The sequence below is a fragment of the Rhinolophus ferrumequinum genome, chromosome 3 (assembly GCF_004115265.2).
Source record: "Rhinolophus ferrumequinum isolate MPI-CBG mRhiFer1 chromosome 3, mRhiFer1_v1.p, whole genome shotgun sequence".
NCBI classification, from domain to species: domain Eukaryota; kingdom Metazoa; phylum Chordata; class Mammalia; order Chiroptera; family Rhinolophidae; genus Rhinolophus; species Rhinolophus ferrumequinum.
The window spans coordinates 39,502,439-39,790,796 of NC_046286.1; the positions used below are offsets into that span (position 1 = coordinate 39,502,439).

Sequence of the window (288,358 nt, forward strand, 5' to 3'; positions counted from 1 at the left end):
CAATATAAATTTTATCTCTTAGGGATTTTCCTAGATAGTACTTGACCAGTATGATTTTTTTTACAACTGAATAATACAACTGCTTTCACCCATTTTAATGTTGAGACACTGATTCACCTGTCAACACCTTAAATCAATCAGAAATGTGTTCCTATGTAAAGTAAGAAGTTAGAGTCCAAGTAGAAACACAAAGAACCTTTTTTTAAAACAACAAATACCCCTCTGGGGACTAAGAGCTTATATTCCAAATATTCAAGATTCAGTCTTTCTAGTTCATAGAAAATATACATGAACTTTATGTAAAATGTATATTTCAGGTCTGAAATTACTTTTTGGTGCATATTATTTATGTCTTTCAAAATGAAGCTAGATGTTTTGGGGATTAGGTATAATATATTAGAGGTATATTTCTAATTATGATTAAAAACACAAGAATAAAGAAATAAGTTCTGGCCAATGTCCTGATTTCAGTCTCATGAAAGACCCTGACCCAAAACCATTGGGTTATGGCACTCCTGAATTTCTGACCCACAGAAACTATTTGATAATAAGTGTTTGTTATTTTAAGATGTTAAGTTTGGGGTCATTTGTTTTGCAGTAATAGATACTTCTATACCTCCACAATCTGTGTTTTGATTTTTTACATTATTAATTTTGCCTATTTTAGAACCTCACATAAATGGTATCATACTGTGTGCCATTAATAATTGATTTTAAAATTAATTTCATTTATAATAGTTTGATGTTTTTCATGAAAATTTTTTAAAGTAATGATTTGTTCACTGAATTACCAAAAGAGCAATATCCAATGGAGAAGCACCTCATAATTGCCTTAGAATTTCTTATTTATGTATGTATATGTGTGTGTGCATGTTTGTGTGTTCCATTATTTAGCCTTTTCATTGCACCATTTTCTTTAAGAAAAATATTTATTTAATCCTTAGGAATGAGCCTTTTGGAGTATCTCATACAACCTGGTGTCCCACTAGGACCTAGCTCAGGGCCTTGGACCCAGTAGGTGCTCAATGAATACACAGTAAGTCAATACATAACTAAACCAAAGGGTTGTTGCCAACATTTGCCTGAGTGATAAAGGATTAGATTGTGTGGCCTTCCTATCTATGCTGTCATTCATGTTTTCTGACCTGTATAACCCATAACACAAATCATAACAGAAGTAGGTATTTGACAGCTCCAGTGTGAACTTGCTGTAAACAACAAAAAGCATCTTGCATCACTGGGGACCTGAAGCACTTCCCACCTGCAGACTTTCACTGGTAATTTTGACTTCAGGCATGTCAGGATTAAGTCACAAAGATGGGCAAAGCACAATCTCTTTTCTGAATCCATTTACTGAAATGATTTTGAAATAAAAGGTTTTTATAAACCTAAAACAACCCTCCCATTTTTTTGTTTTTCATAAGCTTAATATTGCATACGTAATCAGGTTGAAGTTGTGCCTGAGCAATGAATGATCAGAGAAGTTACCCCAATCTGAATTGCTCCCTGAGTCATGAGGAAAATTCCACTAATCCCCAACTTTACAGAACAAGCTTTAACCTACGTGTCAGAAAGTGATTTCAACTTGTCTCCAGATGGAATAAAGTGAAAGAGGCATTTTCTCTAAATTTAGATGGGGAAAAAAAGCACTGACCTCCAATTGGACTCTCAGCTACAGCTCTTTGTCAGGAGATACTGCTTCTGAGGAGCTTTCATATGCAAAACAGTACTTGATTGGCTTACAATAAGTGTTTTCTATTATTGTTTGTCCTTATTGTTACTATTATTGTGAAATCCTCAGACTTCCCGCTGGTGTCTTTGTAAAGCCCAAAGAAGCACTTTTTGGGCCATACATCAGGCTATACCTACCTCAGGGAATTGAGCAGCATGGAGATTCAGAATTGAAAAAGCTGTTCAGCTTCAAGTACACCCCATTCCCTGTGGACCTCTATAACTGAGTGTTGTGTTCATTTCTTACCTCTCACTATAGATGGCAAGAGGGATTCATTCTAACTTCCTTTCTCTCCTACCCCAAACCTTATTAAGCCATAACTGATTTTTTTTTCTGAGAACAAAACAGTTCAGTGATTTATCCTTACTAAGCAATAGCTTCAGCAATCTAACCTCACACAAGTTTATATATATATATATATGAAAAATGGCAGTGTGCATTCTTTTTCCTCTGGGCAACTTTTCGCTTTTAGTTTGCACTTGAAATTTCACCATGGTGTGTCAGGCCTGGTACTTAGTCCTGTCTTAGGCACTAGATCAAGGAAAAGCTCCCCTGAGTGAAAATGGAGCTCCTGACCAGCTAACACTTTCTTCCTTCTCACTACCATGCTTTATTGGTGACGCGGGACTAAGTTTCAGTCCTCCTGAAATTTTATGATCAGAGATAGAAAAAAAGTGGGCAGAAGTCACACCTACTCCAAAATAGGACAACAGGGATAAGAGGGGAAGCCAGATGAAGTCCTTGGAAGCATATTCCCACTACAGCCTGTCCCTATAGGATGATATCTACTGTGTACATTTTCTCTAATCCTCAATGTACTAACACTAATGAGAGGTAGGCTTCAGTCCCCATCGCCCAGGTGAGGAAACCAGCGCCTAAGGATGGATGACCTGCCCAGGCTGTGCAGTAAGTCCCAGCTTATTCAGAGTTAGCTATTTTAAATCAAAGATTATAGGTGATATGCTAGGAACCCTGTCATAAAGACCAAACAAGTTCCCTGATCTTCACAGCTTCAGTCAGGAGTGTGAAATCTTTTCAACTATCTCCTGCTATTTTATTTCCTTTTCCATACAAATCAAAACTTCTAACAATATGCACATACACACGCACACATACTTACGCACACATACTTCAAAGATTTGGGAAATGGCTCGGTTCCCCTAGTCTCTTCTTACACATTTCACACCTTCTCCCATTCCAGTCTCCCTCATCTAAACGTATCTTTGGAACAAAAAACATCCTGCCGTATGGCTAAGGGAAGAGGGTTTGCTGGAGAGGGACAGAGATAACCTTTCATTGGGGGAGTGGGCATTTTTGTTTGGAGGAGAACTGCCTGGCTGACTGTTTCACATCACATGGCAACTGATGATACCACTGGCAAGCCCTGGAAACTGTCAGGGTCACCGAACATGTGGAACCTCTCTGCTTTGCTGGACTTGAGGGCATCTCCAGGTTTTCAAGGAGTTACTCTGTGTCATTTCAAAATAATTTCTTCATCAAAATCAATTTTTTCATTAATTTAAATTTTAAAAAATCAGTGTAGGAATTGAAAATTTTGTTGTGTGATAATGACAATACGCTTATATAAGAAAATATAAGTATTTTTAAATTTTTGAATCTGGGTCATGGATAAATGGGTGTTCATTGGACCATTAGCTCTAGTACGTCTGAGTGTATTCTTGAAATTTTTCATAATAACAATTTAAAATAAAATGAAAAGGGGTGATATTTGAAGAAGATGTGTAGAGGAGGTAAAAGTATGATTTCCGACGCTCCCTAGGCTACTTTCCTGAGCAAGGGTGTTTTATACTGGAGGCCGTGGGGCACCTTGCTCTGCCTGTGTGAACCGCGGTAATTTACCTAAACTCTCTGAACCTCAGTTTTATTCATTGCCTGTCACTTGTGTTTCTAGGAAGTAGCAAAAATATCATGGAATCCAACAAACAATGAGAAGGAGTGCAATGCCTAAAAGACTGGAACTCTTATTAGAGTCTCTGCCCTCTTGCTTAGAGTACGAATTCAATTATCTTTTAAGCATTAAATAAAAAGCTGTTTTTTAGGTAAAAGAAAAAAATTAAATATAAGGAACACTTTGGTATTTGTTATAAACAATATAACAATAAATAGTGACATACTATGAAATACTCCATATAGCATAACATAAAATAGTAAGCTACTGTATTACCAATAATAACTATTATTCTCATAAATTACTATAATTTTTCATTATACCTATAGATACCCCACTACCATGGTACTATTGATATCTCTGTGTACAACTGAGGAAGCAGCAGTTGGCCCGGTGACCCTCAGCCTTCTATCGTTTGTTATGTTAGAACAGGCTGTGCTGTGCTGTGGTAACAAATCTCACTTGCTTAATCAAGCTGTCCTCCATGTTTTTCGTGTCACAAGGTCTTGTGAAACGAACATCTAAACACATAGATGTCAGGTTGCCACACAAGGAGAAGAGAAAACTGAAGGGTCACTTGGCCCAGAAATAGGATGTGTCCGTTTTACACATTAGTCCATTGTCTAGATCTATTTACAATGCTCCATGTAGTTGCAAGGAAAGTGGGAGTGAGGCATGGCTATTAATTGAGCAATAAATTTCTCTGCACAGGTGGATATATGACAAATATAGCTCCAACCTAGATTTGAATGTGAGATCACTTCTATCTGGGAAGATCCCAAAAGGCTCGGGAAACAAGCATTGTTTTTGCTGAATCTTCTAGAACAGTCTCTGGAGAGGCAGTTTTGGGAGTAGGGAGGTACTCTACAGATAATGGAACAGCACAGAAATAATAAAGCACTGAATGTTTCAGAGATCTAGTTTGCTAGAAAAGCCAGACCCTCTAGGAAGTTCTGGGAATAAAGTCTGGAAATCCTAGTCAATTAGATAGAGCCATAGATACCATCCTAAGGGGTTTACAGTATAGACAAATTTACTGAAAGTTTTTGAAACTTGAATTGATATTATAGAATAAGAATGAATAACCAACCTATGCTGTGCTCTGTATGAGGATTCCCTAAACCCAGGAAAATGAAGTGACTCGCTCAGGGTCATATAGCTAATTAATAAAAGAACCAGGATTAAAATCCTTGTTTCCTGATTTCACGTTCTGATTTTGTGTAGCTATCCCATGGTTATGACGTCATTTTGGAAGATTAATCTGGAAGTGGTGCACAGAATGGATGAAATGGTAGGAAGGTCAGAGGTGGGAAGACCAACTTAGGGAATGTTGTGCTTTTTTCCTAACTGAGGGAGAAAAGACTGAACTAGGCCAGTTATCAAGAGTTATGGAGGAATATGTGATTGCAGTTAGAGACAGAGGAGTAATTTCCCACTGCAGTTGGAGAGGATTTTCTCATTTCTTCGTGACTACGTATACTGGGACTTCAGCTGAGTTTGTCCTCCTATCTCTGGTGAGGTAGTGAGGAGGAAATACGCATGTGTGGCTCAGTTTCATTCTCTCTCCTCTTCTTTCTCTGCTATGCAGTGGTGGGGTACTGTGGTGTCAAGCTCAGTCTTTGACTAGTGGGTGAATTTAATTCTATGTTGGGGGCAGTGTTAGCATGGTCATGTGGCCCTGGATTCAAGATACATTTTCAAACTCCACATTACCAGTAAGAAAGCTATTCCCTTGATTACCATGTGTCTTTCTAGCGTGTTTTATCTCATAATTGGTTCTAAACTCAAGGAAAGAAATGGTGGTTGTTTATTATCCCTCTTAAACTGCAACAGAAGGAATAGAGGCTATAAAAAGAGAATCATAATTTTTAAGTGGAAAAGACCTCAGAAATTTTGCAGGTCAACACTTTCTATTTATTAGAAAAGGACCTGGGTTCTAGAAAGTTTGGCCTACCTGAGGTCACAGTTGCAGTTAATTGTTCAAAGAGCTTTCTCCTACTTGATTATGGAAAGATGGTGATGCGAAGATAGCAAACTGTTAACACACATTAGATGACAGCAGTATGGATAGCAGGAAGGGGGAAATATAGGCCTGGAGCTATAGATTGAAGAGATTTCTTTTCCTGTGGAAATTTTGGTTTTTGGTAACCGCGTCTCTCACTAATTGATTTATGCTTTTCACCTTCAGTAGCATTTATTGAAAGTCCTTCTCTACATTCAGTAAACATGTACCTAGAAAATACAAGTAAATGCAGAAAACATAAGTAAACATATATGATGTGTATAGAAAATTTAAGTAAATATTTACAGTTATCTTAATCCAACTTGAATGTTGATATATTTAAATTTTAAACTTAAGCTTAATTAAATTGAAATTTTGATTAAAATTTTCATGTCAAAATATCTTTTCTTGGAAAACCGATCCTTTTCTTACTGATTTGAAATATCATTTGTATCGTATATCACCTCACATAGGCCTGGGACTATTTCTAAACTTTCCTTTCTGTCCTTGATCTGTCTGGCTCTATCTTTGCCAGTCCCACTCCATTGGAAGTAGTGTTGGACTTCACAGGACAATCAGGATGGACAGTGTGGGAAAAAGACAGGCATTGAGTTCCAGTTTACTTGGGTTCGAATCCAGGCTATCACTTGCAGATGTATATCCATAAGGAAGTGAATTAACCCTCTGAGCTTCAATTTATTCATTGAACAGTGACAAGAAGTGTCCCTAACAGAATTGCTCTGAAGGTCAGGGAAAATACTTGTAAAGCACTTACCACGCCTCGGTACACAGTAGACCCTCAAGGAAGGGTCTACTCTCTCAAGGAAGAGAGTTGCAATTACCACTGAGTGATAGTGGAAAGAGGTGAGATCTATGAGAGACAGAAGTAGAAGCCCAAGATCTTTGAAGGATACTAACATTTAGAAGGATGGAGGAAGGACAAGGAACCTCTGAAGACAATAACAGAGTGGTAGGAGAAACAAAAGTGGCAGCCTCAAGGAGGAGAAAGATGTTTAGCCAATAGTGTCAAATGTTTTGTATCAGCCCAGAAAGATGAGTAGTGAGAAGAAGCTAGTGGTTAGTGTGTCACTTCTTATTTTATTTAAGATGACAAGTTCAGAGATGTATCTGGGCTGAAGCCAAATATATACGAGGAGGCGTGTCATCATGGTTAGCCCCACTTGCTTGTTCTTATCGACCCATTTCTTTTAACGGACACTGTGTGACATCTTCATTGGGCGATGACTGCTTGCTTGTAGGAAGCCAATGTCAATTCAAGGTCAGGTGTCATCAATTTGAGAATCTTCCTGTGTTGTTTACCTGGAGTAGCTTGCTGTATACCTTTGGTTTGAATTAACTGATTGATACATCTATTTTAAAAGCTGTATTATTGTAAATGTAACTCTATAGTATTTTCTATAAAACTGCTTAAAATTATTTTAAATGTTAACCACTGATCTAGCTTCACCACTTCTTCAAGTGCTAGATTTTCTGCTACTTCACCACTTTTGCCAAAATGATTTTCTTTGTTTACTTATCTCTATGCTTTGAGCTCTATGCTTATCATTCGGAAGAAAGAGATCCATCTAGAGCAACGCCACCCGCTGACCTTGTAAAGATGGGCTGACACTGCAGAGTCCCTGGATGACAACTGACCTGCCCTCATGTTCCCTCTCATCATTGCATGTGTAGCTTTATCTGTGAATTAATTGTGCTGAGGAGGGAAACGAGGCTGGAGAATTATATGCTATGGCTGAGAGTTTCCTTTGTGGAATGAGATTTTAGGCAAAGATAAAAGTCTATTGAGATGTTGTGTAGTGCGAGACACAGGCTTCAAGAGTATCATTGGGATCATATGTAGAATAATTTTTCCATAACAAAGAGATTTATAGGAATACCTGCTAAAGAAACAAGGAAAGATCTCATCTCTTTCAGTCAGGACGTGCACCCCCTCCCCTTTGGAGTCTAGCTTATTTAAACCAGTTTCTTTAAATTCTGGGTAAACAAGGAGATCCAGAGCCCCAGTTGACTGGCCTCCTGCATGCTACCAGATTTTGCAGAGCTTAGTTTGAAGATTACCATACTTGATAATGTCTTTTTCTCTCTCTAATGCTTTATAATATTTTTAAACAAAACAATTCCCTCCTTTGAGTTTATTAAAGTTTGAGAGAATTGTGAAGATGGAAAAAAAACCAACAGAACGCTCTCTCTATATCTTTAAGGCCCCCTTCTAATGCCACTCCCTTCGTATAACTCTCCTTGATTCTCTTGGCTAAAATAAATCTCCAAAATTTAATTTTCACACTTTACTTCGTGGTCACCTAATGAGCTGTTAAAAAAGCAATGTGAATTCCCAGGCCCCACGTCCACCTTGGTAGGTCTGGTAGTCGTGGACTCCATGTCTTGACACACAGTCTAGCTGATAAGGATGCAATAGCCAGGGAGAACACCGAGAAAGTGCTGTATTTTTTAAGGGTGTTATTTCTTTCTAGTTTGTATTACATATTACATGGGTTGCGTAATGGTCTCTGGAATGGCTTGTCTATATCTGTCCTAGCTTACATATGTTGCCAGTGAATGGACATTTCTGTGCACTAAGATTTTTTAAATTGACAAAGAGTTCTTTGCTGGTGAACCACATACAAACAAGGAAGTAGCAGTAACTATCCATATCCCTATCACCATGGTCCCAGGACAGGACCTTATCAAAGTCCAGAAATGCTTCTTCCTCAGGGTGACAGATGTTGGTGACAACTCCGGAGCCACACAGTTGGGTCATGACATCATCTGAGCAAAAACCAGCCATAGTGACTATGGAATGGTGGACAGTCTTGAGGTTAGGCAAGTCAGTTGAGAACCTATTCTGCACCAGAATTTTTTACTTAAGAGATTAAGACTTTTGATGAGATCACCTGTGTCTGGTTTATATTAGGCCCCACAGAGTGTTCAACAAATATTTGCTAAATGAAAGAGAATAAATAAATGTCACTTTGGTTTGAGAAACCAAGCATATGAGTATCCTGAAACCAATTCCTAGATGAGTTTGAAGGAAGTGTCTTTGATTAAATGACTATCCCTGTATATGCTGTGTTCTTTCATTTGTAAATGGAATATTGTGATGTTTGTCTACTAATACTAATTTTTTTAAACCATAAAGTATTTTAAGATTCTTGGATATAAGTATTATATAAATATTTTGCATTATTAATAAGCTTTTATTTTAAAATTCTTTACAGTATGCCTATTAAATTCAATACTGTATGTTTACATGCAAACTTGTAAAGCATAATAAACTTACATATTGCTTCTCATATTTTGCTTGAAAAGAGTTCCTTTAGCTATTTTTCAATTCACACTTCTTTAGAGGAATTAAGGAGGACCATAGGAGACCCGGTAACATAATTTTTAAAGACATTTGTGTCAAGCCTTAGTTTTTGAACCCCATTTTTGCCCTAAGCTTCTGTTTTCTCATCTAGAAACTACAGTTAGTACCTACCTCTTAGGAGAGTTGAGAAAAATAAAATAATGTCTGTAATGTTTAGGGCTTGGCCTTTTACTACTTTAAGAGGCAAAGACAGATACACTGAAATGCTGAAATGAATTGCTACCAGAATATGAACTAATAAGTCATTTTGAAATTTGTCCGGTGCTTCAGAAATTTGCATCTCAACCTTTCAGGAATGTATACAATATGCAAATCGTTACACAAGTATATCAGAAGAGCTTTACAAAGGAGCAATAATTTTTATTGTCTCATGCCACCTGGTGTCTTAACCAAGTTACTACAACCGGTAATTGTGAGCTAAAAAAAAAAAAAAAAAAAAATCAGAGCTAATATTTATTAGATATTTTTCTGGGCCAGGCACTGTAGTGAACGTTTTATATGTGCTAATTAGATAATTAATTAATTTAAAAATCTTTATTGAGCAACTGCTATGTACTAGTAACTTTTATGTATTATGTGATTTAATCATCATGACATCCCTCCCTCTATGTAAGCTTTTTTTTTTTCCCTCTATGTAAGTTTTAATGTTCTCTCCAGAAGACTCAGAGACATTAAGTGATACACCCAAAGTCATACATACAGCCAGAAATGGAAAAACTTGTATTTAAATCAATTACTTCTCTCACTGCCTCTGTAGTCTTAAAGTGGGAGGTTAGGTAGTTGATTTGAGACATAGGCATTTGTTTTTTAACATAGGCATTTACAGGTATAAATTTTGCTATAAGCACTGATCTAGCTATAGCTCACAAATTGTCATTTATTGTATCTTCATTTTCACTCATCTCAAAGTATTTTTTACTTTCCTTTTAAAAATTTTTTTGACTCTTTGATTATTTGGGAATATGTTGTTTAATTTCACATACTTGTGAGGGTCCCAAATTTATTTTTTATTAAATTGTATTTTCATTCCATTTTGGTCAGAGAACATACTTTGTATTAACTCTATTCTTTTAAATGTATTGAGGTATATTTTATGGCCTAACACAAGGTGTATCCTGGAGAATGTTCTATCTGCACTTGAGAAGAATATATAGTATGCTGTCGCTGGGTGGAGTGTCACAGATCTCTGTGAAGTCTAGTTGGTTTACAGTGTGTTCACGTCGTCTATTTCCTTGCTAATCTTCTGCCTAGTTGTTCTGTCCATTACTGAAAGTCAGGTAGTGAAGTCTTCAACTGCTGTTGTTGAATTGTCTGTTTCTCCCTTCTTTTCCATCAGGTTTTGTTTTGTGTTGTGTGTTTTAGTGCTCTGTTTTAAGGTTGTATATATGTTTATAATTGTTACATCTCTCTAATGAATTGACCCTGTAATCATTATAGAATGTCTCTATTTATCTCTAGCAACTATTTTTTAAAGCACATTTTATTTGATATTAGTACAGCCACTGTGCCTTTCTTATAGTTGCTGTTTGCATCGTGTATCTTTTTCTATCATTTTATTTTTATATCTTTGAATCTGATGTGTGTCCCCTGTAGAAAGCATTAAGTTGGATCTTTTTTTTAAAAGAAAAAAAAATCCAGTCTGACAATCTCTGCATTTTGATTGTCTATGCTTTTTTGCCTCTATTGAAATGATCGCTTTTTTTTTTAATCCTTTGGTATGGTGAATTGCATTGATTGATTTTCATATGTTAAACTTGCATTCCCCTATTAAACTCCATTTGTTCATGATGTCTAACACATGGTGTACCCTGGAGATAATATGTCACTTTGTTATATTTTCTAGAATTTTGTAGAGTATTTTGGCCTCTGTGTTTTTGAAGAATATATGTAGTTTTTCTTTCTTATAATGTGTTTATCTGACTTTAATATCATATTGCCTCAAAAAAGGAGAGTTGCATCATTTGTGGGTGTTTAGATTCCAAAACAAATATATCAAAGGTGAAAATTGTGAGTAGCCAAAATTATGGTTGAAAATCATTTAAATCCACAATAATAACAGGTGGCCATATTTATGCATCATTTTGTAGATAAATGTACTGTCTTTTAGTAAGCATACAATTAAGAATTTCCCTGAATAGTTAGAACAGGTTAGAATAGCTGAACACCACGTAAAGTAGTTGGCTTGTACTTAGAAGTCATGTTCTATAAAACACACACACACACACACACACACACACAAACTTTACATTTTCAAATTGTTTCTCACTCATGCTCTATGTCAAACAAGGGTGGATGATGCTCTAGGTAGTGTCACTCCAAGAACAGATGGATGGCTGCTCTAGTCTCTGGAATGTCGCTAGCTATTGAGGCAGAGGAAGAATACATGAAGAATCGGCCACCAGCTCTTAAATTCTTCCACCCAGGAGAAGTTCTCTACACTTGTACGTACATTCATTGGCAAAGCAAGTCATATTGCCACGCCTAATTCCAGGTGGGTGGGGAAGTGCAGTCTGCCTGGGCTCTGAGAAGCAGAGCAAATGGAAGCACTTGTGAGTATCGCTCAAGTTTACCACATGGGGCCCGGACACCAAGGTTCTGAAAGATCCCCATGTGATTCTAATGTGAAGTCAAGGTTGAGTACCAGTGGTCTAGGGCTTAAAATCTCATTTAATTTGTCCTGGTTAAATGTGTGCATGATGTTTCTCTCTCTTTCTCTCTCTCTCTCTTTCCATGATGTGACATAGGTTGACTTGTATTTTACCTATGTCTGGGGGTGGCTTTACATGGTGCAGAGAACAAATTGCCAAGGTGACAATTTGTGACCACTGCTCACCTGACCCTTTTCTCTTCCCTCCTTTGCCACATGGGTTACCATCAGGCATTCCCAACCTCCTCACAAAGTCTCTAATGCCTTCAGTAGTGCCAGTTGTTCACGGTTTTGAAATAAGTTAAATGGATAAAAAGTCACAACAGAAAAAAAAAATGGAGGTAAGTTTAGATTTGGGTCTCCAAAATTTCTTTTGGCCTCAATACTCATGATTCTGTAAGCCACAACTTTATTTAGGCTGTATTAGGTTGGTGCAAAAGTAATTGCGGTTGAAAAGGTTAAAAGTTATTACAAAAACTGCAATGACCTTTGCCCTAACCTAATAGAAACCTGGCAATACACACACATTACTCTGGGGATTAAGAAAAAAATCACTACTGCCAGGCTGGCATGTATTTTTGTTTATAGGTTAAGTGGCTCTCTCTGAACCATTACACATACAAGCTGATATAAATACTGGAGCAGTATTTTGAGCCATCATTTGTATCTAAATCCTTCCACCAGGCTGAACACGAATGTCAGATAAAGCCACTTTGAAGGATGCCCTTTCTGCAGTGACTGCTCACAGGGTTTCTGTCTATGTCAGATGGTTCAGGTTCCTAAAAGACTAATCACACAGCACCTCAAGACCCTGCAGGAGATAAGCCAGAGAGCAGTTCCCTGGATGTTTGGGAAGGGTGGAAAGAAGGATAACGCACGCGTTGGGTGGTACAGATGACTTAGAGCCATAGATTGGTTTCAAATAATGTTCATTGAAACATAGTGCCTGACAAATGCAAAGCTCTCAATACACACTAGTGAGCAGCAGAATCAGATTCTAAAAATTAGAAAGACCCTAAACAATTCCTAAAGGAAGCATAAATCCTCTCAAGAGTCTCCTCCGACAGTGTTCATCCATTCTGTACTCGACTATCTCCAGTGAAAGAGAATTCATTATTTCCCAGTCTACTTGATAAGTTCTTTATATCGAGTTGGAATTTGCTTCTTCTGTTTCTTGTTCTTCATTCTGGAACAAAATAGCAAATTTAATCCTTTTTCTACAAGGAAGCCCATCAAACATTTTTAAAAAACTAATATATCACTTTTAAAATCTTATGTAGACAAAATATCTCATTTCTTTATCTCTTCCTAAAATCATAGGATGTCATATTGGAAAAAATCTATTAAACAATTTATAAAAACTCTTTAACGGCACAAGAATCTCCAGAAAGTTCATTGAGGCTAAAACAGCATCCATCATTCAGCTTCTATTCTGCCACCAAGTCATTGTCTGTTATGGGTTGAATTGTGTCCGCCCCCCCAAAAAAATGAGTACTTAACCCCCCCAAAAAACTGAGTACTTAACCCCTAGTACCTTAGAATGTGACTTTATTTGGAAATACAATGGTTGCAGATGTAATTAGTTAAGAGGAAATTATACAGGAGCAGGTGGTGTCCTCATCCAACAACACAGGTGTCTCTATAAGAAGAAAGCCATGTGAAGATACCAGAGATAAGAACGGAAGAACAAGGAGAACATCATGTAAAGACACAGGGAGAGATTGGGTTAAGGCTGTAAGCCAAGGAATACCAAAGATTGACCGCAAACCACTAGAAGTTAGGAAGAGGCAAGGAAGGATTCCCGTGTAGGTTTCAGAGGGAGCACGACTCTGCCAGCAACTTCATCTTGGACTCCTAGCACCCAGAACTGTGGGACAATACATTTCTCTATGCATTTTGTGCTACTTTGTTACAGCAGCCCTAGGGAACAAATACACTGGCTGTGACTATATCTTGGACTTTCTTTTCAGAATGATCCCAATAGGATCATTCCATGTGGTAATCAGCAAAGCAAGAAAAGTCATGGAGTTCTTCCATCCAAGTATCCCCAGGCCTGAACTGAAACCAATTTCAAGTAGTCTGTGAACTAGCATGTATATTGTCAAACACATGCTGTAAGGGGGTAAATCTCCGAATCCACATATTTAAGTGTACCAATGTAATAGCCTCATTTTTCTATAACTTGATTTTTAAACAACAGCTCTGCTGAGATACAATTTTTATGGCACTAAATTCACCCTTTTAGTGTACAATTCAGTGGTTTTTAAAAAATATATATTCACAAAGTTATGCAACCATCACATTCTTTAATTTTAGAACATTTTTACAACTGCCCCCAAAAACTCTTTACCCAATAGCAGTCACTCCCCATTACCCCTTTACTCCAGCCCCTGGCAACCACTAATCTATTTTCTGTTTCCATTAATTTGTCTATTCTGGACATTTCATATAAATGGAATTTATGTGTTTTTTTGTAACTGGCTTCTTTCACTTAGCATAATGTCTTCGAGGTTCATCCATGTAACAGTACCTCATTTATTTTTAATTGCCAAGTAATATTCCATTGTAGCGATATACTATGTCTTGTTTATCCATATCAGTTGATGGATATTTGGATTGTTTCCATTTTTGGTAACTATGAACAATGCTGCTCTATGAATAATTATTTGTGTACAGGTTTTTGTGTGTTTTCATTTCTCTTGGGTGTATACTTAGGAGTGGAACTTCTGGGTCATATGATAAATCAGCTTAACATTTGGAGGAATGATATGTTATTGTCCACAGCAGCTGCACCATTTTGCACTCCCATCAGCAATGTATCAGCGTCCCAATTGCTCCATATCTTAACCAACACTTGTTACAGATGTCTTATTTCAGCTTTCCTGGTGGATGTGAAATGGCATCTCACTGTGGTTTTGATTTGCATTTCTCTAATGAGTAACAATGTTAAACATCTTTTCAATGTTACAACGATACAATGTTAAACATCTTTTCAATGTTACAATGTTACAATGTAACAATGTTAAACAGTGTTTATTGGCCACTTGTATATTTTCTTTGGAGAAATGTCTACTCAAAACCTTTGCCCGTTTAAAAAAAAATAGAGTTATTTTAAGAGCAGTGTTACATTCACAGAAAAAATTAGCAGAAAGTACAAAGAGTTCCTGTATGCCCCTTGCCCTCACGAGAACACAGACTTCCCACTATTAACATTCCATTCTAGCGTGGTACTTTTCGTTATGATCAGTAAACCCACATATTATTGTCACTCAAAGTCCATAGTTTACACCAGGGTTTGTTCTTGGCGTTTTACAGACTGTGGGCTTTGGCAGCTGTACAATGCCATGCATGTCTCCTTGCAGTGTCATACAGAATAGTGTCACTGCCCTAAAAATCCTTTGTGCTATGTCTATTCATCCCTCTCCCCCGCCCCAACGCCTGAAAAACAACAATCTTTTTACTGTCCTATAGTTTTTGCTTTTCCAAAATGTCATATATGGGGTGTGATCAACAAATAGGGTGAATGTTTAAATTAAAAAAAAATTATTACAGTAAAAACATATTGCCATTAATCCCCCTCAAAACACTCCCTCTCACTTCAAACACACGTATCCCATCATTCTTGCCACTTTCTGAAGCAGTTCTGGAAGTCCTTTTTCATGAGTGTCTTTACTTCATCCTCCATCATGACAACACTCCGTGTCACACATTGATTCTGGTACGGCAATTTCCATCAAATAAAAACATTCAGTGTGTCCTCATCCACCTTATTCACCAGATCTGGCACCGTGCAACTTCTGGCTCTTCCCCGAATTCAAAATCACCATGAAAGGAAAACGTTTTGAATCGATTAAGGACATCAAGGCAGCCACAACAGCACAACTAAAGACACTCATGTAAGACGACTTCCAGAACTGCTTCAGAAAGTGGCAAGAACAATGGGATGAATGTGTTCAAAGCGAGGGGGGTATTTTGGGGGGGGGGATTAATGAAAATGTATCTTTTACTGTAATAAATTTTTGAAAATTTAAACACTGATTGTATTTTTTGATCACACCTCATAGTTGGAATCATACAGTAGGTAGCTTTCTCAGATTGACTTGTTTCACTTAGTAATATGCATTTAAGCTTCCTCCATTTAATTTTTTTCATAACTTTGTATCATTTCTTTTTAACATCAAATAAACTGGATGTACCAGTTTATTTATCAAATCACCTACTGAAAAAGGACAAATTTTGGCAAATTTTGGCAATTATGAATAAAGCTGTGATAAACATTTGTGAGCTGGTGTTCGTGTGGGCATAAGTTTTTAACTCCTTTAGGTAAATATTAAGGAGTAGATTGTTGGATCATATAGTAAGAGTGTTTAATTTTATAAGAAACTGCTAAACTATCTTCTAAGGTGGAAGATAATGTACCATTTTGCATTACCACCACCAATGAATGGGAGTTTTTGCCTATTTGTTAACTGGGTAATTTATCTTTTTATTGTTAAGTTTAAGGGTTTTTCAAAAATGTATTCCAGATACAAGTCCCTTATCATTCTGACTGCTGGGCCTCCTCAAGTTTCCTGCATCCTGATGCCATATCTGCATCTCTTTTGGCATATGAGGGAAACATTTTGCTGTTCCAAATGCTATGCCATGGTGGTGAGTTTGAGGACCCTGTGATAATCTTCCAGGCTCATCTACAAAGAAAGACACCTACAGTTCTTTGTGTTCTATGGCTCTACCCCTATAGAAGGTGGGAAAAGCTGGCTCTTAAATTAGCATGCTCTTTTTGATCTTTTATTTTAGTCATAAATTTTGTACCCTAAGTCATTCAGGTTCTTGAGGATTAATACTCAGAAACCTGTCTTTAAAACTCTAACTCTTTTCTCCAATTACCATACCTGCCATTAGCTTTAAAATCTATTATAAAATTCAAAATTCCTTTGCCTCCTCGATGACTCTGGTGGAGTTTGAATGGTCGCAGGTAACAGCATGTAAGGATAAAACACTACAAAATATGTTGTTATGTAAGAGTTCAAAAGTGAGCTGAGTCCAAAGAGGTACAGGTTGTACAGGTAGTGAAGGTGAGTGACAGTGAGCCAGGTGTCATTTTGAAGAATGAACAGCAACGTTGCCTATCTTTTTAAATTACACTTCCAAAATTCCCAGAAAATGACAGTTTCCCAACTTAGTATTAATGAAATGTGGCCAAGGTGGATCCCACTTCAAAGCATAGACATTTCCATGGTTACCAGGTAGATGATGTGGTGGGGACTAGGGGAAAATCTCAAAAAAAAAAAAAAAAATGACTTGCTGGGCAGACAAATCTGTTGGTGTTCATTGTTGTTCCTGACGGCCTACTGTCAGAGGTTCAAACTTCTTACATCAGCATATGAAGACCTTCAAAATTTTGGGCCTGTCCTTTCCCAACCTCCTAGCTTCATCTGATGGAAACACTTCACACTTGTCCTTTCACATTTTACTCTGATTTGTAAATTCATGGACAAAGAAGGTATCCTTTGAAACATTTGGATTTTTAAAAAGAAATTTACAAAGTGGATTACTTTAAATGTAAATATAATGACTCAAATTCTCAAGATTTCTAAGCTAATTAGAGTAAACCAGTCAAGTCATTTTCACTGCACCTGAGCAAAAATGCACCCAATTCCTAACAAGGAGATTTGCAGGTTGAAACCTAAGTTTTCCTCTTTCACTCTCATTTAAATTCAGAACAAAATCAATCAAAATCTATACAGACTTGTTAATCAGTCAAGGAGGATTTGAATAAAGAGCAGAGGATTTGAGCAGGGGTTCCCGAAGTTTTCTGAAACTCAAAACCAATAAACCAATGCCAATCAGCAACTGTTCCATCCCTTACTTATAGGATATAGAACAGGAGAGGATAAAAAAAAGGGTTACATGTCAAAAGACAGTATAAATCTTAACATGAAAAAGCCGTCGGAGTTGACAATGTAAATGACATTAGAAAAGAACAAATGCAGGGATGGTGTGAAACACTGCAGAACCGCGCCGGTCCCGGGCACGCGCCGCCGACTTTGGGGAGGCTCCACCCCTAGGATCAATCTCATTGGAGCTCACCGGCCCACTCGCACACGCCCCAGATCCTCTTCCGCATGCGCACGACGGGCAAACCCCGCTAGGCCCTTTTGGTCGCCTTTCCCACCCCTGAATTCGGAGCTCGCTTGGTTCTAGTTCACGGGACCGCCCCTTCGGCCCAGCCAATGAGGAAGCTGCCTTGGTGTTCCGCCCTCCCTGAAGGCACTGTGCGGCGGCGCAGCTTGCAAACCCCGGCGGCGAGTAGGGATGGCTGCTGTAGTGGCGACTGCTGGCTGGCTGTTGCGGCTCCGTGCTGCCAGGGCCGGGGGACATTGGCGTCGGCTGCGTGGTGCGGGGCTGCTGCGGGGCTTCCTGCAGCCCACCTCTGCCGGCAGGGATGCGGCCCAGAGGCGGCAGGTGGCTCACTTCACTTTCCAGCCTGACCCGGAGCCCATGGAGTACGGTGAGCTAGGACCTGCCTTTTTGGTCCCGCTGCAACTCAGACTCCCTGGCGGGCGGGCACGCTCAAGGAGTGCCACCCTCTAGGTCCGGGGTAGGGGCAGACAGGCAGATCGTGCATCCCGGAATAATCCCTGCCCTGCTCTTTGGAGCCTCATCCTACCTTAGGGTCTGACTGTGGTTTCCTCCTCGCTCTGTTTTGGTGACCGTTCCAACCGTTGAGAGGCAGCCCGTGGACACCCTCGAGATGGGTGGGAGGACACACTGCGTTTTGGAAGGGCTTGAGGTGGAGGGGTGGTTCCTAGGGAACGCCTCACTTTCTCCATCCTTGTTTTCCCAACCCTGGCTTTAGGTGGTGGTGTCCCAGCTTGCCTAGGGGTGGGCCACTAACTATTGGCAGCGGTATATAAATGAAATATTTTTTCCCCTCCTTTGGCAGGTAAGAGAAAACGGAGGAAGTAAGTAACTGAATTGATTTTCCCAAGGTCACAGAATAGGTTCTTCCTAGAGATGGGAGAGTCCAGGCTTCCTATGTAAGCCTAGTACTGAGCTTGTGCTGGGGTAGGTTGCCACTTAGCCAAGGAGGTGTAATCGATGTAGGTGAAAGGAGGAAGAAGCCATCTCCTGCTTCTAACGGTAAGAAGGACATGTAACACACCTCAGAGTATGACAGTTGTGTGACTTTTACAATTTTTTTCTGCGAGTTTTATGTAATCTCCAAAAGATCCGGTGCCATCATCAGAACATTGGAAACAATAAGAAAACCGTTGCCTTTTCCTTATCTAATAAATTCTTACATGCTAGAGCTGAAGTTTGTCTTTACTTGTGAATAATAAGAATGAATATTTATTGAGTGGTTACCTGGGGCAGGCACTGTGCTCAGAAATTTACATTCTCATCTCATTTAATGCTTACGACAAACTTAAAGATGTCAACAATGTTTTCATTCCCATTTTTCAGTTAGGTTAACTGAGGTCTTGAGATAGTTTGTCCAAGGTTACATGGGTAAGTTAGTGGTAGCTTCAACTTTGGAATTATTCAGATTCCAGAGCTTCTATTCTAAACAATGTGCTAAAATGCATGTAGAAAAAATTTGCAAAGAGGTGTCCCAGTTTTGTGAAACAGTAGATACCATAAAGATGAATAGTAGCAATTTTTTTCTCACCACGAACCTCGAATTCTGTCTTCAGAGCAAAGAAACTTTAGCCCAGTACTTGACAAATTGAGTGTAGGCCTTATTAACCCCCTTATGTAATTGTTAAGTTGCTAAAATTTGAGTACAATGATAATCATGTTTTAATGTTTATTCTTGTTATAGAAATAAAAACATCATAGATAATTTGGACAGTAGAAAAAGGAAAAAAAAAGCAAGTAATCTCACCACCCATTATTGTAAAGATTGCTAACATTTTGAGGTGTATCCTTCCAGGTATTTCCTTCTAGTTTAGTGGAATTAAATTATTCTACTAATAAAAGTAGTGGAGTTAAATATTTGTAGTTTTAATACAAATATAATCTGCATTATTTAATGAGAAACATTTTCCCATATTGTTATATAGTTTTTATAACCTTCTTTAGAAGACATGTTCTGTGGAGTACACACTTATAATTGAGGGATTAAAATCTTGCCCTAGAATTAGATTGTCCTAGGTTCAGTCTTGGCCTTACTTCTGTAACTTTGGACTCATCCCTTATCCTCTTTAAGTCTCGATTTCTTTATAAATAAGGGATTAATAATAAGACCTACTTCAGAAGATTGTTATGAGGACTAAATATGGATAATGTGTATGATGTATTTAACACAGTCTCTGACAACTAAGAAGCACTAGATAAATGGAAACTTTAATTGCCATTATGCTTTAGTTGTTACAGTTTTGCGGTGTTACAAATAATGCAGATAGAAACATTTCATATATTTTATGTATCTGAGATTATTTCTTTAGGTTAAAGTTCCAGCGATGATATTTCTGACTCAAAGATATAAACACTTCAATGGATTTTTACTGTTTAGTTCAAATTACCAGTTTATACTCCCATGGGTGTTATGCTAAAATCGCAGGTGTACTGTGATGTGATTCATAATAAAAAAATACATATTTGGTTTTTGTTTCAATTCTGGCAGAGCTCCTAAAACCCTTGAAATTTCCTGTGAAAGGAGCAATAAAAGTATCTTTTGTTATGTTAATGTTGATTTTTGAAAGTTCCTAAATCACTTAAGGATGGGAGCTTAGTCTGTGGAAGAACCAACCCTTTGATTAGAAGGTTGGAACTTTTAATTCCGTCTCCCTGACCTCGGAGGAGGGGAAGGGGACTGGAGATTGAATAAAATTACCACTGGCCCATGGTTTAATCATCACGCCCATTTACAGAAGCTTCCGTAAAAACCCAAAAGGACAGGACGCAGAGAGCTTCTGGGTTGGTGAACAGGTGGAGATTCTGGGAGAATGGTGTGCTCAGAGAGCATGGAAGCTCCTCACCCCTCACACAATACCCTATGCATCTCTTCTTTCTGGCTGTGCCTGAGTTATATCCTGCAATCTAGTAAGTAAAATGTTTCTCTGAGTTCTGGGAGCTGGTTTAGCAAATTAATTGAACCCAAGGAGGGGGTTGTGGGAAACTGTGATCTTTAGCTGGTTAATCAGAAGCACAGGTGACAACCTGAACTTATGATTGTCATCTGAATTTGGGGGAGGGGGCAGTTTTGTGGGACTGAGCCCTTAAGCTCTGGAATCTGATGTAACCTCTAGGTAGATAGTCATAGAATTGAGTTGAATTGTAGGACACCCAGCTGGTATCACAGAATTGCTCGGTAGTGTGTTAAAAACACACCCACATTGGAATTAGTGTCAGAATTGTACGTGCACACACACATTATTTAACAGCATTTTGGATCCATGGTTGGAAATACAAAAACAATGTTTTCTCTCTGCGGTTGGTTGAATCCACGAATGCAAAACTGGAGGATACAAAGGGCCGGCTGTATTTATTGAAAAAAATTGACGTCTAAGTGGACCCATGCAGTTCAAGGGTCAACTGTCGTTTTGTACACTACCGTTTTTTGTAATAAAGATATTAATGATGATATTAGCTTTCTGCCTTTCATAGGTGCTACAGAGTATTTTCATTCTTTTATTTTGGTTATTTTGACACATGAAAAGGATTAGTTAAAATAGAGTGGTAGTTAGGGTCCACTCTGAGGAGGTGACATTTAAGCCCCATTGTGAGGAATGACAAAGGAATCACCCCTACAAAGATCAGCGTGGAACAGTTTTCCAGGAAGAAACTAGGCCAGACAAGGGCAGGGGCCCTGAAGCGGAGGGAGCCTGTGCTGTGTGACTGAGAAGGCCGCTGTGGTTGGGATATGCTGAGTAGGGGGAAATAGGTGACTGCCAAGACCAAAGGAGGGGTAGACTGGGGAGTCCTCTTTCCGGTATTGGAGATTGTAGGGAACAGAACATGAGGGGAGAGGTTAGAAAGCGGGGGCTTAATATGAGGAATGGAAAATAATGAGTTTGGAGGAAAAGGATGACGGGTAGGAAATAAGTTTGGAAAGGCTGATGGAGGCCTCGGGAGCCAGAATAAAAGTTGGGGGAGAGCAAAGATCGAATATCTCCAATATAGCCTACCTGTGCTGGATGAATTACAGTTAAGTTTAGACTTCGTTCTCTGGACTGCGGAGGGCCATCGAATGTTTTTAGGCAAGAAAGTGACTTGAGATGTGCCCATATTATACGATTAGGAAAGTTTATAGAGTGGATCATTGAGGGGAAGGGAAGGTGGCAGAGAAATCAGTCAGAAGGATATTGTAACTGTCCACATTAGGGGATATCATTGTTTGAACTTGGAGAGTGCCAGTGGGAATTGTATGTTTTGGAGGAATTGACCAGATTTGGCACTGTGGGGGGTGAGGGAAAGGGGTGTCAAAGGTGACTTGACATTTTCAGCATGGGAGGCTAAAAGGATGATAAGAGAAGTGGTATCTCTGATACAAATGAGGAATGCTGGAGGAGAAGCATGTTTTCGGAGGGAGATTGGGGATGACTTAGATTTTTGATTTGTTGACTTGATGTCTTAGTCTGTTTGGCTACTATAACAAGAATACTATAGACTGGGTGGCTTACAAGCAACAAATTTATTTTTCACAGTCTGGAAGCTGGGGAGTCTAGGATCGAGGCATTGGCAGGTTTGTGTCTGGTGAGCTCCCTTGTTCTCAGACTGCCCCTTCTCACTGTGCACTCACATTGTGGAAGGGGTGAGAGAGCTCTTTGAGATCTCTTTTACAAGGGCTCTAATCCCATTCATGAGTGCTGTGCCCTCATGACCTAATCACCTCCCAAAGGCCCCACCTCCTAACACCGTACATTAGGGATTAGTTTCAACATAGAAATTTGGGGAGACATAGACATTCAGCCTATAGCATGTGTTTGTGGAATACAGCACTATGAGGAGGGCTAGTCTGAGTGCTAATCTGGCACCAAAACAACTATGTCAAACTTGGGAACCCTTGAGACTAGGGAGTTCTCTCCATGTCGCTTTTCCCCAGTCTTACTCAGAATTGTCTCAAATGTGTATCCTTCCTCTTTTCTCTTCCAACTCTGTATTTCCTTGTTCTCACTCACTTTATTACTGCTCACCCAGACCTTTCCGTCGTACCCCACAGAATGATGATAATGATCGAGACTTATCAGTGTCCATCAAGTGCCAGACACTATTCTGAGTGCCTCAAATGTATCAGTTCATTTAATCCTCATATATAATAACAGTGCTGTGATAGACATTTTATTATGATCCATGTTTTACAGATGAAGTAACAGACACAAAGAGGTTAAAGTTCTATTTTTTTTGACATTTCAACTTCCCTAGGTCATCCCACTTGTAAGAAGTAGAGCCAAGCTTCCTTTTTGAGTTGTCTGGCTCAGTCTGGCTTCAAGAGGCCATTCTTCTAAGCACTCTGCAATTCTGCCTTTGCATCTTTTGTACATGCTTCACTTTCTACACATAACACGTGGCTCCCTCTTAACTCTACCTCAAACCTGGCTTTCCCCAAATCTGCTGCTGTTTTTGGATCTCATTTGAGTAGACACTGCAGTCCTTGTCTTTCATTGTGATTTACCCAACTTCAAGTTTCTTCTCTATTTAATTTATAATCTGAGAACTTGATTCATAGTTTTCCTAATCCCATTTTTGCCATCGTTGTGGAAGACTGCAACGTTCTAGAGGCAATATTGGAAAGAAGCTAAGAGTTGGGTGGGTTTCTTTAGTTGGACATGCCGAAAGCTGAACCCTCACTTTCCAGCTTTTCATTGTGACGTTGCCCAAGTTTGTCAGTCTTCAGAAGCTTTCTTCATCTGTATTGCCTCAGAGGGGGACTCAAAGAGGTAATCCTTATGATTACTGGTGCCTGTTATACTGGACTTGGTCTCCCTAACTAGGGGAAATGGAAGAGAAGCAGCACAGAACAGATGGTCAATAAGTGGTATGTGGGGGGGAGGGTGAGGGGATTGGAGGGCAGTCGGTGACCACAGGATGGCCACGGGGTTTGAAAATTAATCTGGGGAACGTAATTTGGTGGTTACCAGAGCGTAAGGGGGTTGGGGGGTGGGGGATGAGGGTGAGGGGGATCAAATGTACGGTGATGGAAGGGGAGCTGACTCTGGGTGGTGAACACACAGTGTGATTTATGGATGATGTGATTCAGAATTGCACAACTGAAATCTATGTAATTCTACTAACAATTGTCACCCCAATAAATAAAAAAAATAAAAAAAAAAAAAAAAGGAAATACAAACACTAAAAAAAAAAAAAAAAAAAAAAAAATAAGATGATAGAAGAAAAAAAAAAAAATAAGTGGTAGACATTTGATAGTAACTACCTCACTGAATTCTCACAATTGCCCTATACATTAGATATTATCCCTGTTTTAGAGAGGAGCAAGCTGAATGTCAACAGTTAAGTATCTTTCCTTGTCTCATCCAGCGTAACACGGGCAGTGAGAATGAGAAGAGGCGGCAAAGGGTTAAAAAAAGAAACAGAAATCAAGAAATTTGTGCAATAGGGGCCAAGGGTCTCACAGCCTCAAAGACTGAGAACCCTGAATTGGGCCACCTTGTGGCCTTTACTGATGTACACACAGGAAGTAGCATTGTTTTCTCCACTGTCTCTGAGTCTCATACATCATACCAGAAAACTGATTCAAACCAATCACCCGTGCCTGCAAGCAGCTGGAATCGAAAGTCCCAGGATATCTTAATAATTGTGGTATGTGCCTCCCCAGGGACAAAACCTTTATGCTGAAACTTATTGATAAGAATAGAAGGAAAACTGATGTTATCACGTCATTGAATCACTTCCCAAGCAGGTTGTGGGAAGGAATATAGCCACATAGGCAGAAATTCTCCTTAGACGGGGGACGGTGGGGGGCTGTGCCCACCTCTGTTGATCCCATGAGTTCTCCAGGTGGTCCCCACACAACTGTGCCTGGCTTAGGTCATTCCCCCCGTGGGGAATCTTACCCATCATTGGCTATCCAGCCATCTTTTGGGGCCAAACAGGGAGACATAAGGTGTAAGCACAAAGGTGAAACAAAGTCCCTGAAAGGATCAATCTCACAGACTCTTCTTTCTTTCGGGGTAGCACGATGGGACAGATGGTTAGGCTGCGCATGACAACATTTCCCAAAGTCACACAGTGTGTAAATAGCATCCCAGATTCCAGGCCAGGCCTGCCGTACCCGTGTCTTTGCTCCCTTCGTTACCCCATGTTGTTCTCCAGGAACAGCACATCTGGGCCTCTCCCTGCTGCTGATTTCAGGCATTGTATATATGTGTAGGTTTGTTTATTCATTCATTCGATGCATCTTGTTTTCTCCTGGATGCCAAACTTTGCTAGGTGCTTAGGGATATGGAGATGGGCCTCTCCTCAGGGAATTTGAATTCTAGTGAAGGAGATGGGTGAAAAATAGCAAGTAAATGCCTACTTAAATCAATCCTAATTGCAATACACGACCTGATGGAAGGAGGGTGGTAGAGATGTGACTGGCCCCTAAGAAGAAGTAACATTGAACCAAGCTCTAAAAGGGATCAGAAAGGAGTATTCACGGAGGTGTGAAGTGGGTGCCAGGCAGAGGGATTGGCATGTGTGACCGTACTGAGGTGGCAGGGATCTTGGTTTGGTAGACCTGAGAGAACACTCGAGTGGTGAGCTTTGGGGACAGTCATGCAGAATGGGACTAGAGGTGGACAGCGAAGAGATCAAGCAGGGCCAGTGGACATGTAGGATGGAGCTTTATTCTACGTTCAGTCAGAGGCTCTTAAGGACTTTGAGCAAAGGAGTAATTGCTTTTTAGGACTCACATTACAGCATTGACGAATGACTTGGAGGGGTAAGTGTGAAAAAGTACAAATGAGGAAGCAGTACTACAGAAGGAATGTTTGTGTCCCTCCCAAATGATGTTAAAGCCCAAATCCCAATGTGAGAGTATTTGGGGGTGGGACCATTGGGAGGTAATTAGGTCATGAGGGTGGAACCCTCATGAATGGGATTGGAGCTAAGAAGAGACCCCAGAGAGATTATCTCTTTCCCTACAATATGAGGATACAGCAAGAAAATGGTCTTCTGCAAACCAGGAAGAGGAAACCAGCAGGAAACCACTTTTTTTGCAAACCAGCAGGAACTCACTTTGGTCCTGGAATTCTCAACCTCTGCAAAGAACAATGAGAAATAAATTTCTGTTATTGAAGGCACCAAATCTATGGTATTTTGTTATAGTAACCTGAGCTGACTAAGGCAGTTTTCTGGAACAGGAAAGAGATGATGAATTCTGGAAATAGGAGATGGTAGTGCTGGATTTTAAGCTATATTTTGGAAGTAATATATTTTGAAGTAGGATGTGATGGATTGGAAGTGGATGCAAGTAATGAATAAAAGGAAGACATTTAAGGATGCCTCCTTGCTTTCTGTCTTGGACACCTGCGTGGAGGGTAGTGCTGTTTGCTAAGATGTGAAAGTAGCATCTTGGGCATAGACTTCAAGTGTTCAGTTTTATGCTTGTTGAGTTAAAAAAGCCCAAGACACCCAAGTAAGGAATGGCTGACTATTGGATATAAAAGTCAGGAGGTCTGAGGAGAGATCTGGATTGCAGATACCCATTTGGGAATCACAAGCGTGTAGATGGGTTTAAAAACCATTTAGAGATGGAGTAGAGAAGGAGCCAGAAAAAGGAAGGGAAGTACCATCGCTTGTCATATCTTGACCAACGTTACCCAGTGCCCTGACAGGGAGAACCCAGGGACCCTAGCCACAGTCTCTTCAACTTTCAGGCTTTCTTAGGACCTCCTATTTTGGTGACTCCCTCATTCTACCTCTGCCCTAGCATTGTTTACTTTCTTCCTGTTCATGGATATGCAGTATGTATTGGCACCTTAAAAAGGCATTTATGTTTATCAATTCTTTATTTACATTTTAATATAAAATGTTCTGTCCCTGATATTTTGACTCTCCTTGAAACTTGCTTTATAAAGTTGAGGTTGGGACACTCTTTAATAGGGATTAGAGTGGGATAGAGAATTCATACATGGTACACGGAAAGGGATTCCTGGAGAATAGGGTGTCTGGAGGGGTGGAGGAGGTTTTTTTTTGGGGGGAATAGGTAGTTCCGTAGGCATCTTTCCATTTCACAATGCCAGATTAAGCCCCTGAAATCATTCATCATCATCACGCTTCCACAGGCATATACTGATTGTAATGTATGTGTTAGGCATTGTGCTAAATGCTATGGTTCCTTAGGAATACGATGAGGAAGTGCTATATGTAATACACAGGTCTGTAGCAAGGACTAGGCAGCTCAGAGGAGGATCAGTGCTAGAAGTGTTGGCAGAAACTTGTTTTCAGAAAGTAGACCCTAATTTTCCATATCATAGCTGTGTATTTTTATTTGTTCAGGGTTTAACTACAAAGACACTTACTTTTGACATGTCCTGCTGTCGTCCTTATTTATTTCTGGAGACTGCTCTTTGGGACCCATTTACCCCTTTTGTCTCAAATGCTCTGGAAGGCTTCTCTCTCCCATCAACACTACTTCCTACTGAATAGTTATTCAAAATAAGTGAACTCCATCAGACTGTTATTGCAATATCCCCTCTCCCCTGTCCCATTTCGCCTGCAGTCTAAGTTCGTCTTTGAATTGTGACATTGGTAGCTCCTTTTTCCTACCCCATTGCTTTCTCTGGGTTGATTAACAATTTGCTTTGTGTATTTTTTATCTTTAATGAAATAGCTGCATGTATTTATTTGTTGAGCCATTCATTCAACAAATGTTTATTGAGTGCCTACTACAGTACATGTCTGACGTAAGCACCAAGCACATAGCGCTGATCAAAAGCAGGTCAGAATCCCTGCCCTCTTGGTACTAAGTTCTATTGTGCCCCTTACATTTCAACAACATCCACTTTATCTTTGCAGCAGTGATGACGACATAGTTTTTCATGATGCTCTACTTAGGACAATTTTAAGTGAGCAGCTGAAGTCCAACCATAAAGTAGTTTTACCAGTGGGTACCCATTAGCTTGTGTCCTTGATTTGGGTAATTGTGCTGCTGTGTGTATACTTTTATGTTTGTTTTGTTACAACTTTTAATCTTGAAAAGAAAAGTTGTCAGTCTGGTTTTGAAATTTAGCAGCCGTTTATTAACACTGGTAATTGTAGGATTTGGCAGCTGTGTTTAATAATTTTTGAGTGGTTTTCATAGACCACTTTTTATTTTTTCAGGTCTTCCCAGTGGCACAGCTTTGGTTAGACGTGCTACAATTGTGCTTATCTTATCATGAGGGAATACAGGCATATTTTATCAATGGTCTTTGGTGTAATCTACAGGAGAATAAGTAATTTTAAGGAAATTAAATATTTAAAATGATCTTACTTGTGAATAACTTGTGATTTATTCCTGACCAATCCACAAGTCATACTGTAACTTTAAAAAGAATCAAAAGTAGATGTTACTGTATTAAAAATTGTTATTTAAAACTTTTAAAAGCATCTAGTAGAATAACAGTTAATCCAGAACCCTAAAATTTTGAATCTATTTGAAAACAAGTGTTCAAGAGTAAAAGTTTATACACTCACATGGAAATAGGACCTTTAAATGCCCTTACTTGTAAATTATTTTCAATATGAGTAAGTTCTTTGTGGTTATCAGGCAATACTTTTCATATTAACTTTGTGTAATTTTTATTATTAAAGTCTACTGAACATTTGTTGAGCAGTAGTGAAATAAGATATCTCGGGGACATTCAGTTTTAATTCTAATGGTCAGCAGACCTGACATAAATACCAGATTAGATGTTAAGGCATTTTCCTTCTCCCTAGGTTCTTGATTATGAAAATCCTAATAGACAAAAATCTTACTTTAGGAAATATATGAAATAAGAGAAAGACGATGAATGTCATGGTGGTTGGGAAAAAGGTTTACCCTAAACTATTACATCTGATGTTGGACACCAATAAACAATTTAAAGAGTTTTTATAGACTGGAGAAGAATTTAAGGAAAATATCTATTAAGTGATGTAGCCGTAGCCTAAAGAAAAATAAATTATGACGTGATCATGAACATGTGTGATTGTGTTTCTTTTGACATAAGTGATCTAACATAAGTGATTTTCTTGAATAAATTCCTGTGATCCCCACCAGAAATAAGGGTAGAAATAGGCCTTTATTCTGCGCACAGAAGACAGCAGGGCAGATCTGAGAGGGGATTGCCAAGACTTGAAGCCTAGGCATTCAGCAGTGTTATGGCTCCAGAGAGACGTCTGAAGCCAGAGCAGACAGAGAATCAGTAGCCCGGTTGTCAGTAGATAATGGAAGATTTAAGATGTCAAAGGTCAGAGTTTGCCATGGAGTCTTAGGAAGAAGATGGGTCTCCAGGAGAAAAGAGCAACCTCTGTCTCACCGGCAGAAGGTCAGAGGCAATAGCAGCAGCTGTTGTGACCCACCCTGGGAATTAGCCCTTGGCTTTGGGACACACCAGGCAACTGAGCAGCCCAGAGGTTAGATAGCGCAGTGGTGAGGGTAAGCGGCAGGTGTTGAAGGGATTGGATGTCAGCGTGGCTATGGGTTAAAGTGAGTATCAGTGCATATAGATCAGGACTGGGTCTGAAGACTGTGGATCAGAGAAGATCCAGGCAGAAGCCTTTCTCCGTTCTGAAAAGTGCTTTTGGAGAGGAGTTGACCTAAAGCTTTAGGAGGACTGCAGGCACTGGGCAGCATTGAGGCTTCAATCATACTTTTAAAGTCATGATGTTTCTGAATTTCACCATCTGGAACTTTATCAAATAAAGCTTTATTCCCTTTAGAATAATGCCCAGGTCAAGATGAAGGACACAGACAAAGTCCAGAATCTAACAATGAATAGCTAATATTTATTCAACACTCACTGTGGTAGGTGTTGTTCTAAGAGCTTACATATACTGTTCCATTTAACCCGCCCGATAACACATGTAGGGAGACAGAGGTTGGCTTGCAGAGATTCTGACTTGAGCAGTAAGATAATAGGAAGAACCAAGTCTGATGCGCTTAGTTGGGCATGGCATTCTAGTATTCTCCAAATACTAGCAGTTCTGGGTACTAAAGTTTGTGGTTCCTTCCTCATTGTTTTATGGCCCATGACCATTTGCTTTCATTGGCATATTTAACACATTCCACCGGTCATGTGCATTTTTTATAGCTTATGTTTCTAACACCCCTTTAGGGGATCTTCCTAGACCACTCTTACTCGGGATGGTTCCCTTTTCAGATTTTCCAAAGCTTTTATTTATTGTCTATATACATTTGGTCATTTGATTCTATTCCTTCTTTTTTTGTACTCTTTTTAAAATTGTTTAATATATGTAAATATATTTAAATATATAAATTGTTTAATATATGTAAAACTCTTGAAGTCTGTGTTGCTTTTGTATCTTCCACAGAGCCATCATCATTGGACATAATCCAATAAATTCACATATTCTATACCTTTGTACCTTGATTAATCAAGTTGTAATCAACTGTTAAGAAATGGGTTATTTTTATATATTTTGTAATGTATGAAATGTTACTTAAAAAAAAAAAAATTGTTTTCACAGGGCAAACTCAGAAAATGAATCTCTTCCAAGCAGTAACAAGTGCCTTGGATAACTCACTGGCCAAAGATCCTACTGCAGGTGAACTTCCTTTTTGCTTGATTGGGGTGGCTATGTTACTTCAGCATGGAAGATTTGTTGGAAATATTTGTCTGGAGCTCAGTGGTTAACATTATATCTACCTTAAATGCATAAAAGACCTGACCAAATGATTATGATTACATAATTAAATTATTAACACATTTTTTTTTGTTTTTTGATCCACTCATTGCAAGTTAGTTCTCATGTATATCTAACATCATCATGTTAGTATGTGTGGTTCTGATATTAATATCTTCTGGATTATTACTTACTGTGTACTCCTAGCATATAGAAAAAAATGGAAAATACTACTTCATTCAGCTTTATATTTATAAAATCAAGATTTGATTCAGTACTTCCCTTTAGGATTCATTGTCAACTTGTAAGATTTTTTTGGGGAATAACTTTATAAGTAATTTAACCTTTATTTTACCAATTAAATTATTGATATAAAAACAGCTGTATTCTAAATTTGATTGGCTTTACTTCATATATACATATATAAACATACAGCAAATTTAGAAAACATACAGCATATGTGCTACATATAGAGGGTGCCAAAAAAATGTATACACATTTTAAGAAAGGAAAACTGTATTAAAATTGTAATAGTCAATATATACCAATAACATAAGATGAATACAAATCACATTTGACTTCTGCAGTTATAAGAGGTGCTCAAAGTGGTTACCATCAGCGTCCAGACTCTTCTGATTATGGTGAACTACTGCTTGGGCAAATTGACCCAAGTGTCCACTTGTACACATTTTTTTGGCACCCCTGTTATATATATAATACCTTGGGTTTCTACTTGAGAATCCCTAGTTTAAGATCTAGTGAAAAACAAGTTATCTTTTAGGAGGAAGTAAGAGCTAGACTAATGGATAATTAGACCCTGCTTTGCTTTGAATGCTGTCTGAGAATGATTGCTCTAGATGAGTAGAGAAGGGCGAGTTATTCTCCTTGGATCCATAGAGCTCGTTAGGTGCATTAATGTAACTAGAAGTTAGCACTATGAATTTCCATTGTTTTATTTTTCTTGTCTTACTTCAGAGCTCCTCACAATTTGTACCTATACTGTTCTTTTCCTTGCTGACTCTCCCATCATGCTTGCCTTCTTTTTGTTTCACACATTCTAAGTCACTTAACTATTTGTGACTATTCTCTCAGCTTGGCATGTTTTGCCTTCAGCTCTAACAGTTGCTGACTCTCATTGTATAATATACCATGTATAAAAAAAAAATCCCCCCAAACCATTGATTAGGGACTCAGGAGCCTGGAGTGTGAGTCATGGTTCTGCCTCTTGCTTTTTGACTTGGCAAGTTAATTTACTAATCCTCTGACCTCATTCTTCATGTTAAAACAAGATTAGATTCTGGATCAGTGGTTCTTTCTCAAAGGGGGCGATTTTAATCCTCCCTCTTTATGTCTGGAGACACTTTGGGCTCTCACAACTGTGTGTGGGGGGGACAACTGTCATCCACTGGGTAGAGATCAGAGATGTGATATGCTGCTGTATATCTACAATGCACAGGACAGGCTGCTGCACCAAAAGAATTATCCAGTACACAATGTCAATGTCAGAATTGAGAAGCTTTGATTTGGATCTATGGTCCATTTCTGTTTTCTGATTTAAAATAGAACCATTTAACTTACTTATTTCTCATTATTACTATCATTTAGGGATTGCTAAATAAAAATTTTTTTTTAAACATTGTTTTTCAGTAATATTTGGTGAAGATGTCGCCTTTGGTGGAGTCTTTAGATGTACTGTTGGCTTGCGAGACAAATATGGTAAGTGAATATCTTTATATATGAATAGTATTCCTGTAGCACTTTTACTTAGAGATCTTGAGAATACAAACTATGCCTGTTACATTGTTGGCCATATCATTATTGTACAAATGGGTTCCTTTTCATTTCCATAGCCACCCACACAATTCTTTGGCCTGTCTTTCTCCAAATGTGCTCTAACTGTAGTATCCCTCTGATCTAGTTCATAGTACATGTATTATCCAAAATAATCTTCATTAAATGTGTTGTTTATTATGTCATTCATATGTCCAGTAATCTTTGATATCTTATTGCTGCCTGCCTTAGCCAATTTTAATTCCATTGCTTCTAGTTTAAGATTCTGTCCTATTTGTCTCTGTTAATAGGTTTCATCTTTTATTACCTATATTAGTCAGGGTTCTCCAGAGAAATAGAAGCATTAGGATATATCTGTATATCTATGTCCTTCTATGTGTGTGTGTGTGTGTGTGTGTATGTGTGTGTGTGTGTGTATACATATATATAATATATTATATTATATGTATCTATATATTCATGATATAAGAGACGTCCAAACCTGTAGAGAATGTTCATAAAAATTTATTAGAACCAAAAAGAGAATACACCTGGAAGCAAGATCTCAACAGATTGAGATAAATGCTTCTGAGAATAACAGTTTGCAGCTTCTTTTGCATTTGAAATTAAGGAGGGAATGTAAGAAAGAGTACATGAAGGTGGGAGGAAGCAATATGGAGGATGAGATTACAGAGTAATTGACAAGATTATGTGCTTTCTTGGGGTCTCTGAAAGGGTATTTCAAAGGTGTGCTAATCTAGATGCATGAAACAGTGGACTGGGCTTGCTTACGGCAAAGATAAACCTTTTGCTAAAGAAGTTGTAGACCTGGGGCTGACTACCCACCATGACCTGCCCAGTTAGGGATTTATGATCAGATCACCCTGTGAGGTTACTTTCCATAGAAACCCCCTTTTTTTGTTCACTCTCTATTTGTGTGTATATATATATATCTATATATCTATACCTATAAAGAGACAGAAAGAGGGAATGAGTAATAGATTTTTTTTTAAGGAATTGACTCACACTATTGTGGGGGCTGACAAGTTTGAAATCTGTAGGTCAAGTCAGCAGGCTGGAAACCCAGACAGGGTTTTTATATTGCAGTCTTGAAGCTGAATTTCTCATTGTGTGGGAAACCTGTCTTTTCTCTTAAGCAAGTGATTAGATGAGGCCAATACACATTATGAAGGGGATAATCCTCTACTGAAAGTGTACTGATTTAAATGTTAATCACATGTAAAAAACCATACCTTCACAGCAATATCTAGACTGTCATTTGACCAAACAACTGAGTACCGTTGTCAAGCCATGTTGACACATAAAATGAACGATCACATTCCCCTTCTCTTTTTTTTAAAGAGGAAGTTTCTTTTATTAAAACTTTTATTTATTTAAGTGTGTTTTTCCAGGACCCATCAGCTCCAAGTCAAGTAGCTGTTTCAATCCATTTGTGAAGAGTGCAGCTCACAGTGGCCAGTGTGGGGATCGAACTGGCAACCTTGTTGTTAAGAGCACCGTGCTCTAACCAACTGAGCTAACAGGCCACCCCCACATTCCCCTTCTACATGTTTCATCCCAGCTGATGGCTTGAGGTCGATTTCTGCCTCATGCTTTCACTCATTTCCTTTGACTCAGACTTAAAACTATCAGAATGCATTTTGGCCCATCCCAGCATTCTCACTCCTGATTTTCTATGTAAGGAATGTTGCAACCCCTTATTTTGAGGGCTGCCTTGAGGATGCTTTTGACCATTTATTTCTTGTCTCAGTTTTATCTAATCTGGCAAAACAGTTAAATTTAGGGGGAGGTATTGATATTTACCTTTCTTACCTTTGACACTGCCCTGTAAAGCTCCTGTGTGCTAGCAGAGTAAGTGATGAGGATCTTTAAGATTTTTTTTCCTTTTTCTTTTTGTTCTACTCTCCTCTGAATCCAAGAAACCATAGTGTGTTCCACCTCACTTAACAGGAATTCCCAGGTAGTTCTTTTCCCTTCCTTTTATAGCAGGTTGATTTCCTGGGTCCTGCCCCTTTGCTTTTGCCTAGCTGTCTATTTTTTTCCTCCTAGCCTTGCCACGCCTCACCTCGCCTCTTCTTCCCTCCCCTCCCCTCCCCTCCCCTCCCCTCCCTTCTGGTGTACAAAGCAATGTAATAGTTTACACCCCTCACAAAGTGATAACATCCCCATCTACTACCCATCTGACAATGTATATAGCTGTTACAATTCTGTTGACTATATTCCCTGTGCTGTACTCACATCTCGTGAGTCTCTCTCTCTCTATATTTAATTATAGTTGATATTCAATATTGTTCAACTTCAGCTTCAAGTGTATATAGCATAGTGGTCAGGCATCTACACTGTCCATGAAGTGGTCTCCCTAATAAGACAAGTGCCCGTCTGACACCCTACATAATCTTTACAACGTTATTGATTATATTCCTCAAACTCTCTTTCATATCCCTGTTACAGTATTGTAACTACTAATTTGTGCTTTCTGATCCCTTCACTTTCTCCCGCATCTCCCCTATCATCTAGCAACCGTTTAGAGTTTGAGATAGTTGGGCCAATTTCAACTACCTCAAACTATCTCAATTAGTTCCAGCTAATTTAGACTCCTATCAACTTTAGATCTTTTTTTTTTTTAAAAATGTAAAAACCTTATACATTTGATTTCAAAAGTAATGCATATGCATTGTAGAACATTTGGAAAATATAGAAAAGCATAAGAAAGGAAATAAAAAATTGCCTGTACTTCCAGAGCTAACCTAGAGAAAAACCTCTATACATATCTGGGTTTAGACACTTCTAGACTATATTTGAATATATTTGTAAATATTACCTAATATTTAAAACATAGAATTATACTTTCTGGTTTTTTTTAGGATCTTCACCTCCGCTTACATTGCCCTTCTGTTTTTGCATCCTGTCTCCTTTATCCATTCGAGCTCTTAGCATATTAGTTACAGTTGTTTTAAATTCCTGGTCTGATAGTTCCAATGTCCTTACACTGTGTGGTTCTGGTGCTTGCTCTGTGGAGGGACCTGGCCCACAATCAGGTGAGCAGGCAGGCATCTGAAAGGACAGTGTCCCGCCTTCTTGGGACACTGTGTGCGTGACAGCAGCCTTCCAGAGGGTTTCTCCCGTGGAATGCTCTTTGTTTTGCTGTGCCTATATAACCTTGCTTCTTCCCTGCCTGCGGGCAGATCACTACCCTTCCGGCTGCCACCGGAGACTCTCCCTGGTCCGTAAGCCTCAATAAACCTATGTCTCCCCCTCAGCCTCCTGGTATGTTCTTTGCACTTGCATCTTCTCAGGCCCAAATCTGGGAACACCTCGGACTCAATCCGAACACTGTGTCTCCTCAAATTGTGTTTTGTTATGCCTTGTAACTTTTTCTTCATAGCCAGACGTGATGCGCTGGGTAAAAGGAACTGCTGAAAATAGGCAGTTAGGGATGGGGTGGGGAGGTGTGTGTGGGGGAGGCTTTCTACAGTCCTGTGATTAGGTCTCAGCCTTTTGGGGAGCCTGTGCCTCTGGACTGTGCACTTCACAAGTGTTTCTCACATTTGTCTTCCCCCTGAGATGGGACAGGATAGCTAGAGTGGGCTGGAGTTGGCTATTGCCCTTCCCCGGAGTCAGTTAGCTCTGATAATACCCAGCAGGCTAGGCTCTGGTTAACAAGTTTCACCTGAGGGCAGACTTTAAGAAGGGTGTGCTCTGGCGAGTTTTAAGTATTTCCAGTGCTCGTCTGTTTCCCGTGCTGAGAAGTGTTTTTCTCTGATGTTTCCTATGGGAGCCTAGTTGAACGCCTGCAGGTAAGCCTCCCGAATTTGTGGGGTCCCACTATCACTGGCTCCCCTGGAGTGTTTAATTCTCAGGCTTGTCCACACTGAGCCTCCAGCAATTCGTCATTGCAGTTCAGGTTTTCCTCCCTGGCACTAGTTCCTGCAGTGGTTTCAGCTCTTGGGTCTCTACTCCTTTAAGTCGAGATTCCCTGTATTCTTGGGTCTGTCTCTCCAATCTTGGGGGTAGTGGTTTGCTCTTTGTCCTCCCTCTCTTATGGCTCTAAGAAGATTTTTCCGTCTGTTTAGCTTTTGATTTGTTGTTAGGACAAAGTGGCAACTTCCAAGTTCCTTAACCTGTGAAACTGGAAGCCAGAAGTTGAATTATAGTTTTGTAACTTGTGTGCTACATGCCAACGAGTCCGCTCCGACTCCTGGTGATTCTGTGAATGAATGATGTCCAGTGTCCTGTCCTCAGCAGCCCTGCTCAGCTCCTGGAGACTCAAGCCTATGGCTTCTTTTATGGAGTCAAGCCATCCCATAGTTGGTCTTCTTTTCCTGATGCCTTCTGTTTTTCCCAGCTTTATTGCCTTGTCTTTATCAGGTGTAGCTATGCTGCTGAGCAATTCCTAGCCTTCACTATTCCATCTTGCCTGAGCCAATGCTTAGAATACCATGTGCTTATTTAAGCTAGTGAGTCTTCTGTTGGTTGTCTCATTCAGGTTCTCATCCATGGTGCTCTTCTGCTGCTGACTGTACCCATTCTGTCGGGGGCATTTCATCCATGTCACCTACTGTTCACACATCAGTGACTTCCGAATTTTTGTCTCCTGTGTAGACCTCCGGCCTGAGCTTCCGATCTGTATACTCAATATATCTTCACCTTAATGTTCCAGTCTCTTCAAAGTCAGCATTTCCACACTTATATTTTCAAATTCAGCTGAATTCATTATATCTGCCCAGCAGATCCATGCCTCCGTTACATTTTCTATCTTGGTGAACCTATCACCATCCATTGGGTAACCTAAGCCAGAAACTGGGGAGATCCTAGTCTCTTCCTTTTCTCTCATTCCCCACATCCAATTGAGTCCTACAATTTTATCTTCATAGTTTGTCTTTAATACGACTTGTTTTTTCCATTCTTGCTGCTCTGGGGTCTCACTTTAGATTCTTAATCATTTCTTCTTGGACAGCTTTATCACCTTTTTTTTTTTTTTTTTTGGTAATCACCTTCCCTCTGACCTGTTCCCTGCTACTGTGTTTCCCAAAAAATAAGACCTAACCGGAAAATAAGCCCTAGAATGATTTTCCAGGATGACATCCCTTGAACATAAGCCCTGATGCGTCTTTTGGAACAAAAATTAATATTAGACCTGGTCTTATTTTCAGGGAAACACAGTATCTTGCCATTGTGATCATTCTGAAACACACATTTCTTGGTAGGGTATTCGAAAGACTTTGCGATCTGCCCCCCCACCTACCTACCTGACCGCATTTACTTTTCTTTACTAAATATTCACTTCCCTAAGACCCCCCGCTCCCCTTTTTTCATTTTTCTTCCTTTGCACATGCTATTTGAATCGTTCTCTCCTATCTGATTAACTAGGAAATTATTTCACCTTCAGAAGTTTCGTCTATAACGCTTCTCCTGAAACCCACCCAGGCACTGCTTTACCATTGTTCAGATTTTGCAAATTATATTATAATTGCCTTTCCACCATATCTGTGCACCAGATAACTTCTCAAAGGCAACAGATACTTAAATCAACTGTGCATCCCTGGCTTTTAATACAGTGTCAGGCAGTACTTTTTTAAGTAAATATTGTTGAGTGAATTTACCCTTCACTGTCTCACCAAAACAATGGCCTACGGTCTCAGAAAGGGGATTTCCTTATCCCCCTTTAATGATTTTTTGTGGGTCTGATGTTCTTAAAAAAAGGTTAAAATGGGGAAAAACTAGCTCACTTGCAAAAGTCCATTACTCTTAGAGGACACCTGCAGACTTTTGTCTACCTGACTGGGGGATGAGTTAATTAACGGCTCTTAGCTTTTTTCTCAGCAGCTGCTATGAATTTTTACTACTTTAGGACTATGAATTCAAATTTTGAATAATTCCAGGTTGATCAATAGGAACAATTAAATCACCACTACTGTCTCTAATGAGAGGGAGTGAACTTCGGTTTTCAGGTGTGAAGAATAAAGGAAATGGTGAAGAGAAATGTATTAAAATAGAACTTATTGCCTATTTAAAAAATAGCACATACCTTTTAAAAGTAATTCTCTGTCTTTTTGAGTATAGCTATACGGAAACATGTCTACTTAATGTTCTTTTCTTTGAAGTTAAAATCATTAATTAAAAGATTGTATTGCTATAGTTGAATACATTGCATAAAATGGCATAGTAAAGACAACCTTTCCTGAAGGATTGATTAGCTTTCTGGGGAGAACTATGCTGAGAGGGAAGGGATCGAAGTCAGTCAGTAGGTGGCAGCCTACACTTTGAAATAAGACTGTCCCTGTTATTGTATCAATACAATGAACTGCGGAGAAGCATTTTAAATTCCATCAGAAGGGAGAGTCTGAAGGATTGGGGGTTACTAATATAATATTGTAAAGCCGAATACTACTTAATATAAAAAACAAGGAAGAAATGCATAATTAGGGGCAATGCTATAAAAAAGGGAGATCAAGTTCTTTTGTCTTCCAGATAATCCAGATGAGTGTGGGTTTAGCACCACGAAAGTGCTTTTCTCCTTCCTTGTTCTTTGACAGAGCAAAATAATAAGAGTGCTTTGCAAATACAGTAGTTTCCCCTCATCAACACATTGTATACCAAATGGCAGCTTTAAGGTTTTTAGGCAAGGAGATCCCTTGATCAGGAGTAACAATTGGAACTACAGGGGAAGCCCGGGAATAGAAGAGGGCAATGAAAGGTAGTTGATTTTTAGGGGATGTGTGATTTTCATATTCCATATCACACATTCTTTCATTTATGTTATGAGACAGATTCCACGAGTCATATACTAAACCTGTCCTCATTATTGTCATCCTCAGTATGACAGAACATGTGTGTGTTTTAGTCAAGTAAGACTTTGGTATGTCAGGGTCAGGAGCTGTTTTTATTTAAAACTACACTGTACAGATTTGAATGTGGCTGGGCAGTGGTTCATAACACTGTATTTTGGTCCACTCATTGGAGGAAACTAGGTGAGAAAAGGAACAGCGGAGGACTTGCTGAATTAGCCTACAGGCCTAAATATCTGCCTTTTCCTGGGATTGGTGTTTTTCCATTACTGTATTCATTCCTCTACACCGCAACTGCGGCCTGTCGTAGCAACTTGGGAAAATGAATATAACCACGTCTTATGTAAACATCATAGAAATTATATAACCAGATACTTTACTACACTGAATTCAGGAAGGGAAACTAGGACGGGCGGAGAAAGCGAGTTTTCATGTAGAATACGCCAGTATTTGGGAGTCGACTCTCGGTCTCATTGTTCTCATCAGTAAAGTAAAAGGAATGGATCAGATGGTCCTCACAGACACACGTTTAGGTAATCTTTGTGCTTTTATTTATTTTTAACAAGTGGAACACATTGACTTTATGCTTTGATTTCCTTTACGTTTCGAGATTTTGTAAGTAGAACCATGGGAAACCTTAGGCACCTCATTTTCTCTTATGAAGTCCCTTTTCTGGTGTAATTTTTAAATGTGGGAGCTGTAAGCAAAATCCTTTGGTAAGTCTCTTATACTTTCACATGAATTATGAAACAACACCAACAGAAAGTGACTTTCCATGTATGTTCCTGCTGCAAAGCAAGGGTTCCTTGGGTGATAATCATATTTTTGGATTTAGTGTCTGAGTTCCATTGAAGAATGGCAATCTGTGGGGTGGGGTATGATCTCTGAGCAGGTGGAACGAATTTTGCTGAAGAAAAAAACTTTTATCAATTAGTGACAGTTCTTCAGGGAAATGGAATACTTCGTTTATTCCCCCCATTGAAGTGTATACATTTGACTTCAGAGCATATTGAATACCAGATGTAGTTTGTAAGATAACTGTTCCATGAATTGTGAAAAAGGTATTAAGAAGATGGTGTAAACTTTCTTCTAATATACTTATTAAAAAATGTTTTTAAAGGGTTGCTAGTAGCTTTCAGTGTTTTCTTCCTCAAAGTCAGGCACTTTAAATTGCTCCTGGTATTACAAGGCCCCTCTGTTTTCTAAAAGTGCATGTGGTGGAACTACCGTGTTTCCCTGAAAATAAGACCTAGCTGGACAATCAACTCTAATGCATCTTTTGGAGCAAAAATTAATATAAGACCCGGTCTTATTTTACTATAAGACCGGGTCTTATGTAATAAAATAACCGGTCTTATATTAATTTTTGCTCCAAAAGACTAGTTAGAGCTGATTGTCTGGCTAAGTCTTATTTTCGGGGAAACACGGTACATGTAAAGTCCATTATTATCGTGCCCTTTTTAAAATCTCTTCCCTTTTATCCGATTGAAGGAGTTATCTCAGAAAATGGGACGAAAATAGTGACATGTGCTTCATTTACGTTAGTTTCCCTTATATATTGCTTTGATAGTCCTTTTGTAAATTTTACTCCAAAAATAGGAAAAAAAAGATTTTAGAATCTACTAAAATTAGAATCAGTATAAATGGTTACTGTATTTCAATTTCTCTAAAAGTCAAAATGAGTATCCTCATAGTTGGTGTGTTGACCAGTGGCTTAACAAGTAACACTTAAGGAAATAAGATTATTTAATATATTTTATGGGATATCAGAGCTGGAGAGAAATTGAGGATATCTATCTAGTCCAGTGCTTCTGAACTGGGGGTGATTTTTGCCCTCCTGGAGACATTTGGCCATGTCTAGAGACATTTTTGGTTGTTACAACTGAGGGTTGCCACTGGCATATAGTGGGTACAGGTCAAGGATGCTGACCTATGATGCACAAGTCAGCCCTCTCCCACCAAAGAATTATCTGGCCCAAAATGTCAGTAGCGCCAGGATTGGGAAACCTTGATCTTGTCCTTTACCACATGATACAGAAACTGAAGTTCTGAGAGGTTAGACGTTACCAAGTTGCCCCGTGGCAAGTGGGTAAGCCAGACTCTAGGCTCAAGCTTCCTAAAACACAGTGCTGGGTTCTTGGAACTACGTTGTTTTTCCTTATAAATGAGCAAATCATTTATATAAAAACATAAGGACTATATCGGGAATTTTAATAAACAAAGCTCAAGAGTTTTGATTATTCATGGAGTAAGAAGAAGTTAGTCATTAGTAACCCATATTAAATTTATAAAAAAAATTCTCTTTTTGTGATTCTTTTGTGAAGAAATTTTTTGATTAGTATGAAGTTGTTTTCGGGTAGCAGCTGCTGCTTTGACTAGTTTTTCCCTTAGTTTATTAAACAATACATGTTAGAGCTGCCAACAGGTGTTCTCTCTGACATTTTAAGCATCAGAGTATAATGCCCTAAGCCAGTTTTTCTCAACCTTATTTGACAATGGCAGGCTTTTAGAATTATCAAATGTGAGCACCTATAGGGTTTTAGCAGATAGGCTAGGACTAAAGTAGACCAGGAAAAATGTGTTTATAGGTCATTGTAGTCAGAAAGTATAAAATTGATTCATATGTCTTTTTTTTAATTAAAGTTTATTGGGGTGACAATTGTTAGTAAAGTTACATAGATTTTAAGTGTACAATTCTGTATTATATCACTATATATCACATTGTATGTTCACCACCCAGAGTCAGTTCTCCTTCCATCACCATATATTTGATTCCCTTTACCCTCTTCTACCACTCCCCTCCCCGCCTTACCCTCTGGTAACCACTCAACTATTATCTGTGTCTATGAGTTTTTATTTTTTCATTTGTTTGTCTTGTTCCTTTGTTTTCAGTTTTATATCCCACATGTCAGTGAAATCATATAGTTCTTGACTTTTTCTGTCTGACTTATTTCCATATGTATTTTTAAACATCACGATTAAGAATTAGAAAAATGAAACCATATTAAATATATATTAAGAACGCGTAAAAGATTTTTTGTTTTATGTTTTCACTGTGAAGTACGACATACACATATATCACACATCCATTTAATATTAGGTACTATGATGTTGCTAAGTTGGTTTCCCATATCTGGTGTGCCGAATCTTAAGAAAAATTTTTTTCAGCCTGGTAAATTTAACAGGGAAGAACACAAACTTTTTCTTTTTCCTTCACTATTTAGTATTTCTTGAATTAGAATGCATTAGACATATTTAATTGTTTTATTTTGGACAGCTCACTTTACAGTTTTTTACACATGAAAGCCAGTGATTCCTTCCTTTTTTTGTGTTTTTTTTTTTAATGTATTCAGAGTTGCTTGTTTGATTCAAATATAATTTTGTACTGTAAGATTTTTCTTTTTAAACTCTAAAAATTATCAGGGCTGAAAGGGGATCAGTATAACAGTTTTATATAGACAGTTCAGATTGCTCAATATCTGAATTCTTGGATTCTCCTATTCTGTATTTTGTTCATCTTGAGAAAACAGGTCACAAAGTGTATTAAATTATAAGTGAGAATGCTGTTCCTTCTAGAAGTTGCATGCCTGATGGCCATGGCAGCTGTCTGGCAGGTTCACGTTGACATTGTGCTCGGGTATAGGGCTGATGTTGTCACTTACCTGAAAACACTTACCAGTCTTAGAAGGTTTGAATCTGAATGTGTAGGTTATTACAAGCTAGACATTCTGTGCTCTGATTCTAACTTGGAATTCCACTGTGTAGCACCTTCAATACAGTTATAAAGTCACATAATAATTGCATTTACCAGGAAAAATGACTTTTCCAGTCAAATTGGGAGTAGCCAGTAAAAACAGCCCCGCTTGGAGAACAGTATTAATGTCATTTGCCAGATATTTGTTAAGCGAGATCTGCTATGTAAAGTTAAAGTCTTAGAGGATTGGAGCACAGTATTTGTTTTCTGTTCCCATTTAGTGTAGATGAGATTTCTCAGTTGCTTTGATTGGCAGAGGGGATGAGGGATCCGTTAGGTAAAGGTTGGCACATGTCATGTGCTAAGGAATCGCTTGGGAAGCTTGTTGGACAAAAAGTTTTCAGTTTCCTAGTGAGCAGCTACACCCAAGGCAGCGTTAGCAATGAAGTGCTTGACCTTCTCTGGTGGCGTCCTGCCAGTCCCCCCAACCCATCCCTCAGGTCCTCTGGCTGTCACCCAGAAGTGGTGGCGTCTGGCCAACCTTAAATTAGCCAAAAGATTCTTTTTCTGTAGTTTTGGCTCCCAGACACTCAAGCATCGTTGGTAATAAAGGATTTCTCCTCATCTCAGTTTCTGGGCAGGCTGTTCATTTAACCCTCATCTTTTCCTCTTTTGGTGTCTGCCAGCTTGGAGTCCAGCACAAAGACACTTGGTTCTAAGCCAAAAGGGAAAACACACAAACACAGTATTACATTCTTAATTAATTGACATCCTGTAGACACTGAAGTTGAGCATTTCATTCTTGAAAAAGTGGAGGTTCTTTAAAACTCAAAAAGAAACTTTTATATCACTTTAGGAACACGTTAATTCTTAAATCAAGGAACATATTAAATGGCATAAACCCATTACATCTATTGAAATCTAAATTAAATATCCATAGGGTAGACATGAAAGAGAAAAGAGTTCTACTGCATTTTCAACAAAATCCTAAGTTACCCTTAACTCAGTCATTTGCCTGAAAAAGGCACCCTTTCTTTTGTTAAATAAAGATTCTGTGGAGTTTCTGCCCAAGGACCATTTAGCTTTTAATTATATATATATATATATATATATATCAAAGATGGTTAGAACTCTGGTCAAATGTTTAACTCTTTATGTAAGAAGAGAAAAATTAGATATTGTGGTATACAATTATTTGCTCTAGTGGTGTTCTCTTAAATTGCTTAATTCATCTCACAGTCTTCTGAAAGTGAATCAGGAGGGGAACCAGGATCTGTTTTGTGCCTCTAACCTATCCAGCCTCTCCTGATTACTCTCAGATACATGGGAGCAGAATTTGAGCCAAATGGTCTCAATGAAGTATTCCCCTCATTTAGTTCTTGCCAAATTACCTTTATTCACCCTCATATCTAGGTCATACTATTTCTTTCTTCAGGCATGGGGCAGAAGACAGATCACCCTCAGCTTTAGTGCCTGTTAACGATTTCAGTAAAGTAAAATTTCAGTAAAATTTGTTTCCTAGGCTAGGTGTTCCTTGGCTGTCAATATTCATTTCCCTAAGGTAACAACAGCCAAGTTACTGCACAATCTTTCACTCTTTAAATTTTCTCATACCCATATAGTGCTACTGCTGTCACTTATTTCCACCCCACATCCCATTTCTCTCAGAATAATCTCCATGTTCCAAGGAATTACAGGATCAGAGAACAGATTTCGTTCTTTTTAAGAGTTGTAGGTAGATCCATGACTTTCAGGGGGAGAAGAGCCTAACATATCAGGATTTTCTTGCTCACTTTTATTTTTGTAGGCCCCCTTCTGGTATTTGTTTCTATTGGTGGTCTCTAGTGGGTCTTTGTTCAACAGCTTGAGCCTTTCCTCCCTAATTTCTGCTAAAACAGAAAGGATTAGGTCCAGTTGTTAGCATGTGATGTATTTTCTCCCTTCCAGACCACATGGACTCTATTTTTCTCTAGTGGGTCCCTTTTGTGGAGGCTTTAGCAATTCAGTACTGTTTTGTCTTGCCTGTCCTTTTCTCACCATCACTGTGTGTGCAGCCGTAACTAATGTCCATCCTCTGGCGAACAGCCCCCCGCAAGGAAATGAAGAGGCCTCTGCTAATGGTACAGTGACATATGGATCTATGGTCTCTGCCTTTGCTAACATTGTGGTATCAGGGATGCTCAAGGTGACCTTACTCTTCATCAATTCCCTCAAACCACCTCATGCATATAGACTATCTAAGTAAAAACAGCAGGCGAGCTATGGAAATGTAAGATTCAGACAAGCCATCTGGCTTTAGTCTCCAATTAGAATGCTTCCCCTAAGCTCCTCCTACATCACATATTCTAGAGCTTCTGCTGCCTGGCAAGTCCATCAGTTTCTGTGTGGGTCAGTTTTATAGTTTCTGCGGAACGGGAAGGTTGCCACTGAAAATAGCCCTGGGTGCATTCAAGCATATGGGTGCTAAGCCAGTTGGCTCACAGTAATGAAGGGGTAATGCAGGCAGCCATGGGCTGAAGTGTACTCCATAGAGAAAGGCTGGCATTGACTGTTACCATTCTCACATTGACCAGTGGACACAGGAAGTGGATAATTAATACTAAAGTGTCATCTGAAAAGTAGAAAAAAATGTCCCCGGACTTTGTCTTGGGCTAAGGCACTTTAGTATGTCCAGGGATTACTCAGGTTATTTTCCTGGTTAGAGACCAATTTATTAGGCCTAAGAATTTGCTGGAGATGCCATCCTAGGAAGATAGTTGCCTTTCAGTTGTGTGTGTGTGTGTGTGTGTGCGCGCGCGCGCACGCCTATGTGGGGTAAGTGTTTGAAATAGGTCTCTATGTAGAGATATCATGATTCACTTCATAGCACTGCTTCTCGGCCTTGACCATATGTTGCAATATTGATGCTTTGGTCTCACTCAAGGGGTTCTGAGTTACTGATCTGGTGTGTGGCCAGGGTGTTGGAGTTTTAAAAAGCCCCTCTTCCCCCTCAGGTGATTCAAATATGCAACCACGTTTGACAACTGCTCTAGAAGGTATTAAAACTTTTAAGATGTGGTCCTTGCCTTTAAGGAAATCTCAATACACTTGATAGACCAAAGCATATGGTAAGTAAAATAACAGTACAATAATGAAATAAGAAAATAAAACTATGTCTGGAGTGACCAGTAACTTTGCTTCTTTTATGTAAGCCAGAATTTAAATGACAGGGTGAACTAAATTGTGCATTGAGAGTTTTGATGAAAACAGCATCTGAAACTTGTGGAAAAAGAGACAATTGAACATAGGTATCCACTAAAATGTCAAGGGATCTTCTCTTGTAAGGGTCTAAATCCACAAGGATGGGGAGACTGGAACTATAGACAACATGAACAAAATGTTGGAAGCTGGAACATGAAGGGCTTAATAGGATTGGAAAAATCCTATTGGCAGTGCGGCAGCCAAGAGTCAGCCTAGTTTACCTCACAATTACCCAAAGGCTCAGGAATTGGCAACATCAAGTACCTCTGGGAATAGGGGTGAAGAGGGGTGGGGTTCTAGAATAAGGAGAATTGGTTTAAAGTCTTAAAGAAGCCCTCAGATTTCCAGCTTTCTTTCACCATCTGGCAGAATACTGGAGATTAATTCTCCATGGAGAGGGCAGTTATTAACCCATCTAGAGGTAAGGGAGGCAGAGAAATGTAGTCTTTATTCTGTGTGGCTATGTGCTCAGCTGAAACTCTGGGTTTCTGTTACTGTAGAATAATGAGAGAATGAATAATGGGGGATAATTAGCAGTCAGTACTACACTCACATATATATATATATATATATTTGTTACATTAGTGTAATATTAGTAACGATGGTGATGATAATAGCAGCAAACTCTTACATTGTTTTATACATGCCCAACACTCATATAGGAACTTTACAGAATCCTCACAATCCTGTGAAATTAGTTCTCTTATCCCATTTTTGCAGATGTAGAAAGTAGGGCACAGAGAAGACAACTTTCTCTAGGTTTCAAACTAAAACCAGGCCTAAGACCTCACTCATCTTTCTGTGATTAAACCTGACATTGTGATTAAGTTTCAGAAAAACCTGATTTCTAATGTTTAATGTGTTGGTTGTATTCTCTTTGGAAAAAAATTGTTATACTGATATGTGTGCTTGATAAATGTAAGGAATTATTGCTAGTTTCATAAAACTATTTTCTGTTTGTACAAATTCAAATAACAGAATACAATAACTTAACAGTTGACGTCCATTAAAAGTTTTAATTTTTTTTCTGTTAAAAATGGGCTCCTGTAAAAGGGGGTGGCTTGTTAGCTCAGTTGGTTAGAGCACGGTGCTCTTAACAGCAAGGTTGCTGGTTAGATCCCCCGTGCGCCACTGTGAGCTGTGCCCTGCACAACTAGATTGAAACCATTACTTGGCTTGGAGCTATTGGTTCCTGGAAAAACACACTTAAAATAAATAAAACAATTAAAAAAATAAAATAATAAAATGGGTTCATATAGTATTTCGAATACTGTTGTAGAAGGTGGCGAATGACATGATGAAATTGGTAATTTAGAACATACCTCTGGCTACAGCATGAGGGAGCTGTGAGACTAAAGGCAGGGAGACTAGATGGTGACTGAGTCCCAGAGGTTCTTAACCTTTCTCATGCATCAGAATCACCTGGAAGGCTTGCCCAGAGATCACTGAGCTCCACCTTGAGAGTTTATGATTCAGTAGGTATCGGGGGGTCCAGGAGTTTTTACTTCTAACAAGTTTGCAGATGCTGCTGCTGGTCCAAGCATCACGGTTTGAGAACCACTGTGTCTATCGGAAAAGTAATGAGACTGGACTCAGGAAGGGGCTGAAGAATCCACTCAGGGTGAATTGATAAGGACTTCGGATTCTTTGGGAATTGAGGCAAATGGAGAGGAAGGGATCTAGGACGATTGCCAGGGGTTAAATATTGAATGAAAAGTAAACTGAAAAGTTTCTATTAGGTATGCAAGTAGGAGGCCATGGGTGACTTGCTGACCTAAATACAAGCAATTTTCATAGAAAAGTATTGTCAAATAAATGAGACGACTAAAGCTTCTAGGAGATGTGATTGTCCTATAATAGCACATAAAACATACTCTCAGATTTCTTTAATTTTGAAACACTGGATTGTACGCTGTACCATTGCGTTATTTTAGCTGGCCTGGGTTGGACCAAACCAAAGGGTTTCATCATGTTATGCATTATGATCCTTTTTGGCTTTCCTCTGACCATTTGTTTAAAAATTGATCTGACATCTAAAAAATGTTTCTATATTTCAAGTGAAACTCATCCTTGTGCATATTTGTGTATTAGTTTTATATCAATGTAGAAACCATCTTCCTTGTATTTTGTTACGCATGGTGACTTTCAAGCTGTGTCTTCCTACATATGCATCCTCAAAACAACTCAGATTTAAAACTTCAGAATTGTCAAGTTCTGTTGGATTTCCCTTGGGGTTTCTCTCACTGCTGTCCTAACTATCACTATCATACTTCATGCCCTCAATACTTTTGACCTGAACGATTATAATATTTGTCATAAGAGTCTTTGTCCTCACGTCTTCCTACTCTAGTTCACATTATATACAGCTATGAGATTACTTTGCCCATAGTACAGCTCCAATCACAGCACTTTGCTTAAAACCTTCCCCATGTTTAATAGTAAAGTCCAGTTTTCTTAGTTTAGCATTTAAGATCTTAAGTGAACTGGCTTCGGCTTTCTGACTTTAGTTTTTAACCATGTAGTCTTGGCTGCGTCCACACTACTTACCAGTTGAACGAAAGCTTCCCTGCCCCTTTTACTTTCTTACAGTTGCTGCCCCTCAGAAATTCCTCCCTCTTCTTCAAATCCGACTTGTACTTCTAGATCCAGCATATCTTCTTTACAGTCTCTGCTACCTAGAAGTAATTTCTCTCAATTGTTCTTGTCTGTTTCCATCTAGTGCTACATCTATAACTCATTTATACTTACTTTGTTCCATATTCTACTTATATGTAAAATTCATGTTCATATCTCCCATGATGCCCATGATAGTGCCAAACATAGAAAGTAGTTGAATGCATGGAAGAATAGGAAGCTAGTTGTCATGATTTAATTCAAATAAAGCGATGATTCATTTAACTGATACAATAAGAGTACTACATATCAGTGAATGACTTCTACTGGATTTTCTAATGCTGTTGTGAGGGTTTGAGGGACCTTGTTTAAGTATAGTCTGTCAACTTTGTTGTGTCTTTGATTGTTTAGAAAGTTTTTTTGTTTAACTTCTTTGTTTTTGATTGAGTCCTAGCTATTTCAGTGACCTGAATACTGTCCTTACTGTGAGATGTCACTGTTATTTACGCTGTTTATGGCAAGCTTGTTAAGCATTGCCTCAATGACACATGTTTATAAATACACATACCGTGTTTCCCCGAAAATAAGATCTATCCAGACCATCAGCTCTAATGCGTCTTTTGGAGCAAAAATTAATATAAGACCTTGTATTATATTATATTATATTACATTACATTATATTATGTTATATTATATTATATTTATTATATTGTATTATATTATATATGTTATATTATACCCGGTCTTACACTATAGTAAAATGTAAGAGAGTAAAATGTATAGTAAAAGACTAGGTCTTATATTAATTTTTGCTCCAAAAGACGCATTAGAGCTGATGATCTGGCTAGGTCTTATTTTCAGGGAAACATGGTATACACACAGACATGTTTTTATCTAATCATTGGAGTGTGAACTAGAAAAATGCTCTACACAAGTAATTCGATTGTAGAAGTGATGTGTAGAATTGATTTTAGAGGAAGAAATATCTAGTGCTAGCCTAAGAAATTATTATGCTATAAATTATAAAATTATGAAACATTTCAGATTTAGAATTGAATGATATAATTGAATTTTCAAAACTAACTTGTTTTCCTTTTGGCTGAGCATCAATCACTTGGTGGTTTTAGACTGTATTTTGGGACCATGTTATGGACTGTAGTTATGCTTTTTTGTTTTGCTTTGCATGTATGTGGACCTTGAATTTGTTTGTATATCAGTGAGACTCATAGATATTTTAAAGAGAGCAGATACAGTTCAAGTATGTTATTTATTTTCTGGTTAAAACTCATTCTTCATTCTCTTGAGCTTTATTTTATTAATAGCTCTCCAATTTGGTCTTAGAATTGGTTTAATGTCAACTTTCCCCTGTTTACAAAGGGGAAAGCTCATTTATTTTTCATGCTTCTTTGTCATGTTGTTCCCTTTGCTTCTGAGAAAAGGGCATCAACCTATTTAGATAGGGAAGTTTAGGCTATTTATAAAGCTAGGCAGGTTAATTTAAATTGACAACTTGGTAATATCCTCCTTGGTGAATGACGCACATGGGTTTTAGATGATGTTAGCATGCTGTTTTCACTTATAGTCAGGAATCAGCTGGAGGAATTTGTGTACTTGGAGCTTTGGTGGTGACGTAGGTACTGGGTACAAATATGTTTTAGGAAACATCTCATTTCCATATAAATGAAGGAAGATTAAAAAAAAAATTTAGATGGCTTGCCCTTAAATTCCAGCTGGTATCATGAGGATGATGATATATTTCTTTTGACTTTCTGGAAAGACAGCTTTGGTTATATTTAAGAAAAGTGAAGTCATTACAGGTTTATTCAGAAACACTTTTTGTATTCCTTTTTGGGGATCTTATTTCAGTATCAGCTATGTGTACATTTGTTTGAAAAATTACATCTTTAGTGTGCGTTTCTCTAAATTCCAACTCTAATCTCTTAAGTTTTAGATAGCTTCACTTAAGAAATTTGTACAGTCACATCAATAACCTTGTCAATTTGATTTTAATAAAAAGTAGAAGAGCCAAATAGTTCATCTTTTTTCCGATGACAAAACTGTGTTTCTCTTTTTTAAGACATAGTAGATGTCAATTTGACTGAAATGGATTTTTTTTTTCTTTCGAGACTCACTTAAGAATCTAACTTAAGCTTTAATAATTGTATAGTACATATTTCCTAGAAGCCAACCCTTCAGGTTACATTTGTTTAAATTCAGTTTCATTCAAGATAGGGTGATTTTACGATCGGGAATTTTATCCCCTGAAATCACATTGATCATGCTCAGAAACAAAAGTTCAAATGATGCACAAGTGTCACACCACCCGTGGCTGATTTATCACTAGTTACAATGTCTTCTCTGTGCCCATAGCCCTCATCAAAGCCAGCGTGGGGTAATTCCTGGAGATGTTTGGGCTGCTGGGAATGCTGAGTTGGTCCTGTATGACCAGGGTCATGCTGCTGCCTTTGTGGATCCTCTTGTCAGAGGGTCTTACTCAAGTCTAGGGTGAACGGCACATACATAGTTCAGGGACCAGATATCAGTTTACTCCCAGGGAGCAGTGGTAGTGTAGAGACAGGGCTTCCAAGTGGACACTTGCTAGACAGGAACTGTGGTCTGTTAGGGTCAGCTGGCCCTCATTTCCAAGCAGTGCATTGCAGGCCTTGGGCTCCCTTGAGTTCAGTTCTTGGCCTGCATGGTATCCAGGTCTCTGCAGATATACAGCTGCGGCAGGATTTGTTCCTCACGTCTTCATTCTCATGCCTAGGATAGCTCTTGCAGGTTAGCAGTGGCTCGGTCTCCTGTTTACAGGCCTACTCTGCTCAGTGGTAAACCTCAGGATCTTTGGAGAAAAGTACATGTTAGCCTACTGCTCTGCCTCTTCACAGTCTTGCTAATGGAATAAGGTTTTGGTTCATAGTTTACAGTTGCTTGTCACAGCCAGGCCACCATAACCGACTTTCCTTTTGTCCCCCCCGGCCAACTTAAGATTGAGAGAGAACTTATTGTGGAGTGTCCAAGTGGCATTGGCATCTTCTAGTGGGGATGGACTGAGGGTGAGGGTGGGCAGGGTGCAGTGCGATTGGGCTCTTCCAGCTGATGGGAGTCTTGAAGACCACCTGGGGCCCCAGTACCTCTCAGTGCCACCCCTTGGGGTGCTCTGCTCCTATGTGCCTCTCAACTAACAAACGATTCAATCTCTTTGATTCTATAGTATATCTCGAACCCTTTCTCCTTTTTATTTTTTTTAACCACTATCCTGATAATAATACTTTAATACAGACAAACAAACAAAACCCCGAAAAAATCAGACTTAAAGCTACATCGGTGCTGTCGTTTAGCAGGAAACCACTGCTCATTACACTGTATTTTCACTGTATATGTTATTTAGTACATTTTTATTTCAGCTAAACGTCTGTCTTCCTTGCTGTCATATGTGTGTGTCCTGGGTACTTGGAGGGACATTACCACATCCTGATTGTCACAGACTTTAATGCTTTTTAAAACCAAGCACGATGGGCCTTTTAACCTTGTTCATTCAAGTAAAACTACTGAATGATGACTAAATTCCAGACATTGTGCTAGGTGCTACTGAGTATCCAAAGATAAAAGAGAACAGGCTGTGTGCTCGGCAGAGGAGCTTACAAATTGTAATATAGTCATTGAATCCTTGGAACGGATTTGAGCTCAACTGGATCTGTGGACATTGTTGGATTTGGACCCAGAATTGTAGATGCACTGATTACAGAGGGACTTTTGCATTTCATCCATCCATTAAATAAATATTTACTAGGCACATACATTTACTCCGCATTGATTTTTATCTTTTTCACTTTTCCTTTTTTTACCCATTATAATCCAGATCTTTTTCCCAGGAATATTCAGAATCGTAGAGGTAGCATCTTGCAAAACAGCCCTTTCTAGCTATTGTTGCCTAGAGGCTATACTTTGGAGAATGTGGTTGTAAGATAATAGTAAATATAGGTAAACTTTAGAAATCTGGAAACTTTAGAACCTGGCATAGAACTTCTGAACTTTAGAACTTCTGAAACCATAAATATAGTACTACTTTCAAGTGAAAGCAGAATTGGGCAGAGAGAGATGTGCAGAAGTGATGCAGGCCCTAGAACAAGCTTGGCCCACCCTGTGGATCTCTGGAGTCATAAGGACCTTTTTGAGTTAGTTGTTCATACTAGTTGGGATGAAATGACCAGGCCTTTATACTCTCACTGATCAATCACTGGGTGGTGGCTACGAAGCAGGACCTTGAGCTAGGAAGTTCGCTGAAGGTGAGGTAGTCCCTGAGGGGCTGGCAGCTGATGTCCATTCACAAACCGCATTCTCAGCAACCAGGGCAACAAGTTCTTCACAGGTGGGGGAGCTGGGCTGCATGCATCATAGTTCCTTGCCCTAGGCAGTACTCTGACCGCTACCGGGATGGTGGGAGCTTAGTCAACTCACTTTTTCATTTTCTAGCTTTGGATCATGGGATATTGTAATTTAGCATGCTGCTATATGGTAGATTAGTTATGGCTAAGGTGAAAATTTGGTTTATATTTCCCTTATTACTGTCTTCATGTGTACCTGATGTTACTGTAATAGAGTGACTATTTTTGTTCGTTTACCCAGGACAGTCCTGTCTTCCTGGGGACTTCTCAGTCTAGGACTGTTGAGATTAATTAGCATCTGTTAATTATTTTTAGTTCCTTAACACTCCCAGACATGGTTTCGTTTGGAAGATAAATGGTACAGTCATCCTACATAATATTAAAAATATTGTTTGCATATTTCCTAAATGTCTTTTTGTCCCATTTATCTACTAAATGGAATATTCTTTTCCATTTCTTATTTAAGAGGCAGAAGCAATCTTCTGGATTAACTTTGTATTTTTGCTTTTTTTGACTCTAAAATGCTTTTCATCTTTATCAAATTTCTCATTGGCCAACCATCAGAAAGTGGTGGTGTGCCTATGCTTGTTTTTCAACAAATGAGAAATTTGTAAGTTAATTATTTAAACAGTCAATCACCTTGCATTCTACACATTTTCATTGACTCAGGGGATCATGGAGTTATACAAAAATATACCCTAAAATTTAAGTAAAGGTAGCACAATACAAGAAAATGGGACATTGTATGAATATCTTTTCTTCTACTTACTTGTATTATCAATAGCAAAAAGTTTTTCTGAAATGCTAAATTTTCAGTTGTTTAAGATTTAGAAAGAAGTATTTCAGACCATTTACTTTTTTCTGATCCCGTCAAAACTGTTGGGTATTGAAGAACTAGACTAGGCATAGTTTCAGAGTAGGCATAGGTTTTTCTTTCACATAAACTCAAAGCCACTAACCACTGAAGCATTCGTTGAGCTTGATTTGCAGCACTGTGATATAGTCTCCTTTTTCTTGCAACTTTCTTTGAGCCTCAGAAACTTATGATGTCATTATAGACTTCAGCTGCCTTTGGAAGATATGAATTGCAGTTGATCTTAGATTTTTTCATTTGGATGAAAGTTTTAAATTGTCATGCATTTCAGCGATATCCATTTTATATACCAACTGAGCTAAAGGATGTGGTCTGTGTGGAATTATGGAATCACATGATACCTCTTAATAGTACTGAATTTGAGAAATTTGGTGCCAGATATCAAAAAGCTGAGTTCAGTTTTCTCAGAAAGTAAAGAAAGACATAAAGTTGACTTGTAATCAAAAGAAACCTGGCTTTCACTATCTAGTTTATCCTTTCAAAATAAAGACTTATTGAGTACTTTCAATAAATCGTTCAATACATTATTGAATACTGAGCACTAGCACTATCCTTCCTTGTCGTCTTTTGACCCGAGGCCAATCCTCTGGCTGGCTCACTACTGTCTCTGCAGTACTCCTGTCAGTGTCCATGTGGATGGTCTTCTCCGTATTCTGGTTTCTCAGTGTCTGACGCTTCTCTTCTCTAGTGATCATGTCCTCCATCCTCCCTCAGCTTCTCACTTTTACACCCATACGCCAGATTTCATCATTGTCAGTAACTACAGACCCTCCATAATCTCGTTTGGAAGCATCTGGGACTCTGACCTCCACCATGAAGCTCTCCAGCTCACTGCTTCTGGTACCTCCACCCCAACAATCTTTTGATCCTTTTGATTCTTAAAATCCATGAATTCCACTGCTCTGTCACTGCCTCTCCCTGATGACCTTTCTTCTCTTTATATCCAATTTATATTCCATATTATTTGCTTGGCAAAATCCTCTAGTTAAATCCATCTCCCTGTCTAAATCTTAACTCCCTGAGCTGAAAGTTGCTAGAGCAAAACATCTTGCCAACTGGTCTCACTTTAAGTTCAAGACTGGTAATCTCCAGGGCCCATTCATGCTGTCTACCATTATTCTGCATATTCCTGCGCCATTCACTTTTTCCTACTTTCTTTTCTCTTCTCAACACTGCCTCCTCTCTTCTTACTCTTAGCTAATAATCTAGTTTAATATTTTATTAAGAAGATAGATGCAACTAATAGAGACCTTTGACAAGCTCTCACCCCCGCATATATGCATGTACCAGCATTAGTGCCCGGACTCTTTCCTCCTGCACTCTGAATGAATGTAAGTGTTTTGTCAACCTCTTCACACTAGACTTCTTCCTCTTCTGTCACACTTCAAAGACATGGTTCTAGTTATTCTTCCTTCTCTCTCTATTTCATTAATTTTCTCAAAATCATCAGTTTCCCCTTCTTGAATGATCATTCCTGTCAAGCTACAAGTATACTGTTATTTCTTCCATTTAAAAAAAAAAAAAAGGAAGACCGATCCCTCTGTTCCATATTCCTCTCCAGCTCGTTGTTGCACCTTTCTTTGCTTTTCTTACTTTTACAGCAAAATTTCTACAAATAATTGTTATTACTCATGGTCTTCAATTTCTCTTCTCCCAGTCTCTCTTGAATTAGGCTTTTGTTTTCTCCCTCCTTTCCACTTTGCAGACACTGTTATGTAAAAGTCACCAGTTATAAAATTTTCAGTCCTCATCTCACTTTTCTGTTGGCAGCATACAGCACAAATTTATCACTCCTCTTAGAAACACTTTCTTCATGTGGCTTCTAGGCCAGCACAATCTCTTAGTTTTCCTCCAAACTCTTTGGCTTTTTTTTCCCCTTCTCAATTTTGATGATTTATTTCTCACCCCTTGTCTTTGTAACATTGGATCACTGCTCTATGTACCCATTTAAATTTATTTGGTAATTTCATCCAGTCCTGTGCTTTTTAATGCCATTCTTATGCTTAAGACTTTAAACTTCAACAGTCAAATTAATAGCTTTATGTTAATGTCTAAAGGCATCTCAAATTTAGCATCTCCAAAACTGATCTCCTGATATCTCAACATGCATCTCTGTGGCTTTCCCTTTCTTAGGTAATGGCTACTCTCTCCTTCAAGTTGCTCAGGGCAAAAACCTTTGAATCATTGTTAGCATTTCTCTGACTCACACTCTACATCCATTTCATCACCAAATCCTTTTGACTATCTTTAGACTATAGCAAAGTGTCACATCTTTTCTGCTATTATGTTTCATCATCTTTTACCAGGATTATTGCAATATCCTGTAATCAGTCTTGCTGTGGTCACCCTTGCCTATTTATAAGCTATTCACCAAATACCAGCCAGAGGGATACTGTCAAAATGCAATTTCAGAGAATGGCTTGACTTTGCTTAATGGCTTCCTGTCTCATTCACCTACTTACTGATTCATTTTCACTGTAAAGAGCAGAGTGCTTACAATAACCTATAAGGCCCTGCCCGACCTGTGCCACCTTCCCCTCTCATTCTCTCAACTCTTTAACTTCATGTTTTGCCTTTATCTCTCTTACTTCATACCAGATATTCTGGACTTTTTGCCTTTCGTCCAATGTGCTAAACATACTCATACCCCAGAAACTTTGCACTAGCTTGTCCCTCTGTCTGGAATGTATATTCCCTTGGATGTTTGCATGGTACACTGCCTCATTTCCTTCAACTCTTTTGTGTTTTTTTTTTTTTTAACACTACAGAGGTCTTTTATTTGTTTTACACCTATCATGCCATGAATCCATAGGTAATGGGCTCCAGCAACTCAGGCTCCTTTCCATTGGTTCTCACAAAGGGTGCTTCTCTGGGTGGGGCAGGCTGACCTTTCAGTTTAACACAGAGACCTTTCTCTTTGGCTTCTTTCTTTTTTTGATCATTTTCCTTCACCCATTTCAGGAAGCTATCTCGGCTCTTAGAGGTCTTAATATGCTCAATATGTCCATTAATTCTCTTGGCAAGAATCTTGCCCTTAACTTGTTTGTTTACAACAGTGCCAACCGCATGCTGGGTAACACTGTAGACCCTTCCAGTTTTGCCATGGTAACGTGTGTGGGGCATTCCTTTTTGAACAGTGCCCATTCCCTTGATGTCTACAGTATCACCTTTCTTGTAGATTTGCATGGATGTGGCCAAAGGAACAACTCCATGTTTTCTAAAAGGCCTAGAGAACATAGAGCGGGGGTCTCTCCTCTTTCCCTTTGGGTTGGTCATTTTGGTGAATTACTGGAAGATGGTGGTCCTTGCCGAAAAGGAGCCCTTTTCTTTTAAATGTCACCTCTCGGTGGGGCTTTTGCCATCTTCCTATTTAAAATCCCCCTAATCACCTATTCCCTACTTTACTATTCTTTTTTTTTTTTTGCAATTTATTTATTTATTTATCTTTAATTTATCGGGGTGACAATTGTTAGTAAAATTACATAGATTTCAGGTGTACAGTTCTGTATCACATCATCTATAAATCCCATTGTGTGCTCACCACCCAGAGTCAGTTCTCCTTCCATCACCATATATTTGATCCCCCTTCCCCTCATCTCCCATCCCCCACCCCCTTACGCTCCGGTAACCACTAAACTATTGTCTGTGTCTATGAGTTTATTTTTTTGTTTGTTTGTTTTCTTCCTTAGACGTTTATCATTTCTATCCCTCACACTGTGGACCCCCTCCCCCTATCCACTATCTCTCTGACATCGCACCGAGCCATCCCATTTCCACTATCTCCACTCCCAATGCTGTACTCTGCCTCTTGTAAATGTATACATACCTATATATACATATATATATATAATATAGTTGGCATTCATTATTGTTCAGCTTCAGGTGTACAGTGCAGTGATCAGGCATGCTTTACTATTCTTGATAGCACTTGTCATAATATAACACATTATACATATTTATAAATATAACACATTATTTATTTCATTTTTATTGTCTATTTCCCCCGACTACAATGTAAGTTCCATTAGGATGGCATTTTTTTTCTGTTTTGTTTGCTACTCTATCCTCTGCATCCAGAATAGTATCTATGCAATATTAGGAACTTTATAAATGTTTGAATAAGTGTATGAATTTTTAGTCTTTTCAGTTTCATGATTCTTCTGTTACAGATAGAAATTGAGCTTTGGTAATTGGTGGAGATGGCACTTAAACCCCCATCTTTCTTGGCTAATAGTGCAATCACTGTATGTGTTATTAATTTACCCATTGGGATACTGTGTGTATGAACTTTATATCAGGTTAATTGCATTATAACAGAGGAATTTAGCAGTATTGTACATTTTTTATGTGTACTCTTACCCTCAATCATTACCTGTTTGGGGGAAAAAAAGAAACAGATTTTTAATATTTAGTTCATATTGAAGCAGTTTTTTGCTAGGTCATTGAAACTTGGAGAGAGTTGTTAAGCTATTTCAACAAACTAAGCATATTTTGGAGTAAGAATTCTGAGAAACTCAACTTTTCTGCCTTCTAGCAACAAAAAAGGCTATATTTACTGAGATGGAAAATATCTGAATCCAGGGAACTTGAAGCAGCAAGGAATAAATAAGAACACTGCTTCTCTGATTCAGGTGGTTCATGTATTCCATGGATATGGATTCCACAGGTGGAAATGGAATATGTGTTCATTTTCTACCAGTGAATTGTTCTTAGTTCAATGGAATCATAGATTTTCTGAAATTATCAAGCTACTTGCAGTCAAATAGGGAACTGATGAGAGTTAGAAGTCACAGTCAGAAGATAGTCATGGATCATGATGAGTATGAATCATGCTTTAAGTTTTTGCAGCTGCTTTTGGAGTGCAAACTACAGGATGTGTCTAGCTGGCATTTCCTAGCACCTGCCTTGTTTGTGGTTCATATTTGAAAGGACTGATTGAGCTGAGAGTGAATTCTATGCACCAAGAACTGGTATCCTTGGATTATGGAACTGAAATATGAATCCCAGATTTGTTCTCAAACTTTGGGTTATGTGGCCAGACTGTGGCCATTGCTTGTGTTCACCCAGGTCCCTGAAATTAGAATTTTTCATGAAATACTGATATTGGCTGAGAGGTGGTGACATTTTAGAAGGGAATTGAGTTGCACGCTAATACCATGTTTTCCTGAAAATAAGACCGGGTCTTATAATAATTTTTGCTCCAAATGACGCATTAGGGCTTATATTCAGGGGATGTCATGCTGAAAAATCATGCTAGGGCTTATTTTCTGGTTAGATCTTATTTTCAGGGAAACACGGTCATATTGTAATTTGTGGTTTCAATAGAACGCCTAACTGTGTATCAAGCTCCTTTAGTTTGAAGTTTCAAACTCCAAATTCATCTCCTTATTGGTGGGTAGAGCTGAAATCTCTGCTCAGATCCTTGAGCTTCCAGCTTTTACTTGCTGGGCTCTTGGAGTCTCCTGCAGGCACAGGGGTCAACTGAAGATCTGAGCATAATTTATGCACAGATTTTGGGGTACCCCCATGTAGTGCTCTACTTTTAGGGACTTAGTCCTTCAATTTCTAGCCACTGGCAGCCCCAGATTCCTTTCTCTGACACCTCAAGCCAATAAGACTGAGTCTGTCTGAATTCTAGCTATCCCATGTCAGAGACTGGGGAATCCCCTTGGGGGACAAGCCTTATAAACGTCATGCTCACCCACAGCACTTCATTTCTTTCAAGGGTCAGATCTCTTTCAGTTTAGGCCTACTTTTCGCCTCCCCAATGCTTTTAAGTATTGTTTGTTATATTTTGTTCAGAGGGTTTGTCTGAAAAAAGCTACTCTGCCATTACTGAAATTGGAAGGAACTTCAATAAGTTGTGATATATAGTGTTTTCATATCATGCAGTTCAAAAGCTTTCTAATTTCCATTATAATTTCTTCTTTGAGTCATAGGTTACTTAGACATATATTTAAAATATTTTTCTAACATAAGGATTGTCGTGCGGGGCGGCCTGCTGGGTCTCTGGTCCCGCTCCCCGCATAAGAACACAGGATATGGCTAGGCCAAAAAGGAACACCCACGGAGCCATATGTAGGGGAGTCGTACCACTATAGTCTCAATGGAGGCTGGAGTCACACGACCTGCCACCTGCTGTCTGCTTCTCTGCCTGCCAGCCAACCGACTCGACTGGACTCTTGACTCCCGACTGACTCTCGACTCACTAGCGCAGCCGCGCCAGTTATATCAGTAGCCAATGGCTAACTGGTAACAGGTGATGGTCAATTAGCCACAGCTGATGGCCATCTGCTACCCCAGCCAGCACCTTTCACGTGAGGCCGAGAGCCTGGAAACTGCTCTCTGGGACTCTGTTCCCACAAGGATTTTCTAATTATCTTTTTGTTATTGACTTCTAGCTTAATTCCACCATGGTCAGAGAATATACTCTGTATGATTTTAATTCTTCAAAATTTGTTGAGATTAGATTTATAACCTAGTCTATGTTCAATTAATATGAGTGTTCTCTGTTTACTTGAAAAGTATTTGTGTTCTTAGCTATGTGTGCAGTGTCCTGTGTATGTCAGTTATGTTTGTTAATAATGTTCAAATCTATATAGTTTTTACTTTTTTATTTTGGTATATGCTTTATATGTCAGTTATTGAGATGGGTATATTAAAATCTCCCACTACATTGGGAATTTATCTATTTTTTATTTTAATTCTGTTAATTTTTTTCTATTTATTTGGAGCCTTTGTTATTAGATGAGTATAAATTTATGGCTTTTGTCTTCCTTGCAAATTGAACCCTTTGAAAGTATACATTTTTCTTATTTATCTCCAGTTTTTCCTTTTCCCATAAGATCTACTTTGTCTGCTATTAAAGTAGCAATATCAACTTTATTTGGATTGATTTATCATTGTATATATTTTTCCTTCGTTTTCCTTACAACTTTTCTGTTATCTTTATTTTTTATTTTAAGTAGTTGGGTTTTGCTTTCTCTTATCCCAGTGTGACAATCTTTCTGTTAATTGGAACATTTAGATTACTTATAGTTAATATAATTACTGTTTGCATTAAACTAGCCATCATTCTAGTTATTTTTCATTTCTATCACCTGTTCTATGCTTCTTTTCTCTCCATCTCACCATTATTAACTCATTGACTTTTCAGTTGTATTGTCTCATTTGTTATATTAAGATGAATTTATTTTCTTTTTTAGGAAAAGATAGAGTTTTTAATACCCCATTGTGTGAACAAGGAATTGTTGGATTTGGGATTGGAATTGCAGTCACTGGTGCTACCGCCATTGCAGAAATTCAGTTTGCAGATTATATTTATCCTGCTTTTGATCAGGTAGGAGGATTGCATTTTACTATAATTGAACATTTTTAAGGTTAAATCCATGAAGTATTGAAGTTTTGCCTCCACTCTCCCACTCCCCTATCCTTTTGTTACCTCTTGAAAGAGTGCATTACAAGTTCTTTAAAGATCAATAAAATGGTTTCAGAAAATGAATGGAAATAAAGGACTCATTGAGGCATGTCCCTTCTCTCTCCCCTTCCCCCAGATTGTTAATGAAGCCGCCAAGTATCGCTATCGCTCTGGGGATCTTTTTAACTGTGGAAGCCTCACCATCCGGTCCCCTTGGGGCTGTGTCGGCCATGGGGCGCTCTATCATTCGCAGAGTCCTGAAGCCTTTTTTGCCCACTGCCCAGGAATCAAGGTATCCTCATTTATGTACTTTATTTGATCAGCATTTGATGTTTCTGTTTTGGTTCATTCTGTTAACTAATGCTTATCTAGAGGAAAGCAAGCAGGATTTTTGGAATTTATAAAAACTTAATTCTTTTTAAAAGAGATTTTAGTATTCTTTTTAGATTCACTAATCCATTGCTGAGGTTTATAGACTATTGTTTTTTGAAGTAGTACCTGGCTTGACACTGATATTAATTTCAGAGACTTCAAAGAATAAGACCGAGAACATAGTTGATTTATCTTTTCTCTCTTTCAAGGCTCTATGTTTCTTTATAGTGGATCTTTCTAACTTAATTGATTCTGGGTAAATTAATAATCTGCTATTTAATTCATATTTACCTCCTACTTGGACGGATAAGACATTTGCTTTTAGTCTGTTTCTTACTTTTTAAATAAACTCAGAGAAGCCTTCATTGCTTAGGTGTGCTTTTCAGTGCAGACAAGGTATGCCCAACCAATTAAATTTTGAAGCACCTTTTTCTTACAGCCTTCCATAATAATCTTAGGTTTCCATAGTAGGTTAGGTCTTTTAATAAAAACATTTTGCATATTTTAAGTCTTAATTTTTTACAGTATCATCTTTTCTAGTTGTACTTACTGAAGAGCTTTCTAGGGAATCATTATAGCAGCTCATAGATATGTCTGTCTACCCAGGGCTGTGTGTCTGTTTTTGTGACAGAATGAACTGGTTGTGAACGTGTGTTTTTGTTTTATTTGTTTTCTCTACCAGAACAAAGTTATACAATTTTTCTTAGTGAAGTAGAAGTTGCATCATTTTTCAATATAAGCTCGAAGTGGTAGTTTGGAATAGAAGCCACATTTGAGGCAGCAGGTTTTTTTGTGCTTGAGCTGAGCACTGATTTACATTTAATGTTTGTGATGTTATCCAGTATTTTTAAGAACAGATCTTCTCTCTCAATCCCTTACTTTCTCTCCCCCAACCCCTTTCTCTTTTTAAATCCCAAATTAAAATGTGCAGATAGTATGTATACTAAAAATAAATACTAAATGCTAAAAATAAATACATGAAGAAAGCAGATGAAGAGAAACTAAAGTAGGAACATAAGTAAGGTAAAGACACTGTGTGTTGTAGTGAGCAATGTGTTTAGCCGTCTATTTACAGAAAATGAAATAGTGAGATTTGTGCTGCTATTTTATTTTTTGAAATAAAAATCCTTTGATATAAATGTTATAAAAATGATTTTGAAAGCCAAAGATAACTTGCCTCAAGGAACCTTATGTGAGCCTTTGTGATAAATTCAGGTTTACATTAATGGTAATTATTTCTATGTAATTACTATGTAATAATTTAGCACATTAAAAATTAGACACAGGTTTGTGATTTGAGGCAAAATAATGTAGAAAGTAAGAGCTTGAGCTGTAGAGTCAGAACTGGGCGTGAATTCCTGGTCAAGTGATGTAACCTTGGGCCAGCTATGTGCTCTCTGTTAGTCTGCCTTTGTAAGTTGGGGAAAATAACAATAGCTACCTCGTGGGGTTGCTATGAACAGTAGAGGAATTAATCCACATAGAATTCTTGGCCCCGTTAATACATGTGCTACCTGCTGTCATTATCATCATCTTTCTCATTATTAACCTCATTCTCAAGAAGGTCGTGGAACCCTTTCCTGTCACCTGGAAGTGTGCAGTACCCCACTTTTCTTTTAGTTTTGCAATAACTGGACATTATAGTGGCTGGATCGTGGGTTACTTTGCCATGTGGGAATGAAGACCATGTTTTTCATGGAAAGGAGATTTTGATATGTTAAAATTGGAGAAAGGAGTTGCATACTCTTTGAAAGTAGTAATAGAATATTAGCAGAAAAGATTTCTTTATTTTGTAGGTAAATATAGGCAGATATTGGCAACTTTTTTTTTTGATGACTGTTCTTTGCGGATTCCTTTTATACACACACACACACACACGAAACAGACATTTAGGTCCTTAAGAGAAGACCAGTCTTAGTCACCAGGATATGGTAGGCTTCTGATAAATGTTGAGCAGATAGAAGTTTTTGGGACCGTGTGTAAATTTTTTATAATAAATGGTAATTAGCTAAAATGTCAGATTGCTATTTGTAATTAGTAACAATAGGTTATTTAAATATCAACCCGTCTTGTAAGTGAGTTTACGGGGATACACCTTTACTAAAATTGTCTTTACAAAAATCTGTTTTTGCAGGTGGTTGTACCCAGAAGCCCTTTCCAGGCCAAAGGACTTCTTTTGTCATGCATAGAGGATAAAAATCCTTGTATATTTTTTGAACCTAAAATACTTTACAGGGCAGCAGGTAAAGGCTTTCTTTATTTTATATTTGTGAATATCTTTATGTTTTTGTTTTTCACAGATCACAAAATTAACTTTTTTCCCTATAAGTTTGATTTATATTTACCTTGTAGGAAAAAAAATTCTGATTTGTTCTATATTTAGTTTGTTCTCAGGTGTATACTTTATGTTAAGTTTAGGGAAAATCCATTTAGATTGTGAAAATCAAGAAGCATTGTGAAGTACCAAGAATATAGGGACTATGTTCCTCTAAGTAGTAGAAGTTTAGTAAATGTGGGTTGAATGAAAAAATGAATGGGCTCATTGTACTATGTAATAGCAAATGCCCTTTTAGCTAAAGTGTCTGTATCGGTCTTGATCTAAATCAGAATACTTTTGATAGTGAAAAAGTCAATTTGGAAGCAATGACTGAAGTTGCTTATCTCCATTTATTTTATTATTGGTTAAGGATGCTTTTAACCCATGGTTTTCCTTAGACTTAGCCTCAGGTCTAAGTACCTTACAGCTGACCATATTCTGGTTTCTGCTTTTTTGGGTGGGGAGGGGGACTCTGAATGTTCTGACACTGATTCTTCCGTTGCTGCTTATATGCAGCCCACTCTCCTTGAACTCTGTGTGTTAATCTCTCAGATGTACTTGACACTGGCAGAGTAAACTCCAAACTTCCAGTTGTTTGGAAAGATGTAAAAAGAAATGGAGCATTTATATTGAGTTATCTGAAGTAACCTGTGAAAGACATTCCTGTATTGATGGAATCAAATGGAATAATAAAGGAAGGTGCTTTAGATTAATTTAAAAAAAACTAGAGTAGGCTGGTGGTGTCTAAGTTGTGGCAATAGAAAGAATTTTGGTGTCCATAAATAATAATGTAATTGATCTTTTTTCCTACATTCTTTCTTCTTGAATTGCCAGTGTACCTTGGGAATAGTTAGAACAGTGGACTAAAGATGTGGACTCTTACATTTAGAGTTAAAAGAGTTCATATTGTGAAGGTTCATAGAGTAATAAATATAGGTCTATATTACATTTTAAATACTAGGCTGATAATTCTTTGTAAAAATAATTGGGAGTTTTGCTCATTACATAATAGCCCACTTAGGTTAATTATGCAGTAATTTTAACTAAATGGAACGTCACATAAAGATTTCAGCCAGGAAGGAGGAAAGGGGAATGGAATTAGCCTTCTCTTTAAAGAATGACTTGGAAATTGCACATATTGAATCTACCTACATCCCATTGGTCAGAACTCAATCACAGGGCCATACCTGGCCAAAAGGAAGGCCGAAAAAAGTAGTCTTTAGCTTAGTGCCCAACTGAAAATGTTATTATTACACAATGATGGGAGGTGGACATGGACACCTAGCAATCTCTGACTGCAACAGTTGCTTTCATGTTCTCCAAAAAAGGTAATAAATTTTAAGGAGGAAATAGAACTGTTAGAAATAATGTGATTATTTACTCTTAGATCCATAGTCTGCCTCAAAGAATCTATTTCAGGGATATACTGAAAAAGATTGAAAAAAATGTTACTGTTTATTGAAGTGCCATTTTGTCCATCAGTAGGGGATTTGGGTTTATTGAATAAACTAAGCTACATCCATCTGATGGATTGTATTGCAACTCTTTAAAGGCATGAGACAGGTCTCTAGATACTGCTGTATCAGTCAGGGTTTGATCAGAGATGCAAACCACTAGAAAACACAATAAGGAATGTATTATGGACATTTTACCTATAATAAATGCAACTGTAGAAACTAAACAGTCTATGAAAAGTTTTTGCATCTGTGTTTGGTGCTGTATCCTCAAGTCTATAGAATAATCACACTGTTAGGAAGGGAAGATGGACATGAAGTAGAGGGGGAACAAGGATAAACTAGAACTTAGCATGGATTGGAATCCAAAGGACAGTTTGGAACAGGTCTTTTTCTCACTACCTCCAAACTTTAGTGTGAGGAAAAGATTGGTTATTAGGAGACTAGGCTAGGGGGTTGTGACAGCCAGTCTAAAAAATGGTCAGGGCCTAAATTAGGAGAGGGTTAGAAATCTCTTAGATTATATGAAATACTTGGTGTCTCAATGTATTTAAGCAGGGAAAAGAAGAGGGAGGTGTCAAGACTAAGTAGTATAGAATAAGATGTCCTTGTCTGGTAGTAATGGAAGAATGGTAGTTAGTTAGATACTCTGAAATAAGTGAGGTGGGTGTGGGGGGCATGGGGGGGTATTTATTTTATATACTGAGCTGGCGTGCAACTTAGAAGTCTGGAGTCCTGAAATGTGAAGCTCAGAACCCTGGGAATTAAGCGAATGCCTAAGTGTCTCTAGAGGTATTTGCCAGGTCCTAGAGACCCTGAGCTTCTGCATTAATGACTCCATGGAACATTGGGGACCGGAGATAAAGTCCAGGGCCCACTTTAGGTAGAGAAGCTATGATGAGCCCTTGCTTAAAGCTGGCACTCCACAGACTGTATCCATAGTGTGAGATCAGAGGTGACAGGAAGCAAAATTACCTGTCTTGACTCTATGCTGGTGGAGAGAAAAGAAAAATCTCCTTTGAGAATTTTGATCACAAAATGACCCTTATACAAGATTTTGATTTAAATATGTGCCCTAGTGTGGACTGAAAACATTTAGGTAGATAATTTACAGTGCTTCTAGGTTGGTGGCACCCCAAGAGAGCTGTCAGAAAGAAGCAAGTCCTCTCTGGAGTCACTTCAACCCAGGCCTCAGAATAGTCCCACAGATAAAGTCCAAGGAGAAAATAGTCTTTCTGAGTAGGAACAAGGAAAGGCAGGTGCAAACCCATTAAGAGTTCAGATATTAAAACTGCCATATAGAGAATACAAATACAAGTAGGTTTCGTATTGAAAAAAGAGACACTTGAGAATCCAAGCAGGAGACAAGCAAATTTGAAGAACAGAACAGAATGTGTATAAAATAAAAATATAATAAGTGAAAGAAAAAAAAATCTCTGATAGTTTAACCAGCAATTAAAACAGATAAAGAGAGAATTAGTAAACTGGAAGATAAAGTCAAAGAAATGACCAAAATGTAGTGTAGAGAAATAAAGAGAAGGAAAATATGAGAGAGATGTCGAGTATGGAGGAAGAATGGGGTCTAAATACATATGTTTAAGCAACAGAGTGTGTTTTCTATTAATGTTCATGAATAGAGTTTTGCTGACAGAAACGTAATTCCCTGGCATATTTTTTCCCACTCTGCACCATTGGAATTAGATTGCTGCAGTAGGAAATATTTTAGGAAAGTATCAACTATTACTCATCAATTATTACCCGCTTTACCCTCCTGCAGCATCATTAAGGTAAGATGTTCTTTTCTCAGATTTAGAGTAGTGTTCTCTACCTAATTCCTGAAACAAAGTATTTAAAGGATACTAGGTAAAGAGTTCCTTTGGAAACTAAAGTATTAGGCATCTACAAAAGTTAGCTTGCTAACTCAAGGAATTTCCCTTAATGTATAATTTTTACCTATAGATGTGGTTTATGTCACTGAATCCTGTGTAAGATTGATTCAGTTAGAGAGGTAAATAGTTATTCCAGGCTTTAGCTTGTACTTGTGCACAGCTTTCTCTCTCGTTAGTTAATCTTTTAGCATGTATTGGTTTCTTATTTTCCATAGGACATGTTCTTCCCATGGCCACTGCTCTTACTTAGCCCACTCCACGTGGTTCTGAAAGCGCTGCCACTCATCATATCTGACCTCCATTAGCTCAGGTGGTCGATGTGTGGCTCGAGCCCAGCTATTTTGACTTCTTCTCTGGGATTTTATGTGTGGAGACAGAGCTGCACTTTTTATGTGTGGTTTGCATGGGAAAACATGAGACTGGGGACAAATCCCGTCACTTAGTGAGTGATAGTCTCTTAGTATAACATTGTAGGGCTAAGCAGATATGTTCACTGGAAATTGGAGGGAGGGAGAGGAATAGAAATCAAAAGTGAAAATCCTCACCATTTCATTAGGTTAGTTCTTAAAGTTCCTTGAGTTACTCTCATTCCTTTTTTCTTCTTTTGATTAAATAGAAGGATCTGGGGAAAACTCACTAATTACATTCTAGTTTTAGCCTCGTTTAACTTTCAGTCCCCTATTGACTTTAATATAATAGATAATCTTGACTGATATAGTACATCATCTTGGTTAGAGAAGACCCTTCTCTTTTAAGATGAAATTCCCCAGTTTGATTAGCACAATAAACTGCAGCCATTCATAACATACAAATGCTACATGTGTCCCAATGGCTGCAGTAGGAACCCTTTCTATTTATACATAATACTTCATAAGGTTATTGAGAGGATTGAGATAATCCATGTATGTATCTGCCTGGTCTTTAAGCGCTTTTTGAACACTTATGTACTAGACACAGTGCTATGTTGCATAGACATATGGACTATTTCATTTAATCTTCACAACACCCTCAGCAGAATAATTCTGTCATTATCATCATTTTACAGGAACCTGAGCATTAGGGAATACTTTCTCAAAGGCACACAGCCAGGATTCAAACCCAGTCACTCTATCACTAGGCCAGGTATGGGCATTTATTACACAGCTGGTTCCATTTAATCTTCACAAAAGCTCTATAGATGATGTTAGCCTGACACTGAAGGTTAGAGAGTTTTAAGAAACTTGCTCACAGAGGAATAAGTGATTGATAGAGTTAGGTTTAAACGAAGATGCTCTGACCCCAAAGACTTGTAACTCTCTTAAGACTCTCTTTCTAACATTACCCTATTTTGTATCCCATTTAAACATTACTAAATGGAGAGCATAAATGAAACAATTTCCTCCAGTGTCCTAGTTTCATACCAAGAAATACGCTATTTTATTTTCCCACAATTAAAATGATCTTTTTAATTGAATGGAAATATCTAACATTAATAGCCATGCATTAAGCCAGCACTTCCCTTATAGTGTATAGTCCAATGTTTGGAAGAGGATTAATTTGCGTCTTTGAAAGTCCTAAAAACTACACGTGTCACAAGTGTGGTCTTTGGGGGACCTAGTCTCATGTCTCCAACTAAAGGCAAAGACTGCTGAGAAATGTACTCTTCCTGCATTTTGTGGGGGAGAGTATGAAACTGTTTGGTGACCGCCAGACTGCCCAGTATTGTCCCTTTCACAGCTCCTCTTGACTTCCCTGACCCGCTAATTTTTGGACCTGGTCTCCATATACTGTGCTGTGTTCAAACATCTGTGTTGTGGTGACTATCCACGTGTCTGGTCTACAACATACGTAAATAACTCCTTCAGTTCGGCCATTAACTTTATAAACCATAAAGATGAAAGTAATAATAGGTAATATGTTCTTTATGCAGCAATTTTCTTGAATTTTGTTTCTACTTATTTTGAATATACAATAGATACAAAATTTGTGTCTTCTAAATTTAGAAGGAATATAACTAATGTTTCTGGCTTATTTGTTGTACTTGTGACATTTTAATACAAATAACTTTAAAAATGACAGAGGAATGTTTACAAAAGGCAGACAGGGAAGAGCAATCCAGCCAGTGTCAAAAATGTACAAAATAGTTGTGATTCAAAAAGAATGAGTCAGTGAGACATTATCAGATATAGGCATCTTGTGGAGAAGCTGTTCTTGTATGTCTGCTGAACTTTTTGGTTTTATTTAATTGAATGATTGATGACATTAGTGATTTTGGAGTAAACATGGCTTTCATCTATGGTTCTTCTAGTGAAAAAAAAAGTAAGGCTAAAAGCTTTGTACTGCTTTATTTCCAGGATTCAAATTATCCTTTCAGGCAAAAATAGGTCATAATGATACTGAGGATTTTTGTTTAACAAATACACTAATTATGCATGAATTCATACATTATAAAGAGAAGCAAACTGTTTTAAGTAGCTTTTGAGTGGTAGAAGACTTTGAAGATATTTTGACCAATATCAGTGTACGCAAAAGAGAGGAATTCGTATTTTGCATTTTAAATTTGTTTTGGTTGGCATCATTAAGCAGATTATTTTTATGCAGGCTAGTACATTTAATACTAGGCACATTCCCTGACGAGAATTAAATTCGGTCCAGTAATTAGAGAGAATTTAATTCATTTGTTAGATTTTTGAATTAATTTTTAATTTGAAATAACACTCGTACAGAATTTAAGAAGCCACATAATATATCTTGTAACAAAAAATGGCAGTTTCTTACCTCAGCCTTCACTAAGTCCATGCTTCTCTCCCCATAGGTAATCTTTTTCAACTCTTTTAATAGTTTCTTCCGGTAATTTATCATATTTGTAAATAATATGCTTATACTGTTTTTGATATTTTAGGCATTATTTTAACTTTTTACTTGAATTTAGTTATTTTATGCCCACTTTTCCCCAGCATATGCCATCCTTCCCCCCCAACAGATCCATATTTTCTCTAATATCTTCATAGAGTTGTAGTGTAATTTTTGGTCAGAACACTATTTAGTGATTCCATTGCAGTTACAACATCAGTATGATTCACAACTGAGCAAAAAAAAAAAACCCAGCATTCTTTCATTTCCTCTGGCCTACAACTGTGTTTTCTGAACCAGAATGCGTTTTCTCTTTTATTTGCTTAATTTCTCATGTTCCTATTACTAAGATAGTCCCTAATCTCCTTAATATTATCTATTTTCATCATGTATGGACACATTAGGTGGCCAGTCAGGTTTCTTTTTTTCCTGTAGGCATCTCTTCTGCCTTGGGCCAGTCTAATAAAGCGGTTAAGAGTGTGGATTCTGGCCAGAAGTATTGGCTCTACTACTTACTAGCTGAGTGACCTTTGGCAAGCTACTTAACCTGTCTGTGTTTCAGTTTTCTCACCTGTACAATGAGGACAGTGATCATATCTGGCTCATCAAGTTGATTTAAAGATGAAATGAATGAACGAATAGAGGCACTAAGCATGTAAACTGGCACAGGGAAAGGTCTTAGTTCCTATGATGGTTGATGTGATTCTTCTTTCCAGGGATAAGGTAGTTCTATCATTAGTCTTTGCTGTGTAATAAAAGAATAAATCTAGCCACACATCAATTATTTTATCCATATACATGAGTACAGTGATAAGGTTTGCTAAATGTTAACTTGGATCTTTAACTGTAAAGAAGTAGTTCCATTGCACTGTTGTGTTAATTTAATTTTTTTCAATTAAAAAGATATATACCTGAAAATAAGATTTTAATATTTTGGTGTAAATAATGTAATTAGTAGTTAACAGTGCCTTATGTTGTTTTCTTTAAAAGACTTATTTTTTCTTATTATAAAGGTAATGCATGTGTGTTGTATTAGCAAACTATTAATGCTTAACAAGTCACTCTTAAAATATGTTGGCTTAAGTCAACAACTTTTTTATATAGCTCATATGCAGGTCAGAAATTTAGGCTGAGCTCAGCTGGGCATTTCAGGTTTTATCTGGGCTCCTCATAGATCCATCAGTTGCAAGTCAGGTGTGGGTTGGATTTGCTGATCTTAGTTGAGTCATCTCACAAGCCTGTGGTCTGCTTGTCTCTAATCCTGCAGCAGGCTAGCTTGGTCTTGTTCATGTGGTGGAAGCAGAGTTTCAAGGGGGCAAGTAGGAGCACGCAAGGCTCTGGAAGCACCTGGCACACATCACGTATGTTGTAGTGTGTTGGCCAAAGCAAGTCCCACAAGGCCAGCCTAAGTTCAAGAGGTGGGCAAATAGGCTCCATCTTCATGGGAACAGCTACAAAGTCACGTTGCAAAGAGTTTGGATACCCAGAGGGTTAAAGGATTGTGGCTATTTTTCAGGCTTTCATACATGCTTACTGAAACTCGTGAAAAATACAAAAGAGAAGATAAAAGGAGCTCATACCTTTATCCTCTAACTACTGTTGACTTTTTGTTGGATATCCTGCCAGACTTTTATCTATACTTTTAAACATATATTATTACTGTCAATTTATTTCAGTTTTCATTTATTTAATTACAAATGACCTTTTACAGTTCAATTTTTTATTTCATATTTGTGTTTTTTTAATAAATTGTTCATGTAGACTTCTAAACCGTGTGGAGTTCAATTTATTATAAACCTAAAACAAGCAGGGAATGTAGTTAATTATTTTGTGATGAGAAGGGCTGATCTAAGTATTGAGTAGCAAGAAAAATCAAAAGGTTTTCAATGATCTTGAACTACAAAATTACCTTTGAATTTGTTTATCTTCTGTGATTGATGTAATAAATTGAAATATTTGTGCAATAGGACTCTGGAATTTTTCTTATGCCCTGGCATATTCTTTATTATTCACATTCACTTTCAGACTAATTTTGGACATTAGATGTCAATTTTTGATCGTTGTCCTAATTTAACTGGATACATTCTCAATGACTAAGCTCATACTACATGATTTATTTTTTGTTTTTAATAAAATTTAATGTCATGAATCATACGCACTCTTTGTAAAAAGTTCAAGCACCATAGAACTACAAAATGAAAAGTGAAAGTTCCTTTTCTCGGCTCAACTCCTTAGAGCTTTTTCTATGCATTTGCATTTATATCTATATATGAATGTGTGGAACACATTTATATATAAACTGAGATATAAGAGCATACTATAAACATTGTTTTGTAACTTACTTTGCAAATCTCTTTCCATGCATTTACATTTATACAAATATGTGAATTTATAGAACATATATACACAAATAATAAAAATCAGTATGTTATAACTGTTCTGTAACATGCTTTTCTTATCAGTTTATTTTGGATATATTTCAGTAAGTTCACAAAGATTTAACTGATCTTTAGCTCATAAAGTTTTTTGGGGTATACCGTAATTTATCCTTTCCCCTATTATGGAAGTTTGAATTGTTTCTAAATTCTGCCCATTCCAAACAAGGTTGAAGTAAACATCCCTGTTTAGATATATTTGTGCATGTGGAAGGCGAAATGTATAAGCCTGTGCTTCTTATAGTGTAAAGTATAGAACCTATATTTCTTAATTCCATTCTGGTTTCCTGTAAGCCTTGTATATTCTTTGATTAAGTACTGAGTAATAAATGATTGATGAAGCCAGATACCACAAGTCTCTAAACAGCAGTTAGTGAAAAACTGGAAGGATAGGGTATTATTAATGCAGGTACTATGGGGAGACAACACTCAATATATAACTGTTTATAGCCTGAAAACTAAAAATGAAAGCTGGACATGTTTGTAAGACATTTTACTTAGGAATACTAAGAAAAAGTTCTTGTATTTTTTTTTTTATGTATCAGAGTTTTGCCTGTTCTTGTATTTTTTAAACAATTTATGTATTCTCTCATAAAGTGTCTTTGCTAGCATGTTTATTGGAAGTCCACCTTGAAACAACTGACTCTCAAGAGTTTAATGTTACGTCTGGGAAATGTCACCATTGTATCTGTGCCCATTGTGATTGAGAGCAGCGTTTAATCTATTTGTTAAAAAATGTGTGTGTGTGTGTTACGCGCGCGAACACACACACACACACACACACACACGGTGGTTTTTAAAGTTTTTTTTGTTTTGTTTTCGTGTCTTCACTGTAATGAGTCTTTGTTTCCAAGAACTCCATTTATTCAAACTTTTATGTCCATAAATAAATTGTGTAGGTATTTCCATTAGGTTTGGCACATTTGTTGTTAAGGTTATTACTAGATGCTCCTTGGTTTTATTTTGCCATTGTGGATAGGATGTTTTTTCCATTACATAGTTCTAATTGGTTATTACTGGTATACAGAAAAGCTTTTAATTTTGTTTGTTAATATTGCATTTGGAAACCTTATGCAGTTCTCTAACATTTCAGTTAATTATCTTAGATGTTCTAGGTGGAAAATCTTACTCTCTATAGCTAGTGATAGTTACAGCTTTCTTTTTCCAAGAATTGATGAGACATTTTAATCTCTTTTCTTTATTAGAAATGTCTCATCTTTTCTTAACTTGGACCCTGGTCGGTACTCTTTATCAAGTTATGGTAATTTCTCTTTGTTTTTTACTCAGCAGAGGTGCCTTCCTCCCACTTCGCCCAAGTTATTGAATTTTATTGAATTATTTTTAGGTATCTGATGAGATGATTATATGATTTTTCTTCTTTGACCTCTTGATGAGGTGAATTTTATTATCATATTTCCTAATGTTGAGTGATTCTTCCATTTCTGGGATAAATTCTACTTGACCATGATTCATTATTATTTCAGCATACTGCTGGATTTGATTAGAATTTTTAAAAGATTTGTAAAAAGACCTTTATGTTCATAAATAAAATTGGATTATAGTTGTTTCTCCTTACATATATGAGCATGAATATATATTTATCTGTAAAATTGGTTTATACTTTGTCCTTCCTTTACCATCCTGGTCTGGTTTCAGAATCAGAGTTATGCTAGTTTTGTAGAATGAAGTGGGTTGCTTTCTTTTTCTGTGCTTTAGACCTGATTCGATAACTACCGTGTTTCCCCGAAAATAAGACCTAGCTGGACTCAGCTCTAATGCATCTTTTGGAGCAAAAATTAATGTAAGATCGGATATATAGTAACATAAGACCCGGTCTTACATTAGTTTTTGCTCTAAAAGACGCATTAGAGCTGATGGTCTGGCTAGGTCTTATTTTGGGGGAAACATGGTAGAAGTTATCTGTTCTGTAAGGTTTAATATAATTTCCTTATAAAATTGTCTGGTTCTGGTCTCTTTTGGGACAGAATTTTGACTTGCTTTTCAATCTTTTATGGTTGTTGATCTATTACCCATTCTTAAGTAAATGTTGGTCACTTATGTCTTTGTATATTATCATATTTTCTCTGGATATCCAAATTTAATATAAAGTTTTCTCCATGGTGTCATTTGATTAAATATGTTAATATATATTATATATAATAGATTTAAATAATGTTTGACACATAATAAATGCTTAATAAATATAATAAATGCTTTATAAATGTTAGCAGTATATTAAAAGATGTTTCTATTTAAAAATCTCCAATGATTTGTTCTAATAATCACATCCTTCAGCATGATGCTTTATTCAGAATGTTGTGCCATGTGCACAACTCAGGAGTGTTCTAATTTAGGAGAGAGAGACAGGGAAGGATTTTATAGAGCTTTAGCAAGAGAGGTCAGCCAATGTTCAGCCAGTTTCAGAAATAGTCAGTCAAAAATGTTTTTCAGAAGAGGGAGGAATTGTTCTTGCTATCTCGTATCAGTTGGTTGGGCAATTCAGATTTAGAAAGAAGGAGAGCAGGAAAAGTTGCTTGGTCTATGATAATATGAGGGCCACTGTGGGATCTTTTTAGTCCCCCAGGGACTCGTACAAAGATTATTCAGGATTTACAACATAGTCTAGCATATTTGGATGTACATTGTATCATGTTAAGTCAAGCCAGTCTTCTACTTTTTTATTACAGGCAATTCCTAATGTTTTTCTCAAAATGTCAGTTGTTTACAAAGTCAGCTTTCTGAAAGTCAAAGATTGATTTATTTTTAATAAGCAGTTCTATATCTAGACAGATAAAATATAAAATTTCCAATTAAACCTTACCTTTAGACATTGTTGTCAGTGATCTAGTTAACCAACTATATGTATATATATGTACAGTAGTCCCTCCCTTATCTGGGGGGATACATTCCAAGACTCCCAGTGGGTGTCTGGCGCCACGGATAGTAACAAACCCGATATAGAATACTACCTCTCCTCCCCCCACCCCAAACCTTTTCATTTAAAGGAAGCATTTTATGGCTTCTCTTTAGCAAACATGAATGACCAGCCTCACTACTGTTGAACTTTGGGACCATTATTAAGTTAAATAAAAGCTTAAAATTCCAGAGAACTAGTCTTTTAACAATGAGGTTCCAAATGGTTGTGAGGGGTGGAAGGTCAGAGCAAGTGGAGAATAACAATTATTTAACAATCTTTGGAAGCAGGAGTCAAAAGAAGGTTGATCCTAAATAGTGAGCTAGCTTCAGAGCCCAGACCTAATCTTTTAATTTCTTTATGGATCCGTTTAAAAAGTGCTGCATCACTAATGTTTTTGGTGACAAAGGAAGTGAATTCTGAAAAGAAACTGACAATTATAAGTCAAGGTGAGTGAGAAAAATTAGATTCTGAATGTCAGATTTTTAGGAATACTGTAACCAACTATTTTGCTTATATTTTGTTTTTTGTGTATGTATAAGGGTGATAGAATAAAACTCATGTCTGATTATACATTTTTCTTTCAATAAGAATAAAATAAAAGTTCTAAACAGTATGCAAGTTTAATTGGCAGTTGTTTTTTTCTTAGTGGTTCATAAAATAATGGTAATTGACAGTGAAAATTAATATTCGATTTCAACATAATTCTTTTTGCTAGGTAATTTTCTTTTTTTCATTTTAAACTCTCCATGTGCTGATGGAGAATGGCTTTAAAATAGAATCCTTTGATTCATCATTCACTTATTTTTATTTTCTTTGCCAGTTTGCCAATTTACCATGTTAGAATCTATAGGAATGCTATATATATACATATATACATATATACACACACACACATATATACATATGTGTGTGTGTGTATTATGTGTATATACATATATTCCTTGCTATAGGAATATATATATATATATACATATATATACATATATGTGTGTGTGTATTATGTGTATATATATATATTCCTTGCTATAGGAAATACATTGGAAAATATTTACTAGAGCAGTTCTAATGTATTAAACATGAGAGATGGACACTTGCTAGTAAAATTGTTGGAGAACTTTTGCTAAACTACGAAATGCTGCACACTAGAGTGTACATGAAAAAAATACTAAGAGTAATTAAAAAGATTGAACAATATATTATAAATCTGGCTAAATTTTAGTATATATATTAAATGTACTGAAGTGTATTAATTAATGATAGTCTCATAAAGGCCTTTTTTGTTACATTAAATGCGATAGGAAAATGTAATGAAGTTAATTTTGAAGTTGTGTGTGGAATGCGATGGTTGATTTAACACATCATTCCTTTTGTGATATATATTTGCAAATTATTTTGGAAACCTAATTTGTCTGGTTATGCAAAAGAACTAGAAATGTAGGGTTTTCAAATGAATTATCAAAGAAAAAGAATTAGAATGCATTTGAGTTGAAACGGGTCTAGTACTTTCTGTTTCAAATCAGTAGTGCTATTCAGTTAAAAATAATAGGTGTGTTTTCTCATTTTCCAGTGATATTTCAGTGATGAAAAGCTAAACAAAACATGACCTTCTGAAATAGTAACACTATTGATTCTAAGATTCAAATGTTTTTGTTTTAGGTTTTATGTAAATGTATTTCAGGGTGAGAAATCTCCTGGTTGCATGCAAGATATGTGCTGATTCTGACTTGATGTTGTGCTTTTATTTAGACAGTTTGGTTTTTGGTTTTTATTTAGTGATCAAGGGTCTCCAGCAAAAAGCTGGTGGGGATGCACAGATATTGAATTTATGTCTCCCATCTTCACATCTGTATAGTCAGAACTCTATTGTGTTCATCTAGGTAGATGAGGTCACAAATAAAACACTAAATGGGGCTGCACTTTTACAGTTGGATAGCTTCCTCATTAATATCCTCATTTTCTCTATATGTACTAGTATTTCAGAAAACAGACCTTGTTTTACAAGGCAGTATCAATCTAGTGCCTCTGTCACGCCTGTTTAAGCTCTGTTTCCCATAGTTGATTTTCAGTGAAGTTCATAATTTGATATGCTTCCCCATCATGTCACACCTTATTTTTCCAAAATCTGTGGGAGACTTGCTAAGGTGGGTGAGCTTCTTTTTACAAAATATTTTATGAAAAATCTTTGTTAATCTTTTCATTTAGAAATTAGCTCAAGCTGAAAGTTTGCAAAAATGGTACAAAACACTCTGATGTAACCCCTTTTTCCCCACAGCTTCCCCAGATGTTAACCTCATATATAACCACAGCTATACATTAACTGTGATACAATACTGTTAACTCCTCCACACACTGAACGCAAATTTCGTTAATAGTCCCACTAATGTCCTTTGTCTGGATGAGAATCCAATCTAGAATCTCTACTTGTTATGTTTCCCTAGTCTCCTTTATGTTGAGTCAGAAAGTTTCTTTGTCTTTTTTGTCTGTCATTATCTCCACATTTGTTCCACTCTTTTGTTGAATGTCCCTCAGTTTGTTTGATGTTTCTTTATTATTAAATTAAGGTTATGTATATGTTTTGGCAAGAATACCGTAGAAGAGATGCTCTGCCCTTCTTATGCATATTATAAGATGACACATGGTGGTGGTCTCAGCTGACTTGTTTCAACTTTTCCATTATTCATATATGGTGTCCCACTGGTTAGAATGCCAACTTTTTTGCCTTTGTGCATCTGCTTACATTCATTCTTCAGACTCTATCTTTTTTTGTGGTTTTCTCTATTTGTTCCAGTTCATGTACTTTCTCACATGTCTGCAGTCCTTTTGCCCTAATTCTCAGTAAAACCTTGACATGCTTATGATGTGAAGGCCTAGGTTATTATATGGTTGTGACCCTCACCCACTGTCAATCCCAGAAGACCTCTCTGGTTTATTCTCCCTTGTGGTATTCAGACTTAATATACCAGTTTATGCCATCTACACATGCTCCCTGTAATCACCATGGGTTAAATAGTATCAAAATTTAGTACTTATTTTTACTTATTGAAAATTAATTTTGTCTTCTAATTAGACAGTAATATATTAATATTATAACAACTATTCTGACAGGTATTACAGACAAATAAATATTACAATATTGTTAACAGTTTGTTGATATGATTTTTCTGATCTAGACTTTAAATTTGCAGTAATTTGAGGTGAAGAGGAGAGGGGAGATTGAGTACAGCTATGTTTGGGGAATAATTTAAAAACAATTATTAGAAGAAATTGCACTTAGTTTTCTTGTTTATGTACTTTTTCACATAAGTGTTAAAAGTAATTGTTGGTATAGAAGTGAAAATTATCAAAAAAGTATGACCATAATTAATAACTTCATGTTTGAAAGGAGATTATTCAGAAAAATAACAATTATAATATAGTAGAGATACTGGTTTACATTTAACTATCAGTTTTATTCAGCAAATAATAATAATAGGAGTAAGAATAACTGTTCCTACAATGAAAACTTTCTTTTATAGTCTTAATGACTGTATCATTGAATTATTTTAAGCTGTAAAGCTGTCTTCTAAGAACGGAAAGGATGTCTACAGCGATTAACTTAGTACGTTTTCATTGTGTCCCTATGATGGGGCAGATAGACACGTGCTGCTTTCCACAGTTTACAAGTGGGACAGTGGAGCAGACAGGAAGTCTAATGCTTTGTCAGAGATGACCAAATTAATTAGATAAAGTGAGGCAGAGACAGGGCTGGGACTGGGCTCTTGCTTGGGTGGATGTGTCTCCCCATTACACTGTAAATTCTGACAAACAAGATGGGCTTTCTCAGGCATGGAGACTTTGTGCTATTAGTAATGAGGCAGCATGAAGTGTTGTATATTTTAGAAATATACTCTTTCTTTTTAAAAAGAACATTCATGTTTTATCACTGCATCATATATAATGAAACGTGAATAAAGCCCTACTGAGTTTCACATTTGTGAGGAAACTAGCATTACTATAGTTGAGTGTCAGTGCAGAGAAATGACCCTATTATCTATGTGATGGTAATATTGTGCCTCACAGGGGAACTTGCGTCATTAAGAGTGAGTTCTCTTGCAGATGCTTTCTACATGAGTTATTAATATATGAAATCAGAAGGAATTGGAAAGTTCTTTCTAGGGACTTGGGAATATAATTTAAAGGTTTCAGTATTCACCTTTACCAGAAACATCATGTAAATCTGTGTTTATGTGTGTTTGTAGATGTGTACACACACACACACACACACACACACACACACACACACACACAATTTCACACCACCATTTCTTTGTATGGACCTTTTCTTTCTACGTGGGTACCCTTTTTATTTTCTTTTTGTCTCTAAGACCCTGTCAGTTGTGTCTTCCTAGGTGGTGAAGCCTCCTCAACCCTTTTTAACCAGGTTGTTACTTCCCTCTGTACTAGAGCAGTTTATCCCCATTGCTAGATCATGTTTTTATTGCTGATCATCTCTTGCCGTCTTTGTAATTCCCACTTGAGTGCGTGCTTATCAAGGTTAGGGACTTCCTCTTTCAATTTCACATTGTAGCGTCTTGCATGATATCTGCATATATTGGTTATGCAATAAATATTAAGTGAATAAATGTGTATAATAGTATATATATATTTATATACTCGGGCTTATTTTAAAAATGTGTTTAAGATGACTTAAGCTATACAGCAAATTAGAAGAAAATTAGAAGGACTAAAGGAGGAGGATGGGAAATAAAATGAGACCAAGCATGGACTAATATATGTTATGAGTCTGTAAGTATATATGTGATATGAATGTAAGTGCATTTGCAATTACAGAGGAAGCATATATGTGGTACTTACTAAAAACTATATCCACTAAAAACTATTTTGTCTGATAAGTGAGCAAAAAAGTGCATCTTTTTTGTTTTGGCCTTAGAAAGATTTCTTATTTTTCAAGCCACATTTTTGGCAACATATATTTGATGCTGAAAGCTTTCTCTGTGAACTGCTCATTAGTGCATAGATTAGAATGTAATCATGTGGTAAAATGTAGTGGTCAGTTAATCCCATTGCTACGAAAATAGTAATCTGTAATATGACAGTATAGGGAGCTCTTCCATTCCTGAAATGTCATGCTCTATCTCCTCTTACCTGCTCTCGTTCAAAAAGCACATAGCCATGAGGTAGGAACGCAAGAGTGCTGATTTGAAATAGTAACCTTCTCTTGCAATAAATATCTTTCAAATTAATGTAAATAAATAGTACCAGAGAATTGCAGCATTCTCTCTACGTGAAAGTTTAAGTAAGTGAGAATATTTAAAATTATATTCTTATTTTCCTCTCAGGATTAAATTTATGCAAATCTTAGATTTTTGGGTTGTTTTTTCTATAAGACTCTTCTTGAATCTAATTCTCTGCATGATTTTTGTTGATGGAGAATTAAGCTTTGTTTGCCATGTTGTTCTTTGATTGTTAAAGTAATGAGGTCTTAACTATTCTTGGTAATTTAATACAATGAAGAAGTCAGTCACTGACTGGCAACTTTTCAAAGGAGGTGGGCCAAGGTGCCAACCTATTTCTTTTGGTGTGCCAGCTCATAGAGTTTTGTGTTCCAGGGATTTACTAATCACCAGCTGGTAACTGATTTACAAGGCGAGAAAGACAGGACTCTTGAATGGTGGCCACTGACTCACCAGAAGACAGAGTGTGTACTGGCTTCAGGCCTTGTCTATCGGCATGCAGATCTTGCTGCCAGGGAAAGACGTGATGATGGCAAAGAACCTATGTGCTACCTTTGGCATGTTTGTCAGATGTCATCAGTGTTGTTCTTGACCCTCACTTTGGTTTAGCAACTGAGAACTGCTGTGTAGTTTACCACCTCCTTGGTAGTGAAGCCTTCTTATTCCTTTTAACCAGGTTGTTGCTTCCCTCTATATTCTACTCCAGTTGAATGTGCCTATCTTCCTGTTCCTTCATCCGTCCATCCATCGATCCATCCATCCATCGATCCATCCATCCATCCATCCATGCAACCATCCATCCATCCACCTGTTCATCTGATACTGTATTTAAGCCATCAATAAATGTGCCAAAAGTAACCTCTAAAGCATTGTTTAGAATTAAGATTGGCAAAAAAAAAAAAAAAGATTGGCAAACTTTTTCTGTAAAGGGACAGATTGTAATTATTCTAGGTTTGTAGGCCATGCTGTCTCTTGTAGCCACTCAGCTCTGCTGTTGTAAATGAATGGATGTGGCCGTGTCCCAATAAAATATTGTTTATAAAAAATTGCACGTGTAGGATGCCAACCCCTGGTTTAGACAGTGAAAGTATATGACTCAACATAATTGTGTGCTACACAAAAACTTTTAAAAAAAGCTTATAAGTTTTCTAACACAGCTTATCTCTCAGGTTTGTTAGCTTAATTGTCATCTGCTTTGAGATTTACTCATAAAAAGTAGTTTTATAGATTAACCATTTTATTTTATTTAAGCATAATGATGATTTAAAAAAATTTTCATCTCTGTAGCACTGGTTATAGAAATGTTATTGGATTAGAAATATACAAAAATACAAGGAATAAAGTTTTCCACCACATCATTGATAACAGCACCATTAAATTTAATAATATTTACTTATAAATATGATTCAACAACTATTCTTCACATGAAAACATGGACCAGATATGTTGTAAATGGGGGAATAAAAAGGGAGACTGTACAACAGTTCTTAACAGTGTGTACAATGTGATGCTATTTGTGAAAAGAAAAATATTACATATGTCTATGCCTATGCATATTTATTTGTGTGTTGTAAATATCTGAAAAGATGCTGTATCAATCAGGGTTCTTAATTTTCTTTTTATTTAAAAAAAGAAATATATGTTTTTAATTTTATTTTTATTGGGAAATATTGGGGAACAGTGTGTTTTTCCAGGGCCCATCAGCTCCAAGTTGTTGTCCTTTAATCTAGCTGTGGAGGGCACAGCTCAGCTCCAAGTTCAGTTGCCGGGTTCAATCTTAGTTGCAGGGGGCGCAGCCCACCATCACACGTGGGTATTGAACAGGCAACCTTGTTGTTGAGAGTTCGCACTCTAACCAACTGAGCCATCTGGTCGCCCCTAAGTGTTCTTAATTTTCAAGCAGGTGAGATCAAGCCTGTCCAATATAAGCAGAAAAGGTTTATTGAAAGATAATAAATGGTTCACAGATCTCTGTGGTGTCTAAGAAGTAGGCTTAAAGGCCATATATCTAGAAGTAGTGCTCAAAATTCCACTGCATAACTGATTCTGCAAAGATTCCCCAGGAGCTCAATGGACATGAAACTGCAGTCTGAATCACTGATACACTGAGCCTGGATGCTGGATCTGCCTCTGCTGTTACCAGTGCTCTGGAATAAATTCTGGACATTTGCTGCTCTTTTGTGTCATCAGCTTTCAATTCAGTCTAGCATGTGTGCATTTGATTGGCAGAGCCCATGTTTTGTGCCCTAGCTGCAAGGGAAGCTGGGAAAGTGAATTTGTGGACATCACTTTTGTAGTGGACACAGGGCCTTAACTCATAAGGTGGGGCATTTCCCAAATGTAGGAAGAGGATTAAGAAATCTGTATATCAGAAAGAATGAGAGCTGTCTACTGCAGACATCCAGGAAATTGTTAGCATTGATTACTTCTGGCCAATGGAATTGGAACGGCTGACTGGGGAGCAGATGGAACTTTTTATTGTACTCTTCTGTGCTCTTCAAATTAAAATAAAAAAGTGTATATATATATATATATATACACATTTTGTGTGTGTGTGTATATACACACACACACACATACACACACACACATGGACACACACAACAATGATAAGAAGGCCATGTGGAAAATGAACAAAGGGAACGACATTTTTTCCCCCACCAGTTCTACTCTCATGCTCTCGTATAGGAATTCATGAAGGCTTCCCAGCATAACTGGACAATTCTATCAACTTCCATCCTACTCAATCTCATTTAAAATTTCACCTTATGATTTCCTCTTAAAATCCAATCAACTCTATATTGCTTGTACTTGGTTGGGCAGATAAATCATTAATTGGTTTTCTCTGGGATAGTATTGGCTTTTTCTTCCTTTTGGCCTGGTAGAGCTTATTCAGTTTATCTCTTTGAGTTCTGCAGGATTCAGCTTTGAAAATTCAGGTTTGTTCAGCTGCTGTGGTTGACAAAGTATGCATAAATGCAAAGTCCAAATATATACTTAAATATTTGACCCTACAATCCCCCTCACCCTGCAAACCCTCATAAATTTGCTCCTTGATAGAAAACTTGTCTGGGAACTTAATTCAGTCTAATAAAGTTTTAGTAGATGTATTAAATTTGTAAAACTTTATCATTTAGAATAATTTTAGATTTACAGATAATGTGTGTAGGTAGTACAGAGAGTTCCCATATACCCCACAGCAGCTCCCCCTGTTACTAGCATCTTATTAGCCTGGTACATTTGTTACAATTAATGAACCAATATTGATACATTATTATTGACTAAAGCCCATATTTTATTGTCTTAGTTTTTAAAGTCCTTTCTCTGTACCATGATAGCTGATATATTTTATACACTTATATTGTCCTTTGTCTTCTGTGGAGTAGTCATTAAGCTGTATAGTAAACGCTATTTCTGTTATAAATAACTTGAAATTTAGGGGAAGAATAAATAAAGCTTTGCCAGTGAGGTTCTTATATTCTTTTATGCACAAATGTCACATGAGAGAAAATAATTAACCTTTCATTTCCCCCCGTTTTGTGTTCAGTGGAACAGGTTCCTGTAGAACCATACAACATCCCCCTGTCCCAGGCTGAGGTCATACAGGAAGGGAGTGACGTTACTCTGGTTGCCTGGGGTACTCAGGTCAGTACCGTTATACCACCTGGTAATATTCAGGTTGTCCTTGGAAGCTCTTATTTTTAACTCTGGTACTGTGAAGAATGAAAAATGATGTTTTCCTTAAATTTAAGTCTTGTTTTGTACTACATCTATATCTGGTACCGATTTTTACTTATTCAGTCATAAAAATGTGTATGCAAATGGTGAAGCCATTAAAAATATGTTGAGTTTACAAAAATGTATTCATTAAAAACAGTTTATTTTGAAGCACATTTTACATATCCTTACTACTTGTTGCTGCACTTGACTTGGTATTTTCTTTTTTATTTCATCTGCTGCCATCTTTTGTGATTACTTTGCTGACCAGGTGGACCCATCCAGTGGTCCAGCCTCAGAATGCCATACCTTTCTCTTTTCCAGTAAAGCTCACTATCGATCTACTTTCACTTGCCCCAGCACTTGTCTCCAAGCATTTCTGTATCTCCAAGCATTTAAGCTCAGGACTCTTTCTCTGGCCATAGACTGCTATCTCTTGCACTTCTTTCTCTTCTTTTAAAGAAGTGTTCAGTTTTTTTTTTTTTCCTCCTGTATAAAGGAGGAATTGCTTATTTAAGAAAATTGAATATGCTCTATTATAATAGAAGATAATGCAAATTATTTGCAATACCACAACCTCCTTCTCTCCTCTCCACTTGATTTTTGGCTTGGAGAGCTACAGTCCTTGTGGTTTCTCACTTCTAGTGGGGAAACCATTTTATTCATATCTCTGTCACTCTCAGCGTGTGTCTTTGCCTCTGTTTTGGGGGTTACTAGCTTGATCGCTAACTAACTGAGCTAATTGGTCTCTCTTTTTAATAAGGAAGTTAGAGTGTATTAGATACTAACTTCCATTACCCGTTTTTCTTTTATACCTATCATTTCTTCAAGTCATTTCCTGTTTTCCTTGTCCTCAAAGGAGAGGTGTCTGGTTATCATAGCTACCTCTCCAAATCTATTTCAGGTTCTATTTCATTTACTTTCTCCAGGACTGTGATAAATCAATTAGTCCCTCTGTCTCCTGCATCTCCAGTTTCTTCTTCCCATGTCCCTTTTATTGAAAAGGAGTATGTCTCTTTTCCACCCTACTTTTCTGTTAAATAACCAGTGTATCTCTCTCCTTTCTTTTATCACTAAACTTGAACAATTCCTACCACCAGTATTTAATTCTTTAACTTCCTTATGAATTTGTATCATATAACTTCTTATTTCCAGTAATTCATTAAAACGATTTCTGCTAATATCACTAACCTTCTGATTGTTAAATCCAACCCTATGCCATGTTGCTATGGTTTATGTCACTGGCTACTCTCTCTATAAAACTCTTCTTTAGTTTCTGGAATATGTTGTCTCCTGATTTTCTTTCTGTTTTTTTATTTAACTCTTCTCCTCCCTCCTTTTCTTCCTACCTTCCTTCCTTCGTTTCTAGTGAGGCTCTCTTCATCTGGTTTCCTCTTCAGTGTTGGTCCTCTACACAGTTTCATGATTTCTTCCCTGTAGTTTTTCCCTCTATGTGCTTTTCCTAGAAACTCCACCTACTTTTGTGACATTATTTACCTCTCTGTGCTGATATCTTTGGAATCAGTATGACTGTTCTCACTTTTTCTAAGAATCTCCTTCCAACTGTTTTCTAGACATCTATATGTGATTATTTTGGTGGAATATGGGGTTCAACATGTCTAAAACAAATTTATTAATTCTCTGTGAAGATCAATTCCTCTGACTTTAAATACTACCTCTATTAATAATATCAGAATTCAACTAATGTTTTAGACCTGTATCTCTGTTGTCATTCTCTGCATATCTTTCCCTTTATTTCAGGTTCACGTGATCCGAGAAGTGGCTTCCATGGCTAATGAAAAGCTTGGAGTGTCTTGTGAAGTCATTGATCTGAGGACTATACTACCTTGGGATGTGGATACAGTTTGCAAGGTATGGATATAGTATTGATAGAGTGTCATTTCTTTAAAATCTCGGGTGAAATTTGTTGGATATTTGCAAAGAATTGTTTTGAAATTTTGAGCTTTGTGGGCATTTTCTATTGATTTAAAATTTTTAGATTTATACTATGAAATAAATTTATACTATATAATAAGCTTAATGCTCAAGCAAACAAATCACTTTGCGTTTTGTTCTTCCCATAGTTCTCTATGGTTAGTATATTATAAAACTGTGTCCTTCACATGGCCAGCTTGGGTTGAATTGTATGAGTAATGGAGTGGTGCAAATAAACACAAGGAGTCCATCTGTGTTTTTAACTTCTGATTTATTATGGTTTGATAAGTTAGATTTAATATAGTCAGATAAATGGTTTGGCTGAAATTTCATTTGTTCTTCTCCGAAAGAGATGGATTATTAAAACAACAACAACAAAAACTTTATATAGCCTTTATACTGTGGATCATAGTTTGACTATTATGTTGTGGGATTCTGTAGTTTTCTAAGTTTCTGATTTATAGTTTTATAAGTTTTCCTATTAATTTTAGCCTGATTAGATTGATCTTTTTCCTTACTACTAATAGGATTCACATAGCCCCCTCTCAAGAATATAGTTTATGGAATACTGTTCGGCCATAAGAAAAGATGAAATAGTACCATTTGCGACAACATGGTTGGATTTTGAGATTATAATGCTAAGCAAAATAAGTCAGACAGAAAAAGTAGAGAACCTTATGGTTTCACTGATATGTGGTGTATAAAACTGAAAACAACAAAAGAACAAGACTAACAACTGAAGAAACAAAAACTCATAGACACAGACAATAGTTTAGTGGTTACCAGAGGGTAAGGGGGGAGGGGGTGGTAGATGAGGGTAAAGGGAATCCAATATATGGTGATTGAAAGAGAACTGACTCTGGGTGGTGAACACACAATGTGCTAGATATATAGGTGACATATTACAGAATTGTACACCTGAAATTTATGTAACTTTACTAACAATTGTCACCCCAATAAACTTTAATTAAAAAAAAAGAAGAATATAGTTTAGTTCTTATTTACTGGGCTATAACCGATATCTTTCATATTAATGTCTATTATAGATAAAGTACATCTACTCTCGTATTGGTGTGTAAGTAAGGTTAAACTCTTTTTTGGTGATGGTTTTATCTACTAAAGTTTAGGTAACATTGCATCTGTTATTTTTTTCTTGATTTATTGCTGTAGCAAATGAGTCCTAAGATCTTAGGTATTTTACATTTACTATTTTTAAGAGCTTTGGCGTTCTCATAGCTTTACAGGCTGTTTCTTAGCTTACTTACATGAAGCTAATCTGCAATCATTACTGCTCTAAATGTGTAGCAGAGTGTTTTTAGGTGAAAATTGTCTTATAATTTAGTGGAAGATTTAAGATTTGTTATAGTAAATGTTCTATAGACTCACTTGACACCATCTAAACATTTGACATGGTTACAAATGGTTTCAACAATATTCTAAGTCCTTGTATTTGTAATTTCTATAATTAAGAGCAGTATTTTAGGATCATTTATTCCTAACTGCCTGAAAATAATTCGTTTTGCAGGCATTTTCAAATAAAGTCAGACACTGGTTTTCTTTCAAATAGCCAAATGTCCCAATTTATGGTTTAAACTGGAGTTGATATCCTTTGCCCAAAAGCAGGCTTCTTACTGGCAACGCATATCCCCCATTCATTTTGGAGTTTATAATGTGACTGGTACTACTGCATGGAGATACGCTGTTTTGTCATGGTGAGTGGGGTGAACCGATAATATGGTCAGGACAAATATTTTTAGAACCTTATTTACATATTTATGTACTTTATACATCCAAAAAGAATTTGTAGCAGCTTATGGTAAAGCACAAATATAATATTTCAAGTTGATAACCATGAAAGCAAAGTGAGAAGAGGTAGAGGAAGAAAAAAGGAGATATATTTGTATCTACTATATAAATTTGCTTGGGTAGAGCCTCTTACCCCCATTATTAAATCTACTGGTTGCATCTTTGTATGATCTGGGAATATAGATCCCGTTTCCGTAGGGCTCTATATTACTGGAGAACATGAAAGAGTAAGAGACCTCTACTGAGTGAGAAAGTGATGCAGCAAATTTCTGGCTTGTTAGCATCATTATTTTAGTTTTGTGTTGGGATGCTTTTATCATGTCATTTTTCTGGTTGTTGACCCTCCAGTTATACCAGTGAAAAGCCAGCTAGTTAATCATATCTTGATTTCTTTGGGTCTATCTGTGACTCTCTTCATTGCTGATCATGGTGTATCTCCTGTTTTCTTTTCATGTATCAAAAGAGAAAAGTTTTTGATACTTAGCATCTTTTCTAGAATTTAGAGATGATTTTAAAGAAGAGAGCCAAACACTCATTAAAAATGACACATTTTTCTTTAACTATAGCTAAGCTTTTATTCTTCATCGTTATGAATTCTGTAGTAATCAAAACTTGTTTATTATCTTTTTCAGTTAGTGCTGTGTTTTATTGGTTGTTTTTTTTTGTCTTTATGACAAAATTATATCTCTCAGCTTTATTCCTTATATGTTAAACTCAACACCAAAATGCATCTTTTAGGACATCTACTCAAGAAAAGCTTATTAAGGTAAAAATCATTTATTGAACATATATATACTATGTATAGTAAAATGATTCTGGGACAGTTGAGAAATTGTTAATTTAATCTGAGTTTAACTATGTTTTTAAAACATAGTTATGCATTTTGCTTTGAAGCATTGCTTGGAAGTTAAAAGCCTGAAAAGTTACTCAAGGACAGAGAAAGCAGCTTTTTTTTTTTTTTTTAATGCTGCTCAGGGGAGTTTCAATTCTGAACCCGAGATTGAAGCTCCAGAAGCCTCTGAATACCAGAATAGAAATTCTTATGTTTTGAGGTTCTTAGGAGACGGAGACCTACGTGGGGGTCTGGGGTTGTGGGTGGAGTACAGTGGCTTCAGAACATCATCAATGAGAATTGAAAGCCCTGAGATGAGTGGTAATTTGACACTGATGATCTCGGGCTGCTTTTTGCTTGGGGGTGGGAGGCTGCCAATTTAGTCTTAACTAGAAGCGGAGAATCCATAGTGTATAGATTCCATGTTTCATGGGGCTGTAATGACAGAATTGGAAATTAGAGAGGTCTTAAACAAATAATCGGTCTCCCTTTTAAAGTATTTGCCAAATTCTTAAGATGTGTATGGCGGGAGCTAAGCAGAAAATGCCTGACAAGCTAAGCCATCACTTGAGGCAGAAGTGAAAAAGACCAATCATACTCTCAATTGAAGCTGTGGAGTCAGGTCTTATGAATAGAGGCAAACCAGAAGTAGATCAAATCTTCCCAAACCTGCAATATAGTCTCCATCCCTTACAGTTCCTTTTCAGTTAATGTAATTTACCTTCTGCTCTATCTGCCCAACAGAACAAGGAGTCATTCCTCCCATCATCTGGTATCTCTATGAACTAACAGTCAATAAAACATTACCAAATACATGAAGAGGCAGGATCATTTGATCAAAAACCAAGAGAAAACATAAATAATAGAAAGCAGAAGTACAAATTATCCAGATATTGGTGTTAACAGACAAAGACCTTATGATTATTATGTTTAGGAACATAGATAAAAAAGGAATAAAAGAGCTAAGAAAGTGAATTGCCTTAGAGAATTGGTGTGTGTGTTTGTATCAAATAAACATTATAGAACCAAAAAAAATTTGACAACAAGATCTCAGTGGATGTGTTTACGAACATATTGGACTCAATACGTGATAGTACTTATGAACTAGAAGGCAAATTAACAGCAAATGTCCAAACTGAAGCACACAGGGAAAAAAAAGTAGACTAAAACAGATAAAAGCTTCTGGTCAAAAGACCTGTCCTATACAGAATCTGATTTTTAGAAGAAGAGAGAATGAATTTGTCAGAAACAATATCTAAATTTCTATTCCTCACGAAAGTTTTGAAACACCCACCCATGTATTCAAGAGGCTTTGTGAACCTCTAAGAAAGATATATTCAAAGAAAACAACACCCCTGTACACAATAGAATGCATCTTAAATTGAAGATACCAAACTAGAATTCTATACCCAATGAAAATATCTTTTCAAAATTAAGCTAAAATAAAAAGTAGTTTAGGCAAGTAGAAGTTGAAAGAATTGATGACCAGAAAGCTTTCACTAAAAGCGAATTTACCAAGGTCCCTGGAAACAAGGTCAATATATAATGATCTTTTATATTTTTATATACCAGCAAAAGACAAATAGAAAATGAATTTAAGAAATTTATAACATTTGAAAAGGCATTGACAAATCAGTTATCTAGGGAAAAACTTGATGCATGTGTAAGAACTGAGTGCAGAAAATCACAAAATATTATTCAGAGAAATTAAAGAAGATCCAAACTAACTGAAACACGTGTCATGGTAATCGATTGTACGGCCAAGAATAGCCATGGCAATTTTGAAGAATAAAGCTGGAGGACTTAATTATCAAATGTTAAAATCTGTTATAAGGCTGTAGTAATTACAACACTGTATTGGTGTAAAGATAGAAAAATAGACCAATGGAACAGAAAAAGGAGTCCAGAAACAGATTGTTGGTCTTCTGATTCAGGATAAAGGTGACAGCAGTTCAGAGAGGAAGAGGTGTTTTCAATAAATGATGCTGGTTTAGTTGGGTACCATAGAAAGTATCACACAAATGTCAATTCTAGATGGAATTCCAATTCTAATTGTCAAAGAAAAAAAAATGACAAAGCTCTTGGGAATAGCATAGGAGAATATCTCTATGATCTTGGGCAGCAAAGATTTTTTTAAATAGAACAAACAAAACCCTGGAAACACATTTAAAATAGGCTGATAAAATTGAGCTTCATTAAAATTACAATTTTTCATCAAGAAGCCCCAATAAGAGTAAATAGACAATCCACAAATTTGGGGAAATTCATCAAAATTTATATTCAGAAATATAAAATACAATTAAAGAGAAAGGACACCCCAATAGAATTATGGGCAAAAGTTTTGAAAAGACACTTAACAAAGGAAGATATCCAAATGACCAATAAAAATATGAAAAAATGCTCAATTTCTTTGGCTATCAGGACATGTAAATTAAAACCACAGTGTGATACTACTAAAGTCGTCATTGTGGCTTAAATGAAAAATACCCCAAATACCAAGAATTGATGAGGATGTGGTGCTTTTTCTTATTCTTGGTGTTTATATAAAGTTTTAAAAAGTAACTGTAGAATATTACTCTATGAATAAATCCAACTTGGAATTTATTCCAAGTTGAAGCATTTATTTAAAAGTCTTTTTAGTTTGACCTTGTGTTTTTATTTTTCTTAACAGTTTTCCTTTTTCATAATAGTATATAAAAACTCACTTGAATTCTTATTAGAATAGGGCCAATTTATTCTAAAAAGCAAAGTGAAATTGACTACATTAAACCTCAGATGTCTATAATTTTTGAGAAATCGGTTCTTATGATAATGACATTTTCTTCGAAGATGAGAGTTACTATTCTGTATAACAGCTTTTAAAACTTCTTAACCTTTTGGATGTTAGTATTTACAGAATGTTTTCACTTATATTTTCTCAAGGGAAATATAATGTATATAATTTTATCTTAAAAATAACCCAAATGAACATCGATTAATATACTGTATTAATTACATATATCGGGGTATATGGCTGTTTACTTACGTCATTGGTACATTACTGTGCATTTTTTTGTGGTTTTAAGCCTCTTTAAATTTAAATTTTATCTTATTTTCTACTGTCACATTATCACCAACTGTGCTGGGAATCCGGATAACCACATTTTATAACTGAGACGTATACATTGGCCAAGGAGGGTCTGTTATGTTTTCTCATGAATCAAGAACACATGCTTTACCCTTCAAACCGTATGATATCAATTTGGGGCTTTCGGAAACTTTCTCCTCTCATTTCCTTGTCTGCATTGCAGGTGGGTCATTGTCATGGAATTCAGAAGGAACAGATCAGCCTGGGCCTGTTATCTTTGGCCTTCCTGCTGGTCCCCGGGGTAACCTGTGACTTTTATATCTATTACAGCTATTATGTAGTACTTCTGATCAGGATTTTTATCTGTTCAAGCACACTGTGGTACAAGATATTGTCTCAAAGTCCCCCAGCCCTCAAGTAATCTACTTTTTCTGAAGTATTTGGTGTTTTTTTGTTTTTGTTTTTTTTCATTTTTAACAAAGGAAATGGTATAGAAAGGATCTTCACTCCCTCCAATCTTCTCTCTCCCTTGCTGCCTTTCCCTCTCCTTTCTCTGTAAACCTCAATTATGTAGCAAAAGATGATGTGCCCATAGAAGCAAATGGTCGTTCTTTGGCTACATATTGAGGTGTGTGTAGTCTTAGAGTATTTTGGGGCTGGGCTATCACTGGAGCAGGGCAAGGCCTCAGCAATACTGCAGTGTGGGACAGAAGCTGGGAGTAATTCATCTGCGACGTGAGGGAGTGACGATAGTTGGGAGCGAGTACTCAGTGTTTCTAGATTTAACATACTTTTCTCCTACCATTTCACCTGGGCTATTTCCATTCTTGCTTCAAAAGACTTTGTGGGACCCTGCGTAAAGGTAAGGAAAGCAGTTTCTAAGACTGGTGGGGTGGGTGTGGGGTGGTTCTGGGAGTAGAGAGGCCTTCAATAAAAAAAGGAAAGGGATATTGTAGGAGTACAACTGGAAAGGAGTTACACCTTGTTCATGAATGTGGGTAATTTATGTATAAAGAACCAAGTTTCCTTAGTCTTGGCATTTGCACCTGGTATTAATTAATGTTAAGTGTTTGTGAGTACGAGTAGTGCAAAACATATTTAGAAGACCCAGAGTACCACTGAAGAATAACCTAGAAATATACGTGTTATATTTTATAACTTTAATTCTAATTTTGTAGACATTTAGTTTGTTTTTTATTTTCATAGGTTTTTTTTTTTTTTTTAGACTACCATAGATTACATTTTTATTAAGATTGCTAACACCAACAAGGTAATGTTTAAGGTCTGTATTTTACTGAATGTCTCTAAATTGGTTTTATAGGGGATGTTGGAGAATTGATCTTTAGAGAATCCATAATGGGTTAGTACTACCGGTTATATACATGTTTTAGTTGATTTCTTGGACTTCATTTAATAATTCGGGGATAGAATACTATTTTTCTTGAGGCTTTTAATTTATGAGGGAGAGGGGAGAGAATGAGAACAAGAGCTTTATTTTACCAGAGGGTGGAGGTTGGTGGTGGGAAGGGGAGATAGTAACTACGGATAACCACTAGAGGCCTCTCTTAAGCCAGGTTTCATGGTTAACTTTACCAGGTTTCCATCGTGGGGCCTGGCTGTTCATTGTAAATTAAACATATTTTAAGTTATAGTGCTGAATAAATAATATGAAATTACTTTTATTCTAGAGCATATATTACAATGTAACTCAAATGTTTTCTTTAATGTATGTATCAGAATAACTGATGATCTATTGGACTGAAAACAAATTAGGAATCTTCTCACCGCTCTTTTTTCTCTCAGCTTTTAATACAAGCATGTAATCTAAGAATATGGCCAAATAAAAATTATGTCTCTTCGATAACACATGGATATTTGGTCTTGAAACTATTACTGATTTAACGTGTGTAATCATTGAGAGTAGTTTATTTTTCTAATGGTAGACTATAAATAATTTTAATTACATATTAAAAATTGTATTTCATTCATGATTATAATAATCTTCTAACATAGAAATCCTATTTAAGAAATGATTACAAAAATCTTTTTAGATTTAACATTATCCAGGGTAAAATTAATTAATTTTCTTTTTTGTAGCAATGAAAATAAGTCTCATTTTTAGTTTGGAATTCTTTTGGATGCTGGTTGAATTTGCAGATCGCAGGAGGTAGGGCAAGGTCATCCAGTCTGATAAGAACAGTTGTTCTGTTCCAAACTAGAAAGGCCAACAATTTAGAACTTGGTTTCACCTTTGCCCAGTCATTGTTCCCAGAGTGTTGTCTTTGTTATGACCACAACAAGTTAGTTGTTGTACTAGTTGGAACAAGGTCTAGATTCTTGGGTAGTGTATTTGTGATGTGACTACTATATTTATTGCCCTGCGTGGTGGTCCTTGGCCAATTCCTGAGTTGCGTGTGTATTTCGTTTATTGCCGTATCCCTAAGAGTCTTGAAGATGTCTAATAAATGGAAGATACTCATAAATGTTTTTTGAATGATCTTATTATATTTAAAAAATATTGTGTAATATGTAAAATTTTTGTTTTTCTCTGAAAGAAATTAAAGGTTAAACTGATAATTCCTGTAGGAAAAAAATATACTGAGAGTATCACACCTGCCACCTGGTCTATTTTTGGTATGACTTATGTTTTTGATATGTTTTAAAGAACATTAAAACAGTGGGTTCTGTTCTAATTTTGGTATTTTTTTTTTATATAGCAAAGCTTCGTATGGGCTGGTAAAATGATAAAAGTTAAAATGACATGTTTTACGCATATCTCCTTTAGTATTCCCACCTGTTCTTTTAATTAGACATCAATGTCATTATTTTCTAGGTGAGAAAACTGAGGTTTAGAGAAGGTAGTGTAACTTGCTCCACGCCACACAGCTCACAGAGCTGGGCTCCACACAGATCGCTGGTTTCCAGAAGCTGCTTTTTTATTATTTTGTTGCTTTTATTGAAAAGCTGCATCTCAAGCAGAGTTTGAACAGAATTTGTAAACATTTTTCAGATGTGATAAAATAACTGTGATTTATGACGTGATGTGAATGTACTGGACATTGTAAGTGTAAAAGGTGTTGGCAATAGAAATGTATTTACAGGGGGGGCAGTACTTTTTAGTTTGTTTTGTGCTCGGCTTTCTATCATAACTGTGTATGTTATGACAGATTTAATCCTTTTTCTTGTCCTTTATGCTCAGAATTATTACTTCCATTGTAAAGATGAGGAAACTGAGTCTCAGAAAGATTAAGAACTTCTTTCAGTTTCCCAGCTAATAAATGGCAGAACTGCAGTTTAGTCTCAGATCTTAAAATTTTGAACTCTGATATTTTCGTTGTACAGCAGGGCCTCATGTTAGAACAGTTATTTTACAGTTAACTAACTTTATGCTTTAAAAATTCTTTTGAGATTTGCTGATGAAATTCTCCTTAATTTGAGCTTGCAAAATATTTTATAGCATTTATTTCTTGCACATTTGCCCACCTGTGTAACACTTTAAAAAATATGATAAATACTGTATGCACTTTGTAAGTCATACTACCATAGTTCATTTCATTTGGCATTATATTTTTTTTCCTTCTGCATGGAACTGGAGAAAGCAAGATTAAGTTATATAATTATGTTTTTCTATTTCTAATTCTTTTTCATGTCCCCCCTTGTACACATACTATTTGAGTTTCACTCAAGATTTTCATTTTGTTTAAACTATTTGCTTTTGCTAGTAGGAAAAGCGGTGAAAAGAAAGAAACCCATTACCTCATTTCACAGTGAAAAAAGATCATAGGTACATTGTGTTCTTAGTATGACATTTTAGGTGTAATGCAAGAAATCTACATTTGTTGACTTTCTGTTCTTCACTTTGATGATCATTTAACTTACTTTCCCATAAAACTGGTACTTACATTTACAAAATTGTAGCATTTATGCTATAATCAGTAATATTTTATTGCCTTTTCTATTACAACACCCTGGTTTTTGCAGTATCTAGCTGTTATAAGTTAACTTAAAAGTTTATTGAAATGGGTCTACAAAGGTTTTTCAAAAACAAAATTAAGAAGTATACCATTTACCTCTAATTTATCTACTCCAAAATTTAAGCCACTCCTAGGAGTCTTGGATAATCAACCCAAACACGTACACTCCCTGTCACCCATTTTTATTGCTTTTTCTTCCAAGAACTTGGGTTTTCTCTCTACTGTTTACATTTTCTTTTATATCTTTAATTAAATTATGTAGTTTCTTACAAAGCTGTTCTACATCTTAGGTTTAGTTTTCAATATTTTTTGTATTTTTGTTGATATTATGAATAACATTATTATTAGAGGTTTTCCTCTCCCCACCCCTTATCTTTTTCCTTTTCCATGTGTGGTAGTAAAAGAGATTTAAAAAATTAAAGTAATACATTAACATGTCAACAACACATATAGTTGAGCAGAGCTTATGAAGCAAAGCAACCTTTTCTGTCCTTGTCCCTAGGCTCATTCCCTAAACACAGCCACTTTTAACCATATCTCTGTTTTGGTCTTCTGATAGCTACTTCCGTTTCTCTGAGTAATCCACTGTACAGGTATTTTGGCGATAGGACAATTTATTCATTTCTGCAGTCCCGGATTCTACACAAATACAAAAAAAACAGGGTTTACAGAAAAAATAGGTTAGGCAGACCACTTAAAACCATTTACCACTGTAGCATTTGTGCTATAATCAGTAATATTTTCTTGCCTTTTCTATTAGTATAACACCCTAGTTTTGCATTATATTATGCTAACATAATATAAATTGTATATATTATAAAATAATACAGTAGTTTTTAAAGTTCTGTTCTATAAATTATCTGTTTCTTCAATAGTTTGTTCCTTTTGTAATATTTTTTCTTTTTGTTGATTATTCAGGATAGCTGACTGTGCAGTTTTCCCGTAGGTCTTGTTCCTCAGCAGCAGGCATCTCTTCTGTGGGAAGAGTTGAGTAGTTCTGTGCTTGCGGGTGAGACTTTGCTTTATGGCGAGGGAATGAGAAGTCTGTCCTTAGGCAGGAGGGGGTGCCCCTAGGTGTGTAGATAAGCTAGGCTTGCCTCTTAGACATCAACCCTCATGGAATAGGCCTATCATTGTAGGAAGTTTGAATGGTTTTATGAGCAACTAGCTTCTATGCCTGGGTTGTCTCTGGGGTCAGGGTTGGATAGATGTCTTTCATTGGGGGAAGTGAGGCAATTAGTCCAGCTGCTTTCTTTAATTTCCTTTTTTTCATTCCCAATTCTTACATCCACTTTCTAGACCTGCAGATGAGCGCATCTGGGGTCTCTGGGAAGATTTGTTTCTTCCCCTGGGCACCCCCCTCTCCCACCCCTACCTCACCCCCACCCTTTCTCTGTCCAGGCTTTAGCTTCCTCTACTTAGTCTACATTTTCATCACATATCCCAAGAGACTTGTTTCGGTCTCTTTTGTCTAATAATCACTTCCTCTTCCCAACTTTGTTGTTTTGGCTGTTCTAGGTTTTTTCCCTTTGTTTTCATTTCCTGTCTTGGGAGAGCAGGGAAGACAAAAGCAATAGATTCAGTCCATCATCTTGAGTTAGAAAGCTTCTCTATTATGTTTTTTTCAGTTTTTATCAGGAAGCATAATTTGTGTATTTCAGTCTCTGTATTGTCATTTCACCAAAATCTTATTAATTTCAATAATTTCTTAGTTGATTTTTTTCAGATTTCTAGGTTGGTAATCTTATTCTTCAAGTAATTTTATCTCTTCTACTCTGTATACTTTTTTTTTTCTCGTTTGGCTAGAACCACTGAACAATGTGGAATGACAGCAACGATAACAAACATGAATGTAATATTTAAGCCCAATCTTGAACTGATTGAATTGTTAAGTAGAAAATGGAAAGTATCAACTTCATTATATTGATTTCTGGCTTACTGAGAAAGGCATCAGAAATTTTCTGCAGAGGTTAGTGTTTTTGAGTGAATAGATTTGGCACTTATAGCCTGAATATCTCTTATACTTCTATTGCCAATAACCAGAATTCAGAATTGGAGATGGGAAAGAAGGGAAAGTTAGCTTTGTAAAATAATAAATCCTTCCAATAGAGTTTACCAAATTTTAGATGACAGTCATAAATCATTATTGGGCAGCAAAATTAATGTTATCTCTGGACAGTAAATCAAGAAAAACATGTCACTCAACTGGCAGTTATAATGGATCCTCTATCCTAAAGCCAATAAAGACATAGTGAAACAACCATCACTGGCGAGATACGTGCATGTGGTTAATATGGACCCCCTGACTGACAGCTAAACAATGGTCATTGCAAGGACAAAAAGATCTGGTTATTGGTTATCATGTAGAAGAAATTAACCTCTTGATTTATTTTTATTTTTTAAAGTTGCTTTAAGAATTGCCTTGTAGATATTAAAACAGATTTATGATATGAAACTCCTGAGTACAATATTTGGAAATGTTTGGTGGCAGTTGCAGGGAAGAGATTTTATGTCAAAGGAAAAAGACTGCATATCAGCCTTATCTGTAAAGGGACTTTTAATCAGTTAGAACTGTCAAAAAATGAAATAAGTTGCCTTTTGTGGTCATGAGATCCTCATTAATGGGAAAAACTTGATCATCTGGCAGAGATGTTAGAAAAAGAATGAGGAGGATAGCCTAAACAGTCTCTTTTACATCAAAGATTGTGTGAAATAAATCAAAACTATGCTTTAGCATTTTGGAATATATAATAATATCTCAATATTAAATAATGTAATAAAATAATACAGATATTATAAGAAGTTATCCCTTTACCTTTTATATTTTATACAGGAGTTCTCATTCAAATTTCTGGTAAAATACCTTGTGTTTTTAAACTTTTTTTTTTTTTTTTTTACTAGCTTTATCTTTTTTTTCAAATGGTAAATTGTTTCTCCAGTTCTGTAAGTAGAACAGACATCCACTAGTCTGGTTTTATAGTGACTTTGTTTTCTAACACCTCTGGCATTTATTTATCTCTCTAACTTTCCACAGTTGCTGCTATCTTCTCCTCTCTCTCCGCCCCAGTTTAAGCCCACTTTCACATACACTGGATCATGTGCAGTACCTCTAGAACCATTTGTTCCTTTCCATTCTCATTGTCTTACTCAAGCCATAATGATTCCTCTCTAAGGCATGGTGTCCTCTTGCTTCTTTGAAGCCCTTCCTTCTTGCCAGGGTAATTTTTCTAAACTGAAGAACTGCTTGTAATTACAACTCAGTCCTGTTGGTGCTTTTGGGTTGCCCTTAAGACAAAATGTAAAATATTATTATTATACATTTGGCCCTCCATTATCTGACCCTGGTGTGCCATCTCATGTAATTTTCTGCCATTTTCTCCACACAGAATGTGATTGTCCAGCTACACAGTATTGTTTGTAGTTTCCTATAAACATCCTGTTCTTTGTTACTGCAGTGCCTTGGCACATGCTAGTTCTTCCCCTTGAAGAATCTGAGATCTCTTTAGTCTTTCAACACTCACTTTACAAGTACTCCCCTCCAGGAAGCTTTTCCTGACCTGTTTTCCCATTGTCTTGTAAGTCTGCACTGGAGACATTTTCTCAGTGTTCTTGGGGTACTTTGCATCCAACTCTCTAATAGAAGGTTTCCCTTTGTGTTATAGTTTTTACTGTCCTCATATAGTTCTCTCACTCGACTCTTTTGTCTCTGCATCTTTTACAAATTCTAGTATGCAGAGCAGCATATAGTAGGTATGAAAGAAAAATTTATTTCTTGTCCCATGGTGTATGAACTTTGTACTTGTCAGAGATTCGGTTTCTTAGAATCTCATTTTTCCAGGATGTGGCTAAGAATATTGAAGTAGATAGAAAAAGACTTCTAAGTAGCTTGAGGTGGTTGCGATAAAACCATGCATAAAAACACACAAACACTAATTTTGTAGACAAGGCTGTGAAGCCCTTAATCATATTTCTTCAACTTTTCCTTTACATACTAGAATTCTAACAAACTTCTTTACTCAGCAATATAGCTCACATTAGATTTAGAAGCAAGACATTAGAAGATGGGGAAAAGTTATGTTGACAGAGATAAGGATGTTGGCAAGACTAAAGCTGATATATTGATAGCCTGAGATCAAGGCTCTCTGTGGGAAAAGAAAAAAAGCAATAAAAACGTACATAGGAATTTTTTTTTCAAATCACAGCCGTTTGTAGTCATTTAATGTAGAAACAAAGTAAACACCTACCTTAATCCCATGGTGTTATAATTGATGTTCCAAATTCTCTCTGTCATCATGAATAGGTTAATTTCTGCTCTATGTACTGGGTTTGAAATACAATATTATTGCTTAAAGGTCTGGGGGGGTGAACTCTCAAATATGTTGAATAACTCAGCCCCTACAGTGCTGGATAAATGAGTTCATGCTGAGTTTCTTTCTAAAAGCTGCAGGGTACTGGTGCTTTGCTTCTAATCATTAATTTCCCTTTGGTTAGATTCACATTACTAATAATGTTATGTAGTGATCTTTCGTTAGGGCATTTTCCTATTTCTGATTTCTCATGTCACATGTGGAAACTAATAAAATGACCCTTTTCTCATGGCTCTTATTGTTCTTCAGTTCTTTTAATCATAGAACTGATACTATTTTGTGTTAAATCCCTTTGACATTTTCCAAACTGTAAACGGATTGGTGGGGAGAAAAAAAGAGAGGGAAGATTAATCCTCCATTTTTGTAGATTGAGCTATTGAGGTGTGACAGATACCATGTGTAGTAACAACACTACAAGTCCCTGTGCTGGGGCTTGAAACTATTCATCTTGGTGTGAATCACTTGAGACATTTTTCTTGTCTCTCAGTGTGGTTACACTCCTCCTCCAGGGGAGGTTGGGCGGGTGGTACCAAAGGGTGGAGTGGGTGTTGACTAATTTATTAAGTAGCCTTTTATCTAGTTTCTCACTAATATTTCTGACCAAAAGGGTAAAAGGTTGGAATTAGGGGTTTTTGTTTTTAATTAGTCTCTCTAGGGATGAGAGGCTTATTTTTGAAGAATGGAATTTTAAGGAAGCCTGACAAGCTCAATTTCCATGTGACTGAAAAATTTGGCAGTTGAAAAGCTTTCACAACTAGGAATTAGAGCCAGATTTTCCAGTGGCTGAGCTGCTTTTGGGAGTTAGACGCATGGGTAAACTGCACCTCTGCTTTCAGGTCACAGCGGTTCCCTTTAGGGTGTTGCTCATGGGACTTTTAAGCTCTTTCCTCCCCAGTGGCTCTAAAAGTTCTCACGGGGTTGTTCTCCCACTGTGTGCATTATAATATAACGATCTTCACCATTCCATCCCTTATTTATGTACTTTAATCATGTCAGTTGATGTCTATCACAGGTGTAGGGCTGCTTAATGCTTCATTACCTCTACAAGAAATATATCTTCCTCCTCTCTTATATCGCCATCAAATTAAAATGCTACTGTATTACCTCAGTTTTACAACTTGAGAGGCAGAGATTGGTTGTTTTGCTCAAGATCCTGGAGGGAAATAGAGAAGTAGCCAAAAATGAGCAAATTTTGGAAGCCACCCAGTTCAGCTCCCTGCGCACTGAATTGTAACACCCTGACAGACAGTCATCAAGCTCCTATTAGATTCTTCCTTTAAATAAGGCAGCTTGTCACACAGGTCTAGTTGTTAGAAAGTTTTCAGCTGAAATTTGCTTTTCTGCAACTTCTACCTATTGATTCTTATTCTTCTCTTTTGTAAGACCATGTTTGTACCTACTTCTACTTGTCTTCAAATATTTGGACAGCTTCCAAGCCTCCTCGTATTCTTCTCATCTCTAGGCTAAATGTTCCATCCATCTCTTTCAACTGTTATTTAAATCTTCTGGTTTCCGGATTCCTCATTGTACTTACTGCCATTCTCTGGACGTACTGTCAATGTCCAATGACCGTTTTAACTTCAAATGACTTAAAAATTATACTTGCGGTATTGTCTGTCTAGCTGAATGTTTAGAAACAAGAGGACTTGTTTCTTCCTGAGGTCTGACCTCTATCATGACCCAGGCCATTTATGTGTTTCATGTTTCTGTTCTGGAATACCTGGAATAGTGGTGAATTCCACATCATTGGATATGTTAAGCAGACATACATACGTCAGGAATGTTATAGTTAAAAACAAATAGAAAACACGTTGGGAGTGTGGTGTCCTTACAAAAATAAATTTAAATGGCTGTTTTAAAAAATAACTTCGAAATAACCAACTATAAAATATAGTACATCGCAGAGTGTATAATATTGGGAATAATACTTGAGTTAATATTATTCTCTTAGAAGGGCATTTAGATACTTGTGTCCTTTGACCAATCTCTGAATGAACTTCTAAGGATGTTTTGCATCCATGAAAGACTGCATCTTTTATCAAAAACTTTTAGTTCACAAAACTTTGATTGACATCTTCCCTACATGTCAACATACAGTGCTGTACTTTTCTCCATATTTGCCCACATGTTTACTTATTCTTTATAGAGTCAACATTTGGAGCAATACAATTTAAGTTGTTACAAACTTTTTAAAAAACCTTAATCAATATGGTTATTAGCCCTGCTTTGCTCATTGCCAAATACCCATTTTTTTTACTAGGATAATGTTAACTGTGCTTTGTTAGATTATCTCAGCCATTTATCAGTGTCATTTTTGTAAATGGAATATTGTTTACTCTTAATTCTAAAATTAAATTATTTAAACTCCTGTTGACCTTCCTACAAATTTCGATTGAGTAGCTAATAGGTTTTGCCAAATTATGGCACTGAGAGTTTTTGTGGCATCTATTTTAAGGTAATTCTTGTTTTTTAATTTTTTTATTGGGGAATATTGGGGCACAGTGTGTTTTTCCAGGACCCATCAGCTCCAAGTGAAGTTGTTGTTTTTCAATCTAGTTGTGGGGGGCGCAGCTCAGCTCCAAGTCAAATCGTTTCCAATCTAGTGGAGGGCGCAGCTCACTGGCCCATGTGGGAATCGAACTGGCAACATTGGTGTTATGAGCACCGCACTGTAACAACTAAGCCAACTGTCCACCCAAGCCATTGTTTTCAATCTAGTTGTGAAGGGCGCAGTTCACTGGCTCATGTGGGAATCGAACCAGCAACCTTGTTGTTAAGAGCTTGCACTCTAACCAAGAATTGAGCCATCTGGCTGTCCCCAATTCTTTAATGACTATGATAACAACATTTCTCTGTATAGTATTATTTTCTTCCACAAAGTAATTTTTAATATGTGTGGCTGTTGTGAGATATTTAGTCCAATAATATGTTGCATATAAAGGCATTCAATGAGAGGGTTCTTGTGTTACAGGGAAAGGATGTTAAAAACCAAAATCTTTCAAGTAAATTGTGGTCTGTAACAGTTCCACGCTTCGGGGAGGGAGACTTATTGAAACTTCCATAACTATTAATCTTGAGAAAGAACATGTATGGTCTTGTTGGACTGAAGCCTCTGGCCATCTTATCAAACCAGGACAACAAAAGTAGGATCAATTTGCATCCCTTCTTGGCTCATTAATCAAAATGAAGATGGTCCGAGTACATGGATGGTATGTTGGGTCCTTTGATAAGTAAACGTAGGGTGTGAATCATGAATAGTCTCCTTTTCTTGATTTTACCAGCTGTCTCCCCATAGTCACTCACCAGAAAAATATAGTAAGAAGTTGATTTGCTTGGCTTACTTGTTTTGGAGAATGGGTGAGAAAGGCTTCCAGCTGGAGCTGTCAGTTTTTTTCTATAGCAGTTGCCTACCTTTAGCCTTTTGTAAAGATAACCTGATATACTCTTTTTGTCTTTTGCTGCCAGGAAGCATACTGCCTGGGCTTTTGTAGCCCCCCACCCTCCCATGTAAGGCCAACTGTGTGGTCTGGTTAGTATACAAAGCTCTGTGGCAGGGAGAGGATGGATCTCAGGCCCTGGTGTTCGGCTGGTTGCTGGATGACCTTGGGCAAGTGAGTCAGCCTCTTCTCTGTTTTCTTTCCTTCTTTGTAAAATTGAGACGTTCTTTTTCTCCTTAGTCTTTAAAAAAGTTTACAACAATTAAAGAAAATGTAATAAGAGTTTCTTGAGTGAGTTAACACCTATCTGGGTACTTTAGTTAATACAGATAGGGTGACTTTTCAGATTACTAGGATAAATTAAACAAAAATGCCCTAAATTGGTTCAATATGTATTCCAGATAGTCTGTGTTAAATAAAAGATCTAAGTCTGGTCTAATTTGTATAAATAATTTCAATCTCTTGAGGAAAAGCAATGTAGTTATTTATGTTGTCCACGTACATTGTATTGTAGCATTAAAGAACTTCCCAGGACACTGAGGGATTGTTTCATCACTTAAACCCTTTAAATCTCTTCAGGGAGTCTCGTGGACATTCATGTGACCATTCAACATCATGTACTTAACCAAAATTTTAAATTGCATCAGGATTATTTCATATCTTTAGGGCTCTCACTTTTTAATTTAATTTTGAAAAAAAAAACACCCAAAAAGCAGTGGATGAATTATGCCCGTTCTGAAAAAGTATTTGGGTTTTAGTGTACATAAGTTTACTTTCAGTTTTTGTATCCTAGAAGTTTATTAGTATTATGCCTTTGAAATCCTATTAGCTCATTAACACTCCAGTTCTCCTATTTGGGTGCTCTATACACCTGTGGGCTTCAGGAACCTGAGCTGCAGTCTGTAGTTAATAATGCAACCTGCTGTTAGGTGTATGATTGCAAAACTCCTTAAAACTCCTTTGTTTATAGCTCAAAGTGTTGTACTTGAGGTAACAGGCTAAAGTATGATGTGAGAAAGTTTTGAAGACTATAAATCACTCTACTAATGGTAGGTAGCATTGCTGTCTAATCACAGTAAGTCTGTGACTCATTGTAGTTCTGTGGCTTTTTGTTCTCGTGAGCGATTAAAGGAAACCACTGCAGGGGATTGGAAATATTCTTTCTTCTGATTGTGGGATGACACAGTGATCGCTTTTTCCAACCACCATATGTGGTGATTAGGCTCTTCGGAATGACATGGGGTGCTTTCTGAACAAACATCAACAGCCTTCCAAATAACGTATAATAAATAAAGTATGTAAGACATTTTCCACAGCCAGATGTAATGTTCAATAGTAGAAGAATAAATTTAAAGTGACCTCCTACAGGAAAATTTGGGGAATGCCTAGATCGATGAGAAAGGAGTCATGCTGTGAGAAATAAGCAAACTCCTTTCCCATTTTCAGCTGAGAATATGTGATTTAAATATACATTTAAATTTTTTCATTTTTTTCTGGAATTACTTAGAAAATGCATTGATTGATAAAACCTAAAAATTTCAGTGAACTAACAGTCTATCTGAGCTACTACAGAGTCTTTGTTTCCAATATTCAAAAACATTTAAGCAGGTGGTGCACTTTGGTGTGCTTCATTTTCCTGAATGTTAAGTAATTGATTGAATTTTGTAAATTAAACTGTATTTTACATATAGTAGAGTGAAATACAATTCCTGGAGGAATTCTGGAAAGGTGGCACCTAAACTTGTGCCTCTGAGCTTCTTCTGAAGCACTTAAAACGTCAGCTTCAGAATTTCTAGGAGAAGGAACTTGGGGGTTTGGTAGGAGACAGCTAGAGGACTTGTCTTGAAGTGGTGTTTTCTTTGCACACACAGTGCTTTTACCTGGGTTTTGTGTTTTTTTGGTTTTGGGGTGGACGGCTCTGTATCTGCCACTACCGGCCTTTGGTGCCTCCACTGCTCTTCAAGTCAGATCCAAACAGGCATGTGTGCAGAGATTTGAGGTGTACTCCTGACTCAGAGAGTGACCAGCCTGGGCTCTCAGAAGGCTTCAGAACTTTATTCTCCTCTCTGCAGGATGGGAGGGGGAAATTCTAGCAATGGAGAGACCTAGTATGAGTACCTGGACCTCCAAGCTACCTGGAAGCCTGAGAACTCCTCAGGGAAGCCTAGTGCCTGCCCACTAATCCCATGTCAAGGAGTCTTCACTAAGACACCATAGAAGACATCCTACCAAACTAGGATATGCTAAACGCCTATTGAAATTATGTATTTTTTAAATTTATTCCTTGGACAGATATTCATTAAGCATCTTCTAGCACTTTACAGGTGTTCTAGAAATGGAGGATATAGCAGCAAACAGAATAGTCAATATTTTGTTCTCTTCGAGTTTAGGTTCTATTGGGGAGACAATATGTTTAGGTCAGGTCATGATAAATTTTATAAAGAATGGTGAAGTTTAAATGGATTGCGACGTGAAAGGAGATGCTATGTTACATGATTGGTCAGGGATGACTACTCTCAGGTGGATTCTTTTGAGCAGATACTTGACATAAGCAAAGAAGAAAGCTATGTAAATATAGGTATACATTGGAGATATTCCAAGGTGGTTCCAGACCACCATAATAAAGCAAGTTGCAATCTTTTTGCTGATGAAAGGTTTTGCCTTCAATTTGTAAAAAAAATGCAACATCTGTGAAGTGCAATAAAGAGAAGTGCAATAAAATGAGATATGCCTGTATCTGAGGAGGAAGAGTAGGCAGCATTAATCGCATGTGCAAAGGGCCTAAGCAGGAACATGCTTGGCCTGTTAGAGTAACAGCAATGAGGCCTGGATGAGGTTGTAGAAGTAACCAGCAGCCAGCTCAGGGACAAAATACGGGTGCCTGCTCTTACCATTATGAATCATCATGATTCTGGAGGATCTAAATAATGATGCAAGACTAGAAATTTAAAAAATTGTCATATAGAAAATAAAAAATAAAATTATTTGTATTTTAGAGGACATCTTTGTACACTTGTGCAACCCAGGAGACTTTAAATAATTGAGAATTAATAAAAGAATTGAGAAAGGAAACTTGATTTACAATGAATGTTAAAAAATCAATAGTTTTCCCCTATACTAATGATAAATAGCCAGAAATGGAAAATGACCAAATGATCCTACTTGTAATCAAAACAAATACGCTATAAAATACTTAGGAATAGATTTTACAGGAAAGAGAGTAAATGTATGCAGACAATAAAATCTTATGGAGATCTTTAAAACAAGACTTGTACATACTGTGTTCTTGGATGGCAAAGCAGTATCACATAAACACCATTTAATACTACCCCAATTTCAATCCTAATGGAGTTTTAAAGTTTTTACTGCCTAAAGAAAAATGAGTGCCCAACATAGCCAAGAAAGAATAGTGAAGGGGATTTTCTCTTAGCTGAAATTAAAACATACTGCAAATCCATGTTAACAACCTATGGTTAGCAATTAGCATATAGGTTAGGGGTTAGGAAACCTTTTCTGCAAAGGGCTCGATAGTAAATATTTTCAACATTGTGGGCCATATGGTCTCAATCTTGATTACTCAACTCTGATTTTACAGCATGAAAACAGCTATGTGGATGTGACTGGATTTATTTTCAAACTGCGGTTTTTCAATTCATGATATAGATCTTAAAAAATAGTGCTCAAACATAGGTAACACAATATGCAATAAAAGTGATATTTCAAGTTACTTGGAAAAGACAGTTTATTTAATAAAAGGTGCTGACAATTTATATTAATCTGAAAAAAGTGACATTAAATTCTTACCTAACACATAAAAATTAATTCTTGTTATATAAAGATCGAAATGTAAAAACTAAACAATAAAATAATACAAGAAAGTTTAAGAGAATATTGTATAATCTAGAACTTGAAGGTATCGTTTTAAACAAGACAAAATATAGAAGCTGTAAAGAGAGATATTTTCCTAAACATAAACACAATTTTGTTTCTGGCAAAGTTACAAAATTTGATAACAAACACAATTTGATAACAAAGAAATAAAAATGGCAATTTGTGAAAGATATTTGTTACATGTGAAGAAAAAGGGCTAATACCGATAACATGCAAAGTGCCTCTACAATTGACCGAGGAGAAAAAAGGGTTAAAAGGACAGCTCTTGGAAAGAGAAAGCAAATGGCCAGTGGCTATAGGAAAAGACGCCCGAGATCACTAAAAACTGTATTCTTCTTCTTCATAGTATAGTTGGAAGTAAATCAGATAATACAAATAAGGTATTAAAGTGCGTGGCACATAGTATGTGCTTAACAAATGTTAGTTTATTACCCTGTAGAAATAAAAGCATGAGTAGGCAAGCACTGCTGTGAAAGGATAGTTATGCAGTTTTGTTTGTAGTTGGGAAAAACTGGAAACAAACCAAATGGCCCATCAAGGGAAATGATTGAATAAATTGTTGTATATCATTCCTATGGAATTTTATGCAGTTGTTAAAAATAATTAGTTTAAATTATATCCATCGGTTTAGAAACCGGTTTATGATGTATTGTTTAGGAGATTTTAGAGTAATATAGAAAGTATGGTTTCAGTTTTATAGAATGATACGGCAAAAATCCTTTGAGATGTTTTTATATGATGCTGAAATATTAAATTTCTGTACTTAGCAATCACTATTTTGATGTACAACATTCTAAAAACAGACGATATAAGTCCCTGCCTTCTTCCAATACCCCTTTCAATATTTGATCACTTGCTCTTTTTGTTTTTTTAGACCCCGGGTCATTACAACATAAATACTTGTTCTAGGTTAAAATATCTATCTCAATCGTTACAGTATCATATAGAGTATTTTCACTGCCCTAAAAATGCTCTGTGCTTGGCTTATTCATTTCTCCTTACCTGCACAACCTCTGGCCATCACTGAACTTGTTACTGTCTCCATAGTTTTGTCTTTCCCAGAGTGTCATATAGTTGGAATCATACAGTATGTAGCCTTTTTGGATTGGCTTCTTTCACTTAGTTATATGTGTTGCCTTTTCATGGCTTGATAGTTCATTTCTTGTTGGCACCAAATAATATTCCATTTTCTGGATGTACCAAAATTTATTTATCCATTGACCTGAAGGACCATCTTGTTTGCTTCTAAATTTTGACAGTTATGAATAACGCTGCTATAAACATGTGTGTGCAGATTTTTGTGTGGACATAAGTTTTCAACTTCTTTGTGTAAATTCCAAGGAGCATAAATGTTGGGTCATATGGTAAGAGTTTGTTTAGTTTTGTAAGAAACTGCCAAACTGTCTTCCAAAGTGGCTGTACCATTTTGCATTCCTACCAGCAATGAATGAGAGTTCCTGTTGCTCCACGTCCTCATCAACATTTGGTGTTGTCAGTTTCTGGATTTTGGCCATTCCAAGAGGTGTGCAGTGATATGTTATTGTTTTCATTTGCATTTCCCTGATGACATATGATATGGAACTTCTTTTTATATGCTTATTTGCCTTTGTATGTCTTCTTTGTTGAGGTGTCTATTAAGATCTTTGGCCCATTTTTTAATTGCATTGTTTTCTTACTGTTGAGTTTCAAGTGTTCTTTGTATATTTTGGATAACAGTTCTTTATCAGATCTGTTGTTTGCAAAGATTCTCTTCATCTGTGGCTTGTCTTATCATTCTTTTGATGCAGTCTTTTGCAGAGCAGAAGTTTTTAATTTTGATGAAGTCCAGCTAATCAGTTATTTCTTTCACGTATAGTGTGTTTGGTGTTGTATCCACTTGGCCAACAATGCCTCCATTCCCCCGCTTCCCCTAAACGTCATCACCCCCAAGGTGCCTAGCTGCTGATTTAGGACTGGTGCCGACCAGAGGAATCTGACAGCTTAATTAGAACGAAGCATCCAGAATGTCTGGGCTGGGTGTTGACACTATGTGAATTCTGCCTAGTGCTCTGAATGTTAAAGTGCAGAAATTCACTGAAGTATGAGTAAAATGCTTTTCATACTGGTCTGTTTTCTCCTTTGCTGAGGCCATATCTCTTTTCCAAATATATTTCTTTCTCCCTCTTTTTAATCTCTCCTAATTAGGAAACAGAGAGCTAGAGTTGGTATTGTGTACAAATTGAGATCCCATAGGCCTGATTGGAGAGGACTTTTGTCAGACCAATGTGAGTGAGCTTGAGAATATAGACATTCCATTATCTTTTGGCTAGAAAATACTCATTTTTTTTCCTTCTACCGTCAGTTGTGTTCTGTATAACTGAGAATTCTGGAGCAGTGGAAGATGATTCTTTATGTGAACATTTCATGCTCTTTATTAACTTTATCATCTTCTAAGATATTACCGTTTAAATACATAATGTAAATCACTTATGTGTTTACTCAACAAGTATGTATTGTGAACCTGCTATGTTCTAGGTACCTGGCCATTAAGGATACAGTGGGAAGCAGAATAAACATGGTTCCTGCCTTCACAGAAATTACAGACTAATGAGAGAGAGTCATTAATCAAAGCAAACAAAATGTCAGAGAAAAGTAATTTATAATGGGGACAAAACTCTAGAGCTATTTTCAAGATCACTTTAAGAATCTTAAAAACCTTCAGAGTAATACAAAGTAAACACTAATTTAGTTCAGCTAAAATTTTTATTTAATTGCAAATCAGTGGCATGACACTTTTTGTGGCATCGGTACCTCAGGAAGAAAAATAACACAATATTTTGTAGTGCCTAGCACAGTGCTTATCCATAATATGCACCCAAATATTGGGACACTTAACTAGAAATAAATGTAATTGGAATAATAACTTACTGCATTTCAAAGGCATAGTTTTTAATTGATAATTAACACACTATTAACACATGAAGGTGGTTTATACCCTTGTATTAACCAGAGATTTTACATCATAATGGTGACTGACTATTGAACTGACAGTTCTATTGAACTGTCAACGAGAGAGAAAAATAGGCATTCCTTACAACTAATAAGCTAATTCTGATTCTGAAGTATATCTGTTTTTATATATCTAGATGTTTGTTTATCAGGATTTCCCCAAAGGTCTGTTCTTTCATCATACAATTTACTATAGTGCTCCTATAAACAGTAGGATTCCTGTTTTTCTGTGATATACGTACATATTTCTATTCTCTCTGTAACATGCATGTGTGTATATCTATATGCATGTCTATATACTATGTATAAATATATTTGCTTTCTCTTTATGGCAAGCACATTAAAAAACAACAGAAATCCAAGACAAAAATTGCCCAGGAGTTCATCCCTTAATCAAGTCATTATTATCATTTTTCATGTCATCTTGTGAATGTGTAATTTGCATAGTTTTATATAACAGTACCATAGGTAGAATTTAATGTTTTATGTTTTCATTTAATTCTTTGCTACTGTCTTTTGTTTTTAAAATTCTTCCTTCCCTTCTCCTGATCACCCAACTCCCAACTAATATATCCAATGGTAAATAGCCTTTTTTTTTAAGTGCTAAATACTTTCTTGGACTTAATTATTGTTTCCATTTTGGCATAATCTTTGCTCTTATCTCATTGTCATAGCAAGCCTGAAATGTCCTAATTTCAGTAACAAATAAAAATTTGATTCCATTTTCTTTTCAAAGGTTCTGATTTCCACTCTAATCCATTAAGACGGCTTATAGTGTTTATAAACCTAGCTGTATCCAGAGCAGTGGCCTTTTCCAAATCAAATTAGAATGACTTTTACAAAATGGAATTCTGTAATTATACAATGAAAGTACTTGGTGTCATTAACTGGGAATCAAAATTAGTCACTTTTGTTCTAAACATTTGCATTCTCTTATATCTTTGAGGCGTCATTATTCTTACCTGACGGGATTATTTCTCTCTGAATTGGTAGTTTCCGGCTATTTTCAGAACCCAGTGTTTATTGCTGTGATCTCTGTCATCTTAATTAGGCTTCCTTAGCTCAGAGGGATTATTTAGAATTTCTTTAGGTAAATACCGTATCTGTTTGTAGTTCTTAATCTCTGTATTTTATCTGCTTTGTTTGTCAAATATCCAATGAAATGGAGTACTGCTGTCAGGTCTCAATGTGTTAAACTGTGTCCATTTTTATGATATTCTAAATGTACATCTGGTTTTATTCAGAGGCCACTAAAAGGAGTTATACCTTTGAATTCCTGAAATACTAAACTCTAGTAAGTCAAACAGAACATAAATAAAACAGTTGTATAGATGACACAGTGTCAGTCACCACAGACTTGTGTCTTTTTATTATCCCATGAAGAAATCAAGAAAATAGTTTTAAACGAACACTGTGGCAATTTAGTTGGATATTGGTAGTTGAGGACTTAGCTTTTCGCTGTTGGCTGTGATCAGAGATGAGCAGTGTGCCTCAGTTTAGAGGGGTAGGAGTTTCTATTTGTATGTAAATTCAGAGCTGGGGTGAAAGTTATGGATAGATGAGTAACTTGATAATAAGTGATATTTTAAATTGATATTCTTTAGTTTTCAGAGCAGATTATTGTAACAGCAATAACAGTGATAGCTACTGTGTTTCCCTGAAAATAAGATCGGGTCTTATATTAATTTTTGCTCCAAAAGATGCATTAGGGCGTATTTTCAAGGGCTTTCTTATTTTTTCATGTACAACAGTCGACATTTATTCAAATACAGTCATGTCATCTTTTTCTGGAACATCGTATAACGTACTAAATGCATCAGTCTGGCTGACGATCTTAACTGAGGCTTATTTTCAGGGTAGGTCTTATTTTCAGGGAAACACGGTAGTACTTCACATTGGCTAAAATACATTACTTTTGCTCCTTTTTTAATCCTCAAAACCTTAAGGGCCAGCTACTGTTATCTCCATTTTACTTTTGAGGAAGCAGTTGCTTGGACAAGGTGAGGAACTAACCTGTGCTTAATCACTGAAAATATAAAAGCCAGTCTCTAGGATAATGTCTTCTACAAAGTAGACAAGATTTTTTTTGAATTAGTGTCTGAGCTGGTATCTGAATCTAGGTTAATCTGATACCAAAGCCTATGTTTTTTTTTTTTTTTCCAAAGCCTATGTTTTTTTGATCTGTATATTTCTTCACAGTTTATTGCCACATTAATTCTGTCCAAAGGCCAATGGCAGTTACTGGGTTCTATAAAAATAATTACGTGGAATAAAACTGAGTTCTATCAATTCTCCTTGCAGTTGCTTACAGAGTAGTGGGTAGGATAAGTTAGAGTCACATCCTGCTTCTTGAACAATATCAATGTTGTCATCTTTGAGCTTTTTACAGCATCAGAAGGCAACAGAACAGTTAGGCTGTTTACTCTACGGAGCAGTGAAACTGTTGGGAATTGATGCTTCTGTGAGCACTGGCATTGGGAACCACTGGTCAGTCATGCCATGTGGGTGGGAATGGCTCTGTTTATCAGTGCAACCTGGGTGTTAGTGGCCAATTGCTAGTAAAATAAGGCTATGCTGGTGAGCCAGGCAACTAACCAGTGTTCCATGTGGAAACACTGGTTTTGCAGCCCTTCGAGTTTGGATGCAATGTAAAACTAATTTATTAGGAATAGATTATTCAAAATATTCAAAACAATTGTTCTTCTCCAACCATTTAGGTGTTCTGTTGTTTTCAATAAAAATTAGGCTGTGAATTATTGCCTCATATCTTTAATGTTGTGTTGCTGTGTTCCCACAGCACTTTATCCTTACAACTGATATATTATCCATATTGTGGTAATTTGTTTACATGCATATTACCAGCTTAACCAAGGACTGTTTGAAAGAAGGACTGCTTTATACAATTTTGTGCTTTAACAGGTGACAGAATTTTAGGTGATCAGTTAGTGTTGAACTGATTTAAAGTGTAAAGTCAAAGTCCACTGTCCAGAATATATATATGTATTCACTTAATTTTAAACTATAAGTCTCAGTTTAACTGGAAAAATAAAAATTTCATCTATGAATATAAACAATTTTAGGTCTCCTGGTCTTATATATTCCCAAGGTTCTCTGTTATTTATATGGGAAAAAAAGCTAAAGCCCTCACTATATGGCTGTTTCAAGCATTTTACATTTACTAACTCATTTATTTCTTACCACATCAGCATTAGGTAGCTACAGTGAAAATATTGAGGTATGGACGGATTAAGTAACTAGCCCCAACTCACATCAAGAATTGAGCCAGGCTTTGAACCCAGTTAGTCCAGCTCCAGAGTGTGTGCTGATAATCAGTAGTCTCTGCTGTTTTGTTTATCTGCATGTGAGTCTATATCTAGAAAAAAAGAGAGAGATTAAAGTAGATATTCCCTATTGTAACAGATATCACTTCTTGGAAAATTTATTTTGCCGAAAAATCTATGCTTTTCTCAGGTCAACTTTCAACATGAAGAAAAATAATTGTTATTTTTTCATATAGGTTTGCTTTAAGAGGAATTTAGATGCTTAGAAATGGGTTTGGAAGAGAACAGAAGAGAGAAAATTCAAGCCATGTTATTTTAGAATACGTTGTAGACATTTCGTTTTGAGAATGTTTTATAAGGGAACTGAAGTGTTTTTCAAATATTTGAAGGTAGAAGTTGGTGGAGAGTTTAGCTTTTTTTTTTTTTTTTTTAATCGTTTGGGCAGATAAATTTAGGAACACTTTGTAGATGACTTAGAGCAACAGGGCTATAGATGGTCTGCCTAAGAAAATAATGAGCTCTTTCTTACCAGAATGTTCAGAAATGGACTGGAAGCAACGTTACTGAGGATAATCAAGCACTTGGCTGATTGAATAATTAAATTAGGTGACCAGGTCTAAAGTTCCTTTTAAAGCTACAATTCAGTGATTCCAACAACTTGGGACAGAAAAGATTCTGTTTTAATTTACTGTTATTTACATACCTCCCCACCTAGAAGACATCTATATCTATGTAGGTGATGTCTAGTGAAACGTGCTCATTAATCCCAGTGGTTACAGAAAATAATACCTGTCACAGTTATTCATAATATCAAGCTCATGGAAAATCATTCCTGAAATTTACTGATAATTGCTGCTAAAGTTTCCTTAGTGTTTGTTACTTGTCAGGCATTTCGTTAAGCACCTTATACTTATTACCTTATTTAGTCTTCATAGTACCTCTCTAGGGTAATTCCAGTTATCCCTTACTTTTCAAAAGTTCACATTCTGCCACTTTGGTTTTACTGGTACTTGTTTTCGCTAACTGAAAGAAATCCAAAGAGTGGCGCTGCCAAGCTCCTTCCCGGGGAACTACACTCAGCACCTCAGCATCTAGCCTCGCTCCAACCCCCCAAAGCTTTGAACTGTGTGAGCATCTGTGCTTTATCTCAATTTATCTCCTGCAGCTGTGAGCAAGATGTATCTAAGGTATCTGAAAAGTCTAAGAGAACTTGTAAAGGTGTTAACACTTAGCGTAAAAGGGTAATTAAGCATATTTGGTATAATTTGGTAGGTTATTTTTTGGATCTTGGAAGAAGCAACCTTTTTTCCATATGAATTAATGGTAATTGCTTCTTCACTTTGTGCCATTTCAGCTTATGAAAGGTTTCTTAGGAACGCTCTCCTTTCAAATATGGGGGAAACCTCTACCGTCTGTCCCCTTTTGACAGGTGAGGGGTTGAGTAGCTTGCTCATGTTTACATTAGCCAGTAAATTAGCATGGTCAGGACTTCAACTCAGGGCTCTCAGACTCCAAAACTCATATGCTTAACTGTGACACAACCTTTCAACTTCCTAGCCCAGATCAGAAATTGAAAATCAAGATCATTAGTAAGCCAAAGTTCTCAGAATAGGTTGCTTTTTATTGTGTACATCAGGGGAAAATGTTCGTATCATTTCCATCAATTAGAGGAGACTGCTATAAGGAAAGGAAGGAGTAAAGTAGAAGGAAGAATGGGAGAAAGGAAAGGAAATTCTTTTGTAGAAACCATTTTATATCTAATTAAAGTATATTATAGAGCAAATGTATTTTTCAAATTCTGTGTTGTCTGGTATGATTTTATAAAACCAACTTAAAAAAAAAGAATTGGGCATTGAGGAGATTATCTCTACATCATTCAGTAAACAACAGATGACTATTGACCACCTTTTAGAATGGAAATTGTTTCTCTATTGACTATACACATCCAGATATTGATGTCAGCATGTGGAGGTAGCATGTAGAGGCATCTCAAAATGTCACTGTTGGGGGAAGAAAGTTCCACACGGAGGGAAAAGACAATACAAAGGCCAGAAGGTAGAACTGTGCTTAGTGTACTTAGGAAGCCCAAAGAGGTTTGTGTAGCTGAAGCACTAAGAGTGACAGCAAGCGTAATCAGAGGTGAGGTGGGAGGGGTTGGAGAGTGGAGTGCTGATACTTTGGCTTCTACTCTGAGTGAAATGAGGGCTATTGTGGAGTGAAATGATGTAACATATTGCAAAAGTCCTGATCATGTTGCTGTGTTGGAATATACTGAGCAGAGTCAGGGAGACCAATTAGGAGACTATTCTAATAGTCTAGCAGTTTGGAAGAGAGTTGATGGTGGCTTGGACCACGGTGGGTAACAACAGCAGAGGTGGTGAGAGAAGTCAGATTCTGGGTGGGTTTCTTTTGTTGTTGTTGTTGTTGTTTTTGTTTTGTTTTGTTTTGTTTTTTTAAGGCAGAGACAATGGGTTTTGCTGACAGATGGGATATAGGGAATGGGAAAGAGGAGTCAAGAATGGCACACAATTTTTAGCCAGAGCTATTAGAAGGGTGGAGTTGCTATGGACTGAAGTAAGGTGACTGTAAGGGTATGCTTTGTGGAGGGAAAATCAGGAACTGAGTTTTGTGGATCAAATAGGAGTCTGGACAGTCCAACCGGGTCTGAGGGCTTTTTGTCAGTCAAGTTTTGATTCTTCCTGGCTTTCATTTGATTCTTCATTTTCCACTTACCAGCTTCTCAATCATCCTGGTTTCTTCAGCTCTGATTCAACCTTTTAACTATAGTACCTGCTACCCACTGGTAGTTTTCCTATACATCTTATTTTAAATTGCAAACTGTGATGTTGATCCAATCATCTTTTTAATCAGCCTTACAGAGCACAGGTTGCTAGCCAGCCTATAAATGGGCTTTTTTTTTTAAGGGCTCACCGATGGCTCTGTCCTTTGTAGAATGACTACACATCCCAGTTTGCCCAGCATAATTGTTGTTCCAGAGTGATTAATAATATCCTCTTTTTTCTCAAAACTGTCTTAGTTTGGACAGTATGTACTTGCTTACACTACTTACTAGTCACCCGGGGCTATAACACATGACTACTTATTCCGAAAGCAGAGCTTATGGAAAACAGAGAGTTGTGTGGTGATGATTAGTAACTAGGCGAGAGGGTACTGAGTAATCCCTCCCTTACATCTAGGACATAGTAATGGTAGACTTGAAGACTCTGTGTGATGTCCAAAGATAGGTCACTGGACGTGGGGTCGCATACTAAATGGAAGAAAACAGATTAAGTGTGCCATTTGGGTAGGTGTCCAGAGACCCAAGTCAAACAGGGGTATACGTAGATCTGTAGGCTGAGGATTCAGCTCGGAGTCAGAGTAGAGAATGGTTTGGCAGGTGGTAGAGATTGGCATCTCCTTATCAGGCAAAGGGTTCCATTAATATTTATTGATCGAGGGTTAAGGGGAAAGAACTCAGGCATGCAACATCAGGCCGCTGGTGCCACACCTGTCACAGACTACTGGGCACTAGTCACTACTAGTGACTATTTATTTAGTCACTAAATACTAGCTAACAGGATAAAATACAGAGACATAGCAAAAGGGTGCATGACCTAGCGCTGAGACCCAACTAGAAACACAGGGATATTCGGAGAATGAGCTGAGCCTGCTCATTCCCAGGCAAAAGCTGTTGCGTTTTGTTCTGCAGCACCAGCACGAAGGCTGGCATATCAGGGGATATAATCCCAATGGAGTAGTATCCCAGTCGGAAAGGAGCAAGGACTTGGAAGCCCTGTGATTCATGACAAACTTTGCACCTTGATGAGGTGATAGGAGTTGAAGCCATATATGTCTGTTGTAGGAAGATTCAGCGTGCATAAAAAGAACTTTTCTTAGCTCATGTGTGGATAAAACCAGGCTAAATTAAGCATTGTTAACAGCTGGAATTTAGTGAGAAAAGTCCTCAAGTATCTATGTTTTTTTAATATAGATGGGTATCAGTTAAATGGGTATCAGTATAAGTAGAGGGAATCAGAATTAGGAAGGATATCTTTACATTTGCCTGTTTTAATAAATTCATATAGGGATGAATGAACAACTCACTTTTTTTTTTCCCCAGTAAACTGTGACAAGCTCTAAATATAAATGAAATGTCTATAAAAAAATGCACATTCCTGATGCCTGGTCTTATAAACCTGAATCTATAAAATAACAGAAGCTACTGGCTGTTTATGTTGGGGAAACTGTAATTGGGAAACACATGTCAAATATTGATATTTGGGGAAAGCTGAAGTGTTTGATGACAGATGGAAGTGAAGGAGGGGGAGGTTGGAGAGGAAAGGGCAGAGTTTTGAGGTTATTGTATGTGTGTGTATGTAGTTATTTATCTTGAACCATAAAATAGCATAACTAGAGGTATGTGTTGTAGTAGAAGTAATAGCTAGGCAATGAGTAATTTCAGAAACGTTAGAAAATTAAGCTTCCTTTTGAAGTAATAACCCATAGAGATTCTAAGAAGTGTTGCTCATAAATCAAATCCTAAAAGGCTCCAACATAATTATAAAAAAAATAGCTCCATTAAAATTACCATTAAAAGAATTAGGCATAAATCTTTTTGTTTTGTTATTATCTAATAGAGAACAGATTTCTTTGTTCTGAGGAGTAAATGGGTAACAGGCGTTTTGTTTGTGTGGTTTATACTTTATGGTGTGCGTCTACTATAATAGTAACAGATAATGTCTTTTAACAGTTCATGGAAAGAATTAGTTTCTTCTCTACCAAAAAGCTAGCCTTGTGGAAGCTGACAAAAGTCATTATATTATTATGATTTTTGGCTGAAGAAAATAATGATATCTTGGAAAAAGTGAAGGAGTATGGCACTGGAAGAAAGACATCTGTAATACAAGAGACAAATTATTTAAACAAAAGATACAGTGTTTCTTTAATTGGATTCTCATGGACTATTGATTTAAAATGTGCTGACCAAAGACAGTATCTGGAAGAAAGAAACTTTGCATTTCTGAATCACAGTTTTTCCAGCTTGGGTTCAGTTTCATTTGACAAACGTTTATTGAGCATCTACTCTGAAGCCAGACAGCCCAAGTTTGATCCTGAGTTCTAGTATTCTACCTTTTTGCGCATATATTTCCTCGCCTCTGAAATGGAGATGATCATAGTAGTCCTTATCCCCTGTGATTATTTTGAGGATGAACTGAATTTTAATGTAAGTAAAGTACTTAGAGCTGTGCTTGCCACTTTAACACAGAAAGTCCACTGAATTAGAGACTAGGAATTTAGAGATGCTTATACTGTCTTCATGGGAAAGACAGGTAAGTGACCCAACAATTTCAGAGTTTTCTGATAATACCAAGAAAATGTTTATCGAAAGGTAGTTCTAGGGACACAGAGGTGGAAAAAAATAACAATTTTAGGGGGATGTTTTTCTGGAGTTAAAATTAAGAATGGTTTTCTGTAGGAAAGGAGAAAAAGTTCCTCCATAGTCCAGGAAACAAAAGGTAGACAAAGTCAGAGGCTGAGACACACTCATTTGTAGCATTTTGAGCTTCCTTCCTTGCTAAGCCTACCACTCACTGCATGTGGCCACCATTTAGACATTTGGTTAAGAATATGATGGAGGTCGTTTTAAGTTCTGATACTTTTTTCATTTGTGCTGTTAATCACAGAGTCTAGTTGAGTATAATAGAATTGGGAGACTTGGAATAGCAAATGACTATTCCTTAGTGTAGAGTTCTCCGTACTATTGGATAAAGTATTGACTTCTGGGTTGGGTTAAAAAAATGCTGTGAAAAATGAGCAGCACTTTCATGTCATGGCCCTACTCTTCTGCTCGCCGTCCGTTCTAATGAACTAAAAGAGAGGTAAGCATTATTGAAAATGAAAGAGACAAAGGAAGACATTTTCAGGCCAACATGTGGGAATCGTGCTTTAAGATAATCTTGATATTACAATAATTTGTCATTCTCTAAGTTGTGGAAACTAAACTGTTCAGCAACATAAAATCTACGCATTTGTGGATGTGTAGGAATGTGACTTTATTCCTTTGTAGCTGAACTCCGGTCAGCTCTGGAACCTTTTCTATTGGTTATGAGGAAGCGTATAATATTGCCGCCTCAAGTGAACATCTGTAGCACTTGGGGATAAATATTCAGTCAAATGCAAGATGTAATGCAGTCTGCAAAATTCGTAGTCATTCTTAGGACTGTTATTCCCATTCTGCGGTTCTTCCCCCATCCCTACCCTCACTCACACCACAGTATAACTTCAGATGGAGTCTCAGTGTACGGGAAGCATTGGGAGAAGAAAGGTGTCCATCTAATCCATTGTCCCCTGGGCCTCCCTGGGCTTTCCTTTGTGTCTCATCCTACTTAGGTTTTGGCCTTTGTCTTCTTGTTATTCCCTATCACTGTGTCAAAAGCTGAGGCATTTTATGGCTGTTTTTTTGTTTGTTTTTTTAACATAAAATCGTGATGACTGCATGCTGATCCATTGGCTGACCCCATAGTGCTCCATGCTTAGTATCCCCGTCCCCTATCTCCTTTAATGCAAGGAAAGCTCTACCAGACCTCTCATGAACGGACTGTGAAAATGTTTTTGGGTCTCTTTGACATCTCACTGGAGCCAGAAGGACAGGGAAGCTCAGAGCTCTCAATTCCATTCTACCCTGGCAAACTTTGCTGCTCTATGGTATCTACCAAGTACTGACATGGAGGACCCATCAAAATGGTTCTCTCAGAAGGATTTAGATAGGAAGCTAGGCACAAGCCCCTAATATTTGTGGATACCCTCAGGCTATCAGAATTTTTTTACCACCTTACTACCCCATGTTCTGTTCATCCCCCTCCACACACACTTGCATACATACACCTTCAAGGACCCAGACAGTGTCTAAATTTTAGTTAGACACTTTGGTCCTTACCTCTTTCTACCAACCAATCAGACTTTTGTCTCTTTTCCCAATGCCAGGAAAACTGCTCTAATATCATATTGTGCTATTGCCATACTCTGAGTAACTTTCATATAAACTCTCAATTCTAAATGTTCCAAGCCAAATGCTTTTGGAACATCAAAACGTACCATTTCTCTCTCAAGCTCTTGCAATAGAGAGTGTGGGTTTTCAAGACAATTGCTTCTGCTGATCTCATTTTAAAAATTCTGTTTGGAAAGTTAGAACTGAACAACAAAGTCTTTGTTCTTGGCTGTGTGTGCCTGTCCCCCAAAGCAGAAGCTGTCTCAGTAAGAATGAAAAACAAATCAGATAATATTTCAGAAATACTATCCTGATAAATCTTATTGCCTAGACCTGAGTTGTTATACCACAGGAGAGGGGTACTCAATCATCTACAGCTCCAACTGTGATAATGAGTCAGGCTGGTAGCCATGCATATTTATAAACAAAATTGTTAGTTTATCAAAGATGTGTTACAGGTGAGCTACTGTTAGATGTAGAGGGTAAACTGTTGGTCAAAGTTTAAATTCTGACTCCTCTCTGATTCACTCGGATGACTACCATTTCTTAAACCTTCCGGAACCTTATCTCTCAAACAGACAGAATGACTCACTTATGAAAATAAAGCACATTGTTTGTACTTTTGGAGACTCTATGGAAGGATGTCAGCAGCCGACCAAATTCTATTGTTAGAGACGTAAGATAAATAGAAATGGTTCTTGAAGTGACCCCTGTTCATTTCCTGAAATAGCAGCTCCTTGGATAATCACCATTGTGAATTGCTGATCATGGCTGTATTAGAGGAAGTGTGTGGGGTGATGAGGGCCACCTGAACACTGGATGTGTCACGGTGGTTTTGATGCTTTCTGCTACTTAGCATTCAGAATGATCCATAACTCTTTCTAAATTGCTATTAAAAACCTGTGTGTTTTATCAGTGGGAGTCCCAAGTATCATTGCCCAGTAATTATAAGCCCTACTTAAAGTTTTCCTAAGAGTAAAGTGAGATAAAATATGTGATCATTGCAAACTTCAACTCTATGCACATGTTAGGTTATTGTTATTGATTTTCACTAACTCCCCTACTTTGTTTTTCCTTCATATATTTTTATTTTTAATGCTTTGGGCTATTCATGCCTATAAAGCTTGATTTTTAAAGAAAGTAATCTTTTCTCAGAGTCAGTACCCTAGTTGATTAGGGACTTCTGTTATCTCAGCATCTTTTTCACTGTTTAAGTGATGTCCTGGGGTTTCTTTGGTTTTTTTGGGGCCCGTGACTCTGTTTTGTAAACATGGGATACACTTCCAAATGTGCTTTTTTATACTGACCTACATTCTCTACTGCATGTTTTGTTCCTTGTCTTTGGGCTATCAATTATAAATTAATTCATATTCAACATTTAGATAAAGTGCCAATTATGTGCAAAATACAGTGATAGTCCTGGGAAGGAGGATGAGCCCAGGGTGCCTAGGCTTCCCTCTTGAGTACCAGTCAATGGCGGTACCATTCACCAAGCCTGGGAATACAAGCGATGGAGCAGAGAAGGAGGGCAGGATTGGAGCAGAGTTGGGGGTGATGAGAGATTGCTGTTAGCTTTGGATATGGAGAAAGCTTGAGGTATCCAGGGTGGGATACTTGGGAGAGGGTCGGACTCCAAGTGGCAGATCCTGGAATCATTAGCATAAAGACTGTGATTGAAACCATGGGGGTGAATGAAAGAAAATAGAAAGTGCAAATTAGTAGTCACAATATGAGTATAGTCACAGGGATATGAAATACAGTACGGGGAATGTAATCAATAATGGAAAGATTATGTAGGGTACCAGATGGGCACTGGACTTGTCAGGGAGATCACTTCATGGACTGTGCAGATGCCTGACCGCTGTGCTGTACACCTGAAGCTGAAGGAGAATAATATTGAATGTTTACTATAATTTTATCTATCTATCTATCTATCTATCTATCTATCTATCTATCTATCTATCTATCTATCTATGACTGGTACTCAAAAGGGAAACCTGGGCACCCTGGGCTCATCCCCCTTCCCAGGACTATCACTGTATTTTGCACATAATTGGCACTTTATCTAAATTTTGAATATGAATTAATTTATAACTGGTAAGCCCAAAGACAAGAAAAAAAGGGGTGCCAAAAAATGTACACACATGACTTGTATTCATCTTTTGTTATTGGTATATATTGAGTATTACAATTTTAATACAGTTTTTTCCTTACCTAAAATGTGTGTATACATGTTTTTGGCACGCTCTGTGTGTGTGTGTGTGTGTGTGTGTGTGTGCGTGCGTGTGTGTATACAACATAGTGAAGATAGTTGGTGGTATTGTAACAGCTATATGTGATGTTAGAGGCGTAGTAGATTAAGGGGTGGTTATCACTTTGTGAGGGGTGTAAATGTCTATTATGTTGTTTTGTACACCTGAAACTAATAAAAAAGAAAGAAAGAAAGAAAGAAAATGGAGACAAGTTGCACAGAATACCTACCAGATTTGCCACGGTTGTTCTTTTGTAAACAGATATCCTGTGGGGGAGGACCCCTCAAATAGCTATAGTGATGCTGAGGTATTTATGTGCTGAGTGTCATTGGTAGGCTTTCTGGAAATGACAGTTTTGAAAATCAGTGACAGTCTTGGACTAGAGCGTCTCAACCTTCTCACTATTTACACTTTATTTGATAATTCTTTGTTGTGGGCGCTGTCATGTGCATTGCAGGATGTTTTGTAGCACGTCTGGTCTCGACAAGATGATGGTGGCATTCTGTTCTCTACCCCTCCCACCCCAGCTGTGGCAACCAAAACTGTCTACAGACATTGCTAAGTGTCCCATGGCCTATATAGTAATGTCACCAGAGCAAGTTCTTCTCTGTTTATGTAAAGCATTTTGGGAGGAGCTATATTAGCTTTTTTGTTCCAAAATAGCTGAAGAATACATTTGCTTCTGCAATTGTCCTGATTTCCATTTAGGAAGTAGCTTACTCATCCTGGAGGATTGATTAAGTAATTTCATAGTTTTTTTTTTTTTTAATTTTAAAGTATCTACTGCACATAGTTTCAAATCAAATCTTGTTTCCTCTCTGTGTGTGTCACATATAAATGAAGGGGATGCTGTACTCTAAATAGTGAAATGGCCTGTTGTATGACACAGCCATCTCACAGGAATTGCTGTCAGTCCCTTGTGTACCTGACATTCTAGGACAGACCGTCTAAAGTGTTACCCGAGAACATTCTTAAGGATGAAGGTAAGATGGTGGGGTTCAAGTGAAGCAAACATGACTTTGTTATACCATTAATAATTTCAATGTAAGCATATTAAACACAAGACAGTATTTAATATTTTTAAGAGTACATTCTTTTATAGTTCATTAAAAAAAAGAATATAAGAAAGTAACTGAATAAATTACCTGCCATGGTAGCTGAATTAATTTATAGCTTGAAACACTCCTCTTAGAATTAGTTATTCAAGTTTACAGAAACATTTATAAGGTATGCTAATTGCAAGCACTTAATGTGTACATGGGTTGCTTTGAAATAATGTTATTAATCTATTAGAGTGTAAGTTCTGTGAGGGCAGGGTTTATGTCCTTTTTTCCACTTCACATCCCACATTTACTTCCATGTTACAGTGCAGTGAGTGGCCTAGGGAGTAGTCTCAGAGTATTTAGCATCTTGCTTGTTTGCCTCTATTTCTGTCCACTGGCCCCCTTCCTCACAGCCTACTATTCTTGACCCCCCGGATGGGGAGGGAGCTGAGGCTAGCAACTTTGATCACACTTTTTTAGCAACTTTGGCATCACTTTGCTTCACAGACCTTCCAGATTTCTTCATAAGCTCTCATAAAATTGTGGCTATTGCACATTTTAATAGGCCTCATAGAATTGTGGTTGTTGACTTCCACCTCAATCTTATTCTTGTTCTACCAAATGCAGGAAGGGACAATCTGATCACAATCTGATCATAGCCCTTGGTAAATAGAAATGGGAGGAAAGAGGAGAAAAGGTTTAGGGGTCTTTATATTGTCTTCCATACTGAAGGCAGGAAGAGTGGTATCTGGACAATGGAGGGAGGTGAGGACCTTCTCTGTGTACTACTTCTGCTGTCATCTGAGTGGAATGACGAAGGCCACTTTGGAACCAGCAACTGTATTTTATCATTTGAGGCAGAACTGGGTTTGGGTTCATCTAGTCTTACACAGTACAAGGAAGATGGAGTGAATATAGTGTGGTAGCTGTGCGTCTCATCTCATGAAAGTCTCCCTGGTGCAGTGGGTAGAGGATGCCTATCCAACCTGAATTGCTGGCTCCCTGGATGTATGTGGGCTACTCAACTTGCCCGGTCATGACTCCCCCTCTACTCAGAGTCGTGAGGATTTAATATGATCATTACGTAAAGTGCGGAGTAAGTTGTAGCAGCAGTTTTTATAGTTTAAATATTGACTGTATAGATCGTTTATTTACTCAGGAATTATGTGATAACTATTTAAGAAGTAGTTTTCTGGTTGTTGAAGCTTTGAGATTAGGATTTTTGTTTTGGCTTCACCGGTAACTAGGTAGTATCCTTGGTTAAATCTTTTAACTTTGTGGAAACTGGGTTTCTTTTTTTTTTCAATCTCGTTGGTGGGGAGGACATTGGATTTCTTATATTCAAAACTGTTGAAATTGATGGTCTTTAATTTCTGAGCTCTGAAATTCTCTTTTATTTTGCTATTTCAAAACCTAGGTCTCTTTGTTAAAAATAGGTCTGTCAACTAATTTGAGTTTGACTCACCTGCTAGGTTTAAATAGGCATGGCAATTGTGAATTCTTTTACAAATAATCCTATCATTTTCAGGTAAGTACATGCAAATAGAATAAATAGCTTAATTGATATTTTGCAATTTAATTATGTATTAATGGATCCTATTCAACGTTAAGGGGTAGTATAAACTTATTTAAAATGTCTCCAGAACGCCCATCATGTCATAGGGATATGTGACAAAGGCAAAATTCTATTAAGATGATATTTGTAACCAAATGCTCATAATTTCCAAGCAATCTGTTCCTGTATGGGGGTGAATCATGTGTCCTCTCTGTGTTTATATTTTTCTCCTTCTGCCATGTTTATTGTATAAACCAAGAGATTATGTATAATTAAGAGACAACAGCTCTCATTCTAGGAGTCAATTTTCAAGTATCACTCACATTCTCTGTTCTCATGGAAAACTACTCTTAGTGTCTTAAAGACCATCTTTTTCTTTTATATATTTCTGTTTGTTTATAGTGTTTGCAGCAACCAATATCAACAGATGGTTGGTTCCCTCAGATATAATTTTTTAAGGTAACGATAGGGAATTAAGTTATTAAGCCTCAAATCTAACCCACAAAAATTCTTTCAACATAAGCTGTGCCCAGATTTTCTATTGTTATTGTGGCTGCTAAATAAAAGTCAGTGGAGATGTAGTAAAAATTTTAAAAGCTAATGTATAGAGAATGTGAATTGACATAGAACAAAAATTCAATTTTATGCCATAATGATAGCTACCATTGTAGTAGAATGCTTACTGCACGGCTAAGCATTATGTGAAGAGCTTTATGTGCATTATTTCATTTAAGCATCCCAACAATACTCATAGGCAGGTGTTATCACTCCATTTTATAGACGAAGAAGCTGTGGCTCAGGTTAGGAAAGTTTCTTAACCTGCTCTAGTAAGCAGCAGAACTAGAGGTTGATCCCAGTTGCCCAAGTACAAAGGGCATGCTGAAGTTGCATTTTAAAATAAAATTTCCAACATTTCCCTCACACAAAACTGGGACTTATTTTTGTTTATATCAAATGAGGTGACGAATTGAGTGGTTTTTGGAGACATTCAAGTCCAAACAATGTTATTACTGAGATCAATCAGATTATTTTTGTTATTAGCATTTGATGAATAAGACTGTGTTATGAACTAAATTAAACATGGTTATAGAAGAATTAGGAAAGTACCTTAATTCTCCCCTCATTGACATGCCAGTTGTAAAACCACATTTTGACAAGGTTATTGGTCATAATTTATTTTCTTACTGGTCATAACAAATTTTCTTAACTTAAATTTTCTGAATAGAAACAGGAAAAATTTTAATTGTTTTTTAAAAGCATTGAATGAACTCAAGCCAAAATAAATCTATGTGATTTGCATAAAACTAGGGCAATAATATGACTGCCATCTTAGATGGTTAGTTATCCATGAAAATATGTTTAAAATAAGCCTAACCTAATTCTTAATATTGAAAAATTTGCAGAGAAGAATTATATATAAATTTAAGATACTAAAAAAATAATGTGGAAAATAACAGATAAATATTAAACATTAAAAAATGTAATTGGACAGTTAACCTACTATCTATCACCCAACTTAAACCCAAGCCACTTAAATACGATGGTTTGCAATCCTTCACAATGTAGACTCAGCGCTTCTGACACTTCTGCTCACCAAATACAAGGGGTTTCCCCCCACCAAGCAATTCTCCCTGACACCAGCTGGGTGTACTACAATGTAACTCAGTTCTGACAGTCTCTCCAGGTAGATAGTATCAGATTCCACAGGTGAAAGACTCAGTCCCACAAGACTTCCCCTACCCCAGTTCAGATGCCAATCTCAAGTAATAAGTTCCCATGTTACTCACAACTTCTGTCTGACTTGGTTATAAAATGGAGGTTCCCATGACCCCCTCCTTGGGTTTGATTAATTTGCTGGAACAGTTCACAAAATTAGGGAAACACGTTTTATTTGGAAGGAAAACAGTCTCATGATAGTTCTTTCTAGGTTCAACTGAATAGCACTTTTCTCTGTGAAGTTAGGTGGCTCCTTATTTAAAACTTCAGTCATGCTTTTTAAATTAAATACACTGTGATTGACATCTTCCGTTGGCTTAGCTTTTCAGGCAGGAGATATAACTGTTAAGGATTTAGTCATGATAAATGTAATCTCATAGTGTGTGTGTGCCCGTGTGTGTATGTGCATACACATACAGACACACACACACACACACACATATATACAAATACATACACATAATACATATATATAGGCAGCAGTATGGTTCAAAACAGAGACTTCTAACTAGGTGATTACTGGATAACCGAAGAGGATGTTTTCGATTTTGTATACTTACGGTGGATGGTTTTACTCTAAAATCTGGTAGTTTCCTGATTCAATTTTATAGTTTCTATGATTGCTTACAAATGTGAATACCTACATTAAGAGTATGTTTCACATAGAGAAAGACAAACACTGTATGATCTCACTCACAGAAATAGAGAATGGATTGGTGGTGGCCAGGGACTGGTGGCCGAGTATAGGATGTGGGGGCAATTGTGAAGGTCAAAGGGTACAAACTGCCATTTAAAAGAGGAAAAAGTTCTGAGGATGTAATGTGCAGCGTGACTGTACTTAATATTAGACTGTATACTTGAAAATTGCTAAGAGAATAAATCTTAAAAGTTCTCATGACACACACACACACACACACACAATTGTAACTGTGTTAAGTAGGTGACGGATGTGTTAACTAACCTTGTGGTAATCACAATATATATATATATATATATATATATATATATATATATATATATATATATATATCAAATCATAATCTATTTACCTTAAACTTATACAATGTTATATGTCAAATATATCTTCGTAAAGCTGGAGGGTGGAGAATACGTTTGCTCATTAGAGTTATAGTTTCTTTAATGTTATTTATGAGACTTTTTTTAAAAAGAAAAAAAATAATGTGTCTCTTTCAACAAATGAGTTTATTGAGCAGCTACTATGCACTGAAGCACCATGGTACAGCAGTAAGAAGCCAAATCCCTCCTGTCATGGGGCTTAAATTCTTACATTGGACAGATTGACTCCTTTTGTTTTAAAATCCTAGTTTCTCTTTTCTTTAATGTCTTTCTCCCTTTGTCCAGACACACCTGCATGCCCACCCCCAAAATATATACATACATATGTACACATATATGATATTATATACATGTATGTATGTATATGTATACAATATATATAATGTAATAGCGTAAATACCTTGTGTGAGATAATTCATGCTGTTTCTGTTTTTATGATAAAACCTTTAAATGAGAGAATGAATTATGTATAACAATAATGCACATTTTAAGAATTTAAATTTTGCCTCTGACTATTCCCTATTACGTATCCCAAATTTTCCACTTAATGTTCTGCCTCTGTAATTTGTCTGTCTTCCACATTAATTTGTTTACATCCTTTTTCCTTTTTCTTGTTTGACTGAAACAAAACCATACAGAATGATCGATGGTGCACAGTTTCTGCCTAAAAGTCCAGCAGCATTCAGTCATCAGTGTCAGGTTCTGTTTTCACCAGCTACTGGTCCGCTTTTCATAGTGAGGGTGCCGAAGGAGAAAAGGGCACCAAACTGAGCTAAGGATTCATATTTCCAGGGGCTTTTGCAGCTTGAAGGGGCTTTTGCATTTGTTTAACTCAGAGAAAACCAGTAGAACTGTGATTACAAATAGAAGACACACAATGGGTGAAGACACCTCCCTTCTTTGTTTTGAAGGATTCCAGAGAAAATCTTCAACAAAATTTTATCGTTCCTTAAGAATGTCAACCCTGTAAACATCTTTTCATCTAGCCTGTAGTTCTGTAGAATAAAACGTTCTGGAGCAGTAAACAATGATTGCTGACGCTCCCTTTCCCACGTTTTGAGCATGTTGACAGCATGTTCTACCTTGCTTTTTGACGGGTTTGATTGAGGCAGGCTGCCTAAATGGCTCTGAACCTCACCCAAGCACCAGGAGAGTGAGGATCTGCTTTTTCCAGCCCAAAGTTCCTGGCTTGGGGGTTATCTCCTAAGCAGCAATGAGAATAGACAATGCTGGGTAGTATGAATATTTATTTCATGATGAAGAGAGTTAGCAGAAAGAGCAACAGTTTAGCAGCACTAGTACATTCTATTAATGAAGCAAGTACAAGTTAACACATGAAGACATAGATCATATTCTTCATCTTCACGCTATGACTCTTTGGGTTGTAATTCTCTTCCAAAGTCCTTCCCAGAAGTTTCTCCCAAGCTGGAGTTAATTAGAGTGGATGTCATTATGCCTCTTAAGTATGGTTTACTTTATTTTCATGCGTTTTTTTTCTCAATATAAGGCCATTGCTATAAGATGTCCTAGGGTGGGACGTCTTATGGTTCAGGGCACTAGGAATGGAGAATGCCCAGTATTACATGGAGCAAGGTCTTTAACCTCTATTAGGTTAGATCTTGTCCTTGTTCTTGGTAACATTTCTCTCTTGGCCCCTGGAGCATAACAAATATGAGTAACATACTGTGTATATGAAAACACAGTAGTTAAAGAAATATGAATAGTTCTGCTGTTATTTGCTTATTTTGATTCTCCCTCAGGGACTGAGACTCAGCAGGTTACATTAAATTAATGTTGATATAAATTTTATTGCTTTTGTTTTTTATGTGTTCTTTGAAATGTCTTTGGTTTATGGTTATATAAGAGCTATATGCATAAAGAGTTTGTATTTTGATTTGTGCACAATTAAGTGTCATAAAAATAATTTAAGTTTATAAATGAGTTTGGAGAATTTTTCTTATAAAGGGAGTTTATTTGAACGTTATTCAAGTTGGGGAACATTGGGCAAGGGCCTCTGTGAGTGCAATTTGCGAAGTACAGGCTTAGATGATGGGCCCTGGCAAAGCAAAGTCTCCTCTTTTTGGAGAATCCCCCCTCCCAGGGCCCCATCAGGCTCGCCTCTGTTGTTCTTTGCTGAAATGTGATGGTGATGGGGGCCTGTAGTTATACACTCTGTCCTCAGTGAGGGCTTGGAGTCTGCTGGAGAACAAAGGTTAACTCAGAAATCACTGAATTCAAATGAGTTCCAATTAGATTAGAAATAATCATTTTTATTGGACATCAAAGTTTATATTTTTCACATTTGCTAAGGTCATCCTTCCTTTTAAGACCAATTTCCCAATCTTTAAGTTTATGATAGGATAATTTGGTGGTGATGGTGATCGTGATGATAGTAATGGTAGCAGCTACCATTTCGTGAGTGCCTTCTGCCTGCCAGGCACGTCATGTGTGGAATTAGTCGTTCTCACAGCAACCTTGGAAACAGACAGTATCATCCTTGTTTCATAGATGAAAACCTAGGCTCAGAGAAGTTAATGTACATACTTTAAGCCGCACAATTAGTGAATAGAGAAGCTAGATTTTATTTTTAATCTGACGCTTCCTGTCTTCTTACCGCCACCTGTGTATTTCATTACTTATATTGTCTCAATTTCAAAACTAAATATAGGTACTTTAAAGATGGGAACTTATGTTACGGACCACTATTTGAGAATTGGACTTTTCTTTAGAGTTCTTTATATAAAAATGGTTATTTGAAAATAGATGCTAGCTCCCTGAAATTATTTTCTGGTTGACTTCTTATCTTGTGGTTTTTAAAAGCGGGGCCGACTTAGACCAAATGGACATAATCAGCATTTACAGAGTCTTTCATCCCACAACACCAGATTATACATTATTCTCTAATGTACATGGAACATTTTCAAGGACAGACCATATGTTGGGACATAAAAATAGCCTCTACAAATTTAAGAAGATAGAAATCATACCGAGCATATCCTCCGACCACAATGCATTGAAATTGGAGATCAACTGCAAAAAGAAAGCAGGAAAAGCCACAAATATGTGGAGATTGAACGACATGCTACTAAAGAATGACTGGGTCAGAGAAGAAATAAAAGGAGTGATCAAAAGATACATAGAAACAAATGAGAATGACAATATGACACATCAAACTTTTGGGATACAGCAAAGGCGGTAATAAGGGGGAAGTTTATATCATTACAGGTCTATCTCAAGAAACAAGAAAAATCCCAAATAGACAACCTAATGTTACATCTTAAGGAACTAGAGGAAGAAGAACAAATAAGTGAAAGGGACAATAAAAAGGGACTAAAAAGCTTCTGTAAAGCAAAAGAATCCATCAACGAAACAAAAAGACAACCAACAGAATGGGAGAAGATATTTGCAAACAACACCTCTGATAAGGGGTTAATATCCAAAATATATAAAGACCTCAACAACAACAAAACAGTTCTATTAAAAAATTGGCAGAGGATCTGAACAGATACTTCTCCCCAAAAAACCCATATAAATGGCCTACGGATATATGAAAAGATGCTTAACTTCAAGAGCTATTAGGGAAATGCAAATCAAAACCACAATGAGATACCACCTCACACCTGTTAGAATTACTATTATCAATAAGACAAGAAATAACAAGTGTTACAGAGGATATGGAGAAAAGGGAGCCCTCACACGCTGCTGGTGGGAAGGTAAAGAGGCACAGCCATTATGGAAAACCTTATAGAGGAGAATCCTCAAAAAAATATAGAATTACTATATGACTGAGCAATCCTTCTGGGCATCTATCCCCCCAAATTTGAAAACATTTATTCATAAAGATATACGGTATGTACCCCTATGTTTGTTGCAGCGTTATTCATGGTGGACATGACAAGGAAACAATTGAAGCGTCCTTGAATAGATGATTGGATAAAGAAGATGTGGTACATATGCACATTGGACTATTAGCCAGCCATAAGAAAAGATGAAATACTGCCATTTGTGACAACATGGATGGATCGTGAGAATATCATACTAAGAGAAATAAATCAGATGGAAAAAGTCAGGAACCATATAATTTCACTCATATTTCTGATATAAAAGTGAAAGCAACAAACAAACAAACAAGACAAACAAAAACTTATGGACTCAGACAATAGTATGATGGTTACCAGCCAGATGAGGGGGAAGTAGAAAAGGGTCAAGGGGGTCAACTATATGGTGATGGAAGAAGATTTGACTTTGGATGGTGAACACACAATACAATATACAGATTCTGTATTATAGAATTGTACACTTGGAACCTATATCACTTTGTTAACCATTGTCACCCCAATAAATTTAATAATAAAAAAGTGGTGCTGAAAGAGTTCAGTTTTGAAGGTAGCACAGACATGATTATTAATATTACTAATCTCACTACTTAATGAAAGAACTGACCTTTGACAATTTTCAGATTGGATACTGAACTCTTAGGAGCTACAACGTACTGAAAATTTGTCGAGTTATGTCTCGAATGTCTTTTTCCCAGCCACCCCTTCCTCCCCACTGTCTTGTTCAGTGAGCAGGGCAACTCACTGCTCCAGCTACAATATTATGGTGTCAGTCATGCAGAGCCAGCCATGCTCCAATTTCAGAATTATGCTTGGCTGTCCCAATGTAAAGTGATACGCTCTGGCATCATGAGGCTGTGGGACCGAGGAGCAGTAACGTTGAGTTTACGTTACTATTCCACTCTCATGGAGGTTTCCTGGTTTTGTTGGAAGCTGTGGTTTAATACATGAATGCCAAATAGTGTAGATGAAAAAGTATGGAAAAAGGTGTGCACATAATCAGCATACATATTTTATAGGTCATAAACGTTTTTATAGATGTGAGAAATAATTATTTTTCTTTAAGACAGAGGTGAGTGATTGCTTGTAAGTTCTTTAGGACCATGGATAGTCAAATAACAAAACCTTAGTATGTTTCCCTTAATTTACTGGAAATAATCATAACATTAATTCCTATCAGTACCAAAGGGGTAGTGTATAATAGATTTAAAATATATATATGTGTGTGTGTATATATATATATATATATATATATATATATATACACATATAGATAGATAGATAGATAGATAGATATACTTAATAAAAAATAAATTTACGATTAGTGAAAGCCAAAACCAAATCTGAGCATTATTTTGAATCTAGTTAAGATGTGCCAAGTGGGGGGTGAGGGGGGACTGGTACCTCTGAGAAGATGGCAGTAGTGATGGTGAAACAAATACCCTTCATCTTGAGCCTATATCCTAGAGGAGAACGTCATAGTCGTATCCTCATTATTTATATCTTTGGATTTCCCAGCCCATTTTCTTTGTGGGTCCTGAAATAAAACTGATTGTTTTCATTGTGTCACCTTCTGTCTCTTCCTCTGCTTGAAGGCGTTGGCCATGGTGTCTGTGCGTCCTTTTCATACCTGTTCCTTGTGGCTAAGACAGACACACTGGCTTTGGCCATCACTCCCACTGCGCTTGGCCTGGCCGAGCTCCCAATGCTGATGGCCAAAATTAGCAATTTCCATTTTTAAAAACTGGTGATGGTGATGGTGGTGTGTGTGCGTGTGCGTGTGTGAGGGTGGGAGTGATTAAAAAATTCTACAGATGTCCTTTCATGTAAAAGAATTTTGTAGAAAATTATATTTCTGGTAAAATTATTAAAACTTCTTCCATTAATAAATTGCATCTCATCAATTGCAGACATTCTTGGTACAATATTTCTCCTATGAAGGACTAAAAATAATGGCAAACTGACTTTTACTTTCACTAGCTTATGAACACAGTGGAGGCTTCCTGGTAAGGATTCGGAGGACACTGAATGCTTCAGGAGGGCAGTGTTACCAAGTGCATTTTGAGGAAGAGTTTCAGAGCTGTAGGCTACTTTTTTTCCTGTACATTTAAAATTTCAAATGCTATAATTGTCCTCCTATGATGTCATTTTGGAACATAGAGCAGAACTACTGAAAATTTAAAGTTACACATTGTCTTGGATAGCTTACTGTTTTTCTGGGTTTTACAAACACGTGAAGAAATGGTTCAAGTGCCTTTCTTTTGAAACACTGAGACTGCTCTGCTAAATGTAACGTTCAACATAATGGATGTTTATATTGGTAAATATCCGCAAAATGTTTGGGAAGGCCAGAATGGAACGCTGCTTAATTCAGTGTATAATTTTGTGGGTAAAGATAACGTGGCAGAAAGGACATCTTGACATTTAAAAAAAAGTATTGTTTCACCAGAAGGATGTTTCCTTAAAGTGTAAGTTGCATACTCTTGGGCAGAATCTGGCCTGAAGACATATTTTGCTTGGCTTCCACAATATTTAAAAACAAAAACAAAAAAACGTTTGCCCACCTTCGTGAGGGACTGTGTTCCCTGGCGTCCACATTACCCACCACTTGTTATTGCCTCAGTTTTTCACATTACTTCCCGGGGCGCTGAGGCATTTGTTCCGTCTCCCTGGTTAAGAAGAAAGCTATTCCTAGGCAGTCTCTGATTTCTGTGCCTCATACTTTAAGTTGCTGTCAGACTGAGAAGAGAAACCTCTTTTTCTTCTTCCTTTTCCTTTCTGCTCTTTCTGATGTTGCCCAGTTTGAGCAATATCAGGTCTCTGGTGGACATCAGAAAAGGAAAATAGAAGAAGGAAGGAAGGCCTGTCCATACTTCAGCAGGGATCCTCAGGTGTCCAAGATGATGAGGGAAGCTAGGGACTCCTCACGGCCATGCTGCGGCCAGAAACGGAGAGAAAAGGCACCTTGTTACTCACCTCACCATCCTGTCTGCTTATTTCTTGCCCCTATATTTTTCTGACACTTATAGTAGAGGCTAATTTATCCCTACTCATTCATTCCAGATATAATTTTGAAGTCTGCTGAATGAGGACTATTTACTGGGCTAGAGGAGGGCAGTAGAGGAAGACCACCAGACGCAGTTTATCACCACTGTGGGCTTTAGTTTAACTAGTGTGGTTTTAGTTCCCATGTGAGACTTTTAGGTCTCATCTGTAAGGAGACCTCATTCTTGCGGTCTCCTTAGAATTTTTATTCCTATCGCTTGCAGGTTAGATCTTGTATTCTGTTGAGAATACACACTAGCTGCTTAAGCACTTTCTTCCAAGTCTTAAGTTGATCATTTTCAGAGGTATGCTTTTCCTTTGAAGGATCAGGATAATTTTCAGTGTTTTTGTTTTGTTTTGTTTTGTTTTTTTCAATAGGCTCTATGGGTTACTCTGTTTTGCTTCCTTTACTGATCTTTGAACAGAATGATATCATTCTGTCCAGACTGACTTGCCGGTAACCAGGGTGTGTGGATTCACTTTGATTCTGCTCTCTGTTTGTTCACTGGGGGGTGGGGTGGGAGGTGGGAACTCCCTTCTCCAATTTACAGGCAGAAGGGTAGGCTGTGCAGTTCCCAGCCTGAGCATCCAGGACAGAGAAGAGCTTCTCCTCCACTGCCAGTCCTCTACCTGCTTTCTGCCACTCTGAACTAGAGATCCCAGACTCAGAGAACAGTAACAGTTAGGCAGATTAAAGAAAATTATTGAAACCCATGGTTTTAGACAGTATACAATATATGGTGACTGTGGAAGGCATTTAAATGTAATACTTTAAAAATGCTTTGCCCTTTTAAATGAAATTTGCCCATGAGCCAAATATGGTATTTAAGTCTTTACTGTTAAGGGTCTGGTTCTAAAACAGTGTTTCTCAATTTTTTTTGTGAACTTTTTTGACCCAGTACACACACACACACACACACACACACACACACACACGATGATTTCAAACCAGAAGTACAGTATTTTACATCTTTTGGATCCTTCTCTGTGAATAAGGCTTAGAACTGAGATTGCTTATTCTAGGAATTAGAACTTTTAGTAGTTTTTGATAAATACATGCCCAAAATATTTCTCAAAAGACTTATGTCAATTTACATGGCATTGGCAATGTAAGAAAAATTTTACTCTACCCTTGCCAAAATTTAAATTATTTGTGACTTTGGTGGATGATGTGTTATTTTATTCTTTTTGCTTATTTTTAAAAATTATTAGAGCGAAGGAACATTTTCATTTCTTGGTAATATATTTTCTTTTATAATAATCATTTTATTCATAAAGGATATAGCAAAATGATCAACTTATTATGATAAAGTAAGTCAACAAGAACAAAATCTTCTAGGATCACTCCTGAAAAAAGTGATTTTTATCATTTACAATCTAAGGTATTATAGTAGGTGTCACTTTTTGTGGTACAATGGCCACAGTCATCTTACTCCATTCATACTTGTCAATAAAAAAGGTTGCAGAACAGAGAATTATAAGTCAAACAGGAATGGGTTATTAATATTTTTGTGGGTTACAAGGAAATAAAATTTCAGTTCCACCCCCCCCGGAATAAAATGGAGTTTGACTATAAATATAAGTTGATTTTTAAATATTGCACTATATTTCTGGACAACTAATATTATTGCATCTTAAGTTCTCAATAGTATTCATTCCATTAGCAATGAATTTTGATACTGTAATTCTTGACCTTGAGATTTTTGTGCCTCTGTGCCTCTCGCCTTCTCTATCAAATAATCAGTGAGTTTTGTGTAGACAAATACTACTATTTCTACTAAAGGAATTTTTTTCCTGATACCACCTATCATATAAATAATTTCTCCCTATCATGTTGGTTTTAATGAGAATAAGAAATGTATGTACTTTCTTTCTGTGCTATCTTAGTTATATGTGCTCAAAAGTATATGTGTAACTTTTGCTGAAATATTCTTTGAATTTTACTGTGCTGTTTTTTATTTTATTTTATTTTATTTTAGTTATACCCCAGAAAGACCCAAAAGATTTTAAGCTTTGCCCATGTATTATGAGCTACACATGATTTTTGTTTCATAATGGACTTAAAAATCCATTTACTCCAACAGAACTGGACCACGTTTCAGAAAATAAAAGCATTTATCCATGGTGATGCAGAACTGTAGCAGTGTTTATACTTTTGATCATTCCTTAGAGAGGTATTACCTTGGAAGACAACCAGCTGGCTTCAGGGAAAATTGTACCCTTGGTATGTGCTTAAAACAGCAGTGTAAAATGTAACTGCTGACAATCTTGGTTTTGGTTAAGGTCCCTTGTTATTCACGTTGTGCTGGGAATACAGAGGATGATGTCAACTTCTACCCTTTAGAACTCTTATAATGGCCAGACATAGTATTTCCCTCTGTTGTCAACGCTTGAGAAAAATTTGCCAAATGGAGACGTAGGATTAGAAAATGAGGGAATATTAGTAATTTTTGTTTGTTTTAAGAAGTGAAAAATTCATCTTTTCAATGTTGTTTTAGAAAAGGCCTCAGGGGTTAAAATTTAAAGTTATAAAAAACTTTGATTTTAACAAATATAACTTGATTTTTAATTCTAGTATTCTGCCTTAACAATCCTTAAATTACTTCTTTTTTTATAAAATACGTTTTGCCTGAGAACATGTGGGAACCCATATTATAAGCCTTTAAACTCATCCTTGTTTCCCCAGTGTTGGCACATGTGAGTGGCTCAAGAAATTGTTTTAGATATGAACCATTGACCTTTGGAATTTATACAACATTAAAAGTTAATTGGGAAATAGCATATAGTACTCAAATAAGATGAGGAAGGTATATTTTCTTATTTGTACCAATGTTCCAAAATTTGTTTACATCATTCTATCTCCTAATTATTGGCCGAGGATAGAGCAAAGCTGTGAGGCTCAGCAGGTTCTAAAGTGTGTAACTAGACTCCATTGTTTCCTTGGGCAGGAGACCACAGCTGATGTTACTGTTTATAAGTTATCTTTGTGATTCTGGCGAGCTGATTTACTGTTGAAGATTTCTCAGGAGAAGAGTGCTGTCTTAGATAAGCTATTTGACAAAGGATCTGTGTGACATTAGTGATCTTAGGAAAAAATGTCCTTGTGTCTGTTTTGGAATGGAGGACGGCAAGGAAACCAGATGTGAAGTTTCTTAGGAAAGAGGAAATGGTGAACCATTGAGTTTGATTATGTCTTTTTCCATATACAATATCACATTCTGAAAATATTTTATTTCCAGTTCTCAAAGTGATCAGTTTAATAAATTAGATGCATTAAGCACCCTTAAAACACTACCTGTATCAAGAACAAAAATCAAATAGGCCTGATTAAAAAATTGAAAAGAAAAGATTAAAAAATGATTTGTAATTAATCATTAGGGAAATGCAAATGAAAACCACAAGCTACTACTCTACACCCTTTGGGATGTCTACTATCAAGCAGAGAAAAACAAGTGTTGGTGCGGATGTAGAGAAATTAGAACCCCTGTGCATTGGGAATATAAAGTGGTGCAACTGCTGTGAAACAGTATGGCTATATCTCGAAAAAACCAAAGAACAAACAAAAAAATCATAGTGTTACTATGTAATCAGCAATTTCACTTCTGGGTACAAATGTGAACCCAAGTGTCCGAGAAATGAATGGATAAACAAGATGTAGTATATGCATATAATGGAATATTACTCAAATTTAGGGAGGGAAATTTGATACATGCTACAACATGGATGACCCTTGAAGACATTATGCTAAGTGAAATAAGCCAGTCACAAAAGGACAAATACTGATGATTCCCCTTATGTGAGGTTCCTAGAGTAGTCTTTCGTAGAGACAGGAAGTGTAATGATGGTTGCCAGGGTCTGGGGGGAGTTATTGTTTAATGTGTAGAGTTTCAGTTGGGGACAAACGAAACAGTTCTGGAGATGGATGGTGGTGATAGTTGTACAACAATGTAAAAGTCTTTAATGCCACAAAAATGTACACTTAAAAATGGTTAAAATGGTAAAACAAACAACGTAACTATGGAATTTTTAGTCAGCTCGTAATTATAACCAAGAGGCTAAAGTAGGTATGTGAATTATCTGTGAATTATCAACCCCTTCCCCCAACACACAATATGCATATAATACCATGGTAACAAAACAATATTACTTGGATGAAGGTAAACTGCCTGAATTAATGAATAATAAATGTAGTGGAATGGTACTACCAATGGTCTTTACTGTTGGGACAGGTTCTAGGTTTCCCAAGTAGTGTGTAGGAGCCATTGTACTCCTACCTTTTCAATTATTTGGAGAATGTAAGCATATTTACAGTAAAGTTTTAGTTACGTGATACTTCTGCTTGCTTCCTGCCATGGTAAACCGCAAAGATGATGCTTGGAAGAGCTCAAGATGGTTCTAAGAATAGAAGATATAGAAGATACACACTCCGATTGTGTTTCAAAAGTACAGCTTAGTGTTTTAATAGTGGTCCATGTTAACAATTTTCTAAAATTCTACAACATGGAAGTGAACAGTATTAATATCCAAGTAACATGCTATAATTTTTTCTTTTCATACAAAGAAATTGATAGAGTTGAAGCACAGACTGGATACAAGTTTTTGGAAGTATTGTAAATCCTGATGAAAAATGATAGGGCAATAATAAGAATGAAGATACAAAAATAACTTGAGAAGTGGCCACTTCAATCTTTGAAAAATTGTTTTGGCACACAAAAAGGTTATATTGAACTACTAGAGGTGTTTATTATACTTTGTGTGATGTACAAGCTAATGGAAAAGGTGGAAAAAAACTTTTAAGACATTTATTTATATACTCACCCCTGTTTAATTACACATCTAATAAATGTCCACCAGTCCGGTAAAATACTTCTATCATCGTAGTGACATCCTTTTGTCAGTAGGAAAGGAAACTTACGTTCAGTACCAAGGAAAGGCTGTGTTTTCTGTGTTTGTGTATTTGTTAACAATTATGCACTAAAAAAGATGTACATAAAATTGGAAACACGTTTTGTACTGCTAACTCCTTATTCTAGAAACTATCTGTAATTGGAAATAATAGGTAGAAAGTACTGGCCCAGGGGAGTTCTTTGTCAGAATTAGAGCAATGATTAGAACTTGGTTTTTAGGACTTCCCTTTCAGTGCCTTTTATAGCATTATCAGTCCTTCTTCAGAGATCAAAGGCATCACAAAATTGAAGGCTTATCAGTGAGTCATTTAAATTACTGTGTCTATATGCTTTTAAGAACATATATTGACCATCCGGAATTATATATTAGTTATTGCGGTTAGGTAAGGAATACTCAATACTTTCTGAATTTTGTGCTCTTGAAGTATTTAGAATCTGCTGGAGGAGATAGTGTGGACATACACACACCTACCCTATGAAAAAGAATACCCTCCAAAACAAAGAAGCAAGATATTTACGTCCTTTTTCAAACTGTTTATATTTTAATAATGTATACATTTGTCCCAAAATAATAAAATGAGCATAATTTGCTCATTTTAATGCACTTTTGTCATAAGCTATGTTCTATAGGAGACACAAATAACACAAAGTCCCTGCTATATTCACATTTGTGATTTTGATTGTGGGTGGAAGGGATAATAAGAGAGATGTCCACAGGGCTATCCTATGAAGTAAATTAGTAGTGTTTTTCACCAGAGGTACAGCGGTGAGTCTTGCCTTGAACCTGGTACTTGACCTTTGTGTAATCCTGGTTTTGGAATTCATACAGTATCTTTGCATTGTTGGCTGCCTCAAATTTTATTAAGAAATGATCTCTAGGATGTATATAATGGATAAGAAAAGACATAAAAAGGTTTAAAATAAGGAAAAGCCTAGCTAGGAAGGATTGTATGAGATGAGTCTTGGGGGAGGGATAGAATGCCCCCCAATTTGGGGAAGGAAATCAGAGGCAGGAAAGCATGAGTCACATTCACTGAGTAACGATTGTCCTGACAAGACTGGAACCTTGGAGAGACTGTGAGGAAACCAGCCGGAAAAGTTAGGTTGATTGACAGAAACACATTCATCTGACATGTTTTGAAGTCGCTTTCAGAAAGATGTCCACTTCTAATTTTTGCACAACTGTTTTTACTAGTCTCTGCAGTGTTTCAGCTTTGATTGTACAAATAATTCATGCAAGAATGAACCAATTAGGATGCATGAAAAGTTCCCAAACATTTCGTGCCTTCGTCAGTATGATTTCCTCATTCTTTTCCTGTTGACTTGATTCTGTTCTCTTTATGCTGTGCTTGTCCCCTTGCCTACTTTTTCCAGATGGGTGGTAGAGCTCTGAGGATTTTGTTTTTCTCAGTTTACACCATTTTCCTATAATACCAAACATATTTGTACCTCCATCAGTAATATCCTTGCCAAAATGGACTTTTCTGAACTTTCTCTGGAGTTCGTGACTGTTTTTTTCTCTTTTAGCAATTGGCATTTCTCCAGTGGAATATCAGCTCGTGGTCTGATTCTGGGCGAAGACTGTGGTGATTGATAATAGTTGCTAGGCATATATTAATACTTTTGTTGGCCTGTGATTGTGAGGTTTTTCTGATTAATTTTTCAAGTGCATTTGGCTATTAAACAAGAACAAAAAAAGTTTCAAAAATTTAATTCACTTGTGATATTTGAAGCTAATTAAAATCATATCTTTAATGATTCTAAATTGTGTAAATAAATATTTATATGTTTTTGATTAATAAAACACAGATATATGAGTTTACTCTTCTGCTTGCATGTATTTCTAAGCAGATGTGATTTCAAAAGGAAGTGTAAAGACCAACTTTGATGTTTCTTTTGCTCTTTACTAGCCTTATATTTAGATAGAAAATGTTAAAAGAGCTATAAATTGCCTGTCCAAAGTGTTACTTTTCTACTTATCAGCAGTCAGAAAAGATGTCTAAACTTGGTGTTGAATTGCTCTGTAGGGGAGAAAAATCTTGATTTTGAGTAGGAGTAAAAAACATATATACATATATATATATACATATATATATACATAATAAAAGATATATATGTAATATATAAATATATATAATATAGTATATATATAATGTATATATGTCTCTATATTTTACTTTTTGTATGTCATTGTTGCACTTTCAGGCATGTGCAAGCTTAATGGTCTGCCTGTCTGGATTATTTTCTCCTGGAATGACAGCTTAACAGTTTTCCTGGTTGGATTGTGTAAAATGTTTAAAGGCTACATTCACTAAACCATATGTCTAATGTTTGGGCAGCCAAAATCTATGCAGTCATTTTAATGGAGTATAACTTAGCAACTCTGCTATTACCACAGACTTCTTACTGTTAAAGCTACATTAAAATATCCTCAATTTGGAGTCTATTATTTCATATTTAAATTGTTTGGGGATGTGCTGAAGTATAGTTTTGCAGGATTTTAAAAATGGATTTTGCCAAGAAACCAATAGCTTCAATAAGTTAAACAAGGACATGCTTAATCTACTTAAATGTGTTTAATAGATGTTTAACTAATTAAATTTCTTGAGTGTCTGCTATCTTCTGAGCATTGTGCTAGGTGTCCTGCCTAGATAACTTGAAGTGACAGACATTAGTAATGACGTTTGGATAGAAGAAGGACAACGGGGAACAGTCATAAAGTGGCCAAACCAGGAACAAAGTATTTTCGGGGTTCCATCGGAACAGGAATATGGCGGTCTGTCTGTCTGTTGGCCATGTCGTCCTGTGTTGAGTGTTGAGATTTTGATACCTCCTCTTGTAATAGGATACTGCTGTTTATCTGGGGAGGGGACGACTCACTGCAATAGTGAGAAAGTGAGATTCCCTGGGAGAGATCCAGGGCAGACCAGTGCTAACTGACTTAGCAGCCACAGGGTGTTTCTGCCTCACTCCTAGCCTTTCAGAATTGTTTTTTAAAGTTTTCCCGACACATCCTCTCGAGCCCTTGTAGGAAAGAAAGCCCTTTTGTGGTAAAGGACACAGAAAACAGTTATTCACAGTCCTACTCCTTAATTGGCACAGATTTCCTTGCTTCCATTTGTCTCCTCTAACTGGTGCTCCATTTGCTGAAGGCCAGGGACCTGGAGCAGGTTGGAGTGGCAAGAAGTTGAAGAAGCAGACACTGGAAAATCCAGCCTTATGTGATCTTTCCTGGCTTTGATAAGTTCAGCTTTCATATTGAAAAGTTGCTTAAACACTTAAAGTTTTTTTCAAGTGGTGAAATACATTTATCTCAGAAGAAAACTTAAAACATTACAATTGAAGCATAAATTGTAAAGTGTTATTAGTGTTTATATCTATAGTTGTTTATTTTAAAAAGGTTAGCCGCTGTCTCCAGTGAAAGGCACCGTATTAATTTATACTATCTAATCTAAGTACTCGTATGTCAAAATGCGAAATTTGGCTAGTAAAATTTCCTGGCAGTTATATATCACTGTGCCTCGATGTATGAAAATCAATTGCCTGTTAGAGTTGACAAAAATATATACTTTAATTGGAATATCTACTCGAATCACAAAGAATAGAAAGAGTAACAGTCTATTCAATTTTGTAGATTTCTAGCGAGCTCATTAGCATAATATTAACTGTGTTAATTTCCAAAATAGTATAGAAAAGAAGCTATATTCAGAAATTTTAATAAGTTAAAATTGAATGATTAAAAAGCACACACTAAGTTTAATTTATAGTATAACTTAAAAATCATTGAACTGTATTCATAGACTCCATCTTTTTATGTCATATGCTAATTGTTTGAGAGTATGACTTTGACAATATCAGCGTTACTTCTAAATTTTGGCATTTTCCAGGATTTTGATGCAATTTTATTTTATACATTTTAATACTTTTCAAATATCAGGGTCGATTTTAAGAAGCAAAAATGAAACTTAGGTACTTTAAAAGTTAACTGAGGTAATCAATGTAAAATGCTTAGCTCAAAGCCTAGCATATAGCAACTCCTGTGACATCAGTTGTTTATGATTATGATTAGTATTTCTGACCCCTTTCCTCTTGCCACACTGCCTCTCTCTCTCTCTCTCTCTCTCTCTCTCTCTCTCTCTCTCTCCCCCTCTCCCTCTCCCTCTCCCTCTCCCTCTCCCTCCCTCCCTCCCTCCCTCCCTCCCTCTCTCTCTCTCTCTGCCTCTCTTTCACTGGGCTGTATACCGTACCTTGACAATTTCCATAAACTCAGCAGTGTTTCTAATTTTCATTGTGTCTACCCTCTAGCTTCTGGTGTTTTAGAAATTTCCATAACTGTCAGTGCATAACTCCTGTTTCAAGAACATATGCTTATATAACACACACTAGGTGTTGAAGAACTTTACCTTCTCTGATAGGTACCAGCAGTTTATTTCCTACCTTGCTTAGGATCCAAGAGCTTGATGGTCAAGAGATGAGCTGTATATGATCCTGACATGCACAAGATCATAGAGAGACTGGCATGGGAAGGCTGACGCCCGGGTTTTTAATGTGCCTATTTACTGATGGAGTTTGGGACCTCGGGGTTCCCTTGTAACTGAAGTTAGTCCTAAGATACCATAAAAAACGTTATGTTTTTTGAGGAAATGACTGCAACATAATATGTATTTGTTACTTTCAGCATAAATTGAAATGCTTTCCCTTTATTTTTATTTACTTTAGACTTATTGAGAATACGTTCAATAATATACGAATACTTTTTATATAAAGTGAAAAACAAAAGTCCCTTTTCTACAGTGTCGTCACTGTCATTCCTCATGATAAATAAGTTTTGATGGTTTGGAATGAATCCTTCCAGACTATGTATACATGTCAGCTCATTATGTATAGCTATATTTATTGGTGTCCTACTGCTGTGGTGATTGTTTTTCCACAAAAAATGAGGTTATATTATTCAGCAGTTTGCTTATTTTATCAATTAACTTCTCATGGATATCATTTCAGTCTTTTTCATGGCTGCATAATATTTGACTGTATAGAAGCATCTTGATTTATTTAGACTTTTTCCTGCTGAAAGACGTTCAGAATGTCTCTCAATTTCATCTGCTTACATGTTGCATGAATCCCAAGGGTCGGAAGCTTTTCTCCTGGGTATATCTGTTCTTATTTCCCCCACCACACTGTGCAGGCTATAGGAAGCGTAGGTTGTCTGCCTAGGTTGCTTATTGGCCTTCAGGAATCAGTGCAAGGCTATCATTTGATCTTGAATAGGCCTAAACTCAGATGAAAAGTACCAGTTCTATTGTGTGGAGTTTTAAGGTAACAGCAGCATTTTTAGAGAAGTTTCCCATTTCTGTGTCTTAGAAAATTAAGATGCACTATCTAAGCTGAGATGGATTTTAGCTACCTCATCCTTATATGCTTTGACGTTGGCAGAGGTCTGGGATTCAGAGCTATAAGAAAGGTGGGATGGTCAAATCTGTTTTTTTTAATCGGTAATTCTTTAAGGACAACTTTCAGAGAACACTTTGAGAATATATTTGTTTATTCGTGATTGTAGAATATTATTGTCTCTTTATATTTCTAAACAGGTACATTGAAATTTAATTTGTGACTGTCATAAATGACATAATTAATCGTAGTGATAACATCCAAATACCAATATCCCAAGGTTAGCATTTCACTGGGGATAGGGGTCATGTTCATTAAGGTGTTCATAAAATTTTATGTTCTTCAGTCACTATTTACTTAGTAGATACAGTAACTTATTTTTGTCGTAGCTACTGGCCATATCGTGGAGTTTAACATCTGCTGGTTTAAACTGCTGCATACTTTTAAAATTCTAAACTCTAGTTGCCTAGGGTGAAGGAAAAATTTTAATCTATGTAGATATTTTTGCTTGGAAGATTTTATCTCATATTTATAAAATAGTAATTTAGAATTTAAGAAGGTGATATCAAGTTATTAGACATGTAGAGGAGAAATTACCACTTCCCTTTGGTAATATGGTAATTGTTCAAAGTATTTCAAGTTATAACTTGCTGTTAATTTTAATGTTTTTTACCTTATAGAGCTGGCATCCTGCTATGATATCATAGCTATCCTTCTTGATTATTGTACAGAATATATCATGCACAGTGTGAACAACCACACTGAGTCAGTATTCAGAATACATCCTTATTATTTGTCAGATTTTCTACGTTAAAATGGGGTTGTGGTCGTTAACTAGATTTTAATACACGTGGACGAAGAGGGATGTAAGCCTTTTACTTTCACAATGATTTTTTTCCTTCTAAGTCTCCTTGAATATTTAGTAGCTTGAGCCTTTTCTTTGCTACAGCATTTACATGCTATTTTTGTGTTTTCCTTTTCCACAAAGCAGTATTTTCTAAGATTATTTATTTATATGCAAATATACCCCCAAATGAACAAAAAAGCCCTTTTATTCTTAAAGTAATATGAAGAAAAAAATGATATTGAGAAATGAAAATGTGAAATACAGTGATTTGGTTTATAATACAAAATATTTTATAATGGAATGCATATTTAATGACATACATAGAATTACAAATCTCATTTTTGTTTTGTACTAGGATTATAAACTATTGAAAAAAATTTTAATGGCAAAAATCAAATGAATGTTTAGTTGAAAGAGAATTGTAACTTAAAATTGAATTACTAATTTTTCATTATTTATTGAATTAAAATAATTTATTTTTATTAATTAAAACTACCATCACATACTTGAAAATATTCTCTTCAACATCAGGTTTTCCTTTTCTTTTTCAGTCTGTGATCAAAACAGGGCGACTGCTAATCAGTCATGAGGCTCCTTTGACTGGTGGCTTTGCATCGGAGATCAGCTCTACGGTTCAGGTAGAGTAACGTTTTGGCACTAATTTTAACATTTGTGCAATTGCATATGTATTCCAAGAAAAAATTACTTGTCACAATATGTAAAAGTATGCACTTTTTGGAAATGCACATTTGTCACTTGATGGTCTAATTATAGTTAATGGTCTAATTACATCATCCAGAAAAGAAATTTTAAAATAATAAAGTTGAAAATTCCTTCGTAGGAAGGAGAAAGTGTCAAATGAGTTTAATAAACTAATGTCAGTTTTGTTTGCTAGGGTGACAAGAACACTTTTAAATCTGAATGTGATATTTCTCTCTTCATAAAACAAGCTTATTATGAAATATATTGATTATAAAATTGATCTTAGATTTTCCACCTTCACCTTACCAAAAAAAAAAAAATGAATCTATCAAAAGTCAATTATTTAAATTTAATAAATTTTAAAATCAACAGTTTATTAGTTTAATTAGTAATTCTTTATTATGCTATTGGTAACACTTTATAAGTGGTTTAAAATCATATTTCCTTTTTAAAAGTGTTCAGTTAAGATGCAGCATATCAGGAAAAATTACACCTTTTCATGGAGAATTTTTACTTAAAATTGGTATTCAAATTTATATCACAGATATGAATAAGATCATTTAAATGTTTCATTTCCCTAATTTTTAAAATTAAAAATTAAATGTATTTTAAATGTAAAGGATATGCATTTTAAATTCAGAATATCTTTGCAGTTTGCAAGCATTTTACTTCTCTTTACTGGTGTTAGATGACTCTATTATTAAAATACATATAAGTTGAGAATTCCTTTAAGAATATATGGTTCAAAAACTTGATATAAGATTATGATATATGAGTAATGATAAGCTTTTATTTTTAAACATTTAACCAGTAAACAATGATTTCTAACAATAAAATATCTTTAAGTTCTAATTGACAAAACTCTAAATATTTTTAAGTTAGATAAGCAAATTATGTTTATAAATGTTCTCAAAACTAGATCAAAATAATCTATAATTATATTCAGAAACAAAATTTATACTGTTATTTTTACATGTTATATATTGTCACTAATGAAATTAAGAAAAGCAAATTGAGTTTTGTAGATTTGTTGTTTTCCTATTTAGTATATAAATTAAAATTTGAAACATACTGCTTGTCATCATATAATGTGTACTTGGCATTTATTGTGCATTTTATTCATTGAGTAGCATAATGTACTAACTTTGTAAAAAGTAGGGGTTGCAAGAATCATTCTAACACCAAGATGCTATTTCAATTCAGAGGCAAGACTGGAAAAAGAAACTGGGATTTTCTGACTCCTAGTTAATATGTAGTCCATTAAACCATTTGAAACGATAGTGACTGTGGCTAATAGAACCGTTAACTTAATGGTTATCTGACAGCCTTTTTTCATTTTGCCCACTGAATGCTGTCCTATTCGTATCTCAGAAGTTTCATTTGCATTTAAATGTAAAAGCAAAACAAATAGAACATAACTTCTCTTGCGAAGTTTGCTTTCTCTAAGTGTGCTTTCTAAATTTGATCTTCATAAATTATTAGTAAGCTGCAATAGAATGTAACATTTTTCGGAGTGGGGAAGAATTAGAAAAATCGTCTAACCTAGTGTCTCTTGATCTTGATTAATACGTAGCTGGTGTTGACAGAAAAATATCTCTCAGGTCCCAAAAATACATCTTATGAATTCTAGTTTGAGGAACACCATATGATGAGTTAAACATAGTCACCATAAGCTACCACCAACAAGATCATAAACACTGTACACTGTATCAAAATCAGATCCTGAAATTGTCATAATAGGTGCTAAAAGTTGTGAGTGAGATTATCTAGAATATAATTATATTTATATCATAATATGAAGACACCAAAACAAGACACTTTATAACACTTTCAGACGCCTAAGAATATGGCCAGAGATCCTCAGGTGTCTGCTGTCTGAGAAATCCTGACCTAAGCAAACCATATTCCTTTCATAGTAAGTTTTTGTCATCCTAAGTGCTTGCGGCTTACCCAGTTTAAAAAGACAGTGGAAGATCTGAGACTTGGACAGGAAAATTGAGTAAACATTGTGTGTGTGCATGTGCATTCTGTATTCAAAGCCTCCTCCCCCCCACCCACCAGAGGAATATCGAGCAGTTTTGGCTTCATTATAAAATGTTCTGTTTTACATGTTAAAATCATTCAACCAACTAACAAGAAAATGAATGAAGGCAATAGTGTAAATTTGTAGAGGGATCTGCATTTGATATTTTGGGGAATTAGAATTTGGTTTATTAATATGAGGATGCATTTGAAAATGTTAATAGTTTTTGCTTGATTCAAATTTTATTTGCATAGATGGAAAGTGTGGAAAATGAATTTTAATAAAATATAATCGACATAGTATCCCCAAAAGCTTGCCTGTTTTGGCTTTCATGTGTTCGTAAGAGAGATTAGAAAGAGAGAGAGAGAGAGAGAGAGAGAGAGAGAGAGAGAGAGAGAGAGAGAAAGAGAAAGCTAGACACCTTGAGAGATTTTCTTCTTTTTTGGTAATAGTGATTGCATATAACTTAGAGTACGCTGAACAATAAAATCTACTTTTCAGTAATTATTTCATGCACATATTCAACTAAATGCAATGTAGTATTTATTAAGCATCTTCTTTGAAAGGCCTCATTCCCTATTAAAAGTGAAGGCCGTATGAAATTATCAGGGCCTTGGGTTGTTTAAACTGAAATCACTTAGGTGTGAGATGTTTTCACCACTTGGAAGGAGTCATATTTCTTCTATATTTACTTTTGTTGTGTGTACTTAGTGATGTTAAAAAAGATAAAACAGGGTTAAGACATTGAAAGCCAATTTTCTGGGATGGCAGGGAAAAGGTACACAGAACTTTTCATTGTTGTCTTGGAAAAGAAGTTTGAAATTGTGGATGAAAATGATCTATAATTTTGAACACTATTGATTAGAATAATTTATTGAAAAACAAAGTTATTCTCTTTTTATCAACGAATGTAAATTTTATGTGAAAGAGAGCATACACAAAATAATCTGCTCACTCCATAAGCACTATTCTGTGAAGATAATCTGGTAGCTCTTTAAAAGTTCATGGTTAATCTTACAAAATTGCTCTTAAACTTACAATATTTTAAGAGGATGATTATTAAAAATTAACTACTGTTTTTAAATACATTCAAATCTGAACGCATCATTTTCTGTTTTCCTCAAATTCTAAAGTATCACCCATATTAAAAATAAAAAATATTGAAGAGAATATAGCACTAAAAAGGGTATTCTTTTAAGATTATAGTTGGTATTTTTAGATAGAAAAATTGTATCATGCTATATAAAATTGGATATCAAATAAAGGAACTTTTTTTGCTGTGTGTAGGAATTACTGCTGTCATTACCATTAAGATTATTTTTAGTTATATAGATAAAATATAAAAAGAATGACTATGAAATATACTCATATTTTATTTACATAAATTTTCAATTTATGCCAGACAGTTCTTCCATCATACAAAGAGTTCAGTGTATGCAAGTTTGTTCATGCCTCTTGCCTTTTGTTAATAAAGCCATTTATTATTTTTAAAAATTTCAGTGCGAACATTAAGTTAGAAGTAATGTTAAACTCACAGAAGTGTTTAGCACACTATATGATTGAATATTAATTTATTTAACTTATATTTATCCATAGTTTCTTCACTTTTTATACAAATGCGTACAAAAAAATCAAAACTAATACATCGAATCTAAGGACTGCTTTGCATTCCTATTGGATTTAATTTGGAAGTTAACTGGGAAGCAGAACAAGCTGAGGTCTGGTATATTTGGCATCCCTCGGGGAGATTTCTTGGTCAGTCATCCAAAGCTTCCCTGTCTTTTCCCATCTAATTTTACATTCCCATCTGTTCTCACTTTGGGGCGAGGGAACTTTTTCCTTCTTTCATTTGACACACACACCAAAACTTGGAGATGTACTTCTTGTAGGGAGTTATGCATTCCCATTGTGTACCCTGATTTGTGGAAAAGTACAAAGACAATAGAGTTTAGGTAATTCATTGACCTCATTGTATAGTTTGAGCAAAGATTTTGTTTCAGAAAATTATATGAATTAATTTTATGTGATGTTTGTAGTCCTCGGCTTTATATAACCACAGCTTTAAAAGTAAATCTTTACTGTGCAAAAAAAGTGTTAACCTCATCCATTTCAGTACTCCCCCAAATGAATTTATATTATATGTTTTAGAACAAAATATTCAAAATAGGCATTATTTATTTAAATATCGAGATCAAGTAATTTGTGGTATTTTAGCAGCTTTTAACAGCATACTTTAAGCCTTTTAGAAACCAACCTTTATTAATTTCGAACACATTTCCATAATGATGAAATAAATCTTGACTCTGATAGGCTTGTGATAATAAAAAAAAAAGTGGTGTGTTTTTTTTTTCTTCTGGATTCAATGTTTAATAAGAGTTCCAAAAATTTTAGGGACTGGGGTTGGCTTAAAGGTTTGAATTTTTTTTTTTTTTAACACATGGAACCAATAAGTCTGTAATAAAGAGTCCAATTGGAGAGAATGGTAAGTTTCCATACCATTGTTCCATCCTTTCTGTGCGGTCCCTTTTCCTAGAATAAGAACTCAGAAGTTGTGCATACCGACATATAATTTTTAAGGTAATCATATTGTAATAGTTTGAGAGGATTTTTATAGGGTTTGCACAAATCATTGTGTAAAAGGGAACTTTCATAAATTAAAGTAAAGGAATTTTGCTTTTCTTACTGTTTCGTGTTAGGATTATACAGAAGGATTTTTTCCTGATGAACTTATTATTACTACTGAATTTGCAAGCACTCTATTAAAACATCAATCTGAAGAAGAGGGGAAAAAGGTTCTAAGTGGTCTTGAGTTTTTTAACATCATGGAAATATGTTTAATTAAAGTGACTATGCTTATAAAGTAAGAGTTATCAAATTACCCCAGTAGCAATTTGATGAATAGTTTTGTGCAATTTTATAATCCTACTTTTTTTTTTAAACCCATGTTGCATAATATTTGCCAACAACAACAGATATTGCAATTAGGAAAAATGTACTTCTCTATACTAAGCTCTATTTAGATGAAGCCAGAGCATCAGAAAAAGCAGTTTAAAGTAGAGTGTTCAGTTATAGGATGGCCTTTTTAAAATGGCATTTTGCCCTAAAGCCTATTGAATGTTCACTAAGCAGTTTCTATAGCTGTTGATAGGAACCAAAGACTAAATCTTGCAGGGATGCATCATGGATGGGGCAGCTACATCATTGTAGTTAAACCCACGGTATACACTTTTGGTCCTCCTCTTTGCCCTGATCACACCTTGTCTCCATCAATGTCTCTTTCTCCTTTTCTTATTAGTGTAAATGTGGCCAAAGTTCCACCATCAACCCTCTAATTCTCCCCATTTTTTCTTGGGCAGGCTGAACCATTTGCATGGCTATTCTTGAAATTTTCAAATTGAAAACTTTCCAGGTTAGCTCTTGAATGTTAGATTCAAAATTTCAATTTCATGTTAATTTGGTAGTGATAAAAAATGTGTATGATAAAATTGTTTATGTGGAAGGATTTTAACATGAAACAAAAGGTAGATATAGCACATGGAAATCTGTCAGTGTCTAGAAATCAGCTTGTATCAAAATGAACTCTATTCCTCAACTTTTTCTGGACCTTTTAAATTGTCTTCTTTAGCTTCTCATGTTTTATCATATTACTCTTTCTTATTTTCTTAAAACACACATCAAATTTTGTTAATTTTCTTTTGCAAACCTTCAGTAGATTGTCTTTGGCTGTAGAAATAGATCTTTATGTCAGTATTCAAGATCCTCACCTGCCCAAACCAGTGTGTCCAGTGTTACTACTCACTTCCCTTTATGACTCTAATAGGTGGATCGCACTGACCCATTGCCCATTTCCTGAGTGATAGTTAACTTTGCAACCAACCTTTAGTGAGTGCTCTGGGCACATCCTTAATTTGGTCATTTTATTCAAGAAATAAAATCCTTGTTTTAGACACACTTAAATGTTTAGTAGAAGAAGTAGATGCTAAACAGATGAGTATACTATGGCACATGCGAGGGTAGAGAAGTATTCAGAAGATTATGGAATTACAAAGTACTTATCATCTATCCCAGATGTGACAGCTGAGTCAACTCTTAGAGGATGAGTATGACCCTGGAAGTGAAGGTGTGTGGGGATTCCAGGCAGAAGGAACAATATGAATAAGGAGACAGGAAAAAGATTTGATATTCTAAGGAATAAGGTGGTTTTGGTACAATTGGAGAGGAGCACATGAAGCTTGTAGCACAAAGTAAGGGTCAGCAAGTCGGTAGGAATTAAATCCTAAAGAATCTTATATGTAATACTGAGGAATTATTTTGCATGTGTATATGGAGGAAATAGACATGACAGAGTAGAGCCAGCTCACAGAGATATAAATTCAAATTCTTCCATATAATGTATTTAAAATACACTTTATAAAGTTTCTGGAAAATAGGAAGCAGTAGGAACTAAAAAAAAAGTTCAGAATTATTATCATAAACTATATTATTATAAGGCAAAAGGGTGTCATTAAAGGATTTTAAGCATGAGATTAACATCAAAAGATTTATAATTTAGAAAAAACTCTGGCACTTATGTTGAGAGGGTGCATTGGGAGGGGTGAGGCAGGAAGTCAAGAGACTAATTAAGAAACTATATGAGTAAATCAAGTAAGAGACTTAAGGGTGTTCTAAACTGAGGACACGGGAATGGGACTGGAGAGAAAGGTGAATTTTAGAGAGAGTATGAGGGAGAATCTGAAAGAAAGACTTGCTGACTGATTAGATGGGAATCGGGCAGGGACTGAAGCAGATGACAGACAGGTGGGCAGGAGTCAAGAATAAGGCTTAGTTTGGTTTCTAGATTGGATGATTTTTGAATGGAGGTGCAGTTTCACCAAGCTGGGGGAATATTAGAAAACAGGCATACGCACATATTTTATGGAAGATGATGAATTCGGTTTAGACTTGTAATATTTGAAATGGGGATGAAAATGTGTCTTGCAGCTCAGGAGAGAATCTAAGGTGTAGGAGAAGATTAAGGAATCATCATCTTGGGTGATGACTGAGGTCATGGGGCCTGGTATTCTCACACAGGAAACCGATAGTCTTTAGATCGGAAGTTTCTGAAGAAGTGCCTGGGTATATTCATATTTAAGAGAAAGAGAAGAAGAAGAGATGTAAAGGAGAGTGAGAAGAAGTGGCCACAGAGAAGCAAGAGTGTAGGAGCGAGCCATTACCGAAGACAAGTAGGTAGAGTTTTACCATGGAGTATACGGCCAACGATATTAAATGCTTGCAGAGTTTGTCAGCTAAAGATTGATGGTTATACCTTGGACACAGCAACTGAAAGACACTGGTGACTTTGATGAAAGCAGAGGAATAGCCAGCGTGGGAGCCACATTGTGTTTGGGCTGGTGAGTGAATGAATGATGAAGATTTGAAATAAGAAAGATAGACTACTATTTCAAGAAACACGATGTTTAAGGAAAGGAGAGGGATAAAGTAGTGAGTAAAGGGTTCAGTCTCTAAATGGTATTTGCTCAGCATGGAATGCCATTTTCTCAATTGGACATCCCTCCCCAGCAGCCTCCTTAGCTTCTCCCTGTCCCTCACCATCTCCTCCCCGTCTCAGTCCAACCCCTATGCTTCAAGCCCATCTAGCAGTGGGCTTTTTAATATCTCTCAAATCTGCCCTTTGCTTTCCAATGCCCTAATAAACTCTAAAGGAACTGAGAAAAAAAAAGAAAGGAAGGAAGGAAGGAAGGAAAGAAGGAAAGAAGGAAAGAAAGAAAGAAAAGAAAACCCAACTATAAAATCTAAAAGAAAAATTTAGGAAATAATTGATATTGCGATGAGTAAGACATTTTTAGCAAAAAATAAAAAAGCAATAGGATCAGTTTTATTGTCACAGGTTAATATATCTGCGTAACATGAAAAAAATTTGAGTGACAAAAAACAAGTACAATTGATAGGAGAATAACGGAAGGTGTTGGAACACATGATGAAAGATTAATATGTATATTACATTAAACATTCTTAAATATCAATAAGGAAATAACTGCTTTATTTCAAAGGTCAGACACAGATTTTTTTTAGAATTATTATTGACCAATAAACATGATACCGTATGCCACTTATTATGGCTAAAAATGTGAATTTCAAAAATGAAATATTAATATCATTTGTTATCCATAAGAATGGCGTCTCCTAAAAATGAATTATATTTAGTATTGATATGATGGTGTAGGGTGAATGTAGAAATTGATTTATTCTTCCAGGAATCAGTTTTGGAATGTGCAGGAATTCTAGCAGTTGTCACTTTGGAGTTACACACAAAAATGTATAAAGGCATTCTTTTCAGTGCTGATGGTTTGATAGGAATATATTGGAAATGATATTAATGACAACAGGAATATAGTTGAATAAGGTATGAATGTTGTGGATTTATTAAAATTATAAAATAATAGTTGACAATATTATGATATTTGCATGCATATACTATTAAGTGAAAATCTCACTGTGGAAGCCTACATGTGTTTTACTTGCTCAATTTTGTGAAAAGGAAAAACACACACACAAATACATATGTCTAGGTACAGGAGAAAAACTTAAAAATAAAACTTCTGTAGATTCATCTTTTCTTCTCAATTCTTTATTTTCTATGTACATACATCATAATTTATAGTAATTAAAAGCTGTCTCTCCCACATGGCATGGTAAGTCTTCCAGTTCTTCCTAAGTTCTTTCAAATAAGAGAGCCCATTTTGCTCATAGAAATGATTTTTAAAATTTCATTTTTTATTTTGACATGGTTTCTTAATCATGTACATGTGAGTTTTGGGGAATTGTCATTCATAGTGACAGTTACATACTCAAATTTGTGAAGTGGGATGATTTTAAAACCAGTGAAACCCCACTGCATGGATTTGGTTATTGTGCAGGTTAGTTCTGTCCCCCACATGCATGGTACATTTTTGATTCATTGCTCTCATTATCAAAGTGAAAGCAGCATTATATTGGGATGTTCATATTATTTAAGTTTCCTGTGTTAATTGGTCAGTGATACTGAGACTAACATTACTTGCATGTAATGATCCCCTGCTTATGTTCCCTCCCTTCATTGGGTATTAGCTTTACAATGGACGGCCAGCATTCTTTCTGAAATCTTTCTGGACGGAAGCCAGTCATTAAAAAGATCATCCACATTCCATCTCTCTGGGCAATGATAAAGTGCCCCAGTTTCTCTCACACAGCCCTTAATATTTTTCCAGTCGGAAGTAGTCCCCTTTGCCTTCAAAAGTGCATTCATACCAAACCTCCCTTTCTTTGTAACTTCTGGTTTGCATTTTGTTGTGTTTTTTTGATGATGTCCCAAGACCACTCCTGTCCACCCCACTTACGACTGACTGATCTGCCAATTGGATGGGGAAAACAAACTCTGCTGGAACATTTGAAAGGAAGTGTGCTCAACTGAAAGGTTATGCTATAAAAGGGTAGTCCTTTATCACAAGATAGAAGTTATTTTCAGGAGTATGTGGATTCTGCAGTAACCTCAGTTCTGAAATAAACAGTGCCTCAGGCTCTCCTGATGTCTCACCTACAGTAGGTCCTGCACCCCAGAGTCTTTTTCCATCACATTCCTCTCTTGAAATAGCCTCATAGCCCTTGAAATATCTGCAGGTGTCTTTTTTGTTTGGTTAGTGTCCTTCCCCCAGTGGAAGGCAAACTTCATGAGCTTCATGTCTGGCTTGTTCATGCCTGCAACCTTAGTGCCTAGATCCATGCCTGTCACTAAGAAGGCGCTTAATAATTTAAATCAATTGTTGGACCCCAAGCATCACTGTTGTTAGCCATTTCTTTGAAGGAGAGGGATATTTCTGCTCATTTATGTTGTTTATAGAAATTCCTAGTCATAAAAACTGATAGACTGAATTGCTGCCCTCCCTCATACACCACCACTCCAATTTGTTGACCAAAAAAAAAGATTTGTTTTGTCCTTGTAAACTTAAAGTTACTTCAGTAATGGGCACTGATATTATATCCTTTACATTTCTGCTTCATATCCTTTTGCCAAAGAATTATTTTTTTGAATAATCTGGTGGGGCTTTTCCCCGCCGCCCCATAATTGTCAAGTGAGGTTAAAAAAGACATTTATGTAGTTATCAGTGAAGTTTCATAGAATGAATAGACTATTGAATGAGTAAAATAGACTCTCTAAAGAAAAGCATTACTTTCTTTACCCTGTTACAGTGATTTCTATTATTTGGTACCTTTAAATTGTATTTTAGCACCTGGAGAGTTGTAGTTTCCTTTCAAAGCAGTAATTCTTGAACACCTATTTGTGTCCTTAAAGAAAATTAGTATAAATGATTTAAAATATTTCATTTCCTTATTTGATGTGAAATAGTTTCTCACATGTAAAAATATATATTTGAAAATGTATAACCTTGTCTTCAAATTTTTCAAACTATTATAAAGTTATTTAAAATTTTATAAATAAGAGACAGAGCACGTATCCATGCCCTGGCCAATTTTCTTGGCCACCTTGTGCAACATTTTAGGCAAATATGGAGAAGCATATTAAATTTGTAAAGAAATGTGAGGTATGTTTTGTATTCACAATCAGTTAGGGGCTAGGCTGGCCTCCTGGAGACAGAATTAAATTTCTTAGCTAGTTTGTCATGCATCTTGGTGGATAAAGTTGCTGTTGTTGAAAGCTCATTTTATTTTGATAATTTAGTGTACTTAAATTTATAGATCAAATTAGTTTGTTTTGTTACAGGACCATCATCGCTTTTCATGAATGAGTTCACAGGTCACCTAAACATAGTTGAGTTTAAAATAGACATTAAAATAGAGATTAACTATTTCAATGACTTTTCTGCTCAGTTTGAATCTAAATACTTGTGAAAATTAAGACAGGTTACAATCAGCACTTACTGCAAAAACAAGCAGTTGAAAATGAAAGCTATGAGCAGAAATCATCTAGTTTATAATTGTTTTGATTTTTTTCAAATCTTTTAATATTAATGAAAGTATTCAAGATGTGTTAATTTGCCGAAATGTCTGAAAATTTGCAGTTGATTAGGGAAGTGTTGAATATTTTAGTTTTTTCAAGTTACACTAAATAAGGGGCTTTATTTTAATTCTTGATCCATTTGAAGAAAGATACTTTACTTTTCTGTTTCAGTCCTTTAGAGGATCATATAATGATATTCACTCAAGCTAGTTCTATATTGCAGATGGCACCAGGAGCCTATTTGTCTTCATCAGAACTATTAGGTGAAAAGTATAATTTATGACTATTCTTTTAAGAGCGTCTAAATATTTATGTTTTAAGAAGTGCCTTAAGATGACTAACATTTCAAAATCCACGTTTCTATCATCCATAATTATAGTTGTGTCATTGTTTAAAACAAGTCCTGAATATTTTCTGTCTTTTGAAAGAATTTGTTTGCCCTTTTCATAGCTACATTTCTTTCCTGGATCAATTTTAAATTCCCATCTTAGACTACAAATAGTATAAAATACTCACCATGCCTGCATTGTTAAATGCTTTTTAAAACAGACTGAATCTTGGTTTTCGCTGAGATTTTGTATTTTTAGTGTTTCTAGTACCATTTCTCTCTTTTATATTCTACTAATCTTTAAAAAATATCAATGGTTAACTCTATATTGGCAGTTAAAGAAATCAAAACTTACTCTTACCTTTACAGTTTGTTACTGAAGAATCTCCTGCCTCTGCATTCTGTCAATAAATGGATGCATTGTTTCTCAAACCATGAACTTTTCTGGGCTTGGATTTCTACCTAAGCGTGCATAGAGACCAACTTGAATGCATTTTGTGAATAATATTCCAACATGACACAACCCTATAGTTTAGTTTATTGAAACCAGCTTTCCTGTGGCAGTTCCAAAAACATAGTTCAGGTACAGTAAAATAATGAAGTACTATACAATCGTTGATAAAATATGATGGAGTGTTTTATTTTGTATGCATCTATCAATTTACCTAGTAAGTTAAACACAGTATTCATTTTAATAAAACTCTTGTATTTTACAAAACTAGGACCTGTGTTTACACTGAGTCAACATGGAAGAAGCCAAGTCCTCCTATTAGAGGGCATGACACTTGGATACCTTCTTAGCCCTTTAGGGAACCACAGTATCTTTTTTCCTCCTTTCCTTCCTTTTTGCCTCCTTCCCTTTTTTCCCTTCCTTTTGCTTTTCTTGCCAGTTTTGTCTGTGCTAGGCTTGATCTTTGCAACAAAGCTATAATTCTTCTCTCACCACAGACAGACTAAATAAGCCTTATTTTAGGTAGTTTTGCTTATGAAAGCCTTCTCCATCCTAGTAGGCAAGAATTAGAAGTGCCTTGTTATATTGGAAGCAGGTAAAGAGATGAGATTGGATGTAGGCAAATACTTTCTTTTTCACGTGGTTGATCAAAGGTGATATTTAAAAAATTATGGAATTACTTAACACCACTTAACACAGATTTTTAAAGTGGGTCATCTATTCGTAAGGAGGGTATGTGTATGTTCCTCTAAAGAATATATGAATTAACTTTTTTACTGCTAGTTTTTAAAAATGGTATGCTAGAATAGGGTGTTATATATGAAACTTCTATGGTGTTAATGTCTTCCAAGACTGTCATAGCTAACAGTAGTTTTAATCGTGCTATAAAAGGATATTTACTAAAGTTGAAAAGGGGATTCATTATGACATATAATTAAGAAAGATATGCTTCTCAAAATCTGGAATGAAGAAAAAAAAGCAAGTGGAAGGTCCATAAAACATTTTTAAATGATTTCTCTGAAGAGTATGTCTGCTTTTCATATTTTTCCTTCAGAACAAATATCCCTAAAAAAAAAAAAAGTCCCATTTTGAAATGCTGGTCATGCTACTTAAAGAAACTTGCTAAATACTTGAAAAGTTCATTTTGTGTCACTTTTCTTACTACTTGTCTTGTTACTTAAAATTGGGACAAAATACTATTTTTTCATTGGTGAAGAAGCATTTAGTTAATAATCTAAAACAGAGTTATCCCTAGCATGTTGTTAACTTCATTGTGTTAACCTCTATTAAACAGGTTATTTAAGGACCAAAGCTTGGTTTACTTGCTACCAGCTAATTAATTTGTTTTCCTTGGGGACACTTAGCCTTAATATGTTTTCTGAGTGGATAGAATTTCATGTGATATAAACAGGTACTTCCCTTGAGATACTGGGCAGGATAGGTGGATTTATCAGGTGAATACTAGTTTGTTGAAAGTCTTTTGCCTTACAACTGTGAAGCCAACCGTCTCTACTGTCTATAACATTTTCAAATTGATGACTATTTCATAGATAAAATCTAAAGTCCATTGTTAGTGGGGAAGATTTTTATTAGTAAAAGTTTGTTTTTTGATATCCTAGACATGTCCCAGTTTCTCTCACACAATCCTTAATATTTTTCCAGTTGGAAATAGACCCCTTTGAATTCAAAGGTGCGTTGCGTTCATTCCAAACCTCCCTTGCTCCTCCCTTTCTTTGTAGCTGCTGGTTAGCATTTTGTTGGGTTTTTTTTGGTGATATCCCAAGACCAGTCCCACTTAAGACTGACTGATCTGCCAGTTGGATGGGAAAAATGTGAATATCAATGGTTAACTCTATATTGGCAATTAAATCAAAACTTACTCTTACCTTTACAGTTTGTTACTGAAGAATCTCCTGCCCTGCATCCTGTCAATAAATTTATGCATTGTTTTTTAAACCACATAATAAGACTTATCTTTTCATGCTCTATGCAAGTGAAGCATTTTAAATGTAATTTTATATTTGCATTGGTTTTCATGGCCTTTGATCATCTGTATGTCAAATAGAGCCAATATCTATTTTAGGATACATTTATCTAAAGAAAAAATGTTCAGATATGTACAGTACATGACCACAGAGTTTCAACTTTCATGTCAAGCTAAGGAGAGGTGAATTGGTACAGAGTAGGAAAATGAGACACATTTCTGGTGGCCCAACTGCTAAAAAAAAGTTGTTTCTATTTTGACAAATTCCCCTTTCTTAGTGCTTGAGTAGGAAGCTTGTCATAGAGACAGAGAGGACTTATTTTTGAGTTTTGTAAGTGATCTCTTCTGAATGCCAAAAACTTATTACATACCTTTTTATTTTGCAAAATGTTTAGTTCTGTAATCGTGATGTCATCAGCATGAAACATGTTGAAGACTAGGTGTTTGAAATACTGACTTTTTTGGCAAAAGCAATAGGTTGTGAAGTAGGTGATAGAAGCATTTTGTAAATGCAGCTAGCTAGCACTATGTATGTTATATGTCAGTGTAAACCAATTTGAATTTTCTAGCTAGTCAGACTTTGAAAACAATAACCAATTCTATCATTAATTGTGCCTTTATATTTGTTTAGCTTTAGACTATATTTTGGATTTGTTGTTTTCTTCAGTTACAGGCCAAAGGGATAAAGGAAAATATATGAAGTTGAGCTGAAACAGAATTCTGCAATAAAGTGAAATATGAGCTGTACTGTGAAACAAATATTGCAATGTGAACATATGGAACGAAGCAGCATTTTATTAGAACACTCAGATCTGTGGAGTAGCAGCACTACTTATATTCACAAATATGAGTGTTAGTGTGAATGGGATGGTGATGCTAAAAAAAGAAGTAGAATTTTCAGTGTACACTGCAAGAAATGTAGACAGAAATTTATTAAAACTAGGAAATAAAAATTACACAGGGAAAAGTCTTCACGTGATATTACCTGAACTCAAAGGAGAATTCTGTTGTATCTTATGGCTTCAGTTAGTGGGATTTATATAATCCTATGTCAAGATCCTCTAGTGTTGAGGTGATGCTACTAGAATAAATCGAGCAGACAGATGGAAAAGAAAAAGGATTTTTAAAACTAGCTAAGTCCGCTTATGAGTTGTAACTGAATAAGTCTAGCAAAAATAGATGATAAAAAGACAAAAGAAACTAAAAATTAGGACAAAACCTGATTTTTTTTTTTAAAAAAAGAATCTTTAGGAGTGTCCAATGCAACTTCCCACGTCCTCCGTGCTGATCTCCCTTGATGCCCTTGAAACTTCTTTACGTGCCCATGAGTGTGCGCCCACACAAGCATACAAGTAGGACAGGCATAGGTGTCTGCATAGGAATTAGCAAGGCCTAGAGCCAGTTAGTAAAAGGCGGGACAGAATCAACTCTGCTGTGCTGAAAACTCATTTTCAAAGACTTAGTCCACAAAAAATGAGAATATTAAGAGCACTGTCTCTCTCCTCTTCCCTTGCCCCCCTCCCCTGACCCTCCCTTGTCTTATGTAATAGAAATAGAAACTCTTCAAAAATCCATATCCTTCCTGAGAAATGTCAGTCTTTTATTCTGTAATTTTGTTTATCTTCTTTTATTTACATCACATCATTTTTCTCATCAATTGATGTTGTTAATTGGCTTTTGTGTTATGATTTTTGTCACTAAGTCTACCTAATGTCCATCACCCATTTCTTTGTTTTTGTGTAGGAAAATGTACCAATTCCTAAAATGATGCCATAGACCAATGTTTTCATTATCATGCCCACATTTTAGCTCCTTAGAGCTAGTCTCTATTTTGTCTTTGCTTTTTATTATACTACTAACAGGTCCACTTAGGTGAATCGCCAAGAAAATTTGAATAGAAACAGCATATCCTAAAAGGACTGTTCTAAGAATGTTTAAGTTTTTCAGTAACTTTTAGAAAATCTTATACATTTTAAGGTTTTAAAAATGTACCTAAGTAATCAAGGAATTCAATTACAGGTGATATTGGGCATTTGAAGTCTAAACTAGGTAATTAGTTTGAAAGGGATACATTTATTTCTAAAGGGTGTTTTTTTTTTTCTGTATCTCATTTTTCTAACCATTTGTCATTGATTTGTATGTATTCTGTTTAAGGAAAATGGGGAACATGAAAAGTGAAAATATAGTAAAGGACATATAGCCACCATTTATTATACCAGATACCATTCTAAGCTCTTTATCTGCATTATTTAATTTATAGTACTAGTAACATAAAAACTATAAAAAAGAATGATACTATAAAATAGGAACCACTCTCATCTTCATTTTACAGAGGAAGGAACTGAGGCACAGAGAAGTTTAGCAACTTGATCAAGATCACACAGACATTAGATAGTAGATTTGAACCTTGGCCATCAGATACCAGACTAAACTTCCCTAAAATTTGTCTCTGATAGAAAAACAGATACTGTATCTCTAGTAAAAGTTGAAGAACACTTCTCTTAGTTATTTGTAAGAACGTTTAAGAATAATTGGGGCCACTGGAATTATTAGTTATGTAATTACTTTTCAGTTTGTTTTACTACATGACTGACAAAAGTTTTATTGATAGAAAAAAAATACTATAAATAGTTCCTAGTTGAATAATCCTTTTTTGGTTGTTTTTTTAAGAAGCTAGATAATTTTGCAAGCTATTTATAAAATTGTGAAATTGTACAACATTTTTAATTTTGGCCAATTTTAAAAAAAAACACAAGTAGGTATTATTTATAGCATCGTATTTGTGATATTGTTGTTTTTGTTCTTTAAGAACTAAATTATATTTTATATAATTTTGAAAGGTTATATATAATCTAAGTTTGCAAATACCAATAAACTTCCATATTACTGATAGGAGAAATTTGGCAAGTAAGCTTTGTTAGTTTACAGTTCTTCGAAGAACTAATCGTTAGATGATATGTCTGTATACTGTGAATTTTGAGAGTGAAGGTTTTGTTCTTTAATTTGATGTTCCATTTGTAATGCTATTTCCCAACTTTGGCTAATAACCTTGGTTTATAACCAGATGACCAGATCCTGACCTAAAAAGTAGAAACATAACTGACAGTATCTTTTTTTGTATTTTACCATCCTTTAAAACTTTTATTTTACTATGCTCTGGAAGAATGGAAAAGTAGTAATTTAAAAATCAACATTAAATATATTATAAAAGAAATGAAATCTATAGCAAGTCAATTGTATACCTCTTTTTAAGAAATTGTTTACATTGTCAACAAATATGAACAAAAAGCTACTAGACGTATAAGATTCATTGTGGTGATATACTTTGGAAAGGAATATAGATTTTTAAAAAATTTTATTAGTTGACTCAGTTTAAAGTTCTCGGTGAAAAATAACAGCATCTAGAAAGCAAAGATGACTATTCTGTGACACGTAGTTTCTAGTTACTGATTTCTCTGGACTCATGATATGCCTGGTTTTTAGTTTTACTAGAGATTATTTTAATTTGAATTAATTGTTGAATAGATTTAGGTATTCATAAAATTTTTAGGGGAATTGCATCTCACTTTATTTGGGCACTGTAGTATTTTGGGGTTGGTAATTTGCAGGTCTAGAGGTTGGTTATAGCTTACTGGTTAGGCAGAGCTTACAACTTGAGACCTCAGGAAAGGATGCTGTGACATCCTGAAGCTGGTACTTTCCCTCTAGGCATGGAAGAACGTAGTAAGACCCTTAGTTTCAGGTCTGTTTTACTGTCAGCTTTATTTTTAATTTCCCGTTGCCCTAATCTTGTTATTATACCATCTTTGTATTTTCTATTAATTGTACTTATTTCAGTGGAGAGAAGAAAGTGTGGAAATAATGGCTCTTAGATTACTCTGTTTGCCTAGGCTGGGAAATCTGTCAACCCTGTTTGCAACCTATGCCATGATGATGGAGATTGCAGGAACATCTAAAATGTCAGAGTGTGAAAATTGGACATGACTTCCTAACAGCTCAGGAAAAATTGGAGGCAGTTTAACACCATCTGTGAATGTTTTTGAGACTGTTTTATATTCTTTCTTTACTATTTTTTCTCATTACTTCCAGTTCAAGATCTTCCCCCAACCCCTCAACAATGCTTTCCTCACTTACAACCTTCTAGACATTTACTGTTTTTCCCATATGTCTTCAAAATGTAATTATTTTGTAGGCCATTTAAGTATCATTCTGGGGACTTCTTAGTTGCTTGGTAGAAGTTTGGGAGCATAGTGTGACCAATGACAAAGTTTATGTTGATCTTAAAGTTAAACATATGCCACTTTAAAAAATATATATTTTTATCAGTTGCAATTGACATTCAATATTATTTTATATTAGTTTCAGGTGTAGACATAGTGGTTAGACATTTATATAATTTATGCAGTGATCCCTCTGATTAGTCTAGTACCCAAGTGGCATTGTACATAGTTATTGCAACATTACTGACTATATTGTCTATGCTATATTTTACATCCCGTGACTATTTTGTAACTACAGATTTTCATTTCTTAATCCCTTCAGATTTTTCACCCAGTCTCCCAAACCTCCTCCCCCCTGGCAACCATCAGTTTGCTCTATATCGATGAGTCTGTTTTTGTTTTGTTTGTTCATTTATTTTGTTCTTTGGATTCCACATATAAGTGAAATCATATGGTATTTGTCTTTCTCAGTCTGACTGATTTCATTCTGTTTTATGGCAAAGTAGTATTCCATCTTCTTTATCTAGCCATCTATTGACAGGCACTTGGGTTACTTCCACATCTTGCCTTTTGTAAATAGTGCTGCAATGAACATAGGGGTGCATATATCTTTTTGAATTAGGGGTTTGGATTTCTTCAGATAAATACCCAAAAGTGGAATTTCTGAGTAATGTATACTGGTTCTATTTTTAACTTTTTGAGGAACCTCCATAGTGGTTGCACCAATTTCCAATCCCACCAACAGTGCACAAGGGTTCCTTTTTCTCCACATTCTCATCAGCCCTTATTGTTTTTTGATTTATCAATGATAGCAATTCTAACAAGTGTGAGGTGGTATCTCATTGTGGATTTAATTTGCATTTCTCTGATGATTAGTGATGTTAAGCATCTTTTCATATATCTAATTGGCCATGTGTATGTCCTCTTTGGAGAAATGTCTGCTCAGGTCCTCTGCCTGTTTTTTAATTGGATTGTTTGTCTTTTTGGTGTTGAGTTGTATGAGTTTTTTATATATTTTGGATATTAACCTCTTATCGGATATATCATTGGCAAATATCTTCTCTCATTCAGAAGGCTCTCTTTTCATTTTGTTGATGGTTTCCTTTACTGTGCAAAACTTTTTAGTTTGAAGTAGTCCTATTTGTTTATTTTTTTCTTTTTGTTTCCCTTACCTAAGGAGATGGATCAGAAGAAAAAATATTACCAAGAGCAATGTCAGAGAGTTTAATGCCTGTGTTTTCTTTGTGGAGTTTTATAGTTTCAGGTCTTACATTTAAGTCTTGAATCCATTTTGAATTTATTCTTGTATATAGTGTAAGAAAGTGGTCCTGTGTCATTTTTTTTGCGTGTATCTGTCCAGTTTTCCCAACAGCATTTATTGAACAAACTGTCTTTATCCCATCCTATACTCTTAACTCCTTTATCATAGACTAAATGACTATATAGACATGAGTTTATTTCTGGCCTCTCTGTTCTATTTCATTGATCTATGTGTCTGTTTTTAGGCCAGTACCATGCTGTGTTGATTACCATAGCCTTGTAGTATAGTTTGATATTAGGTAGCATGATACCTTCAATTTTGTTTTTCTTTCTCTAGATTGCTATGGCTATTCAGGTTTTTGTGGTACCATATACATTTTAGGATTTTTTTTTTTGTTCCAGTTCTGTGAAAAATGCCATTGGTATTTTGATAGAGATTGCATTAAATGTATAGATTGCTTTCGTACTATGGACATTTTAATGATGTTAATTCTTCCTGTCCTTGAGCCCGGTATATGCCTCCATTTCTTCTTCACTTTCTTTCTTCAGTGTCTTCTGGTTTTCTGAGTACAGGTCTTTTATTTCCTTTGGTTAAATTTATTCCTAGGTATTTTTTCTTTTATGAAATTGTAAGTGGGAATGTTTTCTTAATTTCTCTTTCTGACAATTATTAGTGTATAAAAATACAACTGATTTCTGAATATTAATTTTGTATCCTGCTAATTTACTGAATTCATCTGTCAGTTTTAAGTTTTTTGGTGGAATCTTTAGGGTTTTCTGTATATAGTATCATGTCATCTGCAAATTATGACAGTTTTACTTCTTTCCCATTTGGATACTTTTCATTTCTTTTTCTTTTCTGATTGCTGTGGCTAGGACTTCCAGTATTATGTTGAATAAAAGTGGTGAAAGTGGACATCCTTGTCTTGTTCCTGACCTTAAGGAGAATACTTTTAGCTTTTCCCCATTGAGTATTATGTTAGCTGTGGGTTTGTCATATATGACCTTTATTATTTTGATGTATGTTCCCTCTATTCCCACTTTTCTGAGAGATTTCATCATAAATGAATGCTGGATTTTGTCATTTTTTCCGTTTTTTGATTTTCTGTCTAGAAGGTCTGTCTATAGTTGTCAATGGGGTGTTAAGGTCCCCTACTATGATTGTATTACTATCAGTCTCTCCCTTTATGTCCATCAATATTTGCTTTGTATATTTAGGTGCTCCTATGTTGGGTGCATAGATGTTTACAAGCATGATATCCTTTTGTTGGATTGATCTCTTTATTGTTATGTAATATCCCTCTTTGTCTCTTACTATAGCCTTTGTTTTAAATTCTATTTTGTCTGATATAAGTATTGTTACCTCAGTTTTATTTTTTTTGTTTCCATTCACATGAAATATCTTTTTCCATTCCTTTGCTTTCAGTTTATGTGTGTCTTTTGATCCGAAGTGGCTCTTGTAGGCAGCGTATATATGGGTCTTGATTTCTTATCCATTCAGCTATCTTATCTTTTGACTGGAGTACTTATTCTATTTACATTTAAAGTGAATATTGACAGGTACATAGTTATCGCCATTTTATTATTCATATTTATGTTCTTCCCCTACCGGCTTCTTCTCAGAAGTGTGTTTAACATTCTTGTAATACTTGTTTGGTGGTGATGAACTCCTTTAGCTTTTTCTTGTCAGGGAAGCTGTTTATCTCTCCTTCAATTCTGAATGATAGTTTTGTTGCGTAGGGTAATCTTGGTTGTAGGTCCTTGCTTTTCATTGCTTTGAATATCTTGTGCCAGTCCCTGCTTGCCTGCAGTTTTGTTGAGAACTCTACTGAGAATCTTATGGGAGCTCTCCCTTGTAAGTAAATAGTTGCCTTTCTCTTACTGCTTTTAAGATTCTCTCTTTAACCTTATCTTTAACCTTTGCCATTTAATTATAATGTACCTTAGTGTGGGCCTGTTTTGAGTTCATTGTGTTTGGGACTCTGCACTTTTTGGACTTGTTTGTCTATTTTCTTCTCCAAGTTAAAGTTTTCAGACATTTTTTCTTCAAATAGGTTCTCAATCCCTTGCTTTCTCACTTCTCCTTCTGGTACCCTATGATATGAATATTGTTATACTTGGTGTTGTCCCAGAGGTCCCTTAAAGTATCCTCCTTTAAAAAAATTTTTTTTTTTCTTTCTGCTCTTCTGATTGGGTGTTTTCTGCTACCTTGTCTTCCAAATCATGGATTCTATTCTCTGCTTCATCTAGTTTTCTGATGATTCCTTCTGATACATTCTTCATTTCAGCTATTGTATTCTTCATTTCTGACTGGTTCTTTTTTTATGATTTCTGTGTCTTTTTTTATGATTGTTATCTTTTTGTTGAAGTTCTCACTGAGTTCCCTGAGCACTTTTATAACCATATTTTTGAACTCTGTATCTGTTAGGATGCTTGCCTGCATTTTGTTTAGTTCTTTCTCTGTAGTTTTGTCCTGTTTTTTTTTTTCATATTTCTTTGTTTCCTCATTTTGGGTGCCACTCTGTGTTTGTTTGTATGTATTAGGTAGATCTGCTACATCTCCAGGTCTTGGCCATGCTGCCAGCCGAGGATGTCTGCCACCAGTACCAGGCCTGGGGTAGCTCTTCAAAAAGCCTAGGATACCCTGAGATCTGCTGCTGCCTACTGGCTCCCTTATGGCTCAGCTGATTCTCAACTGCCACACTTAGGTGTGGGGCTGGCCTGTTCTGTGTCTCCCCCACTCCTACCAGTCTCAATGTGGCTTCTGCTTTATATCCCCAGTTATAGGAATTCTGTTCAGCTAGACTTCAGATGGTTCTTCAGGTTCATTCTTCTATGATTTAGTTGTAATTTTAATGTGGTCATGGGAGGAGCAAGCACAGCGTTTCTCTACTCTGCCCTCTTGGATCTTCCTTCCTGATGCCACTTCTTTTAAAGACAGCTATAGTTTTTTATAGCTTGATGTACTTGAGTTACAAATGTTAACTTGAGTACTTTTAGAAGGATATTAGAAAATGTAAGTTTTATACTGAAATCTCTTATGTTGTTTTAGAAAACAACAAATCGTAATTTTTTTGTTTTAAATTCTAAATGAGTCTTGAAGGTAGCAGACCAGTTCTCTAGTGTGAAACTTTGAATGTAGAGGGAGTTAATTGGAGGTGACGTGAAGCCGAGCTGCCTAAATTTTGAAGTCATAAGTTTCCTCAAGTCAAGATCTATTTGCTCTACCCCACCTCTCTTTTCAGAAATTTAAAGAAAGAAATGATGTGTTGCTAAAGCTGATCACACACACACACATTATGGATTTACGATCTTATTTCTGATTGACATTTATGGAAAACCTAATACTCTGTTTTATTTAAGACTGAGGCATGATTTTATTTAGTGTTGTAGTTTCAGGGAATTTGACCAACATTTTCCTTAAGTTGGAATAGTACTTTAATTGGGGATTAGTAAAAAATGGAAACAAACTAAAGATTGATTTATATGAACACAAAGAAATATTAGAAAATTTAGAAAATGGTCTATAATTTGCTGGAGACAAGGAAAGCTATGGTAATTATAAGTGATTAATTCAAAAGTAGTTACCATCCTAATAAGATCAAATACTCTTAAGTTGCAATTGTGAAAATAGAGTATAAGAAAGTTAACGTGCTAGCATTGCTCTGATATTTTCATAGTTTCTTCATTCATAAGGAGTTTTTGGCAGATCTGGGTTGTCATTGTTGTCTTTTGGTGGGTTAAAGATTGTTGATATCTTTTACGATTGATGCATTTGGAATTTTGGATTTCTGGATTTGATTTAGTGGGTTTGCTATAAATTTTTGTTCTCTAATGTCACCCCAAACATCTTAATTTAATTTTGTAAATGTCAATTAATTGTGTAGTTCTGACTTCCCTAGAAAAATTAAAATTACCAAAGTTGACCCAAGAAAAAGAGGAAAACTCAAATTTTCCTAGAATGTGAAAGAAATTGAACCGGTAATGTATCTTCTCTTAAAGAAGCATCAGGTCCAATTTTATAATTTCTACTGGAGTTCAATGTTTTATATACAAACTTTTACTGTTTTTATTTCTTTATATTGTTATTTTTTAAAAATGCTTTCATCTGTGTGTCATCTTTTGAAAATACTTTGCATTAGGTTTAACTCAATGTTAAATTGCTGGTATCAAACAATATATACTTTAAATGATAAAAACAAGGAGCAGGTTTATTTACCAAAGGAATACTGAGTATCTACAGTACGATAGGCTGGGGTTTAAAGAACTATCAGGTCAGAAATATCAGTTTAGTGCAGGGAGACATTTGTGAATGGACAACGTGATTACTGAGATACCAGTATAATGGGAATCTGTGTACAATACAATCGAAACATGGAGAAAAGTTTCCTGAATGAACCTAAGAAAATCAGAAGACTCATGAAGAATGTAGGATTTTCTCTGAGAGCTAAAGAATGAGTAAAATGCCCTCAACACGTGAGCAGATAAGCCTGCCAGGACTGATATGACTGGAATTCCATTCATAGGGCTAAGCTATTTAATAATCTTTGCAATGTTGTGGCAACAGGCTTATGTGTTGATGGAAAGACACCATCAGACACAGATAAAGAATTTAGTTTCATTAATGGAAAATGATACAGAAACTTATGGAAACAAATAAATCAGGTGGTGACACAGCATGCTCTCTCATGGAAGTATAGCTTTGCATTTTCCCATGGAGTCATGCAGCTGTGGATTGATAGCTGGCATGAGTGCTCCCTTTGTCCTGACTCTACCTTCCTCCTGGGAGCTGGCTCCATGCCTACTGGAGATTCTCCTTCTGGAGACTAGCTCCAACTCTACCTGGTACAAGTAAACCATGACACATTCCTGAATGGTGTTTATCGTGAAACTGAGTGAGGTGAAAGTCAGTCTCCAGATGCATCCCTCATCAGGCCAAGCTGCAGTCCATCTGAGATCTGATCATGAAACTTATTCTTTGCCCTTGAAGCAGAACCTTGGTCTTCAAGTCTCCTTGTTATTTAAGCTACATAACTAGCAACTTATTTTGAGACTTGCTCCTCAGTCCTTCAACTAATCTTCATCACCAACTTATCTTTCCCGAGGCATAATGGCACTGGAGAAAAAGGCTTTGTTTAATTAGACAGACTGGGGTTAGAATCTACTATGTAATAGCTGTGTTGTCTTGGGCAAGTTATTTTCCTTTATAAATCTCTTATTCTTTATCTGCAAAATGGGGATAACCAATCTAACATGTAGGAATTCCATGAGATAATATATACAAAGTGCCTACTGCATTGCCAGATGCATAATAGGAATGCAGCAAATGGTTTACTTTCTCTTTTTTCCATATTCTAAAATTGGACTCTGTCAAAATTAAGTGTTGCCCCCTTTCGGTAGTGTTGTGCTTCACAGTGCTAATGATTTTCTTTTACATTTTCTGCACATATACCCCCATGAAGGGACATACCTCTTTTAAATTTTCAGTAAATTGAAACTTAAGTCTTCAGATATGTCCATTAATGACTACAAAACTGCCTTTGAATGAAAAATATCAGTATTATACATGAAAGAGTAACAGAACTACAAAATATATAATTTAAAATTTTAAAAATTATTTGTGTTCATATTAGGCCTATTTTATTTTAATACAGAACATGATGTAAATGTCCAAATTGATGTTTACTAGTTCTCTTTGTCTCATTCTTTTAGCAGAATATGAAGGACCCAGTTCACACTGGAGTAGAATTTTTTTTTAAATTAGGATATAGACCCATTTAAAGACAAAAAAAAATATTGAAATCATAGATAATCTATTCAAATAGAATTGTGTCCAGATGTGTTTTGGACTACATAACACAGTAAATGTGACTTCAAAAAAACACTTTAAAGATATAGAAACTATTCCCAAAGAAGAATCATGGAACATCTTATACGTCATTCAATTTAGTTTAGCAAAAATGTTTGAAGGCCAAATACAGCAAAGAGCTCTACAATTGCAATTAAGGGATGGTCCCTGGCCCCAAAATGCTAACAGGCTAATGAGAGATAAAGTAAATATACATATTAATTATAACATAAAATAGAGTAAGATGAGCAAAATTGGAAAAACAGAAAAGGTTACACTAAAACTATAAGATTCACGAAGCAGTAGCTATTATCATATTTGTCCCTGTGCACCTATGTGTATATGTATATCATTTTATTTTTACACTTTAGGGATTATGCTTTGTGTGTATGTGTTTGTTTCCTGCTTTTTTTTTCCCATTTAGGATTATATCATGAATATTGCCTCATATCCTTAATTATGTTCAAAAATATTAATGGCCATAAGGTATTCCATCGTATGCCAATAGTTTAAACTTTCTTCTATTGTTGACCATTTAGTTTGTCTATTTACTACCTACTCCTACCACACAATATCTGACCTAAAGCAGGTGCAGAATAATCGACCACTTCATTCTCTCTCTCTTTTTTCTATTTGCACAAGTTACAGCACAAACTGGTCTGTATAAGATTCTATAAGGAAAAATGCAACCAATTGGAGCTTTTTTAAAAAATGAAAGTATCAATCAGGGATATCATTCCTCTCTGGCAAGTTGTTGAACTAGGGTGACTTCTAAGGTTTTATTCATGTTCTGTAATTTCAAGATTTTGAAAGAGTGAGAATTACTGGTAGGCTTGGTTAGGCAGTATAGTCTCAAGTTTAGGATAATTTAGTTTGACAGTTAAATCATAAAACATATGGTAATACATTTACATACCTCAATGAGCTGTTTTTTTTTGAGAGTCCAATCATTTTCAGAATGGAAGCTATATTTGATTCTTAGATTTTCCTTGAATCATAATGATTTAATTTGTATATGAAAAGTAATTACAGTTTTGTATCATTATGCAACAAAATATTCAGTGAAACTCATTCACAAACTTTTCATTTTGCATCAGTCTTTTTTCTATATATGAGGTGTGATAAAAAAATATGGTGAATGTTTAAATTTTAAAAAAATCATTGCTGTAAAAGATACATAACCATTAATCCCCCTCAAAATACTCCCCCTCTCTTCAAACACACGTATCCTATCATTCTTGCCACTTTCTGAAGCAGTTCTGGAAGTCCTCTTGTGAGTGTCTTTAGTTGTGCTGTCATGGCTGCCTCAGTATCCTGAATCAATTCAAAACATTTTCCTTTCATGGTCATTTTGGCTTGGGGGAAGACCCAGAAGTCACACAGTGCCAGATCTGGTGAATAAGGTGGATGAGGACACACCATAATGTTTTTATTTGACAGAATTGCCATAAACCAGAAGCGACATATGACTTGGAGCATTGTTATGATGGAGGATGAAGTAAAGACACTCACGAAAGAGGCCTTCCAGAACTGCTTCAGAAAGTGGCAAAGACCATGGGATAAGTGTGTTCGAAGCAAAGGGGAGTATTTTGAGGGGGATAAATGGCAATGTGTCTTACTGTAATACATTTTTTAAAATTTAAATATTCACTGTATTTTTCGATCACACCTCATACATGGTCGTTAGTCTAATTTAAAGTAAAAATATACTCCTTACCATCAGAACTTTCCGTCCCAACAGCCACTAGTTTCATACCTTACGACTGTAGAATGGGTAACAACATAAGCAGATGTATTTCTGATGTCCATTCTTCATTGAATTTAACTATGAAATCAAGATGCTTCCCACAACGAGTTCTGAAAATACAGTACTTCATACCACTAGCTTTTATCTTATGATTTCTGCTTTCTTTGCCTAGAAGTATTGGCAGAAATGAGAGGAAAGAGATCTTATTTGTGCTAATCCTTCAGTGGCCAGCTATTGTTCCCCTGCCGCCTGGGCAGGGGCTTTGTTACAGGATGCTTTATGGATTGCCTCCTTGTCTCACGCACACACACTGACCTTGGCTTGCAGTGGAGGGCAGAAACCATTTAGTAGCACTGAACAGTGTGACTTTTATTCTTTTTGATTTTATACATTATAAGTTGGCTCAAATCAGGATTTCCAGAAGAGAATCTTGTGGTGGGCTTTAGAATTTGAGCAGCATTTCTCCAAAGATGAACAAGATTTACTGTATCAACCTTTCACGTTAGGTATTCTCTCTGGGCTTGCTCTAATTCTTTTAAAAAAAAAAAATCGTCCTTCCGTTTTGTTTAGCCTCATTGAGCTGTCAGGGTCAGATGTCGCCTTCTTCTCTGCTGGGGAGTGGTAGGGAGGGGACACACACACACACACACTTCAGTTTTTCCCCTCTACCTTCAAAGGGCAGAGTTGATCTAGAATTTTAAGGATCCTTGTATTGATTTTCTATTGCTGCCATAACAAATTGCCACAAACTTAGTGGTTTAAAACAATGTACATTTATTATTTTACAGTTCTGTAGGTCTGGTGTCTGACACATGTCTCACTGGGCTAAAATAAAGGTGTCGACAGGGCTGAGTTCCTTTCTAGAGGATTTTCTCAGGGATCTTCCTTGACTTTTCCAGCTTCCAGAAGTAGCTTCCTTGATTCATGGCACTTCCTCAGTCTTCATAGCCAGCAGTGTTGCGTCTCTCTGCCTCTTCCATAGTCATGTCTCCCTTTCACTGACCACAGCTGGGGAAAGTTTCCAAATTTAAGGTTTCATGTAATAGGATTGGCCTCACATGGATAATCTTGGGTAATTTTCCCATCTTAAGGTCATTAATCTTAATCACTTCTGCAATGTCCCTTTATCCATGTAAGGTAACATATTCACAATTTCTGGGGATTAGGACAGTGGCATTTTTCAGGGCAATTATTTTTCCTACCGCAATCCCCTTCTCTTTTTTTAGTGATTTATTTTTTTCTATTATTCTGGGGTCTTGGAGGAGACCACCCATCTCTCTTTCTCACCACAGTGGCCCCTAGATATAGTCATTTTAAAAGCATAAAACCCAGTGCATCTGGCTCCAGACCAGGGCTTCTCAGCCTGAGTACTTCCCTTCAATTGCATAGACTGAATTTGGGGCAGTCTCTCCCTCTGCTTTCCTCCAGCAGCTCTCAGACTTGTTTTGCGATGTTTGATCCACTGAGTCCTCAATCTGCCAGTGTTCTTCGTGCAACTTTCCTCAATTCCCATGTCAGGGCATACATTGTACTTTATAAAAATAGCTATAGAATCCCACCAGTTATCGGTGTTTAGGCAACAATCCACCACCCCATCCCCCGCTACTCCTCCTCATTGCAGCTTTTCTCTATAAAGAACCGTTTGGGGCTCCATAAACCAGACAAAAAAATCAGTTAATCATTTAAATGTGCAAGATGTAATGATAATCGGATAAAAAGACATGGCCCTTCCCCTCAGGCTAATAGTCTGATAGGGACACAGACATGCAGTACAATCATTGCTATGTGCAGGATATAGATGTCTGTATAGATGTGTATATTTATATGTGTGTGTGTGTGTGTGTGTGTGTGTGTGTGTGTGTGTGTTATAATGGGAGTACAGGAAAGGGAAGCCCTCAGATGTCCCTGGGGGATTCAGGGAAAGTTGTCCAAAGGTGACAGCAGCTGGGCAGGAGATAGCATGAGTATGCTAACCAGAGAAGTCGTCTGCCTTCACTCAGGCTTTATGGAAAGAGCTGTGCTTATGGAATATTTTATGTGGAAAAGAATTACGTGTCACACCGACATTTTTCTTCTTTCTCACTCCTTGCTTGTAGAAGGAACCAGTAGGAATCAGCGTACTGGCTGACGTCTTACCAAGAGTGTGGTCTTGCACAAATTTCTTACCTCTTTATCCTCAGTTTTATCATTGGGGGTGCCCAACTCCCTGAATTGTTGTGAGGTTTGAGTGAGTTAACAAGGTTAAGCTTTTAGAATGGCATACAGCATACAGAAAACATACAATAATATTGAACTGTATCACTGTCACCATTTATCATCATGATCTGTCTTGAATTACTCATCACTTTTATGCCATCATTACGTGGAACAAATGTCTTGGTTTAGGCCAACCTTTCTCTTATTTAAGGTTCTGGAGTTGCTTCTAGTTGTCGAAGGAACCTTGCAGTCTTCTGGTCATATTGCATAAGTGGGTGTATAGTGAAGCCATGAGGATACAACTTCTAGATGAGGGAATGTGTTTATTTAGGTTTAGGAACTGTCAGTTTCCTACAAGACAATTTGTAATGCTTCATTTATAATAGGAAGATGATCTCAATTTTCTCTAAGTTATGTATTGTTTGTAAATTTGGTAAGATAATATGGAGAATGATTATTTAAAAAAAATAATTTTTTACTCTGATTAAACTATACAATTATGATTTTAAATAAAAGTGACCTTAAACCTAGCTTCTTTTAAAATATTAATAGACAAATTTGTAGAATCAGTTTTTTTTTGATGTTGGGTGTACAGCCACATGGTATATGAGGTCTGACAGTCAGGTTCACAAACTCATCCTAGAAAAAGTGCTACATACCTCATTGCTGAATATTGCTACGATCACTTTCAAAGTACTCCCCTTGGGAAGCTATGCACCAATGTCAGTGCCTAGTCCACCCTTCAAAGCAATTTTGGAACTCTTTTTCTGGAATGGCCATTAGAGCTGTCACCGTATTACCCTTGTGTCCTGAATGTCATCAAAATGTCTTCTATTCAGTATTTCCTTTATCTTTGAGTAAAGTAAGAAGTCATTGGGGGCCAGGGCAGATGAGTAGGGAGGGTGTTCCAATACAGTTATTTGTTTACTGGCTGAAAACTCCCTGATAGAAAGTGCCTTGTGAGCTGGTGCATTGTCAGGATGCAAGAGTCATGAATTGTTGGTGAAAACTTCAGACCATTTCCGTCTAACTTTTTCATGCAGCCTTTCCAGAACTTCCAAATAGCAAACTTGTTTATCTGTTCAGTTGGTACAAATTCGTAATGAATAATCCCTCTGATATCAAAAAAGGTTAGCAACATTGTTTTTACTCTTGATTTGAACTGATGGAACTTTTTTGGTCGTGGAGAATTGGCTGCCTTCTAATGTGCACTTTGACACTTTGTTTCAAGGTTTTATCGGTACACCCGTGTTTCATCACCAGTGATGATAACATGGCCCAAAACATCGTCTTCCCTCTCCAAAAGGTCTTGGCAAACTTTGACTCTCTCTTGCTTTTGTTCTTCGGTGAGCTCCTTTGGGACCATTTTTGCACACACCTTTCTCATGCCAAGATTTTCAGTTAAGATTTTCCTAACTGGGCCGGCCCAGTGGCTCAGGTGGTTGGGGAAGCACCATACTCCTAACGCCGATGTCACCAGTTTGATTCCCTTGTGGGCCAGTGAGCTGCGCCCTCTACAACTAAGACTGTGAACAACAGCTCTCCCTGGAGCTGGTCTACCAGGAGCGGCCGGTGGCCAACATGAGTGGCCGGCAGCCAGCGTGAGCGGCTGATCGACGACAGGAGACTTGCTACCTCAGCCAGGGGGAGTACAAGACTCCTAATACCAGCATGGGCCAGGGAGCTAGACTGAGAAACCATGGCTTGAACTGGAGTGGGGGGTGGGGGGAGGCAGAAGAAGGGGGAAAACCAAAAGATTTTCCTAATTGTTTCTCTATCAATGTTTATTTGGTCTGCTATGCACAGCTTCTCACAGTCAGCTGAGGATTTTGATGCACAATTTGACAAATTTTTGCAATGTTTCGTCTGTTCTGCTCATTACTGGCCTCCCTGACCTCTCTTCATCAGTGACGCGTTCTTTCCCCTCAGAAAAACGTTTAATCCATTTGTACACTGCCATTTTTTTAAAAATTAAAATTTATTGGGGTCACAATTGTTGGTAAAGTTACATAGATTTCAGGTGTACAAATCTGTCATGCATTATCTATATATCACATTTTGTGTTCACCACCCAGAGTCAGTTCTCTTTCCATCACCATGTATTAGACCCCGTTTACCCGTTTACCCTCTTCTATAGGCCCTCACCCCTTACCCTCATAGACATACTGTCTATGTCTATGAGTTTTTATTCCTTCATTTGTTTGTGTTGTTCTTCTGTTGTTTTCAGTTTTATATACCACATAGCAGTGAAATCATATGGTTCTCTACTTTTTCTGTCTGACTTATTTCGCTTAGCATTATAATCTAATGCTAAGATCCATCTATGTTGTCACAAATGGTACTATTTCATCTTTTCTTACCCCCAAATAGTATTCTATTGTGTATATATTCCACAACTTCTTTATCCATTCATCTATGGAAGGACATTTTGGTTGTTTCCATGTCTTGGCCACCGTAAATAAAGCTGCAGTGAACATTGGAGCACACATGTCTTTATGGATAAATGGGATTGCTGGGTCATGTGGTAATTCTATTCTTAATTTTTTGAAGAATCTCCACACTGCCTTCCATTACAGCTGCACCAGTCTGCATTCCCACCAACAGTGCATGAGTGTTCTTTATTCTCCACAGCCTCTCCAACACTTACTATTTGTCTTGTTGATGATAGCCATTCTAACTGGGGTGAAGTGATATCTCATTGTGGTTTTTATTTGCATTTCTCTGATGATTAGTGATGTTGAGCATTTTTTCATGTCTAGTTGCCATTTGTATGTCCTCTTTGGAGAAATGTCTCTTCAGGTCCTCTGCCCATTTTTCAATTGGGTTGTTTGTTTTTTTGTTGTTGATTTGCATGAGTTCCTTGTATATTTTGGATATTAGCCCCTTATCGGAGGCACTGTTTGCAAAAATCTTCTCCCATTCATTTGGTTGCCTCTTTATTTTGTTGATGGTTTCTTTTGCTGTGCAGAGCTTTTAAGTTTCACATAGTCCCATTCATTTATTTTAGCTTTTACTTCCCTTGCCTTTGGAGTCAAATTCATAAAATGCTCTTTGAAACCAAGGTCCATAAGTTTAATATCTATATTTTCTTCTATGCAGTTTATTGTTTCAGATCTTATGCTTAGGTCTTTGATCCATTTTGAGTTAATTTTGGTACATGGTGACAGATAGCAGTCCAGTTTCATTCTTTTGCACGTCACTGCCGTTTTCTTCATGGCATTATCCCCATAAACTCGGACTAACATGTCCCTGATTTCACTTCCACAGTTGACAAGTTTAACAAGAAATTAATTTTTGTTCGTGGTCTAATTCAAGCTCTGACATTCTCACGATGGCACACAAAAACACGCAACAATAATAATGAACACCACTCAGCAAGACACTGCCTCACATTGGCACGAACACAGGTGTGAGACACTGATATACCGAGGTTATGAAACCTTATTGAGCTGTTCGTACACGACTGCCAATGTAAGCGCACGGTGGAAAGTTCACGATTTCAATTGTCAGCCTCATATTTGCTTATGAATCTTTAATGAAATAGTAAATATTGTTCAAATTACTAAGTGTATGTATAGCTAAATTTAAAATATGCTAAAAATGAGCACTTTCTCCTTAGTCTCAAATGAGCAAAATGAAATCTGGGTCATATCAAAGTGAGCATGTTTGTTAAATAGAGAAAGCATGAATTCAACTTTTATAAAACCATTTATAAATAATATTAAATTCTTTTTTCTACCAAATTTGATCGAGTATGTTTACATTTTCAAATTTGTTTTATTAGTTGCAATGTCATATTTGAATAGTAGTAAATATTTCCTCAGGTTATTTTCCTCCAGCTTCTTGGTTTATAATATACATAAACAAAATTTTCTTGTAACATTTACACATATGCAATATTGACCATATTTTTGAAATGCAAACAGAAATGTAAGTCCTTCTCAGAGATATTTTTGCCACCTGATTAAATTAAACCTTCACTAATCTCACAAGAATAAGATATTTTCTCATCATACCTCTGATATACGCTCTTCCTAAAGTATGAAATTAGTAAAAATCTAATGAAAATACAGAGACAGACAGTATACCCAGGATAGAATCTATCCTGACCTAAACAAACTTACATTATGGAAGTGATAAGACTGTAATAGATAATGAATTAGACAGTATAGCTTATCTACGGCTGACAGTTTTTACCTCACATGTAACTCCTGTCATTGCTGGAAGGAGATTCCTAGAGTATGCGTTGAAAAGGATACTGAGCTCAGAAAGAAACAGTGCCATGATCAGTTGGTGATGTCTGCCATGGGTGCAAAATGTCAGCAGTGGAGTGAGGGGAGCACACGTTTTACACCCTTCAGTGTCTGGGTGGGAAGGAGCGTAGAACTTGGTAGACCACTCATCATCTGACTTATAACTTGGGATCTTTCCCAATTCTGTTGAATAACCTTTCCTGGAAAACTCTGTTTCTCTACTCATACCCCTAGTCAGGGAGGATTATCTGGCAGGATGCACGTGGAATGTCATATCAATTTAATGTACACAGACATAAATACCGTGCTGACCATGTGGTGACGAGGACGGTGTTAGATCCCTAATGTGTTATCCTGACGAGGGCTCTGTGCCTGAGTCTTAGCAGCTCCTTTAAACCTAAAATGTTTCTATTTTTCATTAACATGACTATAACTTACTGAATGCTCAGAAACTTTCAAAGAACCCAAGTTTGCCTGAATTTTAAAAAAGGGATTGCACTTAAATGAAGAATAGTTCTTTACCTTATCATCTTTAATGCATCTTACCTAGTATGAACCAGTAAACTAATGTCTGTTATCTAATACTTTATTGGGAGCAATAAAGTATTCCAACAGTAATCAAAACATAAAATGTTCCCTTTCTGATTTTCTGTTTTTCTCTCCTCCCAGTTACATTTTGTAAAATATAAATAATTAAATCTGAGATTTCCAGTAGGAAAAAATGTTGTGAAATCAAATGTATTTTCTCATCTTATATGTATATCGTACTATTTTGGTGACTATCAAACATTACATACGCTCAGCAGATATTTTCTTGGCGTCTCCCACATGTGCTGGGCAGTAGAGAAACAGTGATGAATGGAATATGGTACCTGGCTCCAGGGAGCATTCATCTATGAGGAGAGGTGTTCCAGTCTGCATCACTATGGGGAGCATGTATATGTATATTACTTAGCGGGTAAGAGGTAAACACTTATGTAGAACACTGCCATCATTTCTCCTTTCCTTACTGTAAATCTCACATTTTCAAGTCCATGGAAGCCAGCTTGTGGTGTGTGTGTGTGTTCTAAAAGAAAACAGATTCCTTAGGAATTGGGATCTGCTTAGCCACTGTTAGTTAGAGGCGACTTTGGCTTAGTGACTTGTGGTTGTGTGGAAATGAAAAGCAGAGTTATTGGGAAATATTTTCGCAAGGGGAGGACTTTAAAGTTGCAAAAATAGCACAAATTAAAAATAGTTTAAAATTATAATTTCTCCATCATCACCAGTAAACATTGATAGAGAATCTCCAGGGTGACTTGACTGGCTCTGGATTTTACGTCTCAAGTTAAACTTGCCTTTGTCTTCAGTTTTTGCTGTCCTGTCATTGCCCAGAATGTTCGTTGTAAATTTGTCTGGTATTTGTTGTTGTTGTTTGTTTGTTTGTTTAATACAGCCTAATGTGTCTGTGGGTTTTTTTTTTTTAATTTTAAAGAAATTTTGATGGATCAGTAACCATTTATAAAAGAGCATAACAAATAAGAAATTAGGCTCTGGAGTTGGACAGAGCTGATTTCACATACTGTTTTTGCCACATGCAGACTGGACTAGTAGCTGACTCTATAAACCTCAGTTTCCTCATCTCCAAAATGGGGATAATGGAGATTCTTCTTTCTCATAAGGTTCATGAGGATCAGTGAGATAATGCAAGTCAAATCTTCACGTGGGCACTGAGTATATGCTCAGTAGGTATTAGCTACCTATTTGTAATAATATTATTAGTGTCATTTCAGTTACAGAAACCCACCTTCTTAATTTGTTTTCCACTAATTTTGTTTATGCTTTTTGAAGTATTGTGTTGCTTGTGAACACATAATGCAAATTGACCTTTTATCTGTTTTACAATGGTCATTTTTATCTCTGAAACTGCACAGAAAGGTGATAAATTCTGTTACCTTGGATTTGTTTCCTTTAACACACACACCACCTCCCAACACAAATTTTAAGGCATTAAAACACATTAGAGAACTTTTTTAAAATTAAAGTTTAATAAGTGGGTTTACACTCTGGTGTATTAGCCCCATTCCAAACTATTCTTTTAATAGAGAGGAATTTGTTGACAAATTTCATATACAACAATTTCTCCCTTTTCCTTCAATATTTCCCTAACATATACGTTAACAAACAGTGTTTATTTCCATTAAAATTTTCACACTTTGGCCATCATAACTCACTTGCATATTCCTAGAGCTCTGTTCTGCACACTGATTTTACTCCTCTTTCTCAAAGTTAGGGGACTATTAGAGAGGAAAAATATTATTTTTCCTATTCGGTGACTATTTTCCCTACCAGTTCAGCTTAAGGTAAAGGCAGCTGAGAAAAATTCATTGGCTTTAGTGATTCAGAGGTCATTTGTAGAAGCTGTTCATCAGTACATTGGTTCTCAACCCTGGTTGTACATTAGGATTGCCTAGGGTTTTAAAAAATCCTGATGTCCTGACCATTCCCTCGAATAAATACATGAGTCTTTGGGTGGGCTGATGGTGCAGCGTGTGACCAAGACATCTATATTTATTCATTTATCTATTTAAATTTTATTGTTTTTAATTTTAAAAGATTTTTATTAAAATATAGCTAATACATAATATTATATTAGTTTCAGGTGTATACCATAGTTATGCAACCTAAAGAAGTGATTACCATGATAAGTCCAGCAACCATTGGACACTGTAAAACACTATTATAATATTATTGACTGTATTCCCTATGCTGTACATTACATCCCCATGACTTATTTGTTTTGTAACTGGAAATTTGCACCTCTTATTCCCCTTCCCCTCCACCCCCCTTTTTAAATTTTTCAATTACAGTTGACATTCAATATTATTTTATATTAGTTTCAGGTGTGCAGTGTTGTGGTTAGACATTAGGTAATTTACAAAGTGGTCTCCCTGACTAGTACCCATCTGCCACTATACATAGTTTTTATCATATTATTCACTATATTTCCTATGCTTTACTTTACATCCCCATGACTACTGTGTAACAACCAATTTGTACTTCTTAATCCCTTCCCCTTTTCAACCCATCCCCCAACCTATCTCCTATCTGGCAACCATGAGCTTGTTCCCTGCATCTGTGAGTCTGTTTCTGTTTTTTGTTCATTTATTTTGTTTTTTAGATTCCACATATAAGTAATATCATATGCTATTTGTCTTTCTCTGTCTGACTTATTTCACTTAATTTAATGCCTTGCAGGCTCATCCATGTTGTCACAAGTGGTAAGATTTCATTCTTTTTTTCTTTATTGTAGCCGAGTAATATTCCATTGTATATATGTACCACAATTTCTTTATCCAATTGCAGAACATCTGTTTTTAAAGCTCTTTAGATGATTTTGATGTACAATCAAGTGTGAGCCTTACTCTAAAGAGTGTTGTAAGGCACACTTAGATTCATGTCATTCCAGGAATGCCTGGGAGTGGGATCGGGGAGAACCAAGACAGGAAGTGTAGACTGCCATTTTGGTAAAGTTTCATTGTGACAGGAAGAAGACAGATGGGACAGTAACTCAAGGAACTATATACAGCAGAAGATATATAGCACAACAACATATTAGCATACACAGAGAGTGCCAAAAAATGTATATACATTTTAGGAAAGGGAAAATCTATATTAATTGTAATGCTGTATGCCGATAACAAAAGATGAATACAAGTCACGCTTGACTTGTGCAATGACAAGAGGTGCTCCAAGTGATTACCATCAGCGTCCAGACATTTCTGATTCTGGTGAACTATTGCTTGAGCATAGATAGAATCTCTTAAAATGTGTATACAGTCTTTTTGGCACCCCCACTATGTGTTAGCGTATATAGCAATGAGTCCCTGTCACTCCCTTACAGCGGCAAATCAACAATTTAAGGGTCAGGCATAAACTTGCAGTTCACTAAAGCTTCTGTGTAATTTTGTACACCTGTCTCTTCCCCTTCTCTCCCCATCCTTCTCTTTCTATCCTCTCCCCCTGCCTGTGGTCACCTTGTTCTTTTCTTTCTTAAGTCAGGTGGTAGGGGACTGGGTATCAGATGCTTGCTCTCAGAGCTGACTTCCCTCTTGGTGACTATATGGCTTTAGCATTTCCAAGCAAGAGGTCTATATATTCACCCTGATTAGACCATAAAGGTCGTATTTCCTGAGCCAGTGACTGAAGTCAGGAGAATGGAACATGCCAATTTGCTAAGTCTGTGGAAGCCCACCCTTGAACTGGGAGAAGTGTCAGCTTCCCTCAAAATACTTTGGAGAAAAGTAGAAGAAGAAGAGTGCGTACCTAAAGGAAAATCTAGGCACTATTAAAAGGAAAAAGTGGGAATGAATGCTGCATAGATAGCCAGTACTGTCTATTACATGATAGATGTCATAGTGATTCAATATAATGAATTATTTTATATATGCAAATTATTGATACTTTCTTTATGGGGACATTTTGAATGGCATACATACAGAAAATACTATAGTGCTAGCATTTCATTGAGCATCCAGTATTTCAGGGAAAAGTCATTTTTCTGTGGCACTTTAGAATATAATATGATACATATAAAATAATAATTTGATATATCAAAATCTTTTCTTTGCTTAAACACTGAAATTATAACAATCTGTGTGTCTCACTATTTTTTTTTTTTTTTTTTTGTGAAGACTCTCATTACTTCACAACATTGCATTAGGGTCAGAATCTAGCCTTCTATCATTGTAGTTCTGGAGATTTTCTGGCAAATGCATTGCTGTCTTTCCTCTGGTTACTGTTTTATAGAAAAATGTAGTTCCTGGGTATATCATTTTAAAAGTCTGAAAACTCTTTGTCTAGAAAATGGGACAGATGCTAATGAGCTTTAAAGGACTCTCAGAGCCTCCTGCAGAATGTAATTAGCAGTTGAAATAAAAGAAGGTTGTTCTTGGTAGGGTACCAGATGGGTACTGGACTTATCAGGGGGATCACTTCATAGACTGTGTGAATGCCTGACCACTGTGCTGTATATCTGAAGCTGAAGTAGAATAATATTGAATGTCAACCATAATTTTATTGTGTATATATGTACATATATACATATATATGTATAAAAAGATGAATAAAAGTCATGTTTGACTTCTGTAATTACAAGAGGTGCTCAAAGTGGTTACCATCCGTGTCCAGACACTTCTGATTACGGCTAACTACTACTTGAGCATAGATAACATCTCAAAATGTGTATACATATTTTGGCACCCCCAGTATATATATATATATATATATATATATAGTGTGTGTGTATGTGTGTGTGTATAGTTGCGGAATTTGGAGTACAGCATAGTGAATGTAGTCAATCGTATTTTAACAGCTATATATGATGTCAGAGGGGTAGTAGGTTGGGGTGTTTATCACTTTGTGAGGGGTGTAAATGTCTAACTATTGTGTTGCTTTGTACATCTGAAACTAATAAAAAAAATCACACCCTTACCATCTAAAAAATAAATAAATACACACATACATACATACATACATACATAAAGGTTATTCCTGAGAGGTCTGAAGACTAAGATAAAGCTCATAATTATCAGTTTTAGAACTGTTTTGTGTACAGTTGTAATTGACATATGTTAGAATTCATCTATTTAATGGTGATGATAATGCCCTTAAGAAAAAACAAAGCAGTTTTTAACAGGAGAGTGAACAGAAAACCCGCTTGCTAATTGCTGGAAATTTAAATTGTCAGACTTCAATTACCTCTGTTCGATTTAGAATTAAAGTTTGGGATTATAAATACTTGAGAAGAAAAAAGCCTATAACTCCAGTCCAGTCATAAGAAGATCATCAGACAAATCCCATTCTACAGAATACCTGACCAGTAGCCATTAAAACTGTGAAGGTCATCAAAAACAATGCAAGTCTAAGAAACTGTCACAGCCAAGGAGATCCTAAGGAAACAAGAGGACTTAACATAATATGGGATCCTAGAGAGGTTCCTGGAATTAAAAAAGGAAGTTAGGGGAAAACTGAAGAAATGTGACTAAAGGATGGACTTTTGTTAGTAATAGTGTATCCCTATTAGTTTGTTAATTGTAATAAAGTTACCGTACTAATGTGAGTTGTTTATCATAGTAGAAATTGGGCATGGGATATATGAGAACTCTCGTACTTCTCTCTTCACAGTTTTTCTATAAATCTAAACCTATCTTTAAATTTGGGAATGAATATTGCAGAAAAGAGTCTCTGCTGCATGGTAACTGCAGCAGAACCTCAATGCTCCTGCTTGACTAAGACCAGAAGTCCTGTGTTCTTTAGCGTCCTCTCTGCAGTGCCCTTAGATTTATGTTTTAGACCCTTGTTTTGGTATTTGACCTCCTGTGTTGCTGTGTGTTGGTCTTTTTCATTGTAGTATAATAAATTTAAGATTAAGAAACAAGGAAAGTAATATCCACTGTATGTCAGGCATGTACTGGATTTCACTAAAATTAACTTTTAATTTTTAGAAGCCTGTGAGATAGGCCTACCATTTGCACAAATCAGCAAAAGTGAAATTCATAAGACTAAGTAAACTTGTCTAGAGTCACAGAGATGCTTACTAACAGAGCCTACACTAGAGCCTGGTTATTACTTCAATTCTAGGACTTTCTAACTCCTTATATCTATGCCGCCTTTGTTATGGAAAGATGCACAGCAGCAAAGTATTTTTTTTAACTTTTAAAAAATTTAAAATATTAGGCACTCAGGAAGTTGCAAAAATAGTACTTACAGTCCTGTGTACCCTTCACCAAGCTTTCCTCCTTGGTGTCATTTTATATAACTTGAGCACAGTATCAACACCAGGAAATTGACATCGGTAAATGTTAACTAGACTACAAACCTTTTCAATATTTAACATATATTTACATTTACATATTTGTGTGTGTGTAATCCTATGCAGTTTTATCCCATGTCTAGATTTGTATAGCCAATGCCACAATCAAGGTACAAACTGTTCCTTCATGACACCCTTATATATTTGCACCCTCCCCCATATCCATCCACTGGCAACCACTAAGCTTTTCTCTGTCTCTATAGTTTTGTCATTTCAAGAATGCTTATATAAATGGAATCACACAGTAAGTTATTTTCTGAGACATTTTCCACCAAGCATAATGCCAGGCTAATGACATGCAGGTTGTTGTGTATGTCATTAGCTTGTTCCTTTTTATGGCTAATTAGATTTTCATGGTATGTATGACTGTACCACAGTTTTTTAACCATTCTCCCATTGAAGGACATTTGAATTGTTTTCAGTTTTTATTATGAAAAAGCTGTTGTATTTGTGTACACATTTTTGTGTGGATATGTTTTCATTTCTGTGGGAGACGTATAAATGCCCAAGAGTGTAATTGCTGGGTCATATGGCAAATATATGTTTACTTTTATGAGAAACTGCCATACTATTTTCCAGAGTGGCTGTACCACTTTACATTCCCACCACCGATAAATGTGGGTTCTCCATACCTTCTCCAGAGTTTGGTGTTGTTACTATTGTTATTTTTCTGTTCCAATAGGTATGCAGTGACATCTCATTGGGGTTTTAATTTTCATTTTCCTAATAGCTAATGGTGTTGAACATCTTTTCATGTTCTTATTTGTCATCTAATTCCCTGTTTGTGAAATGTCTGTTTCAGGCTTTTGCCTGCTTTTAAATTAAATTATTTCTTTTTTTAACTGTTGAATTTTGAGAATTGTTTACCTATGTAGTGATACATGATCTGTCAGATATGTAGTTTACAAATTCTGATCTTCCCTTGAGAAGATGGTTCTTACCCTTTAACTCCCGGGGGTCAAACTTTCTGGGTTCTCATTACAAAAGAAATAGTGTTTTTCCACCTTTTCTCCCTATTAAAGAGATTCTGACACTCTCCTTTGGGATTCTTTCCCCATTTTTTTTTTTTTATGGTGATAAGATTATTTTCACCAATATGGCCAACTGTCATGTACTTTTTTTATTCCATCTCTGTGAAGTTAGTCCCCTTTAGTATTTATTCATAATTAATCTTAAACAAAAAGCTTTTGTGGCTTATTAAGGTCCTTGGAGTTTCTTTGTTTTGTTTTCCTTCCTTCCTTCCTTTCTTTTTTTTTTCCTTATTGTTAGTTTAGTTTATTTGGCTCTGTGGCCATCCATATTTTATTGTAATTTTTTGACATTGGTGTCTCAAAATAGTCATCTGACAATATTCTTTTTTTAACAGTTAAGGACATGACTTATTTTATTAACTTCCCATGGTTAACACATACTGTATGTCGTACTACTAAGATATTTTACATTTTAAATAATTTCAAATGTTGTTAGAATTCAACAACACAACTGAAAACTTCAGTTGATTATAAACAATCACACATCCAGGGACAATAGAGTATTATTTTTCATTCTAAATTGTTTCTAATTGCCACGTTTATTCAGCATTTACTATGTACCAAGTCATCTGTTAACCATATCATATTTATTAAGTCATTTTATTTTATTTTTAAAAGATTTTTATTAAAAATATAGCTAACATGCAACATTATGTCAGTTTCAGGTGTACACTATAGTTGTTTGACATTGACAATAGTGAGGGTAAGCTTTGTCAAGAATTCAGGGCTGAAATTCTTTTTGTTCAAAATCTGCTGGCTCTTATTGTTATCAGTATTGAAGGGCTAAGGACTCACCAGCCCTTGCCTTCCTCTCAGCCTGAGACATGCGAAGATAAATGAAAACTGGAATTTTTCAGGTCAGCCTCTACTAACTGAGTGTCTGCTGTGTGCCAGACATTGTATGCTTGGATGACTTCTATTAAAGGGAGTCAGGAAGGGCATTTTACTCTTTCAGCAACTGGAGTTTGATTTCCTTTATTATCACGCTGATCTGTGTACACTGGCAGTATGGATGATTGAGTAGAAAAGCTAGAGCCTCACTGTCTTGTCTTTAACCTAGCTGATAACAGATTCAGGACCAAGTTGTCTGCTTTCTAGTACAGTATGAGTCTGAAACCCAAAGAAAGCAAGATGTGTTGTTATTCTTTACTATTTCATAAAGGAAACATTTTTCACAACTTGAAAAGATAATTGGAATTTACTTAAACTTTATAAGAAATTAGCCTGTACATTGGGATTCTAGTTAATAACCAAAGAATTGGATGTTCCCACAATCTCAGTTTTTACAAATCAGAATTAAAATGAATGCTAAGCAAATACAAATATACCCTTCTGAACTTTGTATAACTAGGGACATAGAAAATTTTCTGGTTATATTTTACTTTCATTGTAAGATCACCTCCCAATCACCCCCAAGTTGCTAGGTCGCAAAATTATTATAGGATTAGCTTAGAATTTGCTATATTGTAATTAGCCTTGGTGACTGACAACACAGAGAGGACATGAATGAGTGGGACAGGTTTTTCTCTGCTGCCCCTAGGTACAGCATATGAAAAAATCTGTTTTTGTCTGCAGTGGATTCTTACTCCTTGCCAAAGGAACAATAGACACCATTTATAAAAATATGATCTTTGTGCACGTTGCTAGGTTACTCAATTTTGAGCCTTTTTCTTTACATAATTATGAGAAACCAGTGATGCAGAGATAAGAAATAAAAAGAGGAAATTGGTAGTGTGAGTAAATGGGAAATTGGTATTATTATTATCAAAACACTGGATATGGTAATAAGTAGATTACTAGAAGAGAAAAGGTATTTGAATACTAGCCAAGAAAGAATTCCAGTTAGTCACAAACTGTAGTAAAATACTTCCAATTTTAAACCCCCTATTTTTATTTTTCTTACTTCCTCAGATGTGGGCATTTCAGTGTTGATCCTTAAAAACGTTTGTACTGAATGAAACGATAATTTCCCCCAAATTACACAAAAAAACTGAACTGCTCATATCGTGTACTTAGTCTTACTACCCTCATCGCTGTATTGTTTTGTGTCTCATTCAGACTATCAGCAATCCTATTATTCATCTCTAATGATATTGCTTACTTCCTATAAATGAACCCTGAGTTTACCTGGAAAATCTTGTAAATCTCCATAGCCACTCTTGCATGTGCTCTGTGACATACAGATATGTAAAATATGAAAACCATCTGTCACTGTCTTCCTGCCAGGGCTGGTCTGTTAGCCATCTGGCGATCTGGTCGTCCCCTCCTTTTCTGTTGCTCTGTTTTTGCGCCTTTGGTGTGCACGCACCCCCTCCTCCCTGTGCTGCTGCACTCCCATGGGCTTTTTCTCCATCACTGATTACACCAGGTTCTTTTCTGCCTCCATGCCTTTGTGCTTATTTTGTCATCTGGTAGGAATCCTCCTTCCAGGTTCTTGGCAGAGCTGCTTCCTCAAGGTTTTCAAATGCCACCTCCTCAGAAAACCCTTCCCTGAGCACTCTGTACAACTTAGAACTCCCTGCTACTATGTCTACTGCAAGCCTCTGCGCACTTTCTAGGACATCCTTATACATACATCCCCCCCTAGATAGTAAAACTCTGTGATAGTAGGGACATCCTGGGCTCTGAAATATTTGATTGACAAATGATTGAATAAATGAATAAAAAAAAAATCAACCTCAAGGTCCTGAAAGCTTCCTGGCATTTGAGCTGAATTTGAAAAGTGAACTTTGTGAAGATAGCACGGGATAGCAAAATCAGTGTTTGAGATGAGAGAGGTTTTTTGTAAAAGCGGTGTTATAAATAATAAACTTTGCAATGGAGGTGGGCCTGTGTATGTCTGTCCTGGGCTGTGAGGGAAATAGGGGTAAATAAAGCATAAGTTTTGGGGAGCCAGGCAAAACTTTTAATTAGGGGAGGAACATGATTACAATGGCAGTGGTGTGGCATCTGGCAGACGAGTAGGATAGCATGCAGTAAATTGCTAAGGAGTAAAAATCTCTACACCCTACTTCCTGTCGTGCTGATTTTTTGCATCATCAGTGACTAAGGCCATTAATGCCCTAGAGTGAACGAGAATATAAGTCAAAACTGGAGTTGTTTCATTAACAAATATTTACTGATGCTAAGTCTGTATCAGGCATTTTTCCTTTAATACAATAGGCTATGAAAACCAATGTGCATGACACTTTGCAACGTTGGTTTTGCACACCTAAAATGAGATACAATTTAGAGATATACATATTAATACTTAAGACAGTGAAAACAAAACTGGCAAATAATTACTGCCTTAAATAGGAGGGAGATGTATTTAATTTAATAAATGCAGTCAATTTGGTTAGCAATGAATTACCCTGTACACTAATACTATATATCGGAAACAACCACAGATAAGAAATATAACTGTTGAAAACGTGTGCTGCTTTTAAGAAACTCCAAGAGCTGCATGGAAGCATATGTTGTTTTCTTGTTATCTGTTTTGCTTCTGATATGTCATCGCTCCCTGGAGATCGAATTTCTTCTTCTGCCTAGACCCATAACCCACTCCAGCTGTAGCATCCTTAGATTACTTATGTCACAAATGATACTCGTTTTGAAACTGGAGTACAATGGCTGATTTCACTAATTTTACATTTATTATAAAGTTGAATTCTCGGGAAATAATTCAGTTAGCAAAGATATAGTTTGTCTTGCACAAAAAGTGGTATGTTTCAGTCTTGAAACTATTATTATCGCCACAGAAAAGGAAACCTTTTTTTTTTTTCTTCTTCCAGATTTTAGTGTTCATAGCTGTTGCTTACTCATAGGGAAAGGGGAGTTGCCATAGCGATCTAACGGCCTCGGAGGGAATGCGGTCTTGGCCTTAAGCATCCGGCGACCCACCCCATTTGGAGAGCCCCTCTGAAAAAAATTTCCTTTTATGGAAATTATTTGAGTTACTGTAATAAAATAAAATAGTGTAATTTCTGTAGCTCAGATTTGTCCTCAGATTTTTTTACACACTTATCTTCTATAATGAAAAGAAAAGCATTTATAATAAACACAGGATATGTGATTGTCTTCAGGAATGAGGTTAAATATATTGCATGTTAATTATCCCATAAATATGTTCTCAAACACACAAAGCATCCTGTACTCTTTTTCATGTGAGCTATAAAGTTTGAAAACCTATTAAGCAAGATGCTGATCAAAATGTATTTATCAATATTTGGGATTTTCAGTTTCAATGAGTGTTCTTAGGTGGAGAAACTCATGGCATTATAGAAACCTGCACAGGCCATGCTGGGTAAAGCAAGTGACTTCGTACTCATGTATAAAATAGTAACATAAACCTGAAATCAGTACTTCTGAATCTGTAGTTGCTCACAGGGCAGCTTGATGTGTGAACACTGTGTTTATAGGACCAAGACCACACATTTGCTCTGCAGCTGTGTTTAATGGTTATCAGTTTGGCGTGCAGCCTGATTATTTTGGAGGGAGAATAGACACTTCAGACCCCTTTTGACAATTCCGAGGTAACTGAAGTAACTACTGCTAAAGTGAGTCATGCAAACTTAATTAGATTTGCTACATAATTAGTATTTGAGGAAACCTAAGGAAAATCCTTGTGGGTTGGTGATTTGTTATGTCAAATATGAGCATGCTCATTTAGAGAACTGGGAATTGAAAATGATGAGATTCTAATGCATTGTAACCCAGATATATTACACACATATATAATTTTTTAATCGAGCTTTTAAAAGTGATACTTTCCCAGGGATGACTGATAGGCTTGTCCCAGGCAACTGGGATCTGTCTGCTTCCATGCACAGGGATGAACCCATCTTCACACAACCACGTCCGCTTGATGACATTTATGTGTGTACACCTAGCTTAACACCTACAACATGAGAGCCCACGGCTATTTAATAAACACCCCCGTGCTAGCTGTGGAGACTCTGCCAATAACCTCTAATGGAAGCTGGCAAGTACAGTCTGTGACAGAGAGAGCCCGTGCTGCACTTTAGTTTACATTTTAGTTTAAGATTAATTTAATAACAATGTCACATCTGTAGTCTGTTGTTTTAATTGTAAAAAAGAATTTAATTTTATTCGCAAAAGACATTTCTTTAAATACTCTAGAAGTTTTCTTCTGTAGTTTTAGAGTTTTATAAAGTGATTTAACCGTGGAGAATAGTGATAAAGTATTTACCATGAGGAGAGGATTAAATTTCATTTTCCCATTTATATTAAGGCTAGGAAAAAATATTTTTCTAATTTATCAAAAAGCTGTCACATTCTTTTCAAATTACTTAGCTACCTAAGTTCATCTAGATTCTATCATAGATAAGGAAACCAATGAAAGGAAGCAAATTTAATTTCTTAATGAAGAAATTAATGGGTTTTTGTTGTTGTATTTTGTTTTTGTTTTTGTTTTGTTTTGTTTTTTATTCTTGGTAGAAGAAACTTAAGCTTACAGCCTACCATAGGTTGAATGTCCAGTTTTTCCTGAGAATTCACAGCTTCAGAACTCAAAGTGGCAGCTAATGACCTACACTCAAGCAAGCTGTTGGTAATGAACTAGAAACAAAGTCCACTCATGTCCACCCTTCCCCTCATTTACCCATCTTCTCCCCCAGAAAGTCCCTAAAAGAAACAAAACATAAATCCAAGCTTAACCTACTGTAAATCTAATTAAAAAGACCGATCTATACTCCCCAGTAACACATCCCAAAAAGGCAGTAAACAGCTAATCCCCCGCTTTTTTTGCAGTTTTTACCGCAGCCTCTCCTAGAAACCTGTACAACAGAGAAAGGGACAGCTAACTCTAAAACTATAGTCAGAGCTATGTTACTTTAAGTTCTCCTAGTCCATTCCTTCTGAAATGAGAATAATAAGTCATTTTTTATATGATTGTTCTAAGGCAAGGCTTAGCAAATTCCGGCCTATGGGCCAAATTTAGCACACAAATCCCCCCTCCTACCCCCAGTTTTTGTACAGCCTGCAAGCTATTTCTAGTCTAGCCTATAAGGTAAACAAGAAAACCAGTGATATGCCAGATTTTAAAAACGTTTTTATTAAAGTTGAAAAAATGTCTTCATCGTGCTTAACAAAAACAAGTAGACAATTCCACTAGTTTTTGTTTCACAGGTATAATGACAGCACTAGATACAAATATTACCTTGTAACCTAGAAAAACTCTTTGGTCCACTTTGAAATTTTAGATCTTTCCCAGTGCACCCAAGCTTAACTATGAGAGCTGGCAAATTCCAACAAAACTGCAAGTACCTGTGTTCTCTTGGTCCATCACTTAAACTTCACCAATCTCAGCTCCTCACTTGTGCTACCACATGGAGTTGTTGAAAGGATTAAGTGAGACTATACAAATAATCATACTCGTTTATTACTAAATAAGAAACATCTCTTTGGTTACTATTTAGTGAATGTCTGGTTTTTCTGTTCTCTGTATGCATGTACATATTCCTTTTTCTGAACAGATAGGCGTATGGAAAAATACCTTTCTTTTCCTGTAGGCTGCTATGTTATTTCTCATGATACTGGCCAGGATATGTTGATTAAACACAGGATTGTTTGGTTGTGTCCCTGTGTGCTTCTGTGCATCATTATGTGTGATAGACGAGTATGACATATAGGGACACTCTTGTGATTTCTTTGGGGAGTTAGTGCTGTGTGTGTTAGCCTCTGATTCCTAATTGTGGGACCTGATTGACTTAATATAATTAATTCAGCCTCAAAGTAAGTAGATAAAAAATCGTAAGTAAACGCTCTGGTCCATCTAAATAAATTATGTGAACATTACCATTTTATGTGAGCTATATAAATTTAATTCATCTAAATTTATTATTGTACACTACCTTTGGGCAATTCTGATATTATATTTTTATACTTAACTATAAAAGTATGTAGAATTAGGTCCCAGTCACTAACCCACCCCCTCACTAGCGTATCTGTATGTTTAGCAGGCTTATTAGAAATTTGTCCACACTGAGCATGCAATACAGACTTTGTGAGAATACATGCAGATTTGGGTTCCTCTTATCAGTATACAAGTTATCCAATATTGGGAGGAAGAAAGGAGGCATGTGTATTTCACCCTCTAATTCTCAAATAGCTCTCCATTCTTGAAATTCTAACATGAAAAATATGTATATGCAAATACATAGACATTGAACCTGAAAAAACTTCTTTGTTGGAAATATTAAGCAACCTCAGAAGTAGAAACATAGATATGTAAGTGCAGTAAAGAGGAAAATATATTTAGGATTCTGCATTTTATTTTAATTGGATAAGACAATAATTACAATTGATCGGTTTGTTTTAATGAATAGGTCAAATGCATCATGTTAGCAAAAGTCATCCTCCTAAATAATGAGAGCATTTATAAGCCTTTTCTTACTCAGGTCAGAGATTCCTCCCCGAAACTTGTTTGCATTGTTAATTTGTTCAGTTATTAAACTTTGGAAGTGCTACTATACTACTATTGGGATCCAATTAACAAGTTTTTGACCATATCTCCCTAATAATCGATAATAGCCTGGAAAATTTATTTCTGCTGTGCTTTTCTTAGTAAAATTGTAGTGATCTATTGACCAGAATTAAACTGCTAAAAACAACTTGGTCTTACTTATTCATTTAGCAAAACCGAGTTTAAAGATTGTGTTGCTGTGATACCCAAGATTAACCTTAAAATAAAGTGTGTTTAATTTCAATAAAAATATAGACACATCTCTTCTGGCATTATGTAGATAAAGTTGATTTTTCCCTTTTCCTTGCCTTTTTTATATTTAGCAAGTTGTTTTAACATTCTTTTAAACATAAACTACAACATCAACTGGAAATCTAACATTTTTAAAGAGAAGGAAAAAGCAATAAAACTCCTTTATATTATAACAAAAGAATGTCATTTGTAAAATAGCAAATATTTTAGCCATTATTTTTTTTTATCCAGCTTTTCAAACTTTTTAGAAAGATGGTGCCAGGTAGGGGGAAATCACTCTATTCAAGTAGTTTCGTTTTGTAATTAGTCTTGAAACTTAAAAAACAGGTTGCAAAATTGGGAGAGTGACAGATCCTAACAGAAATTTTTTTCATGCAGGTTCAGTCCCCCAAATTCTAAAAGAATATATTTTCTATGTCATGAGACAAAGGAATCATCAGGTCGCTTTTGCCAGAATTGATTTCTGCCTTTCGAGCACCATTTAGTAGTGTATTAGAATGCTTATATAAAGAATTTTTTTGAAAAACAAGCAGAAAAAATGAATGCTTTGTAGGATAATCAAAAGTTGCTCTACATTAGTATTTTAAATTTCCTGGTGCCAAACCAAGCAAAAATCCTACCTTACAGAGCGTGATTTGTTCATGAGATGAGCCAGGGCTGCAAGTCGCTTATGTTTATCATTATGCATCCACATTCTAAAAAAATTCCACTTGCAAACTTTGGTGCCGTTGATGCTTTCTTCTATAGGAAGAATTTTGAACTATAAAATTTGAGAAGCTTCAGTGGCTGTGGAAATTTGAGAGCATTGCTGTTTCTTCCTTCTCTATTGAATATAAATTGTTTTAACAAAAGCAGTGTAGCCACAGTACATTTTAAATGTCAAAATTTCCACATTGAATAACTCAAACGAATTTAAACTTTTCACTTTGAACTTTCAAAACCTCAGAACGTCATTGGAGACAGATTGCAGCAAATAAACAGAATGTGTTGCAGAAAGATTTAATGAGGAAATGATTTTTTTAGCCATAGTTTCTTACAGTGCTATTCAGGTGAAAATGGTGAGGCAGCTTTGGGTCATAGCTCAAGACTGTATCTAAAGGAAATTTTGAAAGCAGAACCAGACTCTTACAGATTTTACCTGGAAAACCAAAGTGGTTTGGATGGGGTGCTAGTTTTACCTTTGTGATTGCTATTTAGTTTTTATGAGAATTAAGATTAGTTAATATTTATAAAGTATTTAGTATAGTCCCTGGGCCATAATGAGCACTCTGTACTTTTTTAAAAAGTTATTTTAGACAAGATTATATATTATAGAAATGAGTTGTCACTTGCTTTCACCTATTTCTGATTTTAAAAATAGTGAAATTTACAAAACTGTAATTTTGAGACAAAAGCAATTTATATTATGTAATAAATTCTTGATTTTTAATGTTAAATTTTGATATTGAAATTTGTTCTATTTCAGTTTCAACAGTTACCATATCGAGATTCATAGATGATTTTGCATTAATGTTTATATTCTGACATGACTATGAATTTGAGCCATGAATCATTTCTATGCATATTTTAATATCATGCTCCAACTTTGTTTTAGATAGCTAGACTGTATCTGGGGAAACCTGTTTAGATCAGAAATAGTATTTCTAATTTCAGAAAATAAAATTCCATTTCAAAAATGGAGTTGGAATTTAAATGAAAATACTAATTTAGAATTCAGTTTCATTCTTTAACTAGCTGAAAAAAATCTTAGAAAACAAAATTTGTACCAAATTGCCAGTAATTTGTATTAAAGAGGAAGAAATGGAATTTTTAAAAGTCAGCTGACATTGAAGACTTTCCAATGAAATTACTTAATAGAGATCTCAGCTTTTAATTTAGTCAAGATTATGATTTTACATGGAAGCTTTGCTGAAATAGTTGGGTTTGACTGTAATATTTCAGGTGTTATACAAATCTGGATAAAATTATATTATTCATATACGCTTTTATTTAGTTATATTGTTTCAACTGCATTTTAAAAGTGAGAGACCTCATATCAGAAAATGTTTGTTGAATGCATCTTGTATACATGATATTAGAAAAAAAAACATAGCACTAATGTTTAGGGGAGCATCCTGTTAATTTGGGGGTAGATTAGGGACTCTGCTGTCTGAAGAATTAATTTCGTAGATCTGTGCTATGTAGAAAATTGGTATACACACACACACACACACACACACACACACACAAAGTTCTGTTTAAAAAATTTGGTACTTACTATTTATTAGCTTAAATGAAACATTATTTTACATTAGTAAGGCTGCATTTACTTAATTCAGAGATGAAATCAACTTTGGCATTGCTGGCACAGTGCTTTCACAGATTTCTGTGATTCATTTACTGAGAAAGTATGATTTAAGACACCAGAATCATTTTTTCTCATGTGACCAAACTCATGGTTTAGTTATAGGCAAGTTTTCATGGCAGATTTAAAACAAATATTCTCTGATAATATTTGGAAACTGGGGGAAGTCTAACCTGACATAAATAACAAGGACTAATCAACTTATAATCAAAAATAGCTTTCTAAGTTCCTATACTTTAAAGCTATCAAATATACATCATTTTGGTATATTAGTTTAGTTTTTCTCGCATTTTAAAAGTTTAACTCTTGCACTGCTCCTTATGACCTCTAGATAACTAATTGTATTTAGAAGCAAAATCCCCATTGTTTTATTCTTAATAATAATTGACAAGGACCAAATGGTATTAGAATTCAGGTTTAAAACTAAGTACATTCAACACAAAGTGATATATAGATGATGTATTGCAGAACTGTTCACTTGAAACCTATGCAATTTTACTAACCATTGTCACCCCAATACATTTTAATTAAAAAAAAAAAACTATGTTCAGAAATAATTTAAAATTTTTTCCTAATGTTTTCTCCTAGAGAAGAAATGATAACTCATCTGTATGTCTTGCTCAGTGCTCATTACATTTATAGCTTAAGTTACCACTCCTGAAGCAAAATATTTTCTCATAGTTTAAATGTGTTATAGTGGTGTGATAATAATTATGTGATATAACTTGGAGTATTTTGTTTGAAAAATAATTTAAAAGTCAATTTTTTTTTGTAGTATTATTTTGAAAGTAAGTTGTGGAGTGATTTTTTTCATTGTTCCAAGGAGGAACATAAAATCTTGATTTATCAGATAATTGTATAGGCAGTGTATGTCTATTTTGACTTGTGATGTGCTTCTCATTACTGTCCTGCTTTTCTGACTCTCCATTAAATGTTTAGAAAAATTAGTTGAATAGTTCTTCAGGAAAATGAAAGGGATTTCATCAGCCAATATCAGCTATATGAAAGTAGGAACACATATAAAAGACCTAAATGTTTCTTATCTCACTTTAAACTTCATAACTTTCCAACTCAAGATGATACGTATTCTTGCACAGTGGGCGATAGTCAACATTTTGTCACTAAAAGACCTGAATAAAAATTATCCCAAAATTATTCTTCGTAAAAAATCTGAGCCTGGAATTGCCTTGAATTAAAAAAAAAAAAAATGATTGCTTTACAAATAAATCAAATATCTTGCGCTCTTTATTCTCCACTGTTTTCTGAAGTTTGTATGCCTTGATTATTTTCAGTTATCTACCAGGCTCTCTTGTAACCTTTCCGGAAGCTGACTGGCAGGCTACTTTTCTATAGCAGCACTGCATGGAAATTGTGTACTTTTCAGTGGAAATTTTTAAACCATATACTGAACTCTTCACTATCTAGCCATACAAACTGTCATTCCAATCCCAGGAATTGGCAGTTAGTGTCCAGGCTCCCTGCTCCCCACCAGGGGGCAGCACCCAACCCTGCCTTTCCTTGAGGCCAGAGTGCGGCCTTCATAACCTCAGTGGTCTCCACCCTCCTTCCTCAAACTGCACTTCGTTTTGGTATTTTCTTACAAGGCTGAGTAGGTGTCCGACAAATCGTAGTTGTTCAGGCTCTGTGCTATAAGGGATATTATTATTTATCCGTGTTGACTGTTCTGTGTACCAGAATCTTGTCCTCAATGATGATTTGGTCTATCATTTCAAATCCCTTGTGTTTATTGTAACTTGGAAAATCTTAAGAGGAAAACAAAAACCTAGCAGTTATTGAGCACTATGATGTGTCACACATGGCACTAGGTATACTTCATATGGTAATACACAATCTAGAGAGGTAAATAGGCAAGGTAACACAATAGTGTTACAAAACGACAGGAGGATACAATAGCAGAATTAAAAGCTTGGAGAGGTTAAATCACAGTAGAACATAGATTCCCTTCAGACAGTATTCCAAATTCCATGCTGTATCAATTATATTTTGGGGCTTTGCCTTAAAAACAACAAAAAGATTTGTTGAGAATGACTGAAACCGCAGTGTGGAATGCCTGAGACTGATCTCAGTGATGTAACTCCTGTGACACGGTGACAGGAGAATCTATGATTGATGCATTTAAAACTTTAATGGGGAAATGGGGTTAAGTGTTGAGAGATGTTGAGTGATCCCACAGAAACCCTAATATGTATACATTTACACACCCATACTTATAATATGTAATCTACTTCACATTCACCAAAATAGGAATAATTACAGTACAATTAATCAATTTTGAAAAAAACTATCAATATTTTATTTATTTTAAAACAATAATGGATCATTTTGTTTTTTCTTACCCTCTTTTACCTGCTAAAAAATTTATAGGATCTCTGTTCCCTGCAATTTCAATAAGATACTACTAAATTTGTTTTGTTTTGTTACCAAAAAATAGGCAAATAATTTGTTTTGCCTGTGTCTGTGATTTTTATGACTTGGAATTGTAATTTCACATCATCTGTTTCCTTTTCTGGTTACAATATACATAGCAAGCCAGATTGCTAATATATAAATAATTTGACTTATGCTCTTTTGAATCATTTAGGATAGCCTAAGGGTTCCTGATACCTAGGACCATCTGTTCATTGCTCTGGTGTTACTTTCATGCTCAAGTGTGTACTTTTCAGTTTCTTCACATGTCTTAGCCTTCCTTATATATATGAAAGGGGCTTCCTGGACAGAACTTAGCCTGTTATGCCTTTCAAGGTTTTGTTGTAAAACTTTATCCCCTGCCTTCCATTTCATGATTCTTTTTTATTCCTATTATATTTATTTTGTTGTTGTTGTTGTTGTTAATATCTTCAATAGTAGTGCCTCAAAACTACAGAGGAGTGACTAAAAACATGGGTTTTGTAGTCAGGTTTGAACCTTACTTGGCTATGTATGTAGCTATTTGACCTTGGACAAGTTCCTTCACCTTGGTTTCCTCATCTGTGAAGTGGAATATAATGCCTACCTCATGGATTTGTTAAAATGATTAAATGAGATGAAATATAACTCATTTATATAGCACCATGCGTGCTATATCATAAGTACTTGTTACTATTCTTATTAACATATTTTAGAAAGAAAATTCCCATAGTTACAAAAAGACATGTCTAGAAGTAAATTCAAATCCCATATATAGAATTTCACACAGGGGTCTTGTGGAAGGGCTATCTTCTTGTCACTAAGTACCTGATTGTGTGAAAGCATATACCACAACAAAATATATGTAGGCATTGCTACGTAATTGGTTTAGGGTTCACTTTCAGTCCTTTTCACTGGGCCCAGAGTGAATCTTTGGTCCACGAATAGCTGGAGAAGAGTTTCTCTTAGCACCTGTCTGGGTTCTCTTCTGTTACCGCTGTTTATACATGTCACACTACAATCTGTTTTGGAACCACAAAGCACAGTCCTATCTGTCATTGTTCCATGTCAGGCTCTCCAGGAAGAGAGACACTGCCCATCTTAACCCCTGTGTTGGATGCTACCTGTAATCCTCACAATAACCCTGTGGGTGAGGTAATTGTTTCTTCCTAATTTTATGTGGATTACTATTTCTGAATCAAAAATCATTAAACATAGTTTTTAAAATATGAGTGTGCTTATGGAATACGAAGAAAAATGTGATTGATGGAAAAGTAGATATGATTAATCTGGATTGTTTTGGAAATTTAGAGCACATGGTTGCTATAGTTATGGGGTCATAACATGGTATATAATGAAGCAAGACATATATTTTGAGGAGAATTAATAGGGTACATTGATCAATAAACCTGCCCATGAGATTCAAGTATTTCTTTTTCTAAGTGTGTGTGTGTGTGTGTGTGTGTGTGTGTGTACGTGTACACAGCTTCTCTATGAAGAAAACTGATGGAGAACAAGAATGCCCTGTTTGGATGGTTGCCCAAAGAAATATACTCACACATAAATCATTTGTATATGAAGCAGTTCAGTGGGAAGTAACTCTGTACAGCTGCTTGACCCAAACATCTATTTCTAATTGCTTTAAAAGAAGTTTATAACACAAGTTGTGGAAGGAATAATTTAAGTCTCTTTAATATACTTCAGTTAGCAAAGTGTTAAAATTTCAAACTGTTTCAATTGGTCAGGGTATAGCATTATAAAATTGAATCATCATCTTCTACATCCTTGAATTGTTTTCCATGATTTTTACAACACAGTTTATATACTTACGTATAGTATAGTATAATCATATAATTCTACTTAATTTATATAATTGTTAAATTAAGGAAGTACTACATATAAAATCACAAATTTTTGTAACATAAAATAGGAACCTTTATTCATATAAAAAGATAATTCTTCACTTTACTCTTTTATTTAAGTGCCATTTAATTATAAAACTAATATTGTGTCATAAAAACTCCAACAATATTTATGAAATATGAAGTGGGGTCCTTTCCCACCTCGTTGCCACTTCCAGCCTCAAAGGGTGACCACTGTTTACAGTTCAAGTGTGACCTTGCAGACCTTTCTCTATGCTCGTGCTAGCATATAGATGTATTCCTATAAAGAGTGATTCTTTTTCTTGAGGAATTAGAAACATTGCTATTTGTGGGGAAAAAACTTAGTTTGATAATTTTAATATTCATGCTAAAAGGAATGATTTTCACACTGACAGATCATTTTGTTATAGGCCAGCTTTCTAGGGTACTAATTGTAAAGAAAAAATATTTTGTAACAAGTGCAAAATCAAAGGTACTTAGTGAAATATTTTGCCCTTGATGTTCTATATTTTGTAGTGTCCATTGTTGGCTTGTTTATGAAGAATGCAGTATTTAGGGAAGATGGAAAAACAGCCTGTGTCAACTAAAGTACTAAAATTGAGTTAATCCCAAATTGACTCCTTTAAAATTACTTGTTGCAATCCACTCAATCTTTTGAGCTTATTACTAGTGGAATTTGTTAGGTGACTCTTTAAATCTTATGTATTCAAGATTCTCAAGTTGTTAATGAAGATTTCCTGTTGGTAGGAAAACCAACTCTTATTTGGTGTTAGATAGTGTAAGTCACAGTGGTTATTGGGGGCAGAGAGAGGTGCATAAATGGCCAGATGGTGCCCTTTGGAGCTAATCTGTCCTATTCCTGGGAACTTTCTGCCCCAGTATTCTTGTTACTAGAAGATATATGCACAGAGCATAGGAACTGAACATCAGGCATCAGGTTTTCTTCATGTAAACATTTCCATTCAAATGAAAATTTAAAAATACAATTAGTAAAATATTTAAGAAAATGTGTACCTCTTCAAGTTGTTTATGAAGAAGGGAATGCATAACATGGGTATATAAAAAATCCAGAAGTTTTTATTTCAGGTAATAGCTGTAAATGAGAAAACTAATATCATTTTTCTAAGAATAGTTTAATCACATATCTCTTTTTCTAGATTTTTTTTTAAAATTAACTCTTTAAAAATTTAATTTTCAAAATTGAAATTGTCACCTGAATAACATTTTTCCCCCACCTGAAAACAACTTACTACAGGATTTTTCTGCAGTTGAGATTTTACATGTTTACACCAGTTCTCTAGCCTTCACCAGCCTTGTGGACTTCGTAGTCTCTCAGGGGAGACAGATAATTGGGCAAATACAGTGGAGTGTGCTGAGTGCAGTGCTGTGGGAGCTCAGGACAGAAGCCCTTTCTTTGTCCTGGGTGGTGCAGGGTTGGTGAGGTGTCAAGAAAGACTCCCTGCAGAGGTGACTCCTAAGGTGATACCTGAGAGATTTGTACAGATTAGTCAGGCAAAGATCAGTGGGCTTGGGGAATCACTGGCCATGGAACCAAAGGCATCTAAAAATAGTCTGGTTATGAGAGAAATCAGGACACAATTACATAGCTGGTACACTCAGTCTGGCTGTGTAGAGTAATTATAAAAATTTTTATAAAAGCCATGCATGCTTATGGTATATAAAATTTGAAAAATACAGAAAACTAAAGAAAACATGTACCCTTGGTAATTTCAAGCTGCTGAGCTTACTGTGAACATTTTGTTATGATTTTATCATGCCTTCCATTTATATTTGTAGGTCAGCATGTTTGGTATGATCCCAATTTGGCTTAAACAAGAGATACATATGTATGTGGGCATAAAATGTGCATACATACATATATGAAAATATTTTAAATAAAATTGGGATCACACCAAACATACTGTTTGTTACCTGCTTTTTTTAACCTGCTTTTTTCACGTTATAATATACTTAATTATTTTAATGCCCTTAGATGCAATTGTATGTCAAGTTGAACTATTTAATCTCAGTGAAAAAAAAAGACATCTTGAAGTTAACCATCTGTACTCTTCCCTGCAGGAAGAATGCTTTCTGAACCTGGAGGCTCCTATATCAAGAGTATGTGGGTATGATACACCGTTTCCTCACATTTTTGAGCCATTCTACATCCCAGACAAGTGGAAATGCTATGATGCCCTTCGAAAAATGATCAACTATTGACCACATAGGTAAGTCTGCACTGCGTTTTGAGAAAGCTAGTGTGTGTTCCTGACAGTAATGTTCTGTTACTCAAGGAACAGCAGTCATCAGTGTGTTGTATTTTGGAAAATGGCAACTTTCAGAAGAAAATGTAGGTTTCCGAAAAAAATTTAAATTTATAATATATTTTTGTTTAATAGAAACATGTTAAGCATATGTATTCTCTGATTGCTATAATTTCTAAAACAGATGCATGCATTTGTTAACACTGAATAAGCACCAGATGAGGATGCTCTCTGCCGTGGTTTGATTGCAAATACACCCATCATTTCTGTATATTCAAACTCCTCATAAATAGGGATAATATTTGTTATTTCAAGAGACCCTTTAAGCACCATTAATTTAGACGCCAGTGATTTCAACTATATGGTGATCTATAACATTCTGAAATTGGCCTTTATATTATCTGAAAAATAGGTTTGTTGAACAGGAAACCTATTAATTGTGGATAAGGGAAATTTTTACTTAAAAAGAAAAATATCCAGCACCACCACCCTTTCCAGAATCTTTTTGGCAAGTGAATAGTTTTAAATTGTGGATAATAAATTATATTTATTCATTCCTATTTCTAAGTTGTGCTGATATGCCCCTTCAGCAGTGTTAGTCTAGCAACAATGAATATCATTAAAAACTATTAAGTTATTTTTCAGGGTTTTAATGCTATGGAAGTTGCTATCACTGACACACTGATTTTATCTTTGGCATTTTTGAAATGGCTCAAAATGCATAGATAGGACTAATTGCTTTACACGTTATTATCTAGGTTGTCCAAAAAATGTAATAATACATTTTGAAAAGGCATGGTCTTTCAAAGGAAAAGGGAGAATAATAACACAGCTATACTTTTTTAAAGATAAGAAGTGCTATATTCCTTAATTCTGTGTATGGATAGAAGATCTAGCTCACCTAAAACCAGAGAAAGGCAGACCTTTAAATTTGTGCACCCCCACTTTCTGCCACTATGAGCCCCATGCTTTTTGTAGTTCTATTCTGAGGATGTTGTTACAGATGATAGTTAGGGCCATTAGTCCACATGTGACTGGTATTTCCTCAGACATGCAGAGGGAGATACTGTATTTCTTATGTCCTCTTAATGTCTATGAAAGTAACTGTCTTCTGCAATAAGTCACTCTTAGGACTGGTTAGGGGATTGCCTCATTTTGTTGTCTACCTTGTTCCCTTCCATGGATCATCCATAATGGAGGATCAAGGTTAATACCGTGTGGCTATACACATTGTTGTTATTTTTAAAGCAAAGTTTAGGTGCTGGTTTTAAATTTGGATATGCATTCTTTTTAAACATAAATAAATATTTAAACCTATCATGAAAAGAGCTTTTCTATACTAAAAGTTTAATATGGCATTAAAGAAAATAGTCATGAGAAAAATCTATATTTAATTCATGATAGCCAGAATGTCCATAATTGTTATTGATCTCTTTTACAGAAAAGCTGGAAGATTATGACTAGATACGGAAATATTTTTCTGAATTTTTTTATATTTCCTCAGACTTATCTCTTCTTGAAAATATAATTTTTATGAAATGAAACATGATGGATATTGTGTGAAAAATTATAAATTACCTACTGTATTAACTCATGAATTGATGATTTCCATTAAGAGTGTTTCAGATTAACTTTTTAAAATGTTCCATATAATAGTCTTATAAATTCCACTTAATTACATTTGTAAATATTGGGTGTGGGATAGTATTCAATAAAGCAAAATCAGATTGTCTTCAGGTTGTGTGTCCTTTTTTTTTCATTAGTAAAAATAATTTTTGTTTCAGAATAATAGATTAACTTGTTAATTAGATCTGAGTAAAAATGAAATGTTTAGAAATACTGAATTTTCAACTTTATAGTATTTGGTTTAGTTGTTTATGGCAACGGTGGTTGTATGTTGATAAAACCTCTGGAATGTTTTTCATCATTCTTCCCTCTTCTTTCAACAAGTTGTACTGATGGACATACACAGTTTTTTTTCCCAGTGTGGTGGGCAGGATCATCCTTGCTGCCTCTTTCCTAATTTGGGGAGATGGACAGCACGAGCCTATCTTTAGTTATAAAGGTGCCAAGCTTTTGCTATAGTTGTATTTTTTTTTGCCATGATGTGACAAAGCAAATATTTTTTTTCCATGTTCTTTATATTATTACATAGTTAAAAAGAAAACCATTAGCAGCAACAAAAGGCTCTGACAGGAGGAAGCCTCCTTGTTGAGGAAACTGCCAGGGCCTCTTGTTTCTTATTTTACCTCTTCCACCCTTTGCCATAGTTTAAACAGGCCTAGACAGCCTAAGGAGTCCCCTGCAGCACCTCTCATCCTGGCCCTGCCCTCAGAGGTGGTGCTATTAGACCCTCTTCCATCCCACAGATTCCAGAAGAGTTTCTTCTTGCCAGTTCCAGCAGAAAGATCCACCCCTAAAAGCAGAGAAACAGGGTCAAACGATGTTTTCCTTTCTCTATAAATACTGAGAAAAATGGACACATTTTCTTAGGATGGTAAGTGTGTATATATTGCATTAAAACTACAAGTTAAAAAGTTGTGTCCTCCTTTCCGGCGGTGACGACCTCCCCACGAGAACATGCCTCTCGCTAAGGATCTCCTTCATCCTTCTCCAGAAGAGGAGAAGAGGAAACACAAGAAGAAGCGCCTGGTGCAGAGCCCCAATTCCTACTTCATGGACGTGAAATGCCCAGGATGCTATAAAATCACCACGGTCTTTAGCCATGCACAAACAGTAGTTTTGTGTGTTGGCTGCTCCACGGTCCTCTGTCAGCCTACAGGAGGAAAAGCAAGGCTTACAGAAGGGTGCTCCTTCAGAAGGAAGCAGCACTAAAAGCACCCTGAGTCAAGATGAGTGGGGAACCATCCCAATAAACACATTTTGGATAAAAAAAAAAAAAAAAAAAAAAAAAAAAAGTTGTGTCCTATTTTTTTTTATCAGGTATTTAGAGGATGATATAGAAAGTGACATTTGTTAACTTGGAGGTAAAAGAAAGACACTTTATCACAGATTCTTGATAGCAGTGGGCTGAAATAAAGAACCAAAGCATGTGTTAGGGATAAAAATAAAGCCCTGTCCTTGGTTTCCAAATAGGAACACCTGTATAGTATAGGATGGGGAAAGATGTACTTGTCAGCAGCAAGTTTGGAAAAGACTTAGGGAATCCAGCTGGCTTACAGTAGAGGACTTTCTGAGTTTAAGACGCCAACACTCAGTATGGACTTTGGCTTTGGTCTTGGTTCTCCACTAAGGCTCCAGGCATCGTTGCTGGGAACTCTGTACTCGCACGATCAGCCCAGCAGAGCAGAAAATGTGTGGTAGTCAACCACATCTTGGCCTACAGTGAGTTCTAGTTAAACATATTTGTTTTAGTTGAACTTATTTTTTTATTTGATATTTATAAGTTTAGTTGAAGTTACTTATTTTAAGTTATATTGCCATTATAACTCTTTAATACTATTTTTTTTCCTACTCATTTGGTATTGTAAGAATTTTCCCTTAGCTGTTTGAATTTTGGTTTAACTTTGTTTTTGAAATAGCAAACATGGGGACAATTGTGAGGATAATCTGTGCACTAAGCGCTTGGGTCTGAAAGCATTTTCCCTCCTCCAGCTAGCCCTGCAGCCCCCACCAGTAAATACCCTTCCTCTCCAAAACAAATGACTTACAGTTAATACTAAACTCAGTCTATGGCACAAGATGTACATATGCATCTAAGTAATTGTCTTAAATACATTTATTTACATGAAACAAATGTTCCATATTGTGAAAATAAAATAATAATGAGAAGACACTCAAGACGTTACACGAATACCAAATTGAAAATCCCCCCACTATTCAGCCTCAGCATAAGTCTGCTCCCTGTGACAACATGAATAGATAAGTGAACATATTCTTCTATAGTTCAAATTACCTAATTCCGTTCGAACAAAAATATGACATCCGTGTTCTGTACAACCGATAGATATTGTCCAAGCTAAGGAAACAGAGCTGTGTACATTAGAAAACCAAATGAGGCATAAGATCCAGAAGTTACCTCAATCCAATCCCTTAGGTTTAAGTCACATAATCTAAAAACTCTTGGTGAGAGTCCTGGGAAGCCCCATAGGGGCCCCATTTGGTTTAGTGAAATCCCTTTCCCATCAGTTTGACTGTAGTAGACACATGTGGTTTCTGGCTGCCTGGCATTCCTGCCCCCACCTTCTAGTAACAGCACTGCCTTTTGTTTAGAGAACTCCCTCTCCCCACCGCATGTGGCTCGGAAGGGGCTGCCAGCCCCAGTTCCCTCCAGCACTAGCCACAGAGATGGCCCCGGCCCAGGCCCAGTCGGCAACCTCAGAACAGAAAGTCAGGTAGCTGGTGAAACAAAACATAGCCTCAGCGTTGCCAGTGGGTACTAAATTACAAAAGACTTGTTCTCAAACTTTTACCTGTTCCAAGTACACCTGAGAAGACAAATGATGGGTGTTAACCAGCTAGGCACACAGCACACCTTTAGCAGAACGTCTTGGCTGAGGGATCAGGAACAGGGACCCAAAGCCCACATGTTGGAATTTCCATAGAGACGCGAGGTTTGGAGACTATGATATGTTCTCCAAGGCCATCCAGTTTGGAAAGAAATAGAAAATATTCACATATGGGCAAAGATTTAGAAACGCTGATATTTGATACCTACCTGAATATAGTAATTAGAGATACTTGTCAGGAAAATGAGAAAATTAGAACAAGGATGAGGAAATCGTAATTGGAAAGGACTGAAAGTAAGAATGAAAACAAGTTAAATAAAAAGATACATCTAAAATATTGTCTTAAATGTACTTTTTATGTATTAATAAAACAAATGTTCCACATCTGACAAAGGGAATATATCACAGTGAAGATATGACAATTAAATTCTTTGTTATAAATGCATAATATTAAAATGTAAACACTTATAAATACAGGAGATATGGACAGTACAGTTGTAGAAGAAGGCTTTGTCATCTTTCAATTTGATAGATGGAGTAGACAATAAGTAATAGGGTTAGGTCAATAGAAATATATTTTAAACTTTATGCCTCCATAAACAGACTATATCACCTTTTAAAGTATATACAGCAGTTTAAAAAATTGATCATATACTAAGGCACAAAGAAAAATAACAGTAAATTCCTCAAAGAGTATTTAAAGGCATCATGTTTTCTGATCACATCCCAAATTAATGACAAGTATTTCAATTATTTAGAGATAAACCTAAGTAACTGTGGAACCAAGGAGGAAATGTAAAACAATTACAAAGTATTTAGAACATGAGATCATCGATGTGCTTCTGCCAGTATTTTACTCAGAGGTAAAATTCATAGACCAAATATTTCAGAAAGAAACTGAAAATGCAAGAATGTAAGTATAAAGAGGAAGAAGCACAAGAAGTATGAAACAATAATAAAGTTAAAAGCATAAAGTTCCAAATGAGAAGAATAAAACTGTAAGATCTTATTAAAAAGTTGTTTTCATAAAAATGAAAGTTTTTTTTTTTTTTTTTGTATAATGTCTGTGTCCTATAAGGTTGGAGCTACATTTTTATGTACTCATGATACTAGAAAATAAAGGCCATATAATAGATGTGTTTGCATTGGCTAAAACCATTGCAGTCCTTTGTTTGAAGGGAGGAAATTATTTAGCAGAGCCTAATCATTTATCCAAAGTATTGATAAGCACAGGTCTTTATTATTAGGATATTTTATTCGATCATTTTAAGAAAATAGTTACCAAGGTCTTGTTTTGCTAAAATTCCTTTCATTTCTTGCTGAGACTTACTTGGCTACTCTAAATATTTTATTTACTATGAATTTTCATACGATACAGTGTCTATAAAGAGTTAGAATAATTGCTTTTAAAATGTTATCTTGATCATTTGGATGATCTGCATACTTATTATCCTGGAATTGTTTTTCCTCTATCCACAGTGTTTTCTGATTCCGTAGAGGCCAGGGGGTTTGGTGTGTTTGTTTCCTACCAATTCTGCAGAGCCTAGAATAGTGCTTGGTCTACAGAGACTTTGTATATGTTGCTGAACAAACAAATGAAAGGAAAAGCAGACCTATACTTGAATCAGATCTGGTTCCTGAAAAGAACTTAAGTAGAGCCCACTTTGGGTAATGTAGACATTTAAAGTGATCTTTTGATAGTATTTGATATTTTATACCATCAGAGTCATGGTTTGTATTTCATTTCTTAAGGAAATTCAGGAACAGAAATTCAGTCCCCTATGGAGAGCTAGACCCCACGAGTCCCCAAGAGATGAGCATTGTTTCTGTATTTTTAAGCTTGTTTCTTCAGATAGATTTCAAAACTATGTATTTTTTAAGTGGTTCTATGACAGTAATTGTACACTAAAATGTATGCAGATGCAAATGGACAAACCAAAATAGAATGCTCATTCAAAAGTGTTCATTTCAGGGTGATAAGATTGTAATTTTTCTTTATTTTCTTAATCTCTGTTCTTATAATCACAAATGGAGAGTCAGCCTGGCTCAAATTTACCCTCCCAGTGGCCATATGTGCTATTTTCCCTTTCTTCTGATTGGTAGAATCTGCAGACTTAAGACTGGGCCAGAAGTAGGACACTAGCTCCTTGGCCACAATGACTGGTTAAGGGATGGGAGGTGATCAAAATTGGGCCAATCAGATCCCTTCTTTAGGATTTTTCAAATAAATACATCTGGGAATATGTTATTCTGGAAGGATTTATGGCCATCTTCCCTTTGGAGGAAGGCCATCTTAATCTGAAAAAGAATTAAACCAGTGTAGTAGGAAAGCTGCAGTGCAAGATGGAATCATTCCTGTACAGGTTCCCCTCTCTGGAGTCAGTCACCCCAAGGCCAGCTCCACTTCTGCCAACTGCTCCATTCTTCCTTTCATTCTGTTTTGGAATTACCCCAGATCCTTCCAATAAACTACCTTTTTCTTTGTTCAAGTGTGATTTCTGTTGCTTGCAGTCCAAAGCACCCTAATTCAATTATTCTGAATGCTTTGGAATATATTCAGATTGAAAGAAGAAAGTCCACATGTTTTTATTAAAATATACTTGGGGAAAACCCTTCACTTTTGCAACTGGTCTATGTATTGTGTTTGATTTTTGTATGTTTTTTTTTTATTATCAATTTTTTTCTTCTCCAATTACAGTTGACATTCAACATTATTTTATATTAGTTTCAGGTTTACAGCATAGTGGTTAGACATTTATATAATTTACAAAGTGATCTCCCAAATAAGTCTAGTTCCCACCTGGCACCGTACTAGATGTTACAATATTATTGACTATATTCCCTATGCTTTACATCCCCATGATTATTTTGTAACTACCAATGTGTACTTCTTAGTCCCTTCACCTTTTTCACCCAGCTACCCAACACCCCTCCTATCTGGCAACCATCAGTTTGTTCTCTGTATCTGTGAGTTTGTTTCTGTTTTGTTTGATTGTTTATTTTGTTCTTTAGATTCCATATATAAGTGAAATCATATGGTATTTGTCTTTTCAGTCTGACTTATTTCACTTAGCCTAATACCTCTAGGTCCATCCATGTTGTCACAAATGGTAAGATTTCATTCTTTTTTATGGCTGAGTAATATTCTATTGTATATGTACCACATCTTGTTTATCCAGTCATCTATTGCTGGGCACACTTAGGTTGCTTCTGTATCTTGGCTATTGTAAATAACACTGCAGTGCACATAGGGATGCATATATCTTTTTGAATTAGTGTTTTGGATTTCTATGGATGAAAACACAAAAATGGATTGCTGGGTCATATGGTAGTTCTATTTTTAATTTTTTGAGAAACTTCCATACTGTTTTCCATAGTGGCTGCACCAATTTGCAATCCTACTAACAGTGCATGAGGGTTCTGTTTTCTCCACATCCTTGCTTCAGCCCTTGTTGTTTGTTGATTTTTTGATGATAGCCATTCTGTCAGGTGTGAGGTGATATTTCATTGTGGTTTTAATTTGCATTTCTCTGATGATTAGTGACATTGAGCATCTTTTCATATATCTGTCAACCATGTGTATGTCCTCTTTGGAGAAATGTTTATTCAGGTCATCTGCCCATTTTTTAATTGGATTGTTTGTTTTTTTGGGTGCTATGTGAGTTCTTTATAAATTTTTGCTGTTAACCTATTATCACATGTATCATTGGCAAATATCTGCTCCCATTCAATAGGTTGTCTTTTTATTTTGTTGATGATTTCCTTTGCTGAGTGAAACCTTTTTAGTTTGAGGTAGTCCCATTGGTTTATATTTTTCTTTTGTTCCCATCGACCAAGGAGATATATCAGAAAAAATATTACTACAAGCGATATCAGAGAGTTTACTGCCTATGTTTTCTTTTAGGAGTTTTATGGTTTCGGGTCTTTAATTCATTTTGAGTTTATTCTTGTATATGATGAAAGAAGGTGGACTGGTTTCATTTTTTTGCATATATCTGTCCACTTATCCCAGCATATATTGGATGATTAGCTTTACCCCATCGTATATTCTTAGCTCCTTTGTCATAGATTAACTGACCATATAGGCGTGGGTTTATTTCTGGGCTCTCTATTCCATTGATCTATGTGTCTGTTTTCATGCCAGTGCTATACTGTTTTGATAGCCTTATAGTATAGTTTGATAACGTGATACCTTCAACTTTGTTCTTCTTTCTCAAGATTGCTGTGCCTGTTTGGTGCCTTATGTGATTCCATATACATTTTAGGATTATTTGTTCTAATTCTGTGAAAAATGTCATTGGTATTTTGATAGCGATTGCGTTGAATGCTTAGATTGCTTTGGGTAGAATGGACATTTTAACAATGTTAATTCTTCCTATCCATGAGCATGGTATAGGCTTCCATTTATTTGGGTCTTCTTCAGTTTCTTTCTTCAGTGTCTTATAATTTTCTGAGTACAGATCTTTAACCTCCTTGGTTACATTTATTCCTAGGTTTTTTATTTTATTTTTTATTTTATATATATAATCGTAAATGGGATTATTTTCATTATTTCTCTTTCTGACAGTTTGTTATTGGTGTATAAAAATGCAACTGATTTCTGAATATTAATTTTGTATCCTGCTACTTTCCTGAATTCATTTATCATTGCTTATAGTTTTTTGGTGGAATCTTTAGGGTTCTCTGAATACAGTGTCATGTCATCTGCAGTTAATGATAGTTTAACGTCTTTCAGCTAGTTTCACATGTCTTCCCCTCCTACCAGTCTTGATGTGGCTGCTCCTTTATATCCTTAGTTTTAGGACTTTTGTTCAGCTAGTCTTCAGATGGTTCTTTAGACTGATTGTTCTATAATTCAGTTGTGATTTTAATATCATGGGAGTAGGCAAGCACAGTGTTTACCTACCCTGCCATTTTGATCTGAACCTTTGATTTTTTCTTTCCTTATCTAGGACATGCAGGTTAGCTGCAGACATTGTTGTGTTAATGTTAAGTGTCTTAGCCATAAAAGAAATGAATTCAGACTTTCAGCCTGAAAGTTGAATGCTGGAAACCTTCTCTTAGGGCAGGAAACCGAGCAGTTCCATAACATCTGTCTTTTAGAAGCCTTCCTGTTTGGAAACTTATTCACATAAAGTTCTTTACTGAATTCATGAGCCCTTACAACTGTTGTTAAACTTCCCCATATAGCTGAAAAAGAGCCCTTGGGAGTTTTCTTTTTCAAAGAAGTTTAATATACTTCTTGTCAGTCTAATAGCAAAGTTTTCTTTGGGACTACTTTGTGTAAATTCCTCGTACTCACCCTCCTGCCGTTGAAGCATATGTTTACTTTAACCCTTATTTCATCTTTTATGTGAAATATTTCAAAGAAAACAGTGTTGTGAATGTCTGTGCCCTCCACCTAACATAAAAATTGTAAAGTACAATTTATCGTTCCTCGGTTACCTTCACCCAGAGGAAAAATTAAAAGCCCCATTAATAGTAACAAGTCATTTGTTGTTGTTGTTGTTTTGTGTTTAATTTATCCCAATTGCTAGACAGCCTCATAGGGCTTCCATATTATTTTGGGGGAATTGCTGGATGGTTGCTTTTGAATAGTCCTTTACCCACATGGAGTCCATGGTGCTCCAGCAACCTACAGTAATGTCTGCTGCCAGCAGCTGTGGAAGGCACCTTGGAGATGCTGCTGCCGCAGAGGCCATCTGCAGCTGGCACTTACTGCCCTGCAGCCCTCAAAGCTCCCCACAGGGACTAAATATAGGTGTGGATGCTATTGATGCTGTTCATCATTGGGTCCCTGGAGCAGTGACAGTGCTCTGTGTTCTCCTTGGGAGCAGGAAAACCTCTATCTCCCATTGAGATCCATGCATTCCCAAATAGTGTGGCTGTGTGCCCCCAATATCTCTTGGATATTTGGTGAAACAGGTCATGCAGCTGTTCATTGGTAACAGACTGACTGTTATATTTAGAACTCCTGTCCCTCTCGGGGCTCAAGCATTGTTATTGGTCTAAGTCCTCAGCTCCCTCGTCTCTGACATGTCTTTTCCGCAAGGCTCCTCTGTTTCTCAGTACACACAGACCATTGGCTGACTCACCTGCCAATCCTGCAGGCCAATGTAAATCTTAGAGCAAGACTTTAATCCTAACTTGGTTTACTCTTCTAAGGAAAGACCTCAGGGCTATCAAATTTTTTTAATGTTATTTTGTGCAGAGTAACAATTTTCATGTAGATTATGGGAAAATTGCCTAGGAAAAAATGTAACAGCAATGGTTTTATAGTGATACATGGTACATCCATATGATTAGATACAATGTAGAATTTGTAAGTAATGATTATGAAAGTTATGTAGCAACATGGAAACATGCTCATTATATACTATTAAATGGAAAAATCAGGAAGTAAAATATATGTATATTATGATTACAACTATTATTAGGATTTTTCTTGCACAGGAATAGAGAACATTACAGCAGTGTTAGAGTGGGGATCATGAGATATATCATAATAAAAGAGAATTTATTTTTAGAGTGTTTTTTATACAAAGTAATAAAGTACTGCATGTATACTTTAATAAATTGTTAGCAAGTATTAACCTTCCTATTCTTTAAAACACAGTCCCTATGTACCAGTACTAAAGACTCTTTTTGTCTGTCTGATTATTGCAAGAACTGAAATAAATGTTTTTTCTTTCTCCCTCTTAAACTGTATTTTCTTCCCCTATACCCTCTCTCCCCTCTCCCTTCTCCTCTCCTCTCCTCTCCTCCTCTCTCTCTCTCTCTCTCTCTCTCTCTCTCTCTCTCTCTCTCTCTCTCTCTCTCTCTCTCTCACACACACACACACACACACACACACACCATAAATGATTTGTTAGGTAATCTGAGAATGGAAGATTTAAAAAGAAACAATTCACCTTTTACAGTACTATACTAAAGCCTGTATAAAAATTTGACCCTTTCTGTTAAGTTTATTAGGGTCACAGCAGAAAAGAGATGTCACATTCAAATGTTTTAATTGATTAGAGTTTAATAAAAGGCAAAGGTGTGGGTAGACGTAGGGAACTGGGAAGGGAGGGTGAAGCACCTAGGAACCGACAACTGTGGGAAGTCATTGCTCCCTCTTGTCCGAAAGAGCAGGGGTAAAGGAATGGTCCTCATGCCTGGTCAGATTTACAGCCATGGAGGAGGGGCTACCTGACAAGACATATGGCCACAGAGAAGCAGCAGCTACTGAAACAGCATGAGGGGAAAGAAAGGTACATGTCCTGGTCTCTCCTCCTACCCCCCGATGACCTGGCAGTGCTTCCTTCCCATTGACCACACCCTATTTCAAGCCAAGGGGCCAAGGTAGCCTGGTTTGTTTCCTACAGTTTCAATTTTTCTGTTTGTTTTTCTCTTTTGTTTTATATATGGTGGTTGCCAAATGTTTTTTTCCCAAGACTGAAGCATCAACAGCTGATTAGTATTGTGGTATATTCATGCAGTGGAATATTAGTCAACCATGAAAATGAATGTTGAGATGTGCCGCAACATGATGAACCTTCAAAACCTTATGCGGAGTGAAAGGCGTCAGATCTAAAAGGTCACATATCGTATGACCCAGTTATGTATGAAACATCAAAAATGGATAGATCCACGGAGACAGGATGCAGATTGGTGTTGCCAGGGCCTGGGGGCAAGGGAGAAAGGGGAGAAATGGTTGAAATGATGGAAATGTTTTGGAACTAGGTAGAGGTGGTAGTTGCACAACATTATAAATGTACTAAATACTACTGAATTGTTCACTTTAAAATGGTTAATTTTAATTTTGTGAATATCACCTCAATAAATTATTTTTTTTTGAAAGCTAACTGGGTGACCTCTGGTTGTGTATGTGTGTGTGGCATGACAAGCAGTGGCCTTCATTTCTGGATGATTAAGCAAAGAGCTATCACTTCAAGAGGGCTCAACATTGGTGGTATAGAAAAGGACTTCCTCTGAGGCTTTTTCTCAAGAAAAATGTTCTAATCTCCCACCAAAAGGGTGGCAGCCTAATTTATTAAGTGCTGCTTAGATCTGGGGTCTGGGTGTAACATTCAATTCTGTGATTTCCACCTTGTGCATCGTTTTATTTTTGCTCTGAATCGGGTTTTCCTGATCTGAAAGGCTCTCTCTCTCTCTCAATTTCCCTAGGCACTAAACTCTGGTCTCCATGGGGGAGGTAGACAACTTTTTGTTCTCCTGAGGGTGATGAAAGAGAACCTCCAGTTTTCTTCCCCTTGCTCAATCCTGCCGTCTGCCACACTGAGACCCTCCAAGGGCCTTGGCGCCGCCGCTTCCTGTTGGATGGTTCTTGCTCCACTGTCCTTCCTCCCATCGATTGGGGCTTCCTCCTCTGGCACAGCTCCTCTCACTTGTTTCATTTTTTTGACAATGCACTCATGTGCCCTCTTCCGTTTCTTTGTCATTGACCTTTATACTTTTAAAAAATTTTCTTCATTATCGTTTTAATGCCACTCAGTAAGGAGAGGAGACATACCCGTTTATTGTTCAATAGACTGGTCTAACTAGAGGTCTGTACACTTTTTCTGAACGCTTGTCAAGAAAATTTCACCTCAGAATGAAAAGAATGCTGTCCAATTGTCAGCTCTAAAGTTAGCTGTGTTCTCAGACAAGTTAACAAAATACCCAACCTTTTCTTACAGCTGATTTTGAACTTTTAAAATGGTGATGGGAGATGGTAAGGCATGACAGGACTTGGAGGGACCCACATTTATTAAACGACAGTTATGTGCCAGGAGAACAGCGCTTATCTCCTCAGGCTTCAAGTGCCAACTACTGAAACTTTCTGTTTCTTCTTTATGACGGTCCACTCAATCTTGTTTTAATGCTGTCTTTGGTAATTTGCTCTCTTACCTTCAATCCCTTAGATCAGAGAAGTCGGCTCTCATTTTGACTCAGTGAACTCTTGAGCCCCTAGTGCCTGATTCAGTCAATCTCCCATAGTGAAGACAGAACTGGTTGTATAGAAGTTGCACTGATGCTTTCCACCAACAGGAGCCATAGAGGTCAGGGAAAATAATGGGCATGAGGATGCCTAATGACTTCCAGTGTAGTCAGAGGTTGATATCATTAATTTTTTTTTTTAGTCCTCCAGCCAGCCAGCAAGCTGTCCAGAGTGCCCCTCCTGGGAATAGTGCTGCAATAGTGCTGGGTCACTGTTGTAGCTTCTCGGGGGTGTTCCAAGGGTAAGCGCAATGTCATAGAACCTGCCAAGCTTTTGGAAGATCATCATCTATTTGATCCCTTTTACCCTATAATTTTTAATAATAGTGAAAAAAAGAACATCATCTCTTGGAATGCTCCCTAGAAGAGCATTTTTAATAGAGTCTGGAACCTAAAATGGGTATTTATCCTGTGTAAGAAAGCAGAAAAGCCTTCATGGGGGGGCACATGTAAGCCTTGATGTGAAAAAAGGAGATCATTGGCCTCACAGTTTTAAAGGACACTTTCTCAAACAAGTGGCCCTAAAACTTAAAAAATTGCAGCCTGCTTGAATTTTAAGCTTAATAAATGTTCTGTCAACTCCCTGACTTGAAATGAAAGTTACATTAACCAAAGACGTGCCTTTGGATGTATGTTTAAATAAAGCACCTCTCAAGAAGATGAAAATTCTATGTAATTTTACATAATTAAATGTAGCTATTTTGTCATACTACAATTTTCCGCTTTGCTCCTTATGCCTACAATTTTGATGCTCGTCATGGATTTGGATAGTTTATTTCAGTGCAAGCTTACCCACATTTGTAGGGTGCAGATGGTAATTACTCTCTACCCAAAACCAGACAAGATGCCCCAAGTTCTCAGTTTGATGATGCTTGGAAAATTTTTAGCAAAGAAAATAGTGAACGTTCTTCAAATCTGAGCACAAACAGTGAAGACAAAAGTAGTTTCAAAAGGCCACCTTTATTTCTGCTTCTATCTGCCTTTTCCACTTCTCCTTTTCTTTGGTGAGAATCTGATTGAGCATATTGACATAAGCATTGCTAAAAAGGCTGAGGCTACCATATAATTCCAAGGACTAATATGTTTTTGATTACCAGAAACTTTTTTTTTCAAGAGCCTATCTTTAGGATACATTTATTTCCTTGTCTCTTCAAATAAAAGATTGTTCAGAATATCAATGTCTGAAGCCCTATGAGTTTTGTATGCAGTTTTTTCTCCATTCCCTTTCCATCACTCATGGAAATTAATATTTTGAATTTTCTATGCTTTGTGTGTAGAAAATTATTCATGTACTAAACTCCATGAGGTTAGAAAAGCTGACCTAATTTTTGAGCATCATTGAACGAACAATGTTATTATGAGCATAACACAGGGCTGTGGGTCAAGGAGATTACAAAAGAAATGTAGGATCAAGTTCACGCTCCCCAGAACATACAATCCAGTTAAGCAGAAGGAGTACAGCAGTCATTTGAAGTTTTCTTTTAAAATAAACTTGACTCTCTAAGACCTGAGAAGGTCTACATAGAAATAGGAAGAGAGTACAAAGATTATGTTACTATATGGCAGTTGTGCAGTTGTGTAGTGACTTGTAGGTGAGTAACATTTGGACAACCCTAGGCTTGCTTAGAGTCTTACAGCTCCGTACTGAGCACTGGGACTCACTATGGACAACAGAATCCCTGTTACTTATGCCATTGGCTCACAGACATTTGGAGCAGTGAGGTAAAAGTTACAGATAATTCACAAATATTTCCAAGCAGCCCACCATACCCTTTCTTCCTGACTAAGTTTGGAATGATTAATAATAGTCCTGCAGTGACGTTTGAAGCTTCTTACTGAAGTTCGTGTGTATATGTCGTGTGCATTTAGAGGGTGTTTATCATTTGTATTTGTATTTGTATTTTTACTGTGAATTCAAACATGCAACTAACACCAAACCCGAAATGAGTAAGACCAACTAAGGAAAGAAAGAACAACTAGCTACAAAGTTTCCCCCAAAATAAGACCTAGACGGACAATCAGCTCTGAAGGGTCTTTTGGAGCAAAAATTAATATAAGACCCAGTATTATGTTATATTATATTATATTATATTATATTATATTATATTATATTATATTATATTAAAGACCCGGTCTGATAGTAAAATAAGAAGGGGTCTTATATTAATTTTTGCTCCAAAAGACACATTAGAGCTGATTATCCGGCGAGGTCTTATTTTTGGGGAAACACGGTAGCATCCTCAAGACACAGCGCAAATGACCAGGGCTCTGAAATGGACAACTGGCAGCTACAAACAAGGCTTGCAGAGATGCACAGATACTTGGATTAGGCATTGTTGTTGAGCCTGAGGAGAGTATTTGATGGATAGTGGGACGAAGGAGATCTGGTTTTATTTCTGTCTCGATGAGTGGTGGGTAGGCCTGAGCCATGAAATGGTGGTGAGAGGACAGCCTTTTTCTCTGAGTGTTCAAAGTAATTTTCAGACAAGTATTATTCTATAAGTAAAAGGGATTTATCACTTTATTTCGGAGGTTAGTAGAGAGTCTTTTCCCCTCACTTTTTCTTCAAGCCTCTTTGTTACAGCCTCTTACATCCAAATGAGTGAAACCAATCCTTTGTCAGGAGCTTCAAATTCTGGGGCTCTCAGCTGAGATTAAAACCCAGACTTGTTCACACTGTTAAAACAGACTCATGATAACAGGAACAAGTGTTGGCAATTCATGGAAAGATAGATTTGCTCCTATTTTGGCTTTCTCTGTATAATCATTGAACCTGTTGAAAGCAACATTGGGGCCAGGAATTCATTCTGAGAAGGAGGCTAGAATATGACACTTTGGAAATATTTGAAAAGCAAACGATCTCACTACAACTGGTATTAGTCTTTAGATATAATCACTCAGAATAGTCGTATGGTATATGCAGTTTGTGTTTTTTATAAGTACTGAGTGTGTTTCAATTCTCTGCAAGCCATTTTCAGTTTCTAGACCAATGACATAACCTTGAACCTGCAATAATCAAAGCAGGAATTTCCCTGTTTGGCATTGAGCTCTACTCATTAGGTGTTAATGAGGCAGACGTTATAGAGCCAAGTCCCAAGTGAGCCAGTTGGCTTCATATTGAGAGACACATCTTTCAAAAGCACAGATTGAATTCCTATCTCTAGGCAACAGGCAGATGCTTATCATGGGAAACAATTCTATCTTGAGGAAAAGGTACGGATGCTTAGTGTACCATAGCCCATACCTGTAAGTGGGAGGGAAAGCACCAAATACAGCCTACTGTTTAGAGTAACTCTAGCATCCTGCTCATAGATATAGCACCATTTTCCTTTAGTGGTGAGAGGAACATTTTTTAAAAAGGAAAAAATGAAGTTACCTATGTATGAAAGTCCAATTTTAACTTATAACCCAGTGTCCTGTTGACCTCAAAGTGATTATTTTGTTCTACACAGAATGTCTTACACAATATTTTCAGTGTTGCTCCTAGTTTTCATATATTTTGTTATAAACATCTCCCATTTTTTCATTTCATAATATAGTGCCTATTCTATAGGTAGAAAGGAGGGTACATAAGTCAGCTTATCTATTTATCCATCCATCCATCTAGATTTCCAGTACTCTTTCTGAGGTGTAATGTATTCTTGCTGCAATCATGTTCTCTTTGCTGTCTCCTAAATCCTTTGAAATCTGGCTTTCAATTCTGCTAATTGCCCCACATTTCTCTCTCAAAGTTTACCAAGTTAACCTCCATGTTCAATGTCTATTCTCAATCCCTAGTCTGGGGACAGGAGGGAAGAAAGGCAGATTTCAGAGGTGAGCCATCTCCCTGGAGCCCTGGACCTATGCCAGCTGGGAGGGTAGACATGAAAAGTCTTGTCTCCTCCCCACCCCCAGCACGAGAACTTTTCCATGGCTGTATTTGAGCAGATAACCAGAAGTTCTGTCAGACTTTCATGTCTCTGATTATCTTGGTTCTCCTTCATCCTAATGATCCTCTCACATCAGGCCCAGTGCAAAGTGAAAATGTGGACTCCCTTGTTCAAAAAGCAGGAAAAGCACCATTAAAGATACTAAAATATCAAGGTTTTTCCTTTGTCTTCCAGTTTCTCTCTTCACTTGTGGTGCTGTTTTTCTATTTGCTATTTAATGTCATTCTAAGTAAAGTAAAATTAAAATTTTAAATTGAAAGTATAAATTTTACCATTTATTTTTATATTGCACAAAAATTTTAAATGCAAATATAAGAGCATTTAGTTTATATATAGGATTACTGAAATTACACAATCAGTACTTTTTGGCTCATACAAACATATGTATTTCATTCTTACCAGAATAGTGGGATCTCTGCACAAAACAGACTTTTAAAATGTCATGTCTTAAGAATAAATTCAAAATAGATTAAAGATTTAAATGTAAGATCTGAAGCCACAAAACATCTAGAAGAAAATATAAGAAGAAAGTTTATAGACATGACACAGAGTAATATTTTTACTGATACATCCCCTCGGGCAAGGGAAGAGAAAAAAATAAACATATGGGATTACGTCAAAATAAAAAGTTTTTTCACAGCAAAGGAAACCATCAATAAAACAAAAAGGGATCCTACTGAATAGGAGAAGCTTTTGTCAATGATATATCTGATAAGGGGTTAATATCCAAAGTTTATTTAAAAAAACTCATTCAACTCAACTCCAAAAAAACATACAACCCATTGAAAAATTGGGCAGAGGACACGAAGAGACATTTTTCTAAAGAGGACATACAGATGGCAAACGGACATATGAAAAAATACTCAACCTCACTAATCGTTAGAGAAATGCAAATAAAACCCACATTGAGATATCGCCTCACTCTAGTCAAAATGGCTGTCATCAATAAATCAACAAAGAACAAGTGCTGGCGAGGATGTGGAGAAGAGGGATCCCTCATGCACTGCTGGTGGGATTGCAGATTGGTGCAGCCACTATGGAAATCAGTACGGAGGTATCTCAAAAAACTGGAAATGGAACTACCTTATTATCCAGCAATTCCACTCCTACGTATCTATCCAGAGAAATCCAAAACACTAATTCGAAAAAAATGTATGCACCCCTATGTTTATTGCAGCACTATACACAATAACCAAGACATGGAAACAACTAAAATGCCCATCAGTAGATGACTGGATTAAGAAACTGTGGTACATTTATACAATGGAGTGTTATTCAGCCATAAAGAAGAATGAAATCTTACCATTTGCAACGATATAGATGGACCTAGAGAACATTATACTAAGTGAAATAAGTCAGACAGAGAAAGACAACTACCATATGATCTTATATGTGGAATCTAAAGAAAAGAATAAATGAATGAACTAATCAGAAACAGTCTCAGAGAAATAGAGGAAAAACTGAGGGTTGCTAGATGGGAGGCGGGGTGGGGATGAGGGAGAAGGTGACAGGATTAGAAAGCACAATCGGTAACCACAAGATTGCCACGAGGATACGAAAGTCAGTTTGGGGAATATAATCAATAATGTTGCAAAGATTTTGTAGGGTATCCAATGGACACTTGTCTTATTAGGGAGACCGCTTCAGGGAAGATGTAGATGCCTGATCACTGCTCTGTACACCTGAAGGTGAAGCTGAATAATAATGAATGTAAACTGTAATTATATATATATATGGTCACAAGAAGTAAAGTACAGAATTAGGAATAGAGACAGTGGAAATGTAACAGCTGTATGTGATATCAGAGTGGTAGTAGATTGGGGGAGGGGGTTATTACTTTGTGAGGGGTATAAATGATAAATGTCTAACTATTACATTGTCTTGTACACCTGAAACTAATAATAATAAAAAAAGAATAGTTTTGGGAAAAAAAGAAAGCCACGCCTTGATATGCACACATCCTACCAACACTCTCTACCATCAGCTACTGATGAGAAGGAAGGACTGAAAGGAAAAGGAACTGTTGGTTGCCTTATCTTTCCGTTTTTGTTCTGTCATCATTTTCAGTATAAGTGGTTGGCAATACAGGGAAGTAACATAAGAAAGGATACAAGAGGGTTTTTAGTCATTTCATGTTTCTTTGAATGCCATTGATTTCTTTTAAACCAGCAAATACTGGTTTGAACAGAAATGGTGGCCTTTTAGGCTTACGCAACCCCTCTGACTGAGTTGAAGATGGAACACGCTTACCTTGTGTTCACTTTGAATCTTGCTGAACTCCCACGCATTGTGGGCACTGGAATTCTCTGCTCAGGAGACATCATGGACGCTATCTGTGTATAGGGAGGCAAGGCATTGTGGACATGCGTATTGAGCATATTTCCTCTACTCACATACATGCTCCATTGACCCATCCAACATTAGTTACAAAATACAAGTTCAGAAATAAAATTTTGAAGAACTTCAAGGCTGTAACAATGGAGCATTTCACTAGTCTTGGTGGTCTTTGAGCATGGAGTCTTGTGAGACTGCACAGGTCACACACTCATAGAGCTGGTCCTGTACTCTATCTGGTTTCTCTGTTTTACCCAGTCCACCTAATATAAGTGTCATGTGTAGTTCTGTCATCATCTTTTCTTCCTAGATTATACTCACCTTACAGTCAATTAACACCCGTTTCTAGCTCCCAGCTTTACCCCAGGCTCTCAATATCCGAGTGCCTGCCGAATACAACTCAACACATAACATGTCTAAAATAAAATCCATCATTTTCCTCCTAAAGCTGATCGTCCCTGGTTCAGTTACTGGAACCAAAATTTTCAGTCACTTGTTCTGCAGTCTACAGAATGCTGATAATATGATTTATTGCTCATATTGAAAATCTGTACAAATTGTAAGATTCAGTCTCAATCATTCAGAAGTTGGTTGTTCAGGTAGTAGATGATCCATATTTTTATTTCTTTTCTACTTTTAAAATTATTCTTATAATGTGTCTTCAAGACATTGTACAGAAGCAAGGAATTAATATGAAGTTTAACCATCCATTTTTACTGAACTCTTAACTGAAAATTTTTAGCAGGAATGGCATCAATATTAACAGTTAAAATGGATACTGGGATTTGGAGCAGATATCACTTACATATGCTCACACTTTGCCTTTCAGTCAGTCCCAAATAAGCAGTTTCATTTCTTCTTCTCTACTTCCGATTTTTATATAGATGTGCTTATTTATAAGCACAGCGGGCCTCAGACTTAGTCCCTTTCAAAGCCACATTGGCTACTGACTTGTTATTTGTATTCTTTGTTGAAAGAATTGTAATTGGATGGACTTTAATTATGGTGTCTTGATATTTCCAGTGCTTCCCACTTCTGGGTAGGCCATAAATACAATCACAGTATTTTGTGTTGTTTTTCTGGCACTTTCAGTTGAGACTAGAACCCAGGAAAGTTTCAAGGGTACTGAAAACATTACCACCACCACCGCCACCAAAAAAAGACAAACAGAACTAATAAAGAAAAAAGGAGGTTTGGATTATTTCAGACCTCTTTATGGTATTTGGTTTATATTTAAGTGAGGTTCAAGTCAGTTTCTGTTATTATGGGACTCTTCAAGTCAGTTTCTAGCCATCTTTGCTTTAGGTTTGGCATGTGAAAAGCTGGGGCTCATCCAGTCATTAACTGTCTGCAACACCAACGTAGAATTTTTACTTATTTCAGATGGCCCAGGAACTGGAAATAATGTGCTACTTTTATAATAAATCCAAAGAAATGCCAAAATAACATGTGGTTTCCAAAAGTGGCCCACAGATCTGTTAGGCACAAGAACTACGAAGCTAACTTAGAATCCAGCATCAGCCTCTCCATCCAAATCTGTATTTCTGACAGAAATTAAAGTGCTAGTTATTTGTGAAATTTGAAAGTGAGATTTTTAATTGACTTCTAGGCTAAGATGTATTTTATTTATGGTACATTATAGCAATCCTCTAATTTGGAGGTACCCAAAACAGTTTTATACTAGTCTTTAAAGTCTGAACAGTTCTGTGACATTTCATTCTGCAACATCAGAGTCAATAAAGCAAGATATCAATCAATTAAAAAACAGTAATTGAATTTTTTATGTATCTAGCACTGTTATAAAACAGCAATAAAATGAATAAATCCTACCTTCAGAAAAATGAATATTTTGAGGTAACAGTAACATAGGCATATGAATAATGATGCATTGTTGATAATCATGGATTCTAGGCTAAAAAGTACCTCTTTTATATTCCTTTCAACTGTCAAATTTGTTTAATAAGATTTAGAAGACATAGTATTATTTTATAATATTTAGGTTTCTGAAAATATCAAGCCGTAAATTGTGGCTTATCAATTTTGGTTCTGCTAAAGCTGTGTAAGGAAGACATTTATTAAAATAGCATTGAGATAACAAATGGCATTTGAAATCCCTTCTCATCTAGAGAGCTTATGATTCTAATTGTATGGAGCCAGGGGTTATCTGCATGAGATTTGAAATATATTTTCTTTGTATTCCTAACATCTATGCACGCATGTCACTGAAAATCCCTATGTAAATCACTTTCAGGTGACATCAGTGAGGTGCTCATGCCTGGGGTGTGCGCAGAGTCTCTGTAGATGCTCCAGTTCAGCACTCATCCTGTTGCCCTGATCTGCACCACCTGTTTCTACCCAATGTCCATCCCACTCTCCAGGGGATTATATCCTCCCTCATTCGCCCTTCTCTCCACCACCCTGGAAGTCTCCCCTATCTTGAAAATTATAAAACACAAAAACAAAAATAGTTCAATTTGAAATGACTCTTTAAAAAAATTCAAAGAACCATTGTGCCAATCCGTGAATTGTAGTCAAAAGATTCTTATTTATAAAGTCAAATAAATATTATACTTTCTTTGTTCATAAATTTGTGTTGTCTATTTTCCTCTTATGTCTGTTAAATTCTTTTCTTTGATATCATAATCCATTTTAGTCGGTTATTATTTTCCCATTTATGTTTACTGTATCAGTCAGCTTTTGCTAGGTCACACTGTGGATCTGTATAAGCACTGGAATCACAGTGGCCTATAATGACTAGCCATTATTTCTCTCTCATGTACTTGCAGACTGAGGGGCAGCCTTAATTCTGTTCCATATCTTTTCCATTTTGGGCTCAGGTTGAGGGAACAGTTCCTATTTTGGTCTAGTAGAAGGGAGAAAAGAGCAGTGCAAAAGTGTGTTGGCTCCTACAACTTCTGTTGCAAAGGTACATGCATCACTTCGCCTTATGTTTTATTGGCCAAAGCTTATCAGATGGCCAGGCCTGAGCCAGTGGGATGGAGAAGTATAGTCCTGCCTTACAGAGAAGACTGCAGGTCAAACGCAATGGGCAGAAATGTTTAATCCTCTCGAAGGAAAAGGCTGAACATAATTTGGAGAAAATAACATAATCTACCACATTAGTTACACAAAAGTGATATACACTACTGGTAGAGGGAGAATTTAGAAGCATGGTGATTTGAACTCCCTTCCTCTCCCTTCTCCATTCCCAGCTATTTGCTTCTTCTCCTAAGCCAATTAACTGTTAGGACCTATGAGCTATGGTGTGTATGTCCCTAGATTCTGTTTGGGGCCTGGAATGCGAAAGTGGTGCAGTTTGCCCTCCTGGGAAGACTGGACAACTGTGATGGAGCCCCAGGAATGAAGACCAAAAGGCAGGACACCGTCAGGAGACATCACAGCCTACCCAGCGCGTACGCCCACCATTCATCCCCTTCCTATTCCTCTCCTCCACATAGACTTGTGCTTCAGGGGAATGGGATCCCATCCTCCATCCTCACTGGTCTAAACCAGTTGTGGTAATCCCATTCCCTTTTGTCAGCACTTGCTTTAGGATGTTGATTTTATAAGACCCATTTCTGGATAATGGAATATGAGGGGCAGAATTCTAGGGGGTGTTTTTTAGAGAAAATTTCCTCACTCCTACTAAAGACAATCCCTTTTCCTCCTGTGGTCCTTAGGTTTGAAAAGGCGGAGCCATCTTTTGACCATTACAGCCTTAGGGCTGACTCAACATACTGGGAACACAAGAGCAGGGAGATGAAAAGAATTTGGGTGCTTGATATTGTGTTTGAGATACTGATTGTAACCAATTTAGAGTCTACCTCATCTTTGGCTTCTGGCTAGGTAAGAAAAAAGTTTCCTATTTAAACTAGTGGTGTATAGGGCTTATTACTTAAAGAAAACAGCCCTAAAGAGTACCCTTTAAAATACTGTAAACAGATATTGACAAATTGCTCTATGATCTCACCAGCAGTATATGAGAGTGCCCATTTCACAACACTATTTTATAATCTACACTAACCTGACAGGCTAAAAATGGCATCACCACCAAACCAGTATTACAAGTGTTCTTAGAGGGACTTCTTTTTACTTAGGCATATCTTTATGTTAAAATGCGGTCAAGTATTTTCCATAAGTTTTTTTTAGTGAATTTTTTTTTTCTGTTCCTTCACCAAGTCTTCTAAAAGAATGATAGATATTTCTCTTACCAATTTATGAGTTCCTGACATATAATAAGAATATTAGAATATTTCCATAATTTTTATAAATGTTTTCCTAGTTTGCTTTTCAATTTGCAAACAATTTGGTTTTAGGTGCATAGAAAACTTAATTTTTTAATATAACCAATTTATAAGTTTATATAAATACTCCGTTCTTCAAATAACCGTATTGTTCAAATGATCTGTAAATAATAAGATTAATTTACCACTAACTTTAGAGTGTTTCATAGTTTCAAATTTTACATTTAAATATTCAGCTCATCTAAAATTTGTGTTTATGACGTGAGGTGAAGATTCTTTTTTCAAAATATTCATTATTTCTTGTCTCTTTTAAAAAATTTTTAATGATTTTTGGCTAAGTAGTACCCTCATGGTTCAAAATTCAAAGGGTATAAAATAATATGGGTTTCAGGAAGTGCAGAGTTCCAAACAAGATGAACACAAACAGGCCTATAATAAGTCACATCATAATTAAAAAATCAAAGGTTAAAGACAAATAGAGAATCCTAAAAGCAGCAAGAGAAATGCAGTTAGTTACCTACAAAGGAGCTCCTATAAGACTGTTAGCTGATTTCTCAACAGAAAATTTGCAGGCCAGAAGTAATTCAAAGTAATGGAAAGCAAGAACCTACAACCAAGATTATTCTACTCAGCAATGCTATCATTTAGAATCGAAGAACAGATAAAGAGCTTCCCAGACAAGAAAAGCTAAAAGAGTTCATCACCATAAAAACAGTATTACAAGGAATCTTAGGGGGACTTCTTTAAGGCGAAAAAAAAAAGATAAAAAATATGAATAATGAAATGTCAATAACTACATGTTTATCAACAATTACTTTAAATATAAATGGATTAAATGTTCCAATCAAAAGATATGGTAGCTGAATGGATACAAGGCCCTTACATATGCTGCCTACAAAAGACTCACTTCAGATGGAAAGACACACATAAACTGAAAGTAAAGGGATGGGAAAAAGATATTTCATGAAAATGGAAACAAATGAAAAAGCTAGCTAGGATAGCAATACTTACACCACAAAACAGACTTTAAAAGAAAGGCTATAACAAGAGACAAAGAAAGACCCAGTAATCCAACTTCTAGGTATTTATCCAAAGAAACCCAAAATGGTACTTTTAGGGGATGTGTGCACCCACATGTTCATTGCAGCATTGTTTACAATGGCCAAGATGTGGAGGCAGCTTGGGTGTCCATTGCCGGAAGAATGGATAAAGAGAAAGTGGTACGTACATACAATGGAATATTGCTCATCTGTGGAAGGGAATGGGTTTTTGCCATCTGTGGTGGCAAGGATGGACCTGGAGGGTATTGTGCTGAGTGAACTATGTCAGACAGAGAAAGACAGATGCAATGTGATTTTGCTTATATGTGGAATCTAAAGCATATAGCAAACAAAACAGAAACAAACTCAAAGATACAGAGAACATTTTGATAATTGCCAGATAGGAGAGGGGTGGGAGTGGGTGAAGAAGCAGAAGGGATTAAGAAGTACAAATTGGTTGTTACACAGTAGTCATGGAGATGTAGCATATAGCATAAGGCATATAATCAATAATATTGTAATAACTATGCATGGTGTCAGATGGCTACTATATTAATTGGGGTGATGGATGGGAGAGGGGTTGGAGGATAGGATGAAAAAGGTGAAGGCATTAAGTACAAATTGGTAGCTGCAAAATAGTCATGGGGATATAAAGTAAAGCATAGAGAATATAGTCAGTAATATGGTAATAAATCTGTATAGTGCCAGGTAGGTACCAGACTAGTCAGGGGGATCACTTCTTAAATTATATAAATGTCAAACCATATGCTAACACCTAAAATTAATATAAAATAATGAATATCAACTGTAATTGAAAAATTAAAAAAGGGGGAAAAGTTGAAAGGGAATAAGAGGTTTAAATTTTCAGTTATAAAACAAATAAGTCATGGGGATGTAATGTACAGCATAGGGAATATAGTCAATAATACTGTGATAGCGTGGTACAGTGTCAGATGGTTGCTGGACTTACCATGGTGATCACTTCTTTAGGTATGTAAATGTTGAATAATCATGGCGTATACCGAAAGTAATATTATATTGTGTCAGCTATATTTAAATCCAAATCTTAAAAAATTGATACAGGCTTAATGTAGAGACAATGTTACTTTTTCTTTATACATATTCTATCTAGAGGATTATTTTTCTGTATTTAGTTGAGTAAGAGTATAGTATTTGAACAATTTAGAAAATCATATTTTATCTGCCAATACTTTTATATCACAATGTTATCATTCATGAAATTTTGATTTTATTCTTTTAATCAATTGGAAGATATTTATAGGCAATTTTTTCCCAAGAAGTTAACAGTGGTAATACATAAAGTGCACCTTGGCCAGATAGATAGGAGTGGATATTTGCCAGGCTTCACATAGTTTGGGAGGAGATCAAGGGATGTTCTTCTTCCTTTACATACTTTTAATCAACATTCTCTGAATTTACCCTATGAAAGTTCCCTGAAGGACTTTTGTGTCTTTTGTGCCACCTGGCTTGTATACCAGCACCCTTACAGTGTCAGGTACTTCTCTCTTCTATCTGCTTTTCAGCTTTCACATTTTTGTTCATATCTCTTGTCTAGTCTTATCCTCTCTTGTGCCCTTTGTCCTTTCGAGTTTCATTTGTGTGTGTGTCTCAAATGCCTTTAAATCATTTGACTGGGATGTCAAGAGAAAACAAAGGTAAATATGTTTTCAATCGACCTTGACGTCCCAAACATGTCTGTCCTTTTTCTTCTGCTGTACTTTACCATGGGCTCTTTGCTGTTACTTTCTTCTTAGCCTTCCTCCTTCCGCATTGTGTGACTTCATGAAACCCATTGGATTACTCAGTCATCTCATTTTCTTTTCATCACTGTTCAAGTTTATAACTTTAGAGCAAGTTAATCTCCACAACTCCTGAATTAGTCACTAGTTTCTATATTGCTTGCTTTTATGGAATTTATCTCTGCACTGTTCTAGATTAGTTTTCCTCCCTCCCTTTTTTCCTCCTACTTCCTCCCTTCCTTCTTTCTTTCCTTCCTTCCCTCTTCCTTCCTTCCTTCTTTTCTCCTTCCTTCCCTCCTTCCTTTCCTCCCTCCCTCCCTCCCTCCCTCCCTCCTTCCTTCCTTCCTTCCTTCTTTCCTTCCTTCCTTCCTTCCTTCTTCCTTTCTCCACTAGTTAATTTCTTGCTCATTTGAGCTGATAATAATATCTGAAAAATTATATTGTAGGAATGCACTGTATCTCAAATACGTGACAAATAGGGACTACTCAGTTTATGGGGATTGCTCACCTACAAAATGCACTGCACCCAGAAATTTTCTTTTACTTTGTGCCTGATTGTTTTCCATGAGTTTGCAGTATCTGAAGTCAGGGAAAGGATACCTTGCTCTAGAGAGAGCATCTCTCAATGTGTCCTGGATATTTGCAGTGTCCAGATTGTTATAGGTCTTGGGACTCTGAGTACATGGATGGATGGTGGCAGAGGCATGAAACTCATTCTAAAGAATTTTGTTTCATGAAGCAAAGTTAGAGTGTGTCAGAAATTACAGCTTTACCAACTGCCTTTTAGCTAATGCTAATTCCTCCCCGATTGTGCATGTCTCTCAGTCTTTATTTTAAATACTATTGACAATTTTCATCTATTTTTGTTTTCAGCAGCTATTTAGTGAGAAATTGAGAGATGATGATTGGGGATTGCCACCCAGATTCCCTTTGAGGCAGAATTCTTATCCTGTTTGTAATTATACTTGTGGTTAACTTTAAACTTTAAATGCATCCTTGTAACCTATAGTACTCAAACATTCTTTGTAACATCAAGGCTGAAAGGTGCATTTGAAAGAATATTGCATGATTTTACTCTTTCCCTTCCCACCTCTCATTCCTATAATAATTTCCTAGTTTCTGGTAACATAAGCCAGATTAGTGTAACTACATTATTTTATAGTATTTTTTTATTTTTATAATTATTTTGAACACTTGCATTCAATTTGATAAACACATTTTATAAAACTTTAGACTATGTTTCATGTGTTTTAACATTTTTCAATACTATTTTTTAACCATAAGACCCCCCCTTCTTGAAGTTTTTAATTTGATTTATTCCCATTTAAGTAGCATATACAAGTGAATGAAAACTTTTTTGTTCTCCATTTCTTTTCTCTTTTTAAATGAGTACTTGAGTCAAATGTTTCTGAGCTCTAGCATATCTGAGACTTTCTTTCTATTGTCTTAGTACATGCGTGATACATTGCCTCTTTACATAGAATTCTATCAAGTCTCCTTCCCCCAGAATCAAAAGATGTTGCAACATTTTCTCCTTCCATACCAAATTGCAGAGAAAACATATCATGCCAATTTTTTTCTTGCTTTGTTTATTATCTACTGTATTTTTTAATCTACTTATATATATGCTTGTAGATTTTTCTTTTTTTTTTTCCTTCTTATCCTGCTAATTCCAAAATTCTTTCATAATGAGTTTACCATGGGTTTCCTTTCATTACATTTACCTGGACTGTGGTTGGCTATTCATAGCTGCAGTTTTGGTTCTCTTGTTTTGAAAAATTTTCTTCAATTATGTCTTTGTTACTTCCCATCTGTTCTTTATTCTGGTTTCTTCTTTTGTAGTATCTCCAAGTCTGAGATTAAAATCTCTGTTCTCATTTCTCTACTTTCCATATCTATCATATTCTTCTATTATTTTCAGATACTTTTCTTTTTCTTCTGTGTTCTGGAAAGGCATCATAAGTTTGTTCCATATCCTGCCATTTCAGTTTGGTGCTTTGCTTCCTGAACTGGGTTTTATTTCTCTCATTGATTTCTTTTTCTCTCATTGATTTCTTTTATTTCCACCTCATCCTTCTTCATCTCACCCAGTCCTCTATTCTCCTGAGGGTGTTATATGTACATGTCATTCTGCAGGCTTTTTGTAGTCATGGTGCTAGAGACGGACTAGCTGTTCACCTATCCACTTCGCCTTTCTCCTGGACATCCACTAGATAACATTCCTTGGCCCCTCTTTAACTTAGGTATATCTATATGATTGGATTTTACCAAAATAATATGTGAAGAATTGACCCAAACCACTTTCAGAACTGGTCCATAAAAATTTCCACGTGCAATTTCCCATGCTATTTCCCACCCCATGACAAACTTAAAATCCACGTGTTGAAGATGATGGAGCCACATGGTAGAAAGATCCTCGTTTTCTGAATTACCAGTTAGTGGAGAACCATTGGTTAATCAGGAACATATCTTTTGGACTTCACTTTCTAGAAAAATGAACTTTAATTTTCTTTTTTTTTTGAACTTTAATTTTCTTGATCCACTGAAATGGGAAGTCTTTATTTGCCATAATAGTAAGTATTATCTTAACTAATATTCACAGCCTGTTTATTCATTATGCTTGTTTTTTGCCTTTCTTTTGTAAAAGTTATATCTTTGACATCCTTTTGAGAATGGCCAGTCTTCTCTAATTTTCTCTGAATATTGTCTGAGTCTTGGTATGATGTTCTCTTTCCCTTGTGTTTTCATGTTTATCAGTTCCATGTTAATTTTTGTCTCTTATTCTTTAAAACGTAATGTATTTTGCAAAGTGAGGATTGTCAAAAAACAGACTGTGTGATTTTTACTTGGCTATGCTAACTCTACACTTATTTTTATGGAGGAATTTCTTTCTAGAATCCTTAGTTATTGGAAGGTTTTTAGTATCTGGTCAGCATCCATATAGAGCTGCTTTGATGCATCAAGCTACAATTCTATATTATTCCCGTGATTTGACCCATTAATGCCATGAACCAAAAAAGTACAGTAAATATCACTCTCCCAGCATGTAGATATTTGCAAACAATACCTCCAATAAGAGGCTAATATCCAAAATATATAAAGAACTCATACAACTCAATAACAAAGAAACCCCAAATAATCCAATTAAAAAATAGGCAGAGAACCTGTACAGACTCTTCTCCCAAGAAGACATACAAACGGCCAACAAATATATGAAAAGATGCTCAACCTAGCTGTTAGGGAAATGCAACTCAAAACCCAATGAGAATTTACCTCGTCATCATAAAAAAGAAGAGATAACAAGTGTTCAGAAGGACGTGAGAAAAGGGAACCCTTATGCACTGTTGCTGGGAATGTAAACTGGTACAGCCACTATGGAAACCATTTTGGAGGTTCCTCAAAAAATTAAGAATAGAATTACCATATGATCCAACAATCCCTCTTCTGGTTAGCTACCCCAAAAATCTGAGAACATTTATTTATAAAGATGTATGTACCCCTATGTTCATTGCAGCATTAGTCATGGTGGCCCAGACAAGGAAACAAAATGTCCTACATTAGATGATTGGATAAAGAAGAGGTGGTACATATGTACAATGGAATAACACTCAGCCATAAGAAAAGATGCAGTACTGCTGACGCAGGACCCAGCTGGGCCCCCTGTGCTCAGAATGCCTCTGGCATGCCCTTCCCCCACTCCGGCTCCTTATCTTACAGTATCATCCTCTAGATGCTTGCTAATCACAAACTCTGTCATGCAGCATTCCCCCCAGGTTACTCCCCTCACGGTTCCAGGATTGCTGGCACTACCAAAAAGATATGATGACAAAGGTGGGCATCAGGAAAAAAGAACAGACCTCCAGGATCTTCTTGCAGTCTCTGGGAGAATGCCCTGACTTTCCCTTAAATACCCCAGGTAGGTCTGAGAATGTTAAGGCGGTTTGGGGAGGTGTTAATCGCTGCCTTCTCAGACCACCAGTGCTCTCGTAATAAACACTTATTCTATAGCCCAACTCCTGTGTCAGTCTATTGGCTGAGCGGCACAGGCAGCAAGAACCCTGGACTCATTTGGCCCCCGGTTTACTGCCATTTGTGACAACATGGATTAAACTTGAGATTATCAAGCTAAGTGAAGTAAGTCAGACAAAAAAAGTCAAGAACCATGTGATTTCACTCATGTGGGATAGAAAACTGAAAACAACAAACAAACAAGACAAACAAACAGTAAAAACTCATAGACACAGACAACAATTTAGTGGATACCAGAAGGGGAGAGCTAGAAGAGGGGAAAGGAGGTCAAACATATGGTGATGAAAGGAGAATTGACTTTGGGTGGTCCACTATATAGATGATGAATTATAGAAGTTTATATTGGAAACCTATATACGTTTACTAACCAATGTCACCTCAATAAATTTTTTAAAAAACAAATTTGTTTTTTAAAAAACAAATAAAATATTTAAAAAACAAAACAAAAAACAACTATTTCATCTTTATAACTCAATGAACTCTCCAATAAAAAAAAAATTCTAAGTGATTTTGATTTGTAGCTAAGAACCTAATCTGGAAGGAAATTAATACTATAGCAGCTAATTAAAAAATAAATTATCTTACAACCTAAGTTTTCACCAACAGGTGATAAACAAAATGCAATATTTATGTAAAATGGGATGTTATTCAGCTTTTAAAAGGAAGAGATTTCTCACACATGCTACAATATGGATGAACCTTGATATTATGCTAAGTAAAATAAACCATGAAAAAAGGACAAATACTGTATTATTTTGCTAACATGAGATACTTAGAGTAGTCAAATTCATAGAGACAGAAAGTAGAATGCTGGTTTCAAGGGGCTAGGGGTAAAGAGAAATGGAGACTTATTTAATGAATACAGAGTTAGTTTTGGAAGATGAAAAAAGTTCTGGAGGTGGATGATGGTAATAGTTACACAATAGAGTACTTAATACTATTGAAATATGCACTTAAAATGATTAAAGTGGCAAATTTTATGTTATGTCAAGTTTACCAATTAAAAAAATAAAATAAATAAAAACAATTAAATTCTCTCCTTACCCTACTCCTTGAATTTTTATATCATTAGAATCATAGACTTTGCGAGCCAGAAAGATCTTAGAGATGTGAGGCCCTGAGATATGGAGCGATTCACACAGAGCCAGCAAGTACGTGAGTAACAGATCTACAAGCTACAAATATTGATTGTATTTACCAGCACACCATATTTTAAATATCGAGTGTCTCTTTTTCCCTGATTGCTGGTATGGAAGGTTTGTTCTGGAAACTCCATTGTGACTTCCACCAGTCTCCTTCAGACAGGGAGGTATCACCATTGAAAGTGATATGGCTCTTTCTAGTAAGTCCAATAAAGGTCGTGGGCTATTGGAAATAATTAGTATCTTTAGGAACATGTGTATTTGGGGGGCATTTCTCAGGTTATCAGGAGGACTCAGAAGTTGATGTCATGGCTGACATCACCTAGCATAGAGAGCCGTAGGCTCTGGGATGGAGAGTGAAAACAAGTTCAAGGAAAGCTTGTCATCATCTTCCTGGTTTTTAAGCTTCTGAGTGAGGCTGGACAGACCCCTCTGTGGTGTTTTATGGCTAATTAAATTGTACTTCTGCGAAGAAGAGGAATGATCAAAATTTCAGATGACTGTCTGGAAAAGACTTTTCCCAGACTGAAGAAGTGGAACAACTCACTGATCGAGAATTTGATGACTTACAGCTTGGAAGAAGCCAAACAAGGATGAATTTACATTTATTTGCCACACACAAAATATTCTCCAAATATACAGGCAATCATGACTAAGCCCTGTGTAAGGACTTAACTGGGTTGTATGTGCACCACAGCTTTGGAAAAAAGAGGCTACTAACATTCCTTAGGCCACACTGGAATTCAAGACCAAAATACTTAATTCCACCAATGGTTGAGTGTAAATTGTGCAACCACTGAGCTGCCAGAGTTTCCTCTGGTTATGACTTGTTACAGATGCAACTGTCACATGTCAGTGATATTGTAACATCTTGGTCATATCAAGTGAGGAAATATGGATTCAAAGAATTTGCTCTTTACAGAATTTTTCAGAGTAAACCATTGTGTGGTCAGTGAAGGGATTACATCTGGAGTGTCAGAAAATAAAAGGCATTTCAAAAGCAGTAGTAAGTGGCAGGACTTAAATAGTCTGTGTGGATAGGTTATTTTATTCCCAAGAAGTCACCAACAGTTTTGGACACTTAGCTACCACAGCAGCTGATGACAATGAAACCTAAGAAAGCTAATCATTTTAACATGCTCTTCTGCAAAGTTCTTGCAATTACTGTCCAGGTGTTCACATTCCAGTAATTTTTTCTGGAAAAATGTCTGCAATACTGCATATTATAAGAGGAAAACAGGAGAGGGTTGTGAGTTGAAACCCCTTTTTCTTGGTTTGAAAACCAAATGAGACAAATGTAACAAGTTTTCAAAGCAAGAGGATTTCTTTGCACACTTAGAGGCTGAGGGAAATGTTTTCTTCAACTCTATATCTAAGGAAAAAAACCTACTTTTCTGTTTCATTTCAGATCTTCCTAACAAACATTAACTGGTGACCTGGGTCTGGTTCAGGCTCCTATTTTCCTCCTAGGTTATAACTTAACAGAGTAGTATTTTAGTGCAGCTTCTACATGCATAATCACCCCACTTTGAAATCAGGCAAAGTAAAGAGGCTACTTAGTGCCAGATTTTCTGGAAAACAGGAAAAACATTTTTTTCCTAGTAACATGGAAAAACAGTAAGTTTGTTGTCTGCCAGATATTGAGGATTTCTCTGTAATTAGTTATAATGTTTGTACGAAGATGATTTGATACTTCATTCTATAATCTGTTGAATTCATTTTGCCTCCTTGGCTGGGCGCAATCATTTTTAAAAACTAGTTTATTTTCTCTATTGTTTTTCTGTTTCCCTCTGATCTTACCTTTATTACTTGCTTCCTTCTCTTTAGTTTGGGTTTAATTTGCTCGTCTTCTAGCTTAAAGGAAAAGCTTAGGTCATTGATTTGAGAACTTCTTTTCTCAAATGCTCATATAATCATATATAATTATAAAAATATAATTATATAATCATAAAAGGCTATAAATTTTCCTCTAAGCATTGCTTTAGCTGCCTTTCACTATTTAGTATGTTGTATTTTAATTTTCGTTTAGTTCAAAATGCTTTTAAATTTTCCATGGGATGCCTTCTTTGACCCCTGGGTTATTTAGAAGAATGTTTATTTGTTTGTTTGTTTGTTTTAAATTTCCAAAGATTGGGGGATTTTCCAAATATCTTTCTGTTTTAACTTCTAGTTTAAATATCTTGTGGTCAGAGAATATATTTTATAAGAATTCTGTTTTTTTTTCTTTCTTAATTTATTGAGATTTTATTGCCTAGAATATACTCTGTTTGGTAAATGTTTTCTGTGCATCTGAAAAAAGAACTATATCTTCTGCTGTTGTTGGGGAGAGCATTATATAAATATCAGTTAGTTCAAGTTAGTTGATAGTGTTCATGATTTTTGTATTCTATTGATTTTCTAATTGCTTTATGTTACTGCATGAAAAATTTGAAATCTTTACAGTTGTGTGGTTTTCTTTTTCTTTCTTTTGCTTTGGATTCATTAAGTTTCTTGGATACCTGGGTTAATAGGTTTTATCAAATTTGGAAACATTTCAGCCATTATTTTTTAAAAATTTGCTCTCTTCCCCTTACCTTTTCATATCTGAGATTACAGCTGCACATGTGCTAAATAACTTGATACTCTATTCTTTTTTGTGTGTTTATGGGGGAGGGTAAGTGTTTTTCACTCTTTTTACCTCTCTGTACTTTATTTTGAATAGTTTTTAGTCCTATGTTTTGGATTCACTGATCTTTTCTTTTGCCTTGTGTAATCTATTGTTAATCATATCTAATATTTATATTTTTTCAATTTCAAATATTGCTTTTTTCATCTCATGAAGTTCCATTTGGGTCTTTTTTATATCTTTCATTTCTTTATCATTTTAATATTTTTCTCTACTTCTTCAATACATATAACATATTTATAATATTTATGATAGCTATTTTAAAATCTTCATAATTTCATCACTTCTGTCATATATGGGTCTATTTTTGTTGATTGATTTTTTTTTTTCTTGTTTTGATTATGGGGTAAATATTTTCCTGATTCTTGCATGCTGGTTATTTTTCATTGGGATTTTGATATTGGGATTCTTTTTGTCAGATCCTGTTTTGTTTTGTTTTTCAATTAGTGTTGGTTTTGTTCTGGGTTCCAGTTAAGTTTCTTGAAACGAGCAGTAGGCTGACAATTTGTAGAATTCAAATAGAGCTGGGAATAGTTAATATTCCCACCAGCCAGAGTAGAGAGATCCCATAACACACAGAAAAATGAGAAGAGTACCCAAAAGGGTGTTGCCTTAGTAGTGGGGCTAAATTAGCTTGAGACAAAGAGGCTTCTCTGGAATTCAGGAAGCCCCAGAACAATCAAACCCGTTTCAGGAAACAGCTGCACAGAGGGAAAGTTCCAAAGATCTGTAGAAAAATACTCTTGAGTCTAGGGCTGAGTACAGACCTGTGAATGAAAAAGAAGAAACTACCCAATGCCAGGGAAAGAAACACTTTTCAGTGTTTCCTCTCCAGTATTCTTTCTACAAATTCTAGCTACCTTGGCCTTCTTGAACTCTAATCTCAAACTTAGGGAGACTGCCAGGCTCTGTTTAGGTTTTCCCATTCTGCACTACAGCCTGGAAACTTCTAGGCATAAGTTGGAGCACTTGTAGAGTTTTCCTCATGTGTTTCACTTCTCTCAGGAATCAAAGTCCTGTGTTGTTATCCAATATTTTAAAGCTGTTGCTTCATATGTAGTCTCTCATGGCTAACAACAGGAGTCTCCAGCTGGGCACAGTCTAATTCTAGTAAAATTTGTCATGTCATTCTTCCTTTTGTTTCTCATTTGATTTTTTATTTGGAAGGCAGTATAGAGTGATGAGAAAGAATCAAGCTATGGAAACAGACAATCCAGGTCTGAATCAGCTCTATTTAAATATGCATTGATTTAATTATCGATTTATTCATGACTTCATTCTTTTATTTTTATAATATTTATTGACTGTCTGCTTTGTGCTACACAGTGCTATATTCCAGCCTAATTTTGTCAGCTATAAAATAGGGAGAAATAACACCTACCTCATTGTGGTAGATTGCAAAATGGCCACAAGTTCTTCCACTTTTTTTTTCATGATCTTGCAATGTGAACATGTAGCCTCTCCTGTCAAGAGGTAGACTCTTTTCCTTTACCCATTAAATCTGGGCTGGCCTTGTGACTCACTTTGGTGTATATACTGTGGTAGCAGTGATGTGTGAATTCTGAGCCTGGATTTTAAGGGCCTTGGCAGGTTTCTGCTCTCTTTCTTGAAACCTGTGCCTGCCAAGTGTATAGGCCTGAGCTGGCATGCTGAAGAATTAGAGGCTAAGTGCAAAGAAGCAGGACTTACCCCAGTCCTGCTAGTCAAGGTCATTTAAACTAGTCAGCCACAGCCTACCTACCGGCCTATTATGTATCAGGTACTGTGCTATATTCTAGCCTCAGTTTATTGATTTAAGTGAGCCCAGCTAAGATCTACTGAGCCTGGCTCAGACCAGGAGAAATGCATACTTGAGCCCAGTCTAAGTTGTCAACCTGCAGAATTGAGTTAAATTGATGTCTGTTGTTTTAAGTCACTACACTATCCCACTGTTTTAGGGTAGTTTTTTATGCAGTAAAAGCTAACAGGTACACTATATACGATTGCAGTGGAGATTAAAACGTAATATGCATAAATTTCCTAGCACAGTGCCTGATATACAGTAGACACTCAGTAAGTGTTTAGAATTGCTATTTTTGAGATCATTGTTATTTCAGGGAGTAACATATCAGATTGTGGATAGAAATTATTTGAGACCTCTGAATGTTTTCCTATTCTGAATTCTTTATATATGTAGCTTCAACTATATGGTACACACACACACACAAACACACACACACACACAGACACTTCACATCACATATACATACACACATACACTCACATCTATACACATATATTAACAACTCTTAAACAAAAAAACGTATTGTACTTCACTATACTGCTATACAACCTGGTTAAGACATAGGGTGGTCTAGTAATAATGTAAATATATAGTCTGCATTCTTTTTCAAAAGTTTTGAACATTAAAATACACTAAGCATTAAAACTGTATTAGCCAGGTATGATTCAACTTTGATGATTCAGAAGACACTGAAGTCTCTTTTCTCATCCAGGATTACCATAAAGATTAACTATAATTGTGTGGTATCTGTGAATATATTTGTTAGTTGTTGTTTTTGATTGAATGGAACATAAGTAAGATACATAGTTGTGCACATCTATTTTTGAATAAATAAGTAAAACTTTAAATTTCAACTTAGAAGTCATTTTCTCAGGGAAAAGTTGCTACCGTTGACAACTTTGATTAAATTATACTTTCCAAATTGTATGCCCTTAGTGCATACTCTATTTGTTCTTTTATTAATTTACTATATTCAAATTGTTATTTCTGTAACTGTTTAATATTAAACTCTTCTATTCCCCCAAATTCCACTTCAACATTTAGCCTGACATTTAATGCAGTGCCTGGCACTTACTAGATATTTGGTAAATATTGATTGGATATATGAGTAAGAGGTAAAGTGGGTTAAAGACTGAAAAATGTCACTTGGATTTAATAACAAAGGAATCATTAACATACATGTTGACAGCAATTTCAAAGGGTTGATGGGAAAAGACATTCAACCCATAGGTGAGTGAATATTGTAAAAAGCAGAAAATAGAAAAGAAACCCAAGTCTAAGTTACTAACTTTATTTTTAAATGACAAATTCCTTTTATGCTTTATTATTTGTTTCTTTTAAATTAAAAAAAAATCTAAAGTGTTAGGTAAAACAATTACAAAATTATTTTTATTAATTTGGCCATTACCATGTCTCTGAGAATCATAGCACAGAGGACCTTTATTAGTGGCAGGTGCTCTTGCGATATTAACCTCTTTCAGTTTTACTTGCACACTTGTTTCAAGTGCTCCAGAGTTTGACAGTCAAAAGGACACATACATAATAGAATAAGGCATTGTGTTCAATTTGGTTTCTATGGATTAATTGAAGAAGCTCCATAGAAACTCTCATTTGGGTATTTGAATAAAACTCCCATAAAAATTGGATGAAGATTTATCTTTCAGGACCCTCTATGTACATTTCCTTTATTTCTCTCATGGCAGAAAGGACACATCTTTGTGTGTTTACCCTCTAGTTTTGAAAATGATTTCATTAGTTTAGTTTAAGTGTGGGTTTTAATCATCATGTGAAGTTAAAGACAAGAATTGAATGACCTTTAGTTTCAGTGCCATAAATATTTCAAAGGAAACAGACCTTTCTAGTTCAGGAAAGGGTGTGTCAGATGAACAGATGTCACCACAGGTTAATGTGTTGTCTTTCACCACCAGCCATCTGGACTGTAATTTAACTTGGGTCACACGTGTGCATGAGATTGTCCATCTCAATCCTTACTCTCTTGGAACTGTCTCCCTATTAGATATATAAACCAAAAACAACAAAAGAACAAGACAAACAAATAAGATACAAAAACTCATAGACACAAACAATAGTTTAGTGGTTACCAGAGGGTCGGGGGGATAGGAGGTGGGAGATGAGGGCAAGGGGGATCAAATATATGGTGATGAAAGGAGAACTGACTCTGGGTGGTGAACACACAGTGGGATTTATAGATGATGTGATACAGAATTGTACACCTGAAATCTATGTAATTTTAGTAACAATTGTCACCCCAATAAATTAAAAAAAAAAAAAAAGAAAGCCATCAAACAAAGAATCCACTCTGAATCCTATCATCAGTCTCCTAAAGAAATATTGGGGTTGAGATGGGAAGAAAATTAAAGCCAGGCTCTTGAGCAGGCAGTTGGCCTAGGCACAGTTTTCTTTATATATAGTCCTTTCCATTAAGCAGCTAATGAGTCCTTGGCAATGGGTGACTGACATTCAACTAAAAGGAGAACAATTACTAATGAAGGGAAGTCCAAGAGACACATTTTGGGAAAGGAAAATGTACCAAGCTAAAAACAGAAATAAAATATATCTTTAGGTAACAAACATTGACATGTGGGATGTTTATAAGCATGGATGAAACTAATCAGTATAATCTAAAAGGGGCACAGGGTTGAGGTGTGACCGTTTCCAGAAAAATGAGCAAAATTTCTTTGAAACATTAGCAATCTTGTAAATTGCACGTGCTAAGAACTGTCCATCCATTCTCTTCCTTTGATTTTTTTTATTTATATAACATTCACTTATTATTTATGATGTGCTTAAAGAAGCCATCTGGTTGAGTTAATGGTAAACTACCTGCTCCTCTGTTTTATGTTGAGTACTTAGTCGTTGTATCACCTTTTATACAGGCCTTGGCTCATGCATACATTCCACGGAATACCTTATTTATGAGGTCAGAATGAAGTAGGCTGCAAGCTGAAGTCCTGAAGTTACCTTTTTTGGTATTTAATTATGGACTCCCTTCTCCTCTAACAGCAAGCTGCTGGGCTCAGTAGAGAGTGACAGCACATCATATGCTATGGTAACATGTCCAGCAGTAAATCTTGATCACAACATGCATCTTATATTACTGTCATTACTATATTTCCAAAGTGCCCTTTTAACATGGCCTTTTTATTGCTCCCTTTGCATTGCCAAAGTTCCCTGACTCCATCTCTCCCTGCCAAAAAAGACATTAAACTATTCAGCCGGTCTTATCATCTTCCAGAAAATAATAAAGGCCCTTTTGTATGCCTTTAGTTAAATGTGTTCATTGTGCCAGCAAGACAGGAGTTAGGCATGTCCTCTAGTGCTGGCTTAAATCCAACTAGAGGGGATTATGGCTTCCTCTATTCTCTGTCTCAGGCCTAACATTTGAATTGGCTTCTTGCTGTAGAGCATACGTTTGGTGAATTTTATTCTAGATACCAAATTCTTCTCAGATTTATTTGTATATACTTTCAAAATGTTATTACAAATTAATTTTTGTTTAGTTTTTTGAAAAGTGATGAGCTAAATTGAACAGTCATGAGATAAAACTGCCACAAATTGAAGAAAAAGCTGTGACAAGTGGGGCATCCTGGGAACTTTGTTCTAAGTCATTGAAGTTTTTATAGGACGTTTCTGCAGATAAGGAGAAATAATTAGTTCTTTAGATGGCCTAGGATTGACCAAGTAGTAGCAGTAAACAATTCTAAAATATCATTTGAAGAAAATTTCTATGTAATTTAAAGCATATGTAGGTAAAAATATTGCCTTTTCAATATAGCAGTTCCGTCTTCTCTTGGATTTGACTTTGGGAAATGCTGTCTCCTTGACTTAGCTCAGTTACTTGAATCATTACTATGATATTGAGGGGTTTAGTAAGTGTAGCAAGACTCATGATACCACCAAGTCTGTTCTCCCCTTCTGCCATGAAAATAGTATTATGGTTGAGTCCAAGCCTCTTAGCTAGACCACAGCTTCCCTTATAATTAGATGGCCAAATTTTTGTTAACAGAATATAAGCAGAAGTAATGTGGCTGGGTCTGGAAATTAAAACATCGGACAAAACTCCTCCGGACTCTCACTGGATATGGTAGGTATGGAGCTTCTTTTGTGTTCCAGAAGATAGTGAAGCAATAAGGTGGCAGGAAGCTGGTCTCTGAATGACCACATGTAGCAGATCTGTCCCTACATCTAAATTACTCAATTCAGTTTTGTTACATGAGAAAGAAAGAAATTTCTATATTTTGTAAGTTTTGTATTAGAGGAGCTCATCTGTTAATGTAACTAACACCGTTATAATTCCATTTAATCAGGAAATGACATGCGTTGGTTATGTTAAACTTTATGTGTGGTTTTAAAATTTAAGAAACAAATAGACTTTGAAAATGTTTCTTCTCTAATTGGAGATACAAACACCAATGTACTTTTTTTCATAAATTTAGTTTTTCATACATACATAATATAAAGATTTGTCCTTTATTATCCAGTGTTAATGAGGGGAGTAAGGAATCTTGGAATTCTATACAAAAAAATGGAATGCAGTTGTTATGATGTTTTGGAAGCTATTTGGTGGAATCTATCGGAAACAAAAACGTATATCACCTTTGGGTTCCACTTTTTCAAACCTGCCTTCCAGAAGTAATGAGGAATGATCCCATATTTTGACATGGGAAGATGACTAGGACATAGTAAGATAAATGTGTCACAGAACGGTGTGCATATTATGACACCACTTAAGTAAAAGTACGTGTGTATGTGTGTATTTCTGAGTGTTATATGATCAGAGAACGTTGTCAAGGCTGAGATAAGAATGCAATTTGCCTTTGTGCTCCTTCATTTTGTGCAGTATCCAACATATAATAGAAGCCAGATGTTGACCCATACATAATGAGCTTCACCGTTGCTATCATCCAAAGTGTAAAAAGCTGCATCCACATGAATAAATACATTTGTGAGTCGCACAGGAAAAGTATAGGAAAGCAATGCATCAAGGTTACTTTTGGCAAGGCAAAGGGGATTTGTGGCATAGATTGGAATGCAAAGGGGAACTATCACTTTTCCATTCTATATATTTCTCTATTCTTTGACTTTTTAAATATGTCCCATGGCTCCTTTACTCAAATATAGCATAACATTAAGAACCACAAAATATTTAAAGTGTTTGGTGAAAATTTATGTACCATAGGAGCTTTTTAAGAGTGTCAGATGCTAATGCTGTGGTGGGATGTAATATTTCAAAACCACGGGCTTCGAAGACGTTAGTCTATCTAAAAGGAAGGCTCCAGGTCAGAATGAAATGAAAATAAAAATGGAAAATATGACTTACACTGGAACTCTTCAAGCGATTTTGGACTTTTCTGTGACAACACTGCAGCTTCCCTGTTGGTAGATTTGGGAATAATGGAGAAAGCCTCTGGGCTGTGAGTGTCTAGTCTGAATGTACGAGTATAACTGAAGCTGGGAGATTGTTGTTCCAAGGAGAGTTGAATCAGGTCAGTAAGCAGGCAAGCCCTCTAAGTGTGGCTTTACTTAAATGTGTTTTATTGAAAAGTAAGACCCTTTGCAAAAAGGGAGGTGGATACCCATCCCTGGTTAGGTTTTCAAAAAACAGATAAATAAGTGTTCTCTGGGATTAATGATAATGCTTTGAAACTTCATTTCCAGAAACAAAAGTTAAAGTACAACACTTTGGACTATTGTTTTAACTGCTTAGGGATTTTTTTTTTAACTCAACTTTGTGGCAGTTTTAAATATTTTATCCAGGGCCAGCTATAATGTGAACACTTGGATAGGTCTCAACTTCTGAGACAGTAAGAGTCAGAAGTTTAGAAATTCAAGGTCAGTTATATCAAATATTATTTTAAATACTCTTAACCACTAAGTAAAATAAAATAATACCCAAATCTTCCTTTTCTCATCTAATAATAATATGAGTATGTTAAAATAATTAAAACCCTAAAATGAAGCTTACATCCAAAGGTTATTCCACAGACTACTCTGGAAAATGCCAGTGCCTGGCATGAGTGGTTCTGGACTGTTCTGCCAAAGCATCCAGTAGAGTAAAATATTAAAAGTAAAATATATTCTTAGAAAAAGCAATCATGCTACCAGGCCTTCGTTCAACATATATCCATGGATCCCTACATGACTTTAGGAAGGGGAAGTTATATAAACCGTAGATTTCTCTCTAAGGTAAAGAGAGTATTAATCAAATACTTACAATGTGAAAGCACTATAAATAATACTATCAAAATGCTTTGGATTCCTAAGTAAAGGCAGAAAAATGCCTCTAAGTTGTCAGTGGTTTCACAGAGGAGGTGGCATTTAAAAGAGTCTTAAAGGATGCCTAGGATTATCTTCAATTATGGAAAGGGACAGTGGAGTAAAAGCAAGAACATGTGCACATAACATGTCTTGGATACACAGCTGTGGGTGAGAGCATGAAATTATAATAAGATAGCATTTTGAAATATAGATCGTTACAGAAAGAATCAAAGTTAATATTCAGCTTTGGACATTCAAAATAAGATTTTGCCAACAGGTAATATGTATGAGATAATAAGGATTTTTTAAATTCTTTTCTCATCTAACATCAAAGACTGAGGCTGATGGATATCATAGCTTTTTCTCTGCTTGTGTAGAGGAGATATCTTTGACCATTGTTTAAGCTTTACCATGAGAATGGAGTTTGGAAGATGAAAGATATGGCCTAGAGAAAGAAAACAGTATCTTAACTTTTTTGGTTACAGGGAGGCATTGTGAGAATGAAATAACAAAGAACAAAGACAAAGGTTGGAAGATACTAGGGTCCGGCCACCATATTCCACCATCGGGGGCAAGGCTTTGGAGAAGGAAATGCTCAGAAGAATGTTCAGGAAACAATGAGTAGTCAGAATAACTGAAGTGTAAGGTGCACAGGGAGCCAGAGGACGAGATTTGTTTGGAAAACTGGATTATGTAGAATTTCAGTTACTTCAAGGCTTATTGGCTGTGGTTGCACCAAAGAGTCAAGGAGGCACTAGGAGTGAAAAGATTCTCTCGAGTTACTACGATAAAAAGTGACTCTATCAAAGAAAGTGAACATCGACTAATTTCCCCCAAATCCCGTGTAAGTTAAAGGACTGCTTTCTGTCTGTGTAGATTAAGGCAATTTAGATGGATCATTACTGCACAACTACGTGAAAAGTTGACTCAGTTGCTCAGCTTTGAAACTGTGTGTGTGTGTGTGTGTGCATGTGCACGCGCACACACGACTTTACAGCCTGGCCCTCAGAAGCAGTATATTGGTGCAAGGACGATAAACCTGCTCCACTCAGGAGAGCTGTGTGGCCCTGTGGGCCACACTCAGCTGGGCTCCCGGAATGTGGAGCCCCAACTCCATGTAGAGAGGCAGCCTGCCTGGTATTAGCAGGCAGAACACCTCCCACCCAGGCATGAGCAGGTCCCGGTGGGAGGGTTGGGTAGGGGTGACGAAGCTTGTAAATTTGGGTGCATATTATTTCAGTGTTCAAGAATAAAAACCAGGTTTTTCTGGGTGTCGTTGGCTGTCCATTAAAAGCCCAGGTGAGAGTCATTTTTCTGACCTATCTTTTCACAGATCTGAAAACAAGTTTGACAAGGTTAAAATTACTTGTTCATTCATTTGTATGTTTAATACATTTGTACTGAATGTCTAATATGTGTCAAACGTGGCAATAGACCCTGGGAATAGAGTGATAAATTGGTTATACAAGGTCCCTGTGCTATTGGAGCTTATATGTCACAGGGGCAGATATTTTTATTATCCAATAAAAATAAACAAATAAATAAAAATAATATTCACACAGAAAAACAAGATAAGGCTATATCAAATGGAATCTACTGTTCTCTGTTATCCATATTTTCTATAAACCTAGCTATATCTAGAGGCTTGATTAGGCTCAGGTTCATTATCCTGACAAAACTCCTTCATAGATGTTATGTGCACTTTATTTACATCACATCAAGGGGGTCATGACGTCTGGTTGTCTCACTTTTAGAGATGATGACATGGACAGCCTGACCTCCCCAGTGTAAAGTTGTATTCCCCTTTATAACTAGCCATCAATCCACACAGTAATGATTTGTCATCCTTCAAATATCTAGCTCCCCATCAAGCTTTCACAAAATGGTCTGAGAATCTCTTGATAATCATTTTCAGAAACCATGATTTTATTAGGGGTTGTAAAATTGTGATTGTATATTAATAAATAATCATTTATTCAGTATTTATTACCCGGAATTCTTCTGTAAGGAAGAATGTTCCCTCATCAACCAGTACTATTTGTTTTTTACTGAAAAACAGTTCATGTAGTTCATATTGAAATATTTAAGCATTTCATTTTTCCCATTAGTTTCCAATAAGAAGTTGGTGCCAAATCTATCTCAATGGTGACTAATGAGTTTATTTTTGGCTTTCCTTTTTTTGGTTATTATAATGAACTCATGGATTTTAATATAATAGTATATTTCAAACTAGTGATGTCAATAGTCTTTTTGAGTTCAAGTTGCTTAACAAGAATCTGAGTGGGATCTAAGGGAAAAGTTGTCTCTGACAGAAATAGCTGAAGAGAGAAAAATGTTGTGAGGGTGTTTCATAATGGCCATGGTGAAGCAGCTCATAAAGTGGCCTACTTGATACCAAATGCCCTGCTCCTTCCATTAGTTCCAGATCTTTCTAAAGTGAAATGTAAAAGTACTTTAAAAGTTAAGCATATTATTATTTAGTAATAGCTTGCTTAGAATGTATATTATCAGCTTTTGCTGTGAGAACAAACAATCCCCAAATCTCAGTGGATTGAAACAACAAATATTTACTCCTTGCTCATAATTCGGTTTTGGCTACAAATTGGCTATGGCTGCTGGGCATCTGCTCAGCTCCACTCCATGTTTCTTTTCCTTCTGGAACCCAGCCTGCAGGAATAGTCAGTATTTGGTGCAATCTGGTTGTGGAATTGAACCAGTGCTAGATTTTGAGGAAAATGATAAAGTCTGTTAAATGTTCGAGATTTGGTTTACACCACATCTTCTCACATTCCATTGGTGAAAGCATGTCATATGGTCAAGCCCCATTTCAATGGGGTAAGGATGTATATTTTTCCAATAGAGGACACTGCAAACCACATGGCAAATTCAGAGAATTAAAGTTTGTTTGCAGGGAAGGGGGTGGTGTAAATACGTGGGGAAAAAGATTACAATCTGTCATAGGTTGTCATTATCTGATAACCTTCACAATAGAAATAGAGCCATGAGTATGGCATGATGCAAACATACTTTCTAAACAGTCAAGATAGATGCAGGAGATGTAAGAATTGAAAGTGGTCACAAATGTAAAAGTGCTTAATGTACCATAAAGAATTACAAGTTAATTTTATTATTTCAGAATGTTTGTGTATGACACCTTAACTTATTCACAGAGGTATCCTTTGGTCCCTCATTCAAAATCTGATTGCTCTTAATTTACTCAGAATTCTAAGAAACAGATTAGAAATAGAAAGTTGTAGATAGTGGTGGGCATGAAGCACTCTGAAGGCAGTGATACAGGGACAGTCAACAGCAAAGGAACTCATAAGAATAACTAAATCAAGTACAAATGAAACTCAGAAACCAGAGCTAATGGGGATGATTTAGAGACAAATATTTTGTACAACTTAATACCCCTTAGCACACAACAAACTATCTCTTTTACTGTCAGTGCTCTGTCTTATTTTATCTCAAAGTGCATTCCCTTCCCCACAGGACACATACACAGACATACACACAAACATGCACCTATAGGTATTGATACCTGTAAATCTCCTACATTTTGCTCCTGTTTGTAGAAAAATCACTGTTATATTACATATGTATATCTGTCTGGACAGGCCAACTTATGGTGCAGTAACAACTCCCAAAATTTTGGTGGATGAAAATAACAGGTTTATTTCCTTCTTTTTCCCCTCCTTCCCTTCTTCCCCCTCCTCCTCCTTTTTCCTCCTCCTCCTCCTCCTCCTCCTCCTCCTCCTCCTCCTCCTCCTCCTCCTCCTCCTCCTTCCCCTCCTCCTCCTTCCCCTCCTCCTCCTCCACTTCTTCTTCTTCTTCTTCTTCTTCTTCTTCTTCTTCTTCTTCTTCTTCTTCTTCTTCTTCTTCTTCTTCTTCTTCTCCTCCTCCTCCTCCTCCTCCTCCTCCTCCTCCTCCTCCTCCTCCTCTTCCTCCTCCTCCTCCTCCTCTTCTTCTTCTTCTAGTTTCAGGTGTACAAACAACACTGTGATTAGGCATTTATATACCTCACAAAATAGTAACCTCAATAAGTCTAATACCGCTCTGACACAGTACATAGTTATTACATTATTAGTGACTATATTCCCTATTCTGTACTTTATATCCCCATGACTATTTTTTAAAAATTATAGTTGATATTCGAAATTATATTAGTTTCAGGTGTACAGCATAGTGATTAGACATTTATATAATCTATGAAGTGACGCCCCCGACAAGTCTAGTACTCACCTACCACTATACATAGTTTTTACAATATTATTGACTATATTCCCCACACTGTACTTTACATCACCATGACTTTTTTGTAACTACCAATTTGTACTTCTTAATCCTTTCACCTTTCTTACCCAGCCCCCAACTCCTCTCCCATCTGAACTGTCAGTTCTCTGTATTTAGGAGTCTGTTTCTGTTTTGTTTGTTTATTTTGTTCTTTAGATTCCACATATAAGTGAGATTATATGGTATTTGTCTTTCTCAGTCTGACTTATTTCACTTAGCATAATACCCTCTAGGTCCATCCATGTTGTTGCAGGTTTGTTTCTTTCTCATGCTTTATCATCCAGGGGGAAGAATTAGATATATTTAGTGAATAATCAACGCAATGAGGACATATGTGTCTTGGCCCGCTGGAAATACAGAACACCTTAGTTGAAGAAAGATGCAAGGTCCTGAGGAAATGGACACTAGGTTGGTGGGTTTGATGGGATATGACAGAAAAAAAAAGAAGTAGCATGGAGTGGTGCGATGAGGCAGCCCAAGGATACCCTCAGCCTCAGGGATGGTGCAAGTCCCTCCAAAGTGTCAAAGATGTTAGGGTATTAAAGTCTTTTCTAAATCTCTTCTGGTTCTTCCTGATTTACCTAGAGAGTCAGAGACTCTGAACTCCTCCTATTCCTCTTTGTTAACATTTCCATTCTCCTTTCAATACTGTAAGGATCAACTGGCTCCTCACTCTCTGCTCCACACCACTGCCTTGTTTTCCCAGAAGTAGAAGTCTGAGAAATGTTCTGCTTAGCATTTCATCTTTTCTTCCTGTTGAACTTTGTTAGGTGAGGATTTGGGCTTCTCTGTGATGAACATGAATTTCTGTGGCATAGACTCCTAAAGGAATTTGCTTTATACACTCTACCTGATAAGTTTCCCTTTAACTTTGGAAAGGCTTTGAAATCAGAATTGTGTGCATGGGATGTCCTAGAGGCCAACACTGTCAGCATCGGAAGGAGAAAGAACTGTTCTGCAAGCACAGAGGAGAATTCAAGAAGAGGAAACCCTCCCTGTTAAAGAGCTCCTGGCTTCCCAGACACCTAACACCATGAGGAGACTGGAAGTATGCTCTATCTCTTGAGAGGTTTTGCTCTCAGTCCTCCACAAAGGGTATTTCTGGATTATTGGATTATTGTTTTTTCCAACTGCAATTAGTCACACTATTTCCTTGGTGGCCCAACACAGAGAAGTATTGGCCACACCCTGCTGTGGTACATGAATTTGCAGAGCTGGAGGGCACTGCTGTTCACATACATGACCCACTCCACTCTTGAGAATCTACACTTAGTTTACTGAAGCAATGAGGTTGTGGGAATCTCAGGCATGAAACATTTGTGGAGTAATAGGCTGAGTGTTGGTAAGTCTCTTAAATAATAGAAGTTGGAACTGCAGACCTCGCAGCCTCTCATCTTCCATAGAGATCTGGACACGGCTGAGTATTGTTTGTAATACCTTGGATGCAAGGCCTTGGATGCATGACTAGTTTTTTCCCCGAAGAGCCCACAGGGTTTAAGACCCTGAAGACCCTTGGAGTGTGTATCTGGATTTGTTTGCAAGACCACACACTGTGTCAGCAGCCCCACTCTGTACTTCTCCAGCTTTGTCTAGCCAGGTCCTTCAAGGTTGATTTAGACCTTTCCATATTTTTCAGAGGCATTTGAAATTCATTCTGCAGTCTGGCCCTGGCTTGTCCTTTCTCATCTGTGTGCAAATGGTCCTCGTAATGTCCCTCCTTTGTGGTTTGAGCATTCCTGCCTTGCTCATACATTATCCCCTCAATTTCAAAAGACCATCCTGATCCTAATTGTTTTTCAGGATTGAGTTCAGACCTCATGTTGTCCGTGAATCCTTCCTAATTACTCTTGCTCAGGCCGGAAGGCGTTTTACCTCTCATTTCTTCTATTACCTACACATACACTAGAGCTCTCACCACCTCCCACCCATCCCCATTTATCTCATACATAAAAGGGCCATCTTGCATTTAAAGTTGTGGATATATCTTACTGCCAAGAGCAATATTCTTAAAGACCAGGGTTATATGTATAGGAGGTGGGATGTAAATGGTAGAGATTGAAAGACATCTTAGGTTCTTTTCAGCTGGGGTTACTTCATTTACTGAAACATATAAAATAGTCTCCCATCCTCACTCAAGTTCAGGGCCTCTCCTATGATTTCCATAAATTGTGGGAGGTTTATAGCCTCTTTCTCACAATTAGTTACTCTCATTGTCATTTCCTATTTGTCTGAATCGCACACATTTTTTATCTTCTAGAGACTTTACGTTATCAGCTTTACACCAATCTTGTGTCCCCATATACTGTAAAACAGCATTTTCCCAAGTGGGTTCTCAGACCTTTATCAAAATCACTTTGGGTACTTGTTAAAAATACAGAATCTTATTGACTCAGAATCTATGAAGATTCTTACTGCCATATTAAGTTCCCTGGGGGGATTCTTATGCTTAAAAGTGTGAAAGCTGCAGTGCAAATGCATTATTTTCTCATCTGTGTGTTGGAAAGAAAAGAATTCTTCCCTTCTTAGGACAAGTGCTTCTTCTATCACAATTCACCTGCCTTCCCAGGAGAGAAAGGATAGATTTGTTATTCTGTGTTGACAGCTGTACACTTTCCTATTTTTTTTTCTGTGTTGGCCACAGTAAACTGTTTTAATTTTCCCTGAGAATAATTCAATTAGACTTATTCATCATAAACAGATTACTGGACACAACTTCTATTGTAAATTTATCCAACACACTCCTCTTTCAAATAAGTAGCTAGAGAGCAAACATAAGCATATGGATACATTTGGTGGCATTTTAAACCACAGGAGGAAATAAGCCAGGAAGAAGTAACCTCAGCTGGAATGTGGTTTGCAACCACAAGCGTATGAATATGGTACACCTGGTGTAAGTTTGGGACATGTGGGTGGAGCCTTCAGTAACCAGCTACCTCTGCTGGACTTCAGCCTTATGCCTTCTTGGAAGCAAGCCCCTTGACCCTCAGAACCATGGGAATTAGTGCTGGCACCAGTGGGAAAAATCTCCCCCACGCATTCACCCACAGCTACTGCCTGACTCTCCAGAACTCACCTCCTATTCAAATCCTGACCCTGCTGAGAGTGTGAGCTCTGGCACACACTCCCTCCTGTCTGTTCGGGTGACTCACTGAGTGTTCAGAGCACATTTTCCTTTTCCTGGCTGCCAGTTGTAGCTATTGGCTCACTCATTCTCTCTTTGGAACAACTCAGCAATCCTGTGCTAATGCAGTCGCTTGAACTGATGTGTGATTGTGTAGAATCCTGCAGAAAAGCATGAAACTGTTTACCACGAGGCTGAAGACCGGGATCTGTCACATCTGTCAGAGCATCAGACATAGATCCTTACCCTCTTTCTACCTGTTGCCACTTACTCTTTCTATTTGTGAGACTCTCTTGTGGCTTCCCAATGTGCAGAAGCCTCAGATACTCCAAAGACATGAAAGTGCCAGTGGTCAGGAAATCAAAGGCAAACGTATCCCCTTTCATCTGTGTCTTCAAATGAGAAATGAAGGGCTTGTATATCTGGAAATATGAGCACTTTTCCCCTTCTCTGGAATCCTTGGCACTTATATGTAGTTTGAAGTGCATTATCTAGAACTTGTGTATGGACATTGATTTCACGTAAGTTAATTATCTTCCCAGGTAAGCTGCTATCTTCATTTAAGAGGGGGGTCCAGCCACCAACCTCTTTTGTGACTGTTCCAGAGCCTAGTTTAGGGTTGGGTTGAACACAACCTTAGAAACTAGGCTGAAAAAATGAATGGGGCACACTCCCATGGAAAAGCCAAGTATGTTGAAGGAAGGGCTGTTTTGCCAGTCATATTAATTTTTCCCACACACTTTTTACACCATCAAAGGAAAGTGTCTCTTATTCTTGGATAGGAAAAAATGCATAATAAATCAGCCTGCAATAACCTAATTTCACCTCCTGGGTCAAGCAAATAGCCAGGATGAAGTTTTGAAGAATAAGTATTTGTAGGCATCTGGGCACACAACAGAGTATTTTCAATGAATTTGTACATGTGAATGGATGTCTAAATTTTGCAGCTGTTGTTTAGTGGATGGAAGAGGCAGCAGAGCCTCAGTGAATGCAGGCAGAGTATACAGTGGTTAAAATCTTGGGCTCTGGAGTCAGAGATTGAATCCTGGCAAGGCCACATATTAGCTGAGTGAATAAGTGTGACGTCACGTAACCCTTTTAAGCCTCAATGCTTCACTTACCAAGAGAAATCCCCTCCTAAAGTTGTGGTTAGAATTAAATGAGATTATTAATGTCAAATGCCTAACCAGGTAGCTGATATGATCAATAAACACCCAATAAACAATAATTTATTATTAGTGGTGTTTTATTAAATTCAGGCTTTGAGGGATGAGACAGTTAAGGCTGATACCCGTATTTTGATTTGTTCCTAATGTTGGCCTAAATTCCTGAGTAGTTCACTCTCAGAGAAAAGGGAAAAATTACCACACTCTCATGAAAAACAAAACTAAACTAAATAGAAGTGTTTGGTGTACTCTTATTGGCCTATTGTTAATGCTTTACCTCGTGGAAAGCTGGCTACATGAGGACTTCGTGGAAGACAGAATTGTTCCATCACTTTTATTTCCAAATATGTAACTAGTGTTCCTACTCTTTCAAAGGCTGAATTTCAAGTTTATGTAACTGCATGGAATTACTTGGTGATCTGAGTGATTTCAATTCATTGTGATAACTTGGACCCATAAGCCGTTTCCCAAACCATCCCAAATAGATAAAGATCATCTACTGTCAATAGAACTGGGATTTAAGTTTAAAAAAAAAATTTGGCAGAAGATATGTTTTTCATGTGCTCCCACAGTTTTTGAGGGCTGTTCCATACTGAGTTCTCATAGAGTATTGATTTTACCCAAATGACTTCCATATTAGATGTAAGAAATACACTCACTGCTTACACATTTTAAGTCTTCAAGATTAACTAAATGACAGGGAGATATTTATAGCAAGAAGCTTTGAACTTTCTGGGAAAATTATATTTTATTTCTTTAATTGAGATATCACAAATAATAGTATGTCTTATACAATCTAAACCAAAGATCACATATTTTAACAAATAATAAAATTGCCCTTAATATCTTTTAAAAGCAAACTGCGAGAGAAGTTTTCTAAATTAAAAATATTTCTGGAAGAAATCAAATGCTAATGTAGAAGCACTTGCTTAATTTATATTTCCCATAAACTCTATTTGACCTTCACTTCAAGGACACTTAGCAGGAAAACTGTCTGGAATACCCCACACGAAACAGGATAAATGTATTACATCCCTGAGTAAAGACTGCCCAAATATTGGCTTACTACTTGATAGAGGGAGAAAAAAAAGAAAAAAAAGTACTCCAAGCCCTTTTTGTTTAGGAAAAGTTCAGTTTCAGGTTTATTGTCAATACATTGAAGCTGAAGGGAGCTCTGTGGCTTAGTGGTATATTTCATCTGTGAATAAGAAGAAATATAAAGAATTGGTCGTTATTGTAAAAAGTTGTTAAGTTCTAATACAGAGAATCAAAACTCTGCTGAGGTACTGCTTTTAGACCAAGACTCATCTTCTTGGCTTGAAATTATACTGAGTCATATGGACCCTTCTCAGGCTTTATCTTACTTGACCACTCTATAATATTTGACATTGCTGATTGGACTCTCCTCTGTGAAATACTCTTCTTTGGCTTCTGTGATTCTTCATTCTCAGGGAGATTCTTTACTCTACCTGGTAATGGCTCTTCTTTCTTGGTTGATCCCTTAATAATTGGTCCTGTAATATTCGTTAGGATCTTGTTACATCTCATACTACACACACAAACCCTTTTATATCATTCTTTTATGACATCACCTAGTACACACATTGCGTAGAGAATCTAAAACCAATATTTCCTAAGATTGAAATCTGTATTTCCATCTCCTTACTATGATTTTTTCACTTGAATGTTCTTTCTTAACATGTCCAAACTGAACTTATTATTTTCTGCTCTGCATCTCCTATTTTTCTTTTCTCAATGAACACTATCACCTAGTTGCCTAATTTAAAAACCTACATGCCATCTTTGACTCCTCTGCCTCCATTATTTCTCATATATAATTAATCTTCAAGATCTGCTGTACCTACAGTTACTCATTCCTCATGTTTATCTATTTCTGTCCACATTCACTGCCAGCGTCTCAGTTCAGGTTCCTATCGCTGAGTCCTTGATCACAGCCTGTGATTCCTAACTGGTTTTCCCTGACTCCCTCCTCCATGCTCGGGAGTTCTATAAAGTGCTACAAAGTGATCATTTGATCATTTCTCTTGCCTGAGTAAAACCCTTCAAAAAATTTACCATCATAGTTATGATAAAGTTCAAACTTATAAACATTAGCATAAAATATCATGTATGCTCTGACTCTCTTTATTTTTTAACCTCTCTAGCTTCAGCTCTTGACATTACTCCTCTTGTACTGTACACTACAGCCATATTGAAGTGCTTGAAGTTACTGAATGGGCCATTTTCTGTCTTTCCTCTGGGCCTTTGCATATGTTTCCCCCTCTGCTTAGAATAATCTTTCCTTATCTCTCTGGCTCACACCCACCCATTTTTTCAGCTGAGAGAGCATTTCATCTGGGAAGCTTTCCCTGAACCTCTTTCCAATTCCATATCTGAGTTAGATGCTCCTTCTTAATACCTCTAAAATACCTGATTCATCTACATTTCATGGCACTTACTATATGTATAGAATACATACAGAGGGTGTCAAAAAATGTATACATTTTAAGAAAGGAAAAAACTATATTAAAATTGTAATACTCAATATATTCTGATAACAAAAGATGAATACAAGTTGTGTGTATACATTTTTTTGGCACTCCTGGTATATATAGTATGCATACTATATATACTACACTATATATATATATATATATATACACACACACACACACACACACACATATATGTATAAATAAATAAATAGGCATTGAATATATATATATATACACATATATATATGTGTGTGTGTGTGTATATATATATATATATATATATATATATATATATTCAATGCCTATTTATTTATCTATCTTCTCCAGAGCTATTTGAGGTCAGGAGCTATATCTTTTCAACATTGTATCCTTAATGCTGTCTTCAATATTTGGTACATAGTATGCACTTAATAGATATGTTTTAGAATTAACTCAAGGAGAAGAGCCTGATGCAAAGATTTTGCCTTATTTTGGAGTAATTAAGCATCTGATAAGGCTCTCTGGGGGAGCTTTCTATAGCTAGTGTACCCTCTACTCACGTTCTAGACATGAGAGCGCTAAAGAGATAGTTAACAACTGAAATGAGGCTACAGTAGCCCCAAATTGCACTCTCAAAGTCCATGACCAGAATTTCGGGAGTCTCCTTTATGCCCTTTGAAGGGAGCAGAAGAGAAATCTTTCACTGTTCTTGAAGGCATTATGTGCCCCATGGTTTTCAAGGCTGGGGAAATATTTAACTCCACATCCATGGCTTTTGGGAACTCATGTGGAATCCAGAATTTTGGAGCTGATGTTTCATGAGTTTGTGGGAATCAAATCAAGATTGTCAGTGGCTACAGACTGCCAAGAGGACTTGATATTTCCATAGTTTTCTTCTTCCAAATGAACATTGAGATTATTTGTCTATAGTTCTGCCAGAGTCCTCTCCAGACTGTGATTTGTTGGGAACAAGTCACCATGAACATGTTCTCAGGTCTCCATCTTCCTGCCATTGCATGAGAAATGGAACTTATCAAACATGTAGCAGAGCCAAACTTTCTGAGTTCTACAGGACTGTTCAGAGGGCTCAGAATGACACACACCCACAATTAAAACAAAAAAGAAGGATGAGTAAGTGAGGAACTGAGAATCACATATTTTTCTAAATTAGATTTATCTGTCAGATTTAAATATGTGCAAACATATTTTGAATGATCTGGTATGAATTATGATTTTGTTATTAAAAAGCCATTTTGCATTGTCTTTATGTGTGAAGTGAAAAGAGACTTGCTTTGCTGGATATTTCTCTTTGGTTGGTAAGTATTGAATTTTGAGGGGATACTAGTCTTTTTAGCCAAATTGAAAAACTGCTCCAAATTTAAAAGATACTTCATCTGAATTCAAGCTGTGTTTGGGTTTGGCAATGTATTTTTCTTTAGCAATGAAAAAGATGTTTGATTCTTATAACTTGGTAGACCTCAAACAAGCTCAAACACAAGTTGTAGTCCCTATGATGTAGATGTGGAAGAAACCAATAGATGAGAGGAAAGTGTGCCTCAGAATGAAGCAAACAAAAGAGGATTTTCAAAAACAGACAGGAATTGTTTTTAATCAAAATCTGTGAGAGTTTTGAGCTTCTTATTTTCTGATTTTCAATAAATTTTTTAAAAAAATTTTGAAATTCACTGGATTATCTCAGATCTTGCTATTTGTTTCAGGTTCCTCTTCACAAATACTAGAAAGTGGTTGGGCTCTTTTCAATGCTTAAAAGAAAAACAACTACTACCTTTAAACACCAATTATATTCTATAACGTTGGACATACTCGTATAGTATCTCATTCATGTTCACATCTTCCCTACACCACAGTACTATTTCCCCACTTTAAAGATGGGAACAAAGAGGCTCAGATTGATCAAGTGATGTGTCCAAACCCACACAGCTATTAAGTCTCAGGCCCCTTCTAGCTGTTTTCTGTACCTGGAACACTCTGCCCAGTACTCCCTGGGATTCACTCCCTCCCCTAGAGATGTCCTACCTTCCATACTTTATGTGGACTACTTCTATATCTTTTAAAGCTCAGCTCTTTCAGGAACCTTCTCTGGTTTGCTACCCACCACCCCAGCTTTAGATAAGTGCCCTTCTGGGTTCTACCTGTCTGTTAATCTGCCTCCATCAAGCATTGATTATAAGTATATTGAGTCTCTCTTTAGTCAGTCTCATCATCTGGACTGTCAATTCCAGTTCACAGGTGCAACTATATCATCTGTATATCTTCAGTGATTCACTTAGCCCTAATAAATAACTTGTACTATAGAATCTATAAATAAATAAATGACTCCCTTAGGATTTCTATAAATAATCTCTCCACTGCCTTATCTTAAAAAAAAAAACAACAACAAACAAACCCTCAATATCTAACAAAAATTCCTCTCCCAGCCCTACTCAGTGAAGGCCATTCATTGAGAGTGAAAGGAGACTGCTTGCTCCTTGTTCCCCACATTTCTCTTGTACTATTTTTCCAAAGTAATCAATTTCACTTCAGAAAAAAGGCTACACTGTTTGTCACACTGCTTCTCCACATTTACATTATGCCTGGATTCCATATTCTAGGACAGAGAATATAAAGCTTCAGATAAGGAGTTAGTGCTAATGCTTTATTTGAGAGTTAAATCCCAAGACAGTGAAAGTGAGAGGAAAGGGAAGAACGGGAAGCCAGGAAAGATGAAGAGTTACTGCTCCAATTACTTTTTCACAATGAGCTATAAAGAGATACTTCCTGTTTGGCAGGTGCCTACACTTGCTTGCACAGGACATCTTCAGGCAGGCTAATTGGAGGGAGTAGGGAAAGGAAATTAATTTTTTTCTTGCCTCCCTTTGGCCAAGATCGCTCTGTGAGGAATTAAGTACCTTGCATTCCAAATTGGGTCATCCAGCTCCTCTGGCAACCTCTTGGGGACAGATGTGCTTCCTGTGGCAGCATTTCCCCAAGTCTGGAAAAGATGGGAGGGACCAGGGACTGCATGCATAAGATGATTGCTTTTAAAAGACTGCTTGTATGGGCTTGTATCCATTGCAATGCATATGATGCACTCATGATGCAAGTTGAGTAAACAGCTGAAGGTCCTAGAACTGGTAAGACTGAGAGACTCAGAAGAGGCACATAAGTCTCATAGAGGTGCATTCCCACCTTGTACATCCAATTCATTTCTCTCTTACACTGTCTTCTGTCATGAATCCCACTGTCTCCCCAAATTATGATGTAGCTGGTCCAAATGTCTTCTATCTGGACAATATACTGGCAACTCAAGCATAGCACAACATGTCTAAAACTGAATTCATATAATACTTTTCTATGAAAACATTTCCCTTTCCTGATTTTCCGCATTTCTCTTCATGGAAACACTTAATACTTACAGTCGTGAAGGTCGAAACTTAAGAGTTATCTCTGGTTGCATCCTTCCTTTCGTGTACAGGTAAGGTCCATAATATAAACATATCAGCAATTCCCAACAGTGGCAAGGATATTCTGACACAAATTACATATTCAGCAAGTATATGAATGAAATGAATGGATGTCTTTTCTCTTCAGTTTTTATTTGTTCGCAAAATGCTGTTTAGTGATAGAGAAGGAGGAGAGGAGTAAAGAAATCAACAAACCAGCTACAGTTCTGTAATAAACCAGATACATCCGACACAGTTAGGAGCTTTTGCTGGGAGTTTGGGAAGCTCAGGTGCATCCGATCTCCGTTGCTTCCTGGGGCCATCACACTGTTACCAGCTACTGTGGTTGGAACCATAGGCAAATATGGAAATGCACCAGGAGGACCTTAAAAGAGAGATTAAAAAAATACTAGATGTATTAATTTGTCAGAATTACCTGTTTTTAATGGAAGAATTTCAGAGATAGTTAAGGTGATGGACCATCAGTTTAATGCCGATTTCTTGCAAAATTTCTTAAAATCTTGCTAGGTAATTTATGCCTATCTGATAAAGCAGGAGAGAAGTTTTAGGAGGAAGTCAAGTATGTCTCTTCCAAGACTCACTTTCTGTCTCTCCTCTTTACATATATTATTAGGGAAGGAATTTTAGAAGATTGTAAGAAACAAAATATGTAGGCATTTGGGATTTTATGAGAAAATGCATGTCAGATTTGGGAGTTTGGAAGTTCAGACATTTTGTCAAAAATTGTAAGTGAAAGCTGTCACGATAAACATAAAAAAGGGTTCTCCATTCCAACTGTCAAATGTACTAATCAAGGACCAGGTCTGAGGGAGTCACCATTCCTTCATATTTTTATTGAATCTCCCCTCTATAGAAAAACAGCCTTTAGTGAAAAAGAAAATTAGACTCCAGAGGTGATATTTTGCCAGCAACATTTCTAATGGCCTTTTCATCTGCCTGATGAACTCATTGTAGCTATGGAAATTCTAATTTCCTATGTTGGGTCAGCTTCAGAAATGTGCTCACTTATATGCTTCAAATGGACTTAACTAATAAACCAAGAAATGATTTTTTTGGGGCTGTTATTTTTAAATATATCTTGCTCAGATTTTAAAGATCAGGGCACTTTAGGGTCAGATTTGCTCCAAACTTTTCTATGTAACATACTTCCCATTAAAATCCAATTTTCTCTACCAAGAAGGTGTTAAGCTTCTGATCTCTCATGGAAATTGTACTCTGTATGAGTATTACCTCATCCAAATGTATGTTCCCAGTGAACCTGTCATCAAGTAGACTTGATGCCTTAATTTTTTCCTTTTGTAGCAAGATGCCTTGCTAGTTACTTATGCAGACCTCGCTTAGGGGCAGTAAGGGCAATACAAAAAAGTGTATGGTAATTACGAGCATTAGAACTGAGCACAGCCATTACTGTAGCATTTGATGCTGAGATTTTAGGGTCAACCAAGTTTTTTCTTCAGAATCAAAATAAGGGTAATTGGACTCAATTCATCTATTCAGCGCATGGTTCAAGTCCGTGAACTCTACAGTTACAAAGGTAACTGTATCATAGATTTTGCTTTTAAGGATGCTAACACATGTCCATAGTTTGTCTATTTATTCAACATACATTTTCTGAGCATGTTTTGTCTACTGACCTAGGCTCTGGAGATACAGTGGTACATGGTACAAATCCTTACAAGTGCTCAATACAAGTCGTGATATTAAATAACAGGCTGTGAATGAGGAGCAGATAATGCATAGTGGATATTCTTAAAGTATGGTAGCTACACGCGTGTGGATGGGAATTAGGACTTCATGAAGGAGCAGTGTTTGCTTTGGGCCTTGAAGGACGGGCAAGATTAGAAATGTGGAGATACTAAAGACCCCTCAAACTCTAACATTCTCTATTTATATGATTCCAAGCTCAAGTGATCCAAAACGGCTCCTCAGAATTGCAGCAAACTGAAGTCAATGGTGTAGGTTCTCCACTGAAAAGTCAAAAGAACCTTAGAGATCAACCCCCAGGAGAGTCTAAGGTATCATTATGAGTGTGTCATGTTAGGCCATGTTTTCTCAACAAAATTTCCTCAGACTCCCTAACTAAATATGTTTGGACTTATATTCTAAGTTCAGAGACTTGAGCCTTTCACAGATAACTGGATAAAATAAGAACTACATTTTACTGCGTACTCGTACTTTGTTTAGGAAGCAAGTTAGTCTCCAATATTAGAAAGTTCTAAGAAAGAATCTGAAATATGACACCTTGCTCAGCAGCTGACAATATTGCTTACATTTCTTATTTTTAAATAATTTTATTAAAATATAACTAATATACAATACAATATTATATTAGTTTCAGGGGTACAGCATAGTTACTCAACATTTATATACCTAAAGAAATGATCACCATGATAGTCCAGCAACCATCTGACACCATACCATGCTATCACAACATTATTGACTATATTCCCCATGCTGTACATTACAACCTCATGACTTACTTATTTTATACCTGGAAATTTGGACCTCTTATTGCCCTTCACCTCTCCCCGCTTTAAAAATTTTTCAAGTACAGTTAACATTCAACATTATGTTATATCAATTTCAGGTGTACAGCATAGTGGTTAGACATTTATATAATTTAAGGAATGAACCCCTGACAAGTCTAGTATCCACCTAGCACTATACATAGTTATTACCATATCATTGGCTATCTTCCCTGTGCTTTGCTTTACATTCCCATGACTATTTTGTAACTACAAATTTGTGCTTCTTAATCCCTTCACATTTTTCACTCATCCCTAACCCCCCTCCCATCTGGCAACCATCAAAATGTTCTCTGTATCTATGAATCTGTTTCTGCTTTGTTTCTTAATTTTGTTCTTAGATTCCACATATAAGCAAAATAGGTTGCATCTGTCTTTCTCTATCTGATATACTTCACTCAGCACAACACCCTCCAGGTCCATCCATGCTGCTGCAGATGGCAAGAACACATTCTTGCAGATGGCAAGAACCTTTCATGGCTGAGCAATATTCCATTGTATACCGGGCGTGCTAAAATATGTATACAAATGGACACTTTGGTCAACGTTGCCCAAGCAGTAGTTCACCGTAATCAGAAGTGTCTGGACGCTGATGGTAACCACTTTGAGCACCTCTTGTAATTACAGAAATTAAACATGACTTGTATTTATCTTTTGTTATCAGTATATATTAAATATTACAACATTAGTAGTTTTTTTTCTTTCTTAAAATATGTATACATTTTTCTGGCACCCTCTGTATTATGCACCACCTCTTTTTTATCCATTTATCCACTGATGGACACCCAGGCTGCCTCCACATCTTGGCCATTGTCAACAATGTTGCAATGAACACATGGAGGCACGAGTCCCCTCAAAGTAGCATTTTGGGTTTCTTCAGAAAAATACTCTGAAGTGGAATTATGTGTCCTTCATTGTCTCTTCTTATAGTCTATGTTTTAAAGTGTATTTTGTCTGGTATAAGTGTTGCTATTCCTGTTGTTTTGTTTGTTTGTTTGTTTTTTTCATTTCCATTTTCATGAAATATCTTTTTCCATCCCTTTACTTTCAGTGTGTGTGGGCCTTTCAATCTCAAGTGAGTCTCTTGTAGGCAGCACATGTAGGGTTTTGTTTTCTTATTCATTCAGCCACCCTATGTCTTTTGATTGGGTTTCTTTCATTCCATTTGCATTGAAAGTAATTGCTTAACAACATGTAGCTATTGCCATTTTTGTTACTCATCATTTTGATATTTATTTTTCTCCATTTTAAAAAGTCCCTCTAACATTCCTTATAATACTGATTTAGTGATGATGAACTCCTTTAGCTTTTTCTTGTCTGGGAAGCTCTTTATCTGTCCTTCAATTTTAAATGACAGCCTTGCTGGGTAGAATAGTCTTGGTTGTAGGTCCTTGCTTTTCATCACTTAGAATATGTTGTGCCAATCCCTCTTGGCCTGCAAAGTTTCTGTTGAGAAATCAGCTGACAGTCTTATGGCAGCTCTTCTGTAAGTTACTAGTTGCCTTTCTCTTGCTGCTTTTAGGATTCTCTCTTTGTCTTTAACCTTTGCCATTTTAATTATAATGTGTCTTAGTGTGGGCCTGTTTGGGATTCTCTGTGCTTCCTGGACTTATACATCTATTTCCTTTGCCAGGTTAAGAAAGTTTTCAGTCATTATTTCTTCAAATAGGTTCCTAATCTCTTGCTTTCTCTCTTCTCCTTCTGATACCCCTATTATGCAAATATTGTTACACTCGATGTCCCAGAGGTCTCTTAAACTATCCTAATTTCTTTGGATTCTTTTTTTCTTTTTGCTGTTCTAATTGGGTGTTTTCTTCTGTCTTGTCTATGAAATCACTAATTCAATCCTCTGCTTCATCTAGTCGGCTAGTGATTCCTTTTAATGCATTCTTCATTTCAGTTACTGTATATACTTCACTTCTGACCAGTTCTTTTTTATGGTTTCTATGTCCTTTTTTATGCTTGCTATTTCTTTGTTGAAGTTCTCACTAAGTTCCGTGAGCATCCTTATAACTTATTTTGAACTCTGTCTCTGGTTGCTTGCCTCCATTTCATTTAGTTCTTTTTATGGAGTTTTCTCCTTTGTTTTTATTTGGGATGTATTTCTTTGTTTCCTCATTTTGGTTGCCTCTCTGTATTTGTTTCTATGCATTAGGTAGATCTGCTATGTCTCCCAGTCTTGGCTGGGTGGCCTTCTGTAGTAGGTGTCCTGTGCGGCCAAGTGGCATAGTCTCTGGTCACCTGCTTCCAGTGCCTCAGGAGTGTCCTCTTTGTGGGTGTGTGTGCCTTCCTCTTATAGTTGAGCCTTGATTGCTATTGCCATGTCAGTAGGTGGGATTGATCCTTATGCTGACTGGTTGTGGGGTTTGGCCATGTCCACAGCTTATGGACTGCTGGGCAGGGGGCTTACCCCACTGAGTGGGATCCACCCTAGCTAGCTCTGGTGCCTGTTCTGGCCACCCTTTGTGTGCGCTGCTTGTGGGACTAATTGGGCAGTGTCCTGCTGTGTTCTGAAGCCGACCTCTAAGTATGTTGGTTCTGGGGCCTCTTGGGAGGGGCTCCAGTGCAGGCCCAGGTCACCTACTCCTTTGACTGTTCGGGGACTACAAAGTGGTACAGCTACACTGTACCTAGCACGGTATGGTAGCAGCTACAAAGTGATACATGGTTGTTTGGTGTCTGAAAGCATGTCTGGTGCTAAACCTGGAAACACGTGAGAGAGGCCATGCTATGAACGGAGGATGTTAGCCACAAGTATCAAGCCTGGGATAGCTTTGCAAAAAGCCAGGACACCCCAAGGCTTGCTGCCACATACCAGCTCTCTTAAGGCTCAGCCACTGATAAAGCCTCATGTGGTATGCCATTTGGGTGAGGCAGGGTCTCAGGGAGTCACCAGAGCAGGAAGAGTTGTTGTTACCAGGTTAATGTGGACTCTGGTTTGGTGCCAGTGCTGAGCCTTGAGCAACTCAGAAGAAGTCTCAGAGCACACCGAGGCCAGTCACCACCCACCTGGGCCCTGTCACACTCCAGTAGTTTTCCAAAAAAGAGTGCAATTCGGACAGGGTTGGCTGCTTGTGGAGACAAAGCCTCTGGCATTGGGGAAGATGGGTGGGGCGGGATCCCAATGAGTCAGCATGGTGAAGCAGTGGAGCTCACCAGACCAATCAGATTCAAATTTGGTCATAAGCACAGGGGGCGGGCTCAACACAGGAAAGATGGTGCCTGCCTGACTGCCAACTGAATGGGAGGAGGACAGGGAAAATGCCAACTGTCCTCCAGTCCTTCCTTCAAAGCCTCAGTCTGCCCCCGTATGTCTCCGATGCCTCCTGAGTCATCATCCCTCTGCCGGAGCTCAAGGTGAGTGCTTATGAATGAGTGAGTCTGTGCGTAAGCCATTTAAGACGACTTCTGGGTTTCCCGCAGCCTTCCGTCCCACCCGGATGGTCAAAATCCCCATTGTATTTTACAGCCGGATATTGTGGGGGCTCCTCTACCTGCACCATACTCTGGGCTGGGGAGCCTGGTATGGAGGCCTGGGGTCCCTCACTTCTCCAGGGGAAACCTCCTTGGCTGAGATATCCTTCCTTGTTCTCAATCACCACACGGATGTTTGGGGCCTCTTCTGTGGCTTCACCCTCCTACCAGTCTCAATGTGGCTTCTTATTTATATTTTTTGTTATAGAACTTCTGCTCAGCTAGACTTCAGGTGGTTCTCCAGGTTGATTGTTCTACAATTTAGTTGTAATTTTAATATGTTCATGGAAAGACGCAGGCACAGTATTTATCTATTCCACCATCTTGGATTTCTGCAATATTTTTGCTTACATTTCAATTTGCTTTCATTCTTTTTATTTCAGTTGTCCTAGTTTACTATTTTACTAGATATTTTGACCAACTAGGATGCAAAGTAATCTGCACTTGCCCTAATCTAAATGCATCACTTGGTGTAGATTTAAATTTATATCAGCATTGCCTTCCTAACTAGAATGTATTTTTTTAATAGACTCTTACAGTCCTGTGCATGTAGGGAGAGCTCAGATGTTAGCTGGATTGAACAGAGGTAGCACAGATCTGAAGGTTTTTAATCTAAGGGATCAAATTTCAGGAAGTAGGTTCAGGGAGTCAATTTCCTCCCCCATGGTTTCAGGCAAAAGGGATGGTTTACATATATATATATATATATATATATATATATATATATATATATATATATATATATATTTATCCCTGCCTCTACTTAGGCCATACAACTATGTATGTATGGTTTGCTTTACCCGTTAATTCTCACTGTTCTCTCCAGAGTTAATTAGCATCCATCTTGAATTCACTGGTTTGGCATTTTATACATAGTTACACCTGTATTAACAAAGTTTATTTTAAAAATATAAACATTGAATAGTGAATATATTTAATTAGATAGAAACATATATTTCTAAAATACATCTGGGTATGAAAATAACAATACTATGAATCTTAGAAACCAATGTTTCCAACAGCAACAATGACAGGAGCGGCTGACATGAGCTCTTCTCAGGTCTACTTCGGAATTATGATACAACTGGCCATCTCTTTTCCTTTGGTAGATGTACTGTGCCATTTGAAAGGCAAGGTTGGTGCCAACTAAATGGGTTCCTGCTGCAAAGAATGCTAGCACATTCTTCTCCTTCATTTACATGAGGTTGGTGCAAAAGTTATTGCGGTTTAAAAGCTTAAGAACAATTGTAAAAGCCACAATTACTTTTGCACCAACTTAATTGGCCATCAAGTACCTCAGACATTGTAAAACTTCCCCCTTAAATTATGACAGGAACCAGGACAATATGATATGGACCCCTCTCTGGGTGGCATGGAAAGGCCATAGTTTTTTGTGTCTTTCCTTTTTTCTTCCGTCTTGCCAGAAACTCATTGGTTTTATTAGTCTTTTTGAAGAACCAATTTCTGACTTTGTTGAATCTTTACGTGGTATGGATGTTTACCCATCCATTCATTTCTAGACATATCTTTGTTTTTTCCTTCGTTATGTTTTTTTGGGGGGGAGAATTCTGTTTTTTTTCCCTAACATCTTAAGATGAAGGCTTAGCTGATTAAGCATGAGGAAAATGGGCTGAATAATATTAATACAAGGCCCTTTTGTCTTGGCCCTTACAAAGTCATGAAAGGCCTTCCTTTTCTCTCATCTCTTTATGGCTATTAAATGCAGAGGACCCAGTAAGCTCAATAGGATTCCAATGGGGTCTAGAAGATGGCAATGCTAGAAAAGAGATGGAGTCATAAACCTGTATCATTGGCGACTATGAAGGAGAAACAAACTTCTATTGTGTTAAATCACTGAGGCTTCGAGGTTTACCTGTTAGGACACTGCATGGTAGCATAGCCTAATGAATACAGTGTTGTTCAAGTGTTCTATGTCCGCAGTGTTATTTTGTCTGTTTAATCCAGCAATTATTGAAAAAATGTGTTAAAATATTCTAATCTGATAGTTGATTTTGTAAACTTATATTGTATTTCTGTTTTTCTTTTTTATATTGCTATTGTCTTGTTATATTGTTAGGTACATACAAGTTTAGAATAGTCTTATTTTCCTGGTAAATTTAGTCTTCTGTTATTATAGAGTGACTTTTTATTTCTAATAATGCTCCTTGCCTTACAGTCTACTTTATCTGGTTTAAATGTAATTATTCCCACTTTATTTGGTTAGTATTTGGCTATGATAAATTTTTCTTTTTATTTATTTCTCTTTTTCTGAGTTTTTTAAAAAAAGTTTACTGTCTTTAAAATAGATTGACTGTTTCTGCTCACTTAATTTCTTTTAATTTCTGCGAATTTATAAAGAAAATTACTTTTCTTCTGCCTACAATATATCCTTTAGACTTTTCTTTAAAAAGTTCTCTTAGAAGTAAATGCTTTCAGATTTTGCATGTTTGTTTATAATTCTCTTAATCTTATTGTTTTAAAAGTATACTTTTATTGGGATTAAAATTCTAGATTGAAGCTTTTGTTTCTAGGAATTATGGATTAAATTGCAACAGAACCCAATATCTTTTTATGTATAAAAAGTCTTGGTAAATGTGAAACACCTGTTTGAAGGTGTTGGCAAGGTACTGAAGTAGCTATAATGTGTGTAATCAAGATCCTAAGGAGAAGGGAATTGAAAAAAGGTGAATCAAGCATTACTTACTGCTTTTCTTCCCAAAACATTTGCTGATTCTTAATGCTACCAGGCTCGGATATTGATCAAATATTTATCTCTAGTGTATACTTTGGGGTATTCATTAAAAGAATAGAAAATAACTTTGTTATCAAGAAGCTAACTGAGGTAGGAAAGTGGAAAATATTTTATTAATCCAAAGAGCAGAGAAAGAAATAAAAGAACACAAAATAGGTGGACCAAATGGGAAGGAATAGTAACATGATGGATTTAAAATAAAACATATCAATGTTTACATTAAATATTCCAATTAATAAATGAATAATGTTATATGGAAGATTATAAAAGCAAAACTCAATTATTTGCTGTTTTAAAAAGATTTGTTTTAAATATGAAAACAGAAATGTTGAACATGAAAGAAAAAAATTGTAACATGAATTCTAATGAGTGTAAGTTGACATTTATTTTCTGTCAGCACAATTAAGTTATTATTTTGTTCTCTTCCAAATTTCACTCTGGCTTTTGAGAAATCAGTTGTCAATGTAATTGTCATTCATTTGAGTATAAGCTATATTTCTTCTCTGGTTAATCTCTTTCTTAACCAGAATCTCTGAAGAGAATCTCTGGTTCTTCTCTTTCTTTTCTCTCTCCCTCCCTTCCTCCCTCCCTTCTCTTCTCTTCTCTTCTCTTCTCTTCTCTTCTCTTCTCTTCTCTTCTCTTCTCTTCTCTTCTCTTCTTTCTCCTTCCTTCCTTCCTTCCTTCCTTCCTTCCTTCCTTCCTTCTTTCCTTTCTTTCTTTCTTTTCTTCTTTCTTTCCTTCTTTAAGATTTTTTCTTTGGTATTATATAGTTTTTCCATGGTGTGCCTAGATGTGGCTTTTGTTTTATTTATCTTGCTCTCAATTCACTAGCCTCCTGGTAGCTATTAACTATCAGTTGTGTAAATTTCTTGTCTATTATCCTTTCAAAGCTTTCTTCTGTTTAATTTCCTACATCCTTTTCCATTTATAGTTAAATGGCTGATAGATTTTCCTACTTTATTCTCCATGTCTCTTAGCCACTTTATCATATTCTCCATTTGTCTTTTTATATGTGATACATTCTAGAAAATTTCACATAAACATTCTGGTTAATTAATTTCATTTTTGCCTAATATATTGTGCTTTGAGTATTTTATATGTAAGTTATTATAGTCTTTATTTCCAAACATGTTTTATTTTTTCATTTTTCAAGATAAGCTTTTCCATTTTTAATAATCTTTTGTGTTCTAGTCATATATTGAATCCCACATTTTACTTCCTTAAACATATTTGTGTTATATTTTAAAATTGATAATTCTAGTACCTGAGGTCTTTATGAATCTCAATAACCTTGTATTGGGTTAAATTGTGACACTTCCGCCCACCGCCCCCACCCACACACAAATTCATGTGCTTCTTAGAACCTCAGAATGTGATCCTATTTGGAAATTAGGTCTTTGCTGGTATAATTACTTAAGATGAGATCAAACTGGAGTGGGGTGGGCCCTACATACAATGTGACTGGTGTCCTTATAAGAAGAAAAGAGACACAGAAACACATGCAAAGAGAGAAGATGTGAAGACAGACTCATGAGAAAAAATGCCATGTGAAGACAGGCAGAGATTGGAGTGATGCTTCTTCAAACCAAGAAATGACAAGTATTTCTAGCAACCACCAGAAGCTGGGAGAGAGTCGTGGAACAGACCCTCCCCAACAGACTTCAGAGAGACTCAGCCCTGCTGACACCTTGACTCAGACTTTTGGTTTTCAAACTGTAAAATAACAAATTTGTTATTTTAAGCCACCGAGTTTGTGGTACTTTGTTACAGCAGCCCTATGAAACTAAAACAAATCTTATCTGTAAAATAGATAATACCAAATCAGTCAAAGATATAATGTGAGAATTAAATGAGATCGTGTATATAAAGTACTTTGCCTTGTCTGATCCAAAATAAGTTTCTTTCTTTTCTCTCTCCCTCCCTTCCTCCCTCCCTCCCTTCTCTTCTCTTCTCTTCTCTTCTCTTCTCTTCTCTTCTCTTCTCTTCTCTTCTCTTCTCTTCTCTTCTCTTCTTTCTCCTTCCCTCCTTCCTTCCTTCCTTCCTTCCTTCCTTCCTTCCTTCCTTCCTTCCTTCCTTCCTTTCTTTCTTTTCTTTTTTCTTTCCTTCTTAATGATATGTGAACATTTTATTTGCTTCCTGTCTCACAAGGGGTGTCCCACTCCTGTGGTCTTAACACCTCAGAACTTTGGTGTTGTTGACCTCGACACCACTTTGCTATCAACAATCCTGTAAGTGGTGGTCCTTTGGATGGATTACGTGGAGTTCCTGTTACCAAGATCGAAATCCTCCCCTTCTAGTAGGTGATGGTAGGTGGCTATCTTAGTCTCCAGCTTGTCCTTGATTTTCAGCAGGGCCTCATACTCCTAGGTTTGGAGCCAATCATTTGCCCAGGTCTGGGCCAGCTCTGACTCCAAGTACAGCAGGTTGGGTCTTTTTCTTTAGAGTACACACACATATACATATATACGACACACATATCAAATATCTGCATATACACCATATATATCCACATACAATTGATTGCAATTCTCCTCACTCAAATCTCATTCAGGTCTTTCCATATAATCCCAGCAATGAACCCCTTAAAGTTTTCCCATATTTTTAAAAAACTGTATATATCTGAGAGTTTCTCAATTTTAAACCAGATTTCATGTAACGTAATATTAAATTTTTCCCTTCAAATAAAAGGAAAGGCACTCTTTTCATAATAAAGATCCAGAAATAGTGAGTTATGCTTGAGGGGAAAAGTTTTTTTTTATCAATAGTTAGTACCCTCTAAGTTACTCTTCATTAGTCAGAAAAATCTTTCACAAACCCTTTTTTCAGAATAAAAAAGAAAGTCATGTTGGCTCTAGTGGTTTGCATTGTGGTGCTGCTCACTTAATACCAACCTGAAAGCAACAATCTCACTTTAAGTCAGGAATTTAATCAGTAGTTAGTTTAACTTGGCTAGTTGAGTCAATAGCTTGAAGTGAGGATGGAGTACCATGAGAAAAGTTAAATTTAACCTTCTGAGTCCCAACATGTTAAAGTTTCTGTGACTCAGAATTAAAGTGTGCTTTGAAATGAATTCTAACATGAGTTAAGAGAACGGATGAACATTTGAAGTGAATGATGTTATTTTCAGAAAGTAGCTTTTTTCTTCCCTGTGTCTCCTCAAGGATTTTAGTGAGTAAAGCAATGACGAAAACCTTGTGTGTGGTTGTGGAACATAAACATACATGTTCCACCTCTTTTAATATGTTTTGATACTCTGAGGATAATCCTAGGTGTAGTATATAAATAAAGAGCAAAGTCCTGGGTTGGGCAATAGTGTCCTAATTGAAAGATGGATTGTTTAACTCTAGACTGACATCAAATAGAGAAAAAACTTGAACAATCTTTTTAGTTAAGTATTCCATATCAAAAGGAGATTCCTTTTTTCCCCTTTCCTTTAAGGGCTCAATTCATGATGTGATTATATAGTGTAGTTATCTACTATAGTTCAGTTTACATAGTGGTATCACTTTACAAAATGAGGTTAATTGAGAAAACAATGCTTTGGTCATACTTTAAAGTATCAGATGAACTAATATTCATAAAGAATCTTTTAAAAGATTGTGGAATAAAAGACTTTTTACTTATAAATGTATAAGACTCTTGAAAATTTATTCCTTTATTTGTTCAGTCATTCACATATTTTTATTCACGTGTTTATTCAAAAATACTTATTTTGTGCTGACAATAGAACCCATACTTGGTGCAGGAATATAGGTCGGGGGAAAGATAATTACAAATTAAGTAAGTGAAATATATAGTATGTTATTATAGTTGGTGATGAAAAATTTGGAGGAAAATAAATTTGAGGAGGAAGATGGAGAGTGAAGGAATATGTTGCAATTTTTAAAGGAATGGTCAGGGAAGACCTGAGGAAGTACCAACTGAGTTAATTGGAGGAGGGGAGAATATATTGAAGCGAAGTTGTTGAAGAAATTAAAATTTGCAAATCTGAATTACAAGAGAGACACCTATGCTCCCATCAATATGTTTAGAGAAACTTTTTAGAGTATCCTATGTTTTTAAAAATTTTATATTTATTTACAAAAGATTCCAAAACTCTGGACCAACCATAAAATTTTTTCAGTTTGTTCTGAAGGTCTTTATCTACCAGCCTCTATTTGTTCTAGATCTGGTTCCAATAATTTGACTGAGGGCTTTGATGACAGGCTATTTAGATATACTGGGGTAAATTAGCTATCCTCAGCTACCGAGTGTATGAGAGTGTTGTGGCTTGGGTGTAGTCTACATTTTGCAGTCTTGGAAACATTGTGTAGTGCTCTGGTTCGCTCAAAGTGGCAGGAACCTTAAGCAAGGCACTTTATTAAACCTGCTGCTTCAGAATCTCCACTTGCAAAACAAAATGACTAGATTAAATGGCTTTAAGAAAGACACTTTTGGTTCTCACATTCCATGATTATGTGATATTAACCTTGATTCCTATATAGAGCATTTTAAGTTGTGAGCATAGATTTGTCATAAAGAATTCTCTTTGCTCTTGTTAGTAATGATTCTTCTTTGTGTACTTGACTCAGTGGACTACCATCATGAGAATACTTACGTACAAATTTGACTCTGAATCGAGGGGAGAAAAGACTGCTGAATGAGATGGCCTTAGAATATTTCATAAGGTATTTAAGAGATGTTCTGTCTTATTCCCCATGATGTTTAAAGCAGAATTAATGTGAACCTAACTTATTTTTGGATCCTAAACATTCATTAAATTTAGAGAAATTTTAGCTTTTTGAGGTCTTGAGAATAAGTATTATCTGCTGGTTTATTTTAGTTTTTGTCATTGTTGATGCAGTCGTCATTTTGCCAACCCCTTCAGTCCCACCAGAATATTGTAATCTTTCTGCTTTGTCGATTTCTCCTTTACCTCATCTGTTTTCAAGGCAATTTGTCTGTCATTCAATAGTAAGGATATGTACACTTGTTTAGCTTCAGAAGTATAGTTTGTTTAACTAGTTTTGGGTTATTGCTTTTCTTACAAGTGTTAGTAATTAGTCCATTGAATGATGAGATTCTTTTCTCTCTAAAAAGTAGTATAGATCACTGATGGGATCAAAAGAAGCAAAGTTTAGGAAAACAAACATAACTGACTCAATTAGTATCAAGGAGGCCAGCCACATGATTTAAAGCCACTCAGGAAGTTTACATTCCAGGAAGAGTTGAAAACAAAAAGAGATGTCCTTAAAACACTAATGAAAGCAAGAGGCTCATTTAACAGGTTGGCACATGATGGGTACTCAGTAATACTAGCTGAATGAAATAAATATCATATCATATATGGTTTTAAATTTACTCTCTGATAAAAAGTGTCAGGTCAACTTTAAAAAATTATTTATATTGCATGTAACACTATTGAACATATTTTAGTAGAAGGGTATGATTATTATCTATTCAAAACTTTGTATTCATATATCCACGGATACATGTTTCCTCCAGAATAAACTCCTGAGGTATGGAACAAATCAGTTGGGTCCTCATTATATTCAAAACCTGACAAACTGGGATGGAGAGGTAGAGACACTTCAGGTTTAACCAGTTTCTTTGGATTCTGCAACTAAAATAGACGTGAGACATGAATAAGAACAAGAATAAAAACATGGTAGAATCACTGTTTTGATGTGTGCTCTTGAAGAGAAATAGGAGGAGGAAATCTTAAAGAGAGAAACTTCTGAGATGTAAAGACACCATGAGATAATGATACTAATGATAACAAAAATGTGAACTACTATTTGCTAACTGATTATTATGTTTCAGGCAGATTAAGCACTTCCATAGATTATTTAATTTAGTCCTTATAAAAAATTTGTTAGGGAGATCCTTTTTTAAAGGGATTTATATTGAGATGGTGACTCCTGCAACCTGATTATAGTTATAATCAAGCCTGATTATAACAGAGAATCAGGGAGTAGGGGAAGAAGAAGAAGAAAGGATAATGCTAGATATTGTCTTCTTTTCAATGAAGTTTAGAAATGTAAAAAACTTTTCCATGTTACACAGTGAGGAAGTGGTAGAGCTGGGATTAGAATACATGTGGTGTGATTCTAGAACTTATATGACTATCCACTGCAGTACAGTGAGATTTGTGACAGAAAAGAGTTATGGGAAACTAAAAAAAATGCAAGAGTAGAATTAATTTATATCAATTAACACTTACATTCAAGGCAATAAAGAACAGAATTGATGACATTAAAATTTTGAATCAGTAATGTGGAGGACTCCTTGAAACTATTACCACAGTACAAAAAGATAAAATATTAAGGGACGTGATGACAGATGCAGAGGACAGTTAGTGGAGATCCAGCCTGAGAATTATATGTACGATTGAGGCAGAACATAATTGAGGCAGACTTTTCTTTTTAAGTGTAAAAGATCTACAGATGAAAATCAAAAGACCTTACTCAACTCCAGGGGGGAAAAGTCAAGAAAGATGGATCTCATCCCATCCTTGTAACATTTTGAATTGACAGTGATTAAACACACACACACACACACACACACACACACACACACACACACACACACACACACCCCCACAAGCTCCTGCAAGCATTTTGGTATAAAATTCAGGCTGACATCAAAATTCACCACTGCAACAGTAAATACCAGAGAATCATGGAACAGTCTCCACGGAGTCATTCATGTGTGAAGACAACAAAGAAACATTGTCAGATACTCATAGGCTAAAAAAATATACTAACTACTCCCTCTTGAAAAGTTACTTGAAAACATATATTAACTCATCAACAGAAAATTTTAAGAGCAATGAAGTCATGGAGTGAATGGATAAACATTTTTTCTCCCTTCTAGAAATCTATTCAAAGAAAATAAATCACAATGCAGAAAATAATGTATGTGAAAATATATTCCCCACAGTATTACATGTTATAGTCAAAAATTGGAAATAACCAAATGTTCCTCATCAGAAGACTATGAGATGTCATTAAAGATGATCAAAAAGATTTAAAGAATGTATTAAGTTGGTGCAAAAGAATTGTGGTTTAAAAGGTTAAAAAAAATTTACAAACACCGCAATTACTTTTACACCAGCCTAACAGAAAAATCATTTCACAGTGTTCATTTTGTGTGATCTCAGTTATGTAAGAACAAATGTATTGAGCCATTTTTGGAGGGAAATAGTTCATTTTAGTTAGGTCTGGGGAGGGAGGATTATGGATGATGTTTGTCTGCTTTTTCATATTTTCTCTATTCTTTATAAACATTTTGTGATAAGCATACGACTTTTACAACAATGAAAAATAGAAGAGTAGGAATTGATATCTTCAAAATTAGTTTGGGGTTAATTTTAGGAAACCAAACATATGTAGATTGTCCAGGGTAAACATAGCACTGAAGTGTTTTTGTTCGCCCTGGAAATGGAAACATATAAGTAGCATAGGTATTCCAGAGGCCACAGGTCACGTGCCTGAGTGATCTTTGGATCCAAGTTAGCTTTGGACACTAAGCTTGGAAGAAAATGTTCTTCTCTTGAAATATTTGCTATTTCCCCCTACTTCATGTTTCACTTTCCCTGCCCCCCCCTCTTCTAACTGAATTGGAACTTTCACAATAGTTTCCTTCAACTTTGCAATTTCTTCAAACCATCTGGATGTTAATATATCTCAAATAATAGTGAGATTCTCAATAGTTAACTTCATAGTAACTTTCTCAAAGGTAATTTCTCCAAAGTTACAAAAATTGCTACACTTTCAGCAGAAATCTTTCCTTTCAGCTATATTTACATAATATAAAAATTTGCTGCTTTATGCAGAAGTATTTTTCAAATGGACCAAGTTTTATTTCTGTTCCTAAAATACTGATATAAAAAATTTATCATTTAACAAAGTATGCCAGCATATCTGCTTTTCCCAGAAATGCTGAAAAGGATTTGCTAAAACGATGCACTGTCATTCCAATCCTACTTTATATACCAAAGGTTCGTAAAACATAATGACTGGGTGGAGGTCAGCAGCAGAGAAAACCAAATATTGCTTACTCCAGTATGTACATCTACAGTGCCGTGAAGCGGTATATGATCAAATAGCAAATCCTAGAATAAAAACAGAACTGTATTTTCTGCATTTTTAAAAAGCTAATCACTCAGTTTCTGTTATTTCTCTGAACTCCTTCTCTATGTCTTTCCTTAGTGTACCTTTGCCATGCATAGCTTTTACTCTTCCTTATGCATCTTGAGGAAATGTCTGGTTTTTCACTTCACTATTAAATGTGAAATTTCTCCTCTGTTGTATTTCTTTTAACTGTACATCTTCTTTCCTTTCCTCCCCAGCCAATGATCCCAAGCATGAGCAGCTAACAGCAACACTGCAATAGTTACTTGATGCTTTTAACAAAGCCTACCTTCAAACAATCCCAAGGCAATTCATTTATGGTGCTATGCAATTTGTTTACACATATGTCATGTTAAGACAAAACAAAAAGCAAAACTAAAGCAACATATGAAAGTCCTTTTTAAGGGACTAAAAGCATTTTTTTAAGCACTTGCTTTATTGTCCATGAAAGTAATAAATTGATACTAGTTGTTTTTTTCAGACCAAAAGTATAAATATTATTACCGGTTGTAGAAGTTCTGTGATTTGTATAACCCTGAGACTTGAAATTGATGCGAAGGTAATTTGCTTTTAAGAGGCAAAATAGTATAGGGGCTAAAGTCATGGACTCAGGAGCCAAATTGCCTGGGTTTAAATCTATCTCTTCTCTGCCACTTTCTAGCTGTGTGAACTTGAGCGTTATTTACTAGTCTATGTTTATTTTCTCAGCTACAAAATGAAGATAAAAATAGTACCCACTTCATGCTTAATTAAGGTAAAGTATTCCTGGCATGTGGTAAGTTATGTATTCAATATTATTAACTTCTAAATTATTATTTTTAAAATTAGGATTTTCCTAGAATGCTCTTCTTCCTACATATAGATGTATAGAATCGTTTACTTAGTAGATTATTCTTCTTTTCATGAGAATGAGATTAAAAATTAAATTGTCTGCTCCAAACATGTATCTATTTAATAATTACTGTAGTGTTCAAGTTTCTTTTTCTTGTTTTGATTACATTGTACCTTTGTTGGAAATATTTGTATACTCTTAGTAAATATGTGTTTTGTTACTAAAGTCTTTTTTAAAGTCTAGGTATGAGAATTATTTTATCTGTTTAAGGAGGCTATTTTCAGCTGCAAGGTCTAGCAGTGTGAGAAAAGAGAGGAAGAGAGAAACTTGGAAAGGGATAGAGGTGGATCTTAAAGAAAATATAGCTGAAAATTTCTCCATCAGTGATTCTTTCTTTGTTCATTTAACCATTATTTTTTAAAACACTGTTCAGGAAATGAGTTGTAAACACTACTTCCTGTTCTCAAGGTGTCTGTTATTAAAGAACAACTCATTGTGGTAACTGTTTCTTTGACATGTAGCACACTGTAAGAAATAAGTCTTGCTAAAGAAAGAATTAAAAACAAAGCTCTTGGTCTAGTCCAGAGAGGAGCTTTTTAGATTGGGACTTAATGAAATCTACAAAAGGAGTAGCTGAGAGTGATAAAACCCCAAATCTTCGTTGAGAATGATAAAAACTTTAATACTGCCATCATAATACCTAATACTTTATTTTGTGCTAAATACTTACTCGTTATTGTGTGCAAACAATTCTTTAAGTGTGTTTCATTTTACAAGTCTTTAAATTGAAACTTGGAATGGAAAATTTTCTGAGGTCTAGTGGCCAATCAGTGGCCTTAAAGAGGTCTACCTGACCACAGTATCTAAAGCAGACCCAGTGAGGCCTCTCTCTATCACACTTGGCTGTGTTCTTCATTCGTTCATTTTTTGCCCTGTCCTTCACTTGAAGTTCTTATTTATTTATTCATTTGCTTATTTACTTTTGTCTTCCGACACTATTCTATGCATCATAAAAGTGTAGTACAGTGCCTGGTAACTAATAGGCTAAATTTTATTAAATGAATAAACATTTAACAATACTTTATATACTCCTTAAAATAATCCTATATCATGTTCATTGTTTTAGTATTTTCTTCTTTTTACAAATAGTGAAACTGAAACAAGTGGGTGAAAACAGAAGACCTAAAGACATAAACTTTGAATACAAAGCTAGATTTGTTTTCACGCAAAGCCCACTCACTTTCTTATATTCACATTAATAATCTCTCCCCTGAAATACCCTTGAAACTGAGCTGATAAAATACAATACTAGCAAATAAGGAGTATAAAACCAAAAGTTTAATGATTAATTAAAACATGAAAGCAGCAGAAAGGAACAGATCCATTTTTAAATTGTCATTTCTCTTTGGGTAGGAGATCAGTTTTGTTCCTTTGGACTTGTCAGAACCAGTGATTGATACCATCTTTTGATTTATGCTTCTTATTTCAAAACAGATTGTTTTAATAGAAAATTTGAAGTATAGTAAGACCAAGAGATCAGGAAATGGTTCTGATTGAATAGACAGCCATTTACCTTATTCCCAAGAGAAGGAGGCGTGCCATTCCAGTGGGGCCACACAGAGTAGTACACTGGAATTGGTTATAAGGCAGAAGGAGAGGGAAGAACTTTGGGTAAGAAACTTTATTGTGATTATTGTGGGAAGAATGGGCAAGGCAGGATGAGCGGTTTAGGATTGGCTCATCTGAATAATTTCACAGGGCTCTGGAATATAGGTGCTGTCCCTATTGTCTGGTACCTGACGGGCCCTTGTGATTAGAAAAGATGAATAGTGGTCCCGGAGTATAAGTACCCAATAAAGAGGATGGTTTAGGTGTGAGCTCTGGATTGGTTTGTATTTGAAAAGCACACTCATGGGCGAGTTGTTTACTACCTGTAAGAACTGGCTAACCCTGGGAGGGACAGTCTCTGTAGGGTCAGCAAGACCCCATATATCAAAGCATCAGAATACAGAAAATAAAAAGATACAGTTAATACTTCTCTCAGCTGTGCTTCTGAGGTACTGATTATAGAAAAACCACATTTCTTATCCACTTGGGTTGCAACTAGTCCTTTGAAACAAATGACAGATTTATGTTCAACTGATTGCTCCTTATGCATTTCATATAATTTGCGTTATATAGAATAAAGGCAAAAATATGTGGTATATTTTCTATGTTACCTTTTCTTAAACTTTGTTTAACTTTTATTTTCTAAGAGAAGGAACAATCACTTAGTATAATAGAGTGGATTCCCAATTGGAGACAATTTGGTTCTCTGAGGGGACACTTGGCAATGTCTGGAGATCTTTCTGGTTTTCACAACTGAAGGGGATGCTAATGACATCCAGTGGGTAGAGACCAAAGGTGCTTCTAAGCATCTTACAATGCACAGAATAACCCCTGCAATAAATAATTATCTCAATATGTCAACAATGCTGAGGTTGAGAAACACTGATATAACATAGTATTCTGAATTCACCTATTTTCTCACCTTATTCTTAACTTGCATACAAGGTCGGAAAATTAAGTTCGCGAACTCATCCTAGAAAAAGTGCTACATACCTCATTGCTGAATATCACTACAGTCACTTTCAAAGTACTCCCCTTGGGAAGCTATGCACTGACTCCAGCACCTTTGCCACCTTTCAAAACAATTGTGGAACTCTTTCTAGAATGGCCATCAGAGCTGTCATTGTATTACCCTTGACGTCCTGAATGTCATCAAAATGTCTTCTTTTCAATATTTCCTTTATCTTCGGGTAAAGAAAGAAGTCATTGGGGGCCAGATAAGGTGAGTAGGGAGGGTGTTCCAATACAGTTATTTGTTTACTGGCTAAGAAGTCCCTCACAGACAGTGCCGTGTGAGCTGGTGCATTGTCGTGATGCAAGAGCCATGAATTGTTGGTGAAAAGTTCAGGTCGTCTAACTTTTTCATGCAGCCTTTTCAGCACTGCCAAATAGTAAACTTGGTTAACTGTTTTTCCAGTTGATACAAATTCATAATGAATAATCCCTCTGATTTCAAAAGAGGTTAACCACATTGTTGCAACAAGTTCGCAAACTTAATTGTCAGACCTCGTATATAGAGATTTGGAAACTTTATTATGACATTAGAGATTAAAGCATAAACTTGAAAAATGAACCTGGATTCTGATTTTTTCCTTGTTGTTCACTGCTCCTTCCTGCTCCTTGCCTGAGTGTGGAGATGGAATTCAACTCTATGTAATTTCAATGCCTGTACTTAGAACTCATATTACTAGTTTTCAAGTTTTTTATAATTGCTAAATTACATTTAAAAAGAACTCTTAAATTTGTTTATATATTTGTTGAAAAGAGAGAAAAAGTGGGTGGAAAAGGTCACTATATGAAAATACTTACCTATTCAACATTCAATGAATAAATCTTTGCTGAGTGAGAACTTAGTTTGATAAACATATCATTGAGAAGAGTGGATGTTATTTACTTGAAACTTTCTTCTCAGTAATAGTCAGGCTGGATTAAAAGGTGATACCATTAGTGTGGTTTTCTAGTGTCTTCCTATATAGCATTCAAATAAAGATTAAAAAGTGAAACACAGAGATCATTGAGAACAAGAGAAAAAATATCGATTGAGGGTAAGTGGAACTGTTCAAAGAGGAAGGGATCTAGGATTTGGAAAATCCAGCAGAGCAAAATGTCAACTAAATAGGTCTACATCTTCCAGATGGCACCTATAATTTAGGGATTATTGTGCCCAGCAGGCCATAACACTGGCCAAAATTTTTTCAAATCAGTGCATTGAGGAATTTTTGTTTCTTATAGGCCTGTGAGAAAATAATATATGTGTCTGTTTATATGTGTGTGTATAATTTTATAGTATGATTTATGTTAAAAAGTTGTACAGAAATGGGAAAATAACTTGAACATTTTAGTCCTTATGTTTATAAAATGATATAAACCTACACATATTTAGATATTGTTATAACTGGATTGTATGGATACATTCGTGGCTATGTTCCACGTATGAATTCACAATGATGAAAACAACAAGAATTATATTTATCAAAAAGCAGTGATTCTTACACCTGGAGGACTTTTTCAAATGCAGATTGCTAGGCCCCACCCCCAGAGTTTCTGATTGAATAAGTCTGGGGCGGGGCCTGAGAATCTGCATTTCTAATGCTGAAACTTCTGGTGCAGGACCCCACTTTGAGAACTACTGATCTGTAAATTTAGTGATTCTCCATCCATGATGTTATTTACTCTTAACCACAACCCTCACCAATAGGTATGATTATTCTCATTTTATAAATGGACACCGAGGCTCAGAAGATTAAGTAAGTTACCCAAACTCACCCAAATGATGTAGGAAGAAAAAACAAAAGTGAATTCTGGTCTGGTGCCAGTTTTTTGGTATACCTCTTTTGCTATATGGTATTATTCTAATACTGTATTTGATTACACTTTATTTCTGAAGAAGGAGCTTTGGTCTACATATTATTTCCTCTATTATTTATAGCAGATACTATATTTATGTCTGACCAAGGTCTTTTCATTTTTTCTTCATTCATGAACGGGACACTCTCTATGAACTGAATAAAAGCCTTAAATATATGATAATCCTAGTTTCAGAGAGGGCATGGATGACATTTTTATTACTTATTTTAGACACAGTGGTATTTGGCCTGGTGTTACGTGCTCAGTTATTATTGACCTCTGTTTATTGCTAGCTATGGACTTGAATTTCAGAGGATGAACAAAAGAAATTTGGAGGGTGGAAGTGAATTAACTTTTATTTAATGTTAATTAAATAATTTAAGCTGGACACTTTATTAAGTCCATTATTTCACTTGCTTTCAATAAGGAGGGTAGAGGGAAATTGGGAGACTATAATAGGTTATAGATATGCAGGCAAAATTAAAGTATTCTTCATGAAGAATGAATTACTTAATGAACTAAGGAGAACTTTAGGATTCTTAATATATTAATATTTTATAATGTGGATTCAAATTAAGTAGCAATGGATCCATGCTTTCTGCAATACCATCTTGCAAGGCAAAATTATGCCAGCTGACTCCTGGTTTTTAAAGTTTGAGAGCTCTATATTTTTAAGTCTATAATCTTAAAATTTTATATATACATATATATGTATATATATACATATATATGTATATATTTATATATGTACATATATATACACACATATATGTACATATATATATATATACATACATATATATATGTATATATTTACTATTTCCAGGCACTCTGCCTGCTTTTGTTCTAGTCTTTCCATTTTTTTTTTTCTTATTCCCTTCTTCACTGCTCAAGTCCAACACAAATGGTTCCTTTTCAACACACAGTTCTGCTCATTATTTAAGATGGCAATAAGCTCGAAAGGCATTTTCACATGCTATTTCCAGAACACCTCAAACTGAGCTTTGTGTGTAGGCCAATTCCTATGGAAAACCCAACCAAAAGCTTCTGGAAAACCTAACTAGTGTCATCAGCAAAAGAAGCTTTAGATTCCATGGCCCATTTACCATCTTCTTCAGTAAATAACAAATTGGTTGGACTCTATTGCCATTATGAGACTATCAAAGCAGTAAATTTTATGGAATAACTCAACCATAATTACAAAGAAAAACCAACATAGCAATAAAGCAATTTTGAAGAGCATTTCTCATTTAGACCAAATTTTCTATTCTTGGAAAATGGTCATCCTAAACTCGTGAAGGGTCAGCAACCAAGAGACAAACGACAGACTGCTGATGTGTTCCTTAAAAACACCTCTCTTCATATGAGGGCTTGGCATTTAGGCTGTAAAAACACATCCTCAAATTTTATGCAAACAAAAATTTCTCCAGAATAGTGAGCGTGTAGAATGCGTTCTCATGAGAAGGATCTTCATGGAGTATAATTGTATGATTGCTCTTTACGTGCAAGGTGTCTGTTTGCCTTGCAGGTAGTTTGCATATAGACACCAAAAGCACACAGCTCACCATTAAAGCTGGAACTTTAGTCTCTACCCTTTGTTTGGTCTTGTGGGGCAGCATGGCAGGTATGTTGGCCTCTTTTACTTTCATTATTGGCTTTTCCAAAGTTCATGACTAATAGCTTAAAAAATTATCAATCACCTTTTAAATGCCTTTTGCTACTTTCCTCTTTATTATTCTGATAACCCTTTATTGAACACCTGCTGTGTGTACTGTTCACATTACTAAAATAAATTCACATTCTCTTTTTGATGCAATAGTCATTTGCTGTTTTGACTTGGCACTTCATCACAGATTTAAAGTTTCTATGTCCATTAAAAATTTTTCTGCATTTTGATAAGTTCTACCACAGAACTATGGTAGAGATGTATAGGTGAGTATATCTGTTCTAACAATATAAACAATAAAACTAGACTTGAGGTGTTTGTATATATTTTTCTGGTCCTTTGTAATTATTACCTGGACTTGTGCAAGGGTAAAGCAAACGTCCATTTTGAGAGCTCTAGTGTCGGGATCTGTACTCCTTGTACCAATCTCCAAACTTCCCTGGCATTGAGGTTCCTGAAGTAGAGAAGTGGAAGAACAGTGTACCTTGATGGAAGGGCATGGGTTGTAGTGCCAGACAGAACACTGGCTGAAATCCATATTCTTTTGCTCCTTAGCCATGTGACCCTTGGATTCTTATTTACCCTCAGTTGCCATATTTATAAAAATGAGATTATGTAATTTCCTACTCAAATTTTTTTGAATATGAAACAAGAAAATATGGGTAAAGCATCAGTCATAATGACTGGCATAGAGGAAGCACTCAATACAGAACAGTTCTCTGTTGTGTACAAGTTACCTGTTTCAGTGGCAGTATTGTTTTAACTTCTTAACATCTGTTGTGGTCAGAATCATTCTAGCACCACCCTACTTTTTCCTTTGTATGTTTATTTCTTCAGGCTTCTGATGTATTTCTTCCATGACTCAATCTGACAAGTTGCTAGTTTGATGATGACTAGAGAGGAAGGCAGTTTCTAAGTCCTCCCAGGTACATGGGTCTTTTGCAGAATTGGTAGCTACCTTGTTCTGAAGGAATGCTGCAGGGAAAGCAAGGTTTTGAGTACCCAGTATAAAAATTTGAGAGATGGATTATGTTCAATGCATGCATATTAGTATGTAAATGATGCTGCGTATTCTCTCACTGCATAGGACCCACCTATACAGACATCATTGTGCAATCCTCCCAACTTTTTGATCGAGCTGCTCTTTGAGCAGAGGACTGCACTTTGCCCAGTTTAGGGGACATGTAGTTCGCAGGCCATGAGAACATTTCAGGGCAAAATGTGTTAAAGGAACTTTTCCATTTTCGTGTGCCGATGTCCCATAAATATCTGGACAATGTGTGAGGAGGAAAAAAGGGCAGACTGCTGATTCCGAAAATGGAGTGAAGGTGTTTTCCTGGTTCTCCAAATCTGTCTAACTCTTAGGGTTCTTTCTCCTCTATAATCCTATTCCTCTCCTAGCACTTTAAACCTGGGATTTTCAGAGTTTCTTCCTCACACTCATGCTCTTCAGGGTTCCTTCTTCACACTTGTGCTCTTCTCACTACACTGTGGAGTGATCTCATCTACTCTTGGGATCTTGATTACCACCTCTCAGACATTTCCCTGACACTCATATTCTTAGTTTTGACTGTTAGTTGGATGTTTTCTTCACTGAGTTTTGTGGACTTCCCGTATTCAGTGCATATCACAGTAGAACAAACTCAAGTAGCTCCTCTCCCTGTCATGGGGAGATTCTCTGTCTTACCACCGTCTACCTATAACCCAGCTTAGAAATCTGGGAGTCAACTGTGGGTCCTTCCTTCCTTTCAGCACTTATATCCACTAGAACCTGGCAGTTTTACTTCTTATCTATTTCTTGAATCTATCTCTTTCAAACTGTATCCTACGTCAGTGCATTATTTTACTTATTCACTTATGTGATTTTTCGCAGTAGACTTCTAACTAGACCTATCTTCCACAGAGCCACAAGAGTGGTAGATCTGAAACATAAATTAACCATTTTCCTCTCATGGGATAAAGTCCAGACCCTTAAGTGTGACGTAAAAAACCTTCATGATTTGGCACTGACTGGACACTCACTGTACATACTTGATGCTCCAGCAATATAGGGGGGCTAATGTATCTCTGCATATAGCAGACTACCTCTCTCTCTCTCTCTGTCCACCCCCCCACACCTTTTTGAGTTGTTTCCTTGCCTTTTTAGGCTGTTCCTTACTTTTCCACCTGCCTAACTCCTACACATTCTCTACGTTTTGGGTGAGA

At 36.3% G+C, this 288,358-nt stretch overlaps 2 protein-coding genes across 4 annotated transcripts; both read left to right on the forward strand.

The window, feature by feature from the left end:
• The first annotated feature begins 17,912 nt into the window (after positions 1-17,912).
• On the forward strand, positions 17,913-227,462 carry BCKDHB (branched chain keto acid dehydrogenase E1 subunit beta). Of its 3 annotated transcripts, none has more exons than XM_033103559.1 (11): positions 17,913-18,186; positions 30,297-30,374; positions 32,100-32,168; positions 61,046-61,179; positions 61,394-61,549; positions 63,764-63,872; positions 84,255-84,352; positions 86,186-86,296; positions 147,208-147,294; positions 204,977-205,125; positions 206,603-206,897. In XM_033103559.1, exons 1-10 carry the CDS (start codon positions 17,991-17,993, stop codon positions 205,115-205,117), a joined length of 1,179 nt encoding a protein of 392 aa, XP_032959450.1. In that variant the 5' UTR covers positions 17,913-17,990; the 3' UTR covers positions 205,118-205,125; positions 206,603-206,897. The 3 variants fall into 3 exon arrangements, with proteins under 3 accessions (XP_032959450.1, XP_032959451.1, XP_032959452.1); XM_033103560.1 differs by lacking the exon at positions 206,603-206,897 and adding an exon at positions 227,127-227,462 and having other exon boundaries at positions 17,930-18,186; XM_033103561.1 differs by lacking the exon at positions 206,603-206,897 and adding an exon at positions 207,531-207,552 and having other exon boundaries at positions 17,930-18,186.
• On the forward strand, positions 207,719-208,051 carry LOC117020826 (40S ribosomal protein S27). Its single transcript, XM_033103562.1, has one exon. It carries the CDS (start codon positions 207,742-207,744, stop codon positions 207,994-207,996), a length of 255 nt encoding a protein of 84 aa, XP_032959453.1. The 5' UTR covers positions 207,719-207,741; the 3' UTR covers positions 207,997-208,051.
• Positions 227,463-288,358: the final 60,896 nt, after the last annotated feature.

Bases quoted from the DNA above. Each gene is read 5' to 3' on its own strand.
- BCKDHB (XM_033103559.1), top strand. From the start codon at position 17,991: ATGGCTGCTGTAGTGGCGACTGCTGGCTGGCTGTTGCGGCTCCGTGCT. The intron at 61,180-61,393 runs GTAGGAGGATTG...CCCTTCCCCCAG, and splicing joins TTTATCCTGCTTTTGATCAG to ATTGTTAATGAAGCCGCCAA. The intron at 63,873-84,254 runs GTAAAGGCTTTC...TTTTGTGTTCAG, and splicing joins AATACTTTACAGGGCAGCAG to TGGAACAGGTTCCTGTAGAA.
- LOC117020826 (XM_033103562.1), top strand. From the start codon at position 207,742: ATGCCTCTCGCTAAGGATCTCCTTCATCCTTCTCCAGAAGAGGAGAAG.